Source organism: Ovis canadensis, chromosome 9 (assembly GCF_042477335.2).
Source record: "Ovis canadensis isolate MfBH-ARS-UI-01 breed Bighorn chromosome 9, ARS-UI_OviCan_v2, whole genome shotgun sequence".
In the NCBI taxonomy this organism is placed as follows: Eukaryota; Metazoa; Chordata; class Mammalia; order Artiodactyla; family Bovidae; genus Ovis; species Ovis canadensis.
This window is the reverse complement of record NC_091253.1, coordinates 60,569,529-60,857,886: the sequence shown is the minus strand read 5'-3', so window position 1 is coordinate 60,857,886 and position 288,358 is coordinate 60,569,529. Positions and strand designations below refer to the sequence as shown.

The window sequence follows — 288,358 nt, the reverse complement described above, 5'->3', positions numbered from 1 at the left end:
TTGGACTAGAGAATCCATCCTACCTTGGTTTATAATTATGCAAAGGCTTCCAATACATTATTCCTGTATCTGACAAAATTTATAACAGCACTCAGAGAACAAGGGTCTCCTGCTGTAACAATATCTCATTTTTAGGTGTCTACCATACATCCTATTTACATTGTTTTGTGCAAAACAGTAACACTTGCAGATCTACTCTAGTGTATAAATATTCATATTTACTATGGATATCAAAATCTGTTTACTTATATAATGTTTAAATAATGTTTAAAACTTATTAATCATAGGGATTGCTATTTTTGTCATTACTTTCACACCTTAATGAACAGCTTTTGAGCCACCGATTCATTTTTGTGGATAAGGACTATCATAAAAATAATACTAATAATAATATATATGCAAACATAGCTAATAAACAAGAGTATATTACATGAAAATAATAGGTAAAATAAAGTGACTGGTATGATCTTTATAGTAGATAGGCATCTTAAAAATGAAATGATTAAGACTATTATAATTTTTCTGGAAAATATGCATTCCTATGTTTCAAATATGGGTAACATATATGACTAAAATTATATAATCACCCATTGCTCTAAAACTGCTAAGTTTCTTGAGGAACATATAATACACATATCACAGGCAAGAACCCCAGTAGTGTCCAGACCACACTGAGCAATACAATATTAGAGAACAGGAGAACAAGATGATTTTTTTAAGTGTCTGTGAAAAGGACATTCTACAGCTGAATTTATAAAACTGTTTAATAGAGGCAGTGATGTTACCAAAGAATTTCTGTAATTCAAATGTTTACATTCATCTAAGAAATACATATTCAGCCTACATTCTTTGCCACACTATAGAGTTAGAGATGAATGAATAGCCATTATGATCTAATAAGACAGCAAGTATGGAAATGAATGGTTTGAGTGAATATACCTCAATGGAAATTATTGTTTGGAAGTTGGATCTTATTTAGAAATCAAACCAAGTAGAGGTCATTTAATATATGTGCTTATAAGGACTTAAAAATCCAGAACTTTAGAGGACATTTGGAGATCATGTGACTGTTACATATCTATGCTCTTCTTTAATAACTCCCGGGCAATCATGGAAATGCCTCCTGAAGCAGCCTAGTACAGTTTTAGATAGATCTGATTTTCAAGAAATAAAATTAAACATCCATATCACCTAGTACAAAGTATTTCTTTATATAAAGATAAATATCAGTCTCTACTTCTAATGTCCTCTGTTGATCACAATCAACCATCCAAGTGCAGGCTATATCTGTTCTAACTTCTGTATGGCAGCCCTCAAAATATTTAAAAACAATTATTTAGTCTTTTTATCTACAGGTTAGTCATAGTTGCCAAGCCTTCCTCGTCTAGTCTTCATCCTCCAAACGCACTCTACTCTGTCAGTATCCCACTTAAGCCATGATAGCTGAAGTGAGCAGATTCAAGCGTGGTCTTAACTTCACTTAGCAAAATGGGAATATCCCTTGCCTTTTTCAGGACAAAAATGTTTTCATTAACCTGTTTAGGATTGCACTTTTCTGATACAGCCACATCATACTGGTGACTCTGAGTTTTCAGCTAGCTATAACCTTTTTCACATACATGGCTGGTAAACCACATCTTCTCCAGATGGATAAGGAAACCTATACCCTTTTATATTCACACAAAAGTAAAAACATGTACATCCAAAATGACCACTGCATACATGTTTTGGACATATATGTTTTTACTTCTGCATGAGTATAAAAAGGTATAGAATTTCCTCCTTAAATGTAATTCTAAACATTTCACCCTCTCATTTCATGCTCATAAGAACTCTCAGGATTCTGATTCTGACATTGGCTGTAATACACCCACAATTTTGTGTCATCTGAGTACAGTAAAAGATCAATTCTTATTCCATATAATTATCTAAGCAAAAATAATCATGATATGAAAATATACCATAATGATGCTGCAAAAATATAATGAATATGAATGCTCAGAAAATGTCTACAGAGATCTTCCTCCCAGTTAACATAAGTTTATCAGCACTTTTCCATAGCATCTATTCAATAGAAACTAATATGCCTTACTATCCCATTAGCTAATTGTTTCTTGTCTTACAAGAGGTCATGGGAGATGCTGACAGAGCATTGTTATAAAATCCAGCTATTCTGAATCTACCTCATTCCCTAATTCAGTGAATTGATAACATTGGTGAAAATATGATTTTCTAGATTGTAGAAAAACATAGTTCTTCACTAAGCTGATGAATGAGCTCAAAGAAAGTTTGAGAGTACCTTAAAATCATAATATAGATGGTAAACTTGTTTCATTAAAATAAAAGAGAAAATGAGATTCTTACAAATCAATTCAAAGAATTAATTGAAACTGTGATTGTGACCAGCAACCAATGCCCTGGCTGGACTTGCAGACAGCTTACTTTTCCTTTACTTTAGAGATATAGTTGGCTGGAATTTGGAGTTTTTAACAAAGAAAGATAAGAGTTTGCCAGTTCTGAAAGGGCACTGTTTGTTTTTTTTTGTTTTTGTTTTTTTTTTACTGTATATGTCTGGTTTCTCTCACTTACATAATGAAATCCAGGTCCATCCATGTTCTCCCAATTGGAATAATTTCCGATTGGAATGATTTCCTTCCTTTACATAGATGAGTAATAGTCCATATTATATACACACACACACACACACACACACACACATACATGAACATATGTATCACACTTTCTTTATCCATTCATCCATCGATAGACATTTACGTTGTTTTCTTGTCTTGGCTGTTGTGAATAATGCTGCAATGAACAATGGGAATTCAGCTATCTCTTCAAGATAATTCCTTGAATTATTCCTTAAATTCCTTTGGGAAAATACCCAGAAGTGAGAATTCTGGATCACATGGTACCTCTATATTTAATTTTTGAGAAACTTCCATAGTGGCTGTAGCATTTTCATCCCCATGAGCAGTGTACAGGGTTCCCTTTTCTCCACATCTTTACCAACACTTGTCATTTTTAATTTTATTTAATATGGTCATCCTAGCAGGTGTGTAGGTACTATTGTACTATCTCATTGTGATTTTGATTTATATTTCCCTAATGATTAGTGATGTTGGGCACCTTTTCATGTATTTTTTGTCTTCTTTGGAAAAGTATATATTTAGGTTCTTTGCCCATTTTAAAATTGCATTATTTGTTATATTGCTGTTGAACTCTAAGAATCCTTATATAGTTTGGATATTAACTCCGTAGCAGATACATGGTTTGCAAATATTTTCTCCTGTTCTTAGGTTGCCTTTTCATTTGGTTTATTGTTCCCTGAAAAGGTACTTTCTGTTTCACACAGCAGGTGTGGAAGTGGCATTCAAACTACAATATCTTTCTATAATTAAAAGTATGTATTGTCTTTTGACTGTCTCATATCTGTGTCATCCAGTCTAATTTTTAGTTGACTCCTACAGCCCCTACCTTTTTACACTGAAACTCTATTTAAGCCTTGGCAGAGGTCTCAAAGTTTAGATGATGTTGAACCATTAAAGAGTGGCCCATTCTTTCCCCTGTCACCCTAGCTTTCAGCACAAAGCACACACAACAGAACAAGAGAGCTTTAAGAAGCCACCAGGAATCACAAGATTGAATGACAAGCTGGTAACATAAATGAAGAAGAAGACAGGTTAGGAAACTGGAGAATAAAACCTCCCACTAAACTAGAGTGTTTACACAGATCTGCCAGCTAGTGCCGCATAGGATCACAGGCTTAACATTACCAAGTCTTTTGATTATTTTTAAGACAAGTCAGAAATCGATGTTTTTATGTGCTAGGTACCACTGCCAGATGTAGCACCAAAAAGTGTAACAGACAGCTGAGTGCTGAGGATTTGCTCTAAGTACTAAGTCATAGGGAGTGCTAAGTCACTTCAGCTGTGTCTGACTCTTTGTGACCCCATGGACTATAGCCCATTGGGTTTCTCTGTCCGTGAGATTTCCCAAGCAAGAATACTGGAGTGAGTTCCCAGCCCTCCTCCAGGGGATCTTCCCAACCCAGAGATAAAACCTGCCTCTCTCATGTCTCCTGGCAGGCAGGTTCTTTACCACTTGCGCTACCTGGAAAGCCCAAGTCCTAGGGAGAGGGGATAGAAAACCATGGTTTCCCGTGCTATGGACTTGGCTAATAACCACAGTTCTCCAAGGTCAGATGAGGCAAAAACTCAGACTGGTAGTACAGAGTATGAGATTAACTGAGAGTTGTGCTTAGTTGCTAAGTCGTATCTGACCCTTTGCGACCCCATGGGACTGCAGCCCTCCAGACTCCTGAGTCCATGGGGATTCTCCAGACAAGAATACTGGAGTGGGCTGCCATGCCCTCCTCCAGGGAATCTTCCCAACCCAGGGATCGAAGCCAGGTCTCCCACATTGCAGGCAGATTCTTTACCGTCTGAGCCACCAGGGAAGCTCCTAGTACAGCTCACAGTTTAGTAAGAAGTTAGAAAATAAACACAACAAGATATGAATAGTGATACTTGTGCACATGAATTTGGAAATTAAATTTCCTGTGGGAGTTTTTGAATGTCAATATTATGTATTCATTTTAAAATAATCATGCTGAAATCATAGATAGTAATATTTGAATATTTATATCAAGCAGTTTACTTGGTCCTAGCCTTTTCCTCTCAAGTATTTCATCCATAGAGTATTTTCCTCTCTTCCTACTATTGGTACACTCTTATTCTTCATTTCCAATTATTAGTCACTTTGCTATATTTTGTGTGCCATGTTCAGCCACCGTAAATCATATTCTGAAAAAAAGTAGATTGTACAAGTGAGTAAATGAGGGGAGACTGGTGAAAGGAAGAGAAATAGAGAATAAAAAAATAAAACATGTCCTTTTACTTCTTGCAGTGGCCCTTTGAGAAGCAAAATAGATTTGATAAAAATCTGTCTTTTTCTCCCACTTACATTATGTGTGGTTTCCTGAATTGGTAAGGAGATATTAAAGGATTCTTCTTTCAGGGAAATACTTGTTCTCCCCTAAGAGAGTTCCTCTTAAATAAGTCAGTAGAGAGTAGACAGCCTTACTAGAGTAACTGGTGAAAAGTTCATACTAGGTAGAAAGGATTTAGAAAACTTCACAAAAATGGCCAGACAAACAAGTATCATGAGTCATTTAAATGCTCTGGTTAGAACTATTACATAAAAAGAGAAATGTTGAGAAGTGTTGAAAAATTGTTTCATGAACCCAGAGGCATGATGACTGAAATAATACAGACAGACTTGGATGAAGAGCTCTGTTTTCTTCCCAGAACTATCTTGATATACTTGGAGATCTGAGATGGGTTCTAAATGAAAATGAGATTTCTTTATGGAAAAATTAAGAAATTTTCTTAATGGAGAAGGCTTACAGGACTGATTCAAAGCATGTGCCTATTTGTCAATGATGGTATAATTTTTCACAATTGTTTATTCAACTGTCCGCTGAGACAGACAATAATGATGACAGAGAAAGGCATAACTAGGCAGTGAAAAGAGTGCATCAGTTCAGTTAAAAGGCAGGTTCAAGGCCCAAGACTGTCACCTAGAACTATCTGGGTGACTTTGGAAAGGTCATTTCACTTTTATAAGCCCCGTTTCTCAATCTTTAAAACAAGGATGATAACAATAACTAGAATTTTGGATGACTACAATGATCAAATGATATAAAAAGGTATAAAAGTAATACAAAGAATGGTAGTGAACATATTTCCACAGTGTCAAATTAGTCAATGAAACGATCGTTTGTTTGGGGTCCTATCATGGTTATCATAAGAGAATATAAGAAGATTATATCAACCTTTTTATATTGTCTGTATCTTAATTCTATCCCTGTGAAACTATTAAGTTTTAATAAAAGTAGATTCAGCAGTAGTGGTTGTTCTCACCATGATAAAAAGCTGTTTTCTAATACCCTAAAATTAGTACAGGATTAATATCTGAAATGTTTCTGGTGTGGGAAGAGCAATTTCTTTTCTGTCAGCTGCACATAATAAATAAGTGTATAAATTTGTATTTGTTTATCAGATACAAGGTATGTGGTTTGATAAAATCTGTCTTTTCCTTCCGCTTACATTGTGTGGTTTACTGAATTGGTAAGGAGATATTGCAGGGAAATATTTGTTCTCCCCTTTGAGAGTTCCTCTTAAATAAGTCAGTAGAGAGTAGACAGCCTTACTTAAGTAATGGATGAAAAGTTCATACTAGGTAGACAAGATTTAGAAAAGTTTACAAAGATGGCCAAACAAATATGAATCATTTAAATTCCTTGGTTAGAAATATTATGTATAAAGAGAAATGTACTGTACCACAACCTGAAGCATTGTTCTGTTGTCAAAAAAAGATGCTTAGCGTGGCCTGGCATAGTCTTATGAAGACTTAGAGCCTCTGTGATTGCATGTGTTTAAATGTGTCAGGACAATGCATCACTCGGTAGATGTAGGTCTCTACTGAGAAGCAAACTATCTGGTCAATATCCCTCAAGTTATGTGTTTTACTACCACTATTTCTCCTGAGCCAAACTGTTTCAGTTTGAATTTATCATATATTTGGCAAGTCCAAATAACCAAGCTTTTATGCTTGAGCTCATTGACTTCCTACTCAACTTTCAAAATTACATCCATAACTCTCTCTTTTGGAATTCTCCAGGCAAGAATACTAGAGTGGGTAACCATTGCCTTCTCCAGGGGATCTTCCTGACCTGGGAATAAAACCTGGGTCTCCTGCACTGCAGGCAGATTCTTTACCACCTGAGCCACCAGAGAAGCCCAATTAAATAATACAGTTCGATTCAGTTGTGAAGATTCATTGATTACTTTACTTTGAAAACACTAATGTGAGATCAGAAAGACAGGAAAATTTCACACAATGCTGATTACATAAAATAAGATAGAGGGAGAGGAAAGCTCCCAACCTATTTATTCACCATTGGCTAATAACATTTTAATAATGGATTTGCTGAACTGAACCCAACCATCAGTTGCCAGATCAGCTCTCTTGTAAATGCACTGTCAAAGCCATCAGCTCTGCCAAGTCCTCCGTTATCTTTGGCTCCAGGTGAGATGTTCTTCTATTGGTATACTGGATGTAAGAAACTGGGAATAGAAAGCAAATAAATCAGTTGGATAACTGCATCAAAATAAATCATGGTTTTCAAACATCTAATTAAATAGTTGGTAACCAAAATACAACTCAATATGTACTGTGTCAGTAGCAACTAACTCATTCTGTCCACAGAATTGCTATTACAAACCATAGCCATGGTGACTTTATTGAAGTCCAAGAAACATCCTCCTTGTACCCAAGTATGAGTAGAGAGTTACACTAAAAACTGATGAGTATAGGACATTTCCCAAACTCCAGTGGGCGGGGGGTGGGGGGAGAAGTTCCTAGCAATTCTATTTCTTAAGAGCTTGACAAAAATTCAACAGTCATGTGTCTGTGTGGATACACATACATATCTATACATATACACACATATACACGTACATATACATGTATGCCTTGAGTTAACACCATATATTCTTTATAATAGTCTTCTCAGGCAGCTCTAGTGATAAAGAACCTACCTGCCATTGCAGGAGGCATAAAAGACTCAAGTTCAATCCCTGGGTCAGGAAGATCCTCTGGAGGAGGGCATGGCAATCCACTCGAGTATTCTTACCTGGAAAATCCCATGGACAGAGAAGCCTGGTAGGCTACTGTCCATAGGGTCACAAATTGTTGGACATGACTGAAGCAGCTTAGCACAGCACATTCTTTACAATAACTTCTGGAGAGAAAGTAAAACCTCTTTTGATTATTAATTGTTCAAAATATTTGTGGATCATGGTAGAGGAATGAATGAGTTAAATAATTTTAAAGTAAAATAATTAGATCCTATGCTTCTTTTTCTAATTTTACCAATAGAATCGCTACAATGACAAGAAATGGAATATATGTTGTAAAAACTGCTGCAAAAGCAGTACATTTCAAAGGAGTATTCTCTCTGTACTAGTGCTGAAATGAAAATGACCTAAGTGAGGATTGGCATATTTCACAAGTTCACTGAGTTTGGATGAGTTATTTGGCACACAAATCCCCACTGTTATCCAAGACCCTGGTGTGTTTGGATCAAGATGGAACTTCTTAGAAAAGTCCCAGGCAAGTGTAACTTGCAGTGATGCCTCCCAGCTTATAGTCCATGTCCTGCAGTGAAGATGTACTTTCTTCCTTTCAATGCACCTCAAAGTTCAGTCCAGACTTGATTCCTAGATCCTAAGATGAAGTTAAAGAGGCAAGTCTAATGTATATTGTTTGGGCTAAATGACCCACTAATGACCTACTGTACCTCTCTGCCACTTGAAATCCCCAGAAAATAGTTCATAACCACAGTACTTCTCACTCTCGGACCCAGTGAAACATATGGACCTCACATTTGGCTTCAGGCTTTCAGATCTACCTCTAGCAAATCTATCATATTTAGTAAGTATTAAATATTCCATTTTCCCCTTTTCTCATTTATAGTAAGCCAAGCAGCTATCTAGGTCTAGAGGACTTGCCCACATTTGCCAAATGAGACAGAGAAGTCCTAATTCCATGCAGTCAGTATATGCTGGCTCCATGAGATACTGGAAGCCAGAATGGAAGAAAAAAGTTCTAAGAATTAATGTTTTAGAAAACTAAGAACATATCTTAGTTTTCCTGCCTTTCCCCACCCTTGAATTTACATTTATTTTCCTTAAGGTATATTTTTGCATTGTTTCCTTCATTTTTAATGCCACATTTCTAGAACAGATAAGAGAGATTTTTTTGGAAAAGTCTGTCTTCATAAATAGTATCAACACCATAGCTAACATTGATTGAGGACTTACTGTATGCCAGGTACTATACAGGATTCTTTTTTTCAAGCTTTATTGAGATACAACTGACATACGATGTTGTGTAAGTTTAAGGTATACGAAACGATGATTCGATGTATGTATATATTGTGAAATGATTACTACAGTAAGGTTAGTTAACACATCCATCACCTCTGATAGTTATCATTTGTGTATGTGTGTGTGTGCGTGTATGTGGTGAGACTTTTTAAGATATACTCTCTTATCAACTTTCAAGTGTATATTATGGTGTTGTGAACTGTAGTCAATATGTGGGTTCATTACAGCCCAGAACTTACTCCTCTTTTAAGTTTATACCATTTGACCATCTTCACCCATTTCTCTAAACACCCACCCCAACCCCTGGCAACCCCCAATCTAATATCTGTTTCTGTTCTTTTTTTTTCCACATTCCACACATAAGTGAGATAATACAGTATTTGTCTTTTTCTATCATACTTAATTCCCTTAGCAAAATACCCTCATAGTTCCCTATGTTGTTGCAAATTACAAGATCTCATTTTTTATTGTTGAATAATATTCTATTATATATATAAAGCAACTTAGATTGCTTCCATGCTTAGTCACTCAGTTGTGTCTGATTTTTGCAACCCCATGGACTGTAGCTCGCCAGACTCCTCTTAGCATGGGATTTTCCAGGCAAGAACACTGGAGTGGGTTGCCATTTCCTTCTTCAGGGGATTTTCCCAACCCAGGGATCATACCCAGGTCCCCTGCATTGCCGGTGACAGGCAGATTCTTTACCGTCTTAGCAACCAGGGAAGCCCAGCTTGCTTCCATGTCTTGACTATTGTAAATAATGCTGCAATCAATGTGGGGGTGCAATATTTCTTCAACATGGTGATTTCATTTCCTTCCAGTGTATACCCAGAAGTGGGATTGCTAGGTCATATCGTAATACTATTTTTAAGTTTTTGAGGGACTCCATACTCTTCATAGTATCTGTGCCAGTCTATATCCCCACAAAGAGTACACACGGATTTCCTTTCTCCAACACTTGGTATATCCTATCTTTCTGATTCTAGCCATTCTAACAGGTGTGAGGTGATATCTCATTGTGGTTTTGTTTTGCATTTCCTAATGATTACAGACGTTAACCACCTTTTTGTGTAACTATTAGCCATCTGAATATCTTTGGAAAAATGTTTATTCAGCTGTTTTTAAAAGTTTTGGGTTTGGGGTTTTTTTTTTATTATAGAGTTGTATGAGTTATTTCTATATTTTGGATATTAACACCTTATCAGATATATGATGTATAAAGATCTTCCGTTCTGTAGACTGTCTTTCACTTAGTTGTATCTTTTGCCATGCAATAGCTTTTTAGCTTGATGTAGTCCCATTTGTATATATTTGCTTTCTTTGAGTGTGCTTTAGAGAGCTTCCCAGATGGCGCTAGTAGTAAAGAACCTGCTTGCCAATGCAGGAGACATAAGGGATGTGAGTTTGATCCCTGGGCTGTGAAGATCCCCTGGAGAAGGAAATGGCCACCCACTCCAGTATTCTTGCCTGGAGAATCCCATGGACAGAGGAGACTTGCAGGCTATAGTCCATAGGGTCGCACAGAGTCAGACATGACTGAAGCAAATTAACACATATGTTAGAGCCATATCCATTAACTCATTAACAAAACTAATATCAAGGAGGCTTTTCCTTTGGTTTTTTTCAAAGGTTTTATGGTTTCAGGAATTACATTCAAGTCTTTAATCCATTTTGAGTTCATTTTTATAAGTGGTATAAGACAGTGACTATCTTTCTTTAGCATATAATATAGTTTCATTCTTTAGCATATATTTATCCAGTTTTCCCAACACCATTTATTGAAGAGACTCATCTTTTCTCCACTCAGTATTCTTAGCTTCTTTTTATGGCTAAGTATCATTAGATTTTCAGTTCATTTCAGTTCAGTTCAGTCTCTCAGTCATGTCTGACTCTTTGCGACCCCATGGACTGCAGCACGCCAGGCCTCCCTTTCCATCACCAACTCCCAGAGTTTACCCAAACTCATGTCCATTGAGTAGGTGATGCATCCAACCATCTCATCCTCTGTCATCCCCTTCTCCTCCTGCCTTCAATCTTTTCCAGCATCAGAGTCTTTTCAAATGAGTCAGTTCTTCATATCAGGTGGCCAAAATATTGGAGTTTCAGCTTCAGCATCAGTCCTTCCAATGAATATTCAGGACTGATTTCCTTTAGGGTGGACTGATTGGATCTCCTTGCAGTCCAAGGGACTCTCAAGAATCTTCTCCAACACCACAATTCAAAAGCATCAATTCTTCTTTATAGTCCAACTCTCACATCCATACATGACTACTGGAAAAACCATAGCTTTGACTAGACAAACCTTTGTTGGTAAAGTAATGTCTCTGCTTTTTAATATGCTGTCTAGGTTGGTCATAACTCCATAGTGGCTGTGTTAATTTACGTTCTCACAAACAGTGTAGGAGTGTTCCCTTTTCTCCACATCCTCTCTAGCCTATATTGTTTGTAGACATTTTAATGATGATCGTTCTGACTGGTATCAGGTGATAACTCATTGTAGTTTTGCATTTCTCTAATAATGAGTTATGTTGAGCATCTTTTCACATGTTTGTTGGTCATCTGTATGTCTTCTTTGAAAAAACGTTTAGAGAAATGCAAATCAAAACCACAATGAGGTACCACTTCACACCAGTCAGAATGGCTGCGATCCAAAAATCTGCAAGCAATAATTGCTGGAGAGGGTGTGGAGAAAAGGGAACCCTCCTACACTGTTGGTGGGAATGCAAACTAGTACAGCCACTATGGAGAACAGTGTGGAGATTCCTTTAAAAATTGCAAATAGAACTACCTTATGACCCAGCAATCCCACTGCTGGGCATACACACCGAGGAAACCAGAATTGAAAGAGACACATGTACCCCAATGTTCATCGCAGCACTGTTTATAATAGCCAGGACATGGAAACAACCTAGATGTCCATCAGCAGATGAATGGATAAGAAAGCTGTGGCACATATACACAATGGAGTATTACTCAGCCGTTAAAAAGAATTCATTTGAATCAGTTCTGATGAGATGGATGAAACTGGAGCCGATTATACAGAGTGAAGTAAGCCAGAAAGAAAAACACCAATACAGTATACTAACACATATATATGGAATTTAGGAAGATGGCAATGACGACCCTGTATGCAAGACAGGGAAAGAGACACAGATGTGTATAACGGACTTTTAGACTCAGAGGGAGAGGGAGAGGGTGGGATGATTTGGGAGAATGACATTCTAACATGTATACTATCATGTGAATTGAATCGCCAGTCTATGTCTGACACAGGATGCAGCATGCTTGGGGCTGGTGCATGGGGATGACCCAGAAAGATGTTATGGGGAGGGAGGTGGGAGGGGGGTTCATGTTTGGGAATGCATGTAAGAATTAAAGATTTTAAAATTTAAAAACTAAAAAAATAAATAAATAAATAAATAAATAAAAAGAAAAAACGTTTAAGTCTTTGCCCATTTTTTTGATTGGATTGTTTTTCTGATACTGAACTTCATGAACTGCTTGTATATTTTAGAGATTAATCCTTTGTCAGCTGCTTTGTTTGTAATTATTTTCTCCCATTCTGAGGATTGCCTTTTCACCTTGTTTACAATTTCCTTTGCTGTGAAAACGTTTTTAAACTTAATTAGGTCCCATTTGTTTATTTTTGTTTTTATTTCCATTACTCTAGGAGAGGGGTCAGAGAGGATCTTGCTGTGATTTATGTCAGAGTGTTCTGCCTATGTTTTCCTCTAAGAGTTTCAGAGTTTCTAGCCTTACAAAAATTTATTTTTCATCCTTCACCATATAGTGACTACTCTTTACCCATTTGCCCTCCCCTCGCCTCTAGTAAGCACTGTTCTATTCTATTCTATTTGTTATAGTTTAATTTAGTTTGTTTTGGGGCTTTTTTTGTTTATTAGCTTTTTATATCCCGCATATGAGTAAAATCAAACTATTTGTCTTTCACCATCTGACTTATTTCATTTAACATAGTACCCTCAAGATTCATCCATATTGCCACAAATAGCAAAAGTTTTATCCTTTTTATGACTGAGTAATATTCCATTACATTTATATACCATATCTTTTTTACTCATTCATCTATCCATTGAAGGGCACCTAGGCTATTTTCATATCTAGGTTATTGTAAATAAATCTACAAAGACTATAAGGATGATATATCTTTATGGGATTGTATTCTAATATTCTATGGATAAATACACAGAAGAGGGATAGATCAAATGATATTTATATTTTTAATTTTTTGAGAAATCTCCATTCTGTCTTCCATAGTGGCTGCACCAATTTACATTCCCATCAACAATTCTCCACATCCTCACCAACACTTGTTAATTCTTGTCTTTTTGATAATAGCCATTCTGACAGGTATGAGGTGATATCTCACTGTGGTTTTAATTTTCATTTCCCTGATAAGTAGTGATGAAAATCTTTTCATGTGCCTGTGGCCATCTGTATGTCCACACTGGAAAAACATGTCTATTCAGCTCTTCTACCCATTTTTTAGTCAGGTTGCTTTGCTATTGCTGTGTTATATGAGTTCTTAATATATTCTGGATGTTAACTCTTTATCAGACATATCATTTGCAAATATTTTCTCCCATTAGTAAACTGTATTTTTGTTTTATTGCTGGTTTCCTTTGCTGTGCAGATGTTTTTTAGTTGGATACAATTTTATTTGTTTATATTTGCTTTTGTTTACTTGCCTGAAGAGAGATATCTAGAAAGATATTTCTAACATTAATGTCAAAGAATGTATACTTACGTTTTCCTCTAGGGATTTTTTTATTTCAAGTCTTAAATCTTTAACCATTTTTTAGTTAATTGTTATGTGTGGTCTAATTTTATTTTTTGCATGTGTTTGTTCCATTTTCCCAACACTGATTATTGATGAGATTACTCTTTCTCCATTGTACATTGTTTGCCTTTATTTTAAATCGTCATATAAGCATGGGTTTGTGTCTGGATTCTCAGTTACGTCCTATTGATCTATGTATGTAGTTTTCTGCCAATACCACATCGTTTTCATTATTATGGCTTTGTATTATAATTTAAAATCAGGAAGTATGATACCATCAAAATTTCAAATGACCTATCCTAAGTTCATTGATTTTCCTCTGCTTGTTTGAATCTGCTGTTTACCTCTCAGTTGAATTTTTCAGTATAGTCATTGTTTTCTTCAGCTGTAGTATTTCTATTTGATTTTTTTATTAATGGATTCTATTTCTTTGTTGAACCTGTTTTGTTCATGTATTATTCTCTTAATTTGGTTTAGTTGCTCGTCTGTGTATTCTTACTGAACTTCTTTAAGAGGACTATTCTGAATTCAGACATCTCATAGATCTCCATTTCTTTAGGATCAGTTATTGGGCCTTTATTAGTTTCCTTTGATGGTATTATGCTTTCCTGATTCTTTGTGATCCTTGTATCCTTGCAATGACCTATGCATTTTAGCAATTTCTTCTTCCTGATTTTACAGGTTTGCTACAGCAGGGAAAGACTTTGCCTTCACTGGTCAACTCAGATTAGCCTACTGGATGGATCAGCTGGTGGCATCCAAAAGTAGGTGTAGTTTTATATAAGGGTCTCTGGTTGGGGGAGGCCACTGCCTGTGTTCTGAGGATGAGGGTGTAATCTAATGCTATTGTCTGGGTGCCGTGCTTGATTGGGCCTGATGGTTGGGCTCCATGTTCCAGCGGGGCCACTGGATGGACTCTCTGATTTGGTAGGGCTGCTGGTTGTGTTCTATAGTCAGTTCTATAGGGCCACTTGTGGATTCCAAATTCGCCTCTTGTTGGGTGAGATGGCAGACTGTGTTTCCTGGCAGGGCAGTGCCATGGGCTAGAATTGGATAAGGATACAGGTTGGACTCCACATTTGCTCTTGATTAGGTGGAGTCTTAGGTTCTGCTGCCAAACTGAATGGTACCACTGGCTGGACTCTGTTCATGCAGGGCCAGGCATGGTCAGGGCTTTGTCATCAGACAGAGCCTCAGACTGTGCTCTCTGATCAAACAGGGTAACAGACTGTGATCCAAACTTGGGTGGGGCCACAGCCTTTGCTTTGAGATCAGATAGGCCACTGGTTTTGCTCTGTTGTAAGGCAAGATCACTGACTAGGTGCTCTGTTCAGATGGGGCCTCCAGCTGTATCCCACAGTTAGGTGGGGCTACGGACTGTGCTCTGCAGTTGGGCAGGGCCAGTCAAGGCTCCCTGGTTGGATGGAGCCATGACTGGAGGCTGGGGGAATCACTGGCTAGGTTCCTTGCCTGGTCAAGGCCATAGGCTATGTTCAGCAATCAAATAGGGCCATTGGTTGAGCTCCACTGCTGGGGACCACTGTAACCTGGACTCCATAACTAAACAATACCATAGGCTGGACTTTCAGGCTCCTGTTGTCACTGTTTAGGTTCCCTAGTTATGCAGGGATAGAATGTAAGCTCAACCATTAGATATGGCTGGCTCTTGACTGGGGACTCAATCAAGGAGAATTGTCAACCAAGCTCTCTGACCTGATGGGCATACCAGCTCAGCTCAACACTGGGGCAGAGCTGGAATCTCTGCTTAGGCACAACGGCAAGCAGGAATGCTGACCAAAATATGAGTCCTGATTGCTATAAGCCCCACCCCCCTTTTCCATCTCTAGCTGGTCCCCAGTGGTTGAGTCTTGCATATTCCCCCTCTGATCATGATACCAGAAAAGCTTTATCAAGTCCAAGCTCTTTTTCAACTTGTCCAGAAGAATCTGGGCAAGGAATACAAAGAGAGAGAGACAGACACACACACACACACACACACACACACACACACAAGCTGAGGAGCAAAGAGAAGAATAAGGTAGTTTATTTAGGGAAGACATGAAAGGACACAAAGAATGTGGGTGTCCTTCCTACTAAGGGGCATGCAGCAGAGCTTTTTGATTCTTCTTTTACCTTTAGTCCTTTGAATGGGTGGGGTCTTTTGATTAGGGGTAGAATATTCATTGAGGGGGTGGAATATTCACTGAGGGGATGGCTGAGGGTGGCCTGGATTGTACCAGGTTGCCTCAATCCCCAGTCCTATGCATTTGTCTCCTGAAGCCGACAGCATAGTAAGAGCTGTTTTCCCTTCAGTTTCTCCTTACTAGTCAAGCCCCACACAGCAAAGGTTGTACAGTGTCATCAGCAACCTGTGCATTTTTGTTGAGTCTCCTCCAGTTTTCACGGTTAGAGTTTCTTGTTCAGAAGTTACAGAGTTTCTCTTTTTGATGCCCTTCTTCATGTGTCGTGGCCTCATTAAGTGCCAAACAAGGAGGTGGCTTTGCCTTCTGCCTATGCACGAGGAGGCTGTCCTTGGGCCCGGCCCTGTATTTCCTGCCTCAACTGCTATGAAGCAAAACCTGAACAGGCCTCCCAGGAAGTGTCCCACAAGGACCAGGAAGCTAAGTGTCCACCCTGGGCTCTCTTTTCCCACTGGAGAAGCCATAAACCCAGAGAGATCCCCTGGATGAGGCACTGTGCTGGCCTGAGGGAGGGCAATGCGCTCAAAGTGAGACCACCCCCCCTTACCTTTTTCCTGCAGTCCTTCTAGGTCCCCGTGTCCCAGGGTGGCATTTCACCCTTACCCCTCAGTTCTGGGATTTTTGCAGTGGTGGCTTGTCTGGATAGTTGCTAGTGTAATCTCCTTGTGAGGGGGACTAAAATCAGGAGTAACCTATGTCACCATCTTAATGATGTCACCTCCTTAAATATTCTTTTAAATACATACATCATTTAATAATGACAACCCTGTGAGAATATGTTCTACTGCTATCCCTATTTTAAGGAATAAAAATGGAGGCTTGGAGAAAAGAAAGAACCTATAAATGGTCACACCACTAGTTAGCAAAATAGAGTAATTTAAGCCAGGTCCATCTGACACCTGTTAAGGTTCCTGACACAACTATGGAGAAGGCAATGGCAACCCACTCCAGTGTTCTTGCCTGGGAAATCCCATGGATGGAGAAGCCTGGCAGGCTACAGTCCATGGGGTCGCGAAAAGTCAGACACAACTGAGTGACTTCACTTTCATTTTTCACTTTCATGCACTAGAGAAGGAAATGGCAACCCACTCCAGTATTCTTGCCTGGGGAATTCCAGGGACAGGAGCCTGATGGGCTGCCATCTATGGGGTCACACAGAGTCGGACACAACTGACGTGACTTAGCAGCAGCAGCAGCAACACAACTATCTGTGATCTTACTGCTCTAATTAGCAATAGAAGGCATTAAGGTTGTGCCATAAAAGACAAATTGTATATCTGTCAGGTTGGTCTATTTCTCTCCCTCGGTTCTTGTCTGATAACAATAAAAATTTCAAACTACAGGGGGACTTCCCTGGTGGTCCAGGGGTTAAGAATTCACCTCTCAATGTAGGACTTGCAGGTTCAATCCCTGGTCGGGGAGCTAAGACCCCACATACCTTGTGGCCAAAGAGCCAAGACAGAAAACAGAAACAATATGATAACAAACTCCATAAAGACTTTCAAAATGGTCCACATCAAAAAAATCTTAAAAAAAAATTTAGAACTGCAGACTAAACAACAGGCAGGTTACAGCTCAGTTATAGCTCAAGCAGACAGGTCTTTTATTAAACAGACACTCCTAAGACATGGGAGCAGACTGACCACAAAAGAGTCATTATAATGATCCCTCTTGGTTCCCCCCTCTTATACTTCCCGTCACCTCCTTTTGGTTGTACCCTGGGCAAAATAGACAACAATCAAGAAAGGGAATGCAAATGGGTATACGCTAAAGACTGATTGACAGTTGCAGGTTATATAACAACAGGCTCTATTGTGCATGTATTCCCATAATTCAATCTGTTATAATCAGATGTATATATATATAGAATATTTATGAACCCTTAATGGGCTCCTGGCTGCCTATGGTTACTTGAGGAAACCCCTGTGGCTAGTCTGTATCCACTGTGTGCCCAGGGCATATGTGCAGGAGTTTAAAAGTCTCTGTGGTTATTTTTCTAGCCTATCTGTGAGCTCTCCTAGGCATGTCTGAGGTAGGGTTTAGAGATCAGCTTGCATCCTTTTGGCTAGGCCACCCCTCATTTGTCATGCCTAACTTCCTACCTAATGTATCTAAATGTTAATATTTATTGATTGCTAATTTAGGTAGTATTAGAAACTAATATTATAAGAAAGAGTAAAAGAAAAAGCAGAAAGAGTAAAATACATTAACATCTAAGCAAGGACCATTATGCATCTTTAGTTGAGAGGAAAGATGTCTTATGATTATCAACCATAAATGATAATATCATATACACTCAAGTTAATATCAAAACCACAGCAGCCTGCATTAAACAGGGAAGCCATCCATGTTTCTTGATTATGCTTAGCCCTCAGGAACACACTGCACTTCTTTCTCTGGCTCTTTTTTTTTTTTTTGGTTCTTTTTTCATTTTTTGAGGACCTTTTAACTTCTTTGAGTGAAAAATGAATTATCTAAACAGAAATTCTAGCATCATCTACATATTCACTAATTTATTCATGAATACATTATGCAAAACACTGAGGATAAAATATTATTAAAATGAGACCCTGACTACACAGAATTTGCAATGGGAGCTAGAAGAATAAAAGAAGCATTTGCCATGTGTGTGATAAGTGTGCAAAATACAGTCAAGGCAAGGAAATAAACTGATATTCTGTAGTGCATTATAGAACATAGCAGTCAGCTCTATGGTATACATGACTGTATTTTTACTTCTGTTCTCCCTCTCATTAAAAATGTGTTAATAACCCTATAGGTTTCATGCCCAGAAGAGGCATGTCATATTATGCAAAATTATTTCCTTCAGGAAATGATTTCCTGTCCATGATAAGGGTACCATCAACCTGGGCCATGTAAATGTGTCCCATGGGGTGATAGAAGCCCACGTTGAGCATTGCTTATAGATTTCCCCTTCAATGGGATTCCCTCGACTGAGGCTCTGGAATGGGAGAATTTCTGGCCTGAACTCAGGATCCCAGCAATTTTTCCCCCGCACAGGAAAAGTGTCCATTTGGGGGCCAGTTTTCCAAAATCATTATTGTTGCCATGTTTTCTCATTCCTATGTACTGAATGCCAAGGCTTCCCTGGTGACTCAGTGGTAAAGAATCCACCTGTCAATGCAGGAGTCTTAGGTTTAATCTCTGGATCCAGGAGATCCCCTGGAGAAGGAAATGGCACCCCACTCCAGTATTTTTGCCTGGGAAATTCCATGGACAGAGGAGCCTGGCAGACTATAGTCCATGGGGTTGCCAAAGAGTCAGACACGACCTGGCAACTAAGCAACAAATAACAACATACTGGAGGCCACAAGAGTTTCTCTAGTTCAGGCAGAGTCTACACTTTTCCATCAAAAGGCACACCTTATCCAACAAACCATTTTCCCCATTTCACTCAAGTTGGTTTCCTTAGTGGGACACAAAATTGTTACCCATATTCCCACCTCTATGATGTTTTCCTCTTCCTCCCTCACTTGGAAGTCAGTCCTCCCTCTTGGTCTATCCAGCCTTCAGATCCTTCCCATTTAAACCCTTTCCTAATGACATCAGCTCCCTGTCTGTCCCTTGTGAGTATAACACTTTAGGCTCTATTAGGAAATTAAGTGCCTGAGTGTATCAGATCTTACATTACTCTCTAGTCTGTTCTGCTGTGCCTTTCCAAGTGGCACCTTCATAACAGCAAGATCTGTGCCTTTTATTCTGTGAGGATATTCCTAATTTACCACCTAAGCTGAGAGTGAAAAAAGAATATTCACAATTATTTTGGGATTTCAGACATAAACCGTGGCTGTCCCAGACAAACCAGGACTAATGGTCACCCCATATTATTTGTATTTGTCACGGTCCCTAGTGTAGCACTCAGGAGGTCAATAATCATCTCTTGATTAAAATATCTGCACTATTCTCCAGTAGGACTTTATCTATAGATCTTTGGGGTAAAAAAAATTTTTTTGGTTGCACAATTGTGTCACAAGGATTTCTGTCAGTTTTGTATAACTGAAATACAGATAGTAAGAGGGAGATAGATAGTACTTTAATTTGTGGAAGCCAAGAGAAAGGAATTATAAAGGGAATATTAAACAAAATATTAAAATATTAAACAAAATATTCAGTAGATGTGGGCTTCTCTTAATATGACGATCTCTAGATCTATCCATGTTGCTGCAAATGGCCATTATTTCCTTCTTTTTTTTTGGCTGAGTAATAGTGGGCTTTCCTGGTGGCTCAGTGATAAAGAATCTGCTAGCCAATACAGGAGACACAGGTTTGATCTCTGGGAAAATACCCTGGAGAAGAGAAAGGCTACCCACTCCAGTATTCTTGCCTGGAGCAACCCATGGATAGAGGAACCTGGCAGGCTACTGTCCATGGGGTCAAAAAGCATTAGACACGACTGAGGGACTAACCCTTTCACTTTGACTTTCAGTATGTGGTGGAGTATGCTTGATGACTTTTAAGTAGTATGGTGATTTGGTCAACTTGTGTATAAACACGTCTGTTTAAAATGGTAAGGCATAAATTTGAAAAGTCTGAAGATAAATTCAAGGAGATGTTAGACAATTGCCACTATAGTCTAAGAAATGATGAGGGCTTGAACAAAGTCAGTGGCAACAGGAGATGGTACAGATTTCATAGATTGCATGGGTGTTGAAAGAATCAGGATGCAAGATGACTAACTTTCAGGACTCAACAGAAAAATCAATGAGTGTATTCAGAATCATGAAGTTTGCCTCACAGAAATAATGAGCAGAAATCCAAAGAGCTGGACTCCTCCTACTGTTCCTCCATGTGTTATCTTCTTAGCAAATTCATATTTGCAGTTTTCCAGTATTTATGGGGAGGGCTAGAGATTCCTATACCAGGAAGCAAGTACAGTATTCAAGTATTCAAAAAAAAAAAAAAACAAAAACACCCAAACTAGGAGCTGGAATGTGACTCTAGTTTCAGTTATCTTCTAGACGCTGCCCATTGATAGATGTGGTTCTTCTAGGGTAGGAGAAGTGTATTCTCATTTCATGATTCAGGCTCATTTCATGGCTAATTTTGCTTACCCAAGCCAAGCAGAACTCTCTGTCTTTCGAAACTGCTTGTCATAAGACTATGCAGAAATCAGTAATGTGTTCTGGGATGTTAAGTTGGTATTCTTTTCTAATATCCTTAAAAGAAAAGAAAGTACACACAGCAGAATTCTTTTATATGCCTAGCAAGTGTCTATTATAGTATCCAGCCATGTATGAATGAAAGCATCTGTGCTCAGTCCTACAAAGCGACTTACACAGATGTCTAAGCTGACGGATACCAATACAGCCTGCCAGTGTTCCCCAGTGAGAAATAACATCCAAAATTCAACCTGAATTTAATTGGAATATTCAGCTTATGGTATAATGTTAGGTCCCCTGACTTCATATTTAAAAATCTTCCAGTTTTTATGAGCTGTTTCTATGTAGAAAATAACTATATCAAATAATTTTAATCAATAATTTTAAAACAAACATCAGTACATGTTCTAAATACCATCTTGCACAATTGCCTATTGATCTCAATTTTCTTTTCCCTCCGAAGTAAAAGAGACAACACAGCTATGCCCGAGCATTTGTGAACAAATTCGTGCACTCCTCATAATAACAGACCCTAAGTCACTTCCTGCTATTAAAACCTATGACCCCTGTGAAAAAAAAAGCCCTATTATCCCTTAACATGGCCTCAAGACAAAGACCCCCTCAGCAGAAGGAGCAATCAATGCATTTCAAAGAGAGCCTAGCTCTAGTTCAACAAAAGTGAAGAATTAGCTTACCAACTTCTAAGTGGAAGCCATTCTTCCTATATGACTGGGGCTAACTAACCACACTCCATATATGCTGATATATTATATATTTATATATGATATATTTTATACATTATTTATGTTATATATTAATATAATGTATATATGCATGTATGTATATATGTATAATATATAGATATAGATATAGATAATGGAGAAAGAAATGCAGTCTACTCTAGTATTCTTGCCTGGGAAATCCCATGGACAGAAGAGCCTGGTGGACCATAGTCCATGGGGTCACAAGAGTCAGACATGACTTAGTGACTAAACTACCACCACCACCATAGATAGATAGATAGATAGATATCATTCCAGGAATTCTAGAAAGATCCTTCTACCGCAAAACTATCTCTACCCACTATTCTGTAATGCCTCTGAGTATGAAGTTTCTTACAACATAACTAAAGACAGTGTTTTAAAGGTAAGTAATTCTATAAAGATGTTTTTCAAAAAACACATACCAATCTAGGTGTGTATATAACACTCTGGAGAGTAGACTTTAGTAAGGAAGAAAAAGGGATGCTTTTGAAAGGGTACTTAGGCTTCAATACTCAGCATGAGTTTAGATTGTATGTAAAGCCTTTTCTTAAAAAACAATCATTTAATTGTCTACTTCCATCATATATTGTTATTGAGTGTATATCTTGTTGCTGTTGTTCAGCTGCTAAGTCATGTCTGATGCTTTGCAACCCCATGAACTACAGCATGCCAGGTTTCCCTGTCCTTCATTATCTCCCAGAGCTTGTTCAAACTCAGTGTCCTTTGAGTCGGTGATGCCATCCAACCATCACATTCTCTGTCTCCCCCTTCTCCTCCTGCCTTCAATCTTTCTCAGGATTAATGTCTTTTCCAGTGAGCTGGCTCTTCACATCAGTTGCCCAAAGTACTGGAGCTTCAGCATCACTCCCTCCAATGAATTCAGAGTTGCTTTCCTTTAGGATTAACTGGTTTGATTTCCTTGCAATCCAAGAGACTCTGAAGAGTCTTCTCCAGCACCAAGGATCAAAAGCATCAATCCTTGGGTGCTGAACCTCCTTAATGGTCCAACTCTCACATCCATACATGACTACTGGGAAAACCATAGCTTTGACTAGAAAGACCTTTCTCAGCAAAACAATGTCTCTACTTTTCAATACACTGTCTAGGTTTGTCATAGCTTTTCTTCCAAGGAGTCTTTTAATTTTACAGCTGCAGTCACCGTCCACAGTGATTTTAGAAGCCAAGGAAATAAAATCTGCCATTGTTTCCATTTTTCCCTATCTATTTGCCATGAAGTGATGGGACTGGATGCCATGATCTTAGTTTTTGGATTGCTGCATTTTAAGCCAGGTTTTCACTCTCCTCTTTCACTTTCATCAAGAGGCTCTTTAGTTCCTCTTCACTTTCTACTATTAGGGTAGTATCATCTGCATATCTGAGGCTGTTATTTCTCAGGGCAGTCTTGATTCCAGCTTGTGATTCATCGAGCCTGGCATTTCGCATGATGTACTCAGCATAGAATTTAAATAAACAGGGTGACAATATACAGACTTGAAGGACTCCTTTCCCAACTTGGAACCAGTCTGATGTTTCCTGTCCAGTTCTAACTGTTGCTTCTTGACCTGCATACAGGTTTCTCAGGAGACAGTTAAAGTGGTCTGGCATTCCTCTCTCTTTAAGAACTTTCCAGTTTCTTGTGATCCACACATTAATTTCTGACAATAATTAACATTAATAGAGCTTTAACTACCTGTCCAGCAGAATGCTAGTTCCCTAATCTCATTGATCTATTGTTACCAATGTCATGAAATAGGTGACATGTCATTTTCATTTCAAGATTAAGATACAGAGACTTAGACCAGGTAAGTAACTTGTTCAGGTCACACAGTCAGGAAATGGCAGAACAATTCAAGCCCAGGCATTCTGACTGCAAATTCCATTCTTTTAAGTATCACAACATACTGAGTTTATGAGTATTTATTAAACTAGAAGAAAGAGCACAATCATGCTACCAGCAGTATTTTTCACAGAACTAGAACAAATAATTTCAAGATTTGTATGGAAATACAAAAAACCTCGAATAGCCAAAGCAATCTTGAGAAAAAAGAAAGGAACTGGAGGAATCAACTTGCCTGACTTCAGGCTCTACTACAAAGCCACAGTCATTAAGACAGTATGGTACTGGCACAAAGTCAGAAATACAGATCAATGGAACAAAATAGAAAGCCCAGAGATAAATCCACACACCTATGGACACCTTATCTTCGACAAAGGAGGCAAAAATATACAATGGAGTAAAGATAATCTCTTTAACAAGTGGTGCTGGGAAAACTGGTCAACCACTTGTAAAAGAATGAAACTAGATCACTTTCTAACACTACACACAAAAATAAACTCAAAATGGATTAAAGATCTAAACGTAAGACCAGAAACTATAAAACTCCTAGAGGAGAACATAGGCAAAACACTCTGCGACAAAAATCACAGCAGGGTCCTCTATGATCCACCTCCCAGAATTCTGGAAATAAAAGCAAAAATAAACAAATGGGATCTAATTAAAATTAAAAGCTTCTGCACAACAAAGGAAACTATAAGCAAGGTGAAAAGACAGCCTTCTGAATGGGAGAAAACAATAGCAAATGAAACAACTGACAAACAACTAATCTCAAAAATATACAAGCAACTTATGCAGCTCAACTCCAGAAAAATAAACGACCCAATCAAAAAATGGGCCAAAGAACTAAACAGACATTTCTTCAAAGAAGACAGATGGATGGCTAACAAACACATGAAAAGATACTCAACATCACTCATTATCAGAGAAATGCAAATCAAGACCACAATGAGGTACCATTTCACACCAGTCAGAATGGCTGCGATCCAAGTCTGCAAGCAGTAAATGCTGGAGAGGATCTGGAGAAAAGGGAACCCTCTTACACTGTTGGTGGGAATGCAAACTAGTACAGCCACTATGCAAAACTGTGGAGAGTCCTTTAAAAATTGCAAATATAGCTGCCTTATGACCCAGCAATCCCACTGCTGGGCATATACCCCGAGGAAACCAGAATTGAAAGAGACACATGTACCCCAATGTTCATTGCAGCACTGTTTATAATAGCCAGGACATGGAAGCAACCTAGATGTCCATCAGCAGATGAATGGATATGAAAGCTGTGGTACATATACACAATGGAATATTACTCAGCCATTAAAAAGAATACATTTGAATCAGTTCTAATGAGGTGGATGAAACTGGAGCCGATTATACAGAGTGAAGTAAGCCAGAAAGAAAAACACCAATACAGTATACTGACACATATATACGGACTTTAGAAAGATGGTAATGATGACCCTGTATGTGAGACAGCAAAAGAGACACAGATGTATAGAACGGACTTTTGGACTTTGAGGGAGAGGGAGAGGGTGGGATGATTTGGGAGAATGGCATTGAAACATGTATGCTATCATGTAAGAAACGAAGTGCCAGTCTATGTTCGATACAGGATATAGGATGCCTGGGGCTGGTGCATGGGGATGATCCAGAGAGATGATGTGGGGTGGGAGGTGGGAGGGGGATTCAGGATTGGGAACTTGTATACACCCATGGTGGATTCATGTCAATGTATGGCAAAACCAATACAGTATTGTAAACTAAAATAAAGTAAAAATAAAAAAAATTTTTTTAACTTTTTATTTTTTAAATTTTAATATCTTTAATTCTTACATGCTTCCCCAAACATGAACCCCCCCTCCCACCTCCCTCCCCATAAAAGACAGCCTTCTGAATGGGAGAAAATAATAGCAAATGAAGCAACTGACAAACAACTAATCTCAAAAATATACAAGCAACTTATGCAGCTCAATTCCAGAAAAATAAACGACCCAATCAAAAAATGGGCCAAAGAACTAAATAGACATTTCTCCAAAGAAGACATACGGATGGCTAACAAACACATGAGAAGATGCTCAACATCACTCATTATTAGAGAAATGCAAATCAAAACCACAATGAGGTACCACTTCACACCAGTCAGAATGGCTGCGATCCAAAACTCTGCAAGCAAAAAAATTTTTTTAAAAAGCATGGAGTACTTACTTGTAGTCACAGCATGCAGGAGAACAGCTGGTTGTGATGAAAAGTGGATCATCTCAAACCAAAGTTCTGTTAAGAGTTGGCCCTGCCCAGCGGCACAGTCCCAGAGATATTACTCTGTTCTGTGAGATCATCTTTCTCAGGATGAAAGAGAGGCCACCATATGCACATGTTGTAGAGAGAGAGATCTTGAAACCATACTCACAAAGGAGAAACTTTGCGAAGACGGAAGAAAAATTAGGCCAGATAGTATTTTTGGATGTATACCTATTAAAGGGATATTCATTCATCTAAATTATTTTTTTTCATTTTGCAACCATGCCTCATAACACATTTTAATACGTGAGTCATTGATGCCCTGTCCATCCACAGACAGAATCTGGAATACAGTGTGAAAATAAGTAAATGAAACATACCCCAGTGACTCTTCAGGAACAAGAGAGGAAATGTGGGGAGGAGTGGATGTGCCTCTGGAAAACCTATTGGATTGCTGCTTACAGATAATTTGCTAACATATTCACGGAGGCCAAATATCACGGAAGTATTTCTAGTCAGGTGGGCTCTGCCACTTTTATCCAAAGGGATCCTGGCCTCCAAAAGTTTGATGTTGCAGTTGAGAACCACTTAAAAATACAAGACAAATAGTATCAATATGAAGAAGCTTGATCCTGGAACAAAAGATCGTTCCCAGTACACCTCAGTTTAGTCTGAGAAACACCTGGAAAATCTAATGAAAATTCCCTTCACCTCCACCCCTATCCTGCCCCTTTTTTCCCCTTTCACCACTTGATAAACAAAATACAACCTCCATGACACTAACTTTCTTTTCTAGGCTCCCCTGATAGAGATCGACCTCCCATGTTTAAATCCCCATTGTTTTGTTCCTTTTTATAGTTTGTTTGAAACAAATGATAGCAAGTTATATAATCAGTTTCCACCACCAAACATAACAAACAAAAGATTGGATTTTTATCCAGCACTTTTCAAGCTTTCTTTTTTCTCTTCTCCTTATTGTGCATTCATGTTTTGTATTATTGAAAGAACAATTATTCAAAAGAAGAAAAGCTTATTTTATTTAATAGTATGCTAAGGAGCCAATTTCTAGTTTCTGCCTCCAGAATAATGAGCAGATCTGAACTGTGGCCTAAATATAATCCGACCAAAACAAAGCCACAGGGGTGAGCAACTTATTAGAAAAAAAGATGTTATTGCCCAGAATGAATGTTTGTTTGGAGAATAACAACACAGACACACACACACACACACACACATACACACACAGAATTAGAGATAAAAAGACAGAAATTTTTTAAACTGGTACAGGTGGATAATCATTTTTAGTTAAGAAAAATACCTCAAATAAGGCATGAACTTTACCGGGTAAGGCTGACATAGTCAACAAGTAGATTTTCTTATTACTTATTTACCTTTGGCTGCTCTGAATCTTCATTATTGTATGCAGGCTTTCTCTAGTTGCAGCAAGCAGAGGTGACTCTCTCCTTGTGGTGTGTGGGCTGCTTCAGCTGCCACTCAATCCATCAGCTTGTTGCAGAAGAGACCCCCAGCAGCATCAGCTGAACTGGCCCAGACAAGAATCAACCAACTGACCCACAGAATGGAGAACTAAACAAATAATGGTTGTTTTAAGGCACTAGTTTTTAAGGTAATTTGCTCTGAGGCTAAAAAGAATAAATGGAGATTCCATGCAATGCTTTAAAAATTGCACATAATAATATCAATCAACATGGAAGCAACACTTCATAAAGGAGAAATTGTAAAAGATACAAAGATAAACAGAAACACTTACAAATAGGAGATTTTAATTTCCCTTCTCTATCCATGAAAGCCAAGTAGGGGAAAAAAGGGCATAAAATATCACCTAAGTAACATAATTACAAACAAAGCTAGTGGAGGTGATGGAATTCCAGTTGAGCTGTTTCAAATCCTGAAAGATGCTGTGAAAGTGCTGCACTCAATATGCCAACAAATTTGGAAAACTCAGCAGTGGCCACAGGACTGGAAAAGGTCAGTTTTCATTCCAATCCCTAAGAAAGGCAATGCCAAAGAATGCTCAAACTACCGCACAATTGCACTCATCTCACATGCTAGTAAAGTAATGCTCAAAATTCTCCAAGCCAGGCTTCAGCAATACGTGAACCGTGAACTTCCTGATGTTCAAGCTGGTTTTAGAAAAGGCAGAGGAACCAGAGATCAAATTGCCAACATCCGCTGGATCATGGAAAAAGCAAGAGAGTTCCAGAAAAACATCTATTTCTGCTTTATTGACTATGACAAAGCCTTTGACTGTGTGGATCACAATCAACTGTGGAAAATTCTGAGAGAGATGGGAATACCAGACCACCTGACCTGCCTCTTGAGAAATCTGTATGCAGGCCAGAAAGCAACAGTTAGAACTGGATATGGAACAACAGACTGGTTCCAAATAGGAAAAGGAGTACGTCAAGGCTGTATACTGTCACCCTGCTTATTTAACTTCTATGCAGAGTGCATCATGAGAAACGCTGGACTGGAAGAAACACAAGCTGGAATCAAGATTGCCAGGAGAAATATCAATCACCTCAGATATGCAGATGACACCACCCTTATGGCAGAAAGTGAAGAGGAACTCAAAAGCCTCTTGATGAAAGTGAAAGAGGAGAGTGAAAAAGTTGGCTTAAAGCTCAACATTCAGAAAACAAAGATCATGGCATTCGGTCCCATCACTTCATGGGAAATAGATGGGGAAACAGTGGAAACAGTGTCAGACTTTATTTTTTTTTTTGGCTCCAAAATCACTGCAGATGGTGATTGCAGCCATGAAATTAAAAGACGCTTACTCCTTGGAAGAAGTTATGAGCAACCTAGACAGTATATTCAAAAGCAGAGACATTACTTTGCCAACTAAGGTCCATCTAGTCAAGGCTATGGTTTTTCCAGTAGTCATGTATGGATGTGAGAGTTGGACTGTGAAGAAGGCTGAGTGCCGAAGAATTGATGCTTTTGAACTGTGGTGTTGGAGAAGATTCTTGAGAGTCCCTTGGACTGCAAGGAGATCCAACCAGTCCATTTTGAAGGAGATTGACCCTGAGATTTCTTTGGAAGGAATGATGCTAAAGCTGAAACTCCAGTACTTAGGCCACATCATGTGAAGAGTTGACTTATTAGAAAAGACTCTGATGCTGGGAAGGATTGGGGGCAAGAGAAGAAGGGGACGACAGAGGATGAGGTGGCTGGATGGCATCACTGACTCGAAGGACGTGAGTCTGAGTGAACTCTGGGAGATGGTGATGGACAGGGAGGCCTGGCGTGCTGCGATTCATGGGGTCGCAAAGAGTCAGACACGACTGAGTGACTGAACTGAACATAATTATAAGGTAGACTTGATTAATATATACTGAATTCTTCACCTTAAAAACAGAGAATACACCAGGACTTTCCTAGAGGTTCAGTGATTAATATTCCGCACTGCCAATGTAGGGAGCAGAGTTTTGATCCCTGGTTAGGGAACTAAGATCCCCCATACCCTGTGGTACAGCCAAAAGACTTTTTTAAAAAATAGAGAATACACCTTGTTTCAAATGCAAAGAAGAAAATTAAATACAAAGTAAAATAATGGAAGGCTTTTCTACCTTAAAAATGTAAAATTCAGAATTTCTAGAAAGCAATGAAAATAAAAACACTATAAATCAAGTCTATGAAATGCATCTAAAACATTTTTTAGAGGAAATTTTCGTGATTAGGAATTTATGCCAGTGAAAAATAAATTGAAAATCTCACTCAAACGTTCAGAAAAAGGATATCAGAATAAACCAAAAAAGCAGAAGGAAAAAAATTAATAAAAATAAAAGGATTTACTCTGAGCTAGGAAACAAAAATGATTTAAAAATAATCTTAAAATATCAATAAATAAACTAGCAAAGATAATCAGGAAAAAGATGAACTGAAAATATTGTTAAATGAAATTATAAGGAGTAAAACTATAAAATCATTGAAAACAGAAGAAATTAAAAGAATTTTAATAAACTACTCAACACTAGGCAAATAAATTTTAAAACTTGGATGAAATGAATAATTTTCTAGGAAAGCATAATTTCTTCACAATTGGAGAAAAATCCTAAACGGATAATATCTATAGAACAAATAAAGATGAGAGCTAAAAGCTATCTGCAACCCCCTCAAATAAAGCTCAAAAGGGTTCCCAGGAGAATTCTAACAAATCATCAAGACCAAATAATCTAAATGACACAAACTGTTTCAGAGGATTAAAAAGGAAGAATATTCCAAGGATTTTTTAAATGAAACAAATATAACATTGATACCTAAACCTACTTCCCAGGTGGTGTAGTGGTAAAGAATCTGCCTGCCGATGCAGGAGGAACAGGTTTGATCCCTGGGGCAGGAAGATCTCTTGGAGGAGGACATGGCAACCCACTCCAATATTCTTGCCTGGAAAATCCCATGGACAGAGGACCCTGGCAGGCTCAGTTCATCAGGTCACAAAAAGTTGGACATGACTGAGCAAACATATACAGCAAAATCTGGAAGATACTACAAAAAAGAAAAGAAAAAGGATTAAACTTCCTTATGAATATAATAAAATTACCTATGTAATATATTAATAGCATATGAAAAGCAGTACACTTAAAAGAGTGATAAGGCAGGATGTTAATTCCAGTAATGTAAGAATGGTTCAGAATTAGAGAAATCTGTTAATATAATTCACCTAGTAATATAATTTATCATATTAATGTATCTGGGGAGAAATTCTTTAGAATCATCTCCTGGAATACTAAAAAATGAAATTCAAAACTATTCTTGGTTCTTAATAATTCATAAGTATAGATGAGAATTTTTTTTTTTGCCTAAACCCAGCATTATGCTTAACTGTGTTCCCATTAAAGACAAGAGCAAGAGAAATATAATGAGCATGTCTATTTTTTAACATTGTAGTTGAATTAGCAGCCACTGCAATTAGATATAAGAACAATATGGAGAAATATAAAATTTGGAAAAAAGGAGATAAACTTAGTTTTTCAAAGTACATTATTATTATATACCTTGAAATGGTCTTCCCAGTTGGTGTTAGTAGTAAAGAACCCACCTGCCAAAGCAGGAAACGTAAGAGACAGGTTCAATCCCTCCTCCAGGAAGATCCCCTGGAGGAGGGTATGGCAACCCACTGCAGTATTCTTGCCTGGGCGATCCCATGGACAGAGGAGCCTGGTGGCTTAAAGTCCATAGGGTCATCAAGATTCGGACACGACTGAAGCAACTTAGCACGCACACACATACCTTGAAATACATGGGAATCAACTAAAAATTATTACTACAAAAAGAGAATTGATTAAAGTAGCTGGGTAAAAAATTCATATATGGTAATTAATTGTTTTTCACATTTGCAAAAGCCAACCAGTTAGAATATATAATGAGTAAAACAACCACAGTCACATTAGCAACAAAAAAATGTAAAATTACTTAATATAAATTTAACAAAAAATTTATCAGGCCTATGCTGTTAAACTAGTGCATCAGCAAGGGCCACAAATGGACATGTTAAACAAGAAGACTCAAAATCATAAAGATGTCAATTATTCATAATTTACAAGCATAACACAACTGCATTTAAAATACTAATAGTTTTCTAAAATAGATAAATTCCAAAGTATATATGTAAATATATGTAAGAATAGCAGGAAATCACTGAAACAGAAGAGCAGTGAGAGTGGGTAGGTTAGCTTCAACAGATATTAAATAATAATAATTTAATTTAATTCAATAATTTAAATAATACTGTACTAGTATATAAACAGACCCAAAGACTATAATAGTTATTTCCAAAAGTAGGCCCAAATACAGATGTAATTTTAATATATGATAAAGGTGTTAAATCAATGGTAAAAGGACTGTTCAATAAATGACATTAGGGCAACTAGGTATGTGTCTGGAAAAACTAAGTATTGTCTCAAAATCATTTTTCAAAAAAAAATCCTAAAAGATGAAATAATTCAGTGTAGAAAATGAAATCTTAAAAGTAACAGAAGAAAGCATAGAATTGCCTTTATAACAGTGGAATGCAAAAGGCCTTTCTAAGAATGGCCCAAAAAAGCCAGAGATCATAAAAGCAAAACTGATCATCCCAACACCCTGATTTTGCAGCTGCCTGGCTGCCCCTCTTCTAAATTCCCTAGCTTAGCTATTCACTCCATGGATATACTTCTACCTTGTAATTGTCAATAACTGCAAATTTTCCATAATCTCCATTTCAATCCGACCAGAAATACCTCTAGTAACCTTTACTCCAACAACTCTTTGAACCCATCAGGTCCTACAAACTATTGATTCTACCTCTTTTCATTGATCCTTACCTCCCTAATGTCTTCACTAGCCTTATTAACCAGCTTAAAATTATAATCACCAACCTAGAACTGGTCATTATAATTGCTGCCTTAGATAAACCCTCAATTCCCTTGACCTCTTTTTCCTCATCATGCTTTAAAAAATACACACAACATTGGTTATATCTAGCTGTCTATCTGTCTAGCTGTCTACTCCAGATTTATACCAGGGAAGCTGAACCTGGCTCAGAAAACTCTACAACCCTGCTTAATGTTCTCATTTTAATTCATGATCACAAACCTCCAGTAGACCATTAATATTCCCTGGCAAGGCAACTTGACCTATATTATTTGTTGTTCCACTCTCTTATAAAGCTGTTCCATAACTTCTCTCTCCTCAAACTTCCAACTCAGTTCCCACCGTTACTCTCAGCTGATGACTTTGCTTATATTTTTTCTGAAAGATAAGAACAATAGAAAGAGAGCTCTTCTAGTCTTCATATATAACCACACTTTTGTTTATCCATAAACAAAAGTGTCTTTCCTCTTCAGCTGAAATCCAATTTATCAGCCACTCTTGTAAGTTCATATCGTAAATATGTCTAAACTCCTCATCACCTCCGCTGTCACCACTCCAGTCTAATTTCCACACTATTAGCTCTCAATCACTGCAGTACTACTCACTGGTCATGCTTCTGCCTTTGTTCCTTCGGTATGTTCTCTACAGTAACCAGAGGGATTCTACTAAAATGTAAGTCAAATCGGGTCACTCTTCTGCTCAAACCCTCTAGAGCCATGGTTTCCAAACTGTGTGCCAAGGCACCCTGGAGCACCACAGTGAAGTCACTAGGGTGCTCTAAGATAGCTTATATTTTAGAGAGAGGAATACAGAGATATTCAGCATTTGGGAGACACAAGGGGAGCTACTAATTCTAAGTAGTTGATAATTTTAGTATGAAATCATGCTACACTTCTTTTCATGATGTGATATCTTTTTAAAGCAGAATTACAGAATTTTCAGCACTCTCTACAATAAAAAGCAAATACCACATAGAAACCAATGTGGATGAGAAAACAAGTGTGGCAGTATTTAATCTGATTCCAAAGTTTGAGTATTTGTGCTATGGGCAAATGGTACAGACATCCCACTCATAATAATTATGGTTAAGAATTTTCTTTTTTTCTTTGAATTTGCTTTTCCTTTTATATTTAGTTATTTTTGCGCGCACTGTGTCTTCATTACTGCGCAGACTTTTCTCCAGTTGTGGCGAGCGGGGAGTACTCTTCATTGTGGTGCACAGGCTTCTCGTTGTGGTGGCTTCACTTTTTGCAGAGCACATGCTCTAGAACATGGGCTCAGTAGTGGTACATGGGCCTCGCTGCTCCGTGTCATGTGGGATCCTCTTGGATCAAAAATTGAACCCATGTCCCCTGCATTTGCAGGCAGACTCCTGACACTGGACCACCAAAGAACTCCTGATTTACTCTTTTTTAAGTAGCTACTAAGTTGTTAGGACATGAATAGTTGTCAAGTTCTTTGGCTATAACTACTTAATAAACAAAATTGTCAGGTCTTCCTTTTGGCCCAGAAGTATGGTGCAAAAATTAGGCACAGAATACAATAGCCTTAAGTTGAGAAAAAAAAAAATGGTGTGGTTAAAGAACTGGAAAAAAACAAACAAACAAGCCAGTGAGGCTGAAGCATGGTTAACATGGGAGAAAATGGTCAAAAATCACCCTGGAGAGGCAGATAAGGCCCAAGTCATGCAGAAGATCGTAGGCTATACTGAGAAACTCAACTTTAAGAGCAATGAAAGATCTTTGAAGTTATTTGAAACAGATGAGTAATTTGATCTGATATACAGTTTTACAAGATCAAGCTGCTCCATGCAGAACAGGTTAGGAAAGGAGAAGTGGAGAACTTGACAGGCAGTCATCTGCTTGAACCAGAGATGCAGCCAAGATAGAGATGCACGGAGACCAGGAGTATTTTGTAGGAAAAATTAATAAAGTTTGGTGATGGACTGAATGCAAGAGCTAAGGGAGATAGCAGTATCAAAGGTGGCTTTTAAATTGCTGGCTTGAGCAACTAGGTGCCTGAAATGACAATAAGGAGGAACTAGTCTGAAGGAGGGAGAAGGCAATGGCACCCCACTCCAGTACTCTTGCCTGGAAAATCCCATGGACAGAGGAGCCTGGTAGGCTGCAGTCCATGGGGTCGCTAAGAGTCGGACATGACTGAAGCGACTTAGCAGCAGCAGCAGTCTGAAGGAGAATATTGAAACTTAGATTTAGATATTTTCGACTTAAGGTGTTTATAAAACAAGCAATCAGTGACTGTAGGCTGACATTTGGGTTTGAATGTGAAATCAGTATCCCTTTCCCTAAATGTGGCCTGGTTCTTCATTCTTCATTTTACTGAGTTCTTAACTATCGACACTAAATACCCTTAGGATATACAGTCTCATCCAAACTCAACTTGAATGCATCCTGCCAAGGCAGGCAGTACATTAAGGGTCTCCATCTGTTAGTGTGCACAAAATACAGTTTTGCTGCCATAAAACCAGTATTTGGGTGCTTAGATGGAAGCAAAGAGAAACATATGCTTTTTAATCTCCAGACTTTTCCTTGAAAACAAACTTGCTTTACTTGGCTGTTAGCAGCCTTCTAAGCCCTTCCAATTGTTTCCCCTTAGGGTTGAACATTATCCTTATTACATAACCAATGCTGGGGATCCCACGGCAAACTAATCAAACCACCATAATATGAAGCAACAATTTCCTGAGTTTGAATTTTACTGAAGCCTGAGTCCCTCTACTGTAATGATTTGTTGTTACTGATATTGTTCCCTAAGTCGTGTCTGACTCTTTGTGACCCCTTGGACTGCAGCACGCCAGGCTTCCCTGTCCTTCACTATTTCCCAGTTTGCTCAAACTCAAGTTCATTGAATCGGTGATGCCATCCAACCAGCTCATCCTCTATTGCCCCCTTCTCTTCCTGCCCTCAACCTTTCCCAGCATCAGGGTGTTTTCCAATGAGTCAGCTCTTTGCATCGCGTGGCCAGAGTATTGGAGCTTCAGCCTCAGCGTTACTCCTTCCAATGAGTATTCAAGGTTGATTTCCTTTAGGATTGACTGGTTTGATCTCCTTGATGTCCAAGAGATTCTCAAGAATCTTCTCCAGCACCACAATTTGAAATCATCAATTTTTCAGGGCTCAGCCTTCTTCATGGTCCAACTCTTACATCCATAGCTTTGACTATATGGACTTTTGTTGGCAAAGTGATGTCTGTTTTTAATATGCTGTCTAGGTTTCTCATAGCTTTTATTCCAAGGAGGAAGCATCTTTTAATTTTGTAGCCGCTTACCAATTCAAATTTGGATCTCAGTATCTTAAATTAAACTGAAGTTTGACACTCCTCTATTGTCACTGTATTTTGTGCTATCTACCCCTTTAAGGGTTCTTCATATATGGGGTTTCAGAATGCATCCACCAAGCCTGTTTTGTTTATCAGAGCCTCCTTATCTTTGTACCAGGTTTATCCTCGTCCTCCCTGGAAGAGTTCAACTCCACACTAGAACTGAAGATTTGCTCCGTGTTGCCTTTAGTTATTTTGTGATGTTTTTGTCACTGTAGCAGTCAACATAGATGTTTATGGATTTTCCCTTTTCACTCAATCTTTCAATAATTCAGTCTCTACTGACTGAAGCAAACAGCCACAGTTGGCCATTTGTATTGATCTGTACCTATGCACCGCAGATTCTAGTTGTATAAGTGAATGAAGCACTAGGAAAGTTCTGCTTACTCTTACAATTACTGAAGTGGTTTCTTATCATTGGGAATAGCAGCTGTTTTAATGTTGATGCTCCTATTTCTACACTTGTTTAGTCCTTCTCCAAGAGCTACATTTTTCTTATGCTTATTTCTGTTAAATAGGACAGTTGGTGGAAGGGAGGGGACAATTTCCACTGCTTTATTAAAACTATTTTGTAGCAGAATATACATCTCTGCAGCAATGGTACTTTGATCTGCTCTGGGTGCATGCCAGTACACGACCTAGCAGTTCACTTCTGAAATACTTTTAAAGTTATGCTTACTGTACTACATTAATTTGTCCCAGTCCCCAACTGAGGATCAATCTAAGAAATATTATTTACTCATTTGCCACAATTTACTGTCTTAATTACGTACCGGTTGCAATTACATTCGTCCTTCAGTATCTGCAAAGAGTCGGATCCAGGATCCCTCTCCCCAAGGGAACCAAATTCCATAGATGCTCAGGTCCCTTATATAAAAGGACCTAGATACAGTCACACCTCTGATTCCACCCAGGGTTGACTGAATCCATGGATGTGGAACCTGTGGCTAGGGAGGGCTGGTGGACTGTACTAGTTATCTGCCACATAGATGAGCTGTCACCTGTTATAATGCAGGTCTTTTCCTCAATGTATCAGAACACATCAATATTTATGGATTTTCCCCTTTGCATTTGATCTTTTAATAATTTGATCCCTTCTTAATGAATCAATCCATCAACTTATCATTTGTATTGATTTATACTTGTCACACTATTAGTACTTATAACACTCAAATGCTTGCTAATTTACTAGAATTCTTGAAGACTTTTTTTAATATTGATATATGATTTGAAACCATTCAAGTATAACAGAAATTTTGCAATCCTCATTCTTTACTTTTATTTTGCTCTATTTTCTCCTTAATGGTTTCTGTATCATATAGAAGCAGGAAGAATTAAATTTTCATAAATATTCCTTATTTCTATGCTTTTTCCTTAAGGATATATTAGTAACATTCTCAAAATATTAATAATGGATCGTTAATTTCTATTTAGTAGGTACCATTTCATCCCTACAGTGTATTCTTTATCAAATTTCTTGCTTCAGCACAATATTCTCTGACTTCGTCAATTGAAATGTAAGGCTTTTCCCCTCTTCAACTCTATGTCCCCATAATACTAAGGCAAGTGTCCTTCAAATGAGAACAGCTCAGTCAATATTTCTTGAATTAAGTCATTAGACATATTGAAGAAAAGTCTTACAAGCCCAAGTCTCTTTTAATGTGAATATCTCTTTGTGGTAGCTCTCTGGAACCTAAATTGATCTGTTTTCCCAGTTTTCTATTATAGCTCCATATAGAGCACACAATCAATTTAAAATGAATAGCACAGTCAAGCTGGGAAATACTTGACAAAAAACTTAATTCTAGGCAAAAAGATTTCAAAGAATCACTATTTATAGTAAAATTTAGCCAGCCATTCTCCTAGTTCTTCTAAATCTTGATGTGCCAAACGAATAAAGTATGTTTAGATACAATTTAAATGAAAGATTAAAAAAAATCATCCTCTAGATCTGCCTTAAAGAAAGCAGTCAAGTTTTTATGTTTATTCTCAGTGATAATATGATTTCATGTATTTTTATTGTTCATTTGCTGGAATAAAGAAAGGAAAATTTTATTTCTTGGGATGAAATGCTTTCTGTTGGAACAGAATTGTTTTTCTTATTCAAATCTTTTAGTACTTTGAGATTAGAAGCAATGAAATATCTGCACCTGCATTTTTGTGGGACTAGAAAAATGAGTGAAATTAAACTGTCTTCATGGGGATCAAATGGGGAAAAGCCATTTGACACCATTAGTTGTGGGGTCCCAAGAGAGCACATGAAACACGTTGCATTTCTCTATCTGAAAACATAACCAGAGTCTGCCTATACATGCCAAACATACGGAATATGAACAGCCCAAGCAGTCACATAACAATCTGCATGATGCCAAACATCTGGATCTTTGGAAACTTCCAAATGAATGAGTGAATTTTTCAGCTTTCTTCTGAATTGTTTTGGCAGCATGTGAACACAGTCAAGTGTGGCACTTATGACTGTGTTGTTCCTTCTAAGTGTCAAGTTCTAAAATGTCTTAAAAGACCTAGCCATTCAATATAAAAAAAAAAAAACCTATTTAGAATACAATTTTTTGTGATTCATTTTGAAAAATAACTTGTATTTAACACTTATCATGGCAAAAATATCAAGGCCCATTAAGTCAATTTATATATTGACTCAATAGATTTTAGAAAGCATAGCAGTAATGTGCTACTCTCCAGGGAAAATATCCATATTGAGGTCATCTGTCTTCAGCTTCTTATTTTGAATTCATTGTGTTATTGTGCCTCCTCTAATCCCTCCCTTACTGTCTGAGAAGTTTCTCAGGGATGTGAGAAAGAAACATACTTTGTGACTGGGAGCAGAAGAATGAAAATTTTAAGGTTCTGACATCAGAGGCCAAAATGAAACAAAGCTTTGGCAACAACCTGAGATGCAGAGGGAAAAGAAATAACATCAGGGTGCTGGTCAGAGATGCTCTTTAGGGGAAGTCAGAAAGGATGGGGATACCCTCCCTTGATACAAGGACCACGTGGAAGCCATGTTGGGAACCCATCAAGAACTTAGATCAACTTAAAGAAAGGAAGAAGAGACTAGCATCTGTGACTAGAAATTTCAAAACTGCTACCCGAATTCTTTCTTTTTCTTCTCCCTCCTCCATTTCCTTCTGTCTCTCCTTCTCCTTCCTCTCCTTTCGTTGTCCCCTTTCCGCCTTTTCTGTATATACATATCCCTGAATTTAAAAACGCAATCTGTGATTCTACAGACAGAATTTTTTCATGTAATAATAACTACCCCTCTTTCTAACCACCACTCCATCTCTTCCTTCTTCCAGACTAAATACCTCTGAACCATCAGTCTTCTGTAAGCTCTCCACTGCCTGTCCACCAGATACCTCTTCTTTGCGCCCTACAAGTCAGCTTCGGTACCTATTAGTGTTTGAGCTTCCATTAAGCTAATAAAGCTCAAGCTTCAGAACTTCTATTTTATTATCCAGGGCCCTGGGAGTGGCCCTAGCAATATGTTCATATAGGCATATGCTTTGATAAAATTTGCAGCGTGAAGTTGCAGGGCCAGAACTTGTATTGCAATATGGCATCTGACACCAGAAATATGTTGATGTGAAAGAGAAGCAGAAGTTAGTCTGTGGAAAGTTACAAATGGAAAATAAATTCAGTTCTCATTGATACTTAGTCAGAATGTTCTCTTTTGTCAAAAAGTTCTTGATGACTATAAGAAATACAATAATACACTATATATTTTTCCTTTTTAATGCAGGTCATAACGAATGAAATTAATCAAACTTTCCATTTGTTAGGCATACATATATAGCAGAACTACAAATAGCCAATGTGTCTGTTTAAATTAATGTGATCTATGTATCCCATGTTATTAAATAGCATCTTACCATATCTGATAATCTTATCCTGATAAAAGACTAGGTATTCCACTCAAAGCTATGCATAAAATTGCCAGCAACACAGAGGAACTGACTGAAAAGACATTTGTTCCAAAGACAAAATTCCTACACATGTACATTGGGAAGTCATCCAATCCAACTGTGGTATAAAAGCAATTTGTTCACAATTTTTGGCTCAAACTGATTTTCAAATGCATTTAAGTGGCTCTTAAGCAGCTTTAATTTTAAATTTTGCACATTTTATAGAATCAGTGACAATATTAAAAATCAAATATCTTTGAAGAAGTATGCTAATAGGAAGCCAAACATATAAACTAAAGAAAACTGATAGAAGCTCCAAAATGTCTTTAAAGTTTGAGATAATTATCATATTTAAAATGTATAACTAATTATTTCTTTTCTGATTATTCTATCAATAAATAAATATTGCCTTTCTCCCAATTTGGTATTTATAATTTTATATTCTTTTTGTTAAAAAATAAAAGCTCCCAAATCATATTAGTTTCAGGTTTCACAAACCCTGGATTTTCTCCTGACCTAGGGCTTCTCTGGTGGCTCAGTGGTAAAGAATCCACTTGTGATGCAAAAGATGCAGGTTTGATCCCTGAGTGAGGAAGATCCCATGGAGAAAGAAATGGCAACCCTCTCCAGTATTCTTGCCTGGAAAATTCCATGAACAGAGGAGCCTGGTGGGCTACAGTCCATGGGAATGCAAGAGTCAGACATGAATTAGCGACTAAACCACCACCATCACCACTTTAGCATCATTTCATAAAGTCCAAGAAGTTCTTCCCTCAGAATCACCCATTAAAATGCAGAGTCATGGACTCAACTCTCCATCTGAAGAATCAGCACCTCAGAAAAGTGACTCCAGGACTTACATTTTTAACAAAGTCTATGTATGATCCTTTTGCATATTCAAGATTGACAAATGCTTTTAGAAATGTTTTCTTGGAAGTCTAATAACCTACTTCTTGTCTACCCCATTTTTCTAGCTCTCATCTCCTCATCCTTTTCCATTACATTTGACGTCCTTTTCTTGAAAAGTAGAGCTCGTCTGGATTATCTCTGGAACTTCCTGATTTATCTCTTCTCCCTCATTTGGACTTATGTCCCCTAAATGTTGGCATATCCAACAAGGTTCTCATCTTAGCCCTCCACTTTTATTTACACTTCTTTTTTCCATTAGTGGTTCAATTTTCTACCAGACCCAGTGATCACCTGTTTGAATTTTCTAGGGTAGGTGTAACGAATTACCGTAAACAAGGTGGCTTGAATCAACTAAAATTTGTCATCTGGAAGCCAAAAGTCTGAAATCAACATATCATCTAGAGGCTTTGAAGAATATGGTAAATGCTTCTCTCCTGTATTCTATTGACTCCCAGGCATCCTCTTCATGCAGTCTTTCACGCTTTCGCTTATAGATGCATCACTATAATTGCTGCCTCCGTCTTCACATGGCATTTTCCCCTGTGTGTATCTAAATTTCACTCTTTTTACAAGATGGACGTCAGTCATACTGGACTTAGGACCACTCTAATCCAGTAAGACCTCATCTGCACTTCATTATATCTGCAAAGATTCTATTTCCAAATGAGGTCATATCCAAAGTTCCTGGCTTGGAGGGTAGGAAGAAGGAGGTGGAGCTACTATTTGAGCCAGTATATCACCTCAGAGCCACTGGTTCTCTGTGCAGTTTGAGAACTAGTCTTTGAAATTTCACAGTGGCCCATTAAATTCAAGGTAACCAATTTAATTCATCAAGCTATCTTCTTTCAAGTCACCCCATAAAATAGCTCCTTAAGTAGTGACTGGACTTTGTACTTCTTCCTCACTTAGACCCCGTCTGTCTCATCATGGTCAGATCAATCAGGAATCAGGATAGTCACTCTATCCTAATGACAAAGTGTATACATGTAACTGTGTCATGGGGCCAACCACTGTAAACACTGTACTCACTTTGCATGTATCATTTGTAATGGCATCGCAAAGTTAGGTAGAGTGCTATGGCCTTAAAATGATCTAGCCATGATCACTTCTCATAGTTTAAAGACTAATATTGAGAATGGTTACCTGCACAATGCCTTCTTTTAGGACTTGCTTGTGGATGTCACCAGTGGCTTCCCTGGTGGCTCAGATGGTAAAGCTTCTGCCTGCAATGAGGGAGACCAGGGTTCGATTCCTGGGTTGGGAAGATCCCCTGGAGAAGGAAGTGGCAATCCACTCTAGTACTCTTGCCTGGAAAATCCCAAGAACGGAGGAGCCTGATAGGCTACAGTCCATGGGGTCACAAAGAGTCGGACACAACTGAGCAACTTCACTTCACTTTGTGTATGTCAAAGAGACGAGCAGTAAAGTTGTCCCTTTTGATGGTGCTGGAAGAGGAAGCAGAGTATTTTCTAGGCTACGTGGGACATTAAAGACCAAGGATTTCCATTGTTTCCTGAATCCTCTCTAGGTCTACTGGCCCAAACTTGAATACCCACACCAACCCCATAAAGAACAGTAGTTTAGAACACAGCTCTTGAGCCAGATGACCTGAGCTCTCCCACTCACTACTAGGCAACCTCAGACAGTCACTTCACCTCTATGTTTCTGTTTGGTCATCTGAAAAAGGAAGAGAAATATAAATTTCTAACATAGCATTATTGTTGTTTAGTTTCTGGGTCATATCCAACTTTTATAACCCCATGGGCTTTAGCCCCACAGGGTCCTCTGTCCATGGGATTCTCCAGGTAGGAATGCTGGAGTGGGTTGTCATTTCCTTCTCTAGGGATCAAACTCACATCTCCTGCACTGGCAGGTGGATTCTTTACCACTGAGCTCCCTGGGAAGACCAACATAGAGTTGCAGTGAAGAGTAAATGAGATATTACATGTATAGAACTGAACATAGAGTGTGGCCCCAAGAAGAGTTCAAAACTAGCATACACCATGACCATTCTGTAGTTGGTAAGCTTTCTAGGTGACCTAACATTAACTCTCTATAGCTTCCGCTACATTCTGATATCTCCCAGGACAAGTCCTATCTACCTCTTTCTTGGCAGCCTCAGATTAGAAGACAGCAGTTACACCTAGTGCCTCAAAAGATTTTTCTGACTCGAGCTAACTATCTCCATTTTTTTCTTCAATGAGTCCTCATAGGAAGCCTTCCTTATCTGGGTCAGATACCCGGGTATGCATAGCACGATGGACCTCTCCTGTATAGTGCTGACTGCAGTTATAATTTTCCATTTTATTTGTATAATGGTTAGTGTCATCTCTCCTGTTTGACATGAGAGTGGGGACCATGCCTGTGTTGGCTCATGCTCATGGGCAAGTGACCTGCTGTGACATGGGACATGAGGTAGAACCCATCAGTATGGTTTTCTAGAGCCTTAGGAAGAGACACCCACAGGTAAATAACTTGTTGCCTCTCGAGATTTAGGCATGAATCTCTGCATGTCTACTCAAGCCTGACTCTCAGGCTCACCTTGTTATAGGATCCCCATTGAGCCCATGGAGCTCAGGCCTGCCCTGAAGTTCCTCCGCTCCCCATCAGCTCTCTCAGGGGGTCTCCCAGGCCCTGGTAAAGAGGAGAAACACCAGCTTGGCTTCTGCCTCTAACAAAATTGAGACACATTTGTGTTTTTTTGAAGAGATGCTCCCCTTCAACCCCAGGGCCTAGGCTATATTCCAGCTGTGATCCTGGCATTTTCTCCCTTATAAGCTAGGGTTTGTGTGTATTTTGGAGGAAAAGGTAATAACAAAGGCAGGGGTTGCAGCACTGGGCTACAGGGAAAGTCTCACGTGTAACTGCAGCTTCAAGGTAAAAGTCATAAATCAGGCTGCTCATATTTCCCCACAGTCCAGAGTCACGGGTACAAAATCCAGGCCTATCCCAAGAAAGACCTGAGGAAAATGTACTGGAGAAGTTTGTACACTCATGATTCAGTGGATTTTTAGCTCCAAGTCAATGGTTTCTGGGGGCTTCCCTGGTAAACCTCAGCTGGTGAAGAGCCCGCCTGTAATGCAGGAGACTCCGGTTCGATCCCTGGGTTGGAGAGGGGAAGGGCTACCCACCCCAGTGTTCTGGACTGGAGAATTCCATGGACTATTCCATGGGGTCACAAAGAGTTGGACACGACTGAGCAACTTTCATTTCACTTCACGTTAATGGTTTCCAACCTTCTTACCATTATGAACCCTTCTCCTATTCACCATCACACCAAATTGCACATGTTAAAGATTTTGTATTTAACAAAATAAAATGTTTTTGATAAATTAAGACTAATATGTCAATATTATAACATAATTTAATCTATATTGTGGATTAAATTGCCAAGGTATAGTTATTCATTTGAATTTACCATCTCAATAAACAGTTCAAAATGCATTAATAGAGCTATTTTAATAAAAAAATATAAGCATATGAGTCCCTTGGATTTCAAGGAGATCAAACCAGTTAATCTTTTTTTTTTTTTTGATTTGGGATCTCTTTTTTTTTTTTTTTCAGTTTTTTATTTTTTAAATTTTAAAATCTTTAATTCTTACATGCGTTCCCAAACATGAACCCCCCTCCCACCTCCCTCCCCACAACATCTCTCTGGGTCATCAAACCAGTTAATCTTAAAGGAAGTCAACCCTAAATATTCACTGGAAGGACTGATGCGGAAGCTGAAGCTCCAATACTTTGACCACCTTATGTGAAGAGCCCACTCACTGGAAAAGATCCTGATGCTGGGACAGAACGAAGGCAGGAGAAAAAGGCAACAACGGAGGATGAGATGGTTGAATGGCATCATTGACTTAATAGACATGATTTTGAATAAACTCCAGAAGACAGTGAAGGACAGGGAAGCCTGATGTGCTGCACTTCATGGGATCACAAAGAGTTAGGCCCAATTTAGGGACTGAGCAACAGCAATGAGCATGTGACATCAATATAATGTTTATTATCTCTGCTTAAAACTGTAGGGATATTCTCAACTCCATGTTTTAGAGATAATAGGAGCAGTTCATTTAGGGACAGTGGTCAGTTAATTTTTTAATGAAAATGGATGGTACCATATGAAGAAAGAATTCAGTTCAGTCACTCAGTCGTGTCCGACTCTTTGCGACCCATGAATCGCAGCACACCAGGCCTCCTTGTCCATCACCAACTCCCAGAGTTCACCTAAACTCATGTGCATTGAGCTGGTGATGCCATCCAGCCATGTCACCCTCTATTGTCCCCTTCTCCTCCTGCCCCCAATCCTTCCCAGCATCAGGGTCTTTTCCAATGAGTCAACTCTTCGCATGAGGTGGCCAAAGTATTAGCGTTTCAGCTTCAGCATTAGTCCTTCCAGTGAACACCCAGGACTGGTCTCCTTTAGGATGGACTGGTTGGATCTCCTTGCAGTCCAAGGGACTCTCAAGAGTCTTCTCCAACACCACAGTTCAAAAGCGTCAATTCTTCGGTGCTCAGCTTTCTTCACAGTCCAACTCTCACATCCATACATGACCACTGGAAAAACCACAGCCTTGACTAGACGGGCCTTTGTTGGCAAAGTAGTGTCTCTGCTTTTTAATATGCTGTCTGCTGCTTAGTCACTTCAGTCATGTCTGACTCTGTACGACCCCATAGATGGCAGCCCACCAGGCTCCCCCGTCCCTGGAATTCTCCAGGCAAGAACATTGGAGTGGGTTGCCATTTCCTTCTCCAATGAATGAAAGTGAAAAGTGAAAGTGAAGCTCAGTCATGTCTGACTCTTCACGACCCCATGGACGACAGCCTACCAGGCTCCTCTAGGTTGGTCATAACTTTCCTTCCAAGGAGTAAGCGTCTTTTAATTTCATGGCTGCAATCACCATCTGCAGTGATTTTGGAGCCCCCCAAAATAAAGTCTGACACTGTTTCTACTGTTTTCCCATGAAGTGATGGGACCAGATGCCATGATCTTTATTTTCTGAATGTTGAGCTTTAAGCCAACTTTTTCACTCTCCTCTTTCACTTTCATCAAGAGGCTTTTTAGTTCCTTTTCACTTTCTGCCATAAGGGTGGTGTCATCTGCATATCTGAGGTTATTGTTCTCCTGGCAAGAAGGAATTACCATAATTCAAATAAGTAGCATATTACTTCCAAGGACTACATAGGATTTTACAGACAATCTGGTGGTAATCATTATTACATGCTTAGAAGAATAAATATGAAGAGATTGATAACTTCAGATATTTGTTTCTAATCCCTGAGGTATAATGCCTTTTAGCCAAAACACTACTCAGAATCAAAGTGAACCTAAGTTATTATGGTCATTCACTAAACACTTTTGTCAATCGCCAAGTAGCCATAAATTTCCCCTGAGTCTATTTTGGGAAAGAAACAAAACAAAAATCTCTATAAAATTATTTAAATATTATTTGTTTTAAAAACTAAAGATGTTTAGCATATATCCTATGCTTTCCTATCTCCATCAAGCAGAATACTATAACCACATCATTAATCATTATATCTGTTGAAATCAATTTTTATTCGCATTCATGAATTGAATGATGTGATAAATTCTAGAAACAATATGATAACATTCTGAAATCATGATTTTTTTCTCTCTGTACAAACAGAGAGAGAATTTAAGAGGAAAACTGGAATTATCCAAGGTTAAATCACTGAATCTTAGTTCAAAACTTGAAATACTATGGCCTTTAATCTTATGGTTGAATAGGTGCCCCTTATAAATCATTACTATATCTAAGCAGCAATAGTGCAAGCAGTTACAGAGTTACAAGGCCACTCATTCACTGGTCACAATATTAGAAATAAGGTATTTGCACAGGTAATTAAAATGGATTGTGGACTCATCAAAGCTTGTTTTAAAATGGACTGTGGAAAGGGCACAGTGTTCTGTCACTCACTTAGACATTATTGCCCTAGACACTGGCCAGTTGTCATTGTTTAAGGCAATCCAAGAGACAGGAAGGGTCTCAGATATAATGTTAAGACATAAAGAAGAATTATAGCATAAATTTACAATGAACAAATTGTCCTGGGCTCCCAAATTGTGCTATTTGTAACTTGAACACAGAAGCCAGGGGGTAGCCATATGGCAAAGGCCACCCTTCTCCAATACAAAAAGTTATTAAATCTCCTGGAGTTGGCTAAAGGAAACCATAATTATTTGCAAATGGAAAAAAAAAAGCCACAAATTTCCTTCCCCTCCTTGCAGATCATTTTCTTATCCCAAGTTACATATTTTCAGCTTCATCACACATCAGAATGTCAAATCAAACCCCGTATCCTAAGCGTATTAAAATTCTTTCCTACTCCTGACCCTGTGGCACAAGCAATACCACTATTTCAGAATCATCATTATTTTGTTTTATAATTGTGTGGTAGTTATCCTATTAGTTGTTTTTCAGTGTTAATGTGCACAGTTGACAGCAAATATACTATTCATTTTAACTCTCTCCAAGAAACAGCTAAGGCTGTTTCCTATTTATGTCTATTAATATTTTCATAAAACATTATAAGTGATTCTCTACTATCTCTGATGAAATGTTAACACCATCCAAAGAAGACATTTAAAAATGAAGGGGCCAAAAAAACCAAAGAAGGGGCCAAAGTGAGTTTTTCTAGTGTGGGTCATTACCCAGTTTTCTCAATCCAGATCTTAATTTCATTTAACCTAAAATGCACTGCTTCTTTGTACTTGTACAATGGATACTAAGCAGTGGGGAAATTTAAGTATTGATGAAGAGCTATTTTATGTTTCTGGTAGAGAAATGTTCTTAGTTCAGTGAAACCTCACTATAACAGTCTACTAGCACATGGGCTTTTCAAGTACAAGGGAAATTGCTTTATAAAAAATTCCAAAACTACCTCTTTATCAACCACCTATTCCCCCAGTGATAGAATTTTTATAAACTTCAAGTTGATTTCTTTGTATTTTGCAATGCCAAAAACTGTAATTGTACTAAGGAATTTGAAAATCAACACAAGACCAATAAAATGCCTGTCACTAGGGTGAAATACCAAAGTGAAATAGTGATGAGAAATGTTCAAGGATTGAGCTTAAGGAAAAGATTGCCTTGCTTTCTAAAGAATGTGACAGAGATTTCTAAAGAATTTTAGCAACTCTTTTTGAGAAATATGTAAGGGGATATTTAGGGTAAACAGAAATTTGAATTTATCTTTCCTATTTATGATCCCTAAGCATATCCCCTGTTACACTTTGGCTTATCAGAAAGAACACTATACTTGTGAATGCATCAAGCAGCACTAGGTTCCCCTTGCCAAACGTTAAGAGGCATATCACACATTATAGTGAGTTTCCACTTGGCTATTTGTATCTGGAGCTGTGAATGGTTGAAACTCTAGAATGGTAATTAGCAAAGCCAAACATATAGGTATCAAATGAGAAATACCTTCAAAATGTGAAGAAAATTTTGCACTAGGAAATGAATGAAGAATATGGGATATAATTTTATGGATCACTCAGAAACTCTTCAAAGCCTGGACTCAGGTACTTTGTACAATGAATAAGTATTCAGGAAGAATACTTATTAATGAATAATCATTAATTATGTGTTAAATGAATTAATTGTCTTTATGCAAATGATACACTGTATTTCACAGATACTTAAGGTCATATCCATATGTTTTCATATATTAAAAATTCTGATATTAGGATGTGCCGTATTACTGATGGCATGAATAATTACTTGATATGTTTTCTAGGTTTTCTAGTTTAGTCGTATCTAAAACAATAGGTTGTCTTACATCAATAGAGACCTATTTTCATCATGACTTTCCTGTTTCATTTTTTAGATGCACTCAGACTGTTCTGAAGAAGCTGCAGCTTGAATTTAAATATCATAGACTCATTTTTTTTTTAAACAAAGGGATTTATATAGGGTTATTTATCAATTTTCATTTTGCCAAGAAAGGTGATTAAAAATACACATACCAATACTATCTCTTCTTTCTCCAAAAAGATAGTCTAAAATTGAAAATATAGAGAGATCTTAATCTTAGAATTAAGGTTAATCCTTTACTTTTAGTAAAATTAAGTATGGAAAATACACATTGTCCTTATTTTCCCCCCTTTTGTGGATTTGTATCAATCTATGATCCACAATTTTGGAATCACTTTTCTAGGATATTGTTGCACAAACATTCACACTCATTCACACCTCTGTTCCTAATAGACATTAGGAGCAAAAACATGGCAATTATATTATCTAGAGAATGTAGAGACATTTGCAGAATACTTTTTTCTTGATTTCAAGCATCAAAAAACCTTCTATCCCAGCTTCTTTTAAGAAGGCAGATGTGTTAGATTGGATCTGAATAGTATCCACTTAAACTAAACTTCATTCACATCACTATTTTAAGGCCCAGAGCAATGGCTGAGCACTGGCCTTTGGTTGTGGTCACTTTTGTATCTGATCTTTCTGTTTAAATGTATCCTGAGCTGGCCAGGAATGAGTTTGGTAATATTATCCTGTGGATCTTTTCCATCTCTAATGTCTACAATCTAAACTTAGCTTGCTTCTGGCTTTAAATCCTCACACTTTGGCTCCTTCTCTTCAACCTGGCCCCTCTCTTCTGCAAACACTGGAAGCCAAACCCCAGTTATGCACACTTTTGATCCACAGAGCATACACTTCCATTTCTGATTCTCCTGCCCCCAACCCTACTTCCTTTCTCACTACTCTGAACTCCTCCCAGGTGAGCACATTTGGAAAGTGTTAAGATACAATTCTGTAGTTCATATTTGGCAAACCTTTCCCCTCATCCAACTCTTATTTAAAAACAACAACAACAACAGTTTAACCACAGGCCCAAATGCCAAGTAAATATTTGGTAAATCACAGGACAAAAACAGAATTAGCTGATTAACTCCAGTAATTCTTACTCACATACTGCACTTAATAAATATCTTGTTTTCCAGGTTTGGCTCTAGAAGGCATTTTCCCTGAGATTTTAGAACAGTTCCTTACGCATGTATTTTCTTCATATGAGTAGATAGTAAGATAACAAGGACTGTCTACACTGACTGCAATCCGTATAATCTAACTTCTCCATTAACATCTTGGTAGGGGTGCAGGGCTAAAATAGTTTCTACATGTGGGACTACTTCAATTTTTAGAAAATAATCAGACTGTATTCACCTATTATAATGCTCTCAGTTTATAAATGGGAAACAGAAATGAAAAGAGGAAATGGCTTGTCATGAAATATACTGAGGAGAGGAGAAAGTGCTAAACCTGGAACTAAAACATCTCTTGACTTCAATTTAGCTGGATGGAGGGAAGTAAATACATTGGACAACTGACTTGAAATGGCCTAGACTCCACTGAAAAGCTAAAACTATAAAGCTTCTAGAAGAAAATAAAACAAGAAAATCTTTGCCACCATGAGATAGTCAAAGATTATTTAGCACTGAACATTTTTTCATTGCTAATTTGGACTTAATAAAAATTAACGTCTTTACTCATCAAAAGATAGAATTAAAAATATAAAAAGGCAAGCTACATGTTGAAGAAGACATTTATTATACATATATCTAACAAAGAAATTGATCTCGAATATATGCAGAACTTCTACAAATAAATAAGACAGATTGTTAAACTGAGCAAAAGACATGAAAAGCCACTTCATGTGGCTAATAAGTACATTGAAAGATATTAAAAATTTAAAAAGAGATATTAAAAATCATTAGTCATTGGGAAAATGAAAAGTAAAACCATAAATTAAGTATCATTTCATACCCACTAGTTCAGCTAGAATAAGTAAGACAGGCAAAACTAAGTGTTAGTGAGGATATGGAATAACTAGAACACTCGGTCACTATGCTGGTAAGATTGTAAGTTCATATAACACTTTGCAGAATCGTGAATAGCTTTATCATAAATACCCAAAGAAATGAAAACATATATTCACAAAAAGACTTGTACTGAAGTATAATAGTTCTTTAAAAATCGTTAAAACTTGTCCAAATGTCCATTAATAGGAGAAAGATTAGCAAATTATGACATGTTCATTTAATAAAATACCCCTTCAGTTCAGTTCAGTTCAGTTCAGTCGCTCAGTCATGTCCAACTCTTAAAAAAAAATGAACTACTGATACATAGAACAACTGGGGAAAATCTCAGAAATATTATGTGGAACAAAATAAGCCAGACATAAAAAAGAACATATTGTACATCCATCTACACAAAATTCAAAACCAGGAAAAACAAATCTACAGTGACAAATCAGAACAGTGGTTGCCTATGAAAGAGAATGATTGGTTGGGAAATTTCTAAGGTGAAGGAAGTAATTTTAAGATCTGTGCATTTCTCTGAAAAAATCTTATCTTTATTATAAAAAAATGCAGGAAAGTAAAGTATACTCCAAGTTACTTAGGAAAATAATGCTTTTCCCAAATAGGTAATACCTTTATTTCTACAGAAATTTTCACATAAACATAAAGGTACAAGCAATAGAAAAGGGACTCCATTTACCCATTTCTCAACTTGAATAGTTATGAACTTTATGCCAATTTCATAAAATAACTGTGTTAAGGAGAAAGACATACTGGCACCTGTAACAAAATTATTACATTATTTGAAGACTATAATTGGAAGACACAAGGCAAAAAGTGTTTTTATAAAATGTTGGTGTGTTTTACCCTCATGATAATTATCTTAGTCTAGCATGTATTTAAGTAATTAATTTATATGTTAATCACCTATAAGAGATATTTAAATTCTTAAAGACATAGCTCCTTTCTGGTCCAATCTTTTTCCATTCCAGCTAATTTATTTAGTAGTGTGAAAGAAGACCCAAGTAGAAAAGTTGTATTCACATTTTTAAGTGTGGAATTCAGTGGTTGTTAGTATGTTCACAACTTTGCACTGTCATCACCATTAATTCCAGAAATTTTCTATCATTTCCCCAAAATCCCAGCACTCATTAGTAGTCACTCCCTACTCCCCCTCCCCCCAGCTTCTTGCTATTACTAACCTACTTTCTGTCTCTATGGATTTGCCTATTCTTGGCATTTCATACAAATGGAATCATTTAATATGTGGTCTTTTGTGTCTGGTTTCTTTCACTTAACATAATGCTTTGAAGCATAGTCCATGTTGTAGTATATATAGTACTTCATTCCATTTTATGAATGAATAATGTTCCATTATACAAAAATACTACATTTATGTGAGCCTGACACAGAATAGTTGCTCAGTTTACACTACCTTCCTTCTTCATTTTTTAACCAAAAGAGAAATTTGAAAGCTTTTCTAAAATTGTAACTTGGAAAATACAGGATTGTACTTTGATCTTTTTAATTGAAGTATAATTAAGTTACAATGTTAAATTAGTATCAAGTGTACAACATAGTGATCCAATATTTTTATAGATTATATTCCATTTAAAGTCATTACTAATAAAGACTATATTTCCCTGTGCTGTACAACATATCCTTATTGCTTATCTATCTTTTACATACTAGTTTGTATTTCTTAATCCCATACCCCAATCTTACCTCTTCCTCCTTCCCTCTCTCCACTAGTAATCACTAGTTTGCTCTTTATATCTCTGATTCTGGGTTCTGCTGTTATGTACACTGATTTGTTTTATAGAATCCACTTAAAAGTCATAATGCAAAATATTTATCTTTGCCATTTCTCCAAGGTTAATACTCTCTAGGTCCATCCATGTTGTTGCAAATGACAGAATTTAATTCATTTTGTGGATTGTGGGCTTCCCTGGTGGCTCAGTGGTAAAGAATCTGCCTGCCAATGAAGGAGACTCAAGTTCCAGCCCTGGGTCAGGAAGATCCCCTAGAGAAGGAAATGGCAACCCACTCCAGTATTCTTGCCTGGGAAATCCCATAGACAGAGGAGCCTGGTGGGCTACAGTCCATGGGATCACGAGAGAGTCAGACATGACTTAGTAACTAAACAATAACAATATTATATTGTGTGTATATATATACATACATTTTTTATCCCTTCATCTGTTGATGGGCATTTAGGTTGTTTCCATATCTTGGCTATTTTAAATAATACTTCAGTGAGCAATGGAATACATGTATCTTTTCAAATTAGTGTTTTCATATTCTTTGGATATATACCCAGAGTGGGATTACTAGATCATATGGTAGTCCTTAGCGGAAAATTCTTAAAGAGATGGGAGTACCAGACTGCCTGACCTGCCTCCTGAGAAGTCTGCATGCAGGTCAAGAAGCAGCAGTTAGAACTGGACATGGAACAACAGACTGGTTCCAAATTGGGAAAGGAGTACGTCAAGGCTGTATGTTGTCATCCTGCTTATTTAACTTATATGCAGAGTACATCATGAGAAATGCTGGGCTGGAGGAAGCACAAGCTGGAATCAAGATTGCCGGGAGAAATATCAATAACCTCAAATATACAGATGACACCATCCTTATGGCAGAAAGTGAAGAAGAACTAAAGAGCCTCTTGATGAAAGTGAAAGAGGAGAGTGAAAAAGTTGGCTTAAAGCTCAACATTCAGAAAATTAAGATCATGGCATCTGTTCCCATCACTTCATGGCAAATAGATGGGAAAACAGTGTCAGAATTTATTTGAGGGGGGGGGGGGCTCCAAAATCACTGCAGATGGTGACTGCAGCCATAAAATTAAAAGATGCTTACTCCTCAGAAGAAAAGTTATGACCAACCTAGACAACATATTAAAAAGCAGAGACATTACTTTGCCAACAAAGGTCCATCTAGTCAAAGCTTTGGTTTTTCCAGTGGTCATGTATGGATGTAAGAGTTGGACTATTAAGAAAGCTGAGTGCCAAAGAATTGGTGCTTTTGAACTGAGGTGTTGAAGAAGACTCTTGAGAGTCCCTTGGGCAGCAGTTAGATCCAACCAGTCAATCCTAAAGGAAATCCTGAATATTCATTGGAAGGACTGATGCTGAAGCTGAAACGCCAATACTTTGGCCACCCGATGTGAAAAACTGACTCGTTTGGAAAGACCCTGATGCTGGGAAAGATTGAAGTCAGGAGGAGAAAGAGACAACAGAGGATGAGATGGTTGGATGGCATCACCAACTCAATGGACATTAGTTTGGGTGAACTCCAGGGGTTGGTGATGGACAGGGAAGCCTGGCATGCTGCAGTCCATGGGTTCACAGAGTCGGACACAACTGAGTGACTGAACTGAACTGATGGTAGTCCTATTTTTAGTTTATCCTTGCTGTCTTCCATAGTGGCTGTAATTTGTAACCAACAGTGTATGAGGATTCCATTTTCTTACATCTTTGCCAACATTTGTTATTTGTAGTCTTTTTGATGATAACCATTCTGACAGGTGTCATGTGATATCTCATTATGATTTTGATTTGCATTTCTTTGATGATTACTGATGTTGAACATATTTTACTGTGCCTATTGACCATTTGTATGTCTTCTTTGGAAAAATGTTTATTCAGATCTGCCTATTTTTTAATCAGGTTGCTTTATTGTCGTTGAGTTGTATAAGCTGTTTATATATATTAGATATTAATCTTATTGGTCACATTATTTGCAAATATTTTCTGTCATTCAGTAGGTTGCCTTTTCATTTTTGCTTTCATTTCTCTTGCCTTAAGAAACAGATCCCAAAAGAAAGTACTGCAATGATCTGTGTCATAGAGTATTTTGCCTGTGTTCTCCTTTAGAAGTTTTATGGTTTCAGGTTTTACATTTAGGTCTTTAATATATGGTGTGAGGAAATGTGCTAATTTCATTCTTTTACATGTAGCTATCCAATTTCCCAGCACAACAGATTGATGGGACTGTCTTTTCTCCATTGTATATTATTGACTCCTTCTCTGTGAATTAATTGATCATAGGGTATAGGTTTACTTCTGGGCTTCTTAATCAGTCCCTCTGAGCTATGTGTCTTTTTTGTGCCAGTACTGTGCTGTTTTGATTACTGTAGTTTTGTAGTATAGTCTGAATTCAGGGAACATGATACCTCCAGCTTTGTTCTTTTTTCTCAGGATCATTTGGGCAATTTGGCATCTTTTGTGGTTCCATTTTAAGTTTAGTATTATGAGTTCTACTTTTGTGAACAATGTCATGGGTATTTTGATAGGGATTGCATTGAATTTATGAATTGCTTTGAGTAGTATGGACATTTTAACAAAAGTCTTCTAGTCCAAGAATACAGATTATTGTTCTATTTCTTTGTATCATTTTCAAATTTCATTAATCTTTTATAGATTTCAGTGAGTTTTCACCTCCTTAATTTTATTCCTAGGTATTTTCTTCCTTTCGATACAATTTTAAACATGATTGTCTTATTGTTTCTCTTTCTGATAGTTCATTATTCAGGAACAGAAATGCAACAGATTTCTGTATATTAATATTATATCCTGCATCTTAACTGAATTTATCTATTCCAATAGTTTTTTGGTGCAGGCTTTAGGATTTTCTGTATAGAATATCACATCATCTGCAAATAGTAACAATTTTACTTCTTGCCTTCCAGTTTTCCCTTCCAAAAGAATGCCTTTTGCTTCTTTTCTTCTTGATTGCTGATTAGGACTTCTAATATGATGTTAAATAGAAATGGTGAAAGTGAGCCACCTTGCCTTTTCCCTAATTTTAGAGGAAAGACATTCAGCTTTTCACCATTGAATATGATGTTAGCTGTATCATAAATGGCCTTTGTTTCATTGAGGTATGTTCTCTCTCATATCAACTATCATGATAGCTTTCATCCTGAATGAGTAAAAGCTATGCCTTTTCTATCAAGATTGTATAATTTTTGCTATTGCTTTTGTTAATATGGCATATATATTGATTGATTTCTGGATATTGAACAGTCTAAATCCCACTTGATCATGGTGTATGATTCTTTTTATACATTGTTGAATTTGGCTTGCTAATATTTAGTTAAGGATTTTTGCATTTATATTCATCAGAGATATTTGCCTATAAGCTTCTTTCCTGTAATGTCTTTGTCTGATAAATTGTTTCTGTTTCATTATTTACTTTTTAAGGTGTTTCCTCTTGCTCTTTCAACTGAGACAAATCCTTCTGTCTTCATTTTGCTTAACTTTCACTATCTCTATGGTAAGCAGTTACCTCTTGTGGTCTTAAAGGGATGTCCTTATGTGGAAGTGTCTCTATACAGTCTACAGATGTCCAGTGGCTTTGGTGGGAGACCTGGATATGATGTAAACACAAGTCAGGTCTTTCTCAGGGTGTACCAGCAACTATCACCTTGGTAGGAGATGGTGCTAAGGATGGAGAGTCTAGGGCTGCAACCAGGTGTGAGCTGGGGCTTCCCTTTAAATGTGTGCTCTCCCTCTCCCTGACCAGCATCCTTGCCCCAGAGGAGAGCAGTGCTGGAACAAGAGGTGCTGGTATGAGCACTAGGTGTGTGTTGGGGCCTAGGCTGTGGTTTTCCAGTTGTGGACAGAGATCTGCTTCTGATGTACTGCCTGTGTCAGTGCCAGCGGTGGCAGTCCCCACCCTCCTTGGATGACACTTCAGGTCTGAGTTGCCCCTGTGTCTCACAGACAAGCTCTCAAGTGGAGCTAAAGAATTTGCTTGGTTCAGCTTGGGGCAGGCACTGGGGCAGACACAAAAAGGCCAACCAGTCACTCTGGTTTTCAATCCACCCTCTCACCCTGCTTCAGGTGTGAGCAAGCATGCATGTGTGCCTCACAAGTAGAGGCCAGACTTTCCACAGCCCTCCTATTAGTTCTACAGGCCCTCCAATCAGCCAAAAGGGCCTATATTCCCTATGTAGGACTCCAGGGCTGGGGCACCCCATATGTGACTTGAACCACTCAGTCCCCAAGGAGGATCTCTGTCTGCATAATGTCCCTTTTCACCTGAGTCCCCTCCTAGGGGCATAGGTCCTGAACTGATTGTTTCTCTTCCCTTCCTACCTGATTCCATGTGAATCCTTCCTATAGCCTTGGTTGTAGGAAGGATTTCTGCCAGTCTTCAGTTAGTTTTCAGTGAGAATTATTCCAGATGTAGATAGGTTTTTAATGAGGCTATAACTTTGATCTATAAAGCAGGTACTCTAATGTCAATTTTCAGGAAATTTTACATGACAAGCTAAACTCTTTCTAAGAGAAGTTTCCTCAGAATAAATTCTATCAAATGATGCTTTGTGGTCTGAAAAAGTAGATACTTCATGCTCTCTGGCATGAAGCACCCATCACAGAGAGTTCAGCATTTCTACATTACAAATTCCAGATCCCTGGACTCTACCAGCTGCCAAGAAGTGCATCACAATAGAGGGGGAAAATTGATAGGCTTTTTTCCATTGTCTCATTATTTCTCTGTTACCCTAAGAAATACCCTAGAAAAAAGTGAGGGCTAGTTTTCATGTTATTTACATATCAAAGCATTTTAAAAAAGAAGAAATTACTTCTTTGAAAGTCTCCAGGACATTGGTGTTGTAATCATCTGTCTTAATCCACTACTTGGGTCACGGTCTTCTTACAGTAATGGACCTATCCAGGGTCGGACCAGCAGGAGACTTATTTCAGTCATTCAAGTCAGATGGGTTTTTGACATTTTTTTGGAACAAATTGATTAGAAATTTAAAGTTCTTGTGAATCTAAAAACCAGCATCTTTCCTCTAAAGGGTAATGGATAAAAGTTGCTTTTAAAATTGTTCTTAATACCTCTGTTTCATTCAACATAACTGAATGTGATACTCATGTTGAAATGTCACACTGAAAAGACTCTGACACTCAAGACTGTCTTTGATTCAGAATAGTATCTGATTTGGTGTCTTCTTAAACTGTAGTGATGACAAAGTATCTTGTAGTCTATATAGATCTACTTGTATAATGTTCAGTTTCTGTGGGTTATAGCAAATGGTATATGTCCTTAGTTACTCTTCTCAATCAATTTCTCTTTTAGAGAAAATGAAAATATTAAAGAGGTAACTGGAATGATGGAGAAAATTTTTTTAGTCTTTTTTTTTAATGGTGTAAATTAGCATGTTTGTATAGGATCAGTACCTAGGAAAAATTATAAACTATCTAAAGGAAAACTGACTATATATAGATAAGAATGTGGACTGTTCAACTACAGCAATGATCATATGGGTTTTAGGCAGTTAGTACTGGCTTGGCTGAAGACGCTAGGACATTGTCTTACTAAATGGACTGCTAAGAAGCACCCAAGCTAATATGTTAACTCTTAAAGACTTAGTTTGCAAAGGAAATCAAACAACTTCACCTATTTTTTATTTGTTAATATTGATTATTAAAAAAAAGATTATAAGAGATTCAACAATAACAATTTATGATAAATATTTCAAAATCATCTATTCTAGATTATTTTATTTTCTTCCTTCAGATTTTATAAACAGGGTAAAGCACAATTCTTAAATCTTGCCTGGAAGTTAAGGATAGGATCAAATTACATTTAGATGCCCTTTCAACCTTATGATTCTATGATTCATTGCAGCTTAATGTAGATCCCCAAAAGACGTGTATATTGACTTTGACACCCTAAAATACATTGAACTTGACATCCCAAAATACACAAAGGCAAACAAGGGAGATAAATTTTCTTATGACACAATAGATAAATTTGTCAATATGTCAGTTCTCTGGAAATCTAGAACCACAGAAGCAAACTAATCATTTTATTATTCCTTGACTAGAAATGGCAATTTGTGCTTTCTGATAAGAGTAATCAGTAGAAGCCTTTTAAAAACAGGGGGAATGGACTATGTATTTATCCCTTAAGGATATCCTCAAATATTTCCAATCCTTAACACTAATTTAATTTGCAATCTAATTTAAGTATTTTTCTACTTCAAGTCTTAAAGAAGAAATGCCACTCATCTAAAATATATCATTTAGCACTTTTAATTTCAAAATAGTTCATGCAAAATCATAACCCAACATATGTTTTATTTCTTGGGGTTTTTTTCCCTTCAGTTTTGGCTGAGTTTTTCTAACACTGTGTAGAGCTGGAAATTATACAGATCTTTAATTGAAATAAATGTGACCAAAATTCAAGTCTGAAGTTATTTAGTTGTATAATCACCATTCTCTAATTCTTCTTTTCAATTCTTACCCATCAACTGAGCACAGCTGTTAGTATTGGCTTACTAGAAACTTCTTCTGGACTTGTAATACCCTAGAACTGAAAGAAGAAGTTCAATGAGTACTGCCAACCCCGAGTTCTCATGTAGATTTCATCCCTCATCTCAAGAAATTTTCTGGCAGTTTTATTCAAAGACCAGACTGTGCTAAGTACCACATGCTGCATCTATGCTTAATATATCTTCAATTAAAGGTGAAAATAACCTTGTGTCAGCAGAGAGGGAAAGGGCATCGATATGCTTAAGTGTGTGTGTATGTTTGATAAGAATCTTGGCTATAAACTCAAGAATGCAAGAAGCGGAGCTTCCCTGGTAGCTCAGTGATAAAGAATCTGCCTTCCAATGCAGGACCCATGGGTTCCATACCTAATGTAGGAGGATCCAGCATGCTGCGGAGCAACTAAGTCCATGCACCACAACTCTTGAGCCTGTGCTCCAGAGCCCGGGAGCTGCAAATGCTGAGCCCATGTGCCACAACTACTGAAGCCCATGCACCTACAGCCTACGCTCTGTAGCAAGAGAAGCCATTGCAATGAGAAGCCCACACACAGCAACTAGAGAGCAGCCCTACTCACCACAACTAGAGAAAAGCCCACCTGAGCAACAGTGAAAGCCCAGCACAGCCAAAAGTCAGCCCGAGCTGGTGAAATCTGCTAGGGTTGTCTGCAGAGCAAGTCACTGTGAACCGTGATCCCTCCTGCTATGCAAGTGCTCTTGGTAGCCCCTGCTTTTCTTCCTTGTTCCTAGCTCTCTATGTCTCAACTTTGCTGGTCTGGGTGGGGTGAGCGAAAATGAGACCTTCGTGCAGTACTTCTTTCTTACTTTCCTGGTGAGGGGAAGTCATTCTAGCTGGGAAATTCCTTCCTTCTGCTGAGCAATTCTGATTTTGAGGATGGGGTGATAAAGTTGATGAAGTTGCAAAATGGAGTTGTCTTTTTTTTTTCTTATGCAGTTATTCTCAGGGTTTTTTTTATTCCTCTGTGTTGCTAAAATTTCTCTCCAGTTTTCTCAGAGCTGTTTTTATTTGTGGATAGCTAATTGTTGATTTTCATCGGAAGACAGAGACTAGGTCTCCTATATCGCCATTTTGATGATACTACTCTTCTCAAAAATCTTTTTTAAACTACCTATCACCATTGTCTTTTAAAAAGTAGAAGAGACAGACCTATTACCAATGGAGGGGTGGGGGTGGAAAGACAGTTCCTTAAATTGACTTAGTTCACTGTACTGAAGCTCTCACTGCACTAGTCTAACAAAAAGTTCATTACAATCTGCCCTTTGCCCAAACTCAACACTTAAAAACCCAGCCTTCAATAATCCACTCATTATTCTAAGATTGTTCTTGACTTGGCAGGCAAAGATTCCAGGCTCACTAGGCTTTTTTCTTCTTCCTATACCACTAAACCTCTCCCTGGTCCCCCAGTCCACATAGGAAATCACCCTATTTCTCTATAAATAAATCAACCCCTCCTTTCATGTTTATAAACTGGCCCTAAGCCCTTGAAGAGGAAAAATACCTTTTTAAAACAAATGTCTGGCAGAGATCCAGATCAAATGAGGTGTTCTGTTTGCTTCAGTGGATGAATGGACAATGAAAGGATGACAGAACAGGTAGAATCCTAGAGTTTTGATGACCACATGCTAATTGCAACCCTATACACCACTTGCCACATTAGTGCTTGGATAATCTGAAAAATGCACACATTTTGAACTTTTGACTCTGCATGTTTGCATACAACCTTCCTTTGCTGGTGGCTCAGAGGTTAAAGCGTCTGCCTCCAACGTGGGAGACCTGGGTTCGATCCCTGGGTCGGGAAGATCCCCTGGAGAAGGAAATGGCAATCCACTCCAGTATTCTTGCCTGGAAGATCCCATAGACAGAGGAGCCTGGCGGGCTACAGTCCATGGGGTCGCAAAGAGTCAGACACAACTGAGCAACTTCACTTCACTTCCTTTGCTACTGCTCCTCCAATGGCTTTAGGCTCTTCTTCCTTTATTTTACCTTTACATTACCTCTCCTGTGCTCATGTCTGTTCTTTTCACAACCTCGAATATTTCAGTTATAATCACCAGAGAACTCACTGTTTTAAGAAGTCTCTCTCAGTTTATTCTCTAAATAAATAATCATGCCCAAAGGTTTGGGGCAGTGGGTTCTGCTTGGACTCCACATATTGAAATTGTGTAGTGATACACTGGAGACTAATTCAAATTATGCTTAGTTTCTGTTGACTGAAAAATAAGTCACAACCTGAAAGCAAAGAGTATTTAATTCAATGGGAATGTTTAGGACTTCAAACCTGGGAGGCAGTATCTCAGGTAGCCCTAAGAAACTACTCCGAGGGAGGGAGTCACAGGATATGGACATTTGTAACAAAGGGGGACAGACAGTTTCAACAGAAGAGATTACTGCTAATGAGTGGGGGTGGCTCAGACGATAAAGAGTCTGCCTGCAAGGCGGGAGACCCAGGTTCTAGTCCTCGGTCAGGAAGATCCCCTGAAGAAGGGCATGGCAACCCACTCTTCTTGCCTGGAGAATCCCATGGACAGAGGATCCTGGCGGGCTATAGTCCATGGGGTCACAAAGAGTCAAACAGGAAGGAAGGACTAACACTAAGGAAAACCAGAGAGCTCAAGTTAAGGAATTTAGTGCTCTTCTATGCATATGTATGGAATTACGGAAGAGTCTGGATTATTGAAGTCATTCCTGTCATATGCATCTCAGCTATCTGCAGCCAGCATCCTGGTTTTTTTTGGTTTGTGTTTTTTTTTTTTTTTCTCTCATATCCTCTCCCCATCCCACCCTCCCCACCCCCCAGCAATCCCTGGGGTGGGGAGAGAGGGGCATGGTGCCAGTATCTGCTGGATCCCGGGTATTATTTTCCCTTTGGGGAGCCCTCATTTACACTTGGAGACCCCAAATCACTGATGGCTGTTACATCCTTATTTATTGAGAAGGCAGAAGATATTCCATTTCACATTTAAGAAATCAATTAGTGAAAAGTTTGGGTCCTCAATCAAGCTGTGGCCTCAGGAATGGAATTGACAAGTCAAACATTAAGCAAACTGAGCAGTAAAAATGCTGAAGTTCAATACTGGACTACTCACTGGAGTTAAAATGCGAGAAAAACCTAAAGATGAAGCTCTGCATGTCATTGACTCCTCAGTAGAGCAAATGTAGAGGGAGAGGAAGGCACCACAGCATAAGACTGGAAAGGGAAAACTGGATGAAGCACATAGCTAAGAGTAGAACTAAGGCTTTGAATAGCCACAGAATGCCCCGCATCCCTTCAAACGTGCCTGACTCCCCCCATTCAGACTCATCCTTTGTGATTACTGTGGGCATCACCACTTGTATTTTGAAATGCAGCTATCCTAACCGGAGGTAACGCATTATTATGAAAATGATCCTTTAACTAATTTTGCTCAGTTTTGTTTTTTTTTTTTTAATCTGTAACATAAGTTTTAAAATGGTAGCATGAAATTACAGGGCATGATGAAGGAACTTGAACAAAAAGAAAGAACTCTGAAATTTTAAATAGGAAAGTATACTTCTACTACTTCATATTTCAACCTGATAAATCAAGATACGGTGGGTGGGTGTGAAAGTGTATGAGTTTCAATAGCAGTTACATCTATGAATGAAGGTAACACAACTGAAAGATTGTTAAACAGTGATATTTTTCACAGTGAGTAAAATTCTCATAGCAAGCCTTAAATCGTTTAGAAAGATTCATAATTCCCCATCAACAGAAATCCTACTTTAGAACATAACTTTAGCTTCAATTCTTGTATTAAAATTTAAATTATGAGTCCCTAAAAACTATGATAAGGATAATTCCAACCTGGGGTTAGAATAACAAAATGTAGACATTGTGATGTTTCGATGGGAAACATTTCGAGTAAGAACTATTACAAAGTTTGTGCCAATTTTGTTTTTATAATGAGCCCCATCTCATTAATCTTTTCAAATTACTTCCATTCATTAGCACATGGCCATAATGTTCACATAGCTCTTTCATTCAATCTTTTTGTTTTATGTCCCAGTAGTTCAAAGATTAGAACAAAAGGAAACCAAAAGTGAGCCAGCCTATTTATCAGCTGCTAAATGCATATGCTCTTCATCAACAGCTTGATATCCACCAGTTCAGTTCAGTTCAGTTCAGTCATTCAGTCCTGTCTGACTCTTTGAGGCCCCCTGGACTGCAGCATGCCAGGCTTCCCTGTATACCCATGATACACCCTTATTAAATGAAACTCAAGATAGACCTATAAAGCCATAAAATTATATATTCATAAATCTGCCACTTTCATAGCAAAATAAAAATAAACGAAAGACACATGTCCTAAAGACAAGTGGCCTAAGTCTTGCATTATTTCACCATTTGTAGTACATCACAGCAGTTTCCTTGCATCAAGTACCATACCTATTGAACTCAATTCCCAGACTTCTCAGGAAATGCAGACTAGTTGGCTTGAACTCTAGTAAAATATGAATTTAAAGTTAGAACAGTGCATGCATGCCTACTTAGTCACTCAGTTGTATCCTACTCTTTGAGACCCTGTGGACTATAGCCCACCAGATTCCTCTGTCCATGGGATTTTCCAAGTAAGAATACTGGAGTGGGTAGCCATTCCCTTCTCTAAGGGATCTTCCTGACCCAGGGATCAAACCAGGTCTCCTGCATTGCTGGCAGATTCTTTAGCCTCTGAGCCACCAGAGAAGCCCAGCCTCTGTTCTATGTGATATAAATACAGTATGAAACAAGACAAAAATGATCCTGCCCATCATAGAACTATTTATCTAGTGCAGTTGGGAGAAGGGGCAGAAAAGACATCCAAGCAGAAACAAATAAACATAGTAATGCAAGACACTTGAAAATTCTACAGAGAAAATAACATAGTATAATATGATAGGGGTTCCAGGGTGAGGGTAGGGGCTAATTTAGGTAGGATGACCTTAAAGGCCTCTTTGAGAAAAAGTGAAAGTTGCTCAATCATGTCCGACTCTTTGCAACTATACAGTCCATGGAATTCTCCAGGCCAGAATACTAGAGTGGGTAGCCTTTCCATTCTCCAGGGGATCTTCCCAACCCAGGGATCAAACGCAGATCTCCCGCATCTCAGGCCAATTCTTTATCAGCTGAGCCACAAGGGAAGCCCAAGAATACTGGGGTGGGTAGCCTATCCCTTTTCCAGTGGATCTTCCTGACCCAGGGATCAAACCGAGGTCTCCTGCATTGCAGGCGGATTCTTTACCAACTTAACTATCAGGGCAGGTCTTTGAGAAAGGACCTTAGATAAATAATGTTACAATGAATGATGAGCAGAGACCAACCATAGGAAGATATGGAACCAGGGTCTCATAGGCAAATGACAATGGCTGATCAAGAGCAGGAAAGGCTGGGTTTTCTGAAAAACATAAGGCCTATTAGGCTGCGGCATATTGAGGGGAGACAATCATCTCTATGACATCAGAGAAGCTGGAAAAGAGCCACATCGTGTGAGCCTTTGTACACAAAAGTGATAGGGTGTTATTCCATATGTAAGGGGATCCATGATAGCATATAGGTTTCCCAGGTGGCACTAGTCATAAGAGCACACCTGCCAACATAAGAGACACAGGGTCGGCAAGATCCCCTGAAGGAGGAAATGGCAACCCACTTCAGTATTCTTCCCTGAAGAACCCCCTTGGACAGAGGAGCCTGTCAGGCTACAGTCCATGGGATCTCACTCAGACATAACTGAAGCAACTTAGCATGCACACATGATATCACAGGAATTTTTAAAGCATCCCAACTTTTAAACTAACAATAATATTAATACCAAATTATCAGTGATGCATGCTATAGAAGGAGTAAAACAAAGATCTATAAAAGGTAAGACAGTCCTTCCAGTTCCTAATAAAGCAGTTTTCAGAGAAGAGTGACATTTGCAAAAGACCTTGAAAGATGAGAAGTCACTTATTAAATGGACAGGCAAGGTATTCTATTTCAGGTGAGAGGCAGCCAAGCTTAGAGGCACAGAACTAGTATATATCAGAACCTGGTAAAGAAAGAAGCCAATCAGCCCATCAGTTCAGTTCAGTCACTCAGCGGTGTCCGACTCTTTGCGACCCCATGAATCGTAGCACACCAGGCCTCCCTGTCCATCACCAACTCCCAGAGTTCACTCAGACTCACGTCCATCGAGTCCGTGATGCCATCCAGCCATCTCATCCTCTGTCATCCCCTTCTCCTCCTGCTCCCAATCCTTCCCAGCATCAGAGTCTTTTCCAATGAGTCAACACTTTGCATGAGGTAGCCAAAATACTGGAGTTTCAGCTTTAGCATCATTCCTTTCAAAGAAATCCCAGGGTTGATCTCCTTCAGAATGGACTGGTTGGATCTCCTTGCAGTCCAAGGGACTCTCAAGAGTCTTCTGCAACACCACAGTTCAAAAACATCAATTCTTCGGCGCTCAGCCTTCTTCACAGTCCAACTCTCACATCCATGCATGACCACAGGAAAAACCATAGCCTTGACTAGATGGACCTTATTCGGCAAAGTAATGTCTCTGCCTTTGAATATGCTATCTAGATTGGTCATAACTTTTCTTTCAAGGAGTATGCGTCTTTTAATTTCATGGCTGCAATCACCATCTGCAGTGATTTTGGAGCCCCCCAAAAATAAAGTCTGACACTGTTTCCACTATTTCCGCATCTATTTCCCATGAAGTGATGGGACCGGATGCCATGATTTTCATTTTCTGAATGTTGAGCTTTAAGCCAACTTTTCGCTTTCCTCTTTCACTTTCACCAAGAGGCTTTTTAGTTCCTCTTCACTTTCTGCCATAAGGGTGGTGTCATCTGCATATCTGAGGTGATTGATATTTCTCCTGGCAATCTTGATTCCAGCTTGTGTTTCTTCCAGCCCAGCGTTTCTCATGATGTACTCTGCATAGAAGTTAAATAAGCAGGGTGACAGTATACAGCCTTGAGGTACTCCTTTTCCTATTTGGAACCAGTCTGTTGTTCCATATCCAGTTCTAACTGTTGCTTCCTGACCTGCATACAGATTTCTCAAGAGGCAGGTCAGGTGGTCTGGTATTCCCATCTTCTCTTTCAGAATTTTCCACAGTTGATTGTGATCCACACAGTCAAAGGCTTTGTCATAGTCAATAAAGCAGAAATAGATGTTTTTCTGGAACTCTCTTGCTTTTTCCATGATCCAGCGGATGTTGGCAATTTGATCTCTGGTTCCTCTGCCTTTTCTAAAACCAGCTTGAACATCAGGGAGTTCACAGTTCACGTATTGCTGAAGCCTGACTTGGAGAATTTTGAGCATTACTTTACTAGCCTGTGAGATGAGTGCAATTGTGAAGTAGTTTGAGCATTCTTTTGCATTGCCTTTCTTTGGGATTGGAATGAAAACTGACCTATTCCAGTCCTCTGGCCACTGCTGAGTTTTCCAAATTTGCTGGCATATTGAGTGCAGCACTTTCATAGCTTCATCTTTCAGGATTCGAAATAGCTCAACTGGAATTCCATCACCTCCACTAGCTTTGCTCGAAGTGGTGCTTTCTAAGGCCCATTTGACTTCACATTCCAAGATGTCTGGCTCTAGGTTAGTGATCACATCATCATGATTATCTGGGTTGTGAAGATCTTTTTTGTACAGTTCTTCTGTGTATTGTTGCCACCTCTTCTTAATATCTTCTGCTTCTCTTAGGTCCAGACCATTTCTGTCCTTTATCAAACCCATATTTGCATGAAATGTTCCCTTGGTATCTCTAATTTTCTTGAAGAGATCTCTAGTCTTTCTCATTCTGTTCTTTTCCTCTATTTCTTTGCATTGATCGCTGAAGAAGGCTTTCTTATCTCTTCTTGCTATTCTTTGGAACTCTGCATTCAGATGCTTATATCTTTCCTTTTCTCCTTTGCTTTTTGCCTCTCTTCTTTTCACAGCTATTTGTAAGGCCTCCCCAGACAGCCATTTTGCTTTTTTGCATTTCTTTTCCATGGGGATGGTCTTGATCCCTGTATCCTGTACAATGTCAACGAACCTCATTCCATAGTTCATTAGGCACTCTCTCTATCAGATCTAGGCCCTTAAATCTATTTCTCACTTCCACTGTATAATCATAAGGGATTTGATTTAGGTCATACCTGAATGGTCTAGCGGTTTTCCCTACTTTCTTCAATTTGAGTCTGAATTTGGTAATAAGGAGTTCATGATCTGAGCCACAGTCTGCTCCTGGTCTTGTTATTGTTGACTGTGTAGAGCTTCACCATCTTTGGCTGCAAAGAATATAATCAATCTGATTTCAGTGTTGACCATCTGGTGATGTCCATGTGTAGAGTCTTCTCTTGTGTTGTTGGAAGAGTGTGTTTGCTATGACCAGTGCATTTTCTTGGCAAAACTCTATTAGTCTTTGTCCTGCTTTATTCTGTGTTCCAAGGCCAAATTTGCCTGTTACTCCAGGTCTTTCTTGACTTCCTACTTTTGCATTCCAGTCCCCTATAATGAATAGGACATCTTTTTTGGGTGTTAGTTCTAAAAGGTCTTGTAGATCTTCATAAAACCATTCCACTTCAGCTTCTTCAGTGTTACTGGTTGGGGCATAGACTTGGATAACTGTGATATTGAATGGTTTGCCTTGGAAACGAACAGAGATCATTCTGTTGTTTTTGAGATTGCATCCAAGTACTGCATCTTGGACTCTTTTGTTGACCATGATGGCTACTCCATTTCTTCTGAGGGATTCCTGCCCACAGTAGTAGATATAATGGTCATCTGAGTTAAATTCACCCACTCCAGTCCATTTTAGTTCGCTGATTCCTAGAATGTCGACGTTCACCCTTGCCATCTCTTGTTTGACCACTTCCAATTTGCCTTGATTCATGGACCTGACATTCCAGATTCCTATGCAATATTGCTCTTTATAGCATTGGATCTTGCTTCTATCACCAGTCACATCCACAACTGGGTATTTTTTTTGCTTTGGCTCCATCCCTTCATTCTTTCTGGAGTTATTTCTCCACTGATCTCCAGTAGCATATTGGGCACCTAATGGGGAGTTCCTCTTTCAGTATCCTATCATTATGCCTTTTCATACTGTTCATGGGGTTCTCAAGGCAAGAATACTGAAGTGGCTTGCCATTCCCTTCTCCAGTGGACCACATTCTGTCAGACCTCTCCACCATGACCCACCCATCTTGGGTTGCCCCGCAGGCATGGCTTGGTTTCACTGAGTTAGACAAGGCTGTGGTCCTAGTGTGATTAGATTGATTAGTTTTCTGTGAGTATGGCTTCAGGACTCGATGGACGTGAGTCTGAGTGAACTCTGGGAGATGGTGATGAACAGGGAGACCCGGCATGCTGCAATTCATGGGGTCACAAAGAGTCGGACACGACAGAGCGACTGAACTGAACTACCCTCTGATGCCCTCTTGCAACACCTACCATCTTACTTGGGTTTCTCTTACCTTGGGCATGGGGTATCTCTTCACGGCTGCTCCAGCAAAGCACAGCCACTGCTCCTTACCTTGGATGAGGGGTATCTCCTTACCGCAGCTGTTCCTGACCTTCAGCATGGGATAGCTCCTCTAGGCCCTTCTGTGCCTGCGCAGCCACCACTCCTCAGGTTGCTTCTCCTGGCCACCAGCCCTGGCCTCGGGCATGGGTGGCTCCTCCCAGCCACCTCTCCTGGCCTCAGGCTCTGGGTGGCTCCTCAGGGTCAATGCCCCTGACCGTCAGAAAGATGAAAAGTCTGGGAGAATAAAACATAAAGCTGGAAAAGTAGATTTGGACTAAGTCCAAAGAAAAATGTGGACTAAGTCAAAAAGGATGGAAAAGACCCTGATGCTGGGCAAGATTGAAGGCCGGAGCAGAAGGGGATGACAAAGGATGAGATGGTTGGATGGCATCACCAACTCGATGTACATGAGTTTGAGTAGGCTCCAGGAGTTGGTGATGGACAGGGAGGCCTGGCGTGCTGCAGTCCATGGGACTGCAGAGAGTTCGACACGACTGAGCAAATGAACTGACTGAAAAAGGATGTTCAGTATCAGGCTGAATGGTTGGGTTTTACTTAATAAAAAATGGGTTTGGTTTTTTGTTTTTTTTGTTTTTTGGAGTGGCAGTTTCTATAAATAGCATGTGTTTTAGCTGACGGGTGGAACACTATGTAAGACATGTTAGATGTATGGAAATGACCAGAATAACTTTATTTGCTAGTGTCAGAAACCCAACTGGAAGTGACTTAATTATTGCCCCAGTAAGTGTTAAGTCCAGGGGTATATCAGCTTCAGGAATGGCTAAACCCAGGTGCTCCAAGTGTGCTAAAGTGGCCCTGCCCACCCAGTGCCTCTGTTCCCCTCTGAACTGTGGCTCCCTCCACTGGAAAAATGTCTACCAGCAGCTCCAGGTTTATGTTACTCTCAAAACACATGACCTCAGAAGGAGAGACTCTGTCTCTCTCTCTCCCAGTTTTCAAATATTAAATCTTAGAGAAAATAATAATAGTTATGATGATTACTAAAATTTATTGCATACTTGCTATGTGCCAGAATATGTCCCAGTCACTTTAGGTGTATTGATACTATCTCATTTAATCAGATCAAAAATCCTATAAAGTAATAATACTATCAGCTCCAATTTTCAGATTATGAAACAAAAAGTTGACATGATTTACCCACAGCAACTTATTTACTAAGTGTTGGGGCCAGAATTCAAACCCAGATGAAGACTCTAGAGATAGAACTGTTAATGTAATTATTTATTATAAAGAAATTTGAACATATTCAGAATAAGTAAAACTAGTGTTGTTAGATTTATACCTATTCTTGGCTGAGCTCCCCCAGGCAATCCACAGATCAACTGCCCCCCGTATTATTTTAAAGCGCATTTCAGACATTATATCATTTTCATTTGCTCTTTATATACCTCAGCATATATTTAACAAGACCACCCTAAACTATTACCCTAAAAAACAAGCAATAATTTCTTAATCTTGTCAAATAACCAGTCCATATTTGCTTTCCCAGTGGGTTCATAAATGTCATAAATCTTTATTTTTATATTATGGGACTGCAACAGCAAAATCTAGACTCTGAGGAAAACTGCAAGATAACCAGTGTTCAATAAGAGGAAAACTTTTTAAATTTAAAGGAGAAAAAGAAATGGAGGAGAAAATATAGATTGTTAGAGGCTTGAAAGACTTGTCAAACAGACAACGTGTGGAAACTTTTGTGGACACTAAGTGCTGAAAATGCTTTAAAATTCCTTTTTGTGCACCAGGGATGAACAGTAATATTACAGTATGTTAAAGCCATTTGGACTGGCTCTCCTCTGTGAAGTTATAAATGAAAGTGTTAGTCGCTCAATCATGTCCAACTCTTTACAACCCATGGACTGTAGCCCTCCAGGGTAAGATATGCAGGTTATTTAGGGATTGCTTTTTATATTTTTTGTTTAATAATTACGATAAAATATTTACACAGTTCAAAGGTTAAGATTACAAGACATATTCAAAAAGTCTAGTTCCTGTCTTTATTCTGTTTATGTCCCTCCCTCCCTTTTTAAGTAACTCTTCCATTTAACAGTTTACTCTTCCATTGTATATAGTTAGCTGCATCTTCCAGGGTTTGCATCAGCTATGTTTCCAGAGTAATTGCTTTATTCCTGTGGCTTTATCCACTTCTAATTTCTGTATCCCTCCAGTTTGTCCCATCCAACTATAATCAACCTTTATCATCTGGTTCTTTTTAAATGTATCTGATAAGTTGTTACAAGTTGCTGTAGAATATCTCTGTTGAACCCCAACTCCACAAAGCAAGACACAGTCACCATTATCAATCTTCACATTCTGATTTGAAGAAAGTTAAGGCTAATAGCAAGTATTTTCTGGAGCAAATAAAAGAGGAATGAGATACATATTATAAATGGTACTAATCCACAGCACCTTCAGAGGCCTCAATGCCCTGAGGCCAAGGCAAACTCAGGGAAAGAACCTGCAATGTGCTGTGCAATTTGCTCTGGGAGTTAATATGAGACTTTGTCAAGTTAATACACAGAGCATCCTCCTGAGGACCCAAACCAAATTTGTATTCCTGCACGGAATATACCATTTGACCTGCAGAGGATATTTCAGCTAGTTTGAACAGAATGCAGTTTTCCTTTAAAAAGAGAAGGATCCAAGAAACGAGTCAAGGATCCAGAGGCTCATTCTCATCATGCAGGGTAAAGAATTCTTAGAAGTATAAGACAATATAACAGAGAAGTTTAAAGATTTTGGATGCACATTGGAAACCTGTGGAACTGCAAACTCAGGATGTGTTAGTGTGTGGCATTGTCTAGGATATGCCAAGTAGACATTCATCGGTATAATCCACAATTTCCAATACCTAGACCAGACTCTAAACAATTTTTTTTCCCATGGCCACCTCTGGCAATCTGGTGGAATCTACAAACATTTTCTCAGAATACTATGCATAAAATGGAACACACTTAGTTACAAAGGCAACTAGTTATATTACAATACAGTTATCAAAATATAAACAAATGTGGTACAGTAATGTATGCAACACCTACACTCTTTTATTGATGCTTTAAATAACAAGATCTTTTAACCTCTTTTAGCCCCATGTAAAAGGGGGTTAATAATACCTTAATAAAGAGCATAAATGAAGTTAAATATCTACAGCTACTTGTCAGGAAATGAATATATTTGTGTTTTCTGCACAGTTAGGGTTTTCTGAGCAATGTTTACTGGAACCTAGATTAAAGGATAAACCTTGGAAGCTAAATGATGACTGAATAAACAGTGGAGAACCTTGGGGAAGTAATTTATCTTCTCAGAGATATGTGTTTACATTTCAAAGAGCGCTAAAATCTAGAATCATGAAAACATTTCAGAGATTATAACCCAGAGAGATCTATTTTATCTTCCCTCTGAGAATACAAATAGTATTCCAAATGGTAAGAACCGAGGGACCTTCCCCAATCTTCCCAAGGAGACTGTCTGCATTAGAGAAGTTAAAGGAGGGGAGGGGACAATGAGCACCTACACTTGTCATTTAGAGATTCCTCTTCTATGGTTTTCCAAGTCCCTTTTGCCCACAGAAAGTGTTTCTCTGGCACTCATCAATTTACGCTAGAAGGGGGAACAATTAAAGCATGGATAAAAAATGGAATTGTTGCATTACGAAACAACAGTAAGTCTGTCTTAATGAAGAAACTTCATTTTACATCCAAGATAATATAAATAAATGTAGATCAAAATCAAAACTTATCAAGTTTGTATTGGGTTGATAAAAATCAGAGAGGTTAGAAAAATGCAGAGTTAGGAATGAGTCAACACCAATGATAGCATCATCAATTCACTTATCAAACACTTATTGAATATATAATACACGTAGACACTATTAAGTGAGGTATATATTCCTGAGTAAAACAACCTTATCCCTGTCTTTTGTGACTATTACAAGTTGAGTGAGCCCAGGAAATGAGAAGTAAGAAATAAATAAGTAAATAAACTGTTTTTATAACACAGCAGATACCTAAAAGAGAAATGGTACCAATTGTTTTTAAAATTAAATAGAGAATAATAGGGTGAGAGCAAAAATCTGCCCAGATTGATAGTCAGGGATATATTTTTCCATTAATTAATATTTGCTGTATGGCTGGCTGCAAGGGCCAGGGAGGCTAGGAATGGTGCTAGCCCACTAGAGGGCAGGACCAGATCCCTGGCACTAATAGGCTAGAGGGAGGATTCTAAAGTGACATTTAGCAGTTGCTAATGTTTCCACTATAGGATACACTCCCCCAAATGGCCAGTGTCTCCGTCCTCAGAAGTCACAGTTGCCTCTTGCTGTTCTAAAAGGCTCTGTAGGATCATCAAGCAGGTCTTACTCAGGCTTCTTTCAAACTGCTCCCTCTGTGCTGGGACTCAGAGTTTGTGAGATTTTGTACATGACCTAAAAGAGTGAAATCTCTGTTTCCTCCAGCTCTTCAGCTTTCCCAAACATAAGTCTCTCTGGTTCTCTAAGCCAGATGTTCTGGGGCTTGTGGGGGAGGGTGCGGGGGCAGACGATATCTTCCCAGTGCAGTATCCCCCACTAGGGAGCCCAACGTGGGGTCCAGCCTCTCACTGCTTGAGGATGACCTCTCCGGTTGTGATATTTCTCCCATCTCTGGGCCACTGACCTCGGTGTGTGGGTTCTGATTCTATTGAGTCTCCATCCCTCTTACTCATCTCGTTTTTCACTTCCATAGTATGGAAAATCTTTCCTTCTTGTTCTCAGAGATAGTTTAATTTTGGTGTGTCCTTGGACGTCTCCTAAGTTCAGAGTCTTTCTACTCTGCCATTTTGGCCACCTGCCCCAGGAAGAAATAGGTTTTAAGTATTGTAAAACTTTTTGTTTTTAATTTTCAAACACTCTTTAAAGAACTCAATAGGTAAAGAATAGCATGGTGTATTTACCCAGATATATATTTTACTGCTACTTTTTTATCATTCTCATTATTTCAGGTTTCTTTCTGGTACAATTTCCCCTCTATATCTGAACAACTTTTTTAAGCAATCCTTTTAAAACCAATCTGCTTTCAACAAATTGCCTCAGTTTTTCTTCATCTAAAATTATTTTCTTCACTCCTGAAGAATATATTTGCTAGACGTAGAATTTTGGATTGATACAACAAAGGAGCCAAGAAAATATAATAGTCTCTTCAATAAAAGATGTTGGGAAAACTAGACAGCCATACGCAAAATAATAAAACTGGGTCTCTATCTTACACCATACACAAAGTTCAACTCTGAATGAATTACAGACATGAATGTAAGACCTGAAACCATAAAAATACCTAGAAGAAAACACAAGCAATAAGCTCCTGGACATCAGTCTTAACAACAATTTTTCAGATTTGACACCAAAAGCAAAAGTACAAAAAAAAAAAAAAAACAAGTTCAACTACATGAAACTAAAAATTTTCTCCTTGGAAAAGAAAGCCATCAACAACATGAAACAGCAACCTGTGGAAGGGGAGAAAATATTTGTAAATTGTATATCTGGTAGGGGTTAATACTGAATAAGAATATACAACTCAGGAATTCCCTGATAGTCCAGTGGTTAGAACTCCACACTCATTCTGCTGAGGGCCTGGATTCAATCCTTGGTTGAAGAACTAAAATCCCACAAACTGCATGGCGTGGTCAAGAAAAAAGGAACACATGCAACTCAATGTGTGTGTGTTAGTCACTCAGTCATGTCTGACTCCTTGCGACCCCATGGACTGTAGCTTGCCAGGTTCCTCTGTCCAGGGAATTCTCCAGGCAAGAATACTGGAGTGGGTTGCCATTCCCTTCTTCAGAGAATCTTTCTGACCCAGCAATCAAACCTAGGTCTACCATATTGCAGGCAGATTTTTCTTTTTACCATCTGAATAGCAAAAAATAAGCAATTCCATTTTAAAAGGGCAGAGGAATTACATAGACATTTTTCAAACAAGACATTCAAATGGCTATTAGGTACATGAACTTTGTATCCCAGACATTTTTAATATTTCCTTAAAAGTCGTTGGGCCTTATTTGAATCTTATGGGATAGTACTGAAATTTTTCTTTAAGCAGGAAATTGCCCAGTTGGATTCAGTCCACTAATTGGATTCGGACATTCAGTGGCTGAAGTGTCAGTTCAGTTTCCAAAGCCTTTCCCTAGCAGTGCTATTCTGGTCTCTCCTGTATGTGTGCTTGTCCTTGACTAGTCTTGGATTTTGGTGGTGGTCTGTATGCCATGGGCCAGTTATCAAAGTCTGTGTATGCTGTTTCAGATCCAGGCGTGTACAACCCAAGGGTGAGCCCAGGAACTAATAAATAGCTTAAAGGATCACTTTCTCAATGGCTTCCTTCTCTGAAATCTCCCCAGGACTTTCCTCCTCTCTCATGCACCCCTACCCCTGGTCTTCTGGCCAGAAAGTTAGGACTTTATTTACCCTAGTCTGCTGTGTATTTCCCATGAGTACGCCTGCTTTGGGGCTAAATGGTGGCAGAACAGGAAGAAAAAGCAACAAGTGTTCAGCCAGCCATCTGGGAACTACCACTTCTCCAATCTCCAATCAGGGATAAAGGGTTCCCTGCTCAGGGCTTTAGATTTTAACTGGCCTCTTGTTGCTTAGGCTGCCACGACCATTGTGGAAATGCTTGGGGGGTGTGGTGTGAGAGAACAGAGAAGCAAAATGCGTGACTTCTACACTCTCTCTAAGTACTGGGAGTTGTCCTCCCTACATCTCCAGTCATAACTAACAGAAGACACAGTGTCCCCTTGTCTCTCCCCATCTCTGTGTCTGTTTGTCTCTCCCTCTGCCTCTCTCTGTGCCCCTTTTCCCTAGCAGTCCCGCTTTCGGGTTGGTGCTGCATTGAATCCAGGGTAGCAGAATAGAGGAGCCAGGGACCAGATTGGTAAATCCACCACCAGTCCAGCAACACTTCAATACTTGCCTTCTTCTCAAATCTGCCTGCTACTCATTAATTTTCAAAGTCCTCAGAAACTGCCCTGAGCATTCTATCCAGGTTTTATAGCTGCATTCAGTAGAAGAAAAGGAGGGAAGTGGGAGTGGCCTATTTTATCTTATCTTATCAACTGTTTTCAGTATACACACCTGCATTGAAAATCCCTACAGTTTTGCCAAAAGAACACACTGGTCATAACAAATACCCTCTTCCAACAACACGAGAGAACACTCTACACGTGGACATCACCAGATGGCCAATGCCAAAAAGAGATTCATTATATTCTTTGCAGCCAAAGATGGAGAAGCTCTATACAGTCAGCAAAAACAAGACCGGAGCTGACTATGGCTCAGATCATGAACTCCTTACTGCCAAATTCAGACTTAAATTGAAGAAAGTGGGGGAAGCCACTAGACCATTCAGGTATGACCTAAATCAAATCCCTTATGATTATAGAGTGGAAGTGAGAAATAGATTTAAGGGACTAGATCTGATAGTGCCTGATGAACATGGACAGAGGTTCATGACACTGTACAGGAGACAGGGATCACCACCATCCCCAAGAAAAAGAAATACAAAAAAGGAAAATGGCTCTCTGAGGAGGCCTTACAAATAGCTGAGAAAAGAAAAAAAGTGAAAAGAAGAGGAGAGAAGGAAAGATATACCCATTTGAATGCAGAGTTCAAAAGAACAGCAAGGAGAGATAAGAAAGCCTTCCTCAGTGATCAGTGGAAAGAAAGAGAGGAAAATAATAGAATGGGAAAGACGAGAGATCTCTTCAAGAAAATTAGAGAAACCAAGGGAACATTTCAGGCAAAGATGGGCTTGATAAAGTACAGAAATGGTATGGACCTAACAGAAGCAGAAGATATTAAGAGGTGGCAAGAATACATAGAAGAGCTGTACACAAAAGATCTTCACAACCCAGATAATCACAATGGTGTGAGCACTCACCCAGAGCCAGACATCCTGGAATGTGAAGTCAAGTGGGCCTTAGGAAGCATCACTTCACACAAAGCTAGTGGAGGTGATAGCATTCCAGTTGAGCTATTTCAAATCCTGAAAGATGAAGCTGTGAAAGTGCTGCACTCAATATGCCAGCAAATTTGGAAAACTCAGCAGTGGCCACAGGACTGGAAAAGGTCAGTTTTCATTCCAATCCCAAAGAAAGGCAATGCCAAAGAATGCTCAAACTACTGCACAATTGCACTCATCTCACACACTAGTAAAGTAATACTCAAAATTCTCCAAGCCAGTCTTCAACAATACGTGAAATGTGAACTTCCAGATATTCAAGCTGGTTTTAGAAAAGGCAGAGGAACCAGAGATCAAATTGCCAACATCTGCTGCTGCTGCTTCTGCTAAGTCGCTTCAGTCGTGTCCAACTCTGTGTGACCCCATAGACGGCAGCCCACTAGTCTCCCCCGTCCCTGGGATTCTAAAGGCCAGAACACTGGAGTAGGTTGCCATTTCCTTCTCCAATGCATGAAAGTGAAAAGTGAAAGTGAAGTCACTCAGTTGTGCCCGACTCTTAGCCACCCCATGGACTGAAACCTGCCAGGCTCCTCCGTCCATGCGATTTTCCAGGCAAGAATACTGGAGTGGGTTGCCATTGCCTTCTCCAACCAACATCTGCTGGATCATCAAAAAAGCAGGAGAGTTCCAGAAAAATAACTATTTCTGCTTTATTGACTATGCCAAAGCCTTTGACTGTGTGGATCACAATAAACTGTGGAGAATTCTTCAAGAGATGGGAATACCAGACCACCTGACCTGCCTCTTGAGAAACCTGTATGCAGGTCGGGAAGCAACAGTTAGAACTGGACATGGAACAACAGACTGGTTCCAAATCGGGAAAGGAGTATGTGAAGGTTGTATATTGTCACCCTGCTTATTTAACTTCTATGCAGAGTACATCATGAGAAACGCTGGGCTGGAGGAAGCACAAGCTGGAATCAAGACTGCCAGGAGAAATATCAATAACCTCAGATATGCAGATGATACCACTCTTATGGCAGAAACTGAAGAAGAACTAAAGAGCCTCTTGATGAAAGTTAAAGAGGAGAGTGAAAAGGTTGGCTTAACGCTCAACATTCAGAAAACGAAGATCATGGCATCCAGTCCCATCACTTCATGGCAAATAGATGGGGAAAGAGTGGAAACAGTGTCAGAGTTTATTTTTGGGGGCTCCAGAATCACTGCAGATGGTGACTGCAGCCATGAAATTAAAAGACGCTTACTCCTTGGAAGAAAAGTTATGACCAACCTAGATAGCCTATTCAAAAGCAGAGACATTACTTTGCCAACAAAGGTCCGTCTAGTCAAGGCTATGGTCATGTATGGATGTGACAGTTGGACTATAAAGAAAGCTGAGCACCAAAGAATTGATGCTTTTGAACTGTGGTGTTGGAGAAGACTCTTGAGAGTCCCTTGGACTGCAAGGAGATCCAACCAGTCCATCCTAAAGGAGATCAGTGCTGGGTGTTCATTGGAAGGACTGATGTTAAAGGTAAAATGCCAGTACTTTGGCCACCTGATGCAAAGAGCTGACTCATTTGAAAAGACCCTGATGCTGGGAAAGACTGAGGGCAGGCAGAGAAGGGTACGACAGAGGATGAGATGGTTGTATGGCATCACCAACTCGACAGACATAAGTTTGGGTAAACTCCGGGAGTTGGTGATGGACAGGGAGGCCTGGCATGCTATGGTCCATGGGGTCGCAAAGAGTTGGACACGACTGAGCAACTGAACTGATGGTCCATTGGACAGCAAGGAGATCAAACCAGTCAATCCTAAAGGAAATCAATCCTGAATATTCACTGGAAGGACTGATGCTGAAGCTGAAGCCCAAATACTTTGGCCACCTGATGCAAAGAACTGACTCAATGGAATAGACCCTGGTGCTGGGAAAGATTGAAGGCAGGAGGATGGGGACGACAGAGGATGAGACAACTGGATGGCATCACGGACTCAATGGACATGAGCTTGAGAAAATTCCAGGAAATAGTGAAGGACAGGGAAGCCTGGCGTGCTGCTCTCCATCCATAGGGTTGTAAAAAATCAGACATGACTTAGCAACTGAACAACGAACAATATGGTTAATATATACAAGAGCTTCAGAAATCTTGATCTAGATCACCCCTCCCATCTTATATAATGTTTACCAGAGTTTATTTCATCTTGTTATGCTACCTTGCCATTCCTTTGCTCTTAGTTTTTGTTAGAATGAAAATTTGTTTTACCTTCAGTTTTAAATTCATGATTGACAATAATTTCTCTGTGTTTGAAGCTATTATTTTACTGTCATCTTCTATTTCCTTTTGTTGACATACCTGCTATCAGTTTAATTTTTCCCTTATGAATAACATGCTTTTCTCTATTTTTGCTCTTAAAACCTTATTCTGTCTTTAATTGAGACTTGCTGTGCTTCCTGAGGCTGAGGAAGTATCTTTAGTGTTTTCTGGACATTCAGAGGTATTATCTTTTCCAATACTGCCCCTTCCCCACTCCTCTCTAGTGCTTCTAGAACTTCAAACTGACTTTTATATGATAGACTTCTTCACTCCATATTTCATACCTCTTTAATATTTCACATTTCTATGTATCTTTGTGTTACTTTTGCAGAATTATTCAGATATATTTTCCATTAATAATTTTCCCTTTAGCTAACTATAATCTGCTTTTCAATCTATTCAATGTGTATGACTCTGACACCTATTGTTATATTGTATAACTGCAGACTGTGAACTTACTGATGAAGTTTTACTTGTAGGAATCCTGAATGATAAAGAAAATACCCTGGATTTTATCTCAATTTTTTAATGCCTTTTAAAAAAAGGCACCCTCCTAGTGTTTCCAAATTCCTGACAGATATTATTGTTTCAGATTCAGGAATGAAACACTTAAATTCTCAAAATCATAAATAGTCTTAAAATACTTTTAACATTTTCATGCTCTTCATTTACTTTGTGGCTATATTAAAACTGCTTTAATAATAATTTTACAAGGAACTGTAGCCTATAGAAAATGTTCTTGAATAGTGTTTTTATAATATAACATTTGGATCTCCTAATAGAGTTAGCAACACTACACAGAATCATGTCAAAAATTCCAACATGAGAACATATTTTGCTTCCCAATTTGTGATTTCTTAGAACACCATTCATAGGAGTTTTATAAAATATACTATGTATAAAACATATTAATATTTAATTAATCTACAGGAATGGCTCACCATTACCAGCACTCAGGGCCCGAAGCACACACTTATAACACAGCAACAGCTAGAAGCAAGCCTTATTCAGTCCTGACCACCTAACTGCTCCTGCCCTACGTGCTTGTTCCCGCCCAGGTTCCCGCCCTTGTCCACCTTAACTCTGGGCTCTGAGTGTCTATATATTCTACTCTTACTTTTGACGTAACATCAGTGAATTTCTTTGAACCAGCATTGTTGCTCTTTTGCCTGTTAAACTATAATTCTTGCAGTGAATTACAATACATTGTCCCCTATTTTCCCCATTTCTCTACTGAGTTTTCTCAGGATTTTAAAAAAACAGATCATTTAACTATCCCAAGAAACTTTTAGAAGGAATTTCCACATGGAAACACTAATATAGAATTATAGATATATGTTTTAAATTTTATCTGGTCTAATATTTCATGATCATGGACTCTGAAAATCTGTCTTTAAATCTGACTTAGCACCCCAGTCTCCATTTCTGCTGACAGTAAGGGAATCGAACTTTGCCAGTTCAGTTCAGTTCATTTCAGTCACTCAGTAGTGTCCAACTCTTTGCGACCCCATGGACTGCAGCATGCGAGGCCTCCCTGTCCATCACCAACTCCCGGAGTTTACTCAAACTCATCAAGGTATCCCAGTTACTTCTGGTCACAAATATGGACAAAATCAATCAATTCAGAATTTCCCCTTAATCTCTTTGCTCTCTTACCCCCACAGCTTTTTCACCAGGCTTCATAATTTCTTGGCTACATATTGAGGTCCTGGTGGCTAAGTTCATAAAAGAATTAATATCAGAATGTCCCACTGGTGACTGTGCATAACCAATTCAAGAGACAGGTAGATCTATCATGCGTCATACTCTTTCAATGACAATTTTCTCTTATATCTTTCCTTATTCACATCTCTGTAGTAATGTGGATACAAATACACAAAGTTGGGGATATATTTACTTTAGTAGATGAATCAAATATTAGAAGAGCAAAGGGAGATGGAACATTGAGCTAAACTAGCTAGTCATGTCTGCTTCTAATTTTGCCTCCTGCACAAGGTTCAGAATTCTTGTTGCACATCAGAATTGCCTGTGAGACTTCTTTTTTTTTTTTTACCATACATTTTCTAAGTTCCAATGCTGGAGATAAAGTAACTCTAGGATGAAGTCCAGAAATCTTCACATTTACAGCTTCCCCAAATGACTCTGATGCAGGGAACCTGGTCCAAACATTATTCTTGAAGCTCTACAAGGGAACGCTCTCAATTCACCTGGTAAGAGCATCAGATAGGGATTACAGACCAAGTTTATAAGTAAGCAAGTGAAGTCATGAAGTCATGTCCAACTCTTTGCGACCCCATCGGCTACAGTCTTCCAGGCTCCTCTGTCCATAGGATTCTTCAGGTAAGAATACTGGAATGGGTTGCCATTTACTTCTCCAAGGGAACTTCCCAACCAGGGATCAAACCTGGGTCTCCAACTTTGCAGGCAGACTCTTTATTATCTGAGCCACCAGGGAAGCCCAAATATATAGCCAGTAATAAAGGGTGCATTTGCTTAGTGCCTATACTGTGTATCCCTCATGATCCTACTGGGGTCACCCATGGCCGCCTTAGAAGGAGTCAGGAGTTGGGGTTCCATGCTGGCCGTTTTGTTCGAGATGACACTAACAAACAAGTCCTGAAATCAAGACAGGGAACAGAACTGAGAGAACGATTCTAACCTTCACCCACCTCCACTAGGAGACACCCTGAGAGAATTAAATAATATTCAGTGCAGAGGGCATTACAAACCACCATCAGAATGCAAACCAACATTGTCCATATGTAATAAAGATTTTTTTTTAAGTCTATCTTCCAAGAAGAGAAAGAAGCAAAGACAAAAAATAACAAAGGTTGGCAAGGATGTGGAGAAAAAAGAACCCTAGTACATTTTTGGTGGGAATGTAACCTGTTGCATTGACTACAAAAGAACAGTATAGAGGTTCCTCAAAAAAGTAAAAGAAGAGTTACTATATGATCCAGCAATCCCACTTCTGGGCATATATCCAAAGAAAACAAAACATTCAAAAACATACTTGAACCCCAGTGTCATAGCAATGTTAGTTATGATACCCAAGATATAAAAATAACCTAAGTGTCCATCAACAGATGAACAGATAAAGAAGATGTGGTAGGTGTGTGTACATACACACACATACACATACACACACACACTATATACATATACAATTTATATATATATACACTATATATAATGATATATACATATTATGTGTACATATTGTGTATATATATAAATTGTGTATTTATATGTATATATTGCATATATATACACACACACAAAGCGATATTACTTAGCCATAAAAAAGAATGAATGAAATTTTGCCATTTGCGATCAAATGGATGGAACTGGAGGGTATTATACTTAGTGAACGGCTTCTGCTTTGGCTCAGCTTGTAAAGAATTCTTCAATGCGGGAGACCTGGGTTCAGTCCCTGCATTGGGAAGATCCCCTGGAGAGGGGAAAGGCTACCCACTTCAGTATCTGGCCTGGAGAATTCCATGGACTGTATAGTCCATGGGGTCTCAAAGAGTCAGACACGACTGAGCAACTTTCACTTACACACATTTATGCTTAGTGAAACTGGCCAGATAGAGAAAGACAAATACTGCATATTTTCACTTATATATGAAATCTAAAAAGCAAAACAAATGTATATAATAAAACAGAAACAGATTCACAGATACAAAGAACAAAATATTAGTCACCAGTGGGGAGATGGAAGGGCTGAGGGGCAAAAGAGGAATATGGGATAAGAGGGACAAACTACTAAGTATAAAATAAATAAGATACAAGCATGTAATGTAGAGCACAGGGAATTCAGCTAATACTTTATAATTAACTTTATACAGAGCATAATCTGTAAAAATACTAAATCAGTGTTATACTCCTGAAAGTAATATCATGTTGTAAGTTAACTATACTTCAATGTAAAAAAAAATAAAGAAGCAGATATATTCCCCTCTCTTCCCATCTTGTCTTATTTTGAAGCATCACAGGCCTAGACTGTGAGTGATTTGAGTTGCTCAGACTTGTAAAAAGATTCAAAATAAGGATACTTAGTAGTTCAGTTCAGTTCAGTTCAGTCACTCAGTCATGTCCAAGTCTTTGCAACTCCATGAACCTCAGCACACCAGGCCTCCCTGTCCATCAACAACTCCAGGAGTTCACCCAAACCCATGATCATTAAGTCGATGATGCCATCCAACCATCTCATCCTCCATCATCCCCTTCTTTTCCTGCCCTCAATCTTTCCCAGAATCAGGGTCTTTTCCAATGAGTCAGCTCTTTGCATCAGGTGGCAAAAGTATTGGAGTTTCAGCTTCAACATCAGTCCTTCCAATGAACACCCAGGACTGATCTCTTTTAGGATGGACTGGTTGGATCTCCTTGCAGTCCAAGGGACTCTCAAGAGTCTTCTCCAACACCACAGTTCAAAAGCATCAATTCTTTGGGGCTCAGTTTTCTTTATAGTCCAACTCTCACATCCATACATGACCATAGCCTTGACTAGATGGACCTTTGTTGACAAAGTAATGTCTTTGCTTTTCAATATCCTGTCTAGGTTGATCATAACTTTCCTTCCAAGGAGTTCAGGTCAGTCACTCAGTCAAGTCCAACTCTTTGCCACCCCATGAACCACAGCATGCCAGGCTTCCCGGTCCATCACCAACTCCCAGAGTTCACCCAAACCCATGTCCGTTGAGTCAGCAATGCCATCCAACCATCTCATCCTCTGCTGTGCCCTTCTCCTCCTGCCCTCAATCCTTCCCAGCATCAGGGGAATGAGTCAAATGAGTCAGCTCTTTACATCAGGTGACCAAGGTATTGGAGTTTCAGTTTCAACATCAGTCCTTCCAATGAACACCCAGGACTGATCTCTTTTAGAATGAACTGGTTGGATCTCCTTGCAGCCCAAGGGACTTGCAAGAGTCTTCTCCAAGACCACAGTTCAAAAGCATCAATTCTTCTGTGCTCAGCTGTATACTCCAACTTTATAGTCCAACTCTCACATCCATACATGACTACTGGAAAAACCATAGCTTTCATTAGACGGACCTTTGTTGGCAAAGTAATGTCTCTGCTTTTTAATATGCCATCTAGGTTGGTCATAACTTTCCTTCCAAGGAGTAAAGCATCTTTCATCGCTGCAATCACCATCCGCAGTGATTTTGGAGCCCCAAAAAATAAAGTCAGCCACTGTTTCCCCATCTATTTGTCATGAAGTGATGGAACCAGATGCCATGATCTTAGTTTTCCGAATGTTGAGCTTTAAGCCAATTTTTTCACTCTCCTCTTTCACTTTCATCAAGAGGCTCTTTAGTTCTTCTTCACTTTCTGCCATAAGGGGTGGTGTCATCTGCATATCTGAGGTTATTGATATTTCTCCTGGCAATCTTAATTCCAGCTTGTGCTTCCTCCAGCCCAGCGTTTCTCATGATGTACTCTGCATAGAAGTTAAATAAGCAGGGTGACAGTATACAGCCTTGATGTACTCCTTTTTCTATTTGGAACCAGTCTGTTGTTCCATGTCCAGTTCTAACTGTTGCTTCCCAACCTGCATACAGGTTTCTCAAGAAGCAGGTCAGGTGCTCTGGTATTCCCATCTCTTTCAGAATTTTCCACAGTTTATTGTGATCCACACAGTCAAAGGCTTTGGCATAGTCAATAAAACAGAAATAGATTTTTTTTGGAACTCTCTTGCTTTTTTGATGATCTGGCGGATGTTGGCAATTTGATCTTTGGTTCCTCTGTCTTTTCTAAAACCAGCTTGAATATCTGGAAGTTCACGGTTCACATATTGCTGAAGCCTGGCTTGGAGAATTTTGAGTGTTACTTTACTAGTGTGTGAGATGAGTGCAATTGTGTGGTAGTCTGATCATTCTTTGGCATTACCTTTCCTTGGGATTGATATAAGCATCTTTTAATTTCATGGCTGCAATTACCATTTGCAGTGATTTTAGTAGGGTGTGTCTGAATGGACTTGGGGAAGTCCATTTGATTCTGGAAAGCTTAGAAAGTTGCTAAGGCTCAAATCCAGAGGAACCATAGAAGCTTTTCAGCAATCAGTTCTGATTTTAAGGAAAGAGGTAAAGAGAGAAGTACTTTTCTTATTATAGCCACCAACTTGCCAGCAGAATAAAGGATCAGGGAAGGAAGGCAGAAGTTGTTCCTGGGGATAAAAACTCCATTGGCCCGGGTGTCACCATTGAAGTTGCTCTAGAAAGATATTTCTGAGAGCCACAATTTCTCTGATTGAATGGAATATAGGCACTTTTCCTTGGCATTTTCTATTGATCAAAGCCTTAAAATGTCATGACACAAGAGGAACTGATACAGAAGTTTTCTCTTAATTATGACAGTGGCAATTAAGCATTACATCAGCAGACAAAATTATATTATGAAGACTATGAATAAGCAGCCAAGAGACCTGGTGATCAACAGTCATGATTCTAATCAAAACTTTCCTTATAAATTAATTGCACACAATTACCAACTGGTACTTTATGAAAACCCTGCTATAGCTTTAAAACATGAATTATCTCACAGTGAGTTAACTTCTTGACTTCATGAGTACCAGTTTGGACAATTATTGGTCAAAGTCACAGTTCATTATGAGAATCAGCAGTAGATCTAAAGGACGAAGTGGTATTGAATTATTGTGAAAAGTTCTCCACCATTTATAACCTTCACCAAGTTGAAAAGTAATTAGGAGATGGACAATGCACTCTATCTTCCATCTGAGATATAGTTGCAGAAGTTATTAAGCAATCTAAAGAGTATACCTAATATAGAAACTCTTGAAATCAGGCTGCTGCTGTAAGGAGAATTTCCCATGGTTTCTTATAATAAGAAGTGAAGGGAGCTGTTCATCTAAGGAAAGGCTGATGTTTCAAACCAGACTTTCTTGGTATCACAGAATATTATGTTAATGCCAGTCCTGTGCGAAGTGCATATCTGTTTACAGGACCCACCCCAAAATAAAGTCTCGAGGACAGAAAATAAACATTGTTACTGAGTCACTGTTTATGTATCATTACTAACAGAAAATCCATTAAATGGCACTGACTGTCCTAAATTTTAATTTGAGCCATAAATATTCTCAATGTATTGCCATGTTGCTGAAAAGACATGTGCTCCACACATTTTTACCTCATCTGCCTTTCAGCATCTAAGAATTGCAACTCAGTGGTGATTAAAAACAGGATTTCAACTAAGACAAGGTCAGGTGAGTGTCTTGGATGATACAAGGCATATGAAACTGGCTAAGCAATCAGCTCTGTTTATGCCAAGGGCTTTATATTCCTACACTAAAACGGTTTAAAAGCCTGTGTAAGCAATTGACATTTATTGATTCCAATATATTTTTGGCTCCTTGGAAAGTATCCCATGTGTAAATTTTCACAATTTGGAATTCCTCCTCAGACATCTATTCTTTGCCAGAACACACCATCTTGTACCCCAACAGCTCCTTCTAATGTTCTCCATGTCATATTCATGACTGGCCTCCAGTGCTGAAATGTTAAAATTATATTCCTTTGGGTAGATTTTTGCCATTAAGAGACTCACTCATGTTTTAGTCCTTCAATCTCTTCCCTTCTCAATGTCAGGATTTACTAAAATACTTCAGCTTTGCTCTATCAATCAAGATTGGTGTAGCAATTTTTAAAATAATGTGACTATTTACTTTAAAAGAATATCATTTGAAAATTCACAGCAATGAAGTCCACATACCACAATAGCCAACACTGGTAAATGCAGATATTAAAGACATGAAGAGCATAAAAAAGGGCCCCAACGCCAACATGGGCAATAGTAAACTTTTTAAAATAAAATTCCTTTTTTATTTTAATTTTATTGGGAGAGAGTTGATTTACAATGTTGTGTTAGTTTCAGGTGTACAGCAAAGTGATTCAATTATACATGTACATATATTCATATATACAAATATATGAAACTGAATTATTTGCTATACACATGAAACTAACACAGTATTATAAGTCAATATATGCCAATTAAAAAAAGAAATGGCCATTGTCACGTTTGCTGATCACAAATTAATATCTCATTGTCTCCTAATCTTCAAAAAGATTTACATTCTTAGTAATTTATACTGTATAAACTCCAAACACTCACTATCTTTTTTTCTTTTTTAAAATGGTTCATATTTAAAGATTGCTCATTGTAAATTTTTATTTTTTTTTAATGTTTATTTTTACTTTATTTTACTTTACAATACTGTATTGGTTTTGCCATACATTGACATGAATCCACCACAGGTGTACATGAGTTCCCAAACATGAACCCTCCTCCCAACCTTCCTCCCCATAACATTTCTCTGGGTCATCCCTGTGCACCAGCCCCAAGCATCATGTATCGTGCATCAGACATAGACTGGCGATTCAATTCTTACATGATAGTATACATGTTAGAATGCCATTCTCCCAAATCATCCCACCCTCTCCCTCTCCCTCTGAGTCCAAAAGTCCGTTATACACATCTGTGTCTCTTTCCCTGTCTTGCATACAGGGTCGTCATTGCCATCTTCCTAAATTCCATATATATGTGTTAGTATACTGTATTGGTGTTTTTCTTTCTGGCTTACTTCACTCTGTATAATAGGCTCCAGATTCATCCACCTCATTAGAACTGATTCAAATGTATTCTTTTTAACGGCTGAGTAATACTCCATTGTGTATATGTACCACAGCTTTCTTATCCATTCATCTGCTGATGGACATCTAGCTTGTTTCCATGTCCTGGCTATTATAAACAGGGCTGCGATGAACATTGGGGTACATGTGTCTCTTTCAATTCTGGTTTCCTCGGTGTGTATGCCCAGCAGTGGGATTGCTGGGTCATAAGGCAGCTATATTTGCAATTTTTTAAGGAATCTCCACACTGTTTTCCATAGTAGCTGTACTAGTTTGCATTCCCACCAACAGTGTAGGAGGGTTCCCTTTTCTCCACATCCTCTCCAGCATTTATTGCTTGCAGACTTTTGGATCGCAGACATTCTGACTGGTTTGAAGTGGTACCTCATTGTGGTTTTGATTTCCATTTCTCTAATAATGAGTGATGTTGAGCATCTTTTCATGTGTTTGTTAGCCATCCATCTGTCTTCTTTGGAGAAATGTCTATTTAGTTCTTTGGCCCATTTTTTGATTGGGTCTTTTTTTTTTTCTGGAATTGAGCTGCAGAAGTTGCTTGTATATATTTGAGATTAGTTGTTTGTCAGCTGCTTCATTTGCTATTATTTTCTCCCATTCAGAAGGCTGTCTTTTCACCTTGCTTATATTTTCCTTTGTTGTGCAGAAGCTTTTAATTTTAATTAGATCCCATTTGTTTATTTTTGCTTTTATTTCCAGAATTCTGGGAGGTGGATCATAGAGGATCCTGCTGTGATTTATGTCGGAGAGTGTTTTGCCTATGTTCTCCTCTAGCAGTTTTATAGTTTCTGGTCTTACGTTTAGATCTTTAATCCATTTTGAGTTTATTTTTGTGTGTGGTGTTAGAAAGTGATCCAGTTTCATTCTTTTACAAGTGGTTGACCAGTTTTCCCAGCACCACTTGTTAAAGAGATTGTCTTTACTCCATTGTATATTTTTGCCTCCTTTGTCAAAGATAAGGTGTCCATATGTGTGTGGATTTATCTCTGGGCTTTCTATTTTGTTCCATTGATCTATATGTCTGTCTTTGTGCCAGTACCATACTGTTTTGATGACTGTGGCTTTGTAGTAGAGCCTGAAGTCAGGCAAGCTGATTCCTCCAGTTCCATTCTTCTTTCTCAAGATTGCTTTGGCTATTCGAGGTTTTTTGTATTTCCATACAAATCTTGAAATTATTTGTTCTAGTTCTGTGGAAAATGTGGCTGGTAGCTTGATAGGGATTTCATTGAATTTGTAGATTGCTTTGGGTAGTATACTCATTTTCACTATATTGATTCTTCCGATCCATGAACATGGTATATTTCTCCATCTATTAGTGTCCTCTTTGATTTCTTTCATCAGTTTTTTATAGTTTTCTATATATAGGTCTTTAGTTTCTTTAGGTAGATATATTCCTAAGTATTTTATTCTTTTCGATGCAATGGTGAATGGAATTGTTTCCTTAATTTTTTTTTCTACTTTCTCATTATTCGTGTATAGGAATGCAAGGGATTTCTGTGTGTTGATTTTATATCCTGCAACTTTACTATATTCATTGATGAGCTCTAGTACTTTTCTGGTGGAGTCCTTAGGGTTTTCTATGTAGAGGATAGTGTCATCTGCAAACAGTGAGAGTTTTACTTCTTCTTTTCCAATTTGGATTCCTTTTATTTCTTTTTCTGCTCTGATTGATGTGGCCCAAACTTCCAGAACTATGTTGAATAGTAGTGGTGAAAGTGGGCACCCTTGTCTTGTTCCTGACTTTAGGGGAAATGCTTTCAATTTTTCACCATTGAGGATAATGTTTGCTGTGGGTTTGTCATATATAGCTTTTATTATGTTGAGGTATGTTCCTTCTATTCCTGCTTTCTGGAGAGTTTTTATCATAAATGGATGTTGAATTTTGCCAAAGGCCTTCTCTGCATCTATTGAGATAATCATATGGTTTTTATTTTTCAGTTTGTTAATGTGGTGAATTACATTGATTGATTTGCGGATATTGAAGAATCCTTGCATCCCTGGGATAAAGCCCACTTGGTCATGGTGTATGATCTTTTTAATGTGTTGTTGGGTTCTGATTGCTAGAATTTTGTTGAGGATTTTTGCATCTATGTTTATCAGTGATATTGGCCTGTAGTTTTCTTTTTTTGTGACATCTTTGTCAGGTTTTGGTATTAGGGTGATGGTGGCCTCATAGAATGAGTTTGGAAGTTTACCTTCCTCTGAAATTTTCTGGAAGAGTTTGAGTAGGATAGGTGTTAGCTCTTCTCAAAATTTTTGGTAGAATTCAGCTGTGAAGCCGTCTGGACCTGGGCTTTTGTTTGCTGGAAGATTTCTGATTACAGTTTCAATTTCCGTGCTTGTGATGGGTCAGTTAAGATTTTCTATTTCTTCCTGGCTCAGTTTTGGAAAATTGTACTTTTCTAAGAATTTGTCCATTTCTTCCACATTGTCCATTTTATTGGCATATAATTGCTGATAGTAGTCTCTTATGATCCTTTGTATTTCTGTGTTGTCTGTTGTGATCTCTCCATTTTCATTTCTAATTTTATTGATCTGATTTTTCCCTCTTTGTTTCTTGATGAGTCTGGCTAATGGTTTGTCAATTTTATTTATCCTTTCAAAGAACCAGCTTTTGGCTTTGTTGATTTTTGCTATGGTCTCTTTTGTTTCTTTTGCATTTATTTCTGCCCTAATTTTTAAGATTTCTTTCCTTCTACTAACTCTGGGGTTCTCCAATTCTTCCTTTTCTATTGCTTTAGTTGTAGAGTTAGGTTATTTATTTGACTTTTTTCTTATTTCTTGAGGTATGCCTGTGTTGCTATGAACTTTCCTCTTAGCACTGCTTTTATAGTGTCCCACAGGTTTTGGGTTGTTGTGTTTTCATTTTCCTTAGTTTCTATGCATATTTTGATTTCTTCTGTGATTTGTTGGTTATTCAGAAGCGTGTTCTTCAGCCTCCATATGTTGGAATTTTTAATAGTTTTTCTCCTGTAATTGAGGTCTAATCTTAATGCATTATGGTCAGAAAAGATGCTTGGAATGATTTCGATTTTTTTGAAATTATCAAGTTTAGATTTATGGCCCAGGATGTGATCTATCCTGGAGAAGGTTCTGTGAGCACTTGAGAAAAAGGTGAAATTCATTGTTTTGGGGTGAAATGTCCTATAGATATCAATTAGGTCTAACTGGTCTATTGTATCATTTAAAGTTTGTGTTTCTTTGTTAATTTTCTGTTTAGTTGATCTGTCCATAGGTGTGAGTGGGGTATTAAAGTCTCCTGCTATTATTGTGTTATTGTTGATTTCCCCTTTCATACTTGTTAGCATTTGTCTTACATATTGCGGTGCTCCTTTATTGGGTGCATATATATTTATAATTGTTATATCTTCTTCTTGGATTGATCCTTTGATCATTATGTAGTGGCCTTCTTTGTCTCTTTTCACAGCCTTTGTTTTAAAGTCGATTTTATCCGATATGAGTATTGCCACTCCTGCTTTCTTTTGGTCTCTATTTGCATGGTATATCTTTTTCCAGCCCTTCACTTTCAGTCTGTATGTGTCCCTTGTTTTGAGGTGAGTCTCTTGTAAGCAGCATATAGAGGGGTCTTGTTTTTGTATCTATTCAGCCAGTCCTTGCCTTTTGGTTGGGGTGTTCAACCCATTTATGTTTAAGGTAATTATTGATAAGTATGATCCCATTACCATTTACTTGATTGTTTTGGGTTCGGGTTTATACACCCTTTTTGTTTCCTGTCTAGAGAATATCCTTTAGCATTTGTTGGAGAGCTGGTTTGGTGGTGCTGAATTCTCTCAGCTTTTGCTTGTCTGTAAAGCTTTTGATTTCTCCTTCGTATTTGAATGAGATCCTTGCCTGGTACAGGAATCTGGGCTGTAGGTTATTTTCTTTCATCACTTTAAGTATGTCTTGCCATTCCCTCCTGGCCTGAAGAGTTTCTATTGAAAGATCAGCTGTTATCCTTATAGGATTCCCCTTGTGTGCTATTTGTTGTTATTCCCTTGCTGCTTTTAATATTTGTTCTTGGTGTTTGATCTTTGTTAATTTGATTAATATGTGTCTTAGGGTGTTTCACCTTGGGTTTATCCTATTTGGAACTCTCTGTGTTTCTTGGACTTGGGTGATTATTTCCTTCCCCATTTTAGGGAAGTTTTCAACTATTATCTCCTCAAGGATTTTCTCATGGTCTTTCTTTTTGTCTTCTTCTGGGACTCCTATAATTCGAATGTTGGAGCATTTCATATTGTCCTGGAGGTCTCTGAGATTGTCTCATTTCTTTTAATTCATTTTTCTTGTTTCCTCTCTGATTCATTTATTTCTACCATTCTATCTTCTATTTCACTAATCCTATCTTGTGCCTCCATTATTCTACTATTTGTTGCCTCCAGAGTGTTTCTGACCTCATTTATTGCATTATTCATTGTATATTGACTCTTTTTTATTTCTTCTAGGTCCTTGTTAAACCTTTCTTGCATCTTCTCAATCCTCAATATTTAAAGATTGCTCATTGTAAATTTTTAATAAAGAGACTAAAAATCAAAATTTTCCAGGTATCATAGGTCTTAAAACCTTATACATAGCACCACGTTAGTTAAGGTGTTGAGTTGTTAAATCTCAGTTAAATTTGAATTAAAAAGCAGCTCCATCAGGGTTTATGTTTAAACATAGGCTGTGCCAGTCAGTTCATCCTGACTCTTCTATCCGGTGGTCCCTAAGAGTTACTCAAGCATACACAGCAGAGAGCTGCAACTTGGGAAACTCGCCCAAATGTCTTACCCAAATCCTGCTAACCATAAATCCATGTATTTTTACTGGACGTTCTGGTGAAATTCAGTGGATATGCTTCATCAGCAAAAGCTAAAATGTAATCATGTAAAACATAAGTATTTGGCAGCCTTGTTTAGTAGGAAAATTCCATTCTCTGGGTTCGTTTGCAGCTTTAACCCTCTCCCAAGTAGAATGGTAGACCAAGAGAGTCACCCAAACAAAACATGTAAACATGCCCTGTCCTTTTCCTGACTGAATGGGAAAAAATTAAGAATTAAACTTTTAAATCTATTTGTAATGTTTCCTTCTGGTATATCTTCCTTTAAATTTTATTCAAATGAAGCAATAAAATGTATTCCATACTATCACAAAAATAGATGAAGAATCAAACACTAATAAAACTGAAACTATTAAGCTAAACCATATGTATCATTGGGCTTCCTGTATGGCTTGGTAGTAAAGAATCTGCCTGCAATACAGGAGACATGGAAGACACAGGTTTGATCCCTGAGTTGGGAAGATCTGTTAGAGGAAGAAATGACAACCCACTCCAGTATTTTTGCAAAGAAAGTTCCATGAACAGAGGAATCTGGCAGAAAATCCATGGGGTCTCAAGAGATGGACAAGACTGAGTGACTAAGCATGCATATGTATCATTAAAAAATACCTACATGCAACCAAATTTAAAATATTCAAATGTTTCTGATAAACAATAGATACTCAGTAAATGACTCTCTCCCACGATTTCAAGGAATAAAATGTCTTATATTTTAATACATTCTTTGCTAGTATGGTCATATATGTATTAATATTTGTAATGAAAATGTCTATCACTATATTATAGAGGTTTCTCTATTCATATAAATTTCTACATATTTTATTAACTCTTTTTTCCATGAGCTTTTGAAGAATCCTATACATTCCGACCAAAACTTTCTTTACTTAAACCAAGCTCAAGCAAAAAAAAAAAAAAGAATAAGGAAAAGACAGTGTATCCTTTCAGATATGTTTTGATAGACAATTTTATGGCAGATTGATTTCTATTAAATTAAAAGGTTTAAAGATTAATTTCAAGACATTCCATTGTAGAACTCATTTGTATTTTTGAGGAAAAATTATTTTGGCTTTTAGCACAAAAACGAAAAGTCTTTTTTTAATTCTGTGAGAGAATTTTACATTGAAATTTTGAAAACCAATAATTGCATGGATTTTGTTTCAATTTGATATTTTAAAAGATCTTCTTAGGAATTTCAACAATAAATGCCTGGATAGAGAGTCTTTAGTACCCAAAATATTATCATGTATTGTAAATTCTAGGGTTTCTATAGCAGAACACCTTAAGCAGTGATTCCTAAACTCTTTTGATTATGATATACACTGAAGAATCTTACATTATGACCCAGTGCACACAGGCATGCATATGTGGAAAAAATATTCCAGAAAACAACATTTTTCCTTATGACCTAGGAGGCTTTCTGTTTATTCTTCTGTTTTATTCTATACGGTTTCCTTTCTTTTTCAATGCCAATCACATTCTAGTGAATTAATAAATTTCACTATTCAGTACTAGGTTGTTACCACTGGCTTGAAAATGCTGCCTTACTGAACTAAGTCTTTTAGTTCTTTTAAGCTATTTCTCTATCACTATAAAACTTAAAACAGTGTGGTACATATATAGATGCTGTGTTCATGTGTGCATATATAGTTTTTTAAACAAACTTTAAATAAGCTTAAGACTGAATGACTAGAGATACAAGTACAGGCATGGTAAAAAAAAAAAAATTTGCTTTAGTTAGGCTTGACTGAAGATGCAATTAAACCCACTGCAGTGGTCAAAGTATTGGAGTCTTATGCCCACATGCAATATGGCATCAGGAAATTACCAAAGGCAATGTACCAGTATCATTCATTGGAAAACAGGATTATGTGACTGTGTCATCCACACTTTCAACAACATGGTCTTAGGACTTGCTGCACAGTGAAACTCTTGTGTACAAAAGAGATTAATTTTTTCTCCTCACCCATTTCAGTCATTGCTCTGTGAAAGAAGGGAGGACATAAAATTAAGATTCCTGTCTTCTCTGCATTTAATCTACCTCTGACTTTGGATACTTCACTGACACATACTGGTGCCTTTACATAAACATTGTTCTTCAGTTGCTCAGTCTTGTCTGATTTTTTGCAACCCCATGGACTGCAGCAAGCCAGGCTTCCCTGTCCTTCACCATCTCCTGGAGTTTGCTCAGACTTATGTCCATTGTGTCAGTGATGCCATCCAATCATCTCATCTTCTGTCCCCCCTTAGATACAGTACTTATAAGGCAAAATTGGATCCCTGTACTTAAGTAAGATTGGAAGTCACAAAGTTGCACCACATTCTAACTAAAGTATCACTGAAACCATGTCCATGCTCATTAACATGCTTAAAAGCTTTGATCAACCTCTAGGTGTATCACCTGTAAAATAAGCACTGTGAACTGAAGATGCAGTAGAATTTCAGAGGCTAGCAGAAAAGACGTGTGATCAAAGGACTCCCAACAGGGATGAACCAAGAAGCAAAGCCTAATTAAGCAATATCTGGACCCCATGCATGCGTTTTCTCTGCAACTGATAAAACTTCAGGGATTGTTCCATTATGGGTTTCATGATTTTACTTCCTGACCTGACCCTATTACCATGACAGCTCCTCCAGGTTTGCACATTCTTTGAATCCCTGTTTCCAGATGAAATTGGGCTCTTTTGTCTTCTGGCTCTTCGCCAGCAGTATCAGTTCTGGTCCCCAGCTCAGCTCAACTCTACCGACCTCTTAGTGTTCTCTCTGAGTCATCACCTCATTTGTAACCAATCCTCCAGCCAACATCAATGCATATGTGGGAGTGTGTGGGTAATAGAGGTAAGAATCAAATGGTTTAGGGACTTCCCTAGTGGTCCAATGGTTAAGATTCCTCACTCCCAATGCAGGGGGCCTGGGTTCGAGCCCTGGTCAGGGAACTAGATCCTACATGCCACAACTAAGACCTGGCGCAGCCAAGTAAATATATGAATTTTTTTTTTTAAAGAAAAGAATCAAACACTATAGAAACAGAAGAAGGAATGATTAACTCTGCCTGGAAAAATCAAAGTGTGCAGTTAACCTGAACAATGAGGCTGAGGAAAAGAGGACCTGTAAGAAGACATACTGCAGGAACAAAGATAAGAAGATTCTATCTAGACTAGTTGATTAACTCACATCATTCAAGGCGAACATTCACATGAGGATTATATCAGAATGTGCTATGGAAAAAGCACAGTCATAGAAGAGTGAGGGAGAAGGGGGAATGCAAGGAGGAGAAAAATAGACTTCAAAATATCCAATAGTGTGATCACCACTTGATGGTTCTAACTTTCTTCAGGTACATCTCTCAGTAGCTAAAGAGTTATTTCACACTTGCATCTTGTTGAATGACTTTAGCCCCCATTTAATTGCACTTGTGTTAATTGAGAAGGTTATAATAATTTTTAAATGATTGGTGATGGCAATATTTAATGATCTATTTTTTGTTGACAGGAGTTTACTTTTTAAATCAAAATACATTTTGTTATTTCCTAGATCAATAGATACTTGAACAGTCAAAATACATGGAAATTTGTTTTTTATTTCAGCCCCATATTTTTTTCTTTCTTTGGTACTAATAAAAAGACCTAAAATAGTCTGAACCATATTTCTAGGCTGTTCAGGACATTTTAATCCAGAATATTTCACATAGTTTATACGCATTAAACAAAAACTGGGGGCCAAAGTTTTTCATCTACAATTTCCTGAGTCCTTTTATTCATCCCTTATGGCCATTACCCCTTGTCCCTAACTTACTCAGTTCACACAGCAAAAAAGAGGGAAACAACAAGGCAAGTTTTTAAAGCAAGTAGTGGAGAAAGTGGAGAGTAGGGGTAAAAAAATAGGTTTTCTCTCACTTTTTGTCTAAGACAGTAAGTTGTAGTTTTTCTTTCATGTTTTTGTCAGGCTCTTTACTAGAAAGCAGCCATTACTTAAGTTGTTTAAATTATACAGCTCCAACTAGGATATCTAAAGATGAACTAGGATATCTAAAGATGGTCTGGGCACTATAATTCTCATGGTTAAAAATACTACATTAGATGATGCAACTCTAAGATACTGCTGATTATATTACACTTTCTCCATAAAAATTTAAAGTTCTGTTTAATGCCTTAATATTTTTGGTATGCTAAAAATAACTCACATAAAGACTGAGTGTCAAAATACCTTCTGTATTAGTAAAAAATAAGGCTAACATCTGCAACAAAAATGAAAAGAAAGAAGGAAAGTGAAGTGTCTCAGTCGTGTCCAACTCTTTGCGACCCCATGGACTGCAGCCTCCCAGGCTCCTCCATCCATGTGATTTTCCAAGCAAGAGTACTGGAGTGGGTTGCCATTTCCTTCTCCAGGGGATCTTCCCAACTCAGGGATTGAACCCGGGTCTCCTGCATTGTGGGCAAATGCTTTACCCTTTAAGCCACCAGGGAAGCCTCTGCAATAAAGAAACACCCAAATGTTCAAGTCTTAAACCTGTAGATTTTTCTTGCTAATAAGTTCAGTGTGGGTGTCCTGATCAGCAGCAAATTTCCTCCAGCCTGCTCGTCTCCTCCTGTCTTTTGACTCTGCGATTCTCTGAGCTTTTAACATCTGTGTCTGTTCCAGTGAGAGGAGAAAGGATGTGGGAAGGATCAAGGAAGATTTGTGAAGGCCAAGTCTCTTTGTGGCATATGTCACTTGTATTTGGTAATATCTAACCTACCTGGCTTAGTGCGGGAGACCCAGGTTCAGTCTCTGAGTTGGGAAGATCCCCTGGAGAAGGAAATGGCAACCCACTCCAGTACTCTTGCTTGGAAAATCCCATGGATGGAGGAGCCTGGGAGGCTGCAGTCCATGGGGTCGCAAAGAGTCAGACACAACTGAGAGATTTCACTTTCACAACCTACCTGCAGAAGAAGTACCATGGTAAAAACCAAACAATCCCTTTTACTTCTGTGATTCTAGATCTTTTGAAAGTTGATAGATTAATATTTAGCTAGTTAGCACCCATGGGTTTCCCAGGTGGCTCAGTGGTAAAGAATCCGCCTGCAATGCAGAAAACATGTTTGATCCCTGGATCAGGAAGATCCCTTGGAGAAGGAAATAGCAACTCATTCTAGTATTCTTGCCTGAAAAATCCCATAGACAGAGGAGCCTGGCTGACTTCAGACATGACTAAGCAACTAAACAACAAAAATGAGCATCCGTATCACTTGTCTTTCTAGATCTAATCATTCAACTATGGTTTAGAATAGATCCACATCCATATAATGCTGTTCTTTAGTACTCTGTTTTGTGTAATTTCAAGATGTAAAGTCAATATTTGAATTTTATCTACAAATAAAATGTGAATAGTTGCATTTACTTCAAAACATAAAGAGGATTTCATTCAAGACTTAAAGACATAAATTAGTACCAGTATGCAGTGATATGTAAGCATGGCATTTTGCTGGAAACAGATCACTTCATCTAGTATTGCTTAGTGCTTTTTTAACACAGTTATATTAGATTTTTGTACTGAAACTTGAAACCAAATGAAACTTTCTTGATGCGGGGTTTGGTTTCTAAAGGTTTGGGTTTTTCTATAAACTCCAAATCCATGTGTGGTTCATAGAAAATGTTGGTAAGATGCAATCAACTTTCAGAAAACCTGGATAAAATTTCAAGCAATTAGGGACAAGAGAATAAATATGCTTTGTTTACTTTAGGCCAAATTCTGTGGCTTTTGAATTTTGAATTGAACAATTGGGCTTTAAGTTCCATTCATTCACAGGGAAATCATGACTTCCTAGTGGAAAGACCTGGAGAAAACAACTTTTACTTTGGAAAATATAAAAACTGTTCATGCATGGGCTCTGAAACAAAACATTGTGGTTGAAAAGAGGTTGCTTGAAAGGAATTTAAAGAAATTCTGTAATACCGTATGTTACCACTGGTTGTTATGCTCACTACTGAAATGAATTCCCAGAAGCTATAAGAGGTGTTGACACACATAATCTTGAGCAAGAAAATGTTAACATAAGTCATATATTAATAGACAAAATTCAACAAGTTGCTTTTAAAGTAAGTAGAATGTTTTGAAAAGCAGTTATCAGTGCATTGTCTGAATTCAGCTGGTTGTATTCCAAATAATAAATTCCTGGGAGGTAAATAAATGAAATAATTATTCTCATCATTTCAAAGACAGGAAATCTGCTACTTTGTGTTAAGGGTTGAATTTGTGTATACTATGTGATAATGTGAACCTTACAACCTTATTGCTCAGACAACAACTACTACCACGATCTGGGTTGATTCACATGGTTGAAGAAAACTTATATTTGTGAGGTTATGCTTTTCCTTTTGGCTTTTTAGAGATTTTGATTAGAAAGCTTCATGGAAGAAGTGAATTTTTAAAAGGTATAGCTGAAAAAAACTGGTAAACTGGAAAACTAAGAGAAAAAAATAACTGCTTCCAATTATATGCAAAGAGTGTGGAAACAAGGTACGGATCATGAATGTCAGAGGATATAGCTAAAGGGTGGATTAAGCTCCCCCGCCTGGGGAAGAGAAAGAGACAGACTTAGACATGAGAAGACTTCTGTCATGGCTTATCCACTACTGTGTTCTGTGTTGTCTTGTGCCAGCAAAACAGATTTTTTAAACTAAGAATGGAAATAGCTGTTAAAAAGGCTTCTCTGTCCATGAGATTCTCCAGGCAAGAATACTGGAGTGGGTTGCCATCTCCTTTTCCAGGGGATCTTCCTGACCCAGGAAGTGAACCCCAGTCTCCTGCATTGCAGGCAGACTCTCTACCGAATGAGCTATGAGGGAAACTCCAAAAATTCAAAAACGGGCTATTAAATCTAAAATTTCTGAAATCAGTTCTACTCCTCGAGATTCAATCAGATTCTTGTCTCCCAAGAGGAAAAAAAAAGAGAGAGAGAGAGAGAGATTTCTAGAGATACATTTTGGACCTGGGCTGCAATTTGAATGAGATCCATTTGGAACAAGCTCAGGTCAGTTCTAAAGGCAGTGCATTTGGCTTTCAAATAAAGCTGGACTGGGTTAAAGGCAGGGATGAAAGCCATCAGAAACCTGCAAACAGGTGAAATTTAACAAAATAAGCTAATTTGAATTGATTTTTAAGATTTCCCCTGATTCAGTTTTGGAAGGACTAGCCTAAGTAGTAAATGTTTTTTGTGGATTTGGGTTTGTTTAAATAAGTTTGTATGCAAATACCCAGGGAAACAAACTGTCGTGTTTTGTGAAACTTTGCTTTATTTGAAAGCCATATCCTGAAAAGACCCAGGCTTAATCCAGGTTTGTAAAAGGCAGGTTTTACATTTTGTGAGCTGATTGATTTTTAAGCAAATTGAGGAAGAAGCCTATTTTTGTTTTTTTTTTTAGTTTAAATGTAAGTTTAAATCTAAATGGAATTTAGATTTCATAAATTCTAACTCTTTAATTCAGTAACTGGGAGTGAAAAGCTTAGAACTGCTGGAAAGAAGAGATTACAAATAGAGAATAATTCAAATAAAAAGTAAGCAGATTTAAGAGATTGAGTAAAGATGGCGGAGGAATAGGACGGGAAGACCACTTTCTCCCTCACAAATTCCTCAAAAGAACATTTCAACGCCGAGCTAACTCCACAAAACAACTTCTGTAGGCTGGCAGAGGACATCAGGGAACCAGAAAAGCAGACCATTGTCTTCAAAAACAGGTAGGAAAAAATATAAAAGACGAAAAAGGAGACAAAGGAGGTGGGGAGGGAGCTCCGTCCCAGGAAGGGAAGCCCGTCCCGGGAAGGGAATTTTAAGAAGAGAAGTTTCCAAACACCAGGAAACACTCTCCCTGCCGAGTCTGTGGCGAGCCTTGGAAACACAGAGGGCAACGTAACAGGAAGGAAAAATAAATAATTAAAACCAAGAGATTACAAGCCCAGGTAACTCCCCCAGCAGAAAAGCAGCACAGACGCCTGCATCCGCCATTGGGAAGTGGGGGCAGGGCAGGGACGCGCGGGAGGCGCGGGCTGCAGAGCTTTGTAAGAATCGGGCAGGAACGCCCCACGCGCAACCAGAACGGTCTAACGTGGGCTAGCAAACCAGACTGTGGGATAGCTACCACGCGAAAAGCTCGAACATAAGACACCACCAGGACCGAGCACAGAACAAAGGACGGAACGGAAAAAGCCGGCTGCAGACCATCCCCCGCCGGGGACAGGCAGCCAGAGCCGTAAGGACTGGAAAGGGGCAATTGCAGAGACTTTACTTACCTAACTGCAAGCAGGCTCCTTTGCTAAGACTTCTGGGGGTGCTGGACAGTCACAATCTGCCTCACGGGGGACGCCAGCGGTCCACCCAGAAAGCTGAGCATCAGTGGCAGAAAAGGTGACAAGCCGTGGCGATCGCGCTCGCCAAACTCCTGAGCTACTCGGACCTGGGAAGGGCACAAAGCGCAGTCCCAGCCGAATCTGTGCCTCTGAGGGCTGCCTGAGCGCCGAACCTGAGCGGCTTGGACCGGGGAAGCGCACGCAGCCTAGGGCCGGCCCCAGACGGTTCCCAGCTGAGCATCATAGAGCCAGAGCGGTTTGTGCGCCGCGAGAAGGGACAGGTCAAGCAGGGCTGAGACACTGTGTGCACACGGCAGTGCTATTTGCTTGCAGCATACCCCCTCCCCACAGTGTGACTGAACTAGTGAGCCTAAAAAACCAGCAAACAGAAGAAGTTAAACAGAGGGAACCACCTTGGAAGTGATCCCACACGGCCCACAACATCAGAGAAGGGCTAGATATATTTTTACTATTTTTAAAATCATTCCTTTTGTTTGTTTGTTTTTTGTTGTTGTTTGTTTTTTTCTAACTTGTTTTAATTGTTAAGTCTTCTATTTCTCCTCTAATTTTTATTTCTATAACCTACTATTACTATTTTTTAAAAAAAAGACTTTTTTTTTTAAGGCAAACACCATATATAGTCTTTGGATGGTTGTTGGTGGTTTTTTGGGGGGTTTGGGGTTTTTTTTTTTTATTTTGTTGTTGTTGTGTTTTTGTTTTGTTTTGTTTTAATAATTCTTGTTATTTTTTTTTCTTTCTTCCTTTTTCCTTCTGCTTCTTTTCTTTGATATTGTATTTTTGAAAATCCAACCTCTACTCTAGATTTTTAATCTTTGCTCTTAGGTTTTTGTTGTCAATTTTGTACATTTAAAAACCCAAACTTCACTACCCAAGTTTACCTGAGAGCGAGATTACTGGCTTGACCACTCTCTCCCCCTTTGGACTCTCCTTTTTCTCCACCAGGTGGCCTCTGTCTCTTTTCTCCCCCATCTCTTCTCTATCCAACTCTGTGAATCGCTGTGTATTCCAGACGGTGGAGAACACCTAAGGAACTGGTTACTGGCAGGATTTGTCTCTCTCCTTCTCATTCGTCTCTCTTATCCTCCTGGTCACCTCTGTCTACTTCCTCCCTCTTCTCTTCCCTGAATAACTCCGGAAATACCTCTGAGCAGTCCAGACTATAGAGCGCATATAAGGAAGTGACTACTGGCTAGCTTGCTCTCTCCTCTTTTGATCTCACCGCATCTCATTCCAGTTACCTCTAACTACCCCCTCCATCTTCTCTTCTCCTTGTAACTCAGTGAACCTCTCTGAGTATCCCTCAATGTGGAGAAACTTTTCATCTTTAACCTAGATGTTTTATCATCGGTGCTGTATAGATGGAGAAGTCTAGAGGCTACTGTAAAAATAAAACTGAAAACCAGAAGCAGGAGGCTTAAATCCAAAGCCTGAAAACATTAGAGAACTCTTGAATTCAGGGAACATTAAGCAATAGGAGCTCATCAAACGCCTTCATACCTACATTGAAACCAAGCTCCACCCAAGGGCCAACAAGTTCCATAACAAGACATACCACTCAAATTCTCCAGCAACACAGGGACACTCCCCTGAGCTTCAATATACAGGCAGCTCAAAATTATCCCAAAACCTTTGATGTCTCATAACCCATTACTGGTCACTCCACTGCACTCCAGAGAGAAGAAACCCAGCTCCACCCACCAGAACTCCAACACAAGCCTCCCTAACCAGGAAACCTTGACAAGCCACTGATACAACCCCACCCACAGTGAGGAAGCTCCATAATAAAGAGAACTCCACAAATTACCAGAATATAAAAAGGCCACCCCAAACGCAGCAATATAACCAAGATGAAGAGACAGAGGAATACTCAGCAGGTAAAGGAACAGGAGAGTTGCCCACCAAACCAAACAAAAGAGGAAGAAGTAGGGAATCTACCGGAGAAGGAATTCTGAATATTGATAGTGAAAATGATCCAAAATCTTGAAATCAAAATGGAATCACAGATAAATAGCCTAGAGACAAGGATTGAGAAGATGCAAGAAAGGTTTAACAAGGACCTAGAAGAAATAAAAAAGAGTCAAAATATAATGAATAACGCAATAAATGAGATCAGAAACACTCTGGAGGCAACAAATAGTAGAATAACGGAGGCAGAAGATAGGATTAGTGAAATAGAAGATAGAATGGTAGAAATAAATGAATCAGAGAGGAAACAAGAAAAACGAATTAAAAGAAATGAGGACAATCTCAGAGACCTCCAGGACAATATTAAACGCTCCAACATTCGAATTATAGGAGTCCCAGAAGAAGACAGAAAGAAAGATCATGAGAAAATCCTTGAGGAGATAATAGTTGAAAACTTCCCTAAAATGGGGAAGGAAATAATCACCCAAGTCCAAGAAACACAGAGAGTTCCAAATAGGATAAACCTAAGGTGAAACACCCCAAGACACATATTAATCAAATTAACAAAGATCAAACACAAAGAACAAATATTAAAAGCAGCAAGGGAAAAACAACAAATAGCACACAAGGGGAATCCTATAAGGATAACAGCTGATCTTTCAATAGAAACTCTTCAGGCCAGGAGGGAATGGCAAGACATACTTAAAGTGATGAAAGAAAATAACCTACAGCCCAGATTCCTGTACCAGGCAAGGATCTCATTCAAATATGAAGGAGAAATCAAAAGCTTTACAGACAAGCAAAAGCTGAGAGAATTCAGCACCACCAAACCAGCTCTCCAACAAATGCTAAAGGATATTCTCTAGACAGGAAACACGAAAAAGGTGTATAAACCCGAACCCAAAACAATAAAGTAAATGGTAATGGGATCATACTTATCAATAATTACCTTAAACATAAATGGGTTGAACACCCCAACCAAAAGGCAAAGAGTGGCCGAATGGATACAAAAACAAGACCCCTCTATATGCTGCTTACAAGAGACCCACCTCAAAACAAGGGACACATGCAGACTGAAAGTGAAGGGCTGGGAAAAGATATACCATGCAAATAGAGACCAAAAGAAAGCAGGAGTGGCAATACTCATATCGGATAAAATCGACTTTAAAACAAAGGCTGTGAAAAGAGACAAAGAAGGCCACTACATAATGATCAAAGGATCAATCCAAGAAGAAGATATAACAATTATAAATATATATGCACCCAATATAGGAGCACCGCAATATGTAAGACAAATGCTAACAAGTATGAAAGGGGAAATCAACAATAACACAATAATAGCGGGAGACTTTAATACCCCACTCACACCTATGGACAGATCAACTAAACAGAAAATTAACAAAGAAACACAAACTTTAAATGATACATTAGATCAGTTAGACCTAATTGATATCTATAGGACATTTCACCCCAAAACAATGAATTTCACCTTTTTTTCAAGTGCTCATGGAACCTTCTCCAGGATAGATCACATCCTGGGCCATAAATCTAAACTTGATAAATTCAAAAAAATCGAAATCATTCCAAGCATCTTTTCTGACCATAATGCATTAAGATTAGACCTCAATTACAGGAGAAAAACTATTAAAAATTCCAACATATGGAGGTTGAACAACACACTTCTGAATAACCCACAAATCACAGAAGAAATCAAAAAAGAAATCAAAATATGCATAGAAACTAAGGAAAATGAAAACACAACAACCCCAAACCTGTGGGACACTATAAAAGCAGTGCTAAGAGGAAAGTTCATAGCAACACAGGCATACCTCAAGAAATAAGAAAAAAGTCAAATAAATAACCTAACTCTACAACTAAAGCAACTAGAAAAGGAAGAATTGGAGAACCCCGGAGTTAGTAGAAGGAAAGAAATCTTAAAAATTAGGGCAGAAATAAATGCAAAAGAAACAAAAGAGACCATAGCAAAAATCAACAAAGCCAAAAGCTGGTTCTTTGAAAGGATAAATAAAATTGACAAACCATTAGCCAGACTCATCAAGAAGCAAAGAGAGAAAAATCAAATCAATAAAATTAGAAATGAAAATAGAGAGATCACAATAGACAACACAGAAATACAAAGGATCATAAGAGACTACTATCAGCAATTATATGCCAATAAAATGGACAATGTGGAAGAAATGGACAAATTCTTAGAAAAGTACAATTTTCCAAAACTGAGCCAGGAAGAAATAGAAAATCTTAACAGACCCATCACAAGCATGGAAATTGAAACTGTAATCAGAAATCTTCCAGCAAACAAAAGCCCAGGTCCAGACGGCTTCACAGCTGAATTCTACCAAAAATTTTGAGAAGAGCTAACACCTATCCTACTCAAACTCTTCCAGAAAATTTCAGAGGAAGGTAAACTTCCAAACTCATTCTATGAGGCCACCATCACCCTAATACCAAAACCTGACAAAGATGCCACAAAAAAAAGAAAACTACAGGCCAATATCACTGATAAACATAGATGCAAAAATCCTCAACAAAATTCTAGCAATCAGAACCCAACAACACATTAAAAAGATCATACACCATGACCAAGTGGGCTTTATCCCAGGGATGCAAGGATTCTTCAATATCCGCAAATCAATCAATGTAATTCACCACATTAACAAATTGAAAAATAAAAGCCATATGATTATCTCAATAGATGCAGAGAAGGCCTTTGGCAAAATTCAACATCCATTTATGATAAAAACTCTCCAGAAAGCAGGAATAGAAGGAACATACCTCAACATAATAAAAGCTATATATGACAAACCCACAGCAAACATTATCCTCAATGGTGAAAAATTGAAAGCATTTCCCCTAAAGTCAGGGACAAGACAAGGGTGCCCACTTTCACCACTACTATTCAACATAGTTCTGGAAGTTTGGGCCACATCAATCAGAGCAGAAAAAGAAATAAAAGGAATCCAAATTGGAAAAGAAGAAGTAAAACTCTCACTGTTTGCAGATGACACTATCCTCTACATAGAAAACCCTAAGGACTCCACCAGAAAAGTACTAGAGCTCATCAATGAATATAGTAAAGTTGCAGGATATAAAATCAACACACAGAAATCCCTTGCATTCCTATACACGAATAATGAGAAAGTAGAAAAAAAAATTAAGGAAACAATTCCATTCACCATTGCATCGAAAAGAATAAAATACTTAGGAATATATCTACCTAAAGAAACTAAAGACCCATATATAGAAAACTATAAAACACTGATGAAAGAAATCAAAGAGGACACTAATAGATGGAGAAATATACCATGTTCATGGATCAGAAGAATCAATATAGTGAAAATGAGTATACTACCCAAAGCAATTTACAAATTCAATGCAATCCCTATCAAGCTACCAGCCATATTTTTCACAGAACTAGAAAAAATAATTTCAAGATTTGTATGGAAATACAAAAAACCTCGAATAGCCAAAGCAATCTTGAGAAAGAAGAATGGAACTGGAGGAATCAACTTGCCTGACTTCAGGCTCTACTACAAAGCCACAGTCATCAAAACAGTATGGTACTGGCACAAAGACAGACATATAGATCAATGGAACAAAATAGAAAGCCCAGAGATAAATCCACACACATATGGACACCTTATCTTTGACAAAGGAGGCAAAAATATACAATGGAGTAAAGACAATCTCTTTAACAAGTGGTGCTGGGAAAACTGGTCAACCACTTGTAAAAGAATGAAACTGGATCACTTTCTAACACCGCACACAAAAATAAACTCAAAATGGATTAAAGACCTAAATGTAAGACCAGAAACTATAAAACTCCTAGAGGAGAACATAGGCAAAACACTCTCCAACATAAATCACAGCAGGATCCTCTATGATCCACCTCCCAGAATTCTGGAAATAAAAGCAAAAATAAACAAATGGGATCTAATTAAAATTAAAAGCTTCTGCACAACAAAGGAAAATATAAGCAAGGTGAAAAGACAGCCTTCTGAATGGGAGAAAATAATAGCAAATGAAGCAACTGACAAACAACTAATCTCAAAAATATACAAGCAACTTATGCAGCTCAATTCCAGAAAAATAAACGACCCAATCAAAAAATGGGCCAAAGAACTAAATAGACATTTCTCCAAAAAAGACATATGGATGGCTAACAAACACATGAAAAGATGCTCAACATCACTCATTATCAGAGAAATGCAAATCAAAACCACAATGAGGTACCACTTCAAACCAGTCAGAATTGCTGCGATCCAAAAATCTGCAAGCAATAAATGCTGGAGAGGGTGTGGAGAAAAGGGAACCCTCCTACACTGTTGGTGGGAATGCAAACTAGTACAACCACTATGGAGAACAGTGTGGAGATTCCTTTAAAAATTGCACATAGAACTACCTTATGACCCAGCAATCCCACTGCTGGGCATACACACCGAGGAAACCAGAATTGAAAGAGACACATGTACCCCAATGTTCATCGCAGCACTGTTTGTAATAGCCAGGACATGGAAACAAGCTAGATGTCCATCAGCAGATGAATGGATAAGAAAGCTGTGGTACATATACACAATGGAGTATTACTCAGCCGTTAAAAAGAATTCATTTGAATCAGTTCTGATGAGATGGATGAAACTGGAGCCAATTATACAGAGTGAAGTAAGCCAGAAAGAAAAACACCAATACAGTATACTAACACATATATATGGAATTTAGAAAGATGGCAATGACGACCCTGTATGCAAGACAGGAAAAAAGACACAGCTGTGTATAACGGACTTTTGGACTCAGAGGGAGAGGGAGAGGGTGGGATGATTTGGGAGAATGGCATTCTAACATGTATACTATCATGTAAGAATTGAATCGCCAGTCTATGTCTGACGCAGGATACAGCATGCTTGGGGCTGGTGCATGGGGATGACCCAGAGAGATGTTATGGGGAGGGAGGTGGGAGGGGGGCTCATGTTTGGGAACACATGTAAGAATTAAAGATTTTTTTAAAAAAAAGTAAGCAGAATTAATAATTTAAAAATTCTCCACTTGGATAATTCAATCTCCTAAGCAGATACATACATAGAAGAAAATAATAGAATTCTAGACAGAAATTATTTGTTACAATTTATCTAGATTATTGATAACAAAAATCCAACCTGTCATTTTCCCCTCATTAATTATTTTTCTAATTAAATCAGTATATAACTATCTGAACCCAGCACTGATAAAGAGAACTCAAAAGCTATATTCATCTATTTTAAAAAAGGATAATTTAGGATTAATACAAAGCATGTTATTCAACATTTTTAAATTCCTAGGCAGAATCAGTAAACTCCTATTAAACTGTAAACTTATTGAAGATATTTTTGAAGTACTCACGATATCTAGCAAGGTGTTAGCAAGATACCAAATCCTAAATGGACTTCATACCTTTAGAACATACCAAGTTCTGTCCACTGAAAAGATCTAGAAAAAAAATGTTAATCCAATGGCAATAACCAACTCTCACATCAATTTATTATTAATAGGATCTATGACTTTTAAAAAAAATAAAAGGCTGATTCCATATCTGGGGCAGGAAATGTAAAACATGTACTTGAAGCATTTTATCATGCCACAAATCAAGGGAACTATCACATTATACTATACTCATAAGAACTCAGAAGCCAACTTGAATAGGTTTACAGCGGCCAATGACAGAACAATATGAGCATTAGTAAGATAATAAAGGCAATTAATTAAAATCCATGTAATATGTTTAAACACCTACATAATATTACCAAAATCCTTCATTGTTCATCTTTGGAGAATACTAGGAAACAAATCCACTATTTTGAAAACTGGAAAATAATTAAGAACCAAGCTTTTAGTTGTTAATGTGCACTCCAGCATGGTAGCCAATATTAGGATATGAAGGGACAAGCAGAAAATAGAGATCTCAAAGATAAGCAAGCTACTGATATAAAATACAGAAGGTAAAGTAAAAAGTTTAAGTCCTCTCCCTCACCTCTGTCTGTTAGTCACTCATTCCTGTCCAACTCTTTGCGACCTCATGGACTGCAGCCCACCAGGCTCCCCGGTCCATGGGATTTTCCAGGCAAGGATACTGGAGTGGTTTGCAATTTCCTTCTTAATCTCCCTCACATATGCTTTCACAATTCCAATTACCTCTGCAGATTCAATCACTATTAAGAGCTTTAGTATTAATTTTTTCATATGTGCTTACATACTTCTGTACATAAATGGAATCACACATAGTAATATACATATACTAATCTTCAGTTTACTTGAGTATCCTTCCACTCATACTATTACAGATGTGCCATAATTTGTTTACTAATTCTCTTATTGATAATCAAGATTGTTTTCAGTCCTTTTAAAGACTGTTTTCAGTCCTTTCAAAGACTGTTTAAAGACATCAAACTCTGCTATGATGCAAAACCTTATTCATACGTCTCTGTATTCATATGCAATTGTTTTAATAAAATGGACTCTTAAAATAATTGGGTTAGGTGATACATGCAATAGCTTTTTGATAGCCTTTTTTGGATATAATTAATATAAATAAATATACAGTGTAATAATTTTTGACATAAGAATACCCTTATGAAGTCATCAATGCCCACAAACAAAACACATGCCTAACATATTCATCACTCCCATGTTTTCTCATGCCCCTTGGTCATCCCTCTCTATCATGCCTTCCCCAGTCCCCAAGTGGTAACTATTTGCTTTCTGTCACTTGTCAAATGAAATTGCATCAGACTGAGTTAAACAAGCTAGGAAGGCTTTATTCAAGAGTATTGCAATAGAGGCAAAAATTATTTCAGTAGTGAAGACAGATTAAACACAACCCCACTGAAAAAGGCAGGTTAGTTTTTTAAGCATTGGTGTGAGTTGTAGAAAAAATACTAAGGATCAGGGGAGGCTGGTTAATATGATTAGTCTGTCTGTGTTTAAGTGGTGCTTACCCAATCCAGGCTTCTACCCTCCTATAAGGACTGGGAGATAAAGCCCTGTTTTGTTTTTTTTTTTAACTGGAGGAGGATTGCTTTACAATGTTGTGTTGGTTTCTACCACACAACAATGTGAATCAGCATAAATATATATATATCTCCTCCCTCTTAAGCCTCCCTCCACTCCTGCAGTCCCACCCATTTCCATGATAGTGTGTATGTGTCAATGTTACTTTTCCATTCATCCCACCCTCTTCCTCCTCCACTGGGTCCACAAGTCCATTCTCTACATCTGAGTCTCCATTCCTTCCCTGCAAATAGGTACATCAATACCATTTCTCTAGATTCCATATATACGTGTTAATATACAATATTTGTTTTTCTCTTTCTAACTTACTTCACTCTGTATAACAAAATCTAGCTTCATTGACCTCACTACCACTGACTCAAATTTGTTCCTTTTTATGGCTGAGTAATATTTCTTTGTATGTATATCCTACATCTTCTTTATCCATTCATCTGTAAATGGCTGTTGTAAATAGCTTCTATATACTAGCTATCGTAAATACTGCTACAGTAAACATTGGGGTACATATGTCTTTTAGAATTGTGGTTTTCTCAGGGTACATGCTCAGTAGTGGGATTGCTGGGTCATATGGTAGTTTTATTCCCAGTTTTTTAAGGAATCTCCATACTGTTTCCCATAATGGCTGTTATCAGATTATATTCCCACCAACAGTACAAGAGGGTTCCCTTTTCTCCACATTCTTTACAGCATTTATTATCTGTAGATTTTTTGATACTTCATTGTAGTTTTAATTTGCATTTCTCTAATAACTAATGATGTTTAACATCTTTTCATGTGCCTCTTGGCCATCTGTATCTATTCTTTGGAGAAATGTCTGTTTACGTTTTCTGCCCATTTTTTGATTGGGCTGTTTGTTTTTCTAACATTGAGCTATATGCACTGCTTATACATTTTGAAGCCTAATCCTTTGTCAGTTGTTCCATTTGCAATTATCAAACCGATGCATCTATGGGCATCTTATTTGACAAACGAGGCCAAAATATACAATGGAGAAAAGACAACCTCTTCAATAAGTGGTGCTGGGAAAACGGGACAGTTATATGTAAAAGAATGAAGCCAGAATACTTTCTAACTCCATACACAAAAATAAAATGGATTAAAGATTTAAATGTAAGGCCAGAAACTATAAAGCTCTTAGAGGAAAACATAGGCAGTACATTCTTTGACATAAATCACAAGATCCTCTTGGACTCACCTCTTAAATAAATACAAAAATAAACAAATGGGACCTAACTAAACTTAAAAGCTTTTGTACAGTAAAGGAAGCAATAAACAAGATTCAAAGATACCCCTCAGCCCTGTCTTTCTTGATGATTATATTTCAAAGAGGTGGCACCCAGGTCTTTGAGAGATAGTTAGTCCTGGGTTGTAAAACTGATGAGAGGCTGGGAGAAGATTTATATCCCAAAGGGGGAAAAAAATGTTTTTTAATTACAAGTTTTCTACAGTATGTTGTTCAGTTACTCAGTTGTGTCCAGCTCTCTGCAACCCCATCGACTGCAGCACGCCAGGCTTCCCTGTCCTTCACTATCTTCTCCAGAAAAAGGAAGGTCAGGAGCCTATTATGAGGAAGAAATCTGTCTAAAAGTTTCATCATACTGAGAGGAAACATTAAGGCCATCTTGGTCATGCTATAGATTTCTGAGTTTTCTAGAATTTTATATAAATGGAATCATAAAGGAAGTAAACTTTTTCTTTGGTGGCTTTTACTCAGCTTAAATATTTTATATGCATCCATGTTGCTGCATGCATTGATAATTTGTCCCTTTATATTACTGAGTAGCATTGTATTGTAACCCCACATAACAATTTGTTTATCCATTCATCTACTGATGAACATTTAGATCTTTTCTGGTTTGGGGCTATTATTACATATAAAGCTGCTATAAACAAGTCTTTGTGTAGAATATACTTTAATTTCTTTTGGTTAAATGCGTAGGAGTCAAACAGTTGATACATACCTACCATATGTTTTAAGAAACTGTTAAACAGCGTTTACTCTATATTTTCACCAGGAGTATATGAAAATTCCAGTTGCTGCACAACTTCATCACCATTTGGTATTATCAGTCTTTGTAATTTTAGACATTCCAGTAGTTGTGTAAGAGTATCTTATCGTGGCTTTACTTTGCATTTCCTTTAAGACTAATGACTTTGAACACCTTTTTGTGTAGTTATTTATCATCCATATATCTTCTGTGATAAAATGTCAGTTAAAATCTTTTATTTTTGTTGGACTGTTTTCCCATTTAAAACTTTGAATATTTAGGATAGAAATCCTTTACAAGATATGAGAGTTGCAAATATTTTCCCAGTTTGGGTCTTATTTATCCATTCTGATATAAATATTTTAAAAATTTTAAACATTTTAGAATATTTATGTATTTGACTGCACTGGGTCTTGGCTGCAGCATGTGAGATCTTCCATCTTCATTGCAGTATAAAAGATCTTTTAGTTACGGCTTATGAACTCTTCATTGCTGCATGTGGATTCTAGTTCCCTCACCAGGGATAGAACCTGAATTGGGAGTGCAGCATCTTAGCCAGTGGACCACCAAGGAAGTCTCTAAAAGTATTTTTTTAAAAGCAGTTCTTGATTGGATGAAGTCTAATTTATCAACTGTTCTGTTACAGATTGTGCTTCGGATAGTTGTTAATACTAAGAAATCTTTACCAAATACAATGTCACAAGGATTTTCTGTTGTGTTTTCTTCTAGCAGTTGTATAGTTTTAGCTTGTATATTCAGGAATATAAACTATTTTGAGCTGATTTTTTAATATGTATCAGGTTTGGAGCAAAGTGCTTTCTTTGCATAGATATCCACTATTCCAGCATCACTTGTTGAAAGACTACATTGCACTGAATTACTTCTGAATGTTTGTCTAAAATCAACTGGCTACATATGTTAGTGGGTGAGGAAATGTAGTGTTGCATTCTCAAGTCTGTGATGCATTTGCTGAGAAAAACAGTGGAAAAATAAGAGATTCTAATTGGCAATTATTTAAAGTAATTACATCAAGTGTAGTTGATATAAACCCATTGTCTCAGATGGGTTTTTGCACACTTCTTTGAGTTCTCTCCCAATCTTTTTCATTCCTTTCGTTATGAACAGAATTTCCCAAGTGTTTAAAATCTGTTTCCTTTCTGATTAACAATTACACCTTTAGGTCTTTTCTCTCTTCTCTCACCTTACTGTAAGCAGTCAAGAGAAGCCAAGACACACCTTCAACACTGGGCCTAGAAATTTCCTCACGCAAATAACCATTTTCATTGCTCACAAGTTCCACCTTCTAAAAACTATGAGAACCCAAACATAATCCAGCCGGGTTCTTGGCTGTTTTATAATGAGGATGGCCTTTCCTCCACTGTCCAATAAGGCACCCCTCATTTCCACCTTGGAGAAAGGAATGGCAACCCACTCCAGTATTCTTGCCTGGAGAATCCCATGGACAGAGGAGCCTGGTGGGCTACAGTCCATGGGGTTGCAAAGAGTCAGACATGACTGAAGTGACTTAGCACCTTAGCACATTTCCACCTGGACCTTATCGCAGTGGTCTTCACTGTCCATATGCCTACAAAACAACCTGTTAAGATTACTTAGGTATTCTCCAAGACTGTCTACAGCCTTCCTCTTCTATTTCTGGGCTCTCGCTAAAATTGCCCTCGATAGTCTGTTCACAGCAATAGAGGCTTTTCCTGTTATGTACCTCAAAACTCTTCCAACCTCTATCCATTATCCAGGTTCAAAGCCTCTTCCACATTTTTAGGTATTTGTTATAGCAACACCTCAACTTCTCAGCACCAGTTTCTGCCTTAATCCATTCAGGCTGCTATAACAAAACATTGTAGCCTGGATGGCTTGTGAACAACAGAAATTTATTTCTTATAGTTTGGGGGGCTGGGAAGTCCAAGATCAAGGCACTAACATACTCAATGACTAATGAGAGTCCATTTCTTCGTTGAAGACTATCTTCTCATTGTAACTTCACAAGGTAGAAGGGACAAGGAAGCTCTCTCAGGCCTTTTTATAAGGGCGCTAATCCCACTCATAAGGACTCTGCCCTCATGACCAAATCACCTCCTCAATGCCCCGCCTCCTGATACCACCACACTGGGGTTAGGATTTCAATGTATGAACTTAGGGAGGGATACAGACAATTCGTCTGTAGCACCTGTTAAGAGAAAACCTTAAGAAGAAAAATACATTCAAATGTATGAAACAAATGTAATACTTAGAATAGAAAAATTGTGCTATGTATTTTATCTTGATTATATGAAATCATAAATCACCTTACTTTTTTAATTTTTATTTAAAAATTAAATATACCTGGGGTATAGTGATTCACAATGTTGTGTTAGTTTCAGCTATATACCAAAATGATTCAGTTATACATATACAAGTATGCTTTTTCAAATTCTTTTCCCATTTAGGTTATTATAGAATATTGAGCAGAGTTCCCTGTGCTATACAGTAGGTCCTTGTTCTTATTTTACCTTTTGAACAATATCAAATGACTTTAAACTTTGACTACCAAAAAAAGGAAGTAAACTGTAATAAACTGAAGTACTTAAACACTTTCTAAGAAGCATGGACCTTGACCCAACAGCTACCATTTGCATACTTGCTCTATACTATTTGTGTGTGAGTGTGCTAAGTTGCTCCAGCCACGTCCAACTCTTTGCCACCCTATAGACTGTAGCCCACCAGGCTCCTCTGTCCATGGGATTCTCCAGGCAAGAATACTGAAGTGGGTTGCCATGCTTTCCTCCAGGGGATCTTCCCAAACCAGGGATAGAACCCGCTCCTCTTATGTCTTCTTCATTGCTGCTGCTGCTGCTGCTGCTGCTAAGTCGCTTCAGTCGTGTCCGACTCTGATCCCTGGGATTCTAGGCAAGTTCTTTACCACTAGCACCATCTATATTTCTATACCATTTTTGTAAGGAAAGAAGTAGGCCTGGCCACAGGTCCCAAAATATTTATCATGTACTCTTAAGGTGAAACTGCAAATTTCTTTCTTAAAGGACCATAGCATCTGCTTCACATACAAACTCTGGTTCTGAGGATTTCTTTACCTATGGAATCTAAGTGAAAGGCCATGATTTTCTACTATAATAGCTGTTAGACTTTTCACCAGCTCTCAATTTTTTCTAGTTGTACAAGCAAAGTGACCCCCTAGTGGGCTTCCCTTAGAGTATCCTCTGGGAACACATGGTCTATTTGCTGCACAACAGATCCTTGTGGGTCAACAGCTGTGATTCCAAATTGCTCCCCATTTTGGTGATTATGTATGCCTTTTCCCCTATTGGTTAAATGCTACCACCTAGCCTCTGTTGGTTCAGAATCCTTTGGATTGATACAAATTTGAGGACACTGTGATAGTTTGATGGCAGTCTCTTCAAAATACTGTAAAGCCTTATCAATCAAGGATAGCCACTCCTGAAATTCTCACATCTTATCAGCATTGCCCTTAAACACAAGCAAGAAGTCTGGGTACCTCAGGGTACAGCGCAGGGACAGCCTACACTTTAAGGGGGTTTCTTCAGATTTTTCTGAGTTCTCCTCAAGTGCCTGTACTGGCTATGGCCAGCAGCTTCATACAGGTGGAGCCTCCCGCTTGGAGCTGGACTTATATCCCTCTTTCTCCTGTTCCAGGACACTCTCCAACCACCTACTCTACATGTAGGACCACTAGATGCCCTGAGAAGCCCCATAATCCGGACCTATGAGACTTTCCAGGGCCGATCCCAGTTCTAGGAGAGGGGCCTACAAGGCCAGTGGCCCCCACTGACCAGTACAGTTCTTCCACAGGATCACTTGAGGTCGGGTCACCAGGATAGTGCTGACACACTGACTTGGGGTGACCCTCACTCACGTCAGACACAGGACAAGTTCAGGGCTCTTGGCCAGTGATGGTTACTCTTCGGTTAAGTCGCAAGTGTGAGCCCATGCCTTCTTTCACATAGTGTGATTCTGAGATCATCTATGTTAGTGTATGTATCAGTTCATTCTTTTTATTAATGAATTATATTCTAGTGTGTGAATATAGCACAGTTTATCCGTCTATGACATCTGTTTCAGTGGTTTCCCATAATTGGCTAGGATTATCAAAGCTGCTATAAACAGTGTGTAGGCCTTGTACATAAATCTGGATGTGTGCATGCATGCATGCTTAGTGGCTTCAGTCATGTCTGACTCTTTGGGACCCCGTGGACTGTAGCCCACCAGGCTCCTCTGTCCATGGGATTCTCCAGGCAAGAATACTGAAGTGGGTTGCTATTTCCTCCTCCAAGAGGTCTTCCCAACTCAGCGATCAAACTCACATCTCCTGCACTGGCAGGTAGATTCTTTACCACTGAGCCACCTGGGATCCCCTACATAAATGTGGATATTGGTTGTCGTTTCATTGGGATAAATACCTAAGAGAGGAATTGTTAGATATGTAAAGTGCATGTTTAATATATAAGATACTATGAAACTGTTTTCCAAAGTGGATGTAAAATTTACCTCCAAATTATAATTTATAAAAGTTGCTCCATATCCTTGCCAAGTATCAGTATCATCAGTCTTCTTAATTTTGGTCCTTCTAGAGGATATGAAGTAGTACCTCCTTGTGATTTTAATTTGGATTTGGCTTAGACTGTAAAATGTTAATAATTTCTATATATTAGTATAATGGCATAATTGGTATAATAATTGGTTTATTTCCAATTGAATCCAACTATCTCATTGGATTTTATGACGTTATGTTGAGCATCTTTTCATGTGCTTATTGACCATTCATGTATTATGAAGTATTTTTTCAATTATTTTCAAATTGAACTATTTGCTGCTATTGCATTGTAAGAATTCTTTATATATTCTTGCTTTAAGTCTTTTCTTAGATACAAATATTGTGAATATTTTCTTCCATTTTGTAGTTTGCCTTTTTTTTTTTCTTAATAGTATCTTTTGGAAAGCAGGCAGTTTTAGCTTTGATGAAGTCTAATGTATCACTTTTTATGATGAGTGTTCTATGTCCTCTTTCTCTCTCTCATGAGTCTTTGCCCATCCCAAAGTAGCAAAAGTTTTCTCTTGTATCTTTCTCTAGAAGATTCATAGTTTGTAGCTTCTATATTTAGGTCTGTGATATGTTGGAAAGTAACTTTTGTGTACTGTTTGAGATTCAGTTCAGTTCAGTCACTCAGTCATGTCCGACTCTTTGCAACCCCATGAATCACAGCACGCCAGGCCTCCCTGTCCATCACCAACTCCCGGAGTTTACTCAGAGTCGCGTCCATCGAGTTGGTGATGCCATCCAGCCATCTCATCCTCGGTCGTCCCCTTCTCCTCCTGCCCCCAATCCCTCCCAGCATCAAAGTCTTCTCCAATGAGTCAACTCTTCACATGAGGTGGCCAAAATACTGGAGTTTCAGCTTTAGCATCATTCCTTCCAAAGAAATCCCCAGGTTGATCTCCTTTAGAATGGACTGGTTGGATCTCCTTGCTGTCCCAGGGACTCTCAAGAGTCTTCTCCAACACCACAGTTCAAAAGCATCAATTCTTCGGTGCTCAGCCTTCTTCACAGTCCAACTCTCTTAGTGTTGAAGTATATATTTTATATATTTATCTAGATATTCCAGCATCATTTTTGAAGAGACTGTTTTTCCTCCATTGAAAAGTGTTGGCTCCTATGTTTAAAAAAAAAAAAAAAAGTTGGCCATACATGAAAGTATCTTCTGGATTCTCTACACTGTGTCACTGATCTGTATTCCTACCTTTATGCCAGCACCACACTAAGTTGAAGCTGTACTTTTCTCATCATTTCTGAAAAAGATAATGTAAGTTCTCCCTTCAAATTTGTTCTATCTCAAAATTGTTTTGGTTCTTCTGGGTCCTTTACATTTTTGTACAAATTTTAGAGTAAGATTATCGATTCCCTTTTAACAGGGGAGATAGTTTACTGGGAGGTCAGTTGGTACTCCATTGAACCTATAGACAAATCTAGGGAGAATGGACTTCTTAACAATATTGAATGAGATCTTCATAACTTTTCTTATCAAATATTTGAGGCTTTCAGTGTAGCTGTTTGCACATCTTCTGTTAAACCTAAGTATTTTATCTTTTAGACATATTATAAAAGGAATTTTTATTCCATTTTCAAATGTATAGTACATGTAAATAAAACTGAGTTTTTCATATTAATCTTGCATTCTATGACCTTGATAACTTCACTTAATATTTTTAATTTTTTTAGATGAATCCTTAGGAATTTCTATATAGACAATCATATCCATTGCAAACAGAAGCAAGATTTTCCTTCCCTTCCAGTTTTATGCCTTTTATTTCATTTAGAAGTTGTCTTATTGCACTGGCTATTATTCCAGTAGGATAATGAATAGAAATGATGGCAGCAACATCTTTAGTTTATTTCTATTTCTGATCTAAGAGAGAAAATATCAATTTTTCACCATTAAATGATATTAACTTGGATTCTTCGTAGATGCCTTTTTCAGAGTGAGAAAGTTTCCTTCTCTTTCTACTAGGCTGAATGTTTTTATCTTGAATATGTATTGAATTATACCAAAATCTTTTTCCGTATTTACTGAGATGACCATATAATGTTTCATCTTTATTCAGTTAATGCGGTTAGCTATGTTGGGTGATTTTCAAACATTAAAACAAGCTTGCATTCCTGAAACCCTACTTGGCCATAATGTAGATGTATCCTTTTGTGTATATAATGGATTTATTTATGCTTTTGAACTGTGGTGTTGGAGAAGACTCTTGAGAGTCCCTTGGACTGCAAGGAGATCCAACAAATCCATCCTAAAGGAGATCAGTTCTAGGTGTTCATTGGAGGGACTGATGCTGAAGCTGAAACTCCAATACTTTGGCTGCCTGATGCAGAGAGCTGACTCATTTGAAATGACCCTGATGCTGGGAAAGATTGAGGGCAGGAGAAGGGGACGACAGAGGATGAGATGGTTAGATGGCATCACCGACACAATGGACATGGGTTTGGGTGGACTCCGGGAATTGGTGATGGACAGGGAGGCCTGGCATGCTGCGGTTCATGGGGTTGCAAAGAGTCAGACACGACTGAGTGACTGAACTGAACTGGGTTTATTTGCTACTACTTGGTTGAGGATTTTTTAATCTGTGTCCATGAGGGATACTTGTCTCTTATTCAATTCAGGCTGCTGTAAAAGACCATAGACTAGTGGCTTGTATACAACAGAAATTTACTTCTCACAGTTCTGGAGGCTGAAAGTTCAAGGTCAAGATGTCAGATGGTTGAGTTCTGGCGAGAGCCCTCTTACCTTTGCAGAGTGCCAACTTCTCCGTGTATCCTCATGTGGTGGAAAGCAGACATGCAAACTCTGACCCCTTTCCTGACCTCATCTATTCCTAATCAACTCCCAAAGGCCACCTTCTAGTACCATCACATCAGGGGTATAAGCTTTCAACACATGAATCTGAACAGAGAATGGAGAAGGACAGTCTGTCCATTATAGTCTCTGGCCTCTTCTCTTATAAACCTTTGTCCGATCTTGGTATTAGGATTATAGTGATCATGTAAAATGACTTGGGAAGCATTCCTCTCTCTACATTCTGAAGGAGAGTTTATACATTATTGTTATTATTTCTTACTTTGTGCATTATGAATTTAACAGTGAAACTATCTGGCCTTGAGTTTTGTGAAAAGTTCTTTGATTACTATTATAAATTCAATGTATTGAATAGTTATATGGCTATTCCAGTTGTCCACTTCTTTTTGAGTCACTTTTGAAAAGATTTGCTTTTAAAAAACTTATTTATTTCATCTACTTGCCAAATCTGTTGGCACCATTTGTTCCTAATCTTTTATTTTCCTATTAAGATCATTAAGGTTTGTAATAGTATTTCTTCTTTTATTTGTAATATTGGCAATTTATATTTATCTAATTCTTGGTTTGTCCTGTTGGAGCTTACTGATTTTATTAATCTTTCAAAGAATGAAATTTGAGCTATATACATTTTTCTGTTTCTAAATCATAGAGTTCTGTACTGACTCGATTATTTTTTCTTTTTTGGTGTTGTTGTTCAACCCATGGCAGTTTTATTCATATTGTTGCACACATTTTTTCCATTTTTGTTGCATGGGAGCTTTTCAAATTAGCTCCTAGTCTTTTTGACATAAATCGACCAGTCTTTGAAAGTAGCTCAGTTTTTTGCAGTAGCAAGATATTCCAGAGTCATCTTATAAATTCCCTGCCCAAAACCCTGAAACACCTGTTTGTCCAAAGAGTCTTGATTCCTTTTAGTGAGAAAAGGCATTTAGAGACCATAATCTGAGCACTAGAGATGCTATTGCTGCTGGGTTGGTCATTGGTTTCAAGCCTTTTTGGTGGACAGAGTTGGGAAATATTTTTTGAAAAAATACATCATAAATTCATATGGTTGCTTCAGAATTTTTTAACTTAACCTTACCAAACTTATTTTAGGTTTAATTTACTTTTTCTTTACCCCTTAAAATGGAAAGTTATGTCAATTTTTAAAATTTTTTCTCTCTTCCATTATAAATTTTTAAAGCTATAAATTTCCCTCTAAAGCACTGCATTTCCTGTATCCCACAAATTTTGATGTTTTATTTTTATTATCATTCAACTCAAAACATTTTATTATTCTCATGTGATTTCATCTTTGAGACATGGGTTATTTAGACATGTACTATTTAATGACCATATGTTTGGACATCTAAATATTTTCGTTATTGATTTCTGATACAATTCTATTATGATCACAGAATACAATCTGTAATACACAAATCTTTGGAAATGTATTGAGATTTCTTTTATGATCTCGTATGTCTACTCTGATGAACGTTCCACATGCACTTGAATGTTTATTCCACAGTTGAGTAAAATGTTTTGTAAATGTCAATTAGTTCAAGATAGTGTGCTCAGATCTTCTATATCCAACTAATTTTTGTCTACTTGTTTACTAATCACTGAGAAAGTGGTGTTCCACACTCCCATGATTTTCCATTTGTTCTGTAAAATTTTTGCTTCATGAATTTTAAGCTTTGTGAGTAGATGTATACATCTATGATTATGTCTTCCAAATGAATTGGTCCTCTTTTGATTTGTGAATGTCTGTTTTATCTCGTCTTGACAAAATACTTTGTCTTAAAGTCTACTTTTTCTAAAATTAACATAGCTGTACCACCTTTCTTATGCCATTTGGTTGGCATATTGCTTTTTGTGTTTTTATGTTTAAGTTATATATATTTTTAAATGTAAAATGTATATTTAATAGATGCATATACTTGTGTCTTTCATTCGTATCTAATCTGACAGTCTTTGACCTTCAGTGGAAATTAGATGTAATGTAATTTACACTACATTTACATTTAATATAATTATTGCTGCTAAGTCACGTCAGTCGTGTCCGACTCTGTGCGACCCCATAGACGGCAGCCCACCAGGCTCTCCCGTCCCTGGGATTCTCCAGGCAAGAACACTGGAGTGGGTTGCCATTTCCTTCTCCAATGCATGAAAGTGAAATGTGAAAGTGAAGTCGCTCAGTGGTGTCTGACTCTTTGTGACCCCATGGACTGCAGCCTACCAGTCTCCTCCATCCATGGGATTTCCTAGGCAAGAGTACTGGAGCGGGGTGCCATTGCCTTCTCTGCTACAGTGCATTTAAGTTAGTGCTGTGCTGTGCTCAGTCACTCAGTTATGTCTGATTCTTTTGTGACCCTGTGGACTGTAGCCCACCAGGATCCTTTGTCCATAGGATTCCCTGGCAAGAATACTGGAGTGAGTTGTCATTTCCTGCTCCAGTCTACACCTTGCTATTTATTTTCTATTTCTCTCTTTTATTTTTTCATTTTGTTTCTCATTTCATTGATATTTTGTTTTTATTCCTACTGGTTTCTTAGCTCTTTTTACAAATTTTTAGTATTCTTTCAGGGCTAACATGCATTCTAATAGAGTCTGGTTAGAATCAAAATTGTGCAATTTCACCCATTACACTTGACAGCACTTCCTTCTTCACACTGCCCACTTGTTCCTTGACACTTGAAATATCCCTCTTCCCACTTCATACTTCACACTCCACAAATCTAATAGCCTTACAATGATACAATTCCATTTATCCATCACTCCAAAATAGTTTGCTTTTTTGTCATATATTTACTTCTACCCATACTGTAAAGTCCACCTTAGGATGTTGTCATTTTTGGATGTTACCTCTTAAGGAAATTAGGAAGTGATAAAAATGATCTTTTATTGGGACATAGTTTTCCTGCCTTGCATAGATTTAGATTTTCATTCTGATGTCATTCCCTCATCAGTCTCAAGAATGCCTTTCAAATCTTTTTATCTTGCAGGGCTGCTAGATCCAGTTCCCTCAGCTTCCATTTATCTGAAAGTGTCTTTATTTCACTCAATTTTTTAGAAATTTTTCTCTGGGCATAGAATTCTGAACGTTTTCTCCCCATTTGCACTTTGAGGACATTTCTACTCTCTTCTGACTTTCAGAGTTTCTGATAAAAACTAGGCAGACATTCTTATTGCTGTTCACTTGTATATTGTATGTCCTTTTTCCCCTCTGACTGCTTTCAAGATTTTATTTTTGTGTTTCGTTTTCAGCAGTCCTTCATGATGTGTCCAGGTGCAGGTTTCTTGGTATTTATCTTCCATAGTGTTCCATTTTCTTAGATTGTCAGTACATGTTTTCCATCAAATTTGGGAAAATTTGGCATTATTTTAATTATATATTTTTCCTGCCTCATCCTTACCTTCTTCTCTTTCTAGGACTCGAATAACACACATATTAGACCAGCTGATATTATCCATCTGTCCCTGAAATTCTGTTCCTTTGTCTTTCCTTTACAATCTCCTATTTGCTTGTGAAGCTTATCCAGTGAATTTTTTCACATCAGTTATAGCACTTTTCTATTTTAGAGCTTCCATTTGGTCCTTTTTATGTTTTTTCTCTACTATCTATTGACTCAAACAGACTATGCATGTGTCTGCTTCGTCACTTCAGTCGTGTCCAATTCTTTGAGACCCTATGGACTATAGCCCACCAAAATCCTCATTCTGTGGGATTCTCCAGGCAAGAATACTGGAGTGGGTTGCCATGCCATCCTCCAGGGGATCTTCCCAATCCAGGGATCAAACTTGCATCTCCTGCATTACAGGCAGATTCTTTACCACTGAACCATCATTCTCCTTTAATTCCATTAAAAGAATTAAACATGTATTGGTCTTTAGCTGCTTTAAAATCTTTGCTAACTCTAACATTTGAGTCACATCACATTGTTTCTATTTACAATTACTTTTTTTTGATTGACTATATAGGCCTTATTTTCCTGATTTTTGCATGTCTGGTACTTTTTTTTTTCTGTGCACTGGACGTTGTTAGTGATACATTATAGACTCTGGATCTTTTCTGTTATGTTTCCTTTAAAGGACTTTGACTTGTTCTAGTAGGCAGTTCATTTACTGGCTAATAACCTTTATATTGTATAGGTTCAGTTTAATGCTTTGTTACAGGGCAGCAGTCCCCAACCTTTTAGGCACCAGGATCCAGTTTCACAGAAGACAGCTTTTCCATGGACAGGGCGCTGGTAGGAGGGTGTGGATGGTTTTAGGATGATTCTCATAAGGAGCACGTAACCTGGATCCCTCGCATGTGCAGTTCACAGTAGGGTTTGTGCTCCTATGAGAATCTAATGCCACTGCTGATCTGCCAAGAGGCGGGGCTCAGGCAGTAATGCAAGCGAGAGGGAGCAACTCTATAGAGAGGAAGCTTCACTTGGCTTGCTCACCGGCCACTCATCTCCCGCTTTGTGGCCCAGTTGATAACAGGCCACAGACCAGTACAAGTCCATGGCCCAGGGGGTTGGGGACTCCTGTTACAGTGGATAAGTGGAAACCCATGATGTTCCCCAAGCACCTCTAACTTGACAAGACTCAGCCTCCAAAACCTGTCTTCCCTGCAGGTCTTGTCAAAGCTTGGTTTTGGACTTTGTCAGGGTAGGTGTGGGGCTTCCCCAGTGGCTCAGCAGGAAAGAATCTGCCTGCAATGCAGGAGCCACAGGAGACGTGGGTTTGATCCCTGGGTCAAGAAGATCCCCTGGAGGAGGGCAGGAAATCCCACTCCAGTAGTCTTGCTTGGAGAATCCCACGGACTCCAGAGGAGCCTAGGGGGCTAAGGTCCACAGGGTTGCAAAGAGACATGACTGAAGTGATTTAGCACACGCGCACACAGGGTGGGTATAGAGCAGCGGCCTCTGTCAGGAGGTGACTTTCCCCCCAGATGACACATGGAAATACCTGAAGACAGTTTTGGTTGACACAGCTGGGGAGAAAAAGGGGAGTTACCGGCATTTAGTGGATAGAGGTCAGGGAGAGTGCTAAACAGCCTACAACACTGAAACAGTTCTAACAAGGATGATCCATCCTGCACATCAATAGTGCCAAGACTGAAAAGCCCAGGCCTACCTCAGGGCTTTCACTAGGGCATGGTCTGCCTGGTAACGAGGTGTTCAGGAGACCTGCCGCTCTGCCTGGAATGGACCTCCAGTGACTTCATTCACTACTTGACATCTAATATCTCCAGTAGGTTACTCTCTGGTGAGCTGTTAATAGTCATGCTCTGCAGATGCTATTTTTGAAGGGAAGACTGAAAGGAAATGAGTAGAGAAATGAAAAGAATTTGTGACTATTTCTACAACATAGCTACCTCTGCTTTTACTGCTAATAAATTTTAGTTCACTTAATTTTCTAAATGCAAACCTTTACTTTCTTTTGAGCATGGAACTTAGTAAATACAGATTTTCTGAAATTATATCTTCATTATATTTTTAATAGGATGCATATTTGATGATGTGTTTGTGTGACTTTATTGAATATCAGAAACTTATATTCAAAGGACAGGTTAATCTCTTAATACAAAGACTTATACATGCTGCCCATATGCTTGAAAAATTACCTGACCCTTTGAACTACATTGCATTAACATCTCTATATTTTTACCCAAATAATTGGTTTCTCTTAGTAAGGGAATTCAAAGACAGTACATTGTAATTAAGTAGCCAATATATAAATAATGAATAAAGTAAAGGCTTTGGGCTTCCCTTATAGCTCAGTTGGTAAAGAGTCTGCCTGCAGTGCAGGAGACCCTGGTTCGAGTCCTGGGTTGGGACAATCTGCTGGAGAAGAGATAGGTTACCCACTCCAGTATTCTTGGGCTTCCCCTGTGGCTCAGCTGGTGAAGAACCTGCAATGCAGGAGACCTGGGTTCAATCCCTGCACTGGGAAGATCCCCTGGAGAAGGAAAAGGCTACCAACTCCAGCATTCTGGCCTGGAGAATTCCATGGACTGCATAGGCCATGGGGTTGCAAAGAGTTGGACACAACTGAGCTACTACACTTTCACTTTTCAAAGTAAAGGCTTAAGACAAAAAAAAGTCTATCCTTCCCAAAGGAGTTTTATGACAAGGTACCATGGATGAGATATGCCACCTTACTTGAATCAGAGGATATTAAGGTCCATGGTGGGCATGAGATGTCTCAAATGCTACGTGGTGGTGTTGCCTTGCACCTCATAGCCTGCTGTGCCCCATGGCCTCCTGACACATATGTCAATCTTCCAAAACAAAATCGAGGGCTCAACTCAGGCACAAGTAAGACGGTATACTGTTTTCATCAGTGTGCTGCCTTCCTAACCTATAACATGAGTTCTCCTGTCTCCCTCTCTTCACTTTCATAATGTAATACACAATTTAAAACAAAACTATTATCCCCTCTTGGAAATTATACTTCATCACTTGATTTGGAATCTACTATCCTACTCCGTAACCCACTGCAGTATTCTTGCCTGAAGAATCCTATTGACAGAAGAGCCTAGCAGGTTACACTCCACAGGGTCGCGAAGAGTTGGACATGACTGAAGTGACTTAGCATGCAGATATGCACGCAGGTACCCTACCGAGCAAATCACTGGTGTTCTGGAAAATTAGAAAATCAAGACATTCTGGTAGGACTAAGTAGAAAACAACAGTATAAACAGGCCAAATATTTAGCACAACAAGATGAAGATTATGTCTAAATACTAATTTATTCATTGTATTAATTTGACTTTTCTGTCCTTACAGTGTTTTTTTCTTTTCTGAGCAGACTATAGAGTGGTATATGCATCTGACATTCCATGACATTCAAGATTGTTGCCTTTTATTTGCAAACTCAGGGAAAATGAGGTCAATTTGATTCTTATTCAGTTGGTTTTGTTCAATGTAAAACAAAAGTAGCACTCAACTTCTATTTAATGATCAGAATAATGGCTAAACTCAACAAGATTAGAAATATGGATAGTAATCTGAATTATTCATAATCCATGATTCAATAAAAGGAATACATAAGTATCATAAAAAGAGTTATATTTGAAAGACAGTAAACATGTGACTTCCCAGGTATAAAGACTTCACCTGCCAGTGCAGGAGACACAAGAGATGCGGGTTTGACCCATGGTCAGGAAGACTCCCTAGAAAGGAAATGGCAACCCATTGCAGTATTCTTGCCTGGGAAATGCCATGGACAGAGGAACCTGGTGGGCTGCAGTCCACAGGGCAGCGAAGAATAGGACATGACTAAGCGATTGAACATGCACACAAACATGTAACAAAACTGTTTTGAAAAAAAAAATTGCGTTTTTCATTTTCATGCTTCATACCTTATCAGGTGGCTGTCTGCAAAAATTCCTTTAATAATCAGTATCAAATATGTTATTATTTAAGCCACCATTCACTTTAACCAGAAAATTATCTATATTTAAGTAAATCAAGTCAGTAATTTCTATGTTACAAATAAAACATCCTATACCTAAATATTTTTAATAACTGACTTTTGCTTACTTTGCTTACTTTAATTATGACATTATGCTTTGACATTAAATGAAAAACACAATCCAATTTCTTAAAAAGATTACAAAATTAGTACTTTCAGTATGCATGTTTATTTTCCAATTAATTTTCTTGATCTTACAGGCAGAATAGTATCTTGATCTCGATTACATTCAACAACACCAAAAAATCTACAGCTCTGGTGTCAAAATCAATAATTACTAAAAATCAAGCAAGCAATTTACAACTGTCTTCAATTAAGGAAAGTGGATCCAAAAGGCATATAACAGCAATAACAATAAAATAGTATTTGTGTTAAGACATAAATAGCCAACGTAAATGTAGTACCTCAGGCATTTTTCTAATTGTGGTATTTACACAAATTTTGGAAATTAAATTGAGCACACTGGCCAGTCTACTAATGATCATGAAAGACAGAATATGTAAAAGTGCCTATTTTGCTAATAGGATATGTTCAGCTCTTTAGCTTGACATTGTGTGGTACAGTTATCCCTTCCAAGCATTACAGATCAATACTACATGTGCCTCAAGCTCTTTTACAGATGAATGATCTGATGAAGATGCCCTCATCTCAGAAACTAAGGTCATTAATGTTTATCTTCCCTTGAAACATTCAGAAGGCTTGCTGAACCCAATCTCAAACTACTGGAGCAACAGCGACACCTAGTGGTCATTATACTCCTAAACAAATATCTTAAAAGTATAAACTTACGGGTATCCAAGAAATTGCCACAAATGCATCCCCTTTAAATGTGATAGAAGAGCCTATTTCCAATGAAATTTAATCTGAAGATCACAAATTCTTTCATTAACTTTTCTATTGATCAGTAATAATATAAATTGTAAGGAAAAGCCAGCATTGACCTTAAAATCTTCAATCAACAACCCTTTGCCTTTGTAGATTTTTATAAAAATCCAGTTTTGGTTTCTTCATGTCTGGGTTCTTGCTAATTGTAGGATGACATAAAGAACTCTGAAACACTCTGAACTACTGAATGATCAGCTTTGTGGCTCTTTTATGAATGCATGGATTGGAATGTCCCAGCAACAAAATTAAACACTCTATACAACAGTGCACTAAGGCTCAAAATCAGGACATTATAAAAGCTGCCAGTCTGTTAATTCTTGTTGGATGGAATTTACACTGGACATTTTATAAATTTTTTGTCAGTAGGAAATATCGAGTTCATCAAGCTTTTCTGAAACAACTGATACATGAATTATAGAATCACTTTACCATCAAAGTCATGGTTTAGTAAGTAGGACTGTTTCCTATTAGTGAAAAAATCAGTACATTCATTAGCCATTTGCACAGTCAATCTGAGGCAGTCCAAGCAAGCTTTTGCTCTTTGATGGAACCTTAGCTCTGTTCATTACACATACTTCCCATCAGACCCAACACTGTTCCCCATGTCTTTCTGGCCAACTCCAGAGAAACTCCACCTTCCCGTTACCAGGAAAGATTTTTCCTGAGCACAAACCCCATTGTTGTTGATGGGACATACTGGAATTATCCCTTCCAGATGGACTGAGGCACCCCCCACAGTGCCAAGACATACATGAATGAATGTAGGTGGAATCACTATTGACTTATTTCATCTCCCTGGTATTTTATTGCCAAGGACCAAGACTAGACTTTCTCCCTCTCTGTAACCTTTTAAGGTTCTGCTGAAGACAATAAATAGATGCAAGGCTTAGACAATAGTTTTTGTGTTAACATACCACCAGCCTCTCCACATGAAAAATGAGCCTACTTACCACTCCCAGATCATCAAACTATCCCCTCCCCAGCCACATGCCATGTCAGTGACTACCTGGGACATTCACCAAAATGCCACTTGTGTGCACAAAAGGACAGGAGAGGCTAAGGCTTCCAGTGACTGTTTGCAACAGTCCACAGGACTGACATCTCATAGGTACCTTCAAATTGGGGAACCAAGAAGAAATTTTAGTGCCATTTAAGATTTTCATGTAAATGTTAATCAAGACATGTTCCAGTAGGTATCTCTTGCCCAAATAGATAAGCAGTTAGTTTTATTAATGACTGTGATTTATGTGCATTTAAAATTAACACTAAGGTGAGGTGCTGTAAGTTTAAAACCCAGAGTTTTCTCCAGCCAACTCCCCCCAGTGACTCTCTAGTCCTTTTTCCAAGGTCCTCAGTTACACAAGGACGCATGGGCTGTAGCCACAAGCAGTCAAATGTAACGTTTACTAAGGGGACAGGCAGCCATGAATGGCATTGGAGGTACATGGAGGTTGCATCCCATTGCCATCATTATATAGACTTCATCTCCCTTTTCCCCCTCCTTTGTCCCTTTGCCTCCCTTATTTCAGCCTAAAGCTGAGAGTATAAAGCACTGCTGTGCCCTTCTGATGTCTGAACACCTAGGGTGAGTAACAAAGATGATTTCTGAATTCTAGGAGAAAATACTGCGAACTGTTCACCACTCAACACACCCAGATAGTCACAGATGAAGAGTTATGGGCAATCATAGGTTATCATTACTGTCTGCTCATAATAATAATGTTCTCCCCCCAAATAACCCAGAACTTGAACGAGAATTTTGAATTAAAGGTCTCTCCTCTACCTGTCAGTATTCACCTATCTTGACTTTGTGTATGTTTTAAGGATGAATTAGAAGAGGTTTGCAAATAAGTCCTGTCAGAGTTACCAGCACACAAAAACATCTTTGTTACCTCCTTTTCTCACATAAGCTAGCCAAAGAGTAAAGTCAATTATGCTTTTTACTAGTTGCCCAGGGTCATTCTTCCCTGGACCTGGAAGAGTGGAGAAGGGCCTAGCTGAATGGCTGGATGAATGGCCACCACTAGATCCCACCCACCTAGAAGTAATTTGGTCTCGGTCTAAGCGCTAATATCATGCTGCCAAGTCTCTTTCTGAAAAGCATAAATGCAAAATATCCCATTCCGGCAAGCAAACCAACCACAAGGGTGGTGCCAAGAACCTTTGGGGCCCTTTTCTTGGCCACTCGGAATGCAGTTGGCAGCACTGCAGAGATTAATATATTGTTGACATGTCCCAAAACCTTGTTAAATGTTTTCCTCTTCAAGACACGCTCGTAATAGGTTTCCAGGTTGGGTCGCTTTCCATTTCCCCAGTTTCTCCTCGCAAACCCCAGGAACTTCAGTCGATGCAGTGTAACAGCAAGCGATACATCCGCCAGAGTGAAGGATTCCCCGCAGAGCCATGGCTGGCGGCCTTCTTCTAATTGGAGAAAGGGACACGGTGGGTTAAGGGCAAGCGCTGTACCAAGAGGGCTTTCCAGGTGGTGCTATTGGGAAAGAACCTGCCTCCCCATGCAGGAGATGTAAGAGACACAGGTTCAGTCCCTGGATTAGGAAGATCCCCTGGAGGAGGGCATAGCAACCCACTCCAGTATTCTTGCCTGGAGAATCCATGGACAAAGAGCCTGGGGAGCTACAGTCCATAGGGTCACAGAGAGTCAGACACGGCTGAGTTACTGAGCACACATCCATGCACTGTACAGACAGACTCTGGTTAGCATCTCTGCTCTTAGTGCTGAGGGCAAGGGTGAGTATAGCAAAAGATAGAGGCCATGGTACATTTTCTTGACAATCACACTCAGCGAGTAATTCTATGCTTAAAAAAAGGAGGAGCAAATGTATCCCAAGCTAGGGGACTTCACCTTCCAATGCAGGGAGTGCAGGTTCAATCCCTGGTGGGGAATATATGATCCCACATGCCTCTCAGCCAAAACAAAAATCATAACATAAATCATAAGTGATATTGTACTGAATTCAATAAAGACTTTAAAAATGGTCCACATCAAAATAATCCATCCTAAAGCTAAGGGACAGTTTCTTGACACCTGACAGGCACCCGGGTCCCTAGGTGCCACTAGAGCTACTTGAAGCCTGTCTATCATGCCTCCAAGCCAACAGAGTTAACAGATATTTCCTCATGGGTTAAAAAAAATGACATGTGTACTTGAGGAAAATCTATAAGGTTGGGTCTAAAATGTCACTCAGTAGTTGCTGCTTTGTTAATTGTTACTTATTTAAAACAGAAGAAAATCCCTGTTGTGAAGCAAGTTGCAGGTAACATGGTCTTCAACTTTGTGGTCAGTCAGAATAGTGCAAACAGTCCATGTGTCTGCACTTGGGCTTCACCATTAATTCATTTTCACAGGTACGGAAGACGGGTGCTCACCAGCCAGCCTGCACATACTCACAGGCTCACTCCCATGTTATGCTAAGTTGCTTCAGTTGTGTCTGACTCTTCGCAGCACTGTGGAGTGTAGCCCCCACCTCTCCCTGCCCCAGGCTCCTCTGTCCATGGGATTCTCCAGGCAAGAATACTGGAGTGGGTTGCCATGTCCTCCCCCAAGGGATCTTCCTGACCCAGAGACTGAACCCATGTCTCATATGTTCAGTACTGGCAGGTGGGTTCCTAACCACTAGCATCACCTGGGAAGCCCACCCATGTTATACTTTACTTGAATTTGCAATTTTTCCCCCACCTAAGGAAAAAACTAGAGGGAATGTTCTAGCAAGTAGAACACTCCCAAACTAACCACTGTAATTAAAACTTGTGAAACAGGCCAGGTAGGAATCTACCAACCATAACTTAAGTTGTGCAAAAAAAAATTCTTCACTGGCTGTATTTCATATAAATGCAATTACAACTAGACACCTGGGTTTTGTTGAATTCAGTATTATTGTTGCTATCATAAGTCAAACTGTCCATGACTACTAACAGTTAAAAGTAGGTTACAGAACGTTTTGGGTGAAATCTAAGAATGTTCCCATAAATACCCCTGGTATACAGAAAAAGACAAAAAGAACACAAATGAGAACCTACCTGGGGTTTCTTCATTTCTTCTTTGCAACTCAGTTTCAACCTGATCCAAGACTTTCTCCAATTCATCAAGAATTTTCTTCAAATATTTGACATTGTCATGGTCAAGGAGCTTTGACTAATTAACAAAAATAACTAAGTAGGTTATTTATGCCTGTAAAAATAATCAGCGTAGAGCAGAGAAGATATAAATTTTTACACAGTGGGAGTCTGTTTATTCTAGACAATGAGAAGAAACAATAACTAAAGCAGAAGCAAACCTGAGGGGAAATGCCCTGGCTGTGAAATTATCCCAGGGGCCAGACTCACTGTCCACTGGCAACTCCTGTGGGACTGAAGGATCAGAAAGTACAGAGAATATGAGGGGCACAAAGAGACTCCTTTCACTGGGAGGGGAGTTTGGGGGAGAATTGATGCACACATATGTATGGCTGAGTCCCTCTGCTGTTCACCTGAAACTATCACAACACTGTTTGTTAATCGGTTTTACCCCAGTACAAAATAAAAAGTTTAAAAAAAGAGAGATTCTTTTCACGTCCAATTCAAGAATGGAATTTTTTAAGTTTTTTTTTTTTAATCTTTTGGCCACACCTAGCAGCATGTGGGATCTTAGTCCCCCAACCAGGGATGGAGCTCCTAACCTCTACATTGGCAATGCAGAGTCTCAGTCACTGGAGAGCCAGAGAAGTCCTGAAGATGGTTGTGTTGATTTTGTTTTGCTTTGTTGGCCATGGCACGTGGCATGTGGCACGTGGGATCTTCCCTGACCAGGGATTGAACCCATGTCCCCTACATTGGGAGCACAGAGTCAACCACTGGACCACAAAGGAAGTTTAAGAATGGAAATTCAGCAGTCTCCAATGAATAACTGAGGGGTCAGAGCTCTGTGACTTCCCTGGTGGCTCAGTTGGTAAAGAATCTGCCTGCAATGCAGGAGACCCAGGTTCGATCCCTGGGATGGGAAGATCCCCTGGAGGAGGAAATGGCAATCCACCCCCTTATCCTTGCCTGGGAAATCCCACAGACAGAGAAGCCTGGTGGGTTACAATCCATGGGGTTGCAAAGAGCTGGCCATGACTGATGCACGCAAACACACATAACTCAATAGCAAGTAAACAATTCAATTTAAAAATGGGCAGAAGATCTAGATAGACATTTTTCCAAAGATATGCAAAGGCCAATAGGTACATGAAAAGATGCTCAACATTTTTAATCATCAGGGAAAACAAATCAAAACCACAGTAAGATACTACCTCACCTGTTAGGATGGCTATTATCAAAAAGACAGAAACTTCAAGTGTTGACCAGGATGTGGAAAAAAGGGAACCTTTGTGTTCTATTGGTGGAAATGTAACCTGGTACAGCCATGATGGAAAATAGTGTAGAAGTTCCTCAAAAAATTAAAAATAGAACTAATATACAATCCAGCAATTCTACTTCTGGGTATTTAGCCAAAGAAAAACAAAAACATAAATTCTTAATAATGCATATATCTGGATTCTAGAAAAATGGTACTGATGAACCTATTTCCAGGGCAGAAATAGAGACACAGACGCAGAGAATAGGCTTGTGGACATAGCAGGTAAGGAGAGGGTGGGATGAACTGAGAGAGTAGCATTGAAACATATACATTATCATATGTGAAATAGACAGCTAATGGGAGGCTACTGCATAGCACAGGGATCTCAACCCAGTGCTCCGTAACAACCTAGAGGGTGGAATGGGGTAGGGGGTGGGAGGAAGGTTCAGGATGGAGGGGATATGTGTATACTTATGGTTGATTCACGTTGTTGTACAGCAGAAACCAACACAACATTGTAAAGCTTTTCCTCCAATCCTATGTTCCTTGCAGTATTATTTACAATAAGCAGAACAACTTAAGTGTTCATCAACAGATGAATGGATTTGTAAAAATTGTGATGTGTATATATAGAATGGAATATTTTCCAGCTACAAAAAAGAATAAAAATTTTGCTATTTACAGCAATGTAGGTAAACCTTGAGAGAATTATGCTAAGTGAAACAAATCAGACAGAGAAAGACAAACAGCATATGATCTCTCTTGTTTGTGGAATCCAAAAACAAAACAAACAAATAACTAAGCTCATAGATGCAGAGAATAGACCAGTGGTTGCCAGAGGCAGGAGGTAGGAGGTAATGGGTGAAGGTGATCAAAAGGTAAAAAGGAGAAAACTGAAAGGTGTGAGGGGAAGATATACAGTATTAAAAAAAAATCACTGATTGCTTTATTGGTATAAAAAGTCATAAACAGAGGTCCAGCTGACTCAAAGTGCAAAACACCTGAAATGACAGATTCCTATGATATTTTATTAACCTGCTTTTACATTTTATAACTTGCCTTGGCAACCAGCATGAGCAATAGCTGCTCCTCAAGCAACTGTCGTTCGGTCTGAATATCAAATCTAATAAAGAACAATTCTTTCTAAAAGCAGAGCATAAGCCAAAGGTAACATGTGCACTGATGGTTTGTGATATTTAATAGAAGATATTCTAAGAAATAGCAATACTTTACAAAAAGTGGACCATTTAACACAAATAGCAGATGTCAGTTGAGGACAGCCTGGTTTACTTACTTTAAGTCGCTTCTGTTTTGCAATGTACGCCTCTTGTAAATCTGGGTTTTCTTCGGCAAGTTTTTTCAGTTCAGACTCCGTGTTACCAATTTGGCCTGATGATGAAATCAGTTTTGAAACAGAGAATTATTTCCTCCCTTCCATATAAGAAACAAGGAGAAGTAAGGAAACTTGATGGTAAGAGCATACGCGCTGAGCGGTCACGCCCTCTCTCTGCCCCAGACTCCCCCATCTCTGTGCCTCAGTTTCCTCACCTTTAAATTGGAGCTATGAGACTATCTGCCACGCAGGTTGAGAATGAAATAAGAGGCACCTTGGAAAGTGCTTAGAGCCAAGTCCAGCACACCGTGAGTGCCAGCTGCAGAATAGTTGTCCTACTTTTCAGTACCTTTCAAGTCTTCCGTAATAAACTTTTTTTGTGAAGGGAAGGAAAAAGCATTATTTAGAGAAATATTTATTCTGGATGATAGAACTATGGTCAGAATACTTGCTTCAAGCCATATGATGGGTATTTATGAGGAGGAGGAGGAGGAACACGAGGAAGGTGAGAGGCCAGGAGAGAAACGAGGAAGATGGAGGGAAGGAGAGCAGGGAACGGGAGCAGACTGAGGAGGAGGGCATCAAAAAGAAAGGAAAGCATCGTAAGAGAACCATGAAAGCAAGGCATGATGTCATGGGAAGAACATGCTTGGTGGAATTGGAGATCTGAGTGTGAGTGTTCCTGGTCACTCCTCAGTAGACCACGGCCCCTTCCCTTCCCACCCCTGGGCCACAGAGCACACCTCCTGCTCCTCATCCCATACACTGACCCATCCCTATGCTCAGGACAGGAGGAAGGAGAGGGCTAGCGGTCACAGCTCAACTTCAGTGGATCGCCAGTCACTGAACTTAGAGGCAGAGTAATGATGAGACAGCCTTCACATAATGAAACAAAACTAAAGGACCAGAAATGTGAACTCCATTGCCCATAACTGCCTGCAGACCCCAGCTTTTCTGATTCCTAGTCTGTCTGTCCCTGTAAACACGTTACATTCCTTACTCTTCCACAGGCCACTCTTCTGAGTTTTATCTATGCTTGGTCCTCAAGGCCAAGAGCTGGAAAATCAGATCCTAAAGACAATAAATGTCCAGCCAAACAGGTGAAGCACAGATTCATCTGCCTGGCACGTGGATCGATGTGTAACATGCATGTCCATGAAGCAAACTCAACATTCCCACCCCCGGGGCTTCCTGAGATGTGCTGGGTGTCAAAAATGAATGAAAAGAAACGTGAGGCAGAATTGCAGGTCTTTAAGATCTCTACATACTGCGAATCCTTGTTGTTGCATAAGCTGGGATCATGGAGTCCACAGTTAGCTCAGGATGTAAAATGCAGCCATGTGTATAGGCATCCATGGGCAAAGAGTCAAGTAGTTCTCGATAATGCTGGACCCGTGGGTAATACATGCTTCCTTTATCGGGCATTAATCTGGGTGTTTTTTCTAAAATATACATACAAACACATACACAAACATTGAAGAAAACGTTACAAATGAGACATTACAAGCAAAAGCAAAAAAGAAAAATACCAGCCCCCTCATCATTAACATTTTCAGTATTATATGAAGGGAGGTAAAGGATGATATTTTCCCAGCCTCAACATTCAAAACTTGAACTGATGTCCTAGACCAGATTCCAAACCATGATCAGACTTCTCCAACTCGCAAATCACTATTCTTAAGGTCCAGATTTTCATGCCAAATCCTCTGTGAAATCTTCTCCAACCTCCCACAACTACCAACATCTGACTAGATCAAGTGTGCCTTCCTCTGTACACAAAAAATACTTGGTACAAACTCCTTTGTAACCCTTATCACCTTAACTAGTTATTGTATCTTTTTGCCCTATGAACTCCTTCAGGGCAAAGAACATATGATCCAGCACAGTGCCTCATACATTTCATGTCTGCTTAGTCGCTCAGTCATGTCCAGCTCTTTGTGACCCCATGGACTGTAACCCCCCAGGCTACTCTGTCCATGGGGATTTTCCAGGCTAGAATACTGGAGTGGGTAGCCATCTCCTTCTCCAGGGAATCTTCCCAACCCAAGGATCAAACCCAGGTTTTCCGTGTTGCAGGTGGATTCTTTCCACCAGGGAAGCCCAAGAATACTGGAGTGGGTAGACTATCCCATCTCCAGAGGAATTTCCCAACCCATGATTTGAACCGAGGTCTCATTTTAGGCCATCGGTAAATGTTGGTTAAGTGAATCAAGGCTCATTGTGGAAAGATGATCAGGGACCACACTTTCTGAGGTTCCAGTACATACCAAGAGTGATCCTGTTGATGTATATGGCAGAAACCAACACAATAGTATAAAGCAATTATCCTCCAATTAAAAATATTTTTTTAAAAAAAAGAGTGATCCTGTTGATGCTATGTGAATGTGAATGGCTAGTCTTCATGGAATTCACTGGGAAATTCTGGTATTTTCTCTCTGGAAAGTGGGTTTCACATAAATCTTCATTTGTTGGTTAAACTCTAGACTATAGACTCCTAAAGGTAGGGATCATGTACTATTCTTTGTTAAATCCCCAGTTGCCTAATATAATGTTCGGCTGATAGCAGGTGTTCAATAAATTTCAATTAATAAATGAATTAATGAATATGTCCCCAAATTGCTAGCTATAAGAATATTTGAGCTGGAGAAGCTCTGGAGTGGTTAATGACGACGCTAACATATAGAGGCTGAGACATTCTCCCAAGAGCCCACAGCTAATTAGAGGCAGAACGAAAACCAAAGTCATGAACTCCTAATGCAGTGCTCTGTTGTATTACATCATCATAACATCTTCAAAGGGTATACTTTTCAGAGACTATCCAAGAAAAATAAAGATAAACCACGTGATCCAGAGGCCAGGGCTAAGTTCCCACTTAGCCCTGGCCTTAGCAGAACCAATTCCCATTTCTAACTCTCAAACTGCCTCTAAAAAAGTACCAAAAAGCTTATTAATCCAATGGTTGAAAAGAACAGCCTCTACTCCATACATTTCTTTTTGCTTATTCACTTATTTAGTGTGGGTTATTTATTTAATGTAGAATCCTTTTGAGCATCCCACACTCATTCATAAGCACTGACAATTCAGAATTGGTTGCAGAGCATTTCAGGCAAGATCTCATCATGCCAGACCAAGAAGAACAAGCTTTTAAAAGCGAATAGGCTATTTCTGACTCTCTAAGAAAAAAAGATGATTACTCCTCAGTGGGCAAGTGTCTAATTCCCTGCTAGCGACTCCAATTCTGAAGTCTGCATTAGAATGACCGACAATCACATGTCAGCTACAAACTGCTCATACACTGTGGGTTTGCCCAACTAGATCACACTTTCTTACTGACCTTTCAGGATCTCAGAATGCCACCAGTACCCCCAATAATGCACAGTAGCCATTCCCATGAGAATAACAGACTGGAGGCTTTCTAAGGTGCTTGAAATTCTGAAGAGTTCTTAACTTTTTGTTTGCCACTGACCTCCAAAATAATGTTCTTAAATGCACAAAATACATAGGATTGCAAGGAAAATTGATTATATTAAAGTATGTTATCAGAGTAAATTTAAATGATAAAATAGTAATATGGGTGTCTTTTATTAACACATTAACAAGATCTAGCAGCAGATCTAATAATTACCATAATTTCAATGTAGTGAGGGGCATAAGTGATATTTTAAGACATCTGCAATAACAATAATGCTATTAATACATCACAGTCATGTGAACATGTGAACAAAGTCATAGGCACTTCTGATACTGCTTTGAATTCTCCCTACACTAGAAATGAAGGAAATGATCCATTTCTTTTGGAAATTAGTGAAAACAAAGATGTAATTTTTTTCCCCTCCAAGATAGTAAATCTCCTGGATTTTATTCACAGAACCACTAGGGGTAACAGTTCACAAAGTATGGTCTGAAAATACCTGGGCTTCCTGAAGACACCCTCAGAGGGTCTACAAATCAAAGCTGTTTTTATAGTAATACTAAGATGTTCATTGCTTTTTCATTCTTAACCTCTCTTAAGTGTACAATGGTATTTTCCAGAGGTTACACAATGTGTAAAAACTCCATCGCTCTGACAGTTAACAGGATATGAGACTTGTATGTTCTTGTATTTTAAACTTTTCTCAATTTTAATTTCTAATTTGATAAGTATTGATTGATAGTCCATATAAACAAAAGCTCTCTCAAATGTCCTCATTAACTTCTGACACAAAGGGGCCTTGAAACCTTAAAGTTTCAGAACCACTGCTCTGGGAGGGTTCAAGAACCACAGGTTAATAACCATGAATGATGCAGCATTTTAAAATGCTTCCCAGGTTGTTAAATTTATGGCTACTGGCTCTGGCTGCTTTGTGGGGCCAGGCTGGGGGCTTGACTTCAGAAGAGCATACCACTTCCTTCCTGGAAAGAGAATGAGAGCAGGAAAAATAATGTCTAATTGCTTTCTGGGAAAGGTCCATCTGGCCAAGCCTGCATCCAAATGTTTGAACGCCTGAAAATAATCTTCTACTCAGTGTGCCATGAACTATATAACTATCTCCTAAGACAACTTTGTCAGACAGAGGCTCAGATACCCGCTGAACCCATGTTCTTTTCCAAGCTCACTTTCTCTCTTCAAGGACACCCTGTCCACATGACGATGTACTACCAGCATCTTCCTGACACCAGCAACAAATCAGCAACAGACAGCTGCCTCTGGAAAAAGTTTTTTCAAAACACAATTGGGAATTTCCTTTGAGTGACACAGAAAATCTTCTCTCTCATTCTCCTCTTCTTTTATTTTCCTGTCCTTTCATAAAGCACTTTTGTTAAGATATTTAAAAAAGAAAATCTTTTCTGGGTCTATCTTGGTCAGGAGTGAGAAAACAACAGAAGGGTTACAGTGGCAGGAGAGACAGTCAGAGGATTTTAAAGAAACAGCAGTAAAAGAAGTTTCCAGCACTGGGGAGGAGGGTTGCAGTAGTGGAAGCCAGGATTAGTGACTAAGCTGGAAGAACAAACAAATACATTGGCATAAGACCTGACTTTGTCGAAGCACTGAGTAGGGACAAAGGCAAGACTAAATTTAGGCAGCAAATCAGAAACAAGCAGATAGACACAAAGCAGAAAGATGCAATACACAAGGAGAGAAAACAAAAGCACAAAATTAGAAATCAGAAAGAAAGGACAAAATCATATTGTAATCCATTTAATTGGGGACATCCGCTCCATATATCCTCAAGTCCCTGTATTGCTGAGTAGACTAAGAATGGCCCTGGGCGATTTTTTTTTTTTAATTACATTCAGTTTCCCCAAGAGCAAACAATAAAAAGAGTTTAGTTTCCCAGGTGGCACTAGTGGTAAAGAACCTGCCTGCCAATGCAGGAGACATACATAGGCGATGCAAGTTTGATCCCTGGGTCGGGAAGGTCCCCTGTAGGAGAGCATGGAACCCACTCCAATATTCTTGCCTGGAGAAGCCCATGGACAGAGGAGCCTGGCATCCACTAAAACTGAACAAATCACAGAAAGTTTTTTTAATTACTTTTTGAAACCACTTTTATTGGCATAATCAGGAGTTTTAAAGACTCCTTTTCTTTTCCTTACCATTTACCATATTTTCTCTGCATTCAGTTACACACTTTGAGCTAATCTGCAATTTCAGTAGTGTGCTAAAAATTATGTAATATTACTCAATTATATATGAGAGCCTTTTATTAACAGACATAAAATTATTTATTCTATGACCTTAACAATAATTGCAAAGAGTCAGACACGACTGAGCGACTGAACTGAACAGAAAAATAATTGGAAATTCCTTTACATTTATATTATTTAAAGTAACAGTAATTTCAGAATTAATATTATTTTTTAAATCTGAATTAATTTTCTATTGATAAAACTGTATTTATAAAATAAATTTACATTTCCTAATTGGACTTAATATGTGATCCTGTAATCTATCAGGATACTTGGATTCTTTACAAACCAAATTCTTTTCCTAAGAATATTCAAAATGACATATATGGACATAAGACATGGGATATAATCTTCAGAGAACTGTTATATAACATATTAAGTTACCAAAATTCCATATTTACCATATGACACCCTTGATTCCAGGTTACCAATGAGTTATTTGACAATAATAAATAGTATACATTCTAGTATTTTGTAGTTATTTAATGCTCACCTTTTTTTTTATTATCTAGTGGCCATGTTAAAGTTCACTAAAGAGATTACAATATACAAAAGCATAAGAATGTGAATATGTAAATACGATTACACAGAAAGGTTGAGAAAAGTGTACAGGCCAGCAAGCCATCATTTTTAGTACAGTCTCAGTTGGTAGACTAATGAAAGATACCAACAAATAACAGCAAAAGCGATGCCTGTTGACTACTACACTCTGTTCTGGAGATGAATGGATACACTTAAAGCCTCTCATTACAACCATGGGCAACTACACACCTCATGAAATTCATTCAAGTGTTATTCATTCTAATTTGTCAACTTTCCCCAAAGTTCCATCCATAATTGACCAAAATTCTGCATGTTCCATCGAGCTCAAATGTAGTAGGTCACAATTAGCCATGCTCTGGATAGAACCTACACTTCTGAAACAACTCAAGATCACACTTGTCTTTTATTTCATTGTTGGCTGTTGTTGGTAACTTATTAGCAAGCCAGGGCTCCCATCCTTCATTAACGAAGCCGATTTTTCCAAACAAAATTCATATACTACTTTTAGCCTTGTTAAACTTTATCTTAGTTATTGTTCCATGCAAAGCGTTTCATAAGCTACTCATCATTTTAACTATTGCAGTTTACATATCCACAAGTGTAACAGTATTTCTATGCCTTTATTCAAATCATTTATGGAATTGTTAGACTCAAATCAGAGAACAGAAGCCTAAAAGAACACCAGTAGAGATCCCTGTCTAAGTTGATATCTATTTTCAATATTTTATTCATTTTAATCATTCAAAAATATTTATTAAGCTCCCATTAGAGAACATTCACCATACGAGGCACTGGAAATGCAGTTGTTAGTGAAACAGACCCTGTCTCTGACTTCACAGTGCATACAGGGTCTGCCAGTAAATGAAATAATGAAAGTGACAGAATTATCATAGGATGAGTGAAATGAGAGAATATAGCTAAATAAGTAACATGGTATAAGAAATTTATAAATGAATATTCTTCAGAATGGTGGTTTACTCATCAGAAAATATGCATTATTCTTATCTAGCCATACGTGCTCCTTCATTCCACAGGGCTATCATATGGCACAATCTCAAATGCTCTACCTAAATCAAGCAACACTATACCAAGAACTATGCCCAGCACACAACAGAGCCACTTTTTAAAGTGTTGGAGACATTCGCCAGTAATGTAAAACTTATGCTGGTTCCTTTTAATCAAGATACTCAAAAATACTGTTTTTAATTTCTGACAACACATTCTAGAACTCTGCCATACTTAAAGAAATATTTTACAGCACTGCTTAAAGCTTAAGCAATTACTTAATGCAAAATAATTTGTAGTACTGCTTCTCAAACTTCTATGTATGTATGAGTCACTTGGGAATCTTATTAAAATATAGATTCTGATTCAAGAGACTTGCAGTAGGGTCTAGAATTCTGCCTTTCTAATAGGCTCCTAGGTGATACCAATGCTGCTGGTCAATAGAAAGAAAGAAAGTAAAAGTGAAGTCGCTCAATCATGTCCAACTCTTTGCGACCCTGTGGACTGTAGCCCACCAGGCTCCTCTGTCCATGGGATTCTCCAGGCAAGGATACTGGAGTGGGTTGCCATTTCCTTCTCCAGGGGATCTTCCGGACCCAGGGATCAAACCCGGGTCTCTTGCATTGCAGGCAGACTACCCTCTGACCCACCAGGGAAGCTGGTCAAGGGAATACATGTTAAATAACATGTTATCAGTGAATAACATTTGTCTCTCTCTTGTCTGTCACTTTTCCTAACCTCCATGAATTCTTAATAATAAATATAAATTATGTTAATGATCATTGTGATAATGCTTACAAGTTTTTTATTTTAGATAAACTTCATCTAGAAACTAGAGTAGCCTTCATTTATATAAAGTAATTGTTTTCTTACTGCCTTCATATCTACTATAGGTTTTAGTTCCCTTAATCTTAACCTTTGTTTAACCCTTCCCAACTGAATGACTCTTCTCCTTGGGAAACTGCAAAGAGTGAAATAAGAGTTGTTTGGATTGCTTTATCTCTGCAACTGATAAAACTATCACACCTAGTTCCCAAGAGAACAAAAAGAAAAATCAAGTTTCAGACTAAGAGCTAGGATTCTTGATTGTCTGTTTACTCTATCAGTACAACCAGAATTAAGTTCTTAGTTTCCATATTTTCATCTTAATGTTTAGCCCACAATGCCTTCTCCTCTGATTCAACAAATTGTAGTAAGAACTTAGTATTCACCTTGAGCAGGACTCAGAATGCATTCCAGTTTTGCTATGAAATAGTCAAAGAAAAAGAAAAAGCCTAAAGAAAAATTTAATAAAGCCTAATCATCATTAACATGACTATACTATGAAGTAACATTGAACATTACTGAACATCTGAGAGCAGAAACAGTGTAAGGAAGAGGAAGCGGAAAAGGCTAGTAATAATAGTTCAAGGGATGCCAAACAAAATATTTAAATATGATTTTCATTTGCTGTATCTTTTTAAAGTTTTTGATGACTTATAGTAGAATTCTTATGCAATTATTTTGTCTTATTCACATTATTATAATCACTTCCCCCAAGAAATACAAATTATTATTTAACAGACTTGTCCATTTCCAAAAAGCTCAAGATTGAGAAAATTTGTCTTAAATCAATTAGCCCCCATTTTCTGTACAGTCCCCAGAATTTAGACTTATAAGGGCTAGCAAATAATGATGGATGGAAAAGAAGTTCATTACACCAAGTTAAACTCCTTGGTTTAGATAGATGGCCAACTCCAATCAAAATCCTAGGGAACTAAACACTTAGATTAAGAATAAGGGTAGCTAAGTCGCTCAGTCGTGTCTGACTCTCTGCGACCCCGTGGACTGTGGCTCACCACGCTCCTCTGTCCATGAGATTCTCCAGGCAAGAATACTGGAGTGGATTGCCATTTCCTTCTCCAGGGATCTTCCTGGCTCAGGGATCGAACCCAGGTCTCCCACATTGCAGGCAGATGCTTTAACCTCTGAGCCACCAGGGAAGTTGCTAATCTAATTCCCTGGGGCAAACCCCATCCCTATTTAGGTCCTATACCTATCTTTCTTCTAAGTACCTCAGACTTTTTTTTTTTTTGCCTTAAAATTTCCTTTCTCAGCTTCCAGTAATTTGAGGTTATAGTCTGGTTTTATCCTGCCTAATTAACACTCACATAACTGGTAGCAGATGAAGAGTAATTGGATCTTATCATGCAGTTCCTTTTTCAGACGAGTTGTTAGCCTGAAAGCTAAGAGCCCTCTGTTCTGTTCTCAGTTCTGTCATTGATCAGCTGTATAATCTTGGGCAAATATTAAAGCTACAGTTTACCTGAAAGGCTTGTTATTAAGGAAGAAGCAAAGACAATGTGTAAGTGCCAATGACTGTGAACGACAGTCCATGTAATAGGAAGGTTTGGATTTGAAAGGCTTACATTCCAGCCCATTCTGCTATAAAACAGCTATGTTACTTTAGGCAACCCGTTTCTGTTTCCTTGTGTACAAAATGGGAATAATTAATCTACCATGCCTATCTCAGGTGTTGTTGTTTTTTTTAAAGACTGACTAGAACAGAAATTACAAAATGTCTAACATAGAATAGGCTGTCAATAATACGAATCTGACTTCAAGGCTAATAAATCACCACCACAAACCATACACCTGCAGGGTTTCTTGCAATGAATTTAAAAGGAAAATTCCAACATTAAAATTGGTAGTTTATATGAAATCGTTTCGATGGAGTCACACTGGCTTATACAAATTATGCTATTGACCCATTTTTATTTGTGTGCTTATGGAAATGGAAAAGGTTGTTGGCACTAAACCACCATCATGAAACCAAAAGGAAGGAAGGAAGGAGGGGAGGAAGGGAGGATATAGGAAGCAGGGAAGAAGAGAAGGAGGGGAGGAGGGATGGGAGGAAGGAGGGAAGACATATATTTGTGTTGAAAGTAAATCCAAGAAATCACAAATAGCCTTAACATTACCATCCAGGAAAGTCTGTTCAAGATAATCAATGATCTGAGTGGCCTCACAAATAATGTTTTCCCCGTGGATAAGGACGGGCACTTCTCCAGTTGAGTTCAAACGCATAAACCAAGGCTCATTGTGCTCACTCAGGGGCAGACTTACATCATGTTCCTCGCACTTCAATGCCTTTTCAGCAATTACCAAGCGCACCTGGAAGAGTTCACACTGGTTACCAAAACACAGGTAGGCTTTTAATTAAATGACATCCCTGGGTACCAGCAAGCAGCCTTTTTGTGCTTCCCTGAGTTATTAATATTTCAACACTCCTTTCAACTCTATTCCTGGAATTAACAAGTGAGACATATTCTTGCAGCTTAATCTTATAAGTTAGAAAAGATAAGTAATGAGAATGATTCTGGCAATATTCAGTCCACGGTCACCCTCTTCATCACTACTACTTTTCTTTGTGTCCTAAACCTTATGATGTGTCTCCCCATAGTAAGAACCTGAAACAGATACACTAGGCCTGTTGATGAGAGTGCATCAACCAAGAGTAAAAGAAGGAACCCTGGATGCGGCGGTTGCCGGAAGGCGCTTCCCTCTGCCTCACTCTCCAAAGGCCCCGGAGACAAAGCCTCCCTCCCCAACGCCGAAAGTGATGCTTTCCGTCGCATTTCATGAGTGGCAGTGCCTGAGTCACGGCCTTTCCATCTCAGACTGATTCTCCCTGCTCCTCCAGATAAGGCGCTCCCCTGCCCCACAGGGCGCGCCCGCCCGCAGGGGTTGAGGCATTGGAGGTCTAGGTGGGCGGGCTTCCCCGGGCGGCACCCAGCGGGAGCTGTCCAGGTGCTGAAACCCGATCCGCGCCGCCCGCCCGGCCGAGGCCTTTACCTTTTGAGAGCTGAAGGAGTGCGTCCAGTGGTACAGAATGAGCTTAACCTCTGCGTCCGACTTGCCTTCCGCCATCAAGGGCGCACCCCCTCTCTGCTCGTCCTGCCTCCGAGCCATTTCGGGGTGCGCGAGCGCGGGAGGGCCTCGCCGGTCGGTCCTTTACTTCCTCCAGCCACACTGCCCTGCAACGAGCCGTTTAGCTTTTCCGGGTGCCACCCGGAGCCGGGAAAGTTGCGTTCGCGCGGATGGACGAACAGATCACTGGGAAGTGTAGTTTCGCCGGCGAGAAAGCTGCGGGGCGAGTCCGCAAAGACCCGGGGCCGGGTCTCTGCGCGTGGAAGTCACCTGGGAGGTGCAATTGGACGTTTTTAAGGGGAAATGAAATATGAGTTCCTGATTATTTAAGATGAGTAATGAAACGTGTTAATTGCAAATTACTCATAGGTTTTGTGGATGGAGTAGAGATGGCTCAGGTACAAAAGCATCCGTTTCCCGAGGCACAGGATTCCTCATGGATAGGCTGTGCCTTTGGTGGAAGGTTGATAGACAAGATTTATGAGTTTTCATTAGAAGATGCTACTATAAGGTCACGTAACAACAACAATAAATCTCATTAACAATGCGAATTAAAAGTCTAGTTGTTAAATACAGAAATTTTTTGTCCATTAAAAAAAATTTTTAATTCATTTTATTTAAGTATTGTTGGTTTACAATGTTGTGTGTGTTTCTGCTGCACAGCAAAGTGACTCAGTCATATGTGTGTGTGTGTGTGTATTCTTGTTCACATTTCTTTCTATTATGGTTTATTACAGGATCAAATATAATTCCCTGTGCTATGCAATAGGATCTTGCTGTCTACCCCTTCTATATACAATAGTTTGCACCTGCTAATTAACACAGAATTTTTAGAGCAGAATTACTTGGGTTTGTTTCCTAGTTTTTCAATTTTCCCAATTTTTGAAGTAGAGATAATTCTATTTTCCCCATAAGGTCTCTGTGAGAATTAAATAACTAAATACAATGTTAAACACTCAAAACAGGCTAGCATATTGTAGACATGAAATATTATGTACAATTTCAGTTGCCTTATAAACATTCTCTTTATAACCATGGTCAAAATCATAATTTTATGATAATCTAGTCATTATTATACACTTCTCAAAATTCAGCATAATAGTAAATCAGCAGAATTTCTCTTTTAGTGAATATGTATTAAAATGACCATGAAATGAATGCTTGTTATAATTCATCCAGCAAATATTTATTGAGCATCTACTGTGTTCCAAGCCTTGTACTGGGCACTGGAAATACAAAGATGTATAATTCTTCACACATGGCACCCAAGATAAAAGTCTGGTGGCAGGGACAACAAAATAAATAGATGACCATAGTGGAGATGGGAACTATCAGTCTTAAGAAGAAACACAAGTACTAAGAGAAGTGAAAGGTCTAAAAAAGGCCCCTAGAAGAGACAGAAATCTCACGAGGTCCCTCCTCTCCTTTACAACACTTTATTTGTTGTTCTCTGTAATTACTGTTTAAAGATTTTTATAGTTTCTCTTTATACCCTTGCATGCATGCTAAGCTGCTTCAGTCATATCTGACTCTTTGGGAACCTATGGACTATAGTCTGCCAGGCTCCTCTATGCATGGGGATTCTCCAGCCAAGAATACTGGAGTAGGTTGCCATTTCTTCCTCCAGGGGGATCCCCGACCCAGGATCCAACTCAAGTCTCTTATGCCTCTTGTTGGTAGGCAGGTTGTTCACCACTTGTGCCACCTAGGAAGCCCCTTTTTATAGTGAAAGTCACTCTGTAGCCTGCCAGGCTCCTCTGTCCATGGAATTCTCCAGGCCAGAATACTATAGTGGATAGCTGTTCTCTTCTCCAGGGGATCTTCCCAACCCAGGGATTGAACCCAGGTCTCCCACATTGCAGGCAGATTCTTTACCATCTGAGCTACCAGGGAAGCCCTTTTATACCCTTAAGTGAATTCAAATGCTATAGCAAAAGTGGTCCTTACCAAATTTGTTTTTTATCCATTCACACTCCAGAGCAGAATAAAAAGCAAAACTGTGACATCAGTCAGAGTGGGGTTTAAACTCCAGCTCCACTCTTACCCTGAACTCTCCTGAGCCTTCACTTCATCATGCGCAAAATGTTAGCATCTAAAAATATGTGAGTGCCATGGCATTTGCTGAGAGACTGTGTATCAAGAATAACCAAAATGGGGTCCAGCTGCTTGCCACTGAAAAGCCAATAAAGAGGCCAGGTTGGTGGGAAGGAAAGTTAGTTTTATTCTGGATGCTTGCAACACTTGGGGGAGTGGGAAACGGGCCCACCTGTACAAAGGCCAACTTCCTCTCCTCCTCCCACCCCGGACTATCAAGGGGCAAGACCTTTTAGGGGGCAAGAGCTTTTATAGACAGAAGGACAGGGGTGGGGAGGGGTGGCTACATGCCAAAACATCACAGTCATCTCTGATAGTCATCTTGAAATTGGTCATGCAGTGGTCTGACCAACATCATCTTGATTGTTTTAAGTACAGTTAATCTTCAGTTTCAGGGTCAGTTTGTTCCCATTTCCTTGACCAGTTCTCAGAATTGTGGCAGCTTATGTCATGGTTATAGTCTGGCCATCATGTAGTTAATTCCTTCCACCTGGTAGGGGTTTCAGTATGTATAAGACAGCTCCCAGGATATGGCTCATAGTATTATCTATAGCCCTTGAGCAAGAACTAAAGGTCCTTGACTATGCGTAATGGCTAAACTATTATTATTATTTGGTTTCCTTTGACTGTTTTCCTTTGTTTCTACATGTTCTCACTTCTCTGTTTAAACTTATTCTTTGGCTCAAGTTATTCCACAGACAAAAGGTAGGCAGAGGACATGGGAGGCAAGGACCATAGGATCCTGCTCCATTTCAAAAGCACTTAGCATGTTGCCTGCAAAACAGCAGTTGCTGCAAAAAGAAATTTGTGGAAAAGCCCCTTCATGATGTTAAGAAGACATCACACTTGCTCTTCTCTCTTTAGGCCTCAAAATGTTTTCACTAGTAAGTGACAGAGCTACAATTCAAACATGACTTTTTGACTACTACTCAAGTATTTCTTTCTACAACACTATGCTAGCTTTACACCAAAGAAAGAAAGTTGTAGACTTTCAAGCTTTACACAGCTGGAGTAGACATTAGAGAAAATATAGCCACTTTCTTGAAAAGCAGTCCACATAGATATATAGATATACACAAGTCTATTAGAACACAAACTACCAACAAATACTACTACTACTATCAAACTACTGCTCACATGCCTTTCCTGAGCATTAGACTTTGAGCCTCAGAAGGTCAAAGACTCAGTATTATTCATTTTAGTACCCCCAAGAATCCAAAATAGTGCCTTGTACATAAAAGATGCTCCCAAACTGTTTATTAATTGAGAAAAAGAGTAGCTAACCGCCGTCACCGATAGCAGCAGTAAACGACAAACAACAACAATAATAAAGTGTAGCCTATGTACTGCTCTAAAGATTCTGTGTAAAGGTAATTTCATTCGACAACATTCAGTACTTACAAATCTGGACTGTGGATCATGGCTCAGTATATTGACTGTTTTTTATGTTAACTTTTAAATTTTTCCCAATTTATTCTTGGCTACACGGGGTCTTCATTGCTGCACAAGAGCCTTTTCTAGTTGCAGCGAGAAGGAGCTGCTCTCCGTTGCAGTGTGAGGGCTTCTCACTGCGGCGGCTTCTCTGGCTGTGAGCACAGGCTCCAGGCGCAGGGGCTTCCGGAATCGCAGTGTATGGGCTCCAGAACATGGGCTCGGTTGTTGTGGCGCACGGGCTTAGTTCCCCCTCAGCGTGCGGAATCTTCCCAGACCAGGTATCGAACCATATACCCTGCATTGGCTGGCAGATTCTTAACCACTGGAATACCAGGGAAGTCCTATGTTAATATTTATTGAAATTTGTTATTCATTTAAATATTTCTGAATGATTGAAGTTAAAATGGATTTGATTGGTACTATGAAAAAACAGATCACATGCTCTCTCTGAACCTGAGTCACCTTACCTATAATTATGATGAAAATCTACCAGATATGCTGGATACACAGATCTATTCAGTTTGGACAAATTTCTTGAGCTAAACAATTAATGATTTGTGCACTTTCCTTTATGTCTTATGCTTCAGTCAATTTTAAAATTATCATATAGAACTATTATAGCTGAATGATGTATATATATTTATGCAGTTGTCATTATATAAAGTTCTATTACTGACATTACCTATTTTGACAGGTATTAATTAGGTAATTCATACATATTTGTAAACATTTTTTAATGTGTGTTAACTAAGCCAGAGATCTTGAAACCTGACAAACTGAAATACTCCAGGTTTATTTTTTAAAGTACTTTTATGAATGACCACAAGAGGTCTCTATCTTTTTAAGAATAATCAATCCCTTGCCATTTTTTTTTTCTTGACAAATAAGAAAACTGAAATGGTGATATTCTTCAGAGAATATATATGACTAATTAATTCAAAAAGAAAATTTCCAAAATTAGGGGAAAAATCTTTTATACATATGTAAAAAATAGAATATCTCCACTTTCTCCTGATAATAGCTACTAAGCAACCACAATCTATTTTGCCTGCCCTGTCAGAAAACCCCTGCCAGTTTTCTGACCCATGTGACTAGCATAGGATTTGTAATTGATATATTACAATTACAATACGAAAAAGGGGTAGAGGTCCTTATTTAGAAATTATTTTCAAGAATTTATCTCAAATGTGAACAATTCCTGTTAACTGATATTCTCAAGCATCTACAAAACTAATTATCTAATTGAATGAGATAAAAGATGGGCTCCTCAAAAATACACTGATTTGATCATATAATTGCAATGGTTCCAACTAGTTTACCGACGAAGCTCTCATCAGCTCCTATACTTACTGTGCTTCTCAAAGTATGGTCCCTTGACAAGCAGATAAGTATCATCTGGAAACTTGTTAGAACTGCACATTCTACTCTGAAAGTGGAACCCAGAGTGTTTTTAAAGGCCCTCCAGGCTTTTCTGATGCATGTTAAGTCTGAGAACTACCAGTTTAGTGTATAACTGATGAGCCATCTTAGTTCTCAACCCCCAATTTGCCCCATTGGTAAAATTTGTAGAGCTGAATAGTGCCTGTATGCCAGATACCTTATGGTATCTGGAAGAGAAAAATAATTTGGAACCACTCCTACAAAACAGCCTGGTAAGATCCCAGGAAGCCAAGCCACCAGTTAGAGTTTACAAGTGCAAGATGTCAAGACTCCTTTGCTTTCCCCTCCAAAAATGTAGATTACCCGCTGTGGGCTTCTAGATGAAAGCATCAATGAACTTCGAATAGACCAGACCATCTTCTGAAACTCCAAAATGCTTCCTCTAGCTCTCTTTGCATCCCAGAACAAAGAGTCATAAGTAACACCAAGTGCAACTTACTAATTCAGGAGGATCTCACCATGAGGTTACTGTAAATTTATATTTCATTAGTTTCCTAGTTTCTCAAAGAAACACTACTAATATTAACAATGCACTAAATTCTTTATTTTTCAGTAGAAAATTTGTTTTGAGCTATAATTCTCATGGAAAGGATTTGACAGGTCTGTCTACCCTATCTCACCCACCTCTATTGTGATGAATGGCATACATTTCAGAATAAATGTACATGAACATGGACCAGTATACAGTTAAAGGGCTTCCCAGATGGTAAAGAACCTGTCTGCCAATACAGGAGATACAAGAGATAATGGTTCAATCCCTGCATCAGGAAGATCCCCTGGAAGAGGGCACAGTAACCCACTCCAGTATTCTTGCCTAGAGAATCCCCATGGACAGAGGAGCCTGGTGGGCTACAATCCATAGGGTCCCAAGGAGTTGGACACAACTGAAGCAACTGAGCATGCACACATACAGTTAAAACAAAGATGCATTTGCACTATATGGTTGCTAGTATTTTTTGACGTGTTTATTGTGCACTAGGACCTACGACTGAGTGACTTCCCTTTCACTTTTCACTTTCCTGCACTGGAGAAGGAAATGGCAACCCACTCCAGTGTTCTTGCCTGGAGAATCCCAGGGACAAGGGAGCCTGGTGGGCTGCTGTCTAAGGGGTCGCACAGAGTCGGGCACGACTGACGCGACTTAGCAACAGCAGCAGCATCAGGACCTATGTCGAAGACTTTGTATGTGGACTCTATTGTAACACTTGCAAACTCCCCTAGAGCAGGGGAGATATCCTCCCTGTGTTTTAAATGAGGATATTGAGGCACAGAGAAGTCAGGAAAATTTTCAAACTCATACAAATAAGTAAGCACCCAAACTGCAACTTAGCCTCCCCACCCCACCATGTTCATTTCTGGACTTCACATTGTGCTCATTGGAGTACATCACTAAAAAAGTACTTTGGTGATTATGTTAGTATTAGTGAATATCATTTATGAGGGCAAAGAAATCAAAGAGAAAAAAAAAGGAGTCACTTAGCAGCTTGCTCTACTGGTATTTGAATAGTATCACCAACATTTCTTTCATTAATGTTACAATAATAGAGAGATCTATTCATAAATGTTTGCAGTGATGAAAGCCTCAAGGATATTTAGATGTAAAAAAACAAGCATATTCCATAGAGGATACTTACTGCTTATGTCTGAAATTGCATTTTGATTAGTTATGTTTCCTGAAGTTAATGTTTTCTTACTAATTGACAGTGTGCTTAGGTACTGATCATCCTTTCATCCTAACCAATTGCTTTCCTCTCAGTGGAAGACAGGCATCCCTGGTGGATCAGATGGTAAAGAATCTGCCTGCAATGCAGGAGATCTGGGTTCAATCCCTGGGTTGGGAAGATCCCCTGGAGGAGGGCATGGCAACCCACACCAGTATTCTTGCCTGGAGAATCCCATGGACAAAGGAGACTGGCCTGCAACAGTCATCGGGTCACAAAGAGTCAGACACGACTAAGCGACTAAGCACACACACTGTGGAAGATACTTTTCTTCCTGCTTCTCAATAAATGATTCAAGTTGTCTTCCAGGACACCTCCTTCTGTCACTTTCTTTGTACATTTATAGGACTCTTTCCAGGCATTTATGATTATTTGGCATTTATCCTGGTAATTCAAATTAGAATATTTAATAATACATTGGAATTTCTTTTTCCAGTGTCCTTGCTTTTGTGTTCTTTTAGTCACTAAATAATAAGCAGAGAAGCTAATTTATGCCCGCATTGTCCCTGGCCACATGAGAAAAATGGCATTAAAGCTCAGAGACATGAGCTTTAAAGAAAGAAAAGCTAATGTTACAAGGATTGCTCTAAGTCAGATTTTGCTTTGTGAATGTATAAATAGGACCAGATAAGGTTCTGGGCAGCAGCAGATCCCAGGCACCAAATTGTCATCTCTGTTCCTTTGGCACCGACTTCAACACATTAGCGTGGTTCTTTTTTCTTAACCACCCAACGTCACCAGGGACGTTGAGAGAACAAACATGACAGCTAGGGCTATAAAAGCTACTTCATTTACCTCTTTAGTCTTAGTAAGGTCCTAAAGAAGCATGAGATAATAGTGACAATAAAACAGCGCTGAAGTTTACATTCTGATACCAAAGTCTAAAGCAACATTTCCTTTCACTTTTTACATACTGCATTTTCTGAATAAAAGCAATATTGTGATCCACGGAGAAAGATTCATTTAACTCCTAAGCATGTACAGTAACTGACACAGATGAAAGCATGGAACTGAACCTGTGTTTATGAAGTGACATGAAGACGGACTTCCCTGGTGGTCCAGTGGCTAAGACTCTATGCTCCCAATGCTGGGGGCCAGGTTTGATGGCTCAGTGGTAAAGAATCCGCCTGCCCATGCAGGAAATGCATGAGACTCAGGTTCAGTCCCTGGGTTGGGAAGATCCCCTGGAGGAGGAAATGGCAAGCCACTCCAGTATTTTGGCTTGGAAAAATCCCATGGACAGAGGAGCCTGGCGGGCTACAGTCCATGGACTTAAAAACAGTGAGACATAACTGAGTGCCTGAGCATGCATGGAACTAGACCCCACATGCTGCAACTAAGAGTTCGCAGGCCGCAACTGAAGATCCTGCATGCCACAACTAAGACCTGGAACAGCCAAACAAATAAACATTTTTTAAAAAAGCTACATGAGGGAGACAGGTGACACATGACCGCTGTGAACCTGTTTCCAATGACTTATTGCATGACATTCGGGACTGGTTGGAGAGACCAAATGAAAGATCCAGAGAGAAGGAGCTGGGCTTCATATAAGAAATGAAATCCTTTTAGAGCAAGAAAGTTTAACAGAAAAAGGAAAACTCATCAAATTCAGGTGATGGTTTAGTTTTTAAAACACATGGAAAAAAGTCAGGACCATATATTAGCTTAAACTGTTTTCAGCCTGAAAAAAAACTATTGCTGTATGCAAGTTACAAAAAATGGAAAAGCCCAATTTGACCAAATCCACATGGCCAAAGAATGTAAAGATGGCAAAACCACAACCACCCAGAGACGTGGCCATATAGTATATGAAACTGAAGAATACATGAAAAGGGACATGGGAAGATGTAGCACTTGGAACTGCAAAAATGGTGAAAAACCAGTGTTCGGTCTGCCAAGGGAGACCAGGGAGGTTTGAAGGCAAGGATATGCTGCTTCCCCCGAGACCTGCCGGGCAAAGGTGCTGATTCTGTACAATGAAGCGGCTGAAATCCGATGGGTGCGCTTTAAATAACCGATGACCAACGAGAGCCCTCTTATTCACCTTCCTCATTACGCATGTGCCTTGACGGCCACGGCAGCTGCAGATAACAGCGAGTTCTCAGGCAGACGTGCGGGGAAGTTCTGGGCTCAGCTCTCCAGAGCCCTGAGCCAGCTGTCCGGAAAGCCGATTTAGAACGAACCTCCCTGCGACCAGAAGGGTGCTGAGTCCCCCTAGCTCTGCGGTGGGCTCTGTACACCCCGCCACCCACTCCTCTTCTTTGTATGCTAAGTCACAGCTCCAAAATCAAGCCGCTTGGTCAGCATCAACTTCTGTGCATGTTTCCTCCAAAGCCCTGAGCCAGCTCCACAGAGCCAGCAGGCGCTGGGTGCCGCAAATGTGATCCCGTCTGTCGTTTTGGCCTCAGCAGAAGAGCGACATGACCATATTTATTGCTGTTGCTATTCTAGGGGCTGGGTGACGTTCTTCTCCCCTTGTGGCTGAGCCCGTTCATCTTTCACCACTCCCTCCAAGTCTGCGAGGCTAAAACCAGGGATACAAATAGATTCTATCAGGAGGAAAGTTAAAACGAGAAGTTCTAAAGTATTCCTGAACCTATTTGCTTTTCGGCATGAAGAGTTATAAATTCTGCGGTTCTGTATTATACACGTGTACTATTAGCATCCCATTGTTACCATAAGCTGCTACTGATGGTAACTTTGCTAAGGAAAGAAAACATGAATAAAGGTGGTGGAGAGATAATCTGGCTGATAAACATGGCTTGGAGATTTGGCCAATGTTGAATTTTCCACTGTTGAGTCTTGGGAGTGTCCACATGTTACCAGAACACTTGAAGCTTTCTGCTTGCCTCAGACTCTTCCTTACTAAGCCACTCCTCTTTTGTGACGTGAAAGGGACTAATTGACAAGCCACAGAAACTCCTATTAAGGATACAATGGTGCAGGGCACAGGTGACAGGGCTCCTAGAAAGTAACTATATACAGACTTTCTAAATGAAGAACTTAGGTACATAAATAACTAATTACCGCATGTGTTACATGCTGCACCAAATGAGAGGGAGTCTGTCTTTACCACTGACCCCTATTCATTACCAATGGGTCAAATCTTCCATTGTAACTCGTGATCACTCTGTGTTTGGGCTCACCTGGCTGATCCATCGTCTGCCCTTGGCAACAGTTCTATCTCTGGCTTTGCTAAAATGACTCTTTGGATTCATGTGCCCTGATGCAATTCCACTCTGTCACATACAAGGTGGCAGAACATTCTAGGGGAGGCAGTGGGTTGCAGAGGTAGGTGCGTGGGCCCTGGAGCCAGCTTCCTGGGTTTGAGCCCTGGCTGGCTGCTGTGGGACCTCATTAAGCCTCCACTTCCTCTGTAAAATTAGGATGATAGCAGTAATCGCCTCCTAGAGCTGTGGTGAGAATTAAATAGGAGAAAAATACATATGTAAACACAGTTAGAAAAACTAAAAGCCCGAGGAGAGGAGCTGTGCTGTCTTTTACCAGCAGGGAAATTTAACCTCTCTCTAGCACGTTTCCTTTGGCTCAACTGTAGCTGGTCTTCAAACTGTCTGTTCACTCTCAAAATCACAGTATGCAGTTGTGCTCCAGACTGGGAGGTTTCTGGCTGTCTCCCTGCAAAATGCCTTTCCAACATCCAGGGCAGTATCTAAAGTGCACTATCAGCTGGCAGCTCAGCTACTTTTCACCTGAAATGTCCATAAATTATAGGAGCAGTTCAGTAAAAGCCCTTACAAGGCCTGGTTCTTCTTCTTAAGAAAGTGACACGTACATTCCTTGTAGCTCAAATGGTAAAGAATCTGCCTGCAGTGCAGGAGACCTGGGTTCCATCACTGGGTCAGGAAGATCCTCTGGAGAAGGAAATGGCCAGCCACTACAGTATTCTTTTTTGGAAAACTCCATGGACAGAGGAGGTTGGCTGGCTACAGTCCATGGGGTCACAAAGAGTCAGACACAGATCTAAGCAACTAAGACACACATCCACACAGACACACATGTATATATATGGAGAATTCCATAGACAGAGGAGCCTGGAGGGGTTCCAGTCTATGGGATCGCAAAGAGTCAGACAACTGAGCAACTAACACTTTCACTTATATACATACACATATCACAATTATGGCTTTTTTGCCCTAATATGATTTTGGTCTCTCTTCCGTCTTTCTAGTTGCATATTTCTGGACCATCACACCTCAGATATGTGAAAATGGAACTGTTTTATTTCTCTAACACCACTTAGAAGCTCTGAAGACTCATTACCACTGATAGTGGAAAATACTCTTAAATTTGTCCCTCTTGGTGTAACTCAGTCCCTCTCATAGAATACAGATCTCTCTGGAGAAATATTCAGTCATTCTTCCCCCTCCCTCTGGTGGTGGTAGGGAGAGTGGGGAACGGCTCTAATTTTCTGCTGGGGTACAGTTCACCTGACCTCAAGAGAAGGGCATTTGGTTTGAAAACAATCCCCTGGTCCTCACTGGTCTCTCACAAGATGTCTTGTGCAGCTGGATGTTTGAGACTTGACCTCTGGCCTTGCTGCATGTGCTGAAGGGTTCATTACTGGCCAGTCCTTCCAGCATGGTCAGGCATGGGCAGTGTGTAGCCACCCCAGCCCTCCCCCACAATGCTGACTCTGTCTTGCCTCCAACTGATCCTCTGAAATTCAACCATATCTTCCATCCAGTCCCTGCCTTTGTGACATCCACCTAAAACCTTACCTCTCACCATACCAAGGAAACCCATGAACAGTCCACTTGCTCATAATTCTCACCAGCATTGAGTCAGGGGAACTCATCTGTGGCTTCCTCCATATTTCAACCCCCAACCAGCAGAGCTAGAGAGACCTAGGAGACCTGTTGTAGTTAAGGTTCTCCAGGAAACAGACTTTGAGATTCACCTAGAGAAGGTTTATTGGCAACTGTTCTCCAGAAGAACACTTGTAAGAGAGTGTGGGAAGCTGGGTTGAGCAGAGAGAGAAGTGAGGATTTCCAGGGACTTGCAAAGAAACTGATTTTGCTGGCATTTCTGAGCTGAGAGGGAATCTAATAGTTGTTCCAATTGAGACATGGGGTCTAGAACTTTACATCCCCCACAGTGGACTAGTCATTGGATATGTGCTGCTCAGTGAGTTCACCTGACCTTGGGCCAAGGGGCCTTCTTTGGCTAAGGGCAGTGCATGGAGAGGGCTTCCCTGGTGGCTCAGTGGTAGTAAATATGCCTGCCAGTGCAGGAGATGTGGGTTTGAACCCTCGGTCGGGAAGATCTCCTGGCAACCCACTTCAGTATTCTTGCCTTGGAAATCCCAGGGATAGAGGAGCCTGGTGGGCTATAGCTCACGGGCTCACAAAAGAGCAGACATAGTTCAGCAACTAAACAACAATGCTTGAAGAAGGACTCAGATGTGAGGCTTCAGCTGCCAGGATTCACAGCAGCTGGGGAACAAGTACCTGATCCACATCAGTGTCCAGTGTCCAGTGTCCTCTGTTCTAACCTGCCTGTCCAGCGTTTCTTCCAACTCTGATGAGGTGCTGTCACCCTTCTCCCCAGACATCCAGGAAAGAAGTAGAATATGCAACCCTTCCACCTCGGAGTCTCTGTATGCCTGGGAATATGTCTTGGAATTTTCATTCCCATTCATCCTCTCCCAGACTTCTCCAAACTGCTCTGATATCATAGCCTGAAAGTGAAAGTGTTAGTCATGTCCAACTCTTTGCGACCCCATGAACTGTAGCCTGCCAAGCTCCTCTATCCATGGAATTCTCCAGGCAAGAATACTGGAGTGGGTTGCCATTTCCATCAGCAGGAGATCTTCCCAACCCAGGGATCGAACCTGGGTCTCCTAAACTGCAGGCAGCTTCCTTACCATCTGAGCCACCAGGAAGGGTGATACAGCCTACATCCTCTCTCCAACAGAAAGATGCAATATTTTTTATTTCCTTTTTTCTCATTTATTTTTCTCCAAGGAATCAATATTTCAATATGTTGAGCTGTATGTCCAATGCTATGAAATGAAAATGTTAAATAACATATTTATGGCATTTTCTCAAAGAGTGTGGTTAAGAAATATTTCTTTTGTTTTACTCTTTTGGGTTCTTACCACCACTTCTTTTAGGAGCAGATCTCCCCAGGGATGTGTGTAGTCTCCTGACTCTCAGAACAGCCACCGCCCCAGGATTCGCCACCTTCTTCTGCTCTTGGGTGAAATTAGGTGACGTGTGTAGCTTCCTTTCCACTAGTGCTGTTCTCCCTGGGTCCTGCTCCTGCCCCAGAGCTCTATGGATTTTCCTCCAGAGGCTGTGGGAACATTCCCTGCATTTGTAAGACTCATTTGCCATGGAGAGTGGATGGTTTCATTCCCAAACCGTTCTCTTCCAGGGACCCAAGGAGACTAGAACTTTGTGCATAACCCTCCTACCCACCATTTTCAACTTTATTTTTAAATGCATTAAAAATTGTGCTAGTCTCCTTTGCTGCATGGACTTCAAACTGCATGAAATGCAATAAATCTCATTTTAGATTAAAAAAAAAACAGTAAACACCTTGTGTTCAAGTCTCCAATGGATAACTTTGGGGAATCCCACAAATGACTTCTTTTTCTCAGCAAAGCCTGAATAGTACACATATTAGACTTGGCATATTTTTCTTAAAGTTAAAATTTGATTTCAAGCTGAGTTTCAAGTTTAGTTCTTTGTATGGTGCCCACCCCTCTCTCTGAAGTAATGGATATTATTGATAGGTAAAAGACTTTAACACCCTGAAACAGTAAAACTTTGGTTGATGTTTCATATATATTAACCTAATCAACTTACAGTGATACACTACATGATTTTCTACCTTATCAGAAAATACACATTTCTTTTACTGGCTACTCTTTGCATTTGGTAAATTACACAAGTTGTTGAGAGCTCTCAGCTTTACAGAACCCCTACCCAAATTTCTTTGGGAGCTACTCTTTTTTTTTTTTTTTTTTTTGGTCTGTTTCTCCAAAATTTTATCTGATTACAGGGCCAACCACACATTCTGATAAGAAATTTACTTTTCCTTAAGAGAAAGGAAATACTTCCACGGCATTGTTAATAACTGCATACATTTCCACCTTTGGGGGGGCTTCCCAGGTGGCTTAGTGGGTAAAAAATCTGCCTGCAATGCAGGAGACATGGGTTGGATCCCTGGGTTGGGAAGATCCCCTGGAGGAGGGCATCGCAACCACTCCAGCAGTCTTACCTGGAGAATCCCATGGACAGAGGAGCCTGGCAGGCTACAGTCTATAGGGTTGCAAAGACTTGGGCACAACTAAAGCAACTGACCACCCCACCTTTTTTTTAAGGGTTAAAAATTACTTTGAGTAACTGACTTATGTAAAATTAAAACTTTATGACACAGAAACAAACCACTTTCAGTATAGTCATTTTGGTAATATGAATACATGAAATGATCATAACTTCAAATGCAATTTTTCAACTTTGAATATTTTTAAATATTTATAAATATTTTATTTATAAAAATAAACAAAGAAAAACAGTCTTAACTATCCCCAGATTCCAACATGGTAGTAACACATCAGTGTTTTCTTTGACACACTGCGCCCCTCACTGTCTTCCACACAAAGGGCTCTAGTGCTACAACAGCGTTGCCAAAGTGGAAGCTGTTGTTTCAAGTTCTAAGAACCAGCTTGGCAAGGAAACCTTTCTTCCACTGGGTGTAATTAATGTTTGCACACTAGATCCAGAAACCCAGCGACGGACCGTGAGAACCAGAATGATGCATCTCAGCCAAGCCTGCCTTCCTAAACATTGGGATATTTTCATTTTCCAGAGCCTGGATTGCTTTCTCTAGTTCCAACAGAAAACCCTGATTTATTTTACACAGATTTTGGTAAAGAGGGGCTCAGAGATTGGGGCTTAGGTCTCCCAGGGCTCTTAATAATTTCTTCCCACACCTCGTTGGATAGGTTTGTGCACCTGACTTGGGAGGCTAATGCTGTAAGCCTTTTTCAGCCAACTGGCCAGGAGGCAGAGACATCTCAGACGCCTCTTTCTAATCTTGTCTGTCCTGAGTACCATAGCAGGAACCACAGGGACTTGTGACCACACCCAGGTTGGTCTCTCCTTACACTCAAATCTTTATGATCCCTCTTGACCCTACCAAACCTTGGATTCCACTGATCCCTTTTTAGAATGTTGGAAGGAACAATTTATTCTGTCTGCATGGCTCTATGTGAGGACGAATAGTGTCCTTCCCCCCCACACCCCCAGGAAATCTCTGGGGATAATTGGCTCTCATATTTGAAACTGTTTTCCAAACAAAAGTCCACACACCTATGGGAGTTCACCCATGTATTCTAAGGGGTCTGGTAATTTTCTCTAGATTTTTCATCTCTTTAGACTATCCCTTGGACTGCAAGGAGATCCAACCAGTCCATTCTGAAGGAGATCAACCCTGGGACTTCTTTGGAAGGAATGATGCTAAAGCTGAAACTCCAGTACTTAGGCCACCTCATGAGAAGAGTTGACTCATTGGAAAAGACTCTGATGCTGGGAGGGATTGGGGGCAGGAGGAGAAGGGGACGACCGAGGATGAGATGGCTGGATGGCATCACCAACTCAATGGACGTGAGTCTGAGTGAACTCCGGGAGTTGGTGATGGACAGGGAGGCCTGGCGTGCTGCAATTCATGGGGTCACAAAGAGTCGGACACGACTGAGCGATTGAACTGAACTGAACTGGATTATCACTTGGTTTTGGTGGTTAAGCTTGTGTTTATGCTCAGGCAGACATTGCCATTGAGTCTTTCTACTTTAATTGTTTCTGACTAGTGAGCAGAGAGGCAGACCTAATATGCAAATGATGTATATCCATCAAGTAATAGCCAAATGGTGGGCCAGTACTCTGTACAAAGAAAGACTTCTAAGAAATCCTGTAGACGAGTCCTCAACAGCATCCAGCAGGATGCCTTTACTGAATCAGGAGAAACTGTGACTCCTTGGGCAATGCTATAAAAAAATTTTTTTAATGCAAGCAGTAATCTTATTTCATCAAAACATCATTTGTCACATTAAATTCAGTTTGCTAATTTCAAAATTACTTGTTCTTAATTTATGCTGGTTTTATGTTGTAAATAAATTCTAAGCAGACAGAGGTATACCTCATCTGATGGTTTATATATTTAAGTACATGTATATAATGAATATATAAATACATATAAAATTATTGAAACCACCATGGGCAAGAGGTCTGGATAAATATTTGCTTTTCTTTGAAAACTGTTGATGCATTTCTTTAGTTTAAAAAACACTGTTCTGTAGCGGGGAGGGGTGGGGGGTGGGGGGGGTATGTCACATCTTGCTTCACAGAATCAGTAAGGAGGGGCTGGTTTTAACACCTTTTTCATATTTTCTTTCCAATACTACCCTTCTTTCCCGTTTCCTTTCTCTGCCCTACCCCGAACTATGGGGGAAATGGCTAGACAGTTATCCTTTCTTAAAAGCTCTTCGATCACAACAAGGCCCTGGTGGCTGCCTCCCTCTCCACCAACATCTCTTACCAAGATCTTTTCTCCCTTGCTCAGTGAGTCCAAACATACTGTCCTGTCTTCAGTTACTTCAGTGTGCCAAGCTCTTTCTACCTCAGAGTTGTTTCCTCTTCTTCAGCTGATCCCCTGCTTACTTTCCAGGCCATCTCCTCCTCATCCTTCAGAGCTTAGCTAACATATCACTTTACTGTAAATAATCCTAAAGTGTACATGGAACCACAAAAGATGTCAAATTGCCAAAGTAGTCTTGAGAAAAAAGAACAGAGCTGGAGGCATCATGTTCCCTGACTTCAGACCATACTACAAAGATTCAGTAATCAAAACAGCATGGAACTGGCACAAAACCAGACATGTAGATCAGTGCAACAGAACAGACAGCCCAGAAATAAACCACACACCTATAGTCCCTTATTCTATGGCAAAAGAGGAAGCAATATACAATGAAGAAAAGAAAATCTCTTCAGCAAATGATGTTGGGAAAACTGGAACAGATACATGTAAAAGAATGAAATGAGAACATTAATACCACATACAAAAATAAACTCAAAAAGGATTAAAGACTTAAATGTAAGAGTAGACACTATAAAATTCCTTAAGGAAAACACAGGCAGGACATTCTTTGATATAAATCACAGCAGTAATTCTTTGGACCTGTCTGCTAAAGTAAATAAAAGCAAAAATAAACAAATGGGGCCTAATAAAACTAAAAAGCTTCTGCACAGTAAAGAAAATCATTGCTAAAACAAAAAGACAACCTACTGAATAGAAGAAAATAATTACAAATTATATGACCAATAAGGGATTATATTCTAAAGTCGCTGGGAAAGGAATGGAGACTTCACAAGTCCACCAACTGATTTCGTTTAGAATTATCAGAATTTTGTTAAGTTCTGGGTTTCAAGGTCACCTCATTAATGACTTCTTTTACTGATAATTATTCCCTGTCTATTGTACACTTACTCTTAGCAACCATTCACTTACATAGGACTTTTAAATTTTGCCTTTTAAATGATGTGGAGGATATTGTTTACAATTATCAAAGCACTTTGAGGAAGAATTCATATGAGAAACTAATATTAGGATCACTAGTATCAGGAAACTTTGAATTCACTTTATCAGTTTATGGAATCTAAGGCAGCCTATATGAGGCTACATGACCCTACAGTAATGTTTCCCTGAAGACTCAGAGTATTTACTAAAATCACAGATTCCAGCTCAAACCCACTGAAGCAGAATTCACCAAAGGAGAGACCTGGGCATGAGTTTATTTAACAAGTGCCCCCTGATGACTGACATCAGGGGAGTTTGGAAAACTGTCCTACAGACATGATTCATCAGAAATACATTAGGATACAGGGGAAGCTCTCAGAATGTATGTGACTAAGCCTCTTCAAGAGATTTTGCCAGGGAAAAGTGGAGTCTGAACAAGCAATGAAAATGCTTGCCAAGGGACTCTTACCTGCACTTTAATGAAGTATCTGTACTAAAGGAATATTTAGTATGGATCAGAGGTGGAAATGAGGCATAATTTAGCGTGGGCTGTAACATTCAGGAAGGAAATGGTGGTGCATACTTCTTTACAGAAGTAGCAACTCATTCAGCTCAGCAACCATGCCGGGACTAATACAACAGCATACAGTTCAGTTCAGTTGCTCAGTCGTGTCCAACTCTTTGTGACCCCATGGACTGCAGCACGCCAGGTTTCCCTGTCCATCACCAACTCCTGGAGCTTATTCAAACTCATGTCCATCGAGTCGGTGATGCCATCCAGCCATCTCATCCTCTGTCATCCCCTTCTCCTCCTGCCTTCACTCTTTCCCAGCATCAGGGTCTTTTCAAATGAATCAGTCCTTCACATCAGGTAGCCAAAGTATCAGAGCTTCAGCTTCACAAATCAGTCCTCCCAATGAATACTCAGGACTGATTTCCTTTAGGATGGACTGGTTGGATCTCTTTGCAGTCCAAGGGACTCTCAAGAGTCTTCTCCAACACCACAGTTCAAAAGCATCAGTTCTTTGGTGCTCAGCTTTCTTGATAGTCCAACTCTCACATCCATACATGACTACTGGAAAAACCATAGCTTTGACTAGATGCATGTTTCTTGGTAAAGTAATGTCTCTGCTTTTTAATATGCTTTCTAGGGTGGTCATAGCTTTTCTTCCAAGGAGCAAGCGTCTTTTAATTTCATGGCTGCAGTCACCATCTGCAGTGATTTTGAAGGCCCCCAAAATAAAATCTCTCACAGTTTCCATTGTTTCCCCATCTATTTGCCATGAAGCGATAGGACTGGATGCCATGATCTTAGTGTTCAGTATACAGTTGAAATACAGTATACAGTTGGAAGTCTCTAAATGTCCACTCTGTCACACTCACACAGAGAAGCTATGAATTATTCCATCAGTTGGTGAGTCAGAAATTGCTCCAGCCATCTGGATCACACAGTCTTTTACCATCTGGGAGACTAAGTTTTAGACAGTCCTTAAATTTATCAGGTCCCTATGTAGCTCAGTTGGTAAAGCATCTGCCTGCAATGAGGGAGACCTGGGTTCAATTCCTGGGTCAGGAAGCTCCCCTGGAGAAGGAAATGGCAACCCACTCCAGTATTCTTGCCTGGAGAATCCCATGAGTAGAGGAGCCTGGCAGGCTTCAGGTCATGGGATCCCAAGAGTGAGACACAACTTAGCACTATTTTTCTTTCTTCTTTCTAAGTTTATCAGGTCCACTCACTGCTATAAATAGGTTACTATTTCATATGCCAATGGGAAGTTATGGTCAATAACAGATTTTGAAAATAGTAACATGCAAAAATGTCGAAGATTGACATTTCAGTGTAGTTATTAATAGGTAGCACAATTTCAAGGTGCAAGATAAAAACAAATGAAAATATTACGTAATGAGCATGGCCATTCCCATCCCCTTTAGTTTAATTTGTATCTTTAGAGGATTCTCCCCCAGCCCGTCCTCCCCTACAGATTTTTACATAGATATAAGTGCAGAAAAATTCAACAGGTTACATACATTATTCTGTATATTGCTTTTATCCACTTAATAGATCTTGGGGATTTTTCCATATCAATACACAGAGAGCTTCTTCATTTTTTAAGAACCATAAAAATCTGATTTTCAATTCAATTTTGTTAAGTTCTATAGCAGACTTTCTTATTGTTTTTATTGAGGTATAGTTGATTTACAATGTTGTGCCAATCTCTTCTAAACTACAAAATGAGTCAGTTATACAAACCTATACATTATTTTTTCATATTCTTTTCCATTATGGTTTATCTCAAGATATCGAATATATTTCCCTATGCTATACATTAGGACCTTATTGTTAAGAGTTTGCTCTTACCAATCCCAAATTCCTAGCCCATCCTCTCCCCTACATCATCTTTCCCTTGACAGCCATAAATCTGTTCTCTATGAGTCTGTTTCTGTTTGGTAGACATATTTTAGATTCCACATATACATGATATCATACAGTATCAGGCTTTCTCTGACTTAGTATGATAATCTCTAGTTGTATCTACATTGGTGCAAATGACATTATTTCATTCTTTTTATGACTAAGTAGTATTCCATTGTGTATATGCACCACATCTTCTTTATGAATGCATCTGTTGATGGACATTTAGGTTGTTTAATATTTTGGCTCTTGTGAATAGCACTGCTATGAACATAGGGGTGCATGTACCTTTTCAAGTAATACAGCAGACTTTCATCTCTCTTTGACCATGGCCTACCTGTAAACATAAACATGTTTATGTATGTGCTTATTTTTAAAAGATCACTGGGTGTATCAGTTTAGATCCCCCAACAAGCAGATGTCAGGATGGAATTAGACATACAAAAGATATACTGAAGTGAACACATGTGAGGGATAAGACCAAAGGAATCAGGAGTAGGTGGGCAGAGTCTTTGGGTCACAACACAGGTCTGAAACCTGTGAAAGGAAAGAGGGAAGAAAGCGGGGTTCAGTAGGGGGAACTCAGACTGCTGTGTAGCTTGGCCAGGTCATTGTCAGTGGGGAACATTTCAGCCAGGTCAGTAGGGAACACAGAAAATATAAGCCTGGCAGAGGAGGCCTGTGTTGAGAAGGAATGGTCTAGCTCAAGCAGTCCCACTGTGCTCAGCTATTGGCTGGAGACAATCTAAGTAGAGTCCTGGCTTTTCAGTGTCGCTTTCATGAAGGCCATTGACATGTAGCACAAAACTCCTCACACTCGGCCCATTCCCACATGTTCATCCACATGTCTGCTCTACCACCTTCCAGACCTCTGACCAGATGGCCAGGTTGTTGGCCATTGCTTGAAATCTCCATATGTTCCCCACCTCAGGCCACTTTTCCTTTCCCATAAAATACATGACCAGGTTCAGCACTCACGGCTCTGTCCCTTGCAAAGATTTTCCCTCTCTGAATACTTTCAAGACCCCTCCTGAGTGGAGCTATAATGAAGCCTTCATTCATTTTCAGCTTCATCCACATAATAGCCTGTCCATTGATAAACCAAGCTTCTCTTCCTCCTTCAACTGGTCAAATGGAACCCCAGTCTTCCCATAGGTGATAGTGGGTAAGAGATGTTAGTGAAATCCTAGGGCACATGGGGCTCTGGGCAGCCTGTTCTTGTAGCTTTCTTGTGTCCTTTGGTTCTGCTCATCTTGATCCTGGATATATCATGTTCATCTTACAACAGATGGCAACTAGGTTTGTCCATCTTCATATCATTCGGGTGTTTTTGTATAGGTCACCATTACCCTTTATGTTTCATAAAGGGTATGGTTGGTTTCATCCAACTTTGTCTTGGCAGGTTCAACAGGACCCAGCTCACAGTGGGAAATTCTAAAGTAATAGTCACTTGGTATCCCACGATCAAGCATTCCTTTTTTTTTTTTTGCTAAAGTCAAGTAACTGTTTCTCAAAAATTCTAGAATTCTCTTCTGCAGATTCTATGGCCTTGTGTCAGAGCTCCAGAGACCTGCATTGTGATCCCTCCACTGGGCCTTGCCACAATCTTCACATTGCATCTTTTCTCACCACCTACACCAAACATTAACACCAAAGGATCTGCCTGATGATATGGCCCAAGAGGCAGGGCCGCTAGTACCAGAGCCCCGGCCTCCTGCAAAATGCTTTCCTGCTCTGAGCCCTCTCGAAGCTGGCAGCCTTTGTTCCATGTCATTCAGCATGTACACTGGAGATGTTTCTAAGTGTGGTATTGTTCCCAGAATCCAAGAGGCCTACCAGGTGCTCTGCTTTACTTTTTTCCTCTTTGTCTTTTTTCGGGGGGTGGGCTGGGGCCAGGGGGGAGTTATATAACAGAGTTTATGAGATCCAGCCATTTGCCTTTTACTTTTTTAATATTCATTTATTTATTTTTGGCTGTGCTGGGTCATTGTTGCTGTGCAAGCTTTCCTTGTTGCGGAGAATGGGAACTACTCCCCAGCTGCAGGAGACAGCTTTTCATCGTGGCGGCTTCTCTTGTTGTAGAGCTCGGGTTCTAAGTGCACCAGCTGAGTAGGCAGCACATAAGCTCAGTAGTTGCAGTTCCCCGGCTCTAGAGCACAGGCTCAGTAGTTGTAGCACATGGGCTTAATTGCTCTGCAGCACGTGGGATCTTCCCAGATCAGGGACGGAACGGGTGTCTCCTACCCTAGCACGTGGATTCTTCACCACTGAGCCACCAGGGAAGCCCTGCCTTTACATTGAAGGTGATGTCCCGGGCAGAGCATGGACTTGGTGTGAACACCACAGCAGATCTGAACTCTCAGCAGCTGGAGGCTGTCTGCCAAGTTCCCTCTGAGCTGCAGGTTCTCTGGGAGGGAGATCTGAGCTGTGCACCCCCAAGGCCACCCCCTGGAGTGTTCCTCCTTCTGAGTAAGCTTTAAAAAGTGCTTGTCATGTGAAAGTAATAAGTGAGATGCAAGCAATGACATACATTCTAGAATACGTTTAAGGCAAGGAAGAGGAATTGAAGCTTTATCTGGAATGCAGTCAGTATCTGAAGAATCCACCAGGTCTCTGAGGTGTGCGTGCCAAGGTGGTATGTAGGCTGGGACTGCAGCACTTGGCAAGGATGTGGCATTCCCCAGTGGCACTCAGTCAGAGGGCTGCCTCTTCTATTATCGGCCATTGTTTCAAATCCCATCTCAGATCTCTTGGAACCATTCACTCCCCAATTATATTATACATCTCTTTCCTGTCTAATAACGGATTTTGTGTTTTTCTCTCCTTCAAAGATCAGTCACTTGGCAACTACTTACTCCTTAGTTGCGCTTTCAGCAACATTGTTCACCTCCCTTTTTTTAAAATTTTTAAAATTGTGGTGTAGTTGATGTATAATGCTGTGTTAGATTCTGGCATACAGCAGAGTTATTCCATTATACGTGTATACATTCTTTCTCATATTCTTCTTCGTTATAGGTTATTTTCAGATATTGAATAGAGTTCCCTGTGCTTTATGGTAGGACCTTGTTGTTTATCTATTTTATGTATAGCAGTTTGTACCTGCCAATCCCAGACTCCTAATTTACCCCTCCCGCTTTGGGAGGTTTGTTTTTTATGTCTGTAAGCCTGGTTTCTGTTTTGTAAATAAGTTCATTAGTATATTTTAGATTCCACATACAAATGATATATTTGCCTTTTTACATCTGATTTACTTCATTTAGTATGATAATCCCTAGGTCCATCCATGCTGCTGCAAATGACATTATTTCATTCTTTTTTATGGCTGAATATTAGTCCATCGTATATATGTAACACCTCTTTACCCACTCATCTGTCAATGGACATTTAGGTTGCTTCCATGTCTTGGCTATTGTAAAAAGTGCTGATATGAACACTGAGGTACATGTATCTTTTCAAACTAGGGTTTTGTCCAGATATATACCTAGGAGTGAGACTGGTGGATCATATAGTAACTCTGTTTTTAGTTTTCTAAAGAAACTCCATTACTTTTTCCATAGTGACTGCACTAATTTACATTCCCACCAGCAGTATATGATGGCTTCTCTCCACACCCTCTCCAGCATTTTATTGTTTGTGGACTTTTTAATGATGGCCATTCTGACCACTGTAAGGTAATACCTCATTGTGGTTTTGATTTGCATTTCTCTAATAATTAGTGATGTGGGCATCTTTTCATGTGCCTAATAGTCATCTGTATGTCTTCCTTGCAGAAATGTCTATTTAGATCTTCTGACCATTTTGATTGGGCTGTTTGGGTTTCTGTTATTGAGTTGTATGAACTATTTGTATATTTTGGAAAGTAAGCCCTTGTCGATTGCATCATCTGCAAATAGTTTCTCCCAGTCCATAGGTTGTCTTTTCATTTTGTTTATGGTTTCCTTTGTGTGAAAATGCTTTTAAGTTTGATTCAGTTCCATCTGTTTTTGCTTTTATTTCTATTGCTATGGGAGACTGACCTAAGAAAACATTGCTACAACTTAACATCAGAGAATGTTTTCCCTATGTTCTCTTCTAAGAGTTTTATGGTGTCCTTCTTTTATATTTAAGTCTTTAAGCCATTTTGAGTTTATTTTTGTATACGGTATGAGGAAGTGTTCCAACTTCACTGATTTACATGTGACTATCTAGCTTTTCCAACACCACTTGCTAAAGAGACTGTCTTTTCCCCACTATATACTCTTGCCTCCTTTGTCAAAGATTGACCTTAGGTGTCTGGGTTTATTTCTGGGCTGTCTATTCTGTTCCACTGACCCAGATGTCTGTTTCTGTGCCAATTCCATGCTGCTTTGATTACTGTAGCTTTAAGGTATTGTCTGAAATCTGGGAGGGTTATGCCTCCAGCTTTTTTTTTCCCCCCACCAGGATTGCTTTGGCAATTCTGGGTCTTTTGTGAATCCATATAAAATTTATGATTATTTATTCTGGTTCTGTGAAAAATATCATGGGTAATTTAATAGGGATCACATTAAATCTGTACACTGCTTTGGGTAGTGTGGCCATTTTAACAATATTAATTCTTTCAGTCCAAGAGTATGGGAAAACTTTCCATTGCTTTAAATCACCTTCAATTTCCTTCTCCAGGGGATCTTTCAGACCCAGGGATCAAACCCAGGTCTCCTGCATTGCAGGCAGATTCTTTACCATCTAAGCCACCAGGGAAGCCGACTAACCATTTTAAGTCTCTCCTTAATCTGTCATTACCTTTTTCATTGTTAGACCTTTCCTGAACTCCCTGTGAGCCTTGTCATTGGACACATATGCTGTCTAAGTCCAGTGGACCTCTGCCCACTAGGAAAAAGAGGCAGAGACCACAAGGGACAAATTATAGGAAGAACCAAAGAACTGCCCTTGAGACTTAAATAAGGCTCAGCTGATGTTTTTATATCAGAATTAGACTATTTCTAAATTAGACTCTTAGCCCCTAGGGCAGGATTGCCTAGTTGTATGAAATAAGCTAACAAGTATCCAGTAATTACACAAAATTTGGACACCATGAAGCTAATGTTTTGGACACAAAAGATAGCCTAAGGAGACTAGAAAGGGATCAGAAGAAAAACACACAGGGAATGAGACAGCTGAAGTGGGAGGAGAGGGGGTAGGAGAGGAGAGATAAGCTAAGAGACGTGGGTTTTACAGAAGCTGAGGGAGGTAAGTGTTCACCAGTATCAAATTCACAGCTGCCAATCCTAGCAGAAGAATTGAAGAGGTGCCATCGTAGCTGTCAACTGGGAGGTCCCTAAATGGCTCAGACAAAAAAGAATTCACCTGCAATGAGTTCAATCCCTGGGTTGGGAAGATCCCCTGTAGAAAAGAATGGCAACCTACTCCAGTATTCTTGCCTGGAGAATTCTATAGACAGAGAAGCCTGGTGGGTTATGGTCCATGGGGTCACAGAGTCAGACATGACTGAGTGACTCACTAATGGCTGAACAAGCTGCCCTAGACTGGTGGGGTAGAACCCACATCAAGTGGTGTGAGGAGAGGTGGGAAGGAAAGACTTGAATGTAACCTACTCATTCAAGGAGGTGTGCAGTTTTGAGGACAGGAGTCTTGAGGTGCAAGCAGGACCAGGAAATAAGGGCTGTCTTAACATGGTAGACATACGAGTACCTCTGTTGGATGGAAGGAAAGAAATTAAAGTATATTCAAAGGTGAAGGTGAAGTCGCTCAGTTGTGTTCGACTCTTTGCGACCCCGTGGACTGTAGCCTACCAGGCTCCTCCGTCCATGGGATTCTCCAGGCAAGAATACTGGAGTGGGTTGCCATTTTCCTTCTCCAGGGGATCTTCCCTACCCAGGGATCGAACCCAGGTCTCCCGCATTGGAGGCAGATGCTTTAACCTCTGAGCCACCAGGGAAGCACACAGTATATTCAAAAGAGAAGGAGTTGACCCAAAACTTGGGGAGGAAAAAGGACATATTTGCCTCTGGGATGAGGTGGTGGTGAAAGATAGAAAATGAGAACCAGTGGAAGGTTTAAGAGAGGGAAGGTGTTCCCATGGGTTACCACTTTTTCTCCAGGAGGAAGAAGACAAGTAGGAAAGAACTGGGGCTGAGAAGGGCTTGAGGACAGTAATGGGCTTCTAGAAGTTTCCTGGGAAGAGATCTGCCATGTGGTGTGGAGGGACTGGTCTGAGGTTTGCCACCCATAATTTGCAATGGCAACTGGTAAATGTTATTGATTATTCCAAGAAGGGGTTTCCTATCAGCAGGGGAGGAGAAACTGATTTAGGCTTGAGGGCTGGGCAGGGGGATGAACCAAGAGGTCACTATGGAAAGGAAAGTGCAGTGGAAAAGATGCAGTAGGGTTCTTCAGGCAGGACAGGGAAGGGCCAGGAAGACATGAAGGGCATCAAAGGAGTGAAGACTCTGCCAAGAGTCCATGCTTGTTCAGTGAATGGGAAAGACCAGCGAGTGTTGTCAACGAGTGAGATTGTCAAGTTCTAGTCTTCAGCACTGACCTATGTGTGAATCAGAGAAAGTCCCAGGCTGTGTGTGAGGGCTTTAAAATAAAGGCCATGATGCTGAAGAAGGCAATGGATGGTGAGGCCAGGTTGAGGTAGCCTGGGACAATGGAAGTGACAGGAGGTGGGGGCATAGCAGATAAGCCACTGGTCCTGGATGAACAAGGAGACTGATATAGACAAGATAGATTTTCTGAAATACACAGCATAGAGCAAGTTTCTGGCTTCCTAAAAAGTGGGCTAACATGAATAGTACAAGTCTCAAAAGGGAGGGGCTACTGAAAAACAGCTTTCAGAAGAGGAGCTCACAGATTATAGCTGGCCCTCCTTATGCTGTATCAAACTCAACATCCACAGATTCCACCAATCACAGATCAAAAATATTTGGGGAAAAAAAAAATTCCAGAAAGTTTCATGAAGTAAAGCTTCAATCTGTTGCATGCTGGCCGCTATTTATATAGCATTTGCATTATATTGGTGATTATAAGTAAATCTAGATAGGATTTAAAGAATATGGGAGGAGAGGCATAGGTTATATACAAATACGGTGCCATTTTATATATGGGACTTGAACACTGTGGATTTTGGTATTGAGAGGGGTGGTTCTGAAACCAATATTCCACAGATACTGAGGACAACTATATTTACTTATTAATTTACTTTTAGTTCTTGACCTGTATTAACAACTACTGAACATCTCTAAGGTATATTTCTGGATCATCTGTTCCGATATGAACCTATCTTTCCAACCTCTATAATTTACTCTTCTTCCACCATTTCTTTAATTCTAGACAGCAGCATCACTATTATCCAGGTAGCTGTTCTATAAAATAAAAAGGTCATCTTTACCACCCCTTACCATCTCCACCTAACCTGCCTCTTCCCCCATTTGGAAGCTCTCACCCACACGCCAGTAAAGACTGGTAATAGAGTCAGACAGATTTCATTTAAATTCCAGCTCAACCATTTCTACCTCGAATGATCCTGGGCACAAAACTGTCCTTAAACTTTATTTTCTTCTGTAGTTGCTCAGTTGTGTCCGACTCTTTGCGATCCCATGGATTGTAGCCTGCCATGCTCCTCTCTTCATGGGATTCTGCAGGCAAGAATACTGGAGTGGGAAGCCATTCCCTCCTCTGGATTTTCTTCTGTAAGATGGTAATAATACTAGTACTAACCAATGGGTTATTATGAGATTTAAATGAATTAATACATGTAAAGAATTTAGTACCTAATCTAGCATAATATAATTTCCTTCAAAGTTTTGAAAATCATTAATTTTGTAATTTGCTTCCTCTTCTGACTTCATGTTGTCTACAAAGTTTCTGGCTACATTTCTTAACTTTTGCATTTACTGTGGGAAAATTTCTTAAATTTTCATGAATGCTTTATTATAAATACGCTGCTGCTGGTAAGTCGCTTCAGTCGTGTCCAACTCTGTGCGACCCTATAGATGGCAGCCCACCAGGCTCCCTCATCCCTGGGATTCTCCAGGCATATGCTAGTAATCCTCTGTTTTGAGGAGGGCATGGCAACCCACTCCAGTATTCTTGCATGGAGAATCCCATAGACAGAGGAGCCTGGTGGGCTGCAGTCCATTGAGTCTCAAGAGTCAGACATGACTTCAGGCAACTGAGCATGCATGCAGTCCTGTATTTTATTTATTCATTTACGAATAACAATGTTGTGTTAATTTCTGCTGTACAGCAAAGAGATTCCATTATACATATATATATTTTCATATTCTTTTCCATTATGGTTTATCACAGGATCTTGAGTATAGGTACCTGTGCTATACAGTAGGAACTTGTTTATCCATCCTATATATTACAGTAGTAATACTAACTTTGACTTATAAATCAAGTAATTTTAATTCTATTTGCTTTCTTACACTTTGAATCAATAAACACACTTTAGTCCCACAGAGTCGGACATGACTAAAGCAACTTAGCAGCAGCAGCAGACAACATACACCTCCAGGTTAGCTTTCTGTCATTTGTAGTTTTATTAAAAATTCTCAATAATTCTAATGTGTAAATAAAAGGAAATCACCAATGAAATTTTAAATACAGCCTCAGCTTTAAAAAAAAAAAGATAAAATTCTAAGCCACATATCCTCACCACCATGTTGTTAGTAACATTCACACTCAAATGGCTTACTTTTGGTTACAAATGTTTTTAGAATGGAAACCTACTAGTGCTGGGTTTTGAACATGGAGGAAAAAAACCAAGTGCTAGCGTGGCTGTTGGCCCCTGGGCTTTAGTGGCCTCCCCCACCCCACCTGTCAAACTAACATTCACATTCTCTTCTTACTAATCCCTTCTTAAAGCTAAATTCAACTCCCCCTTAGCCAGGGCAAAGATTCAGAGTGAGAGGGAAAGTGAGGACATTACTGACCCCAGCTAGTAAACTGCAGCACTGTTCTACTGCTCCTGTGAGCAGAACCATCACCGTCAGGGCCTCTTCCTCTTCCTGGTTCTTGTTCCCTGTCTTCTCCAATCACCACCATTGAACGTGAACACTGACATTAATGAACACATCAGTGAGACTGGAGAAACATTCCACCAGGACAACAGCAGGCAAACGGAAGCATGGCTTGAGTGGTTACTTTGCCAAAAATTGCTCAGTGAGCTACCAAAAATTAGATACTAATTTTCACCCATGAAGAGAGTCAGTGGCAGAGTCGAGTTAGGACTGATGAGTTGAAATTTAATAGCAGACGTATGGTGGTAGAGTCTTTCTTTTAATGAAGGGTCTTTCCAAGGAAGACATCTATTAGGGATAGCAAGAGGAAGAGATTAAGGGATAAATGGTCATATCTTTTGTCATCCTCAAATCTCCATATTCTCCCGGGATGTGTCCATACCACCACCCTTTGTCCATCTACCATAGATGGACTTCACTCACATCTATTATAGAAGCCAGAAACTCACTCTGTGCTGTATATTTCAGAAAGTCCATCATCTGCCTGAGAGCTAATTAGGAAGAATAGGTGGCACAGTGGTAAAGAATCTGCCTGCCAATGCCAGACACGCAAGAGATGCGGGTTTGATCCCTGGGTGGAGAAGATCCCCTGGAGAAGGAAATGGCAACCCACTCCAGTATTCTTGCCTGGGAAATCCCATGGAAGAGGAGCCTGGTGGGCTACAGTCCATGGGCTCGCAAAAAGTCGGACACAAGTGAGTGCACACGTGCAAACACACACACAGCATTAAATGGTTCTACCATGCTTGCAAACAAAAGTGTGAACCTCAAATATTCATGTGTGTAGATCCTAACACACGAGTGGGTAAAAAACCAAAAAGGGAAAGAAACAAAGGTTGCTCTACAAAGAGAGCCAGTTCAAAAATGAGAGGAAAAAAAATAAGTATATTGACCTGAGCAATCACAGTTTCTCATATCAAACAGAACCCCAAAATAGATGGAAATGTCTACAGTAGCTCCTGATCCTGGTGTGCCCTGTAACAGAAAAATGGAATTATGGTTCAGCTGCGAAATCCTGGGCCCTCATTTTCCCAGTGGCCTAAATCAATCCCCAGTCCGGGGACAAGATGCTGAGCAAGGTGCGTAATTATTTCAGGCCACTAGGGTAAGCACTATTCCTGGCAACTCTGTAGGCAGCACCATGGATGAGGGTTTCTAATCCTCTTTGGTGATTTGGTTCTGTGTAAACTGAGATTTTTCTTTCACTATTTCAGCCAGATAAGCAGGAAAGGCCAGCTCCAGTCCTGAGCTAGAGCCGATCAAGGTCAGTTTCAGTTCCTTTTCTGTGCGGTTTAGATTCCTTTTTTCCTTGCTGCCTTCCCTGACACCTGTCCTTGTATTTTTATCTGATTATCAGAACCTAGTGAGAGAACCCTTGGCAGCCTCTGGTGCTTACTCTGTCATGCAAAAGCTCCTAAGTCTAAGGGATACCATAAATACTGTGCAGAGCAGAGTCCTTGAAAGGCCAACCTAAGACCCTGGCTATGCACAACAGAGAGGTGTCTCTCATGGGGATTTTAAGGGTGAGGTTGAAACTAGTGCCTGCTTTTACCCAGAGGCAATACTGACGTTTCAACTCTCCTATTAACAGATCTCTCATGTTTGGCTTGACACTGCCCCCACAATAAATTCAGTTATTACTTAACAGAGAGAAAGTGAAAGGTAAATCTTGACATTCCCATTTGGATGATGATGAAATAGAGGTTTAAAAGAGTTGTGTACAGTGAATTCAACTGAGCAGTATTGTAGCTGAAAAGTAGACCAGCTGACACCTGTCCCCGGTTTTGTAGGTCACAGACTTTGTAAGTTTAGAGCAGTGTTTTACTTACCATGTTTCTCCTTGAAAGCGTCTATTTACTTTCTTAAATTGTGGGTGCCAGTGGAGAGGAACCAGGTGTACATTCCAGACACTCAGACAACATACACAGACTGAGCCGTCTGCCTGTTGAGTACACAGCTCCGGGATGAAGAATTTCTAGGGTTGTTAGAAGAACACAGGCGACTTCAGAAGGAACAGGCTGAGGTGGACACGAATACCTAAATCCCTACGAAGACAGATGAAAAACATCCTCTTTATTATTACAAACCAAAAAACCGAACCCATGTATTTTGTGCTTTTTCAAACTGCACTGCCCTCCCCCCCCCCCCGTATCTTCATTAAAGAAATGCAAACACATGTGCTTCAAGACGGGTAGGTGTAAAAGAACATTCTGCACAATTATATCTAGGCTGTCGCAGACTTCTTTCACATGCAACCATCTATCCGGGGGATGTTAATTCACGGTGACAGCTGAGCATGACAAACGCCACGGTACACAAGTTGGAATGCCGGAAAACAGGCAACTACGAAAAGCCCATGCAGACAAACGCGCCTCGGAGTTTTCTCCCTCCACACACACGTGGCCGCACTTCTAGGCGCTCCAGCACGGTGATAAACCCCAAACACACACACACACACACACACACACACACCGGAGCCTCCGCCGCCCTCCACGCCCACGCCTCGGTCTCCAGGCAGGCGGGCACTCGCGCGCGCCCCTGGGCACACTCGCCCCCCACCCGTATCCCGCTACTGCGCACGGCAGCGCCGGGCGGTCCCCACGTCCCCCTGCCCGCCCGCCGGGGAAGCGGTGGCTCCCGGGCTGGGGGCAGGGGCGGGGGCGGGGGGAGCTGGCAAGGGAGCGGAGCGCCGCAGGGCCGGGCCTCGGCGCCTGGGGAGGGGAAGAGGGGCGGGCACGGGGCGGCGCCCGGCTCACGTGGGCGGGCAGGAGCAGCTGAAGGTCCGCTCCGTAGCCCGAGCTGTCCTCTCGCGCGCGGCGCTGGCCTCGGGCGGCGGCGGCGGCGGCGAAGGAGGAGGAGTTGGAGGAGAAAGGCGGCGGTGGCGGCGACGAAAGAAGAGGGGAGGACGGGGGCGGCGTCGGACTGGAGCCGAGCGGCGGCACGAGCTGCCCGGGGCGCTGTCGTGAGCTCGCCCGCAGGGCCCCCACCCCCGAGCTACACCCTGCCGTGCCCAGCTCTGCCCGCGTCCGTGCCCCCGCGGGGAGCGCGCCGGGGCTGCCCCCCGAATGACGGGCGGAAGGTTCGACTTCGACGATGGCGGCACCTACTGCGGCGGCTGGGAGGAGGGCAAGGCGCACGGGCATGGCATCTGCACGGGGCCCAAGGGCCAGGGCGAGTACTCGGGCTCCTGGTCGCACGGCTTCGAGGTGGTCGGAGGCTACACCTGGCCCAGCGGCAACACCTACCAGGGCTACTGGGCGCAGGGCAAGCGGCACGGGCTGGGGGTGGAGACGAAGGGCAAGTGGATGTACCGGGGGGAGTGGTCACATGGCTTCAAGGGGCGCTACGGGGTCCGGCAGAGCCTGTGCACCCCCGCCCGCTACGAGGGGACCTGGAGTAACGGGCTGCAGGACGGGTACGGCGTGGAGACCTACGGGGACGGAGGTGAGCTGCGTCGCTGGCGGCTCGGCTGCCCCGCGAGCTGGGCTCTGGGGGAGGGCTTTGCCCCTGACTGCGGGGCCGCGGGGAGGACGCAAGGCGCACGTGTCCCGAAACCCGCCAAAATACCTGGGGGAGCCTCCCACCCTCCTCCCGCGGCCACTCTCCCCGGGAGGGGGCGGTAGGACGTGGCGGGTGCGCGGGGGTTGGATCTGACTCGGTTCTGGGGGCGGGCGGTGTGTCCACACCCGGGGGAACAAGGCGTGAAGACACCTGGCCGGCGCCAGCGCCGCGCTGCCACCGGGAGGGAGCGTGCCCGGGAGGGCTGGACTGGGAAGAGGACGCTGTCACTTGAGCCCGTCACATTACGTTCCTGATCTCTCCCTCTCCCGGCCGGGTTTGAAATCGCCACTCCCGTGGAGTGAGAGCGAGCGCCCTGGGCTTGGAGGCTGGCGGTCGCGGCGCCCAGCTCCCGGGATTGGTTTCACGTGGAGTCGTATTTCGCCTCTGGTCCTCTAGTGGCCTAAAGATAGAAGTCAGAACCCCAGAACTGGGATGTTGGGGAATTGTTCCTTATCGGAAGTGCATTTGGAAAGTAATCGTAGTTTTGGGAGTGGAGAGTCCACCTGATGCAGGTGGGGTTCAAAGAATGCGGGGTTTTCTTTCTGGTTTTCCTTCGCTTTCTTAAAGTATCGGTTTTCTATCAAAAGAAGGTAGTCATTGTTGATCTGGAGATATCTGGGAAAATTACCAGGAAAACATTTTACAAACGAACAGGGAAGTCTATATTTTAAAAAATACAATTGAAAGGTGTATTCCTATAACAGCTAAATTAACAGCTACTTCACTCCTGAGAATAGCAGTAGGGAATCGCCGGTTTGCCCTAAGGTGTGCGATGTAAAACCGTATGCTGGCTGTAAGCAAAATTCACCTAATTTTAATATTTACTAATTTTTGCAAAAGAAATTTTGTATATAATAGAGCATAGCCCTCCTCCTTTTTTCCCCCAACCAGGAAAAGTATATATTATTGATACAGGTGTCAAAACCTGATGAATTTGCTTGTGTAATAAACCGAGAAGGACGAATGGCTTATGCTTTGGCAAAACACAGTTTCTGATAATAATCATAATTGAAAAGGGTTGTCACATTTCGGAATTCTGCAGCCCAGAGTTGGAGGATATTAAAGGGGCCCAATTGAAAGTTTGTCCAGCCCAGTCAGGCAACTGCTTATATAAAAGCTTATACAATTTGTACACTTCACTTACTCAGAACACTTGGGCCGTGTTTCAAATACAAACCGGCAGCATGGTAGGATTGGCTAAAAAGGACATCTTTTCGTCCTACAGTATAAATAATGGATATAGTTCTCATGGATTAAAAGTGGAGGGGGGAGGCTGTCTCTAATAATTGTGTATGGGCTGTGTGACTTTCAAGTTCCACAGTAGTTAATTAGGGCCCTTAAATGTTCTCAGTGGGCACAGAGCACCTTAGTTTACACCCATATAAATGTGTTAGCTTGTGACTGGATTTTATCAGAGGCCCTGGTCTACAATATAACTAAATTCCATGCTCAAAAGTGGAATGCAAATCTTATCTTTCAGACGTGTGCATTATTTTACAACCTTTCAAGAAGGTGGTGGATAGTTCTTTTACTTCAGTATTTGGAAGGCTAAAAATAAATGTCTTCTTTTAAAGTTACTACTCATTAAACAAAATCTCTTGGTTTAGAGTATTCATTATACCTAGCAATAAAAATATATATATATATAGCACAGTAAAGGTCCTCTGTTTATGTATTGCCAAAGCTCAAATAAGTGTCTAGGGTGACTATGGATAATTGGCCTCCTGTTTTAAAACTAACTTTTAAAAGAATTTTTTAAAAACCTCAAAATTTGGCATTACCACAGGACTTCGGTTTTCTTTTTCTACCAAAACAAACAAATAATCTAATATGCTACCAATTAGGAAAGGGGCAGGGGGAGACTCCTAAAAATCATAATTGAATTCTTACTGTTAATTTCTTTCATATGTCAATCAGTTAATTAGAAAGTCCTGAATCATAAAATGGGGTTCTAAGTGGAAGTGTATTGCTATAACTTATTTCCTGCAAAGATTTTGGCCACAATAAGACAGATCACTTCCACAAGCTTTACTTCTTGCCTCTGCACCACCACAAGTCCATCCCTAGCAGCCTCTGTCAGACTTAAGAAAATCTGATTGCATGTATTTTGTGGTGACGTTAAACTCAGAAGGAAGGAAGTTGTAATTCCATTGACAACTATCACTCAGTTTATTTTACTAGTGATCTGAGTATGAAGTGTTGTTGAAATAGAACCCCCTGAATATTAAGTAAGAATAGTTAGTACAGTGCTCCCAAAATCCAAGTCTAGGTGCCCAGAATATTTGGTAAAAATTCGGATCCTGCTGTGGTTCCTTTTTTCACCTGTCATGAAACTATTAGAATATATCTAGAAAGATACATTGTTGTGTTAATTATACGCATTCCTGTCCATGCACATTTTCATTCATAGCATGTAGATTTAAATTTGGCACATTAAATCTAAATTTGACTGGAATTCTCTCTGAATTGGAAGTCTTCCACTACAAACTTATTTAGTGAAAATGGCTGTATCTAGAAAATCAGCTCCCAGATGAAAAGTCATAGAACATCCGTAAAAATATTTTTTAAACTTATGAACTATGCATCCATATGTAAGAAATTGAGAGGAACTAATTAGAACTTTGAGCAGCAGGGAGCAGGTGGAACGCACCTGCTTCGTAAGGAAAAAGAGGCCCTTTTCCCCCACTTAAGTTCATTGACTAAACTAAACCTACTTTAAATTTCAGATGAATCACTAACACTTTGACTGTAAATTAGTTTCTAGCAATTCTATGGAGGAATTCTTCCATGCAGTGTTCCTCAACAGGGTAAGATGGGAATATAGGCAATGCCATTGTTCTGCCTTCTCTGCTACTACAGTCAAGCAACAACTTAAACTTTCTAGTTATTGCTGTTGCCTTAAACCACTTAGATTTTCAAGCAGTGTGTCTTTGGAAATTCTAGATACTAGTCTTATTTTGGAGATAGCAGATTAAGGAAACTAGTTGTTAATTTCCCCTCAGTGTTAAACATTTCCTAAGATAGTGTGGTTGTGTTTTAAAAGTTTAAGTACTTGATATCAAACAGTATGTTTGGAAGTTGTTCTAGCAAAATTAACTTGTAGAAAAGTTAGAGGAGAATTATTATAGTGTTCCTTGTTTATTTAAACAAAATATTTTAAAATAAGGTGGTTTGTTTTAGTGCATATAAGTCAGGTTGTATAACTTTTATCTTCGAACTTGAATTTTTATCTATCTAGGCAAAGGGAAAGTCAGTTGCAATTTTCCAGTAATTTCAGTTTCCTTCTGGGTTACAGTGGTGGTGTTTGGAGATGGCTAATACTGAGTAGAAAGCTTCTTCATCTGAAATGTTGTATTTGAGTGTCTTATCCTTTGGGGTTTATCCTTTTGGGAAAGTCATGGCCCACCCACCTCCTCAGAAGTTCTGAGATGTCAGGTTAAGATGTTAAGACCTATCCAGAGTATGACATTCACAGTACCAGACCCCCTTTGTATTGGATTGGCCAAAAAGTTTGTTTGGGCTTTTTGTCAGATATATAAGGGAAGAACCTCAATGAACTTTTTGACCAACCCAATATGTCATTGTCACCCTGCTACTGTCTATTTATATACCAAAAATATGTCAGAATGAACAGAGGGAGATGGTAGTCTTGCGATTAGTCAAAACTTTTGACTTGGGAGCCACTATGGCTTTAACTTTTAAGTGCATGAAATAATCAGTAAGCAGCACTTCTCAGTATTTTAAAAGTAAATGTATGCCATTCAATGGAAAGTTTTTCATGGCAATCTGAAATGAAAAGTATACTGCAAAGTAACTCTATATAACCAGAAACTGAAAGAAGTCAAAACAGTTAAGATTTACTTTCTATAATATTTGTGAGTTAGAATACAGAAGTAATTACGTCTTAAATTTTTCATGTAACTTCTTTGGAGGGCTAGTTTAATATAAAATTTGCCTTTAATTAAAAGGAAATGGACTCAATTTAGAACAGAAAATTCTAAGTTCCTAATCTTAACATCCAGTTCCTCCTAAGATGATTTAGGAAGTTGCTCCAGGTTAATTTTTAAATGTCTTTGCTAATTTACTTAATAGAAAAACTTCTGAAAACAAATGCTTTAAATTAGAGATTATCATATTCCTGAGAAGGCATACTATTCATTGAAAAAATGATCTGGTGATGACAAAGTTTTCATGTACGCTGTCAAATGCACCTTTCTTCTGAGATGAATTCCATAATGTTAAGAGTGGAAGTTTTCCTCTGACCTTATCTTAGTTTTCCCAAAGGTAAATAGTGCATGCTTTTAAGCCACCACAGCTGTTTATTATAAAGTCATCAAACATCTACATACCAGAGGACACACAGCCAGAAGTGTGGAAATTTTGTGTTCTCCTATGAAGTAATGCCTGCCCTCAGAATGTTTCCAGTTTAGGATGTGGTTCACAGTACAGTGGCAGAAGCTAGGGAAACCATGAGGAGAATGACCAGAAGAAAACAGAAATTTAGCAAATATGGGACAGATCTTGACCTTTTCACTTGGAAGTACAAAATGTTAAATTGCCCATTTTTTTTATAATGGTTCACTCTATTCAGAATATATATTCTATTTGTCAAATCCCTCTCAGCTTAAAAAGGATCACCCAAAACTAAATAATAATCCTGAATGTTAAATAGTTTTCCGTGCCCTAAAAGAACATGATGAATGTGGTACAAAGAAAATGTAAGAAAACTTGTTTGACAACTCATGTTCCAAGCATTCAGATCACTAATAATTTTAGGTCTTTGAGCTTGTTGGAATGTCAAACTGCCGGACCTGAAGTCTCTCATTTTTCAGTTAAATTAGTAAAACTACAGCTCACAAATAGAGCTCATTTCTTGGTCTGCTATTGCACTGCCTGCCTCAGAGGGGGTTTTGATGTGTTAATTTCAGGGGAGAAAAGTTTTCTAATGATCACTCTTGTATTAGAAGTCAGTGCTTTGTAAAATGTTTTCAGTGAAAGGCAAAAAAAAAAACCTATTGGAAAAACCTATGTAGATTTAGATTCGAGGTTATCCTATTCCTGAGAAGGCATAATATTCACTGAAAAAATGGTGTCAACAAAGTTTTAATGGGCACTGTCAGGCACACCTTTGCTCTGAGATGAATTCCATAGGGTTAAGAGAGTTAATTTTCCTCTGGCTTCCTCTCAGTTTTACCAAAGGTAAGCAGCACACTCGTTTGGGGATACATCTATATCCCCAAAGCTGACATACAATTACAGAAACGGCCTAGACACAACACTTCAGGGTGGGGATTCACAAAGGGAATTTCCGAAGCATGGCCTAGAGTTGACTAGGCAGTGTGGCGGGGTTGGGCCTTGAGTTCCCGGCCTGCGCAGGGCTCTCCATGTGCGCACCCACGCCCCCATCGGCCTATCTGCAGCCCCGGACTCACGCTGTGCTCTCTTGCGCTCTCTCGAAGGTACCTACCAAGGCCAGTGGGCCGGCGGCATGCGGCACGGCTACGGCGTGCGCCAGAGCGTGCCCTACGGCATGGCCACGGTGATCCGCTCGCCGCTGCGCACGTCGCTGGCCTCGCTGCGCAGCGAGCAGAGCAATGGCAGCGTGCTCCACGACGCCGCGGCCGCCGCCGACAGCCCGGCCGGCACCCGCGGCGGCTTCGTGCTCAACTTTCACGCCGACGCCGAGCTCTCTGGCAAGAAGAAGGGCGGCCTCTTCCGCCGGGGCTCCCTCCTGGGAAGCATGAAACTGCGCAAGTCCGAGTCCAAGTCGTCCATCTCCAGCAAGCGCAGCTCGGTCCGCAGCGACGCGGCCATGAGCCGGATCAGCTCCAGCGACGCCAACTCCACCATCAGCTTTGGCGACGTCGACTGTGACTTCTGCCCCGTGGAAGATCACGTAGACGCCACCACCACGGAGACCTACATGGGCGAGTGGAAGAACGACAAGCGCACGGGCTTTGGCATCAGCGAGCGTTCCAACGGTATGAAGTACGAAGGCGAGTGGGCAAATAACAAGAGGCACGGCTACGGCTGCACTGTCTTTCCTGACGGCTCCAAGGAAGAGGGAAAATACAAAAATAATATTCTGGTCCGTGGAATAAGGAAGCAGCTGATACCAATAAGAAATACAAAAACTAGGGAGAAGGTGGACAGAGCGATCGAAGGCGCACAACGGGCAGCCGCCATGGCAAGAACCAAAGTGGAAATAGCGAACTCCAGGTATGTAAATGCCGAAGGGGTGGCACTGCCCGGGTCTCTGGAAACGGTAGAATATCAGATAATCTGTGTGTGTCAGTCCTTTGGCGGCATAGGTTCCAGAATCAGAAGTGGAAAAGGATTCAGCCCGATAGAATGAGGCAGAAATGTACCTGAAACTCCTATGAAACTCTCCATCCTGAAAAAGTGTTGAAGGCGCATTGTGGTCCCCTTCCTCTTAAAATTACTTCCTTAATACTAAACATGATGGAGTTCACTCAGTGCCTATGTACATTTTCCAGAGTCCAGAAAGTTATCTTTTTTAAAAAAGACAAAATACCCCTGAAATACTTCCAGAGAGAACGTGGTACATCGTGTGCTGGGAAGAAAATATCCATCCACATGGAAACCTACCCAGTGTAGGTGAACCTTTTTATTCTAACATCAAAGTTGCAGATGTGTACAACTCCTCCATAGAAAATTATCCTCATTTATAACATTCACATTCTGTTTATTGATGCCTTCTAGGTGAAATTGGTTTTGAGCAAGTGATCAAGGTCTAAATAAGGCAGAAATGGAGAGGTATATGACAAAATCCGTCAAGCATTCTTTGAACAGCAAAACTCACCTGCATGGGAAAGGCAGAGGGATTGGGGCTCAGCAGAATCCCCCCCATTCTAGGCAAGAAAGATTAGATCACTGGGTGTATTAAAAGGAAGGGGGTGGGGAGAGCCTGACACGGACAGATGGGACTGTCAGTGTGCCAAGTTTGAAAGAAAGAGTGGTAGAGAAGGGCTGGAGTGAGCAGGAGAAAGCAGTGAATAATAGATTGAGAAGTGGGGTGTATGTGGGCACAGAAGGTCCATGCGCCTAAAGTTTTACCTTTAATAGCTGGATTCAAGCATTCAACCAGAAGGATGGAGAAATCGATTGGGAATAGAAAATTTTATTAGGGATGGATGACATATGTTAGACAAAAATGAAAAAGGACTGGTTATACACGGAAAACTTTTTTCTTAGGTTTATCTAAGCAAATACTGACTGGCCCCAGTTCTGTGTGATTTGAGATATACTTTTAGCACAGAATATTGAAAATCCTTTTCTTACTTTAGTAATATTCTCCCCCTGAAGTTAACCTTATGAAACCAAAGACTCGTAGCATGTCTTCAAACTTTAATTCTTAACATTAAATTAATAAGCCCTGCCTTTTCTTTGGCGGAATCACGTGAAATTTCTGATGTTCAGACTTAATATACAAAAATGGCCATTTCATATTGTTCAACTTAATATTTCCAGATATCTGAAATTTCCTTTTAAAAAATGATCCTGCTTTATGGCTACTGTTTACTTTTAAGTGTCTGACACACTGGAAACTGGAGGCCATCTTGTGTTTTGCAATATTTTTAGATATAAAAGTACTCAAGATACACATCTCTATCCCAAGCTGACCGTGTTTTAAAGTTAATTTTGCCTGTTAATAGGCACAGACTTTGAGGAAGGGTCTTTCTTCTCTTCTCTGCTGAGCATCGTTTATTTTAGATGGTGGTTTTCTGTGATCAGTTATTGCATTGACTTGTTTTTTTACATTGCTTGTCAGTAGGCTACTTGGCACATGTAACCTTGCTAGCCTTCGTGGCCCTCAGCTAACTTTTAAAGCTAGTGAGATACTCTTTGTTAGTTCTTATTCTCTAATTTGAAATGCACTCTTGGCTTCTTCCCTTTTATTGTCACCTACTGATATACAAGAGGTAATTCAATCTTGGCAGGTGAAAAATGAACCTATGTGGGACATTCTAGCAAATGACTTTCTTACGCTTGCTTTAATTATTGACTTTTATGATTAGTTAAAATTGGAGGAACCTACATAATGAAAGGTTGTGATGCAAAGATCTGTGATTATAACAGTTTCATAAAACTCTTATCCAACTCCTAGCTAGCCACAGTCTCTCTGTCAAAAGTCTTTGGGGGAGGAGGGTGTTACATAGTCTGCGAGTATTGTGTTATAATAGTTTATAATCAACGAACATCTTAAGACCTTGTACTAACTAGCTAGTTAACTTAGCTAGTTAACTACTTCTTAAGATTTCACTTGGCTTTTTAAAAAACGCTCAGTTCATTTTGCTAAGTGACAAGTCCATCACAGAACAAATACATTGCATAATTCTACTTATAGGAAGGATCTGTAATGGTCCAACACGTAGAAGCAATGAAAAGGTGGTTGCCAGGGGCTGAAGGAGCATTTGCAAGGTGGTGTTCCAAGGTATAAAGTTTCATGTTAAGCAAAAATAAGTCCTAGAGCTTTCTACCGCACTGTGCCTGGAGATAATACTGTAAAAAATAAGTGAAAGTGTTAGTCACTAAGTTGTGCCCAACTTTTTGTGACCCCATGCACTGTAGCCCACCAGGCTCCTCTGTCCATGGAATTTCTCCAGGCAATAATACTGGAGTGAGTAACCATTCCCTTCTCCAGCAGATCTTCCCAACCCAGGGATTGAATCCAGGTCTCCTGCATTGCAGGGAGAGTCTTTACAGTTTAAGTATTGGGCGCTTAATGTTTAATAGGGTAGATTTCATGTGAAGTATTCTGACTACAATAAAAAAAAAAACACTCTTTCAATGACACAATAGGCAAAAAAAAAAGTTTACTACCCTGTTAACCTTTTATATTTTACTTTCACTGTTTTTAGTCTCTTTCCAGATTCTGCTTTAATGACTTCTCCAGATACAGAGACTTGCAACTTGCTCAGTCCTTCCTGGCCTCTCTAGCAGTTGTTATTTACATAATGTGTTTTTGTCTTTAAAAAATAATCAAAGGTTTAAGACCATAAAGACACTCTTCCCCTCTCCCTGCCCCTTTTTCTGCCCCAATGATGGCAGAATAAGAACTAGAAAGTAAGACTCCTGGCAGCGGCCACTGTTGAAATTGCTGGTTCACTATTAGCAGCAAAGGGAAATGATGTGTTAATAGTTACTGACCACTTCAGTTTGCCTGACTGGTAGTGTTAGTTATTGTTGTATTGCTGTTATTTCTTGTGCTATAGAGATTGTTGCTTGTTTCTGAAATCCCAAGGAAATGGGTCCACCTTTGTACCATCACCTTATTTTAGCTTGAAGCAAAGCCTTTGAGGGAAAACAACTGTACTCACCAGTAATGGCGGCTCAGGAAAATCAGGAGACATGGTACCAACCAACTTCAGTCCAAAGATTCAGGAAAGCATGGTAAATCTCTGGATCTTTACTTCTTAGAAGAGGCAGTGGTGCATCGTCCTAGGAAACACAATGAAGCTTATTTCTGAAGTCTTCTTATGGACCCCTGTTTATTTCTTCTAGATCAAGGAATATGAGGATCACCTAAGAGGTAGGAGATGACAGAAATGATGCAACCGTCTGTAGATACTGAGTTGCCTTGAAGGTTAGCATTTAGAGTTAGAACTTTAAGGGATGCTAATAATGGGCTCCTGTAACTTTTCTGTTCTAATTCCGAAAGTACTATGTTTATAAGATGTAACAGAATGTTTTGCTCCCCGCTTGTCTTGGTCCTGAGGGTGAAAATCATCACATGGAATTAAGATAGTGTCTCAACCCTGATTTTAAAGAAACGTTCAGGAGGAAGGGGAGCAGCCCTGTACATCTCAAGCTCCTCATTTCTGGAGGCAGAGCCTGAGGCACTACTTGGGATCACCTTGCTCTCCCTGTCATATCATTTACTTCTCTCATTTGGTCATTTTTTTACTCCACTAACTCTTGACTTCAGTAATTCCTTAAGAGAGACGTTCAAATGACTGTCCCTCAAGAAAAATATTTTAAGGAACAATTTTAATGTGAGGCATTTGGTCAAAAGAGAGCAAATAAGTGACACTTGGAGAGCCACACTTCTGTGGAAACGAACAGATAATTTAGGAAGGGGGAGAATCCCAGGGACGGGGAGCCTGGTGGGCTGCCATCTATGGGGTCACACAGAGTTGGACACGACTGAAGCGAGTTAGCAGCAGCAGCAGCATCATAGACCAAAAAAAAAAAAAAAACAGCTTTGTAGCATCTGGGACTTAGAGGAAGTTGTTGTCATTTAGTCACTAAGTTTTGTCGACTCTTTTGTGACCCCATGGACTGTAGCCTGTCAGGCTCCTCTGTCCATGGGATTTCCCAGGCAGGAATACTGGAGTGAGCTGTCATTTCATTCTCTGGGGGATTTACCGACCCCGGGATCAAACCCCCGTCTCCTGCATTGGCAGCTGGATTCTTTACCACTGAGCCATCAGGGAAGCCCCTTAGAGTAGTTATCTGCTATAAGGGTGGAAGAGCGGTGATGAAAAGGCCTAAAGCAGTTGAGAACCATAGGTGTTTATGTAGTCTGATTGTGGCAGATCAGAAGAAAGAAAACTAAGGGAGGATGGAGCTGAGTGGGAGTGTCCCTAACCCACGGACTCTGTGGCCAGTCTCACTGCAGCTAGTTGGGCAGTGGGCTGGGAGGCCCCCAGGACCGCTCTGAAGTGTCACTGATGGGACAGTCCGGTTAGTGGGGTGGGACCATCTGTTCTCAACCTCTCCCCAACCATCAGTGCCCCTTCTGGAGGTAATGGCAGCACCTTGACCATGTACTGTCCCCTGCCCAGTCCTGCTGTGCTTGTCACTTTGGGGTGGGGTGTGTGGAAGCAGCCAGACGGCACACAGACGACCTCAGGATCCAGGGGTCTGCTGAGCTTGCTGTGGCCATTTGCAGAACCAGAGATTAGAGTCTCTACTTGCCAGTTTCGAACTTACATATTAAAATGACATCGTATTTTTGTTTTAATCCTATAGGAAAAGTCTATTTCCCATACTTTTCTTTTTAGAAAAAAGATACCTTACAATTTCATGTCACTCTTTTCCTCATTGCCCAGGATGACTCAGCTGTGACAGTTTTCCTTCAGGAAAGTCTTTGCTCATCCCTCCCCATGCCTGGTGCCTCTGCTCAGCTCCCCTGGCCAGCCACTCCGGCTGCTCCCCACTCTGGTTTAGACCTAAAACCACTCCACAGAGGGTCTCCCTATCCCCGCCCCCTCGCACCCCACTGCATCCCCCTCAGCCCAGGACCCCCCCCCCCCAACCCCCGCAATCAGTCTGCATTGTCATTGCGTTTCAGTATATTTGCGATGTGTTTTTCTCCCAACTGGACAGGAGAGCCAGGCCCTGAGGGCGGCTGGGCTCAGATCTGTAATTCCCAGCAGCTAGTTTAGATCAGGGCACTTTTATAAGAGCTCTAGTAAATATTTGATGAATGAGTGAATTAAATCCTCACTGCTTTGGGTTTGAACGCTGCCAGTGCTTCTAATTCCGTTTTGCCGGACGTTTTGAAACCGCAGTTCTCAGGCAGGAAACCTGCTTCTCACAATTCGTCATCGTATAATCTGGCAATAAAGGAAATGCAAAAAATGCAAAGGTGTGTGTTACAGCTGCCCTTTCCCCTAATTAGGTCAACATCATTAAAGTGTCAAAACTAAAGCATAGCCAGGGAATATGAGCTCCTGGTTAAGCTGTACTGTTAACTACTTTTTTCATCGGTATGAGCTGGTCAGGAATACCTGTGAGCACTTACCTAAACAGATGAGAAATTTCCAGAAAGTCAGCTTTTACTAACTGCAATAATGTTGGCTTATCCTTCATAGTTGACATCACCAAAACTTGTGGTGAGGCAGAACATAAGAGCTTATTGTTGTCTTTTAGAAATCTAAGTTTGCTAAATATTCAGCTGTTTCCTTTTGAAAGTTTTTCTTGTCCAGCGATTTTGGGGTCATTTTTTGTATTCATTTGAATAAGTGAATACGAAATCAGCAGAACAGTCTCTCACGAGATCACTCAACTGGATTCATGCTTCGCTTATTAGTAATTAAAACCCAAAGTCAGCCGTGAGTCAGTGCATATTATGGATCCAGATTAAACTTATTGCCACCAATTACAGGAAAAGCTCAATTTCTGCCAAGTGATTGTGAAGGGCAAGGAGTTTGAGATTCTTAAATTCTGTTGAACAAGAGGGTTCTCTTTCTTTTTTGAAAATTGATAATATTATAGTTTATCTTCTGTATTTATGTATTTTCAGTAATATTAGCGGCCATATCGTATCTTTAAAAACAGTTTTAGGTTACCTTTTCCATGAATTTTTTTTGTTTCTTCTATGGGTGCTCTGGTTAATTTTCACTATTAGCGAAAAGTGATTTTTCCATTGGAAGCTTAATTTCTTATAATGCCTCATAAGTCATTTTAATGAAAAGTCTGTTTAAAAAAGTAATTTGTGGTGAAGTCACCTAAAATATGGGAACTTAACAACAGGGAAGAGAATTGGCATTTTCTTTAGTTGTGTCTCTTGTGTTCTTCCATATCTGCTTTTGCTGTCTGTCACCCTTTGTCCACCTGCTCTCACCAGCCCCGTACAAACAAATTTCAGAGGCTTTATTAAAACACTCAGGCCCTGAGGTGCAGAAAAATTACTATGAGTGGGGATTGATGCTTGACTTTTTCTGTATGGGAGGGTCATTTTAAGGGTCAAATGAGAGAATGGGTGTCATGGGACTTTAACCTGTATATCACTATGTGTAGTTAACATTTTAGAAAGTGTGTTGCCCTTTCGGGTGCCATTCCCAAAAGGGAAGGTTGATAGGAGACTGAGAAGCCAGACTAAGAAGGAGGAAGGGAAGGAAGGCTTGGGAAGCAGAAATACGGCTAAGCAAAAGGGAAGGGATCGAGTTTACCGAGCTTGACCACCTGTGTGCAGACATTTGCATGTGTGTGTGTGTCTGTCTCCACACCCACCCCTTTCCCAGAAGCCTCAGTCGGTTTGGAGTCAGCATACTGTCAACAGGAGATCAGATTTTTTGAGACTGAAGAGAAATTGAACAGAGAAATGACACATGTTTCTATGAAGCCAGGCTAGCCCGGGGTCCTGTCCTGAAGACGAGAGGGCAAGGACTTCATACTGTTAGGGTATATTCATGTAGGTCACCATTACCCTTAGCGTGTGTTATGGTTTCGTATTGCACATAAAAGGGTTATTTTTATTTTAATTTTTTTACTTGGCTGTACCAGGTCTTAGCTGTGGCATGTTAACTCTTAGTTGCGGTGTGTGGGAGCAGGTTCCCTGGCCAGGGAGGGAACCCCGTCCCCTGCCTTGGCAGCTCCAAGTCTTAGCCACCGGGCCACCAGGGAAGTCCCTGGATTGCCCATTTGAAAAGTTTTAAATACTTGTTTCTCCTTTTTACCAAAGATGGCCCATTTCCCGTGGGAGCAAGTGAGGTGCCTGCTCTGATTTCCTCACGTTGTTCTCCAGGCTGTTGAAAGGCACACTTCTTCCTATCACAAGGCCCAGGACTTCTTAAGGGGCCCAAGCAGTCACTGAGAATTCTGCAGTGTGCCAAGAGACAGCTGAAACCACAAAGATGACCTCGGTGTCAGCCCTGTTGTGCCCACGGACAGAGGGCCGAGCCTGGCTATAATGCTTATCTAGAGGCCAAACTCAGGGACCCAGAGCAGGCCCACGCCTGCTCCTTTCCTTCAGCTCTGACCTTACGTAACTTGGTGGCTTAACAGGTCATTACACGTGACATCGGAACACACTGTTACCCGCACCTTGTAAAGTGTTCTTAGGTCATCTCGTTTCTAAAGATTTTTCTTTAAAAAATTCTGCATCCAGCCCTACCAGTGCCAGGCCCATTCAAAAACCCTGGGGCATTGAGGTGAGCCTGAGTTTTCATGATTAACAGGTAGGTCCAAGTAATTCCGATTTAATGAAACTCGGTCTTGGTCTGTCATCCTGGGATGACCGCACAGTTAGCCACACTCTAGAGCCATTAGAAACATTCCTTTTGAAACCCTGAATGGTGTAGGCACGGCTCTCCACTGTGGCTGAGCAGGGAGGGTGAGGAGAAGGGTGCCGCGCGTGGAGGGAGTGGGCCGTGAGGTGACAGCCAACTCTGCAGAGACCTATTTGGTGAAAACCGGCTATGAGGACCGGAGGGAAAAAAACAATCCAGAGTGATGAGAAGCTAGGTTTTGGGGACACATGTTGGCCTGGTTTTAACTGCTGAAATCTGAGTTTGCTGCAGACAGTCCAGATTTCAGCAGCTTCCATCTCAGTGAACTGTGAAATATGACACTTGACTGATCCAGTCAATATGAAAAATGAAGGCAGCAGATAATTTTTAGTACCACTTGGTTATAATGGAAACCACCCTGCTATAGTGTTTACCGTAAGGCTGGAGTGTGATTGCATTCGAGTTCCAGCGCGTGGGCTCTGTGTGAACCTGCGCTTTGCCCTGGAGAAGCTCTCTAGGGGGCCAGTGGCAGTTCTGTGCACATGCTAACCTAGCGGGCAGACGCCTGGGAGCCGCAGCTGCCAGGCGGCCCCAGCACCCTGCTCACAACTTTCCATCATGGATTAAGCTGACTCTGCCAATCTCACTTTACTCAAGACACCAAACTGGACGCTTGCAAGACCAGTGCCTTGCAAATCTTTGAGATGCTTTTCTTATTATAGATGAAATATGAACATTGTGTTTAGGAACAGGATCCAACAAATGCCAAAGGTATTTATGTAAGTCACTCAGCTTTAGTCCAATGGCCTCTTGAGACTACAACCAAATCAGCTTTTAATAATTTTGCCCTTCTGTTTCGGTTGGTGTTTCATATTTATTCATATAATATGCTCAACTCAGAATAAGCTGCTTTATCAGAAATTTAATTAAGGTGTGAGGAATCAAGATTGCCTTGAAAGTAGTACAGCTCTTTGAAGTCAAATCTTCTTAGAATTTCCCTATGCACCCAAAGAAACTTATTCAAGCCAAGTAAAATACAATTAATCCACTTTCTAGTATTTTTAAAACAATTATGCTAGAGATAACACATCATTTGTTATATTTTTTTGTTTTTGTTTTTTAAAAACTTGAAGTAAAATTTTTGTTAATTTTGTTCATTTGTGTCCAACTCTTTTTGACCCCATGGACCATATGAGGCCACCAGGCTTTTCTGCCCATGGAATTTTCCAAGTAATAATACTGAAGCAGGTTGTCACTTCCTCCTCTAGGGGATCTTCCCAACCCAGGGATCAAACCTACATCTCTTACAAATTCTGCCTTGGCAGACGGATTCTTTACCACTAGTGCCACTGGAAAGCCTCTTTACAATATCAGGTCAATCAAATTTTTATCTCAGTTGCTTAGTCTGGATATCTCTGTCAGCTTCATTTTTTTAATATTGGTGAGGAAGCTTTTTGGAATTAGTATTTCAAGATTTCATCTATTTACTTCCATCTGTTAGGGGAAAGGTTTGTGATTCATGGGGGTGGAGCCTCCTAGTCAAAACATGATGAAAAATCCTATGGGAGCTTGGTTTTAGGATTCAAGAGTGAGGATGGTGGAATGTCAGACGGTGGAGCTTCATCCACCCTCCACCAGCCCTGGTTACTTGTTCCCACCTCCTCCAGCTCATCCCAGTGATTTCGGAGTCATTTGAGCTATGGACTGACAAGTTGCCTTGTAAAACATGCAAATACCCTGAAAGAGTAACCTCTAACCCCAATCCATTGTCAGTTAACATGTTAACAGTCTGGCCTAGAGTCCCAGAAAAGATACTTGGTTTTGTGTGTGCATCCATGTTCAGTTGCTCAGTTGCATCCAATTCTTTGAGACCCCGTGGACTATATTCCTCTGTCCATGTGATTTTCCCAGCAAGAATACTGGAGTGGGTTGCCATTTCATCCTCCAGTGGATTTTCCCAACTCAGGGACTGAATCCATGTCTCCTGTGTTTCCTACATTGCAGGGAGATTCTTTACCATTGAGCCACTTGGGAAGCCCAGATACTTGGTTGCCAACCCATTTTTTAAGGTTCTTATCTCAGTGAAATACTAATTCTGATTGCTCTTTGTAATATTCACTGATTTCTTACTGTGTAAATAAAAAATTATGATTAGGGCCTAATTCAGTCATAGTGTCTGGTTGGTATAGATTTTAAAAAGCAGTTACCTTTCAGATGATTTGCACCTTGCTATGAGTTAGCATGTGTGTGTGTGTAAGAGAGAGAGAGAAGGAGAGAGTCACTCAGTTGTGTTCAAGTCTTCTGTGACCTCATGGACTATAGACTGCCAGGCTCCTCTGTCCACGGGGTTCTCCAGGCAAGAATACTGGTATGGGTTGCCATTCCCTTCTCCAGGGGATCTTCCCAACCCAGAGATTGGACCCAGATCTCCCGCATTGCAGGCAGATTCTTTACCATCTGAGCCACCAGGGAAGTCCAGGTAGTACCTCAGTTCAGTTCAGTTGCTCAGTCGTGTCTGACTCGTTGTGACCCCATGAACCGCAGCACGCCAGGCCTCATTGTCCATCACCAGCTCCCAGAGTCCACCCAAACCCATGTCCATTGAGGAGGAGCTTAATCATAGGTTGGGGCTGGAGGCGAGATTCTGCAGGTGGTATCCAGCTGGGAACTAAAGGGTGTGTAGACATTTTACAGAAGAACATGGCAGATAGTGCAAAAGGACGGTGGCACAGTGTATTGGGGGTGTGTAAAATGTTTGGTAAGGCTGGAAAAGAGGGTACTAGGTGGAGGGTGTTGAGAGATGAAGTGGAGAAGCAAGCAAGGGCTCCCTGACTTTTAAGGAGAAATTTGGACCTTATCCTGAAGACAGGAGAGAGCTATTGATAGTTTCAAGCAAAAGAATTACGTGATCAAATTCTAGAAAGATCACTCTGCTTGGAGGTGGTGTAGAGATTGAAGGATGGAAGGGGCAGGAAATAAGACTGGAGACAGATTAAGTAGTAATCGGCTAACTAGTAATCCTGGTAAGCGCCCACGGGCTGAGCTGAGCCGTGGCAGTGAAGATGGGAAGAGGTGACTGTACGGGCGGAAGCCTCCCAGGCTGACTCAGGAGCGCCTGATGTTTGGTTGACGGTGCAGAGAACAGAAAAGGACGAGTCAGTGACTCAAGTTTCTGGTGTGGCCAACCGGATGGATGCCAGTCCAGTTTATGGAGACAGGGACCAGGGAGGAAAGTACAGATTTGGAGAGGAGGAAGAATTGGAATTGTTTTTAACTTCTTGAGTTTTGAGTTGCTGGCGCCAAAGACAAAAGGGTACATGGGCCTGGAACTCAGAAAGGTTTGTACTATATGTGGAGAACTCAAGACACTAGCCCTGAAGAGTAAAGACGTTGATGAGGCCTGCCACAAAAGAATTCCTTGTACATGATACTAGATACAGTTCTTTTTTAAGACATAGCGGTAAAGCAGTTCACACATTAAGTGTTTGGGAGCCTTTTGCCTTAATGCAATGAAGGTATCTGAATGTCTGTTCCTGAGTTTGAGAAATTATGCTTTCTAAGATTTGTGCTCAAGGGACCTACCCAGTGAGCAAGATCTGTTGGCCTGTTTCTGTCTTGGCAACACATGGGAACAAAATATCATTCTCAAAAATTATTATGCTACGGAAACATCATTTGGCAAACATTTACTTGGTGCCAGCTCTGTCCAGGCATGGCACTAGGCCCTAGGAATAGAGAGATAAGTGAGAAACAAAATGTGTCGTGAAGATCGGGGAAACTGGCAGGTTCCCTGCACCAAGACAAGAGCTGGGAGCAAGGCAGGGCTGCAACTTGGAGGGCCCCACCAGAAGCACTTAACCCAGTCTGGGCCACTTGTGGTAGACAATTTCCTATGCTCTTTGCACAGGCGACTCTTGTCTGCCTGGAATGCCTTCCCTCCCAGGCCCCTTTCCTTTGCCTAGCCCCTGTTTGTTTTTTGTGATCGCCCTCAAGATCCGTAGCAGGCCTGGACTAAGTTAGAAAAAGTTGATCAAATGTCTCTCCAAACATGTAATCTTACATGACAGCAGGAATACCGGCAGTATATATGCGAGAGTATGTAAGAATTGTATTGTGCTGAAGGGGAGATGACCACGCATTCTTTAAAAAGTAACAGAATGTTTAAATATTTAGTGGGGCTTTCCAGGCGGTGCTAGTGGTAAAGAACTCACCTGCCAACACAGGAGATGCGACTTTGATCCCTGGGTTGGGAAGATCTCCTGGAGAAAAAAATGGCAACCTACTCTAGTATTCTTGCCTGGATTTTAATTTAAATCACTTTTTAATTTGAATTAAAAATTCTTCCTAGAGTCTATATGGTATGAATTTGACAGTAGCAGAAATCTCATGAGCAGCATATGGTTTCAGAGACACCGAAGGTAGCTGTTGAGCAGTTAGTGAATTTTTTGGCAGTGTTTCCAGATATGGAAGTAGTATAGATACTCCTTAGTGGTTCCCCCATATATATCACACATCATTGCAAACCCCCTTCCCTTTTTGGTGTGAGGATAGCAGTTGGGGTGCTACCTTTTGGCCACATGGAAACAGGTGTGTCTTGAGTAGTTACTTGGAGCCTGGACCCGTGCCATGACCTTGTCATCAGTCGTCTCCTCTCATCCACATGGCAACACTGAGCATGTGGAAAACCAAGGCATAGGAAGGTCACAAGGCCAGGAGACATCCTAGCAAGGGAGGATCCCAGGCAGCGTCACCATCAGAACCCAGGGCTTTAGCCTCCACTGGACTTTGAGAATTGGGGTGGGATTTTTTTCTTTACCCCACATCCTCTCTATAGGCTCTTAAAGGAAGATCTGTTTGGATGCAAAACTATGTCATCATATAAATCACTGCAGATGGTGACTGCAGCCATGAAATTAAAAGACTCTTGCTCCTTGGAAGAAAAGCTATGACCAACCTAGACAGTATATTGAAAAGAAGAAACATTACTTTGCCAACAAAGATCCATCTAGTCAAAGCTTTGGTTTTTCCAGTAGTCACGTATGGATATGAGAGTTGGACTATAAAGAAAGCTGAGCACCAAAGAATTGATGCTTTTGAACTGTGGTGTTGGAGAAGACTCTTGAGAGTCCCTTGGACTGCAAGGAGATCCAACTAGTCCATCCTAAAGGAAATCTGTCCTGAATATTCATTGGAAGGACTGATGCTGAAGCTGAAACTCCAATACTTTGGCCACTGATGTGAAGAACTGACTCATTGAAAGACCCTGATGCTGGGAAAGATTGAAGGTGGGAGGAGAAGGGGATGACAGAGGATGACATTGTTGGATGGCATCACCGACTCAATGGACATGAGTTTGAGTAAACTCTGGGAGTTGGTGATGGATAGGGAGGCCTGGCGTGCTGCAGTCCATGGGGTCACAAAGAGTCAGACACGACTGAGCGACTGAACTGAACTGCATTTTGGTCTTCCCTGATGGCTCAGTGGTAAAGAACCTTGCCTGCCAGTGCAGGAGATGCAGGTTCAATCCCTGGGTCAGAAAAACCTCTGGAGAACAAAATGGCAACCCACTCCAGTATTCTTGCTTGGAGATGGACAGAGGAACCTGGCGGGCTACAGACCAGAGGGTCAGAGAGTCAGATACTACTTAGCGACTTAACACAGAGACATGTACTGCATTTTGCCACTGTTTCATTTAACAGATATTATTCATTCAGCAGCCACAAATCTTGTGTCAGAGACAAGAATAAACAGATCATGTCAGTATAACATCATAAATTCTGAGAAAAACATGGAAAAAGAGGAAGAACACCAAATACACGTGGGGCCTTCAGGGAGTGGGTCTGAGCGTGAGCTGTGGAGATGAGGCAGGAAGCAGGCGCTGGCAAGCTCCTTTTGCCTGGAGCATCCTGGGGAAGACAGAGTGTAGGGAACGTGCCCAGGGTGAGTTCCTCCAGGCAACGGGATGGAATGGCAGTGCTCCCCCAGGTGTGCTCCATCCACCACAGGGCAGACCCCAAGGGCTGCTGAAAAACCCTGAGTCTTGCACCTGTTACTGAATTATCACACCTTTGGGTGAAGCCCAGAGATCTGCCTTTCACAGACTTCCCAGGTTATCCTCAAGCCTGCTCACATGTGCTACATTGAGATGTCACAGGAACGAGGTCATAAAGTTTTGGGAGCTGAGTTTTCAACTGTTGGCCTTGGGGAGTCTTTGAAGGAATTCGAGCAGGGAGCCCTCTGCCTTTGAGATGGATTTAAGTAAGGTGAAGACTGGAGGCGTGGTCTGTGGCGATGACAAAAACTCAGTCAAGGGTGGGGGTAATAGCGAAGCAAGGGGTAAAATGAGAAGTGGGTGAACTGAAGTGGGAGCTGAAAGGCAGAGGCAGACCTAGGACGTGTGTCTGGTGCTCTAATGCCCCTGCATCACGTTAGCAGAAAGGGTCCTTCATTCCCAGAACACGGGTGATTTATTTCAAACATAGTGAACAAGTAATCTTTCCAGGTCTCTCGTTCTTTCCAATACAGTGGGAGTGAGAAAGTGGGAAATGAGACAAGACCATCACAGAACACCCCAGTCTGGGTCTCCACCATTGAGTGAATTCACCTGCTTGGCCTGTTTATGTTTTGTTTTGTTTTAAATAAAGGGCAGCTCTTTTGAGGGGCGGGGCGCTGCTGCTCTGGGTCTTTGGTGCTGTGTGTGGACTTTCTCTAGTTGTGGGAGGCAGAGGCTTCTCATTGTGGTGCCTTCTCGTTGCAGCTCCATGGTTCTAGTCTACCGGGGCTTCAGTAGTTGTGGCACGTGGGCTTAGTGGCCCCTCAGCGTGTGGGATCTTCCCAGGCCAAGGATTGAACCCATGTCTCCTGCATTTCAGGGGAATTCTTAACCACTGGACCACCAGGGAAGTTCCCTTTGCCTGTTTTTGAACCTTGACTTCCCATCACTCTGCCAACAGTGCTTCTTACAGAACCCTGTCCGTGAGTAAACCTAGCGAAACATAGTGACATTTTGCTTTTCCGACTCCAGACTTGTCCTCCATCAGAAGATGATGGATTGCAAGGGGAAATGCATAACTGTGTAAACTGTTAGAAAGAAAATTGTAGTGAGGAGTGTCTAACCAAAATTGAAGCTGTTTGGAAGCACCCTTAGCATACCAGTGAACCTCAGTCATGTCTGAGGTATGTTGGATGCTCACACGTTTATCTGCACTGGCCCTAAAGGGGAAGAGGAAATGTGAGTCTAACCCTTCCCTCCCCCTGCCGCACACACAAGCTTAGAGTTGATGGGAGGTAACCTGTACTCATAGGAAACAGTTAAATAAGAGCATAGAGTAATTCGTTCAGTCAGCTGTTAGCACTCTGCCTCCATTCCATACAGGTTTTGAAGTAGATTAAAATCTCCAAATGGTTAGTCTTACAGGTATCGAAAGGAAATAAATTGACTGTTCATAAAGCCTAAAGCCGTCGCAAAGACTTTTTACTTGGCCTCATATCCTAGTAGTATTTTGTTATTATTGTTTTAATGTTACTGTATAAATTTGACAGTGAAAGCACTTTTCAAAATTATGCTGCTCTTGAAACTGAAACATTCGCTCAGTCCTGTCCAACTCTTTGCAACCCTATGGACAGTAGCCCACCAGTCTCCTCTGTTCATGGAATTCTCCAGGCAAGAATACTGGAGTGGGTAGCCATTCCCTTCTCCAGGGGAGCTTCCAGGGTCGAACCTGGGGCACTCTCATTGCAGGTAGATTCTTTACTACCGGAGCTACCAGGGAAGCCATCCTTCTTACTCCTCACTAAATTAGAATAACCTTCAACTCGTTGGAATTATTAAAATGTGGTTTTAAAGTGGGCAGTCAGTAATGTTTAGCTCTATAAATGAAAACAAGGGGAAGAAGAGTTTGGTTAAAGGTTTTCCCTTTTGCTATATTTGTAATCGTACAGGGCTGCTGCTGTATTCGGTGCCCAATAAGACTTTAAAGATATTTCCAGGGAAGTATAGGCATCAGCCAACAAAATAAAGAAAACAAGTCTTAGACATCCCCCATAGAGTGTCTGTAAACATGTATGTGTAGGAATGCTGGCCCTAAAAGAAGGCCCAGTAAGGAGAAAAGGGGGAGAAATTAGGCAGCTTGAATGAAGAGGTAGGGATTCTTAGTATAACTGGTGTGTCTGGTGCCAGATGGAACTGGTCTGGCGTGATTTCATAAGGGATTTGAGCCTTGAGCAACATATCATTGTTGCTGTTTAGTCACTAAGTCACGTCCGACTCTTCTACGACCCCATGGACTATAGCCCACCAGGCTCCTCTGTCCATGGGATTCTCCAGGCAAGAATACTGGAGTGGGTTGCCATTCCTTTCTCCGGGGATCTTCCAGACCCAGGGATCGAACCCACATCTCTGCATTGCAGGCAGATTCTTCACCACTGAACCACAGAGAAGCCCTGAGCAACATTTTAAAGGGACACAAAGGCATGATTTGTCACAGAGGCAAACAGATTTTTGCCAGTTGGAGAAAGAAAAGCATATCTGATGATTCACAGCCTGAAGAGAAAGAAGAACTGCTTAAAGGCAGTGAGGATCACCAGTGTTCATTATCTGCGTGCAGTTCTGCCCTGTGGCTTGCTGGAGTAATCTTTCATAGCTTTATTAATCATCTAATGTTCTGTGTTCATGTCCCCTAACGAGTTCCATTGTCAATAAAACCTGTAACAAGGCTCTTTCACGGGCAGATGCATCACTTTCACCCTCATCCTACTGCCAGAAGCAATGATCCAGAAAGTTAGTAAATTTGGGGAGGGCAGTCATGGTGTTGCCCGAAATTCCTCAAAAATGAATGCTGCCGATTTGTAGAAAAAAATAAAAACACTAGGAAAGTAGGAGGCTGGAACTACTGGATAGATCCCTGCTATCAGATTCAGACTCCAGAGCTTCATCTCCTTTTGAGAAATCTTATAAATGTTTGTACAAAAAAATGCACTCAAGCCCCTTCTGTATCTCTCACCACCCTGTGACATATTTAATCTAAGTGTTTTGCTTTGCAGTGGTGTAGAGCACAGCTGAGTCATGGTGGGAGAGAAAGGAGAGCAATTAGATAAGGGGGGAGTGCTGCCTGTTAAAGGAGCCTGAAAGCACTAATCAGGTGTTACGCAACACACAAGTGGAAAGTGTTTCAGAGTTCTGAGGAAGTTAGTAACATGAGCAAGACAACATGTGAGGAGAGTGATTCTAGCTGCCATGCACAATGTGGATTGCAAGCCTCAGAAGTTGGGACGGGACCATCAGGACATGAATAAGTCAGTGCAGGCATAAAGGACTGGGTCCTTGAAATTTATAGAGGAGGACTCATCATGTAGAAGGCAGTTCAGGCTCTGAAGATCTAAACAGAGTTAGAGCACAAGAAGACCATGAACGACAATGGAGACACTTTGGGGAGGAGCTTTCAATTTATGGACATTCAAGGAGGAACGAAACAGAGAGATGAGATTTCTCTAAGAATGGCACTTTGAAGCCTTGTGCATTTAAGAGCTTCCAAGGAAACGACAGCGTGAAAATCAAAGATTGCGTTGTCATTTGTAACAAAGTCATTAGGAAAATGAATAGAGGGCAGAGGTAGAAAAATTTATTAGGAAGTGTCGGAAATAGTGACCCGTGTTTGGGAAGCAGGGAATTAGATAAGATACTGAACAAGATTTGGTTATGGTTATAGCTAACATCTCTATTTGCATAATTCCTCTGTCAGAAATCAAATTAGCAAATCTGTTTTGTTTTGTTTTTTAACACCAAAAACATTTTGTATTGGGGTATAGTCAGTTAACAGTGTTGCGGTAGTTTCAGGAGAACAGTGAAGGGAAGCAGCCATACATAGACATGTATCCATTCTCCCCCAAACCCCACTCCCATCCGAGGATGGCATGTAGCATTGAGCAGAGTTCCATGTGCTAGACAATAGGTCTTTGTCGGTTATCCATTTTACATATAGCAGTGTGCACATGACCTTGCCAAGGTCCCTGACCCCACCTTCCCCCTGGCAACCATAAGTTCATTTTTCTGTCTGTAAGTCTCTTTCTGTTTTGTAAATACATTCAGTTGTATCATTTCTTCTTAGATTCCACATATATGATATTTCATATGATATTTCTCCTTTGTCTGACTGATTTCACTCATATTTTTATTCTATTAAGAGACTAGTCATCAAAATATCTAGATGATTAGCTATAACCTAGTCATAGATCTCATTAACTCATAACTTTAAATGCCGCCTGGTGTCTTTAACTAAGTCCACAGAAGAGAATGAAATTAGTATCCATGATTTTCTTTGCCAGATGCTTAGAAAAAGGCATCTTTCATTTTTTCCCTGTCTGAAACATGACTTTTGTCTATGGATTTATTTATAATTATCAGCTGGGAAAACTAAGTTTTATGAAATACTCAAACAGAAAAATAAATCTGCTTCAGTTCAGTCACTCAGTCATGTCTGACTGTTTGCGACCTCATGAATCGCACCACTCCAGGCCTGCCTGTCTATCACTAACTCCCGGAATTCACTCAAACTCATGTCCATCGAATTGGTGATGCCATCCAGCCATCTCATCTTCTGTCGTCCCCTACTCCTCCTGCCCCCAATCCCTCCCAGCATCAGGGTCTGTTCCAGTGAGTCAACTCTTCACATGAGGTGGCCAAAGTATTGGAGTTTCAGCTTTAGCATCAGTCCTTCCAAAGAACACCCAGGACTGATCTCCTTTAGGTTGGACTGGTTGGATCTCCTTGCAGTCCAAGGGATTCTCAAGAGTCTTCTCCAACACCACAGTTCAAAAGCATCAATTCTTCAGTGCTCAGCATTCTTCACAGTCCAACTCTCACATCCATACATGACCACTGGAAAAACCATAACCTTGACTAGACGGACCTTTGTTGGCAAACTAATGTCTCTGCTTTTGAATATGCTGTCTAGGTTGGTCATAACTTTCCTTCCAAGGAGTAAGCGTCTTTTAATTTCATGGCTGCAAGCACCATCTGCAGTGATTATGGAGCCCAAAAGAAATAAAGTCTGACACTGCTTCCACTGTTTCCCCATCTATTTCCCATGAAGTGATGGGACCAGATGCGATGATCTTAGTTTTCTGAATGTTGAGCTTTAGGCCAACCTTTTCACTCTCCTCTTTCACTTTCATCAAGAGGCTCTTTAGCTCCTCTTCACTTTCTGCCATAAAGGTGGTGTCATCTGCATATCTGAGGTTATTGATATTTCTCCCGGCAATCTTGATTCCAGCTTGTGCTTCTTCCAGCCCAGCATTTCTCATGATGTACTCTGCATAGAAGTTAAATAAGCAGGGTGACAATATACAGCCTTGACACATTCCTTTCCCTATTTGGAACCAGTTTGTTGTTCCATGTCCAGTTGTAACTGTTGCTTCCTGACCTGCATATAGGTTTCTCAAGAGGCAGGTCAGGTGGTCTGGTATTCCTATCTCTTTCAGAATTTTCCACAGTTTATTGTGATCTACACAGTCAAAGGCTTTGGCATAGTCAATAAAGCAGAAATAGATGTTTTTCTGGAACTTGCTTGCTTTTTTGATGATCCAGTGGATGTTGGCAATTTGATCTCTGGTTCCTCTGTGTTTTCTAAAACCAGCTTGAACATCAGGAAGTTAATGGTTCACGTATTGCAGAAGCCTGGCTTGGAGAATTTTGAGCATTACTTTACTAGCATGTGAGATGAGTGCAATTGTGTGGTAGTTTGAACATTCTTTGGCATTGCCTTTCTTTGGGATTGGAATGAAAACTGACCTTTTCCAGTCCTGTGGCCACTGCTGAGTTTTCCAAATTTGCTGGCATATTGAGTGCAGCACTTTCACAGCATCATCTTTCAGGATTTGAGATAGCTCAACTGGAATTCCATCACCTCCACTAGCTTTGTTTGTAGTGATGCTTTCTAGTGCCCACTTCATATTCCCGGATGTCTGGCTCTAGATGAGTGATCACACTATCATGATTATTTGGGTCGTGAAGATCTTTTTTGTACAGTTCTTCTGCGTATTCTTGCCACCTCTTCTGCTCATACCTTTATAAATCCAGTGAAGTAAGCCAAGGATTCAAGAAAAAGTTCTTTTAAATAATGTATTGGTGGCTGATTATAGGCTTCCCAGGTGGCTTAGTGGTAAAGAATCCACCTGCCAATGCGGGAGATATGGATTCAATCCTGTCAGATAGATCCCCTGGAAAAGGAAATGGCAGGCCACTCTTGCCTGGGAAATCCCATGGACAGAGAGAGGAGCCTGGTGGGCTATAGTCCATGGGATTGCAAAGAGTTGGACACAACTGAGCACAAACACACTAGTAATTAATTAACATACATGTTTCAGGTATTTTTCCTGATTTAATTTATAGTTATATTTTGAAGTGTTTTTAAAACTATGTTAAAATGTGACCTGCATTACAAAAAATAAGTATGCAAAATAAGGAAAAGAAGCACATGACCTACATGAAGATACATGTCTTAATAATTAAAAATGTGGAAATTCTGCAGTGTATAATTTCAGGCCCCAGCCTTATCGTCCAGGGTTTACCTGTAGAAGACCATCAGTAGGCATGTTCCCTGTGTGCAGTAGCGAGGACAGAGAACAGAGAGTGAGTTAGGAATTCCGAGAAGAGCGCTTGTGTTCAGCTGAGGATCCAAACCAAGAGAGTGCTAGAGGTTCATTTTGTGTTAATAATGTTCCATGGTACCACCTAGGGCTTCCCAGATGTCTCTGGTGGTCAAGAATTTGCCTGCCAGTTCAGGTAACAAAAGAGACATGGGTTCAATCCCTGGATCAGGAAGATCCCCTGGAGGAAGAAATGGCAGCCCACTCCAGTGTTCAGTCCATGGGGCTGCAGAAGAGTTGGAGGCAGCTAAGCATGTGCACACACACAGTGATGACAGCTCGGTCTTTCCTTTCTCTGGCCCCCATTCTTAACTCATTGTGGATTTGTTTTGCTTGGTCGCCTCTCTGACTTGTAATAGAAAATCCACCTGGTCTTCAAGAGCTGACGTGTCCAGGGGTCCAGTCCAAGCTTCCTTCATAGCCTTAGCAAGTCCCTGCTTGAAAGGGCCTTCTCATCAGCAGAACCTGACCCACCAGCTGAAAAATCACAGCTCCTGCTAGAAAGCAGGCAGGTGTAGAGGTGCTTACTGAGGTGCAAGGGTCACTGTCAAGCAGTCTGGTTTTTCCATTGAGAAGAAACTGGTTACTGCTTCTAGTGTGTCAACAGTTTTTCTTAATGCTCGTAAAACAGGATGATATGAAAAGAAAAAATATTCTTAAATAAACTATGATCATTTCTTGTGAATCAAAATATAAAGTTGTTTATATCATAAACTCTTCAAAGATAATTTATTCTTTGAACATTAAGGGTTACACTGAATCATGCTTTATAATTTTTATCTCTATGAGGACTCTGAACTAGCCAGAGATGTAAAGGTTTAAGCTTTTCAAGTCATAAGAATTAAGGAGGGATATCTTTGTAGGAAAAAAAAAGAAATTTTTAGGCAAACTGAGATGTTTACAGTTTCTGCACTAAATAGGTATGAAGACCTTTAGGAACTTAAGGTAGTCTGTGCAAAACTAGATTTTCTCATGATATTTTCAGGATTTTTTTCCTCCCAATTTTTCTGTTCCTCCTTTCTCCCATCTGTTGCATCTCTGATTAGTGTGAAATTCTTCTCACTTAAATTCTAAATAATCTTTAGAAGTCTGAATCAATAAACACTGAACCAATGAGCTGTAAAAGTCATACTTTTCCTCATAGTTAAGCACAAATCTAAGGCAAGCTAGAACCATTTTCAGTAAGAATTCTGAGGGTTGTACCTGGAATGAAATGTTTACTTATCCTACACACGTGGAAAGAAAATGATCTTCATGAGCAGGTACATTTTAAGCTTTAGCGGACTATTTGATGCATATTAATATATACAATGGGCTCAGCTGATAAAGAATCAGCCTGCAGTGCAGGAGACACAGGAGACATGGGTTTGATCCCATGGGTCAGGAATATTTCCCCAGAGGAGGAGATGGCAACCCACTCCAGTATTCGTGCCTGGAGAATCCCATGGACAGAGGAGCCTGGCAGTTTACAGTCTTTGGGGTCGCAGAGTCAGACATGACTGAGCGTGTAACGCTTTCACTTTCAAGCTATTAGTGGTTGAGAACAGACACTGCAACTGCAGTCCAGGTTCATGTCCTGGCGCTGCCAACCGTGTGTCACAGACAAGCCACTGGACCCCTCCAGGCCTCACACCCCTCCAGCTGCACGTGGGGGTGTGATGGCATCTCCCAAGATTGTCTCCAGGGCAGAACGAGGATCATCAGTTTAAATGGAAACTGGATGATAACGGTTTCATGTTAGTGTCAGTTCTGTTTTCATTTTGACTGTCTCTCGAATACACGCTCTCTGTAGAGCAAGGGAGATTTGGTGTCCTGGGAGAGATCCAAATGAGAATGACAGGGCCCCATCCTCCCGGACATTCGTCACCAAGGGACAGAGGTGGACACATTGGCAACTAGCCATGCGGCTGGAAGTGAAATGAGCTCTGCGGAGGTGGCCGCAGAGTGTGGGAGCATCCCCGACAGCAGGGTTTCTCCGTGAAGAATGAGGGGTTCTTGGGAAGGAGAGATCGGGGAGGAGTCTCCGTTGGCTGCCCGCTTTAGCTCAGTGGCGTGGGAATCAGGGCATCCGTCCAGCCTGCTCTTGGCCCCGTTTCATTCCCTGTGGTCGACTTGTCTCGGCTCCTCTCCCATCCACCTGGATGGCCTTCAGCTGCTTCGGGTGGAACTGAAGCTGGAGAGGTGAGTCAGGTAGGTGTCTGTGGTTGGCCTGAGAGAGGCACAGAGAGAGCGAGGGCTGGAGCCTTCCTCTCTGGTGGTGACAAGTCAGCTTCCAGTGAGACTCCGGAGCCCATTGCTGGATTTCCCTCCCAGCCACTTGGCTCCACCTGCTTTGTTAATGTTAGTTGCAGTGACTCAGCCTTCTCCTGTGATCAGAGGAGCTTTCTCAAACTTGCAGCTTTCATGACTTCCCCAGTGGTTAAGAGCCCACCCTCCCGCTGTAGGGGGTGCGAGTTTGATCGCTGGTTGGAGAACTAAGATCCCACATGCCACTCGGTGTGGCAGAAAAAAAGATGGGCAGGTTGCTGCCTCCATGGCTCCCCCAGGATAGACCAGACAGGCCCGCATTGTTCCTGGGAAACCAGGTATGCGAGAGCACAGAGGTTAAGTGTAACCCCTGCCTGCAGTGGGGACCAGCCTTCTGTAGAGTCCCTGTGTCTCCAGGGACTGCCAGTCACTTGTGGGGTGACAGGGAATGAGTGTCTACTGCCCCTTCCCCACTGGTATCTTCCAACAGTTGGGTCCCTTTTGTCCTGTTTCTGACAGCATTATCTCAGGCAGGGGCTGTGGTGTGTGCCTGGCTCTGAACTGCAGTTGGAGCTCTGAGAAAATGCCATTGCCTCCTTTGGGTCAGTCTGGGCCTGGGAAGAGAAGATTCACATGGCAACTCTAATTCAGGTATTGTTGCTGGAAGATGAAGCAAGAGGTGAAGGTGAGCTGGTTGCCTTGTGGAGAATTTCAGAAGGGAGGAAAGAGGGAAGCAATTCACATGAATCTTTTAACGTGACAGCCTGATTTTCACCCAGGGAGTTTTTCTGCAGTCTTTCTGTAACATGGCATAGTAGTACAGCACCCTGTATAGTAGGAGCAACAGTAAGTCTTGGCTGTCACTTTTCAGCCAAGTGGTCTCAGGCAAACAACTTTACCTCTCCTGGCCTCAGTTTTCTCATCTGTGGACTGGGTGTGATGATTAATAGTACCTCCTCACAGGGCTGGAGAGAGGACTCCCATGTGTTGGAATGTGGTGTTTAGAAGGGTGGGTACCTGGTGCCAGCAAGTCTAGGCAGGTGTGTGCTTTTATTCTTACCATGGGGCACATGGCAAGGTTTTCAGTGAAGTTGTTCTCTTGCTGCCTTGTCGGGCATATCTGAGGATATGATGCCTTTTGAGACACTAGCCAGGCTTCCCCAGTGGCTCATTGGTAAAGAGTCTGCCTGCAGTGCAGGAGACGCAGGTTCAATCCCTGTGTCAGGACTATCCCCTGGAGGAGGGCATGGCAACCCTCTCCAGTATTCTTGCCTGGAGAATCCCATGGACAGAGGAGCCTGGCAGGCTGCAGTCCAGAGGGTCGCAAAGAGTCGGACACAACTGAAGCAACTTAGTATGCACAAGGCAGTATCCAAGGTTTTAATGTGAAGTTCAACTAATAGACATGTTCGGTTATTGGGTTTAGTGGAAAGGTATTGCAGTCATAGGTGTCTGAGAAAGAGGTTCACCCAGTTCTGGAAGAGGATGAAGGATTTTCTCCTAATTCATCACATACAGACGTGAAGAAAGCCCCCAGCCTGTGGTGGACGTGACCAGGCCTCTGGGTGAGGTGCCTGAATGCTGCCACCCCAGGGTGTGTATGGATGGGGTGACACCACAAAGACAGGTTTTTTTGTCACACAGGTTTTCTGTTTGAGACCAGCCTGACTCTCCTTTGTGTTTTGTCTGCCGGGGAAGTTGAAACAGCTTTGAGCAGAACACCTGTGTCTTTGTCCCGGTCTCGCCTTGCTAAACAGGATCCGATTGAACTTCTCTTTCCAGCACAGTTGCCCACCTACTCGCCTTGCATCTCTGCATTCCAGCCTCACAGTGCTTTAGGAGAAAGCAGCCAGACTCAAAAGTATGAGAAAATAGCATTAAAGTTAAATAGAAAAATTCTTTTTATACAACTTCTCTGTTTAATCAAAGAAAAACAAGTGTGCAATGTCTGTTATTAAAGCCTCTTCATTATAGCCGCCTCTGCGTGTTTCTGCTTAGGCTTTAGAGGGACAACTGAAACCAGTCTCCTCTATCCATATAAAGTTGGGTACATTTGTCATTTGGAAAATGACATCAGAAAAAAAAATTGGGAGAAATCAGTACAGACTCATGTGTCATGTGTACTGTGAAAATTCATGGAAGATCCAGCTTTCCTCCGTCCGCCCCCCGCACTTTGATCACAGTGAACACTGTCAGTGCTTCCATGAGCGTGTACTGCCAGGAGTGCACAAGGAAGCCCGGGATAACCCTGCATCTCCAGCTGCTTACACTCCTGTGGTAGAATGTGACACCGTGATCCAAGGTGGAGAGTCTGCCTGGATAGAAGCAGTTGTTTTTCTGAATCTTTCCAGTTCTGAATAACGTTTAAAAGAGCAAAGTGAATTATTTGGGGAGCGTCAGGAAAGGCTTTATGGGGAGAGGGTTAGAATTGGGTCTTGAACCACTAGAACAATTTGGGCAGCAGAAATGGGGGGATGTGTTCTAAGCAGAGCAAAGCGTGTGAGGAGAGGGCACGGGAGCACGTGTGAGAGCAACAGCAGGGCGACGGGGAACGTCGTATAATGGGCCTGCTTCCTGAAATGCCGCTGAAGGTTGGGGGTTGTTTTGCACTGTTTTTGGAGCAGCGGCACTGCGCTGGGTCTTGGCTGTGTCATTCGAGCTTCTCTTGTGGAGCATGGGCTCTAGAGCTTGCAGCCTCAGGGATCTTCCCCGACCAGGGCCTGAGCCCTTGTCCCCTGCATGGATTCTCAACCACTGGACCACCAGCAAAGTCCCTCTTGTACACCTTTCAATGATGTACCTTTGGAGGTATCACCTTCACCTTTAAAACTCAAAGCTCTGGTTACCATTATAAATCTGCTACACCATCTTACTGTTCTTGCCAAGCAGCAGGGTGTTAGTATCTTTCTCTGAAGAGGACCATGCTGTGGGTGGTGGCATGCCTGTGATGGATACAGATGCCTACGGCCGTGACTGCGGTTATGTGAGGCCCTGGTGATCGTTTTTGTCCTTTCAATCCCGGAAAGAAATGACTATCAGATCTAACTAAACAAATGTACCGTCTTCTCAAATACGATTTCTATAGAAAATCTATTTCCTCCTTCTTGAAGGTCGCTTGGTTTAATAGTTCCTGTGGTTTTAGAGTAGATGCATTTCTTTGGGTTGGTTGGTGGCTGTCTTTCATAGTTTACACCGCAGCCTCCTTTCCAGTATCTCATCCACTGCCTCTGCTGAACAACTCCGTGTTTGCCACACAACAGACTCTTAGGGAGCATTCCCACTCCATGCACAAAAGAAGTGCCTGGTTTGAAAGTCATTTTTAAGGCCAAGTCAGCTCTACACAGTTACAATATTTACTAGGCGTTACCGGAAATGTAGGAACAAAAGATTATCCGAATAACCTAAGGAGTATCTCGTTTCCTGACCTGTTTATTTAGGGTGGGTTAAGAATAACACGCCCATTCGCCTCTGTTGAGAATTGTCCACAAACTTAACTTTCTTTTTGTTTCATCTTCATAAAGCATTTCCTTGAACACGTGTGTGTTCCTTAATGATCTCTTGCCTTCTGCCTCTTGCTTTTTCTTGCCTTCTGCTCACATCTGCCTTCTGTTTCCCATTTCCCCTACTTTTCTACTCAAAGACAGCATCCACCTTCCTTCTAGGTTGGCCTGATTTTACCACAAAGTCATGGGTGTCCATCCAGTCCAGTTGATGGATACTGACCAAGAGCCTACTCCACGCCAACCTTACACATGGGGTTTCAACCTTTCAAAATGGGTTTTCAGAGGCAGCCCTTGCCCTTTGGGTGAGACAGACAAGTAAACGGCTGGTTACAGGAACTAGTGCGGGTGCAGCTGAAATCCTGCCGAGGAGGGTGACAGGAGGCTTAGGGGGTGGGGACAACAGTGAAACCTGTCCCTGCCAAAGCCCTTGTCTCTTTCCCCCTCCCCACTTTCCAGCTGCCTTTTCTAGCTCCCTCAGTCTTCCTCTCTCTGCCCTTGACATTCGGTGCAGACCTCTTGTTTCAATACTTAATAGGCTCCAAGTATGTATGTGTGTGCATGCCCAGTCACTCAGTCGTGTCTCTTTTGTGACCCCGTGGGCTGTGGCCTGCCAGGCTCCTCGGTCCGTGGGATTCAGGAATCAAACACGCGTCTCTTATGTCTCCTCCTTTGGCAGGTGGATTGTTTACCACAGAAGCCCATAGGTGTGTACTTGTGTCTTTCTTAGTTCTTAGTAATTGCACATGTGCATAGCAGATCGAACACATCCAATAAACTGTGATTTCTCTGGACTTGTTTTTTTCATCTGTAAGGTGAGAATGGTGACTTAGAACTCTTACCAAGGTTTTTCTGGCTTAAAAAAATTCAGTGGTTATCAGTTACAACAAGTACGTATTTGTATTGAAAACTATTTAGCCATTCTGTCTTTATTTTGTGACTACATAAACACGGCTTAAAAGTAAATTTCTTGGGAGTTCCCTGACAATCCAATGGTCAGGACTTAACACTTTCACTGCCATGGGCCTGGCTTCCGTCCCCAGATAGGGAACTAAGATCCTACAAGCTGCACAGCTCAGCCAAAAAGAGAAAACTGTGTTAAAAAGGGAGGGCACATATATATGCCTATGGCTGATTCATGTTGCTATATGGCAGAAACCAACATAGTATTGTGAAGCAATTATCCTCCAATTAAAAATAAATAAATTTTTAAAAATTGTCCTAAAAAGAGAAAGTGAATTTCTATAGTAGGATTAATTTCCAAGGATAAAAAGGAGAGAATATATAGTTTTTATTCAAGATGTGTTTTTTTTTTAATGGTTTCAAATACAACAGTTTGTTACCAATGCCAAAACAGTGGACTTGGATGAAATGCATAAGGGGAAATTTTTGCTTCACTGGATGGAATCTACTCTTCTTCAAAAGTCTCTGCTTTCCATCTTAAAAAAAAAAAAAAGAGAAACTGGACTAATTGTTAAAATGAGTATGTGTACAAATGCAATTTAGTGACCTTTTCAGAAATCATTCTGAAGTGATTTCAAGGATTCTAAGATAAGGATTTGGGTTATTTCTATATTTAGTAGCCTATGGTTTTTAAAGATTTTGACTGTTAGTTTAGGTCCTCAGGACTTACCATGATCAGTAGATAACTTGTTTCTTTAACTGAGAGCTTTTAAAAAAATATATTTATTTATCTGGCTGTGTCAAGTCTCCGTTGCAGCATTCAAACTCTTAGCTGTGGCATGTGGGATCTAGTTCCCTGACCAGGGGTTGAACCCAGGCCCCGAGCATTGGGAGCACGGAGTCTTAGCCACTGGACCGCCAGGGAAGTCCCAACTCAGAGCATCTATTATTAGATCACTGCTTCTGCCTGCAAGAGCACCAAAACGTAACTGGGTTTTCCTTACCATCAGGGCATGTATCAGCCGCTGGAAACTGTAAATTCAGAATAGTTCTCTGTCATCCCAGAACTCTACCTCTAATTGTCATTACAGGTGGTATTTGAGCTTTCAGAAACCTGCCTTGATTGTGTTTTCCATTTTATTTTCATTATAAAGCTTTCTTGTGAAGTAATTTTTGTTTTCTAGGCTTAAATCCGCTTAGCTAATATTTATCAGTATTTGGGCAGGGCCTCGAAGGTTCATTAGGAAGACCCTATATATACACACAGTATAATTAACCATTATTTAAGAAAAACTGTCAAGTAAATTTTTTAAAGCAACATATTTTATCCCTACTTTCATGAGATTCCAGTACAATAGAAAAAAAAAAAAAAGGACAAATAAGCAAACATATCTGGCCAACTACATGAATTTTAGAGATGTACAGACATAAGCGAAGTAACCACAGCTGCGTTAGGGAGACAGAGGCTTCATTTAAGAAACAGACTGCAAACAGTATTTTGAGGAAGAGTGGGAAGTATGTTCAGGACGAGAGTGAAAAGAAACCAGAGTTCACAGTGACTAAGGAAGTTTGGTCGAAGGGATCCGCTGACAGTGGGTGTGAAACATCGCCGACCAGACTTGTTAATAGGATGTGTTTTAAATAGACCACGTTCTTGTAGTATGCATATGATGGGTGATTTAAAAATTTTTTAATTTTCTTTATTTTTTGAATATGTGATACATGTTCACAGCTCAAATGTTTCAAGTTACAAAATGGAACAGACTGAGTGATCAACTCCCTCACACACTTGACTCCCACTAACCACTTCTCCTCCCTGAGGATAACCAGTGTTATTAGTACTTCATAAACTTTTTCTGATAATTTATACACACAGATATACATTTTATTCCCTTTGACACAGATGGTTACATGCCACAAGTCCATAACTGCCTTCCAAAACCTTTTGGGTGCAGATGGGTTGTAGAAATCAAAATTCATTGGATTTTAGAAAAGCAATATGGTCCATAGAGTATAAATGACATAACACCCCCAGGGGATCTGTGCAGCACTAAGCGATAAAAGAAATTAATTCTCCAGGGAAGTTGAATATTCACACCAAAGTGGGATAAATAAGAACCATAAATAGCCTCATGTCAGTTGGATTCAGGTGTTACTGTCAGATATGTTTCAACACTAAGCTTACAAAATTACAATTTTTAGAGGTTTTTAGGTCTTGGAATAGCTGACATAGGGTTATAACTGGAATCCCTGCTATTCCCTACCCTGTGTTTTTTTTAATTAACAGTATGTATTGGAATTCTCCTTATCAGTACAGAAATCTTCCTCATCATCTACGCAATTAAAACTGCTTGTGTGCTAGATTTCTTGCAGAAAGCAGTTTAAACACACACAGTGGTTTATGCACATACACGTTTGTGTATAGATAAACAAGTGTTGGTGATGAACAGGGAAGCCGGGCATGCTACAGTCCATGGGGTCACAAAGAGTCGGACACACCTGAGCTACTGAAACAAGACTCATATTTATTGGTACAATTAACAGTACAGTAAGTGAAGTGAAAGTTGCTCACTCTTGTCCAACTCTTTGCGACCCCATGGTCTACACAGTCCATGGAATTCTCCAGGCCAGAATACTGGAGTGGGTAGCTGTTCCCTTCTCCAGGAGATCTTCCTAACCCAGGGATCAAACCCAGGTCTCCCGTGCTGTAGACAGATTCTTTACCAACTGGGCCATCAGGGAAGCCCAAGCACAGTAAGGTCGAGATCAAATTATTGACTTCTAAGTATGAGACTCTACGATTAAGTTGCTTTTTAAAAAATCACCTAGTTAGAAATAGTAATAATAGTAGTTGATGGGGGAAAAGGCAGTTTAACCAAGTAGAATCATAATATGCCTTGCTACAATAAATAAGTGGTTTAGCCAGTAAGAGTGTTCATGTATAATTGGTTCAGCATTGGGATCAAGGGTGGTGGAAAGCCTTAAGAGTTAAGATTTTAATTGTCGGTGTTCCTTATGGGAATTCTTTGCTCAGTGAAGAGGTTCAGGTTTCTCTGTGATATCGTTACCATTGTTCTGGGTAGAAAGTTGCTGCCCGAAAAGGCAAGGGGCTGTTTAAATAATGGCGACACTTTTTGTAGTTGGTGTGTCAGCACCAATGACCGAGAGGAGGAGCACTGGGATAGCATGCGCAGTTGTCACCGTGCACCGGTGTTTGGGCCCAGAAGTCTGACTAAATAAGGCAATGCCCCAGCGAGCCTTATCAGCGTCTGACCGGGATACCGGTTAGCAGCTGATACATGGTGCCCGGCCATGCTCTGCAATTCCTTAGCTTCTTGGCAGATGAGCGTCGATCCCAGACACCAAAAGCTCCTACCTGCCATGCCCAGTGTTGTACTTGCATTTGATTTTCTGTAAAGCTTGAGTATGAGATGTTAAGTCCCTGGAGAGGACAAAAGAGAGTTCAGGGTACTGTTCCAAAAATGTGTTATGTGTGTAAGCATACTTATTTTTAGTGATGTGTCAGTGGAGAGTTTGTTTAGGAGTTCATTCACCACCCCTGGCTCCCTGCAGCTTTTTCCCCACCACCCCAGTGCCTCCCCACCCGGCCTGAGGTTGAGAGGCTGGCAGGCTCTTCAAGGCTGGGGTTCCAGGAAAGGAGAGGTACCATCACTGCCACCCTTGGAGTCAATGGGTGCAGGGGGAGGGGAAAGGAGGGACTTTGCAATCACATCTGATCTTGGGCTCACCTCTCTTTTTATTTCTTTGGTCTCTGTGTTCTGCAGTGTTTATACTCTGCCAGTCTGTGTATTTATAAAAAGAAAACAGAGCATTTTTTATAGGAATCAGTCCAAGGGTCCAATTTTAATGCCAGCAAATGCAAATTTCAGTTCCTGTTAGTATTCAAGCCTGCAAACCTGGTCTAATCCAGGCTTGCTTGTACAGAGTTGAGGGGTGACTGTGTACACGTGAGCACATTGGAGGTTTCCCAAACTACTGACGGGGTATTATACCACCAGGAAATAGAACTTCACGACTTGAGTGATGGAGTGGAGGCAAAGCTGTGAGCTGGGGTCAGCACCCTCTGACTGTCTCCTGTGTCATCCCTCCTGGCCTGCCCCTTCCCCTCTGCCCATACCTCCCTCTCCTCCTCTCTTCTTTGCTGAACCCCTTAGTGTAGAAGGTTGAAGGAATGATGCTTCTCAGGTCCTGACTTTCTGAATGCAGAGCCCCCCTTCTCTCTCCTCTTCCCCTTTGTTTACCCAGGCCCATCCCTTCCCCTCCAGAAATTCTCAGTAATAGATGTTTTCATCACATGCTGTTGATTCTGTATAATGGGAAAAATGTCGTCTTCAATTTTTTTTTTTAAGTTTATGTGAATGGCACCAAGTCACAGTTTGTTGTGGTGGTTTAGTCACTTGGTTGTGTCCAACAGTAACCCATGGACTTTGGTCCACCAGGCTCCTCTGTCCATGGCATTTCCCAGGCAAGAATACTAGAGTGGGTTGCCATTTCCTTCTCCAGGGTATCTTCCCAACTCAAGGATCAAACCTGGGTCTCCTGCATTGCAGGCAGACTCTTTACCAACTGAGCCACCAGGGAAGCCCAAGTAGGTGGTGGTGGATTTTATTTGTCATTATGCTTAATAGATAGGTAACATTCCTATATAACTCTTTTAGTTTTGTTTATATTTTTGCCCCTTGAGAATACTGTGTTAAGATTCATCCGCTGGCCATATGTACCCCTGGGCTGTTGGTTTTCAGGGTTGCATGGTATTCCAGGGCTTCCCTGGTGGCTCAGAGAGTAAAGAGTTTACCTGCAATGTAGGAGACCCAGGCTCAGTCCCTGGGTTGAGAAGATCCCCTGGATGTGGGCATGGCAACACACTCAGTATTCTTGTCTGGAGAATCCCAGGGACAGAGGAGCCTGGCAGCTACAGTCCGTGGGGTCACAAACAGTCAGATATGACTGAGCAACTAACACTTTGACTTTCAAGGTATACCAGTCTCTGCCTGCACCGCAGTGTACTCACCAGTTGACTTACTTAGTGATGGACATTTAGCTTGCCTCAAACACCCCATATCACAAGCAGTGTTATCATCAAACTAGCTCTTAAAAAGCCAAGATGCAGTTCAGTAAAATGCCTTCCGTAAAATCTTGTGGTACCTGTTTAAATTCAGACATATCCCTTCTAAAGTTATTCATTTAAAATGTTTCTCTACAGTTTAGAGCACTGCCACAGCATGAGTGTTCTTGACATCTCTCTCCTAATAAAGACCCAGATGAAATCAAAACTTTCTGATTGGAATGCATTCTGCGTTGGGCAGATAGCCACTGGGTCTTCTGTTTGAGAATAAGATGTTCACGTGTTTTCCCTGATCATAGTTTGGGACTTTGGCAGGCAAAACTTGAAGGAAGGTGGTAGATGGGTCAGAGAGACTGAACTTATTCACACTCTGTAATTGAAGGTCCTGCCAGGTGGGAAGAACACGTGCTTTGGAGTCAGGCAAAGTCTTGACTCCACCTTGGGCAAGTTATTTAACCTCTCTCAGCCTTGTTTTCTTCATCAGTAAAAATAGGAATAATTATGGAGCCCTCCCAGAGGAACATCAGAAGGATTAAATGAGCTAACATGAGATGGAATTTGTGTAACACCTGACGCGTCCTGGGTGTTCCGTAAGTGGGAACTCCGGAACATCAGGAAAGTGTCCTCACCTCCACCTGGGTTAGACAGCAACCCAGGTGTGTTTCTGAGGGTTTCTGAGAGCCACCGTGGTCATTTCTGTGTCACCTCTCCCTGTCTTCCAGCCCATCCGGAGATCAAGGATGGCAGTTGCAGGGCACCCCTGCAAGGGTGGAGGCTGGCAGTGGGCAGCACCAGGGCTTATGAGAAAAGGACAGGGTGTAGGAGGGGGAGTCCAGCTGTATTTAAGGAGATTTATCCCACAACATAAGATCATCGAGGGAGGAATGTGAGGGGATAATTGTGGACCGAGTAAAGTCAGCCTTGGGGTCGGTCCCACTGGCCACACAGGATAGACAGGAGCCGATCTGGCATGGAGAGCCAGGCCTGAGCACTTGGATTCTGGTGATCAAGAGAACACTGAACAGCTTTGATAACGTCTGAAGAAAACAGAATGTTCTTATCAAACCTAAGTGAGAATTTTGTCCACAGACACTTGCTTCCAGAGAAGAATGGGGCTATTTCAGTGTGTTGGGTCCTTGGATTGGGTCTGTTCGCCTGAAATAATTGGGTAAACACATGCGTCCACTCAGGATTTTCTGCTGTCTTCACCAGATTGGCTCACTGGCGGCTCAGAAGGGGTTTTGTTCCTACTATATTAAGGCCAGCCTGACATGCCCAAGTGACCACTGGTCATGTTCTGATCCTGGAAGGACAGTGGCAGCAGAATTGGGTTGGAGATGCCCTTTAATTCCCTGGTTTTTGTTTGTAGCTCGCAGAATTGCTGAGAATCTTTTTATCTGAATGGTCAGCTTAGTGAAAGTTCATTCTATCAGGGTTATGTGTGACTTAAATACAAAAACCAGTATAATAAATAAACAGTTATCACAAGTTGGCAGGTTCCCCCCACACACATTTTCCTTCATGATGTGGAAGAAAGAGTACAGGCTCTTTCATGAAACTTACCCAGTTCTGATTCTGCTGTGTTCTGTCTACTTGGACAGACCACCACCTTTCAGAGCATGATTCCTTATACATAATAGAATAATAACCTTGACGGGTTGTAGGGAGAGTCTAGTAATTTTGTTCATAAAGTGTTTCACAGAGTTCCTAGAATATGGATGTTTGGTGGTTTCAGGGCAGTAGTGTACATTTATCATCATCTGTGTGTGTGTGTGCATCAGTGCATACATTAGAGTAGTCTAGAAATATTAAAATTGTTGTTTTCACATTTCTCTTGGGCACTTAGGATAGTTTGTCAGTGCTAAACGTAGCTCTGGAATATTTCCTGCTTCGTCAGCCTCTGCTGTGTTGAACCCACAGGAGCCAGGGCGCCAGCACCATTCTTTCCCTTTCCTCCTTGCGTTCCCTGTCCATCTACCTTTCTCTGGGCAGTTGCTGTCATTCCTCTCTCCCTCCCATCCATTTCATCATTAATAAGGAAAGTGAATGGGTTTCCTAGGCGATGTTAGTGGTAAAGAACCCGCCTGCCAGTGCAGGAGACATAAGAGATGAAGGTTCGATCCCTGGGTTGGGAAGATCCCCTGGAGGAGGGCATGGCAGTCCACTGCAGTATTCTTGCCTGGAGAATCCCACGGACAGAGGAGCCTGAGGGCCTACAGTGGGTCACAAAGAACCAGACACGACTGTGAAGCAACAGCATGTATGCATGCAAGGAAGATGAATGCAATAGGAATATGATTAACTAAAAATGAATACTTAGGCAACATCTAATACTCTACTGAAGAATAGCCCAGTTCTTGGCAATCAAATTTCAAATACCACTGCAGCACACAATGCATTCTGAGTCCCAGAAGAATGGCATGGCCCCCAGATTGCACCGCCTAATGGCCGGTGGAGTGATATTTTTTCCCCAGCTACTTAGGAATGTTAGTAGTTTGCACCCTGTGTAGCTGTTTCTTGTGCCCCCCACCATGCTGTCTCTGCAGGGCTGGTGCTGGGAAGGCTGGGATCGTATAATGTATACATCTCGGGGGGTGTGTGTGTGCATGTGTGTGTGCGCATGTGAGTGTCTTGTCACCTTAACTGCTCTAGGCCTAAGCTTTCTGTTCGGCACGGATCATTTGGTTAGAACTGGATGATCTCTGAGCTCTTTCTTAGTTTCCAGATTTTGTGACATATGTTGATCTCATGATTAATAATTCCAGATTAATTAGAAGATTATAGAATGTTTGAAGACTGTGTCTAGCGTTAGAGTTTCACTTACAAAAATAATCAGCCATCAATCCTAGAGGATGATTGGGCTTTATGATCATGTTTATAAACCTCTGTTGTTAAGCTTTTTGATCTGTGTGATTGTAAAAGACATGGAACTTCATTTGTCACTGTGCGCAGATGATTTGACTGCTATGTACGGGCCATTACGTAAGGTGTTTTATTTATGTTCAGGTTATAGGGAAGTTTTAGTTAGAACGTATACTCACCTGTCTTACTTAAATCTGATACCTCTAAATTTCTTTACCAAAGAAAATTTAGCAGCAGGTTTAGTAGCAAGACTGTTATCACTCTTAAGAAAAATTAGAAAGCAATAAAGAGAGGCCTAGATTTTACTTATATATAATAAGGGAATTTCTCTAGAAACAAAAATATAGCTTCCACAGTTACTGAATATTCAGGTAGAAGGGAACTTTAGAACTCTCTACTTTCCCAGGGGTCTTTAGCTTATAGTTTCAGACCTGGGAGTTCTCAGGTTTTATGGAAGGGCTGTCAGTAGGAGGCAGGGAAAAGCTGAGGAGATGGAGATAGGTCCTTGCAAGCCAGAACACAGGCAGGTTTGTCTGATTTCATATGGTTGGGAAAAAGTATGCCAAATTTTTATATAAGAATGAATGAGAATTCTCATTCTAACTCCTTTGTTTTACAGATGAAAAAACAAAGCTCCAGCCTACCATGTCAGTAGCACAGAAGGGACAGATTTTGTGAAATATATTGATATCATGATTAATAATTCCAGGTTTAATTAGAAGATGTTTGGGCTTTATGATCATATTTATAAACCGGTAGCTTTGCTCTGAGAGGACTGGTGGCTCAGAAGGTGAAGAATCCGCCTGCCAGTGCAGGAGACACAGGAGACTCGGGCTCAGTCCCTGGATGGGGAAGACCCCCTGGAGAAGGAAATGGCAATCCACTCCAGTATTCTTGCCTGGAGAATCCCACGGACAGAGAATTCCTGGCGGGCTATGGTCCATGGGGTTGAAAAGAGTTGGACACAACTTAGTGACTAACACTTTCGCTTCAGAGGACTGAACACGTTTGGCTGCTCCTAAGGACGTGAAAACCGCTAGAGTCTCTGCTGTCATCTTCTCCTCCCCAGTGTACCTCTCACTTATCTCCAGACCTTAAGCCTCGTATCAGGTAGAAACTATTGTTGACACAGTTTAGAGCATCTCTAGAAACCCAATCCATGTTGGGAAAGTTGGACTGGGCAGCCCTATGACACAGAGCACAGCCATGCCAGCTCTTGATTCCTCGAGGAAAAGTAGACCTTTGTGACCCTTGACAAGGAAAGTCACTGGGCCGGCCAGACACTGGATCAGGAAGAGGGGTGTCTACTCTGCACATTCACCTGCAGCTGTTTCCAGAGTAGAAAGAGTGGCCTTATGGGCTCTGGTAGCTTCTAACTGGTAGTAATCCTGTGTGTGTGTGTGTCCTTAAGTTTTCGTATCTCATTATAGCCCCATAACAAACATGTTGACAACCACTTCTGTTTCTCCAGGGCTTTTAAGTAAGCTGCCCAGCATTGCACAGGTGGGACCCCCAGCCCCCCTGCTTCACCTGGGTAGCTACAGTCGCTGTCAACCCTCACAAAGGTCACAGGTGCAGTAATTTGACACAATATGATACCTAATGCTTTGGTCACAGCTTTCTGGTTACATTTTGTGAAAGTGTCATATATATTGCTTCCTGTTTTATAGAATAGGAGAAAACAGAAACTTGTATTCCTGTTGTCTCTTGTATATCTTTTAAAATAACTGCAGAAAAATCTTTTGAAAAAACACTAACATTGGTTAGCTCTGCTGGATTAATATCAGGGTTGAGTAAGGAATAAGGGAAGAGGGAGACTTCCCTAGTTTTATTAGATTTTATTGATCCATTTGAATATGTTGCTTATTTGGAAACTTAATATCTCTTTAAATTACTCAGTTAACTAAATGCATAGATGTTACTGATAATGGTGTTGAATAGTCTCTGCCCAGCTTTACCTGCATCTTCTGTGTTTAGCACTTGACATGTATCATCTGTAGTCCTCATAATAACTCTGCAAGGTTGGTTCTACCACTCTTCAGGGTTTACGTAAGAAGAAACAGAGATGTCCCAAGGGTGTAGGGAACTTGCCCTGGATTCCAGGTTGGCAAGCAGTGAGAGCTGATTCATATCCAGGCAATCTGATTGGAGAGCTCATGCTCATAACCACTATAGGAAGGGCTTAGACAAACAGCAAGAAACTCAACTTTGAGGGTGTTCCAGTGTGATGTAAGAGATATTTTTAGTTTGGCACTTTTGAAGTCTGTGAATCCTAAATAATACATCTACATTTATAGAGCAAGTCCGGGGAGCCCGTGCAGTTTCCATTATGCTATTTAATCCAAGGATTACGTTTATGCTGTGGTTGTAACAATACGCTGTCGATGGAGGTCTCAGGCTTTAAGTGCCAACAGATTGTCACAAATGCTGAGACACCTAAGGATGCGTCGAGGGTGGTAGGTGGGGAGGGAGACAGCAGAGACCAGGATGGATGACAAGGTGGCCTCGTGGTGGCCCAGCAGGCAGAGAGCTTCATATGCCACCAGCGTGGGGGTGAGGTGACCACTTTGAGGGGTTGGGGTGTGTTACCCGCTGAAATCCCAGGGAAAGACAGCAACACCTCAGCATCTTACCAGGGAGATGTTGTTAGAAAACAAAATCCCTTATCTTGGAGCAAAATCACAGGGAAAGCTAATGCAGCTAATAATCACTAGTTGCTTAACAGTGTCAATTCTACATTTATTTAAACCAAGAGTTGTTTATCACTAAAAGATTATTATATACACGAATCCACTCATGCAAGTGAGAAATGTGTATGTTAATTTAATCATAATTGGGAGAGAACATTCATCTTTTATTAATTCAGATGATGAGAATAAACCCAGTGTTCAGAGAGAGAATGAAAAGAAAGACCATCATAGGAAAAGTCTGCAGCTCAATTAAGATGGGATGGTCGGGGGGGAGGGGGGCGGTGGTGTACCGTTCTTGCCTTCGATGCAAATTGCCTCCCAACACTAACTGGCTAGTAATCCCCAGGGGGTTGCAGGAGCTATTGCACAGGAAGTTCTTGAAACAGATAATGCAGGTTGAACCTGAAGTATAAAAAATCCCTCAGTAAATGTCAACAGTAATCATCACCCTCATCATATCGATACTTGTTGGCTTAACTTGCTAGGCTAAGTCGCTCAGTCCTGTCCGACTCTTTGAGACTCCATGTAGCCCACCAGGCTCCTCTGTCCATGGGATTCTCCAGGCAAGAATACTGGAGTGGGTTGCCATGGCCTCCTCCAGAGGATCTTCCCAACCCAGAGACTGAACCCAGGCCTCCTGCACTGCAGATGAATTCTTTGCCATCTGAGCCACCAGGGAAACCTGTAAGTTAGGCTGGCCTAACTTAATACAGTATATATCTCCCAGATGTTTATATTTTCCCAGTGGTCATATTGTGTAGCTTATGAGTCATTGAATCAACTAAGAGGAGCCTACACTTTGTCTGTTGTCCTATCAAATTGTGTAATGACCCAAGGCAGGGGCTGGCTTCCAGGCCACAGAGGGCAGAGTTCACAGGTCACCACCCTGTTCACACCTTCCCAGCCTCAGTGTTTTAGCCCGTCACCCAGGTGGTGTGAAGCATGCCCATCGCTGGTGTACACTTCTGGGACATGTCCCATTCATTCCCCGGCTTCTTGTCCTCCAAACCCAGACTTTGGCCTGTGCCCCCCCCCCTCCTTTTTTTCAGCCTACAAACCTGTGGTTTTGTCTGCTGATATTCATTCCTTTCGCAGGCTCCTTAAGAAATGTGGTAGAATTTCCCTCAACTTGCCCTTTACTCTCTCATTCCTAGAAATAATGTATCCATATTGTAATCTTCCCAACGCAGAGATCGAACCAGGCCTCCTGCATCACAGGCATATTCTTTACTGCTGAGCCAACCAGGGAGGCATGAACAGAGGAGCCTGGAGGGCTGTAGTCCATGGGATCCCAAAAGAATCAGACACAACTGAGCAACTGAACCACCACCACCGTTGTAATCTTGGAGTATATGAGATAAATGTGTGTGTGTGTTAGTTGGTAATAATCTCAGAGAAGCACACAATATAATAAAAGTTATTAAAATAACGAATTGATACTTAGAAAGTTATTAAAAAGAGGTCTTCAGAAGTGCTAATAATCATTTACACTGTTTCTTTAATGCCCGATTGGTCTCTCCTGCCTTGATTCTGGCCTAAGAAGGCATCTCATCAAGAGGTTTTTGCTTCCGTCTGTTCTCAGAGCAGGGAGAGCTGGTTATGTGAAGAAAGTCCGTGACTGTAAGAGCCATCACATTAAAGGCTTTGAGGGTCCTTTAGGGACATTATGCTCCCATTATCTGTTGTGATGTAGCCAAAATTATACTCCCCTTGGCAGCGTTTCCATGGCAGGTCCTTGATCCTGACTCACAAATGCATGATTGATTCTGAGTAGTTGTGTGTAGTTGTGGTGAAGAGTCCCTCACATTTTTTTTTCATTGTCGTATTGCCTTTAAGACTGAGTTTGAATAGTATTTTAGGAAAAGAGAAAAAGTAAGAAGATATTAGGTTATTTTATTACCTGAAAGAAGACCAGGGAGCCCGGGGGAATTCATCTGAGAAAGAAAATGGCATTTTGTCTATTGTAATTGGGAACTAGTTCTCCAGAAGCTTAGAGCGCTCAGGCTAATATGGGATTTATTTTGAGTTGTGTTTCCATGATACTAAGAGCATAATGGTATTCAGTAACACTTGTGTGCCTTCTAGTAAAAACAAGCATCTCTTGTTTTGATCCGTTTTCTTCTTCTCTGTTTTGCTACTGTGTAGTTAAATTTGAAAGCTTGTAGCCCTGACTATATGTAACCAAATAGTTTACCAGAGGGCCCCTCCTTTGTTAGGGAGGTTTAAAAATGGTTTCCTATTAATTCACAAGTCTGTGTGGGTGAATGCTTTTTTAACATGACATTTCTAAGACGCTTTTCTTGCTTATTCCAGAAAAGAGAGGCCAAGTCTGTTATTTACTACCTGCTTGGATAGTCAAGTTTGTTCAGCAAAAAATCAAGTAGACTCTCAGCTGACCACAGGTGAAGTCTAATGGCCCAAGTGGTTAAAGTAAACATCTCAAAAGTAAATAGGCAGAAATTCTTGTTTCTGTACTTGAGCTCCCTAGACCATTTAGATGAAGAGGCTCTTTTAACTGGTCTGGATTTTAATTCCACTGTCAGCAAAATGAGTATGTTCGTATAGCATTGGTACATTAAGGTCTCAAGGCAGACATCCTAGACTTGTAAAATAGTCCCTTAAAAGTTAACTGTCTTCAGAGTCTTCATAGTAGATTCTGGCTTTCGGGTAGTTTTGAGCTGTGAAAGTTTACAGAACCTCAAGAGCAGTTCTCTAGAAAGGTTTTACATTTTACTTAATTTTTAATGATTTTAAGGGGGCTTTTATGGCTTGTTCTTCTCTAAAGCAAGAGCTTGGCTCCAGTAAGGACATACACCTTCTGTCTAGCACAGAAGTACATGGACCGTTGACAGAGGATGGGAATGGGGCCAGTCAGGAGGGACAGGTTAGAACCGAGTGTTTCTTAGAATGTCCACTGGGCTTCCCTAAAAGCTCAGAAACCTGAGAAAGCTGGCTTTTTATGGGCACGCAGTTCCTCTGAAGGCTCTTTGAGTAGATCCATTTTGTTTTATAAAAATTCCTATTGGCAGCTTGGCCTTTGAGAAATCATTCTGCAGATATTCCAGGAGCATGCAGGCAGGAGCTGGAGGCCTCTTTCCTTTTTCTTTCATTGTTGTTCATGTGTCTCAATTAAGAGTTTTGGGTGACTGCTTCTTGGGTCCTGGCCAACTCTCCCCGCTTCCTCCAGAAGTCCGCCCCCCGCACCTACACCTTTCTGGTGGTAAACACCTGGGACGCTGGGAGCGGGAGTGAAGCCAGTGTGTAGGACACACAGACTCATGCAGCTAGTTCGGAGCCAAAGCACAATTGGATTATGTCGAGAAGGGAAAAGGTGCCACGTGAATTTTCCATGTTTCTGCACAGAGCAGGCCAATTTAAATATAGCCTACTACCACAGCTTGTCCAGAATTAAAATAGCCCAGAACAAGTGGCAAATGGCAGGGCGTGGGGCTCTCTGCCAGGAGATGGCTAAGGGACGGGAAAATGGGCTTTTGAGATGGATTGTGCAGGCTCAGATAACAATAGCAGACAGGACACCCTGGGATCCTACTTCAAAACTTCAATTTCAGGTCAACGTAAATGTGCAGAGTCCAAAAGGAAGGGCTGATGAAAACACTCAGCAGCCTAGAAGGCTGTTCTAAATGTGCTATATTATTATTTCAGAATTAAAATCTGGTCCCTGAATTCCCCTATAGTGACGTCTTACCTAAATTCAAGGACAATACCATGCAGCTAGGTTTTCCAAGCATAGATGGTTTTAGCCCATGAATTGAATTATGTAATAACTGTATAATAAAGCCTTATTTGAGCCTGGTGCTGCACATAATGAAGTTAGAACTTGAAAATATGATGAACAGCCCTGCCTTTACTGGTTTATCAGAACAGTGATAGTTGTCAGTACAAGAGTTTTAGCAGATATTTCGGTTCAGTTATTCATTCCTGAAATTTTTGTTTGGTTGGTTGATTTTTAGTCTTTCTTGATTCTACCTGTCATGTTCCCTGAGATTGAACAACACCAAAGACACGTTTCATTATAGGAAAGTAGGTACAGTTAGATAGATACTTGCTTTGAGAAAAAGCCAAAAGAGATGCTCAGCAGTGGTTAACGTTTGCTGGTGCAGATAGACATTTCATAGCCCATGCAATCAGTATACACATAACTAAAATGTTTGTATATTATATATTTGTGTATATGTTTTTTATTCTTCCCTCAAAATTAACTGTCATGTTACACCTATCCAGCACACGTTTAATACTACTTTTTAGTGATATGAGGAGTTCGTCATCTGATAGCATCTAAATTTCAGACCTTGAGAACCATGGTTGATAAGCTGGTTTCTGAAATTATGCCAGCACTATGGAAGAGATATTTTAAAAATTAAATAGCGAGAAGTTATTTATCATATTGAAATGTGTGACTGCGGTGACTGACTGTAGTGTCTCAGAGTTCAGGGAGTAACAGAGACCTTTCTCTCTCAGATGAGCATGTGAACCTTTTTAAAAATGTATTATTATTTTAACTATGAAAATATGATAACACCTTTACCTGAGACTTAGAAAATATAGAACAAGGTTATATATAGTTCAAGTATATATATTACAGTTTTTTAAGGTAGATAAGTTAAGATTTTTAGTTGAAGTTTCAATATCAAACTCTCAAAAACTAATAGAATGAACACACAGACAAGTAGAAGTGGAAACCTGAAAAGCACAGTGAACCAATTCAGCATAATTAAGATTTACACAGTTTTCACACAGCAGCAGGGTACACATGCTACTCAAGTTCCGCTAGACTGTAAACTAGGAGACCCTGGAACATATCCAGGACCTAAGACCAGGTGCAAAAATTTGATGGTCTAAAGGTATTGAAATCATAGAGTCTGTTCTCTGAGCATGAGGACCTTTTTTATTTTGTCAGGCAGTACCGGCTCACCCGTTTGAGCTGCTGCTGTTGTGACGTCTTAGAAAAACATTGCAGAGAAGTTTCCTATTTACAATTAACTGTTGCCAACAGTGATCACCGGCCAGAGAAAAATTGAAGGGGGAAAAAAAAGCTTTCATATCACCACCAGAGTTACAGAAGGGTCAGAGCAGGATGGTGAACATGGACAATATAATCAGTAGGAGAAGAAAAATGAATTTAGAGTTAAGTAGACTTGGGGGTGTTGCCTGGAATAGCAAATAATTTGAAGGCATTTCTGGACATTTGTAGATGATTGAGTACATTGAGGTTTTGTTTGCCATAGCAGACATTAGGAGCTGATCATGAAATGAGAATGTGGACAGCCTTGAAAGGAGATGGGCCAGGAGCGGTTATTTTAGAGAGCACAAATTCACACGTGATCTGAAACCTGGAGACATGTCAGTAGAAAGACATGGGACAGCAGGACATGAGTGTTGTCAGTAAAAGCTCCCAGGAACAGAATCGTGGAGCAGTGAGTCACTCACCAGCTTCAAGCTTCCTTGTCTTGCATGGAAAGAGCCTAATCCTTACCTCTCCTCCTTACTCTGGAACAGTAACATTCCCATTCTTCGTTGGGAAAGACTGGAGTGCAGAGGCATCCCCACATCTTTCTAAGGATAGTGACTTCTTCGGGATGGGCTTGCTCCAGACTTGATGACTGACTCATTAGCCTCCCCTTTCCTTGATGTCCTGTACATTTTCAGGGTAACTGGTCAGCCCAAAGGGATTGCATATGAAGCTATAAAGAGGGCTTTTTCTATTTCCTACCCCATCTCATTCATGTAAGAGCAGAGTGAAAAATGGGAAGCCTCCTCCCCAACTGTGTCCATTACAGTCCATTGGGGTCCAGAATTATAAACGTACTTTACAGGTTTCCACAGAGTCCTCCAGAGTGTCTCAAGGCTCCGAGGTTCTCAGCCTCAAGTAAAAGTGGATTTCTCACACTTCTACTCCCCAGCACCTGTAAGACAAGGGCACATCCTCAGTCATCAAGTCTGTTGTCATTCTAAGTAGATTCTGTGATTATACTGACACTACTGAAAGGGGAAAAAAGAACTTTCTGCAGTCCTCCTCCCACTGCCTGACACCTAGTACATTCAGGAAATCGGACCTGGAAAGTGTAGCCCACTCTGAGAGGTAAACCTGGAGCCTTTCAGCAACTGTCAGAGCTGAGAAGCAGTGGGGAAGGCCCAGGACCTTCCTGCTGACACTGGGCCACTCTCAGCCAGGGGGCGGGCAGACTTCAGGGTTTGGTGGGTAATTCTTCCTATCCCTCCCGAGTTCAGCGTGCTTTCTCATTTACAAAATGACAGTAGACTTTGAATTCTTGGGCCTCAGAGAAAACCCCTTCCTAAGTGCCAAGTGAAGTGAAAGTTGCTCAGTCACATCTGGCTCTTTATGACCCCATGAACTGTAGCCCACCAGGCTCCTCTGTCCATGAAATTCTCCAGGCAAGAATACTGGAGCAGGTAGCCCTTCCCTTCTCCAGGAGATCTTCCTAAACCCAGGGATCGAACCTGGATCCCCCACATTGCAGGCAGATTCTTCACCATCTGAGCCACCAGAGAAGCCCCAAACAGGGCTCAGAGCCTAAATGTTCTGCCTCATTCTTAGTATGTGCAGTGTGCCCACTGTGCTTGGAATTCTGGAGACTCAGTCTGAATTTCGGGCTGGTGAGGGGTCCTTCTGTTGGGATCAGTGCATCTGGCAGTAAGGAATGGATCCCGGAAGGCAACCCCGCATTCCCCAGTGACAGCGGTTCATCCATCCCACCGACCTGCATGGCATTGCCTCCCAGGCCCCGCAGTCCGTTTATTCCCCTATGAAGAAAAGTAAAGGTTAAAAGTTCATCAGAAAGTGTCTAGAGCAGAAACTCAAGCCAACAGCAGGCTCTTGATCAAGAATAATCCAAGTATTATAAGTCCCACAAGGATATTTTATTGAGGCAACTCAACTGACAGTCTATCAAGAATGAAGGAAAACATTCCTATTATTTGAGCCAGAATTTAACATGACCCTTTTACTTAATTTGTTTGAATTCTGCCTTGCATTTCCACTCCCGTCTCTAATGAAGGAGAAGCACACAATTCTTTTTGTTCAACATACGTGTGTTCATCTTCAAAACCGCCTTTGCCCCACCCCACCCCACCCCAACCAGTCCAAATTATACCAAGTGTTATTTAAAGGTACTGAGCAGAAAAGCAACCATCCTGGTTTACATATTTGTTCCAGCCACCATTTTTCTCAGTTTTCTGGGGTAAGTAAGCTATTATCTTATCCATTCAGTATGGGATGAAAGTTTTCTGTTCTTGGTTTAACACAGCCAAATGCTTAAAAACAGATAAAATCATGTTGTTGTTGTTTTTTAAGATTCCCACGTGGAAAAAAAAGAAAAGAAAAGTTTTTAAGAATTCAGGAGGAGCTAGATGATCTTCTGATATTTCCTTTTAAACTTGGAGGCGTTAATTACTAATTTGGTGGTTTGGGGAAGGCAACTATGAGTTAGATGAATCTGCAGTATTTTTAACACCACCTAAAATGTTCCTGCTGAAGAATAACCTTGATGAAAACCAATTTTTCCCCCTAGTCTTTAGTAAGATATTTTCTAAGCTGCATTTCACTTGAAAGTCAGCCAAAACTGGTTTAAAAATATGTAGGAGAAGAAAGCACCTCATCTGCATTTTTCAGTACAAGTCAAAATCTATTAATATTAAAGATAATAAATAAGGAGGGCAGTAGACTCAATAAAGAGAAAGCATGACTATAAGAACTGTGGGTATGAAGGAATATTTATAGCAGAAAGGAAAGTTTATAACTTGAAGACGAAATAGATCATGGACATTTGCTACCACAAGATCTGCAGACAGCAGTACAGAAATCTCTCTTCACAGCATAGCTACCAGCTTTGCCCTAAACCTTTGGAGACCTGGCCTCTGCCTGTTCATCCCACTGGATTCCTGTGTGACTTTGAGTTTGTTGCTTGGTCTCTCTGAGTTTTAAATTTCTACAGAAGGGAGAGTCATTATCTGACCACAGGGGAAGGACTTCGTGGGCTCTCCGAGGCCCTTCCAGTTCTAATTGTGGTTTTTAATCTGTCTGGCAAAGCAGAACTGTCAAGAATCATCTCAAAACTAGAAGGTTAACGAAAGTCAAGTAAATCCTTTGTGCTCATTACATTAGTGTCCCCAATGTCTGTTGCAACAAAAGACTGAAAATTTGAACTGAAAGCAGTCGAGGACTTTGTTTTTCTTTTCAAAAAAATTTTATTGAAGTATAGTTGATTTATAATGTGTTGGTTTTCTGTGTGCAGCACAGTGAATCAGTTACGCATATATCCACTCTTTTTGAGACTCTTTTCCCATATCATATAGAGTCCCCAGGTGGCTCAGTGGTAAAGAATCCACCTGCCAAGGCAGGAAACAGGGGTTTGGTCCCTGGGTTGGGAAGATCCCTAGAGGAGAAAATGGAAACCCTCTCCAACAGACAGAGGAGTCTGGCAAGCGACAGCACGTGGGGACACACTGGTGACTGAGAACACATCTGTTACATACAGCAAGTTCCTACTGGTGGTTGTGCTGTACACTGTCCTGTATGTCCATCCTGGTCTTCCAGTTCATCCCCCCCCCCCACCCTGCCTTACCAGAGTAAGCCTCCACTTGTCATCTGCATCTGTAACTCTGTTTCTGTTTTGTAGACAAGTTCATTTGTATCTTTTTAAAAGTGAAACTATGGAATGTGTTCTTGTCACAGATTAGGTGTGGAATCAGTGCAGTCACTGAATTACAGTTCCTACAAACATTCCTACAAGGAAACATTGCTACTAGGAAAGGTTAAGTGAGTTAAATGGTTTGCTGAGAGAATAACTGTACTCCTATTACTTTGTCATTCCTCGAAAAGCAGTGCTGTCCCAAATCCAACAACTTCCAAACCCATGTTTTAAATACGATAGAACTTCAGATGCAGAATGGCTTGCGGAGCCAGTCCCGAGCAGGTTCATACTTAGCGTCCCATGCCCAGCAGAGGAGCCAGTGCCTTTACTGGTCACTATCTTGGCAGGTCTAGACAGATCAAAGTGTAACTGGTTGATTTGGGATCTTTAGAGAGCCATTTTAGGTAATTTACAAAATGGATATCTTACTACTTAAGAGACTGTGTTTCAACTAAGATGCAGGATACAGGATGTTTGGGGCTGGTGCACTGGGATGACCCAGAGAGATGGTATGGGGAGGGAGGTGGGAGGGGGGTTCAGGATTGGGAACTCATGTACACCCGTGGCAGATTCATGGTGATGTATGGCAAAACCAATACAGTATTGTAAAATAAAGTAAAATTAAAAAAAAAAAAGAAGGGGAAAAAAAAGAGTTCTAGTTTGTGTCATTTTAAAGGCATGAATAATGTTTGCTTTTTTTTTTTTTTGGTGATTAAGTATTTATGAAATGGGATCATATTAGCACCAGCAAGTGCACACCCAGTAAAGAGGAAATTAGGTCTGCCCGTGACCCTTCACTGGGGTCCATTAGTCACTCGGCTGAACACTGCTAGCTGCCGGCATGTGTTTCGACCACTAGATAGTCTTACATTGCTCTGATTCTTAGTCATACTTTTAATCTGTCACCACAGTGACCATTGGTAAAGGACAAAAAGCATAACAACACTGACGTGGAAATACAAACAGCCTTGACCTGACAGTTCTCATCACTACCCACAGGGTCTGCTTAGATCCCGAAGGTTTTGAAGTTCTTTTTGGGCACACCCAGATGTTTCTATTACAACACTAAAAAGAAATGTGGTCATGATTATATCTGATTTCATTTTACCGAATATGCATCCATTTTGAAATAGTTTGACCCACCTTTTGTGACTAAAAGGCCTGATAACTTGAGTGAGATTTAGTCAAAATAAGGCCATTTCTATGAAATTGGCCATGGGAAAGAAGCCTTATTTTAAGCAACTGAAAGCACCTAAAACTGTAATAATAGTCTGCATTTATATGACTTTACAGTTTCCTGATTGCCTTCACATTGGTCAGTGGTTCCTAACTTAACCCTCTGTATTTCAGAGTCTCCCCCTGGCAGTGCACCGGTCCCCCCTTCCCAGAGCTCTGAGGTGGGTTCATCTCCATCCTCCTTGCTCAGGTTTCTGCCCTGCATCAAGGGCCCCCTTCTTCCTTCTCTGCTTCTCCTAGAAAAGAGACCCCTGCCAGAGAGAGATGCAAAGTTATGTCAGGCTAAAATCAGGTCCTCCCAGTGCTATGTCGCAATTCGTTTTCCTTTCTTAGAACTCTTGTATACAATCCTGATTGCAAATCTTCACCTCTTTAAGCACCCAGATTTTCCCTACCAGCCCTACATTTCAGCCAGAGACTAATAGTGGCCATTTATCAACTAAATACCCTCTCTGCATTAGTCCTCAGTACTTCATAGAACTCAGTTCTGACCTTAGCAACTGTACAAGGTAATATCACTGCCATTATACAGGTAAGGAAAGTGAGGCAAAAGTGGCACAGCTGGGATGTGATCAGTGGGCTTAAGCCCAGGTCTGTCTGGTTTCCAGAGTCCACACTCTCTGTCTCTTTCAGGCTTGCTGTGTTGTGTCCTGCGCTCAGCCATGTCTGAGTCTTTGCCACCCCATACACTCCCCTGCCAGGCTTCTCTGTCCATGGAGTTTTCTAGGCAGAAATACTGGATCAGATTGCAAGCTTAGGATCCTTTAAATAATTTTAAAACACTGAATCAACCCAGCATTTGTTTTCCTGTTTCTTTTATTTTTCTTTGTCTAAGACCCGACTCCAACAGTTGTCACCTTCTCAAAGCCTCTTCATTTTCTCCTGTTCTCTGAGCATCTTTCTTCCTGCCTTCCAACAGGATCTGCTGTCATGGATACAAGTAAAGTGCCTTTTCCCTTAGCCCAGCTAATCCCCCTGGTTACTGTCCAAATTTCCTCTTCCTTTCTGGGTCAGAAGTCACCAGCATGTGGCTCACACCTGCTTCCTCTGCTTCCTCTCTCCCTTCCTCACCGACCCTCTTTGGACCGGTTTCTGCAGTGGTCTTCTTGGTAAAACATTTTTTGACCACATGGTGGGATCTTGGTTCCCCGACCAGGGATCAAACCTACACCACTTGGAGTGGAAGCTCAGCGTGTTAACCGCTGGGGCACCCAGGGTGTCTCCTGACCTTCCTGTTGGAACTGCTGTCTTGGAAGTTCTCAACAAACCTACCATCACCTTTCTCCAGCACAGAGCAAGGTTGACAGACGACCCCTTTCTCAGACTGTAAACCATGCTGGCTCATTTCAGCTGCCTCCAAATCCGCCAGCCAGTGCAGCTGCCTCAGACAAATTCAGATGTGGCTCACTTCCTTCCTAAGAGGAGCACAGGTCTTACCCAAGAACAGGAAATTTGAAAGGTTCCGTTGGAAGTTCACCATCTACCTTTACGCCACTGCCTCTCACTTCATTTCCTCCATCAGGTCCCTGGGACATTTTGTCTCCATCCTTTGCTTTTTTGACATACTCATCTGATGGACTCCTCCACCATCTGTGATCACATGACCCACATTGCTGTTGCTCACCTTGACCCTTAACTTTGCATTGCAGCCTTCATTTCCAACTTGAAATGCTTAGGTTGTATAAAATCCTGCTTGAATGTATCCCCTTTCAAACTGTCCAGCCTTCCCATCTATACAGCATCTCTGTGTAGTAAAGCTGTTCGTCTGCATACCAAGTTGGAAACCTTGGGGTTATCTTGTAGGTTTCTCTCTCTCTTACCTATTTTATTTATTTTTTAAGTATGTATTTCTTTAGCTGTCTCAGGTCTTCATTGCAACATGTGGGATCTGTCATTGCAGCCCACGGACTCTCTAGTTCTGGTGTGTGGGCTCAGTTGCTCTGTGGCATGTTGGACCTTAGTTCCCTGTGAAAGTGAAAGTGTTAGAAGTGTGTCCGACTCCTCGTGACCCTACGGACTGTAGCCCGCTAGGCTCCTCTGTCCATAGGATTTTTTTTTTTAATTGGAGACTAATTACTTTACAGTATTGTAGTGGTTTTGCCATACATTGACATGAATGTCCATAGGATTCTCCAGGCAAGAATACTAGAGTGGGTTGCCATTTTCTTTTCCAGGGGATCTTCCCAACCCAGAGATCAAACCTAGGTGTCCCGCATTGCAGGCACATTCTTTGCCATTTGAGCCACCAGCGAAGCCCAGGGATCAAACCTGAGTCCCCTGCAACCTGCGTTGCAAGGCAGATTCTTCACTACTAGACCACCAGGGAAGCCCCTTTACCTATTTATTTATTCCTCCAATATTTGAGGATTGCTGCTGTGCCGGGCGTTATGGTAAGAGCTAGCAAAACAAATATGGAGGCCGCCTGCACGTTTCAAAGTTCTGACACTTCTTCCCTTAAAGATCCTTTGGCTCAAAAAAAAAAAAAAAAAGATCCTTTGGCTCTTCCTTTTCTTAGTACCATTCGCCTCGCTTGACATAGCTTCCCCAGCTTGCCCCAGCCAGGATTAGTGAAGCAATGTCTCGTCTGATGACCCAACCTTTGGTCTTTTCTTCTCACTTCCTCTGGATACATAGAATATTCTGGAAATATTTATTCATGGGTGATTTTTTTTTTTAGATTTTTTTTTCACTGTAAAATACACATAACATAAAATTTACCATCTTAACCATTTTTGCATGTACAGCTCAGCTGTAAGTGCATTCCCATTGCTCTGCAGCCAATCTCCAGAACTTTTTCATTTTCCAGAACTAAACTCTACCCGTTAAATAACAACTCCCTGTTCTCCCTCCTCCAGCCTCTGGCAACCACGCTTCTACTTTGTGACTCTAGGAGGTTGACTCTTCTAGGTTCCTCCTGGGAATGGAATCATACAAAGTTTGTCCTCTTGTGACTAGCTTATTTCTTTAGCATTAAGTTCCATGGAAGGTTCATCCATGATATAGCACACATCAGAAATTCCTTCCTTTTTAAGGCTGACATTCTGACAACCCACTCCAGTATTCTTGCCAGGAGTATCCCATGGACAGAGGAGTCTGGCAGGCTACAGTCCATGAGGCTGCAAAGAGTCAGACACAACTGAGTGACTAACACACATAGGCAACACACACACACACACACACACACGCAACATTCCATGTGGACTTTCCAGGTGGCTCGGTGGTAAAGAATCCACCTACCAGTGCAGGAGACTAGGGTTTGATCCCTGGGTCAGGAAGATCCCCTGGAGTAGGAAATGGCAACCCACTCCAATAATCTTGGTTGGAAAATTCCATAGACAGAGGATCCTGGCAGGCTGCAGTCCATGGGGTCACAAAGAGCTGGACATGACTGAGCCCACACACATTACGATTGTTCCATGTGTGACTGGGCTATGTTTCATTCCTCCCTTCTTTCATAGAGGCACCCTTGGGTGGTTTCTACCTTTCGGCTGTTGTGAATAACGCCCCTGTGAATGTGGGTGTACAGATATCTCTCTGAGACCCCGCTTTCAGTCTGGGGTGGTATATACCAAGGAGTTGGATTGGTGGATCACACAGCAGTTGCATTTTTCATTGTGGGGGGCCCACCATACTGTTTCCGACAGCAGTGCGCCAGGTTTATAAGTTCTCTACTTCCTTGCCAATACTTGTTAGCTTGAGTGGTTTTTTTCAGTAGTAACCATCCTAGTGGGTATGAGGTAGTATCTCATTGTGGTTTTGATTTCTATCTCCCTTACGATTAGTGTTGTTGAACACCTTTTCGTGTGCTTCCCGGCCATTTGTGTATCTTTGCAGAAACGTCTCTTCTGGTCCTTTGCCCATTTTTTAATTGTTCTTATTACATAAGTGGTAAGAGTTCTTTATATATTCTGGATACTATCCAAGTATCAGACAAATGATCAGCAAATATTTTCTCCCATAAAATGAAGTTTTAGTCTTATTTAGTGTAATGTGTTTTAACTGTAGAATAACACTCATTAAAAGGACTTTTCTCTAAACATTATTTCAAGAATAAAACATCCCTTAAAATTGTTTCTACACCAGATTTGTCTTAATGTGTAAATTACACAGCAAGGTAAATTGTAGATAAATTTTATAAAACCCAGAATAAAGTAGAAGATAGCCAATTATTTAGCTTATTCTAGCTGAGGATTAGAAATGTGCTTTTGGCCTGGCCTGTTCAGAGAATATAACCTTTAAGCTTATTAAGTTTGATAAAATGTTAGGGAATAGAGCCTGTAATGTACTTAAGAATGAGGACTCATTTTCCAAGCTTGAAAGTGTTCTGGATATAGAAAAAATATCTGTAAAGGAAACTGCGTGGTTGGCTATTCTGTCCCCAAGTAAATCACATATGTCCCTAAGCATTCACACACTATCAGGACTAAGAAAACTTAGTATAATAAGAGCTTATTGATCCAGTAATCTTTCTTCAATATCCGGCCAGTCTCCAAAAAGGATTTGCAGGGCATTATAAGTCACATACATAAGAGCATTCCTGATGCTAGGGAATGTTAAGCCATGTCATTAGAGGAGATAACCATACACATAGATTGACAATAATTTTATTCCAGGTTTCCCAGTAGCTGTAACAAAAAGAGAAACAATATTGTGGTTCTCATTCTGTGATGCAACAAGCACACCAGCATGTCATCAGACCAGATTTTTCCTGGCACCAAATTTAAGAGGAAATATATCGCCTAGATCTTTATGAGCATGACAGTAATCCACGTAATGGACAGCATTTCACATTCTTTGTATGAATCTTCGTTCATAGACTATCTCGGTTCATCCTCCTATCTCCGCTGGATAAAAGGCCAAGGCTTGATATGAATTATGCTTCTGTGGAGGCATCTCTAAGGCCATTAATGTAATGTGGTATAAAACTTCTGATCTCATAGACAGGAACCATCTGTGACTAGATTGGCCTCAGCCTGGTCTCTGGCTGCCCACAGTTTCAAAGCCCATGTCATCATACCTCTGTAAGACTTTGGGCCCTTAAAATACCAAAGCCACATTTCAATGGGGATAGCACACCCCTTAAGCTGCATTTTATATCTATATAACTTGATAATGCCTTTAGAAAAGGAAGCAATGAACCGCCCTGGCAAAAGAGACAGCTATTTGCTGATGCTGTCACTTGTTCTAAACCAGGACCTAAGAACACAGTTTTGAAGTGACTATTCCTGGTCCTGCCTTTTACAAAAGAAAAAAGCAACATTGGAAGAAAACATTAACATTCAAGAACTAATGAGTGTAAAGATGGGACTCATCAGAAGTAGTTTTTCCAAACCAAATTTACTGAGGCTTTTGCTGACTCTGCCTGTTACAGATTAAAATCAGCAGGAGCTACGCCAGTGAATAGGTCTGTGTGTGAAAGACTGCAAGTTAGACGTCAGGAGGGGCAGCTCAGGGCCCCACCTGTGCCTTAGCAGCTGCACATGCTGCATCCCATCGAGTTGGTCTGAGTGGAGAAGCACATCGATACTGAAAAAGCAGTTACACATCACACCTTTGCTTTTTAGCTGAGAGCTGTGGAAACATCAGTTTCTTGTTCATATTAAGACTATTCCTTGCTTAACACACTAATTTCTTCGTTAGAACTACACTGTATACACAGGATAACTGGATTTTGCAAGGCTAGCTCTCATAAGTGAATAATGTCACAGCCCAAAAGGAAGGCTAACAGGTCAGTTGTTGGCATTTTCTTGAACGTGATGCCATAATCCAGGAAAGACTGGTGGTTATTGTCAGGCAGTTTCAAGGGAACCAGAAGGGAAGTGGAATGGTGGGCTGCATGGACAGACGCAGGGAGATCAATTCTGCCTTTGCAGGAACCAGTGAGATGCGACCCGGTCAGGAGCAGTGACAAGAAGGAGATGTGGTGGCGTCAGGCGTGTGTTGAAGGTCCTGCCAGCCTCCTTTGCTGACCGTGGATGTGGCCCGTGAGAGAAGAGGAGGCAACAGGGATGACTTACAGGGTCCAGGCTTGAGCAGCTGGAAAATAGAGTTGCCATTATCTAAGATCTAGAATCTTATGCACCACTGCTTTTTTTTTTTTTAACATTAAAAAAATTTTTGGCTGTACTGGGTCTTTGTTGAGGTGCACAGAGTCTTCATTGCTGCAGGTTTTCTCTAGTTGTGGAGAGCAGTGGCAGCTCTCTAGTAGCGGCATGCGGGCTTCTCATTGCAGAGGCTCCTCTTGTCACGGAGCTTGGACTCCAGGGTGTGTGGGCTCAGCAGTTGCGACGCACGGGCTTAGTTGCCCCATGGCATGTGGACCTTAGTTCCCAGACCAGGGATTGAACCCCTGTCTCCTGCACTAGCAGTGTCTCCTAACCACTGGGCCACCAGAGAAGTCCCTCAATTACTGTGGTTTTTAAATGTTGCTAATAATTTCCTGTAAGTATATGGAAATCAAAGCAGATTACGTGTGTAGCTCCTGAACCAATCAATGACAGCCTCTGCCATCAAATTTTCAAAGTCAGATCAAGCAACTTCACTTTGAACATAACAAATTTTAAGACACATCAAAATCAGCATTTTTTTTAAAGCAGTTTTTTGTTGGGAAGAAAATGTAAACAATAGAAATAGAAAATTATAAATATTGTATACAGTTTTACCTTTAGCCAAATTCTGGTTCATTCTAGATTAAAATCTTTATCTGCTGCATCAGTGAATAGGTGCATAAAATATGGAAAGAAGCTGGAACAGTTGTCTAAGGGGCCTGCATGTGCCTCATTAGTAGCATGTGTTGAGCATGTTCCATGTATTGTTTATGTGCTTTTCCTTTTTTTCTAAAAACATTATAATGTTTAAGAAAAACTGAGAAAGCCAAATTGTTTTGTTCTGAGTAAGGTGACTTGAAAGTTCATGCAACACGTATTTTAGTCTCTAAAGAAAAGAAAATTCTCATCAAATTCCTTGGTGGCTGAGACAGCAAAGAATCCACCTTCAAGTACAGGAGACTCAGGTTCAATCCCTGAAGATCCCCTGGAAAAGGAAATGGAAACCCACTCCATATTGCCTGGAGAATCCCATGAGCCTGGTTGACTGTAATCCATGGGGTCACTAAGAGTCGGACATGACTGAGCGACTAACACTACTAACTGATTGGAAAGCAACAAGTTGTAATTAAAGTTTGAGTACAATGATGCCTGACATTCAGAACTTCCACTGTTGCTGTTTGGGCTGTTCGCAAGTGACCTTATGTCTGGGTGAGGGTCACTTACCTGCCGTACCAGCTTAGCCAGTGACCCAGAACTCTCTGTAGCTCTTCACCCCAAAATAGTAGCTCTCTACATGTTAAAACTGGTTTATTGGTAAAAGTAGGACCTAAAAGGAAGTCAGCCACTGATGTCTGAGAGATGGTGTTTTCTCCTTACTTTTTGCTGCATTTGATATGAGAAAGTATAGATGATGATGATGGAATTAGGAGATCCCTGAGGGTCTGAGGATTGATGGGTGTCAGCAGTCTTTGGAGTAAACAAAATCTTGGGCATGTATGAGCGCTCCTTCTTTGTGTGGATGTGTTTCGCGTGAACAGCCATCTGGAAGCAGCCGGACATCCACTTTGAGTAGTTTCCACCTGTCTTCTTTCCCACCACCAACCCCCCACCACTGACCCACGAACGATGTCATTTTGGTGTGTCTTTCTGACTAAGGGATTGTGCGTTGCTCGAGAACTGAGCCTGGGATTGGAACACATGAATCACGTGAACCGGGGTCAAGCCCAGATTTTTCCCCTGGACAAAATCAAGATGTATCAATGGCCCAACCCCACAGCGCTTTTGATGGCAGCAAACTCAGATGGCTTCCTGTTCTCTTCTACTTTAAAAACATTATTTATTTATTTATTTTTGGCTAAACTGGGTCTTTGTTGCTGTGCGTGGGCTTTCTCTAGTTGCAGTGGGGGTGGGGCTGTTCTTCATTGCAGTGCAATGTGCAGTGGCCTCTCTTGTTGCAGAGCACGGGCTCCAGGCACACGGTAGTTGTGATGCATGGGCTTAGTTGCTCGCAGCATGTAGGATCTTCCCAGACCAGGGATTGAACCCACGTCCCCTGCATTGGCAGGTGGATTCTCAAGCACTGGACCACCAGGGAAGTCCCTCTTCTATTTCTTGTTATCAGGTCCAGGATTACCAGAAGCTCCTGGGCACACACCTGGTTTCAGGCTTGACTCTGGTTTTGACCATCATGGCAGTCACGCAGAAGCACTGACACAGGGAGGGGCAGTCAGTGGAAAAGGTGCCCCCACCGCCTTTGTCAGGTCTCACAGGAAAGAACAGGTAGTAAAGGGTTAAGGCTTCGCTGATGCAGTGCTTCCAAAATACATTTGCAGAAAGGTTAAGCTGTGTTTGTCTGTTTTCCAGTTTAGCTTGCTGTCTGAAGTGGTGGAAATACTTCCACCATTTATTTCACTCCACGGTGGTGGGTTGTGATTGAGTCAGAATAAATAGTACTTGATTTTTGTAAGTTTATCATTGAAAGGCTAGCAGATTTTATTATAGGGCAGGATAACTGTACTCTTGTGGCTTCATTAATTATGGTACCTAGACATAATTAGGCTCAAGCTAAGTATAGCAGATAAAATGGAAAATAATTCTGAGGACAAAAAAGAATTGAGATTCTGAGAAACTGAAAGAGCATAAGAGAGGGCATCCACTGAGTCTCAGGCCCAACACATGGAACTAAAGCCTCATCAGTGTTGGCTTCCTCATGGGGGTTTTTAGGAATGTGTTCTAACCCTCTTGATCTTATCTCCATACCCTATCAACAGGGACCATCTAAAATACCCTCTGTAATTCATAAATAATAATTCTTATGAATTTGATTTATTCAATTTTAATTCATACACTTTATTTTTTAGAACAGTTTTAAGTATACAGAAAAAATTGAGCAGGAAATACAGAGTTTCTGCATACCTCCCCTGCCCACATCCACACCCAATTCCCGTTGTTATTAACATCTTGCAGTAGTGGGTACATTTGATACAATTGAGGAATCCACGTGGATATGTTAGTATTAACTAGAAGTCCATACTATATGCTAGGGTTCACTCTTTGTTCAGTTCAGTGGGTTATGACAAGAGCGTGATGCCGTGTATCCCCCCCATTAGAGGATTATCCAGAATAGTTTCAGCCCCCTAAATATTCCCTGTGATCCTCTTGTTCATCCCTCACCTGCTTTCACCTTGAACCCTTGGAAACTGCTGATCTATTTACTGTCTCTGTAGTTTTGTCAATCCATTTTTAAGTGACTAGCCAGCTGTTCCTAAGAAAACATCCTCCATTCTTTTATTTATGAAATGATCCCTCAATAAATACTATGTGCCAAGCAGTGTTCTGTGCCTTGGGAATATAGTGTTGCTGTTATTTAGTCCTTAAGTCGTGCCCAACTCTTTGCAACTCATGGACTGTATAGTACAACAGGCTCCTCTGTCCTCCACTGTCTCTTGGGAGTTTGTTCACTCATGTCCATTGAGTCAGTGATGCTATCCAGCCAACTTCATCCTCTGCTGCCCCCTTCTCCTCTTGCCCTCAATCTTTCCCAGCATCAGGGTCTTTTCCAATGAGTTGGCTCTTCCCATCAGTTGGCCAAAATATTGGCGCTTCAGCTTCAGCAACAGTCTTTCCAGTGAATATTCAGGGTTGACTGGTTTGATCTCCTTACAGTCCACAGGACTCTTAAGAGTCTCCTCCAGCATCACAGTTTAAAGCATCAATTTGACACTCAACTTTCTTTATGGTCCAACTCTCACATCTGTACACGACTACTGAAAAACCATAGCTTTGACTATACAGACCTCTGTCTGCAAAGTGATATCTCTGCCTTATAATACACTGTCTAGGTTTGTCATAGCTTTCCTTCCAAGGAGCAACCATCTCTTAATTCTGTGGCTGCAGTCGCAGTCCACAGTGGTTTTGGAGCCCAATAAAAGAAAATCTGTCACTGCTTCCACTTTTTCTCCTTCTGTTTGCCATGAAGTGATGGGACCTGATGTCAGGATCTTGATCTTCAGGCCAGCTTTTTCACTCTCCCTTTTCACCCTCATCAAGAGTTTCTTTACTTTCTTTTCACTTTCTGCCATTAGAGTGGTATCATCTGCATATCTGAGGTTGTTGATATTTCTCCTGGCAGTCTGGATTCCAGCTTGTGATTCATCCAGCTTGGCGTTTTGCATGATATACTCTGCATATAAGTTAAATAAGCAGGGTGACATGACAGAATACAGCCTTGTCATACTCCTTTCCCAATTTTGAACTAGTCCATTGTTCCATGTCTGGTTCTTACTGTTGCTTTTTGACCTGCTTACATGTGACCGTGTACTCACATCTCTTAAAGAATTTTCTGCAGTTTGTTGTGATCCCCACAGTCAAAGCCTCTAGTGTAGTCAATGAAGCAGAAATAGATTTTTTTCTGAAACTCCTTTGCAGTTTGATTTTGTGGTTCCTCTGCCTCTTTGAAAACCAGGTTGTACATTTGGAAGTTCTGTGTTCAAACCCTGCTGAAGCCTAGCTTGAAGCCATTTCTTCTAAAGAATTCTTGATCACAGAAGTAGATACAATGGTCATCTGAATTAAATTCACCCATTCCTGTCCGTTTTAGTTCACTGATTCCTAAAATGTCAATGTTCAGTCTTTGCCATCTCTTGCTTGACCATGTCCAATTTACCTTGATTGATGGACCTACCATTCCAGGTTCCTACGCAGTATTGCTCTTCACAGCATCGGACTTTACTTTCACCACCAGACACATCCACAGCTGAGTGTCATTTCCATTTTGGCCCAGCCGATTCATTCTTACTGAAGCTATTAGTAATTGCCCTCCACTCTTCCCCTGTAACATATTGGACACTTTCCAACCTGGAGGCTCATCATCTGGTATCTTATCTTCTTGCATTTTCCTCCTGTCCATGGCGTTCTCCAGGCAAGAATATTAGAGTAGGTTGTCATTCCCTCCTCCAGTAGACCACATGCTGTCAGAACTCTTTACTATGACCCATCCATCTTGGGTGGCTCTGCACAGCATGGCTCATAGCTTCGTTGAGTTATGCAAGCCCCTTCCCCACGACGAGGATGTGATCCATGAAGGGGTGGGAATATAGTAGAGGACCAAAACTAAGAAAAAAAAAATCCCTAAAATAAAAATCTCCATGACACTTCATATTATAGTGCAGCAAGCCTCCAAGCTCAGCTAGGTCCTAAGTAGGAGTGAAATGGGCCCCTGCCTGAGAGCACAGGATGTGAGCAGGGAGTTAGCAAAGGTAATTGGAGAATGGGGCCTCGGGCATTTAGCCCCAAATCCTCAGGTCAGACTCTGTCCTCCCAGGCTAGGACACAATGCCATTTCCCAACATTTCCTCTCCTGCTCTCTCTGGAATGAGTGCTATCACCTCTTTTAGACTCTTTCTAAGCTTTTACTACTAGTTATTATAGCCCTGCCTAGCACTAATAAAAGAAAATAGGAAGTTTATAAAATTATAGGAAGTAGGTGCCCAGGGTCATCATCTAAATACCAGTTGGACAAGATCTTCTCCTTTGGAAGTGGATGACCCAGTCTCAGCCTCCAAGCCCCTCTTCTTGGGCAGGCAGATGTCAGTCTCCATGAGTCTTGCCTTAGGGAGGCCCACTCTTAGCCCTGCTTCCTTTCTCCCAGCCCTAGTCCTCTAGAAAGAGCAAAGGTTTCAGTGGGTAAGGAATTGGGCCAGGGAGAAGGTGGTAGACTGAAAGAGACCCCTTTCCTCCTCTGCAGCTCCACTTCTCTCCTCCTTTTTTGTTTCACACAAGAAATGTGCTTAAAGAGCAACTAAATGGACCATCCTGGACACATTCTCCCAGCAGACCCAGAGGGGAGCCCATGGTGTAGGTCTGCTCCCAGCTACACATTCAGCAAATCACACTGGTAGCATGACCTGGCCGTGCTGGGAGCATGTCTTCAATACACCACAGAAATAAGTGCTGGCACTTCCCTGATGGTCCGGTGGCTAAGACTCCTCACTTCCAGTGCAGGGGGCTCGGGTTTAATCTCAGGTCAAGGAGCTAAGATCCCACATGGTGCGCAGCATGGCCAAAAAAACAAAAACAAAAAAAGTTATTTTTTAAAAAAGCAGTCAGTCAATGCTACAGATCAGAGTTTTACTATTTTTTTGTTCCCCAGAGAGCTTCTTTACTAGCACACCGCTGGGCAGACCTTTCTTGCTCAAATCCTTACATTGACTCTACGAGAGAAATGAAATCCATGGGCTCTATACTAATTTGCATGATCCAGTCCTGTTCTCCATGGTTGTGGGGACAGAAAAGGAGAACCCCACCCCCAGCCCAAGTCAATAGGGGATTTGATCCTGTACGTTTTGAACAGTAAGCTTTGCCTCAAGCCGTGCATAACTTCCATGTACATTCGTCAACCTTGCAAGAAGGATCGAGGCAGCTCTCAGGTGTTCATCCGCCTTATCATTGACGTCTCACAGCGAAATGAGTGCAGAACTTCCTGCGGCAGGTGTGGGGCCAGGGTCACTTTGAGCATTTCTTCCCCGCCCCGCCTGCCCCGCAGACCATTTTTGCAGGTCCTGTGTAATTACCAGGGCGCCGCTCTTGCTGACCCACCCTCTGTGCTTCCGTAGGACCGCCCACGCGAGAGCCAAAGCCGACGCCGCAGACCAGGCCGCGCTGGCCGCCCGCCAGGAGTGTGACATCGCGAGAGCTGTGGCCCGAGAGCTGTCGCCTGACTTCTACCAGCCAGGTGGGACCTGCGATGCTGTTGGTCGGGGGGATGCAGGACGGGTGGGGGGTGGGAGCAGGTAGAACCTGCAGTGGGTGGGGGGCAGGTAGGAGCAGGTAGGACCTGCTGAGATAGGAGAGGGTAGGGGGCTAGGAACATGGCCTCTGGTTTCCTTTCGCCTGCTTTTCTTTATAATCTGAAGATCTGTGCCCCCTGAATTTCAGCAGGACTACAGAAAAATTGGGAGCTTAGTGTAACACATGTCTGAAGTCTTGAGTGTTAGTGCTGGAGTTCTGGCTTGTTCTTCCCCAGTGCGTCTCCCTCGCCTTCTGCTCTCCCACCCAGAGCAGCAAACTTCCAACTGATAGCATAAACAAGATGAGAATCTAAGAGAAGCATCTAAGCAGTTGTGTTAATGTGTTGGGGTCTGTCACAGGTGCTAAAACAAATACCTCAAAATCAGGCACCTGTAACAATCACATTAGCAAAGAAAACAACTAGTAAGTGTTGGACTAATGTTTTTAATACACCTCAAAGGAATGTTGGGATATAAAGAAATGCACCACTTAAAGACAGTTGCCTCTGCGCAGACTAAGAGGAGAATGTACGTCATGATGGAAGAAATGAAAGGGACAGCCACACACACACAAAATCAACCCAGATCATCTGCCTCTCAAACATTATACCATAGCAGTAAGCAGATAGTTACAGTAGGGTTAAATATTTAACTCAATCCTTAGAGCTTTCCTAGTAGACTGTTTCCATCCCTTTCTTTATTACAGGATGTTATAGGATTATGTTTAATATGTGTTATAGGAAAAGGTGGCAATTGCCATTTTATTGATTCTCCATAGTTTTAGAAACAACTTCCTGTTGATTCAAGGGATCAACAGGTTTCCAGGCAAAGAGACTAAAAGAAATGTTCTTAATTTCTAAGTATCGAAATTTGTTTTCTTGGTGAAGAGTTTTTCCACATTGGTTTCTGTTAATCAAGCTGGATAACTAGCACCCTGCACAACACGTATGTCCATTACCCGTTTGGCTCCAGTGAGGGTGATAAGGTACTGGAAGCCACAGGGCATCCGTGTGGCTGCATGAACAAGGTACGTCACGGTGTGCAGAAGAGCAGGCTTCCTGTAGAAACTAGAACATCGACTGTAATATAGCACGGGAGAATGAGAAAGGAAGGACAGGAGTTTTTTTTCTTTTTTTTTTTTTTTTTCTGTAAAGGGTGAAGACAGTAAAAGGCCATGTTAACAAGACTCTTTTTATGAGAGCACTTTGGGACAGGGCTGGGTTCGGTTGCAGAGTGATCGAGTTACTATAGAGTGACTAGTTCTGTACTAGTTCAAGGGAGAGAACCAGTGGCAACGGATGTTTTCTTCCATGTGCATCCTTTGTGTTGTATTCTATTTTCATTTGTGTCCCGTCTCTGGGTCGACTGAAATCATCTAATGCATACTTGTTTGATTAGGAAAGGGAAATTTTCCATTTTGGGGGGTAGGAATAAACGCTTCTCTGGAAATTCCCACATCCCTAGACCTAAGCACCTTGGGAACTGCTTGTTGTAGGGTGTGAGAGCTGAAGAGGGGATTCAGCCACCCTGGAGGGACCCTCTTGTCCCTTTGCAGTAGTGATGCTCTTGGGAGCAGCTGGGCAGTTGGGAGACAAAGCAGCTTCATGAAGCAGCCCTAGCCTTGAGCTGCTGTGGAAGCAAACAAACTCGCTATTGTCTGCAGATGGTAATTGCTTGGTTTTGTTGTTCACTCCGCTGGGGATGGGGTCCCTGAGATTGCCAGTCGGTGTTAACAGGAGGTAAATGATAGGGGAGGTCATCTCAATTTTTCAGACTAAAAGGTTTTTTAAAGCATTGGAGGAGGGGGGAAAATTTTGTGGGAAAATGCCATTCCACCCTTTCGTAGCTAAAACATCGTCACACAAGCCAGTTGTCCCTCAGTAATAAATACATCACAGTAGCACAAGATGACAAGGGGTCTATTTGAGACAGGAGCTAAGGGGGGGGTGGCAGTGATCCCCTTTGACCCACAGCCAGCACTACCTTCGGCAACTGTATAGAAAGCCTTTTCTGTACTGAGTATTATTGATCTTCTCAAGGGAGCATAACATGCTTTCCACTGTGCATTCTTCCCAGGGTGATCAAATTGGATAGACATTTCTGAAAGGGCTTTCAAGTACTTTTTTCTGAGTCAGACTGCGCGATTCATTTACATATCCCAGACACAAATGTTTCCTTTGTTGGGAATGAATGTGTCATGCATAGAAGTCGTTAACCCTTGGAAAAAAGGATGTCTGTCATAGCTAATATTTTGAACTTTCATGGTAAGTTACCTCTTTTCAGGAGCCAGCAGTATTTTCAGAAGTTTCCCATCTTAATTCAGTCTTACACTTTTTAGCTCAAATCTGTATTATTCTACAGTTCAATTAAAAACTACAGAAAAGGGACTTCCCTGGTGGTCCAGTGGTTAAAACTCTGTGCTCCCAGTGCAGGGGGCCTGGGTTCGATCCTAGTCAAGGAACTAGATCCCACATCCCGCAACTAAGACCAGGCACAGGCAAATAAATGCACATTAAAAACTGTGGCCATGTGGAATAGCTTAATCATTCAAAGGGCGTGGTTATAACAATAAAAGGCATTCAAATAGATGTATGTGACCGTGTATGTAGGTAATTGCATTCGTGTGTGTAGTTGAATTCATGTATGTAGACAATTGCATTCACACACAGAAACCTCAGTTGCCATGAGTAAGAGTGACACAGTGAGTCATACCCCCAGAACTTAGAAATAAGATTGCCCTCTGAGAGTTAAATGGACATGAACTTGGGCAAACTCCGGGAGGTGGTTGAGGGACAGGGAGGCCTGGCGTGCTGCTGTCCATGGGGTAGCAAAGAGTCGGACACGACTTAGCAACTGAACAGCAACAACTGAATGTTAAAATAAGCCCGTGAGACAGCACAGGAACGTATACAGTGATCATACATGATAGGTAGTATGTCTGTAGTTCAGCAAGATTTCCTTGTGACCTGATTTAGTGTATTAGAACCTACCAAGGCTTGGTCACCCAAAGTAGTATTGAAAAAAAGAGTCACAGAGGCAAAAATACGCAGTGTCCATTCGAACGCTATCCAGAGGAGAGCGATGCTGTGGCCAGGACCTTGGAGCATTGTAGTTGCACTGGCAGGGACGTTGTGTTATGGGGAAGGACGCGGGGAGAGGTAGCCAGCCGTGTATGGCTTTATTGGCAGGATCAACCGAGTGAGGAAATGGATGCAACAGGCGCGCTCAGCCCGATGCCGTTGGATACTTGATTCATCTCATGCCTCTGTCTCGATTCCGCCGCCACCAGTAACCTTCTAATTTTGGTCAAGCTTCTCGTGGAGGTCTGCCAGTGGGGAGAGCGTGCCCTGGTGGCATCAGTGCTGGTCCCGGCCTTTGTGACATTCACCTCGCTCATTGTGAACTGATGAATTGGTCTTCTGGTGTCACACGTCAGTCTTGTGAGCTTCGGCAACGGGAGTCAGCCCTGAGGGATGGCGCGGTTTCAAAGGGCTGATGAAACGGGCTTTCTGAGCCAGGAAAGCTGAGACAGGACTTGGGATGGTCACGGAAGAGGTGGTGGGGAGCTGGACATGGCGAAGGGTAATTGGGAAACTCTGTGTGTGGCTCTTTTACCCCCTACTGTTTCAGTTTCCTTCCATCAAGATGCCTTATTTTTTTATTTCAAGTGATATTTATCAGTTGTGGGTGTGACTGGTCATGGGTGGAAAAAGCAAATGTGACTACATTATGTAGACTATATAGAGTATATTATGTATACATAGTATAGGTGACTATATTATGTATACATAGGTATAGGTGGCTATATTGTATATACATAGTATAGGTGACTATATTATGTAGAGCCCTCTTGGGAGGTGACCCAAGCAACAGCCTCACAAGCTTCGTCTTCCTGGGTTTAAGCATGTGTATTAATTGACTTGGGCTGCTACAACAAAATACCATGGACATGGGAGCTTATGCAACAGATATTTTTCTTAGTTCTGGAAGCTGTAATTGCAAGATCTGGATGCTAACAAAATTGGGTTCAGGTGATTCTTCCTGGCTGGCAGACGGCATTTCCCCAGTCCATGAACCTGGAGGACGAGAACTCTGGTGTCTCTTCCAGTTTTTATAAGACCATTAAGCCCATGAGACTCATGAGAGTCTCCCCGCATGAGCTAAACTATCTCCCCGAGCCCCCACCACCAAGTAACATCACACTGGGGGTTAGGGCCTCAACATCTGAATTTGTGAGGGCAGGAGACACAAGTGTTCGAGGTATAAGAGCATGTATGTTACATACACATGCACAGAATATGTTGATTACTTCAAGTGAAGTCTTTTGGTATAGGTTACTTTGAGACAGTGTCAACTAAGCTCACACTTCTAGTATGAATTAGAAGTCCTAAGAATTGTCTATGCCTTGGAGTAGGAAATGGCAAGCCATTCCATATTCTTCTGCCTGTGGAATCCCACGGACAGAGGAGCCTGGCAGGCTATAATCCATAAGGTCACAAAGAGTCAGACACACTAACACATATTATTAATATGTACTTTTTGTTAAGAAAAAAAATGTTTCCTGGAATAGATAACTTCTAAACTCACGTTACAGACCCCAAATTTGGAATAACTTTTTTTCATAGAGAAAGGGAAATGGAATAATCTACTAGTTGATGAGAAATTAGTAATGCGTGGGACTTCTGGTTATTACCACCTGTGTATCCCACTGTATCCCATTCGACACACATGTGTACTGAAAGCCTGCCGTGTGCACAACCCTGGCTAAGTGTCCTATAACTTGCAGACCGGAGTGCTGCGGTTGTGTTCTAAGTTGCAGTACAATAATGGATGGGACTCTAAAGTCCTTTGGGAAAGTCTTTCCATATAGAACAGTGATCTGCCATCAGTTGTATAATTTTTAAAAAACCTTTCAATCTGGTCTTCTTTTAGTGATTGACAGTCCCCATCAAAAATACCTAATTTCCATGTAATGACTTCTGATGCTGCTACAAGCATGTGCACTGCCCTGGAGGGGGTCTTCATAGTGCCCACCACCATTTCACAGAGGCTTACCTATGAAGAACTAGCTGAACGCCCCACTGTTTTCCATCTGCTGTATCTGCTCAGAGCCTTCATGCCAACAGCAACTCATAACCTCTCCGTGTGGGGGCCTGACATGTGCTCGGTGTCATTGTTTTGTGTTGTGTGGCACATCAGTTAGCAGGTGACCTCTGACTTCTTCCCAGAAACATCCCTTGCTGCTGCTAAGTCGCTTCAGTTGTGTCTGACTCTGTGCGACCCCATAGATGGCAGCCCACCAGGTTCCCTCGTCCCTGGGATTCTCCAGGCAAGAACACTGGAGTGGGTTGCCACCTCCTTCTCCAGTGCATGAAAGTGAAAAGCGAAAGGGAAGTCACTCAGTCGTGTCCCACTCTTTGCAACCCCATGGACTGTGTGCAGCATGCCAGGTTCCCCTGTCCTTCACTATCTCCTGGAGTTTGCTCAAACTCATGTCCATGGAATACTGCTGCTGCTGCTAAGTCGCTTCAGTCGCGTCCGACTCTGTGCGACCCCAGAGACGGCAGCCCACCAGGCTCCCCCGTCCCTGGGATTCTCCAGGCAAGAACACTGGAGTGGGTTGCCACCTCCTTCTCCAATGCATGAAAGTGAAAAGCGAAAGGGAAGTCACTCAGTCGTGTCCGACTCTTAGCGACCCCATGGACTGCAGCCCACCAGGCTCCTCCGTCCGTGGGATTTTCCAGGCAAGAGTACTGGAGTGGGGTGCCAGTGCCTTCCCCGAGAAGCATCCCTTAAGGACTCAGAAATACTGTCTGTAAAAACAGACCAAAATGCTGACTGCAACAGCTCACAGCACTTGTCATCATTCTTCCCTGGCAATATTCTGACCCGTCTTTTTAAGGAACCGTGGCATCTCATCAGCTCTGTGGTGCTGGCATTGCGGCGTGGACACACGTTACCACACAGAACGAGCGCAGGCACACCACGCGCCCTCCAAGAAACCTGTCCAGGAAAAACTCCTGCCCTCCACACTATGTTAGACATTTTGCTTTAAAAGCACCTAATCTGACTCTGGAAAATCTAAGTCTGCATCCTCATTTAGCTGGCCAGTCCCCAGTTGACTATGCCATGTTGGAACCATTTCCAGCTGGATGCAGGTGAGGAAGGCTGGAGTTAGGTTGGCTCTAGTCAGCATACTTCTTGCCATACTGTTCAAATTTATTTTTTTGTGTGTGGAATCAGAAGTCTTTATTTCAAGGTCTCTCACTCTGGTGTCTTTTTTTCCCATTTATTTTTATTTTATATTGGAGTATAGTTGATTAACAATGTGTCAGTTTCAAGTGCACACCTAAGTGATTCAGTTAGACATATACATATGTCTATTCTTTTTCAGGCTCTTTTCCCATGTAGGTTATTACAGAATATTGAGCAGAGTTCCCTGTGCTCTCCAGGAGTTCCTTGTTGGTTATCTGTTTTAAATATAGCAGTGTGTACATGTCCATCCCAAACTTGCCATGCTTTTAAATGCAAGCACTGGGTACATTAGAGTTACCTGGAGCATTTATTAAACCTCAAGATTTCTAGGCTTCAGTTAATACTTACTAAATTCTCTGGGAATCACACCCCACACGCCTCTGCTAGGCAGCTCATGGGGAACGCTGCTTTGAAGTATGTTTATTCTCTCATCCAGCCAATTTTTAACGGGTAATAAAGCTGGGAGATTGTGTTGTGTTTTTTTTTTTTTAATCTGAAAGGTGGTGCTAGTAAATTCTCTGAGCTCAACAGATTCTGAGTATCATCAGAAGCCCCGTAGATAAAGCTGAATGAATACGCCTGAAAACCATGTCTGAGAAGATGGGCATAAGTGAAAATGCCTTTCGGAAGACATTTAAGATAAGAAGCAATGCATGAGAGGTCTACAGATCTAAAGGAGTTGGCTAGACTGGTATTTAAGAGTTAATAAACAGTAAATATGTTCAGTGGAACCCAGAATATAGTTTTGTGAGGCCATTAATACAGAATCCTCCAGGGGCCAGATCAGTCTCAGCTTGGCCTATTCACAATGGCATAAATTAAGAGGTAGGGGGAGATCTATTTACCCTTTACAAAAAGTATTTGCAACTAGGCTTTGTGTTCAGGTATTATAGGTCTTTGTTGTTTTTCCAAATAACTAAAGCATATCACTTTAATATAAATTTAATTTTTAAAACATTCTTTTTCTGGGACCCACTGTCACTCAATTGACTGAGTTTCCTCCCAAATAAACAACCTCTTGCCGCTGTTAGCATTTCAGCAGTCTCATCCTTTGCTGGCAGCTGTCACGTTGCTGGAACCTGTCAAAGCAGTTCCCATTTCAGCTTCTCATCTGCTTTCAGCAGTAGACACAGGTAAGACCAGTGGTTACCCAGATAAACCCTAAACTCTTAAGCATCGTGGTTCCAGTCTCACATTTTCAAATTGAAGCACGCGGGCTTTATGACAGCTTTATTTCCTGTGGTTCAGTGACTCTGTTCTTCCAACTTTAAGAATGTATAACTAGCCACGTCTGCCAGAGTCTATTTTATTCCTGTTCTTTTTGGTGTGTGTATTTAAGTCAGACATTAGCTTTTCATATGCGTTAATCTTAAGATAGAAAGGTCTGCAAAAATAACTTTTGCACTTACCCCTTGGATTGAAGACATTGAAAGTACTTTGTAATTTGTGTTTCAGAGTTAGGTGACTTTAAGGGGGAAATCCATTGGCTTTAAGAGTCTTGCCTATTAATTACCTTTGCACAGAACATTTACTACCATGCCTAGATGGGTATTTCAGTCATGCTCTAAAATTGGATGAAAGTGAAGCACAAGTGAAACCAGTCTGATGAAACGTGGCGTTGAAGGGTGGGGGAAAATATGCCATCAGCATCCTGCAGAGGGGGTGTTGGGTGAAAATAAGTCTGCAGTAGATGAGGGACTTCTCCGTGAAAAACCAGGATAAATTCTTCTCGTGGGTTTTTGAAAGTCAGGGCGAGCCTGTTGATGAGAAACCTCCCCTTCCAGGGTTGCTTGCTCATGCTGCTTTCTCCTGGTGGTAATGGTGTAGTCAGAGCCCCAAGGAAGGAGCTGGAATGAAAAACGGCACGTTTTGAATAATTGCAGTTGCCTCTTTTTCTTCAGGCTTTCCTGATAGCTCAGCTGGTAGAGAATCCATCTGCAGTGCAGGAGACCCTGGTTCAATTCCTGGGTGGGGAACGTTCACCTGGAGAGGGGATAGGATAGCCAAGCGAGATAACTTTCTCTGTGCCAAGAATTCATACTGTCATATTTAGTGGATTTAAAAGAAAATTGCCAGTTTTTGTAAAGAGAGCGCTTAACCTTAAGTTTAGAAAGGAAATCTCGATTGTTGACATGCGATCTTGACCTGTTTGGGAAGTTTGAATGCCGAGTGGTGGCTTTATCATCTGCAGGGTGGACTGTGAGATAGAACTCTTATGCTTTTGTCCCTTAGTGCAATCTATAAATGTGGGCCCTTGGGAATTCTCATTTCTGGGCTTAATATATTACATGTTGCGTGATATTTTATGTTAAGGATCCACAGGAGCTGTGTGACTTTGGGTTTTTCAGCTACTGCAGCTGTTTCCATATCAGTAAAATCAGGATAATGCCCACTTGCTAGGATTTTCGTGAGGCTTAACACTTTGGAAAACACCTTGTATAATAAATGGCCATCTCACAATAAATAATTATTCAGATCATCCCAGGAAGAACGTGACTAATCGGTAATTTTTTTATTTTCATACAATTTTAAAGGTTATTTTCCATTTACAGTTATTCCAAGATATTAGCTATGTTCTCCGTGTTGTACAGTACATCCTTGAGCCTGTCTTACCACCTGTAGTTTGTATCTCCCACTCCCCGACCCATACACTGCCTTCCCTCCCTCCCCACTGGTAACCACAAGATTGTTCTCTATACCTGTGAGCCTGCTAGTTTCACATATTCATGATGCTAAGTGAAATAAGTCAGAGAAAGACAAATGCTATCCCTTATATGTCAAATTTATTCCACATATAAGGGATACCATATGGCATTTGTCTTTCTCTGACTCATTTCATTTAGCATCATGCCCTCCAAGTCCATCCATGGGGCCATGCTGCTGCTGCTGCTGCTGCTAAGTCGCTTCAGTCTTTTGTCAGTTTTGTGTGTCTAAACCTCTCCTTTATCCATTCATCTGTGAGGGAAGTAGTATGCATTTTTAACAATCAGGGATAACTGTCTTTCAGCCCCGCCTGGGGTGAGGGCTCGGCATGGAGGGAGGAAGGAAAGTTAATAGAGGCAATGCTCTGGAATTGACAAGAGCTGGTCAGTTCCTATAAGCAAGTTGGTGGGTGAGTTCTCCCTTGGATACTCCAGAGATGATACAGTCAGCTACCTCCCATTTGCAGAGAAGAGGGCCACTTGGACTAGGTGACCTTGATTTGATTTCCTTTGATGAGAAATGGTGGCCAGGTGATGTGGTGGCCAAAGGCTGTACAGGGGAGGCTACTGGGGAAGGGCAGAGTGCCTGGGAGCACATCTGAGGTCTGCAGAGACTCCCTTCTCCGGATGCTGGCCTCCTGAAGCGCTCACAGCTGGTGGGACAAGCGTGTGGTACAAGTTCTCCTTACTCTCCCCTAAACCTGCCCATAAAGTAACAATGCACCAGGGTCCCTTTTTAAAAACAGAATTCTTTTTTATAAAAAGAATATGTGATTGTTAATTCTAAAGTACTCAGAAAAAAAAGTCTTGAGACTGCAGAGCCAAAGACAGCTGGCTTGTCTTAACTCTGATGCCTGCAGAAATGTGGCCGATGCAAAGCCAGACTCTGAAGGGCCTCTGAGTAAGTTATCCTGTGAAGTGTAACCTGCACTTCGGTGTTTGTTTCTAACTGGGCGGTTTTAATGAAGGGTCATTAAAAAATAGGTTATATGCATGTTCTCCTCCTCCAATGTAGATGATTTTTTAAACATTCTTTTAATATTTTTAAGTGTTCTAATATATTAAATATTAAACATATGAGTCAGTTTATTTTTGTATATGAGCACATACTTTGTATTTTAGTTATACCATGTAATTTGAACGTGCAGATTAATTATGGTGCTGTCAGCGGTGCTCCATCCATATGAATTCTGCCTCCCTGTTCTGCCAGTGGGAGGAAACAGTACAATTACTTGGGAAATCAGGACTGTCTCACCTTTATGGCTGTCAAAATAGTGTAAATTAATGGTACATATGTGCGTGTGCATGCTAAGTAGTGTCCAAATCTGTGCAACCCTGTGGACCGTAGCCTGCCAGGCTCCTCTGTCCATGGGAGTCTCCAGGCAAGTACATAATCACCTTAATCTTTCTCCCAGGTTTGTGCTTAGTCAAAGCCTTATAAATACATTTTAGAGAAAAAAAGGAAAAGCTAAGTTGATTTAGCAAATATTTATATATCTGTAGCCATGAGAGGAATAAGCCTTTATGCCTTATTTTCATTTTATCACCTCCCCTTCTGTTGTCCACTTTCTCCCCAGGCCCAGATTACATCAAACAGAGATTTCAGGAAGGTGTAGATGCTAAAGAAAATCCCGAAGACAAGGTCCCGGAAAAGCCCCCCACACCAAAGGAATCGCCTCACTTCTACCGCAAAGGCACCACACCCCCAGAGTCTCCTGAGCCAAGTCCCAGACAAGGCCGCTCTCCCTCCCCAAAGCCCGCAAGGAAGCAGAACCCCAGTTCAGGGGCGAGACTCAACCAGGACAAACGCAGCGCGGCTGAGGAGAAGGTGACGGCTGCCGTCAACAAGCCCTTGACCTCCAAGGCCCCCCCAAAGGAGGTGGGGGCGGTCGTGCCCTCCTCCAAGTACTCTGGCCGCCACCACATCCCCAACCCCAGTAACGGGGAGCTGCACTCTCAGTACCACGGCTACTACGTGAAACTGAACGCCCCCCAGCACCCTCCGGAGGACACGGAGGAGGAGGAGGGGTTGAGCCAGTCTTCCTCGGCACTGGTGCACAAGCCGTCACCCAACAAGTGGAGTCCCCCTAAATCTGTGACAAAACCAGTTGCCAAAGAAAGCAAAGCTGAGCCAAAAGCTAAGAAGTCTGAACTTGCTATACCAAAGAACCCAGCAAGCAGCGATGTGCGCCCTGCTTTGGAAAAAGAAGCCAATTCAGTAAGTTGTACAAGACGTGGTTCCCTGTCCCTCTGCTCCTCTGGGTTCTTCTGGGTGGCATCAGGGGAGATCAACGCCTTGATGATGACAAGAGGCCCAGGGCTGTGAAGGGTAGCGTTTACTAGCACCAGTAGCCTAGCCACCAGGGGCTCTCTGGGCAGCATTTGCGACCTCCCTCAGGCTTCCTACAGGTGGGCTCACGTGACCGCCTTGTCCCAGCTCCACTTTCACAAGCCTTTACCAGCACGTGGCGGTAAGCTTCATGGGAGCTGTCTTATCAGCTCCAGCTGTGGTAACGAAAAACTATACCTTGAACTGAGCGGTTTAAAAAGCAAATGCTTATTTCTCACAATTCTGGAGGCTCAGTGGTCCCAAGATCAAGGCACCAGCAGATCTGAGGTCTGGTGAAAACCCACTGCCTGGTCCATGGACCACGGGCCACCTTCTCCCTGAGTCCTCACAGGGCTAAGAAAGAGGAAACTAATACCGTCAAAGGGCTCCAACCTCATGACCTGATCACCTCCCAAAGGTCCATCCTCCACGGCTTAGGGCTTTATTGTGTAAATTTGGGGGCAGGGGACACAAACGGGCAGCCTGTAACAACAGCTGACTGCTGGGGCTGGGAAGGAATCATGGGCCTTGGCCCAGAGGCTGGCTGTTGTGCTCTAACCAGAAGGAGAGGTCCACTGCCATTTGCTAAGTTCTTAACTTGCCTTTAGACTCCACCCCACAACAGTCAGCATCTTTTGACAAAACGTCTTTTCTGGTTATTGTGAATTATTCTCATAAATGTTTAGTTTGGATTTTATTTAATAGCCAGGCTTTTCAGAACTACTACTTTCCTGTATAAGATGTGAAAATTTTCAGTTGGTTAAGAAAGTTGCTTTGGTTTTCTAATTCTTTAGAGTGTAAATCTTCCTAAAATTTCAGTTTTCTCACAGATGCTAGTTTTATTATGAGTCTTCACCATTTACTGTTTTTATTATTCAACCAGAAAGCTCTCTGATATCCTTATTCAGTGATTTAAAATTCTATTAAATTGTTCACCTGGTCATATGGCTTTGGAAAAGATTGTAATTTAGGGAAGAAGCCACAGTTGACCCAGTATTGACTAGTAATTTCTGAGACAGATTTGCATAAAGGTGTAGATTAATATTTTGGCCAACAAGAATATAACCATTGGTTTACTTTTGTCTGTTCAGTCTGCTCATAGGTTTAACACTGAAATTCATTTTTCAACTAACTTTTATGTTTGAAATTTCTTAGGTTTATTTTGCTAATATCTATTAACATGGGTTCCCACCTTCTTTAAATTCTCACCTTTTTAATTATCTAAATATAAATTAATCAAATTAACATGATTAACTTTCCAAGAGTCAAGTGCTTATATAGATATGTGGTTTTCAAAACAGTAACTTTGAGACTCACTGTTTAGTAAGCCTTTTTTTAACATTGATATATCAGTATCCTGATACTAAATACGTCTGAATGTTATTACTACTGAATTTGTTAAATGTGATAACCTCTCTTTTGGCTTTCAGCATTTATCCATAGGGTTAGTCAAGTTTCCCATATAAATTGGTATTAGTATGCTTGATTTACAAGAGGAAAATTCAGACAATACAAGGCTATATCGTTTATACCTTTTGGGTACCCATTAGTGGGTTCAGTTGATTTTCAGAACTTCCTAAGAGAAAGTATATTCCCCAGTTTCCCTCACATTAGGTGAGTTACCTAGTTCTTACCTGTAATAAACTGTTACTGATTGGTATGTTTGGTGAATTAGCGCCTTCTTGTTTAGAAACAGCATCTGTTTCGTGGAAGTGCAGAACATTTGGATTCTGGGAGTCAGCCAAGCATCGTGCAGCTCTGCAGGCTGGTCTCTAGGGTTCCCTTGGACACCCCAGAATAGGAGGCGGCCAGCAGCTCTGTACCTCTGTTAGGAGCTGGAAGTCAGGGCCGAATTGGTGCCTGTGTGTGAAGAGTTTAACAATTAATCTTCCCTTCCTTGATAACAGAAAGCTGCCTTTCACACCCCTGATAACTGTTTTTTTCACAAGGAACGTCGCTCAGTCGTGTCCAACTCTTTGCGACCCCGTGGACTGTAGCCTACCAGGCTCCTCTGTCCATGGGATTTTCCAGGCAATAGTACTGGAGTAGATTGCCATTTCCTTCTCCAGCGGATCTTCCCGACCCAGGGATGAAACCCGGGTGTCCTGCATTGTAGACAGACGCTTTACCATCTGAGCCATCAGGGAAGTCCTCTTCACAAGGAGTTAGGAAAGTGACAGAATCATCCTGAAGGTAGTCAGTGAATGACCTTTAAAACAAAAGAGCGCTACATACAATTTTGAAATTAAGACAGTGTATAAGTTGCAAGTTTACAAATAACAACTTGGAAACTCGTGGAAACATTCACACTAAAGCAGACATTAGGGGGGAAACCAGACTGAGTTCCTCTTTGTGAGACAGTGTGAGAGGTCCACTTTGAATCAGAATCACCAAGCAATTTGCAGAATTGTAGTCAGCCAACTTACTGAGAGTGTAGGCTACTAGCTAAGGGTGTGGCCACTTATGCCAGACACCATAGGTTCAGATCCCAGCTGTGTTACTTACCAGCTCTTTGACTTTTAGGCAAGTTTCTTAACCTGCTCTGACTTAGTTTCTTCATCTGTACCTATATCAAGCTTTGTGAAGATTAATATCAGTGGTTGTGAGTTGATAACTTGTAAAGGTCTTAGTTCCTTGCATAGGGTAGGTATTCAGAAAGCATTGACTATTATTAAGTTCACCTCAACACTAGTTGGAGCATAAACGGTTCCTATGTATTTTCCAATAGATTTTGATCCCTCCTCAGGATCACCCTGGGTATTGATTCCTAGAAATAGAGAGAATCTTCGGGGACACAGGCTAACACTGGGAGAAGGGGAGCCATAACAAGGATTACTTTACAGCCTTCCTCCAGTCTGTGACTCCTGTGGGCAGTGGCTGCATGTGGACTCATGTCCCAGGAAAGTACATTCTGTGTGATGCCAAGATTTTTGTAGGATTTTTGCAATATGGCAACTTGAGAACCTTATGATCAAAGAGACTTGTGAGTGGTCTTCTAGTTAGGAGACTCAACTCCTGAGAACAACCCACACTTTTCTCTTAGCAGTTACACTGATCAGCTTCCAAGTTTGAGATTTACCCAACCTTTCTTCTGAATTGTTAAAAAACCTAAGGCAGCCATGTCAGATCAGGTCTGAATCACACACACAGTAAACACATATAATTAACTTTTGCCCTTTTCATGTTTTTGGAAAAGCTTGAAGTTTAGCAAATTGTACTAACTCTTCAGAAAATTCTTCATAATTTTAAATGAGTGATAGTCTCTTGAAGAAAAAACTCCTTGAGTTAGAATTTCTTTCCATAGTTTGACTTCCTGCACTTTAGTTTCTAACTGCCTGAAAGTGTCTTCTAATCAAGACTTGTACTGTGCCCTGCCCCAACAGCTTCTTGTATTACATCTGTCTCAGTCAGTCTTCAAAAGCAAGACTGACTTTTTTTCTTTTTGCTATTTTAAGCTACAGCTGGCCACTGCAGTCATATTTATGAGACTTCACCTTAAAGCTTTACACTCTGTACCCAGCCCAGGTGTCTGACGAACACAGAGGTCATGTCTTGATATCCACCTGTTAAACATAGTGTCCCAGAATTTATTTTTTTTACCTGGCTGTTTGAGCCTTTTATTGCCAGTTTACTCTTATCTAAACTGAGTCATCTTTAAAAATACCTTTGTAAGTGGAGCTATACTGGTAGGATAAATATATGTGTATATTAGAATATATATGGAAGAAATACTTACTCAATAGAAATTATGTCTGTATAAATATACACAAACCCAAAATACTAACCAATTCAAAAAGTTAGATAAATTCATGGAACCGTTTAAGGACTCAGAGTGGGAGTGAAAGGTCCAGGCACACCTTTACTGAAAGTACTTTCTCTATCATTCTGCTTTCTCAGGGTCCCCTGTAAGTCACTGGACTTTGCATCATATTGGTTTGACGTTACTTTCCCTGTCTTCTTTCATTATCACTCACTGTCTTGAGGAATTATGAAATGAAATCCACTAATCCAAAAGAGTTGAAAGGATCCCAGAATTCTTAACACATTCCTAAGAAAATCTAAACACATTCAGTGAGCAAAGTCTATTCAGTATGTATATTAATAGCATTTCCGTAATCTCCGGCCTAACTAATAATGTTGAAAGATCATCAATTATTTTCTGAGTTCTAACACATTATTTGTGTGTTCTAAGTTAACCATAAATGAGTTACACAGGTTAGTACTCTCCTATTAATTTAGAACACAACTATTCTAAAAGACCCATTGATCATTATCAAGAACCGATGTTTTTCTGATACTATGGGATATCGATGAAAATGCCATGTTAAAGTTGTTGATGGTAAATTATTTTTAAACTACGGCCTGTGACTTTAATAGAGATGAAGGACATGTAGTTCTGAAGTGAACAGACCAAAGGTGTTTAATCTCAGTTCTAATTCATTCAAACTGGCTGAGTAACCTTGGGCAAGACACTTACCTTTTTGGAGGTTGGTAAAAGGGAACTAATAATCACTGTGAGGAATTATTTTCCTCCCTTGGAGTTTAGGAACTAGGCTTTTTCTTGTAAGAATCCCTCTATAACACCCATTTTTATTCCTCCTCTCTGTCACCCTGATTTTATGAATCACCCTGTTCTTCATTTAATACAGTGAATATATCTGTTCAGCCACCACATCTATAGTACTTGGAAAAGTGGAAGGTGGGTTCTCATTAAATACTGGTTGTCTGGATGAACTGGACAGCCCTTAAGTGTGGGTACACAGTGGTGAACAAGGAGGACCCCTGTGGGACTCAGTCTAGGGGAAAAGATGGCAGTTAACAAGAAAGGGCAGTAAGGTGTGAAGTGTTAGGACACAGAAAGAGGAGGCACTCTGACCTCTACCAGGGAGGATGTGGCCTCATCCAGAAAAGAGGCCTCCTTGAAGGACACAGGATTCAAGCCCTGGACCCTGTGAGATGAGCACTAACCAATGGCAGTTCCAGCCTCCCTTACTCACTGACCACCCCCCACAAACCACATCATTATAGCATCTGAAGACTGACACAGTTTCACCGTAGTGTACAACTCTTGCCTCGTCCATAAAATGAGAATAAAACTACCTACCCCACCTCCCTTATAAGGCAAGTTTTAGAGCACTTTTAATGCTACTTAAGAATTAGACACTATTTTAATAGTTAATACCAAGAATGCCTCTTTATGATAAAGATAGCCAAACATAATCAGATATAAACAGATGGGTCATAGAGCAGTTTTGTTTTGTTTTTTATTTAAAAAAAGTAAATTTGGGGCGCTTTAGACTGTGTGGTATTTATTATAGTGGTACTTACCAAAATAGGATTCTGTGATTTGTTAAAATATAACTTGATTTCTGAAATGCTGTGGGTGTGAGCAGAGAAATTAAAAATTAGATCTTGCACAGTAATTTACGAAAGGTTCAACTTCCCACTTGCAGTTTTTACATTAAGAAAAGGATGGTATCCAAAAAGAAAACCAGGAAAAACAAGAGTCAAAGAACCTCCTCCTGAGTTTTTCCTGAACTTTGCCGGAGCAGCCTCACCATCCTTCAGATTTCACTCTCCTGTTTCCAGCTGCCTTGATGAGGAAATGATTTCTTCCTAGTCCAAATTGCTGCTAAGTCGCTTCAGTCATGTCCAACTCTGCGACCCCATAGACGGCAGCCCACCAGGCTCCTCTGTCCCTGGGATTCTCCAGGCAAGAACACTGGAGTGGGTTGCCATTTCCTTCTCCAATGCATGAAAGTGAAAAGTGAAAGTGAAGTCACTCAGTCGTGTCTGACTCTTCGCGACCCCATGGACTGCAGCCTACCAGGCTCCTCTGCCTATGGGGTTTTCCAGGCAAGAGTACTGGAGTGGGTTGCCACTGCCTTCTCCGAGTCCAGATTATACCCCACCTAACAAAAACACATCTCTAATTCCCATCAGTTTTAAACCCATTATGGTGAGCTGTGTCTCACCCAGACTGTTGCCCAGTGTTTTAAGGTGAAGTCAGTTATTTTTTAAGTCATTTTTTAGGTTTAATCAATACTAGGTTCATTTTGTATGAAAGCTCAGAGATGACTCCATCTAAACACAGCATAGCTATTTTTAGTTTATACCTTTTAGAACTGCTGTCGTTATTCATGCTTTATTTGCTGCAACTGTGTTGTTGTTGTTATTCACACACTAAGTTACGTCCAGTTCTTTGCAGCCCCTTTGGATGGCAGCATGCCAGGCTTCCTTGTCCTTCACTGTCCACTGGAGTTTGCTCAGACTCATGTCCATTGAGTTAGTGATGCTATCTAACCATCTCATCCTCTCCCAGCCTCTTTTCCTCCTGCCCTCAATCTTTCCCAACGTGAGGGCCTTTTCCAATGAGTCAACTCTTCACATCAGGTGGCCAAAGTATTGAAATTTCAACATCAGTCCTTCCAAATGAATATTCAGGGATGATTTCCTTTAGGATTGACTGGTTTGATCTCCTTGCTGTCCAAGGGACTCTCAAGAGTCTTCTCCAGCACCACAGTTTGAAAGCATCAATTCTTAGGCACTCAGCCTTCTTTATGGTCCAACTCACACCTGTACATGACTGCTAGGAAAACCGTAACTTTGACTATATGGACCTGCAACTGTGTTGTGTCTTTTTAAGTATTTTTGGTAATTGGTTTTGTGAGCTAATTTAACTATTGCTATTAACATGGAAAGGTGACACTTAGAGTTTTCTGTTTCGTTCTGTTTCATTTCCAGGGCCCTAATTCAATCATGATCATCCTCGTCATGCTGTTGAATATCGGGTTGGCCATTCTTTTTGTTCACTTTCTAACTTGATTGGAATTAGGAAAGGTAAGAATAGCCTTAATTTCTATATAAAATCACAATCTATCACATTCTTTTCCCCTATTCAGATTTACATTTTTTTTAACAACCGTGCATTGTCCTTCAATTTAATTTTGGCTGCGCCTGAATATGATTCAACATAGTTACTTAATGATATCACTGTTTTGACCCTTCGGTGAAGTCATGACAACTAGTGGTGTGAGCCCACGGTCCTCTGCAGTGGTGTCATCAGCCCTTTAAATGGCACACTCCAGGCAGACTCAGACACAGGGAAGGAGGCTTGGAATTAGGATGGGCTCACGAGAGAGAGAGAGAGAAAGATGGAAAATTCAACCGGAGGACCTGTCCAGTCCCCCTGGGAAGGCGTTGTGGCTGTGGGGTCCTCTGGGAGCTGAAGCAGGCAACCATGTTGGAGAGCAAAACTTAATAATCATTCTTTCTTAACATCTGCTGAAGCAGCCCCATCCGGCGAAGTTCTTGGCATTGGCTACTCCATCTGTCCTAGCAGAGTGTGACTAAACTGGAGATGTATGGAGCTGCTTTTTTTTTTTTTTTTTGATGGAAGTCAACAGCTGCCTTACTATTTTACCATCTGACGTTGCTAGTAGGGAGCTGGGGAAACAAACGACCGCCCTAGGAATGCGGTCGGAGGATTGTGTTGCTGCGGCCATGGTTCCAACATTCACTCCTGTCTCAGTAGAGGAAGTAGGCAGCAGCATCACTCACCAGTCTTATGCCACGACCTGCTGCTTTCTCATCTCCTGGAACGTCCCGGGAGAGAAGGTTTTGTCGGCTTGTGCACGGTTCTGTTCATTTCTGCTGTTTACTTAAATCTGATGTGTGGTCACCTGCAGCGTGCGGTCCTGGCCGGAGGAAGCACACGTGTCACATCTCGAGGAAAAGAAAACAACAGAATTCTAGAGAAGATGTGTTTATTTTGATAGCAATACATCATTCTTCATGTCATTTTTAGTCTTCCTAAACCTGTAAAAGGCTATTTAAAATTTAGCAATTTGAAGGCATTATACCTAAGAAATCACTTAAACATTTTTAAAGCTACTGAGATGAATTTATTTATGCACTTCGGAGGTGCTAAATTTTAAAAGCTGAAAGACAACAGAAGTCTAAGAAGTGTAGTCAAAATGTTGCATGGGTTGCAGTAATCAGTGTTTAAAGGATTCAGTTTCATTGCTGACGTACTTTACCAACCAAATAAAATCTTGTCAGTGGCTATGTTAATTCCCATGAAAGTTAAGCAAGATGCTATTAATAACTGCTCCTCTTTTTTTTTCCCCCCCAACTTACAAATTTTCGTTGAATACATTCAGGTAGAGCATAAAGCTTCGTTCAATCAGTGCTTCTCAATTTTATGCCTTTCATGTTTTTCATAGTCCTTTTGTAATTTTATTTCACACTTTAAAGGCGTAGACAATTTTTAAGTATCTGTCTTTTGCAGTCCTTTGTTATTCTGACATAAACTGATTTTTTTGCTGTTTTATAATTTATTCTTTATTACTCAGAAGCATGCTTATTTAGAGAAACTATGTGGGCTTTATATAATTATTTAAAAAGAAAATCAGGAGAGGAAAGTTGTCCGTTTAATCTTGGTAAAACATTGAGGAGAGGGAGCTATTCCTAAGTATTTTCACGATCTGCATGGTGTAATCAGATTCTTCTTACCTTATTTGCTACCATTTCGATGCAGAAGAGAGAAGTCCTATGTTAGCACAGATGTGGAGTGAGTGTCACCTGCAGGGCAGTAACCCAGTGGTGTTTTTTGCAGAAGTGCAATATGTTGAAACTCCTGGGTGTGACCGATATGGAATAAAGAAGAAAGCAGAAAGAGAGCAAATGAAAATTACATCTTGTATATTTATTTTTTACATTTTCCTTTGACTTTTAAATCTAGGAAGTACGTTTTTACCCAAGAAACGTTTCAGTTCCTGTGTCGATCTCCATACTCTCACTGCTCCTTCCTAACCCCATAGCTCTTGATGCTGGGAAAGCTGATTTTTTTTTAAAAAAAAATGAAATAAAATATTTAATCGTAAGTGTTTATTTCAAATGTGTAATGCTTTGGAAGTAATGGGTAACAGATAATAAAGGATATGTTTATAAAGTGAGCATGTTGGTTCCATTTATAAATATATGTATGATTTATAAGCTTTTTTAAAACAAAGCTCAAATTGTTGGTATTTTTCTAAAATGTGCACAGCTGTATTTTACATGAAAGGCTCTTTCTAATGGGTTGTTATACTGTACTCTACATTTTGGACAGCATATGAAGTCTGCCAATGTACTTAATAAAACATGACTTTGTTTATTTAAAGTTTCTTGCTGTGAAAAAGAACTCCCTACCTGCGAGTTCCGTTATTTATAATCCTTGAAACCAAAATGTATAATGTACAGTTTTCACAACTGTATCTGCTCTAATAAAAAGTTGGTTATTAATAAAGTTGCAGGTGTGTTTCCTTTAAGAGTAAATTACTGTCTTGAGTTATGTGGAATTTTTTGATGGTGTTGAAAGAAAAATCTGCTGAAAAATTAATAATAGAAATGAGGGGCACGCAGCACAGTGCTCAAAGAATCCACCTAGCAGAAAGTTACAGTGCTGCACCATTATTTTTTTCTATGTTTCTTTCACCTTGGGCCTTTCAAGTAATTTTGCAAAATAAGATTCTTGGCTCTGCTCTTTGCCTCCATTGTGTATGTGCTCAGTCATGTCCAACTCTTTGCAACCCTATGGACTGTAGCCCCCCAGGCTCCTCTGTCCCTGGGATTTCCCAGGCAGGAATACTGGAATGGGTTGCCATTTCCTTCTCCAGGGGATCTTCCCAACTCAGGGATCGAACCCATGTCTCCTGCATCTCCTGCACTGGCAGGTGGATTCTATCAACTGAGCCACCAGCCAGAGTCATTAACTGTATTAGTGCCTTATCCCAGGTTTTAAGTCCATTCCTGTTTTCAAGGAAAACGTCAAGTTGAAGTAAATCTCCTGCACGGGCACTTTGCAGTTAGTTTTTTGACCGTTGTGGGCCAGAGAAATCGATATGTCACTCTAGCCCCTGCTGCTTAGGTACAAGCAGCTTGAATAAACTTACACTTGAAAAAACTTGCTGCAAACAGAACTTGCAGCCTATGAGGAATAATAAAAAGGGCTTCTCTAGAACAGCTTCCCAAGAAGCTGCCACAGCACCTTTAAATCCCAAATTGGTCACTCCTATTGCGAGCTCAGGCATCAAAGACCCTCACAAACATAACAGATTTATCAACTCAGATGATTCCTCTCCTAGCAAATCCTCTAGGAACAAAACAGAGAACAAACTACTTTGAAGCAGTCAGGAGAAGCACAGGGTGCTAGAACAATTACCGACTCCAGATTCATGTCCAAACCACAGATTTCAGTGGCTGAAGCCAAAAGCTAGGGTGAAGACTGTGTGGTTGGGAAATCTGGAAAATATTCGGTGTGCCCTTTTCATGCAATAACTATTTCAAGAGTCGTGAGCAGCTCCCTGGGCTTCTGCTTACATACACATCCCCTACCCCCCCACCCCAGACTTTGGAAAAACGTGTAGACTTGTGTCTTCAATATCACAAGCACTGTGGACGTGGCATATCCGCCAGGAGAGTGTAACAATTCATCAGGCTATGTTCGATTATGCCAGGTTTACGAATTATCTGTGTCCAACATTTCCTTCTTTTCCCACATACTGGAGAAGTACTTAGGAGTCTCTCATAGGAGTCTGACATATGGGAGTAGTGACTAACATTCTCTCGATAGGGGTGTGATATATGGGAGTAAGAGAAAATACCAAAATTATAGAATGCAGCGAATACTGATTAACACAATAGTATGAATGAAATTTTGGCTGTGACTGATTGTGGATTCTTCACTAATCCGTGCTCCCTGTAAAATGGGCAGAACCATAACACTGACCTCACAGGGTGGATCTGAGGAGGAAATGAACTTATTTACATTAAGTGCTTAGGATAGTATCTGGTGCAGAGAAACTGCTTTGGCCATGTTAGCTTTTACTAATTGGAGGAACTGGGAAAGAATTTAATTCGTGTGTCTCAAATTTTAAGAATACAGTAAGATCCCACTAAAGGCCTCTTTATAAAGGTTAATCATGCCATAGGTCATAGGATGTTCTTCAGTGGTGATCACCGAGTCTCCCTCTCTCTGAAAATCAAAGACCATACTTACAGACCTCCTTCTCTACACTGAAATGTGATTTTTTGTAGAGAACGTGACATTTGCTTTACAAAGAACTCCCTTATCTCGTTAGAGTCTTTTAAGGTCCCTATGAAAGATTTCCTGCAGGTAGACTTGCCTGAGGTTATGTAGCCAAAAAGTTGTAAATATTTGTAACAGAGTCCCAGGTATGATTGCATACTATGCTTTTTCATTTCAGTATACTGACTAGCATTATTCCACACTGTCGTACCATCAGCCATGAAAACGCAGAATTCAAGGTAACAGTGTGGGTTCCATGAGCCCATCTCCGTAAGTTCTGAGTCCTACTCAGTTTATGTAACTACAGAAGCCTGTCAGAAGTTCTGAATAATGTACTTAAAATCCTAAATGTTAAATGTATTTAAAAGTTACATATATTTATTATTGAAGCTTAAAAATACTAAATATTATTTATACCATATTCTTAAATTGGGAGAATCAATATTGTGAAAAGACTCCACTACCCAAAGCAATATACAGATTGAATGCAATTCCTATCAAATTACCAATGGCATCCTTCCTAAGAATTAGAACAAAAAATTTAACCATTTGTATGGAAACACAAAAAACCCCAAATAGCCAAAAGGATCTTGAGAAAGAAAAACTGAACTGGAGGAAATCGGGCACCCCGACTTCAAACTATACTGCAAAGCTACAGTAATCAAGATAGTGTAACTGGAACAAAAACAGAAATATAAATCAATGGTATAGGATGGGAAACCCAGAGATAAACCCACACACCTATGACAGAGGAGGCAAGAATATACAATGGAGAAAAGACAGCCTCTTCAACAAGTGGTGCTTGGGGAAACTGGAGAGCTACATGTAAAAGGATGAAATTAGAACACTACCTAACACCATACACAAGATAAAATGGATTAAAGGCCTAAATGTAAGACTGGACACTATAAAACTCTTAGAGGAAAACATAGGAAAAACACTCTGACATAAACCACAGCAAGATCTTTTTCAACTCACCTCCTAGGGTGATGAGAATAAAAACATAAATGGGATCTAATTAAAAGACTTTTCCACAGCAAAGGAAACCGTAAACAAGATGAAAAGACAACCTTCAGAACAGGAGAAAATATTTGCAAATAAAGCAATGGAAAAAGGATTAATCTCCAAAATATATAAACAGCTCATGCAGGTCAATATCAAAAAAACAACCCACTCAAGAAATAACAGGTAGGAGACCTAAATAGATCTCTCTCCAAAGAAGACATACAGATGGCCAAGAGGCACGTGAAAAGATGCTCAACATCCCTAATTATTAGAAAAACGCAAATCAAAACTACGAGGTATCACCTCTTACCAATCAGAATGGCGATCGTCAAAAAATCTACAAACGCTGGAGAGGGTGTGGAGAAAAGGGAACCCTCATACACTGTTGGTGGGAATGTAAATTGATACAGTCACTGGAAAACAGTATGGGGGTTCCTTAAAAAAACTAAAAATAGAACTACAACATAACCCAGCAATCCCATATACACCCTGAGAAAACCATAATTCAAAAGGACACACGTACCTCAATGTTCATCTGTAGCATTACTTAACACAGCCAGGATATGGGAACAGCCTAAATGTTCAACAACAGATGAACTGATAAAGAAGATGCAGGTGTGGGTGTGTGTGAGAGAGAGAGATGGAATATTATTACTCAACCATAAAAAAGGAATGAGATAAGCTCATTTATAGAGATGTGGATAGACCTAGAGTCTGTCATACAAAAGTAAGTCAGAAAGAGAAACATAATTAATGCATGTATGTGGAATCTAGAAAATGGTGCACCTATTTCCAGGACAGGAATAGAGACGCAGATAGAATGGGCTGTGGACACAGATGGGGTAAGGGGAAGATGGGACAAATTGGGAGATTGGGATTGACTACCGTGTGTAAAACATAGCTAGTGCAGGGAGCTCAGCTCAGTGCTACGTGATGATCCGGAGGGCTGAGGTTGGGGGTTGGGGAGAGGTCTTAAGAGGGAGGGGTTCATGTATCTATAGAGCTGATTCACTTCACTGTACAGCATAAACTAATACAACATTGTAAAGCAACTATACTCCCAATTATTTTTTAAAGTTCTGGAAAATGTACTTAAAATCCTAAATGTTAAATGTATATAAAAGTTTCATAACTTTTAGTGAGGTATGTACTATTTATTTTTGAATCTTAAAAAATAGTAAATAAATGTTTAGCTCTTAAATGCAAAGTTGCTTGGTATTTTGGAGTTAGAGGCACATTATAAATGAAGTTGGTGTGGGTGTTTGTTTGAACCTGATCTCTAGGATTAACCCAGAAATTGCAAATGGAAGCCTAAAAGATTTAGATATAAATCATCACATTCTTTTGACACTTGATCTCAGTATCCCATAAAATTGCCTTGCTGTTCTCTTGAATCCCAAGTCTGATTTAGGTCAATTATTAGTAGAATTAACAGAAAAAGTGAGGGCCTGAGATTTGATCAGCCAGTAATTGATAAAGCTGTTCACTTACTGTGGTGAAGAGTATTAGCCACCTTTAAGGAGAATTTGAGAGAAGGCAGAGAATAATTCAGTGGAAGATGACTACAGTGGTGACGTATTGGGTTGGCCAAAAAGATCATTCAGGTTTTTCCATTACATAGCTTACAGGAAAAAAACCAAGTGAACTTTTTGGCCAACCCAATACAAGTCTTTTCTTACCCCAAGCAAATTCATTCATGAAATATCAAGAACAATACTGAAGATTCAATGGAATTCATGATGTTATTTGGTTACAGAAAAGCAAAGAAGGGCTTCAGTTCAGTCCTGCCACTTAGGACACATATTTAAAAGGAAAGAATCTGGTAAGTAAGTATCATGACCCTAGTGCTGGAAAAGTGGAAGAGTAGAAGCAAAGGTGAGAAGAAGCCGAAGTCTAGTTTTCTCATGTTCTGTTGTTCAGCCGTGTCTGACTCCTTGCCACCCCGGTGGACTCCAGCACCCCCACGCTTCCCTGTCTTTCTCCATCTACCAGAGCTTGCTCAAATTCATCCAGTGATGCGGTGATGCCATCCAACCATCTCATCCTCTGTCTCATGTTCTAGGCACATCTTAACACTCACTTCTGACCACTAGAACAAATGCCTAGAGATCAGGTAGCTGCTTATGAGGTGATAAAAGCCAAGATGTTCAAACATAGCATCCTTGTGGAGCTAACAGATGGTCAGCCCCATTACCTGAGAACTAGAAGTGACGCTTGAAAAGCAGTTTTACATCAGATAATTGGGCCAAATATAAGTTAGGATAGGTTAACTAAGATCCCACATACTGCCCAGTGAGGCCTTAAAATAATTTGGGACTTCCCTGGTGGTCCAGTGGTTGAGAATCCACCTTCCACTGCAGGAATGCAGGTTTGATCCCTGGCCAGGGAACTGGAATCCTACAGGCCTCAGGGCAACTAACCCACAACTAGAGAGCCCACGTGCTCTGGAACCCACACACCACAACTACAGAGGAGCCTACCACAATGAAGATGCTGCGTGCCACAGCTAAGACCCGACACAGCCAAAATCAAATAATTTTTTTAAAGTTAGGAGAGGTTAGACACCTACAAAGCCACACACTGTTCAAAAGGAAAAACATGTATCGCTTCCATCTGTCATCACTCATAGACCTACTGACACCAAACAAGAATTTGGGAAATAATCTCAACACAGGAAAGCACCAAAGAATTGTGCTTCAAATAAAAGGTTTGGTGGTGTTTTGTTTTATAGTTACTCAGTTGTGTCCAACTCTTTGTGGCACCGTGGACTATAGTTCACAGGTTCCTCTGTCCATAGGATCCTCCAGACAAGAATACTGGAGTAGGTTGTCATTCCCTTCTTCAGGGGAATCTTCCTGACCCAGGTGTTAACTACACCAAATTGGTTTTGTCAGGATACAAGTAATATGAGGAATTCATAAGTTTTTTTAATTTCTCAGTATGCACTATGAACATTTCCTAATATTTCCTTACTTTCACAATTTGACTTTCTTCCATTGAAAGTGAAAGTGTAAATCATTCAGTCATGTCCAACTCTGTGACCCCATGGACCACATTCCACCAAGCTCTTCTGTCCATGGGATTCTCCAGGCAAGAATACTACTGGAGTAGGTAGCCATTCCCTTCTCCAGGGAATCTTCCTGACCCAGGGATCGAACCCAGGTCTCCTGCATTGCAGGGCAGATTCTTTACCATCTGAGCCACCATGGCTTTGAATATTTCTAAGATCTTTCCATTTTTTTCCCTAATAATTATGTCCAATTTTTCCTTCACAAAAGGGGTAGTACTAACCAGAAAAGATCCTAGCAGACAGTATTTTTAAGTCTTCATTGCTTTCCTCAAACTATTAATCTATACATATTTGTGTTAACTTCGAAAGACTACCTCAGTAAATTATAAAGGAAGCACTCAAAACTATTAATATTTGCTCTTCTACTCCAAGCTCTCAGGAGTTTTCCTGTTGCCTGTGCGTTCAGTATACTGCCCAGTGCCCTGTGCCCTGGGAAACCCCAGCTCTCCTTTTCACCTCATGGCAGCAGGGTTTCCTATCCATCTCCCCATACGAAGGCCAAGCTTAGACACACACAGTGCACCTGTGTGGTGTGACAAACAGCTCAGCTTAACTGAGGATTTGAAGTCAGAAGAAACTTATGAAGGCTTTCCATCAGGCCCGCCACTTTCTCAGATGCGGTTTTATGAAACCAGCCACACACTTCCTTTTGAGTCATCCCTATATTCTTTGGCTATGCCAGCACTAAACATCATATGTCCATTTGGGACCCTCAAGGATAGTTTTGGTGTCTGTAAAATGGGAACAATAAAATCTGCCTCATAGTGTTTTTCTACAAATCAAAGTAGGTGATTTCAGTCAGCTCCCTAGCACCTACTAGACTCAGTGTATGGTAGGTAATATTAACTTAATAGTCTCAGCTTTGTTAGCAATTTGCACTTAGTTAGTTCAGTCTGCGACCCCATGCTCGCAGCATGCCAGGCCTCCCTGTCCATCACCAACTCCCGGAGTTCACTCAAACTCATATCCATCGAGTCAGTGATGCCATCCAGCCATCTCATCCTCTGTCACCCCCTTCTCCTCCTGCCCCCAATCCTTCCCACCATCAGAGCCTTCCAATGAGTCAACTCTTTGCATGAGATGGTCAAAGTACTGGAGTTTCAGCTTTAGCATCATTCCTTCCAAAGAAATCCCAGGGCTGATCTCCTTCAGAATGGACGGGTTGGATCTCCTTGCAGTCCAAGGGACTCTCAAGAGTCTTCTCCAACATTTGCACTTACTCCATCAATAAACTTCTTGGCCCAAGATGGAGCCCCTCCTGCCAGGAATAGCAAGTCAGGAAACCAAAACCAGATACTTTCTGGTCCCTGCAAATCCTCCATTTGACTAGAAATGCAATATATACTCATCCCAGGACTTCCTTGGTGGCTCAGTGGATAAGAATCTGCCTGCCAATGCAGGGAACACAGGTTTGAGCCGTAGTTTGGGAAGATTCCACATGCCACAGAGCAGCTAAGCCCAGGTACCACAACTGTTGAGCCTGTGCCCTAGAGCCCAGGGGCCACACTACTGAGCCCTCGTGCCCCAACGACTGAAGCCCACTCTGCAGTGAGAACCTGTGCATCGCATCTAGGGAGTAGCCTCCACTCCCTACAACTAGAGAAAAGCCTGCACAGCAGCAAAGACCCCGCACAGCAAAAGGTAATACATTAAAAATAAATACACACAGTCCACCAACCGTCAAGCCAACCTGGGTCTTCTCACCCCAAACAAGGGTGACTGTGGCCCCAGCCAATTAGATATTTTCTACTTTTCTGTTCCTTGTTCTTTATTCTTTATCTGACAAAAGATTCCTCCCTTCTGTCCCATTTTGCAGTTCTCTAAAAAGGAAACTATCTACTTCAAGTGTAAAATGAAGTTTGTTTCTATCCCTTAGATTGTTTTATTCTTAATGATCGTTGATGTTTAACTGTATTGAAATTCTTTGAACCTTAAGTATCAGATCCTGACCTAAGGAATATATTTGGCATATAGAATCAGTTGTACTTTACACAATTAAATGAGTTCCTTCCTCAAAGCAAAGGGCACTCAAAAATCAAAGCTCCTAATGACCATCAGATGGTACAGTGATGAGTATTGACTCATTTCTCATAGGAAGCTTAGAAATATTTAATAACATGAACCACTCATTATATACAGTAGGTACAGTTATTCCTTAATGTCTGCTATTGTATAATAAAGAGGTACAAGTAAGATGTATGAGAAACAAGCTTGAAAAAGGCTGGCCACAATGATTATACTCTTGGTTGTAGGAGTGAGCTTCCTGGTGCATGTAGAGTGTTGAGATTTTCACTGATACCCAGAAGTATGTTAATGTGCCTATTTTGTTTAATCATTGTGGTTAGGAACACAGGCAAATGGTTGTGCCTTTAAATTAAAATATATTTAAACAGAAATAATAGCATGGCAAAATACCATGTCGCATCTCCCAGAGCTGAGTAGTTAGTGTAGCAACCATTAGTTTACAAGTTCTGTCATTAATATTTATAAGAAAAAGAACAGAAAAGAGGGCAAGAAGTTATCTGTTTCAGTTAAGTGATCATCCAAGTCCAGAGAGCTTATCTCAAATCCTGCATTAAGCTAAACCTGGGTGCTTTCCTCCAAAGGGTAACAGGAAACAGCGCTCCTGTTTGTAACATTTTATTCACTATTTTAAAGACAATCTGACATTAGATGAAAGTCACCTTCTGGGACTTTAAATAGCTTTTATATTATTAAGACACACAGACTATTTTTTCCCTTTTCCCAAATCTCATGCTATAATGACCGTGGCAGGCAGGAGCCTTTCAGTGGTTCTCAAATTTTAACGAGCATTAGTCAAACACTTGGAAAAGGAAATGGCAACCCACTCCAGTGTTCTTGCCTGGAGAATCCCAGGGACGGGGGAGCCTGGTGAGCTGCCATCTATGGGGTTGCACAGAGTCGGACATGACTGAAGCAACTTAGCAGCAGCAGTCACACACTGCTGAGCCCACAACAGTTTCTGACGGAGTAGGTCCGGATTTTTGCATGTCTAACAAGTGATAGGATGTTGCTGGCCAGGGGACTGTACTTTGAGAACAACTGCTGTATGGAATCAAGCAGTACACGAGAATCAAGCACCAACCACCGCCAAAGGCCTTTGCTTGGCTGTGGGTATGGTGTCCTCAGGAGAAGAAAGAAGAGTGAAGAAGAATGCTTGCACACTTAACGTGTAATGCAGTCATGCTTCTCGTGCTCAGTCACTCAGTCATTTCCGACTCTGAGACCCTATGGCTCCTCTGTCCATGGGATTCTCCAGGCAAGAATACTGGCGTGGGTTGCCATCCCCTTCTCCAGGGGCTCTTCCTGATCCAGGGATTGAACCCACATCTCCTATACTGGCAGGGGGATTCTTTACCACTAAGCCACCTGGGAAGCCCCAGCAATCATGTTATTTGATCCTTAAACTACCTCTATAAGCTACAAAGCACTCTCCCCATTTTGCACATAAGAAAACCAGGGTCCAGATGGTTGAAGAGAATTGTTTAACAAAACACAGCTGATAAAGAGCAGAGCCAAGACTCCCACCCAAGTGCCTCTGACTCCAAGTCCTGGACACTCCTTCCTCTACATGTCGGCAGCTTTGGCCTCTGGCCATCAAGAGGTGAGAGAACTGGACACAGTCCTTCTGGCTGTCATCAGGCAAGAAGACCACAGGATGGCTGAGTCCTCAGGCTTAACTGGGACGAAACACTGACTTCTGAGGTTGAAGGCAGTGCATCTATTAACATGAATGAGAGCATTCTAAAAATCCATACAGTATTTTATCTATAGATACTTCTCGCAAACCAGATATAAAATTGGACCTCATTTTCTAAGACTTGCACACTCAAAAACTTGCATTTTATCAGACAGCACTCACATTTGCAAGCCTGCACATAACTCCCTCTGCCCATCTGTGTAGACTTTCTCCCTTCGTTTTGATAGAAGCAGAAACTGCAGTTAAAGACGACAGTGTCTGGACAAACAGATTCCATCATGTCCAGCTGACCTTCTTCAGCAGCCACCAGGCTAGAAGAGGAAACCTAGTTATCAGAGAGAAGGCAGATACTGACAGGAAGTGGCGAGGGGGTGGTTAGGAAAACATCCTGATCCTAATTTTTGTCAGGAGATGAGTGTAGGACTTACAAAATCCATCCTACAGTCAGCATCAGACAAGTCCCCTCTCTGTCACAGACTTTATTTTCAACATTAAGATTTCTCACAAATGGTAAAAATAGATAATACATAGAAAATACACATTGTCAGTAAACGTAAAAAGGTGTTCAACCTGACAACCAGGGAAATGCAAATTAAAATAAGGAGATTTTTAAAAATCCAGTGCCTGCCACATTGATTACATTCTTAGCTGAAATGGAAAAAGGGCTTGATTTGCAGGCAGCTCTGGATCTCAAATCCAGATCTTCTTTACGTTCCAGCTCTGGGAAGCCTTCCCAGGCTCCACAGAATGTCCCTTCTCAAAGTCTCAAGACCACCTTGCTTGATTCTTAGCACTTCACTGCCTGAATCATCTGATTTTCAAATCTGTCTCCACTACAAGGCTGTGTGCTCCTCATTGGTGGGATATTTGTACCATGTCTCTATCCCAATGATGCCTGGTATACACATATGTTCAGTAAGATTAATGAGTGAATTAATAAAACTGAAATAACCTTGCCCACTTGGGCAAATCACTTACTAATGTAAGGTAGCCATCTTCCACAACTTGCCATGAGGATATGACCTCCCACAATTTCTTTGGTCTTACTCTTTTATGTAAGTGTTAATATTACTATGCTAAATTAGGAGTGTGAATATTTTGAGGAAGAGTAAGAAGTCTTCAATAGTTTTAGAAGCTTAGATAGCAGTCATTTTCATTTGGCAAAAAGTAGGGCTGAATGCCTTTGTAAAAGTTGCCAAGCAATTTGATGATGGATCCAAGAAAGCCAATAGATCATCTATCTTGGTTAAGAAAACGATTTCTAATCGACAGGTATGAAGTTTCAGTAAAACCAGACCTTCTAGGTACCAATGAATCTATTGGCAGGGCAGCAGTGGAGATGCAGACATTCAGAATAGACTGTGTCAGAATGGATGGAGGAGAGGAAGCAGAGGGTGGGACAAATGGAGTGAGTAGCACGGAAACATACACACTACCGTATGTAAAATGGATAGCCAGTGGGAATTTGCTGGATGACTCAGCAAACTCAAACCACGACTCTGTGACAATCTAGAGGGGTGGAGTAGAGTGGGACGTGGGAGGGAGGTTCCAGAGGAAGAGTACCTATGGCTGATGCATGCTGATGTATGGCAGAAGCCAAGACAATATTGTAAAGCAATCATCCTTCAATTAAAAATGAATTCTTCTTTTAAAAAATGCAATACTATCACACACACAAACAAGATGTTCTACACAATCTGCTATACAACATTTTGCCTGGAGATGACAATACTTAAAATCTATTCAGAGGGAAGATCTTAAATGGTCTTACCACAAGAAAACAATCTGTATCTTATCACATGGAATATTTTTCAGACATTTAGGATAAGTGATGGCAGAATGAATGCTAGGAGCTCCTTAGAAGAGAAGAGTTCCTGATTCCTTATATACCTTAGAGTGGCAACTGTGGAGGTGAAGAGAACTGGACAGATCAGAGCAACACCGAGGAGACAGAATTAACTGGAAGTGGTGTTTGATTGGGTGTGGAGGGTAAGAGAAAAGTTGGATTCAGGAATAACCCCAGTATATACCAATGTCCAAACTCATCAAATTATGTACCTTAAATATGTGAATTAAAAAACATTAAAATGATATAAAACTGAGAAAAAAATAGTGGTATAGTAGAATAGAAATGGACAAAAGTGGAATTATGTCCTTAATAAATATTCCCTTAGCAAATTTCTACCAAAAAAACCCAACAAGAATGACACCCAAGTTTCAAGACAGAGCAACTGGGTACTTGTTAGGGGCCCTAACTAAAACAGAGAAGGAGGGAGGAGGAACAGATGTGCACAGGTGAACCGAAGACACTGTATTCGGTTTGAGACCTGAGGTGTTGGTAAGATAGGCCCAGTGGAGAGGACGGTATTGGGTATACAGGTCCAAAGTGCAAGAGAACACTTTGTAATCAAGTTACACACCGAGTGTAAAGAGAAGACACCCACCAATACGCAACTATTTGCTCTTCTCTTTACAGATTATTATTCAGGGCTTTCCTGTTGGCTCAGACGGCAAACAATCTGCCCACTATGAGAGAGATGCAGGTTTGATTCCTGGGTCAGGAGGGTCCCCTGGAGAAGGGAATGGCTACCCACTCCAGTATTCTTGCCTGGAGAATTTCATGGACAGAAGAGCCTGGCGGATTACAGTCCATGGGGTCGCAAGGAGTTGCACACGACTGAGTAACACACAGACACTTACAAATTATTCTACCTATTCATTACAGCAGGTCCCTCAACACAACTACATTGAGATTTTTTATTGCAGCAAAATATGTATATAAATTTACCATTTTAGCCATTTTTAAGTATACAGTTTAGTTGCATTAAGTACATTCACACTGTACATGTATCCCCACTATCCATCTTCAGAAGATTTTTTGAGATATGTAAAATTTTCCTTTCTTCAAAAAAACAGCTATCTTGTCATTCATTTCACCAATTGGTGTTTTTTTTTTTTAATACAGAGGTGTTTGAAATTACTCTAATAACTTGTTTTATCACTGAGTCTGAGGTCCCTAAATATCACATCAAATGCACAGTTTTTAAATTCATTTTATAACAAGGAACTTGATAAACTACTGTAAATATCTCTGAGTGCTTGTCTTCCATGAAGGGTCAAGAAAGGTTTTCTTTACAAGGAGGAGCCTAGGCTTTGCCATCAGGCCCGAAGGCAGTAAAGGGGCAGCTGCTAATCACTACTGCACAAGCCCCTTCCTGCACGAGGTGGAATTGGCTTCTTTGTCCTCCTTCCTGTTGTTCTAGCTTCCTGTGCAACTGAGCCCGCTGTTGCACTCAGATAAATTTAAAATGCAACAACAAAGTCTACCATTGTAGTCCGCCAGTCATTTTTAGTCATTACCTAAAGAGATCTACTATTTATTGAAATTTAAAAAAAAAAAAAGAAAAGAAAAGGAATTTGAGCTTCTGTAGGCCCTAGGAAACCAAAAAGGCAAAAAATATCTTTGATTTCTCTTATGCCATAGAAAACAGGGAGACTACCTACTTAACCATGAGACAGACTATCTACCGATCTACAGTTAAATGATAATTCACTGGATAAACCAGAATTTTTAGTTGCCAAAAATCTTATTCCAAAATCTCAGCTGCTTAAAAATCTCCCCACTAGTGTAGGGAGTGATTATCAGGCAATCTTGCTCCTCTTTGCCAAATTTTTGCTTTTTTGGTCTTTTTTAATCCCTGGAGGTGACCATGTGATCTAATTCTGGCCAATGAAACTCTGAATTTTCTGGCAAATGCTTGCTTCCCTGATTTAAAAATAATAATAATAAAAGATACAAAGCACAGAACTCAGTGGTGCTGCAACATGCCCTTTTGTTCAGTCTTGAATGTAGATGTGATGCTTTATGCTATGGCAACCATATTATAAACATGAAGCAACAAGTTTAAGAACAAAAACCCAACAATTTCTTGGATCCTTAATAATATTGTTGAACTTTCTAGTTAAGTAAACAATAAGTTTTCATTATCATTCAATTCCCATTAAAAAAAACTCAGTTACTATTAAATGGTAACAAAAAATAATTTCAGCCTGACATATATGAAAAGATAAAGTCGACAAAGCTTTAGCTAAACTCACCAAGAAAGAGGACTTAAAATCAGAAATAAGAGAAGAGATTGACTGATACCATAGAAATACAATGAAATTTATGTGCCAACTATGAAAATCACACGCCAACAAATTTGACACCCTAGAAGAAATGGATAAATTCCTAGAAACTACAACCTACCAAGACAGAATCACGTACAGTTCAAAAATTTGATTACACTGATTATTAGTAATGAGATTGAATCTGTAATGAAAAACTTTTCAACAAACAAAAGTCCAGGAACAGACAGCTTCACAAGGGAATTCTATCAAACCTTCAGAGAAAGATTAATGTCAATCTTTCTCAAACTTTTCCAAAGAATAGAGGAGTGAAGAGTGGGCAAAATGAGGGAAGGGGGTCAAAAAGCACAAATTTCCAGTTATGAAGTAAATAAGTCATGAGGACTATTATGTACAACTTGGTGACTATAGTTAAGAATCAGTTCAATCCAGTTGCTCAGTCACGTCCGACTCTTTGTGACCCCATGAATCGCAGCACGCCAGGCCTACCTGTCCCTCACCAACTCCCGGAGTTCACTCAGATTCACATCCATCAAGTCAGTGATGCCATCCAGCCATCTCATCCTCTGTCGTCCCCTTCTCCTCCTGCCCCCAATCCCTCCCAGCATCAGAGTCTTTTCCAATGAGTCAACTCTTCGCATGAGGCGGCCAAAGTACTGGAGCTTCAGCTTTAGCATCATTCCTTCCAAAGAACACCCAGGACTTGTCTCCTTCAGAATGGACTGGTTGGATCTCCTTGCAGTCCAAGGGACTCTCAAGAGTCTTCTCCGACACCACAGTTCAAAAGCATCAATTCTTCGGCGCTCAGCCTTCTTCACAGTCCAACTCCCACATCCATACATGACCGCTGGAAAAACCATAGCCTTGACTAGACGGGCCTTTGTTGGCAAACTAATCTCTCTGCTTTTGAATATGCTATCTAGGTTGGTCATAACTTTTCTTCCAAGGAGTAAGTGTCTTTTAATGTCATGGCTGCAATCACCATCTGCAGTGATTTTGGAGCCCCAAAAGTAAAGTCTGACACTGTTTCCACTGTTTCCCCATCTATTTCCCATGAAGTGATGGGACCAGATGCCATGATCTTCATTTTCTGAGTGTTGAGCTTTAAGCCACCTTTTTCACTCCCCACTTTCACTTTCATCAAGAGGCTTTTTAGTTCGTCTTCACTTTCTGCCATAAGGGTGATGTCATCTGCATATCTGAGGTTTTTGATATTTCTCCCAGCAATCTTGATTCCAGCTTGTGTTTCTTCCAGCCCAGCGTTTCTCATGATGTACTCTGCATGTAAGTTAAATAAGCAGGGTACTGTCTCATATATTTGAAAGTTGTGAGGAGTAAATCTTAACCACCATATGATCCAACAATTCCACTTCTAGGTATTTATTCAAAGAAAACAAAAACACTAATTCAAGAAGATATATGTATCCTTAAGTTAAGCATAGCATTGTTTATAATAGCCAAGACATGGAAATCAAGTGTCTACCAATGGATGAATGGATAAAGAAATGTGGTATCTATATACATATGCACACAGTGGAATATTATTCATCCATAGAAAAGAATGAAATCTCACTATTTGCAACCACATGGATAGAGCTTAAGGGCATTATGCTCAGTGAAATAAGTCAAAGACAAATACCAAATGCTCTCACTTATATGTGGAATCTTAAAGACAAAGAAAAACCTCATAGAAATAGATCAGATAGGTGGTTGCCAGATGTGGGGGGCAGAGGGAAGAGTGGGCAAAATGAGTGAAGAGGGTCAAAAAGCACAAATTTCCAGTTATAAAGTAAGTAAGTCATAGGGACTATTATGTACAGCATGGTGAACACAGTTAAGAATACTGTCTCATATATTTGAAAGTTGTAAGGAGTAAATCTTAAAAGTTCTCAAAAGAAAAAAGGATGGAACTATTAACGGTGATGAATGCTAACTAGACACATTGCGGTGATGATTCCACAGTTCAGATAAATATCAAATCATGACATTGTACACCTGAAACTAATGTGATGTGTCAATGATACCTCAATAAATAGCTGAATGAAAATCTCGGCTGTTCTTATAATGGTAATAAAATAATTGCAAACTTATGTAAGTAAGGAAAGTTATGACCAACCTAGATAGCATATTAAAAAGCAGAGACATTACTTTGTCAACAAAGGTCCGTCTAGTCAAGGCTATGGTTTTTCCAGTGGTTGTGTATGAGTGTGAGAACTGGACTATAAAGAAAGCTGAGCGCCGAAGAATTGTTGCTTTTGAACCGTGGTGTTGGAGAAGACTCTTGAGAGTCCCTTGGACTGCAAGGAGATCCAACCAGTCCATCCTAAAGGAAATCAGTCCTGGGTGTTCATTGGTAGGACTAATGTTGAAGCTGAAACTTCAATACTTTGGCCACCTGATGTGAAGAGCTGACTCATTTGAAAAGACCCTGATGCTGGGAAAGATTGAGGGCAGAAGAAGAAGGGGACAACAGAGGATGAGATGGTTGGATGGCATCACCAACTCAATGGACATGGGTTTCGGTGGACTCCGGGAGTTGGTGATGGACAGGGAGGCCTGGTGTGTTCATGGGGTCACAAAGAGTCAGACACAACTGAGCAACTGAACTGAACTATGTACGTATGCAAGAGATTATCAACAGTATTCATGCTTGTAATTTGTATCAACTCTGCAAAATAAGAAACTGTTTCCTAAATCAGTTCATCTCTGTGCTTGGGAAAGTTGAACTTCGTAAACATCAAAGGCCTGAAGAAACTCTGTTGTAAACCCTTGAGTCCTCCCTGAGTCATCCCTTCCCTGAGCAGCTCAACTAAGACTGTCCTCTGAAAGATGTCTCCCCACTACAATGGCATCACTTGTGCTAATCAGACCCTATTCAGTCAGTCCCATCCGAGTGTGATGTGTGCTGACCTACCGTAAATGCTTCCTGATATTTTCTCACTTAATGTATTCTTTGCAAAAAAAAAAAAAAAAAGCTCTATGAAGTTATTATTGTTATCCTAGATTTTACTACTGAAAAACAACAGGGACTTCCCTGGTGGTCCAGTGGCTAAGACTCCAAGCTCCCGATGCAGGGGGCCCAGGTTCCATTACCAGTCAGAGAGCTAGATCCCACATGCCACAGTTAAAGATCCTGTATGCTACAATGAAGATCAAAGATCTCACATGCTGTAGCTAAAACCTGGCACAGTTAGCTAGCGAGCTAAATATGTAAATACATGTTTTTTAAAGAAACCATTCCTTTACTAAAAAACAAATCAGTTTCCACGAGGTGACTTGTCTATGCAATGGCTCCCACACTGCTTGTATTATAGCAACAGAGCTAGAATTTGAAACCAGATCTATTTTTGAAGCCTGTCTCACAGGTTTGTAAGAACTGATTTCCTAGTTCCTTTTCGTGGCTTTATCAGCCATCCTTCCCCCGGGGCTGACCCCGGACTTCTGTCTGCTGGCCCCACTACTGCCGCCCACACACCCTGTGTCTCAGATGATCCCCTCTTTCCCAGTCCCACAGCCACCAGCTCGGCTCCTCGTGACCACTGGTTGGTTAGATGGATCACAGAGTATCCAAACCGGTCTCTCTGCCCACAACCTGCCCGGTCTATTGCCACTGCTAGGTCTTGCCAGAGACACGAAGCCAATGCTTTCTCAGACTTTGCTCTGAGCCTGTGACCTCCTTTAAGAATGTACACCAACTCCTTTGCTGCCTTAAAGACTAGAAGGAACAGGGAAATAGGCCCTCATGCGTTCATGGGGCCAGATCAGACCCTTTCAGATTCAAGGTTCTCGGGTCAGAAGCATTGTCAAAGGAGGGTACAGCCCCCACGGTGGGAGCCAGTTCCCTTCTGGGTCTTAATATTCCAACTGGACAATTCCATGAGAATTCATCTAGGAGAGCCCCCAGAAAATTCACTGGAGACTGAGTGTGTGCATATGAGTGTGTGTACGGCTATAGACAAGCCAGTGTCTATATGTGTGTGTACGTGTGTGTATACGGTCACAGGAAAATGAGGCAGCCCAGAGATTTTGTCAGGTGTGCACCCTCCTGTTACTGGTGTGCACACTGGGAGCTGCCAAATAGACGTTCTAGGATTGCATCGACACAGCCTCAGGCTACTGTGCTCAATGCTAAGACAGCACTTCCAATGGGGAGTCTCAGTTTTACAAATTAGAATTTTGTATGCACAAAGCTGCTTTCATCATCCTAACTACAGAAAATCAGTCCTAATGGAACTCCCCTGCTTGGAGATTTACAGGCCTTGGGCTCTGTGTCCTGCACACACACACACACAAGTGATCCTTTTGAACAAGGTGTCTCTACCTCCATCAAAAGTGGGTGCAGGTTAGAAACACTGAGACTACTTAAGTGTCCTTCCCAGACTTAATTCCCCTTCCCACTCAATGGTGGACCTCGTTCTCAGCTAGTGCCTCCCAACTTGCCTCTCCATGCTCTGCTTCTCTCTCCAGGCAGCCACAAAGGCATTTAGAAGATGGTGTTTCCTCCACCTCTCTGGGCACCACTGCCAGCCACTGCCCCACCACACCCCCATACAAGTACACATACACACTCAGCTCTGACCCAACCTGCATTAAAGAACATGTTCCTCCCAGACAAGAATTTTAAGGGGGTAGTTACAAGGTGGTGGCAGGGGACAGACCCAAGTCCTGTAAAAGCATACACTGGTGGACTCGTGTGTGTGTGTTTAGTCATTTCAGTCATGTCCGACTCTTTGCAACCGTATGGACTGTAACCCATCAGGCTCCTCTGTCCGCGGGATTCTCCAGACAAGAATACTGGGGTGGGTTGCCATGCCCTGCTCCAGGGGATCTTTCCAACCCAGGGATTAAACCTGTGTCTCTTACATTTCTTACATTAGCAGGCAGGTTCTTTACTACTAGTACCCCCGGGGCCTACTAACTAATCCATCCCCATTCCACACTGATCTCTGCCCTCTCACCATACAACATCCAGGGAATGGTCTGAATCGTGTAGACTCAGCTGCAATCAGAGCTATGATTTATCATCTGAAACCAGATGTCACAGGTGAAGTTCTCCAAGAAACCAATGGAGACAAATCACTTGGGGAAGAACAAGGAGAAGGGGAGCAGGAGAGGGAAAGACTGAGCTCTGCTGTAGCCCCAGAAGGAGCTCCGCCGACCCTACAGAGAACTTGAGGGCTGAACTACCCTTCCGAGTTGTCCCAAGTTGGGGAAAACGACCAGGCCTATCACTCAGCCATGGTCAGTCACTGGGCCTGGACTTCCCCTAGAAGGAGATGGGCGCGTGAGTCAGTGAGTGATACAGTCCTCTTCAGCTGGGGCAATCGCTAGCGGGCGTCAACTGAGGGCCATCTTCATATAGCACACCCAACAATTGAGAGAGTAAGTCCCTCATTCCCAAAAAGGGTTCCAGGAATCACCTCACAGCACCCACCACCCTGGAATTCCCTCTTTTCAGCCAAGTCCACAGTGAGGTCAGCTTCCTCCAAGAAGCCCCCCATCACCACAGCCTCTCTCAGGGTTGGCTCCTCCATGGCCCACTGGCACCACAGCCCTGAGGCAGCTTGTGCTCCAAAGGCCGACTTCCCGCGCTAAAGCAGCCAGATGGTAACTCCTTGAAGGCAGCGACACAGGCTGGGTTATACAATCCCGCTGCACTGGCCTTTCTGTCTATGGAGCAGAGCTGTTCCAGGTGACCAGTATGGGCTCTGGGCCCAAATCCGGACTGGAATTCTGCCTGGCTCAGTTTAGATAAGCTACTTTCAGCCTCAATGACATTATCTGCAACCTGGCTCTATAATACCCAAGCCTCTCCAGCGTTGTTTGCTCGGGCAACAGACCTGTACCGAGAGGCTGTGCTCTGTCGCTCAGTCGTGTCTCTTTGCAACCTCACAAACTGTAGCCCTCCAGGCTCCTCCATCCATGGGATTTCCCAGGCAAGAATACTGGAGTGGGTTGCCATTTCCTCCTCCAGGGGATAGTCCCAACCCAGGGATGAACCCGCCTCTCCTGCACTGGCAGGTGGATTCTTTACACTGAGCCTCCTAGGAAGCCCCTCAGGCTCCTGGGCAACTATACAGTGTGTTTGTCCCAGGCCCAAAGGTAAGGCAGGCTCTCCCCTCATCAGCCGGTCCCTCAGTCCTCCCTAAACACCAAGGAGAAGGCAGTCCTGTGTCCACTCTTTCTAGAGTTCCTGGGAAAGTGGTCGCCCAATGGCCTGTTCCAAGCCCCGCAAGCTCACCTGAGGGTGAGCCGGAAAAGAGGGGGTCAGTTCCTCTCCCAGGAGACACTTGGGTGAGTGGCGTGAACTACCTCTTCTCCTGAAAGAATGCTGCTAAGTGCTGTGGAAAATACAAAATTAAATTCCCTTCCCCTGGCATCAGCTTGCATGAGACTGACATGCACTGACTCTCCTGCTCCCCTGGGTTACCTGGGCCTGAGGATGAAACCCAGGGGCCTGTAATCTTGCCATTGAAAACTAGGGTCACAGAAAGCAAAAACAGCAGCAAAAACCTCGATCATCACCATGACAGCCCCACTGAGGGAACTGTCAGATGACATATGCAATTAGACTGTTTTTAGCCATTAGCTCTTACAGCTCTGATCAATGTGTTTCTAGTTCCCAAAGAACAGACTCTGCGTGCTGGGAGCCACAGCTGCACTGTGGAAGAGCTGCGCTCTCTGAAGGCTTGTTTTCAGGGCAGCGTTGGCAGATGAAGGAAGCATGCCAATTATCCACATTTCCTATTCGAACAACAGCTTTTCCTCCTTATGAGGCATCTGCCTGTTCCATGCGGCGCTCTAACCAAGGGAACCAGCAGAAAAGCAAATTCCTTTGTATCCACTGGGATCTGGTGAGCTAGCCAACAAACAGAGGAACCACAACCCAGGGAGCAAAGAAGCAGTGCTGGGAATTTCTGCCTTTTTTCTTTCCTTCCCCATTGCAATAGCACAAATTTGATGCTTTCGAACTGTGGTGCTGGAGAAGACTATTGGGAGTCCCTTGGACTGCAAGGAGATCAAACCAGTCAATCCTGAAGGAAATTACCCCTGAATATTCATTGGAAGGACTGATGCTGAAGCTCCAACACTTACGGCCACCTAATGCAAAAAGCTGACAAACTGGAAAAGACCCTGATGCTGGAAAAGACTGAGGGCAGGAGGAGAAGGGGACAGCAGAGGATGAGATGGTTGGATGGCATCATCGACTCAATGGACATGGGTTTGAGCAAACTCCAGAAGATAGTGAAGAACAGGGAAGCCTGGTGTGTTGCAGTCCATGGGGTTGTAAAGAGTCAGATAGGACTTAGTGACTGAACAACAACAAACTGAAGGGAATTAGGGAAAGACGGAGGGAGGGAAGAAAGGAAACGAACACACACAAGTGTGATCCAGCAACGTGTTAGCATAAGAAATAGTATAGGAAACTCCTTATTCAAGAGCTCAAATGGAAGAAATTGAATAGGGCTTTGTAGGAGGAGTAGAACACATAAGCTTCTTTGTTCTGAAAGTTTTGAACCTGATCCAAGTTTACTTCAAAATGTAGTACATGCATGTTAAGTTGCTGTAGTCATGTCCAAATCTTTGCAGCCCTATGGACTGTAGCCTGGTAGGCTCCTCTATCCACGGGATTCTCCAAGCAAGAATATTGGAGTGGGTTGCCATTCCCTTCTCCAGGGGATCTTTCCAGACCCGTATCTCATACGTCTCCTGCATTGGCAGGCAGATTCTTTACCACTAGCACCTCCGGGGAAGCTCAAAAATGTAGACATTTATAAACCATGTTTAGGTCCCTAACTAAATTCATCATTTCAGTGAATTAACTACACCCTGCACATCCCCCAGGTTCCCCAAAGCTATAATCCTGGACCTCTCTTTCCTTTTCATTGATTGGCCAAACCTCATCCACCATCAACTCGCATTAATTTAACATTCTGAAATATTCCTTGAATCTACCTCTTGCTTCACCATCCGTTGTCTCCGATTTAGTTGAGCCACTCATAGCTGTGTAATGGCAAAGGTCTACTCACCTTTGTTTTTTTTGCTGCCAGAATTGTAACACAGACGCCTAATACAGTATTTCATGTAATAATGAGCTCATGTTTGTGCCTACACACATATCACAGTTCCTCATGGGCGCCATGACTTACGCACTTTGATTCCACCTGGAATGTCATCTCTCTCCCTGGCAGTTGTCCACCTGACAAACTTGACCTCGTTCTTCGATGCTCACGTCAGTCATTATTTCTTCAAAGAAACATGCCCTGAATCTTCTCAAGATGAATCAAGTGCCCCTTCTGTTGCCATCGCATCCACTAACTGTTGGTTGCCTCGTCTGTGTTCCTTCTCCACTTGACTTCATTGGAAATAGAGACTAGTCCTTATTCCCCTTTGCATTCTTCTATACTGGGGCCTGACACAAAGCAGTTGCTCAATAAATATTACTTGAAAATGTGAATGAAGAACTCTCTGTTGAAGGAAGATGAGCTAAAACTAAAAGAAGATATATACCATTTACGTGTAATGAAAAACTTCTTGTTTTATAAAAATGCTTTTTTAAAATGTTTTACCCCAACCTCACATCATATATAAAAATTTACTCAAATGAATTAGAGACTTAATATAAGACCAAAAACTATAAATTTTTGGAACAAAACATAATAAATTTTAATGATCTTAGACGAAGCAGCCAATGGTTTCTTAAATATGATAGCACAAGCAACGAAAGAAAAAATAACTTGGACTTCATCAAAATTTAAAACTTTAATTCTTCAAGGACACCAATCGAGAAAGTTAGAAAAAAACAGAACGGGAGAAAATATTTGCAAATCATACAGCTTGCAAAAGACTTCTATCTACAAAGGTAAAGAACAGTTACAACTCAACAGTTAAAAAACAAATAACCCAATTTAAAAATGTGCAACAGATCTGAACACTTCTTCAAAGAAGATACACAAGTGACCAATAAGCACATGAAAAGATACTCAAATCATTAAGTCATTAGGAAAATGCACACCTCAATTCACACCTCTGCTTACTAGAATGGCTGTAATTTTTTAATGGAAAATAACAAACGTTGGTGAGAATGTAGAAAGGTTAAAACCTCTGTGAACTGCTTATGGGAATATAAAATGGTGTGGTCACTGTGGAAACCAGTTTGTGGTGTCTAAGAAAGTCAAGCATAGAACTACCTTATAACTCCACTCCTAGGGATATATCTGGACCGCAGGAACGCAAACAGACATCTTTAAACCAATGTTCATAACAGCACTATTCACAATAGCCAAAAGGTGAAGCAATCTCAGTGTCGAACAACAGATTCATGGACAAACAAACTGTGTTATATACACACAAGGGATACTATTCAGCCACAGAAAGGAAAAGAATTTTGATATATGCTGCAAAAGGCTGACATTGTGGGGTGGGAGGGAGGCTCAAGAAGGAGGGGACATATGTATACCTATGGTTGATTCATGTTGATGTATGGCAGAAACCAACACAATATTGCAAAGCAGTTAACTTTTAATTAAAAATAAATAAATTTTAAAATGAAGGATGAACTTTGAAAAATCATGCTTAGTGAAAGAGACAGAAAAGGTCAACTACAGCATGATTCTATTTATATGGGGTACCTAAAATAAGCAATTCACAGAGACAGAAAGTAGAACGGAGGTTACCAGCTGCTGGGGGAGGTAAAAAAAAAATAGGAGTTACTGTTTAACGGCTACAGAACTGACATTGGGGATGATGGAAAAGTTTAGGGTATAGATAGTAGTGAACACATTAAATATGCTATGAATGTATTTAATACCACAACTGTACATGCACAAATGATTAAAATGATAAGTATTATGTATATTTTACAAAAAATGAAGCATGAAGCATACTCCATCATGGGTGAACTTTGAAAACATTTATGCCTGGTGAAAGTGCCAAGTCACAAAAGCCCACATGCTGTATTATTCCACTTACATCAAGTGTCCAGAATAGACAAATAGACCAATCTACAGAAACAAAATAGATGAGTGACTGTGGGTGGTAAGGAGTGAGGAGTGACTATTAAGGGGTCCAGGGTTCCTTTTTTCATTTTAATTTTTGCTGGACTAGAGTTGCTTCACAGTGTTGTGTTAGTTTCTGCTGAACAGGGAGGTGAATCAGCTATAGGTATATACATATCCCCTCCTTTTTGAATTTCCTTCCCATTTAGGTCACCACAGAGCACTGAGTTCCTTGTGCTAGCCAGTAGGTTCTCATGAGTTATTTATTTTATACATAGTATCAATAGTGTGTATATGCCAATCCCAACTCCCTAATTTATCCCACCTCCCCTTTCTCCCCTAGTGTCCATAAGGGTCCAGGGTTTCTTCTGGGGATGGAGAAAATCTGATATTAGATCAGAGGTGGTTGCACAATTCTGTGACTATACTAAAATCCACTGAATTGTACACTTTAAAGAAGTGAATTTTGTCATATATGAATTATATATCAGTAAAGCTGTTATTTTTTTAACATGTAAAATTTTTAATCCACTAGAATGGATTGCAAATGGAACATGTA

At 40.8% G+C, this 288,358-nt stretch overlaps 2 protein-coding genes and 1 long non-coding RNA gene across 12 annotated transcripts; 1 reads left to right on the top strand and 2 right to left on the bottom strand.

The window, feature by feature from the left end:
- Nucleotides 1–6,836: 6,836 nt before the first annotated feature.
- On the bottom strand, nucleotides 6,837–27,496 carry LOC138446215 (uncharacterized). The gene is made up of 3 exons (XR_011259232.1): nucleotides 27,301–27,496; nucleotides 7,608–7,739; nucleotides 6,837–7,133 (listed from the first exon to the last, which is right to left on the bottom strand). It is a non-coding gene; the product is annotated as an uncharacterized lncRNA (long non-coding RNA).
- A 98,626-nt stretch (nucleotides 27,497–126,122) lies between these two features.
- On the bottom strand, nucleotides 126,123–176,366 carry GDAP1 (ganglioside induced differentiation associated protein 1). 5 transcript variants are annotated; one of them, XM_069601051.1, is made up of 8 exons: nucleotides 176,061–176,366; nucleotides 175,134–175,349; nucleotides 144,578–144,922; nucleotides 143,704–143,896; nucleotides 134,794–134,967; nucleotides 133,487–133,581; nucleotides 130,896–131,010; nucleotides 126,123–129,278 (listed from the first exon to the last, which is right to left on the bottom strand). In XM_069601051.1, exons 3-8 carry the CDS (start codon nucleotides 144,692–144,694, stop codon nucleotides 128,896–128,898), a joined length of 1,077 nt encoding a protein of 358 aa, XP_069457152.1. In that variant the 5' UTR covers nucleotides 144,695–144,922; nucleotides 175,134–175,349; nucleotides 176,061–176,366; the 3' UTR covers nucleotides 126,123–128,895. The 5 variants fall into 5 exon arrangements, with proteins under 5 accessions (XP_069457152.1, XP_069457151.1, XP_069457153.1 ...); XM_069601050.1 differs by lacking the exon at nucleotides 176,061–176,366 and adding an exon at nucleotides 175,777–175,954; XM_069601052.1 differs by lacking the exons at nucleotides 143,704–143,896; nucleotides 144,578–144,922; nucleotides 176,061–176,366 and adding an exon at nucleotides 175,777–175,960.
- On the top strand, nucleotides 175,967–264,095 carry JPH1 (junctophilin 1). Of its 6 annotated transcripts, none has more exons than XM_069601049.1 (6): nucleotides 175,967–176,748; nucleotides 182,325–183,084; nucleotides 243,347–243,465; nucleotides 254,055–254,695; nucleotides 261,551–261,646; nucleotides 263,424–264,095. In XM_069601049.1, exons 1-5 carry the CDS (start codon nucleotides 176,370–176,372, stop codon nucleotides 261,629–261,631), a joined length of 1,980 nt encoding a protein of 659 aa, XP_069457150.1. In that variant the 5' UTR covers nucleotides 175,967–176,369; the 3' UTR covers nucleotides 261,632–261,646; nucleotides 263,424–264,095. The 6 variants fall into 6 exon arrangements, with proteins under 6 accessions (XP_069457150.1, XP_069457148.1, XP_069457146.1 ...); XM_069601047.1 differs by having other exon boundaries at nucleotides 262,495–264,095; XM_069601045.1 differs by having other exon boundaries at nucleotides 262,100–264,095.
- Nucleotides 264,096–288,358: the final 24,263 nt, after the last annotated feature.

Bases quoted from the DNA above. Each gene is read 5' to 3' on its own strand.
- JPH1 (XM_069601049.1), top strand. From the start codon at position 176,370: ATGACGGGCGGAAGGTTCGACTTCGACGATGGCGGCACCTACTGCGGC. The intron at 176,749-182,324 runs GTGAGCTGCGTC...GCTCTCTCGAAG, and splicing joins GGAGACCTACGGGGACGGAG to GTACCTACCAAGGCCAGTGG. The intron at 243,466-254,054 runs GTGGGACCTGCG...CTTTCTCCCCAG, and splicing joins GCCTGACTTCTACCAGCCAG to GCCCAGATTACATCAAACAG.
- GDAP1 (XM_069601051.1), bottom strand. From the start codon at position 144,694: ATGGCTCGGAGGCAGGACGAGCAGAGAGGGGGTGCGCCCTTGATGGCG. The intron at 134,968-143,703 runs GTAATGTTAAGG...TGTATATTTTAG, and splicing joins TGAACAGACTTTCCTGGATG to AAAAAACACCCAGATTAATG. The intron at 131,011-133,486 runs GTAAGTAAACCA...TTTGTTAATTAG, and splicing joins CAAAACAGAAGCGACTTAAA to TCAAAGCTCCTTGACCATGA.